Source organism: Somniosus microcephalus, chromosome 12 (genome assembly GCF_052327205.1).
Source record: "Somniosus microcephalus isolate GS21.2 chromosome 12, FLI_Smic_1.0, whole genome shotgun sequence".
Classification (NCBI taxonomy): Eukaryota; Metazoa; Chordata; class Chondrichthyes; order Squaliformes; family Somniosidae; genus Somniosus; species Somniosus microcephalus.
The window spans coordinates 112,549,260-112,837,617 of NC_140998.1; positions in this window are offsets into that span (position 1 = coordinate 112,549,260).

Genomic DNA, 288,358 nt, shown 5'->3' on the forward strand with positions numbered 1-288,358 from the left:
ACCCTCTAAAGTCTGCGCGGTGCCATTTTCTGAGCTGGTATCTGCGAGTGTCAAATGCAATGCTGGTGTCTCTTCTTCTTCATTGCCTCCATTAGTTTGCTGATGATGAGGGACATGTGTGCTGGTGGCACTTCATGGGTATCTTAAAGCAAAAAGGCACAAGGGTCAGGTCATAGTGAGGGGGGAAAGCTAGATGTCCATGCATACACCATCAGCAGCTTGGAAGTGAGATGAGATTGTGGGATGAAGGGGAGGTAAGATGTGAGAAGAAGGATTAGGTATGAGCATACCGTCATCATCAGCAATGGTTTCAACTTCTCCGCTGGCCACGGACTCCAACACTGCATCTCCAATGATTTCAAGGATGGATTCCTCCAGGTCTGTCAGGTTCTCAATTGTGGCTTGGCCGACTCCTGTCTGTTGTTGCTCCCTCCTGTTATGTGCCACCTTGGCCTGCAAGAGAAAGGGAAGTGTGTCCATGAGTGTAATGAAATGTGTTTGGGAGATGTGCCTGCCATAGGTGAATAGCCGGCAATGTGTGCAAGGTTTTGAGATGTGGGTGTGAGTATTGCAGCAGTGGTAAGTGTGTGAGGGTGAAGTGAAGCTATGATTGTGAGGTATGAGTGGTGATAGCTGGAGATTGTTAATAGATGAGTGATATGGGGTGTGGTGCACTGAGCAGTGTATGAGGCTTGTGGCGCAGATGGTCGGATGTGACATTTGATGAAGCCTTCACTCATCTTGACCAGCCACGTGAGGTCATTAAACTTTGTACGGCACTGGATCCAGGTCCTGGGGACAACACTGACGGCCATGACGAATTCAGCAATCTCTTCCCATACCTTCTGAAAATGACCTTGGAAGGCCTCTTGTCTCCCTGCGGGTAAAGGACACCCCTCCTTCGTTGGACCCCAGGACAAAGGTCTCCAGTGCAGCATCTGAAAATCTTCTAGCTCATTCTCGAGGTTGTTGTGCCATGGCTTTCTCCACAGTGAGAATGAGGTGCTTCTGCAACAGAGCACCTTCCCTTTAAGTAGTGGAGAGATCTAGGCCAAACTTTATTGGCCATAAGACTGTACCCGATATTGGCCCTCCCGTTGAGTGCAAAGTCAATCAGCGTCAATCAGCAGTGCATTTAGTGCTGAGATCAGCGCTCCAATCATGTTAATGAGTAGGCAGCACCAATTTTGCGCGCTGCCTGCATCACTTAGAAGAGGCGTAGGCAAATAGCGCTGGCTGGTGCCACCGTACGTTTTCAAGTCTTATCCAATTTCTAGGCCATGGACCACCTACACAACAAAGTAATCCTTTGGTTTTAAAGTACTTGGAGACATCTTAAGAATGTGATAATGTGCTATTTAAATGCAAGTTATCTTTTCTTTATGCATTAGAGGGGGCAAAGAAATACCTTGAGAATGCAAGCATTTTGGTAAAATACAGATATGCAATGCATTTTTTATTTTTAATATACAATTTATTTGCTTATGGAATCTAATCAGATTTGAGCCTTAGAATCATGTTGTCGTGCAGATATCCATAATAAAACATAATAAAAGTTTTTTGGGAGGAGGAGATTAGCTGCTGAAGAAAATCATGAAAGTGTCTGGGCTCAAATTTCAGATCTATAAGGCCCATTTTTTGGGCGCTACGAGTGCCCTTAGAGGTCCAAACCTAAATGGCTTCCACTGTGTACCATATTGCATACAAATGTAAACTGATCACCACTGTGCATTCCCTTAGTGCCTGTCTTCCATGTGCCTTTGCCTGTCCTAGTGCTGCTATGCAGTACTATCCCAATGGCTGGTGGAAGGCTGCTGGCTTTCAGTGGGGGAGACTGCAGATGGCCTTGGAGGATGACTTCAAGCGGCTCTGGGCCTAGAAGGCCCGGTTGCAGACTGCATCATCTCAGCATTGGTGGCAGCTGTCTGGGCTGGCTGGCTGACAGGCAACAGCAAGGGCACTAGTGGAGTGGCAGTAGTGGGAGGATGAATGCTGTTATCCTGAGAGAGGACAGCAGGTTTGTGCTCCATGAAGCCACTGCCACTCCCCTGTTGGAGGACAGATTGCTGGACTGCTGTGACACCCTGCAAGCCCCTTTGAACACTGGTATCTGCAGCTATGGTCGCAGCAAGCTGACCTTGCATGACAGCAGTCTGAGCTTTCACTGCAGCACTCAGACGTTGGGTGACTGCTGCTTGTGCTGCAATGGAAGCTGAGATATCGGTCATCAGACGCTGCATCATGGTTAGGTCCACAAGTGTGCTAATGGAGTTGCCCACCACTTCCACCTGGAAAGCATGGGCTCCACCTCTACGCAAAGCCCCGTGTCCAGATGGTGACAGACTCCGCCATACACCATCGAAGTCCTCATCTGAGTCCTCTCAGTAAAACTCCTGTGCGACCTCGGCCTCCGGCAAGCTAGCACCTGCACAACCCTTGTCCCCTGACCTGGTTGCAGCCAACTCATGCCCAGTGTCTCGGCACATGCAGATCCTGCCTCTATGCTATCCTCCAAATTACACATAGCGTCAGTATCTGAGCTGGTGGCTGCGAGTGTGAAATCGAGTGACAGTGTTTCTTCATCATCAGTGTCTTGTTACTCTTCCACCTGTTGCTCTTCCATCACTGCTTGGCCAGGTTGTAGTTCTTGGGTATCTGAAAGGAGAAAGGCACAAGGGTAGGGTTGTGGTGAGGGGAGGGGGAGAAAGCAAGAGGTACATGCTTACACCATCTGTAGCTTGTCAATCAGAAGAAATTGTGGGATATTGGGGAAGTGGAATGTGAGAAGGAGGATTAGGTATGAGGATACCGTCACTTCCTGTGGTTTCAGCCCCGCCGCTGGCCATGGCCTCAGTAATGGCCACTCCAATGATGGCCAGCACTGTCTCCTGATGGTTAGCACCTGCTGCCTCCATTTGTGCATCACCTTGTCCTGCAAGAGAGAGGGAAGTGTGTCAGTGAGTGTGGTGCAATCAGTTTTAGTGATGTGGCTGTCATTGTTGAATAGCTGGCAGTATGTGCAAGCTGTGAGGAGTGGGTGTGAGACTTGCAGCAGTGCTAAGTGTGTGAGGGTGAGGTGCAGCTACGAATGTTAGGTATGAGTCATGATTGATAGAGATTGTTGGTCGGTGAGTGATGGGGGTGTGGTGCATTGAGCAGTGTTTGAGGCTAGTGGTGCAGTTGGTGGGATATGGCATTGAAGATGAATTCATTGACCTTGACCACTCATATGAGGTCATTCAACTTTTTGCAGCACTGCATCCAGGCCCTTGGGGCTTGACTCCTGGCATTGACCATCACGCTATCTGGTCCCACTGCCTTCTGAGCATTACTCTGGAGGGCTTTCTGGCCCCCTATGAAAACAGCACTTCTTTCCTCCTTTCCACCTCCTCCACTAAGACCTCAAGTGCCGCGCCTGAGAACCTTGGAGCATGCTCACTCCCATGTTGTGCCATTATTCAGTCTTTTTCCATGTCAGAGTGACTTGTACAAGGACTTCCACCACCTGCTCCAGCCACAATGATCCTCTCCTTTAAGAGGAGCAGGCTGGCATTAAGCAGTACAGGCTAGCTTTAACTTGTGCTAGCCTCTCGCAATGTTGGGCCCCTTGCTGAGGCGTGCAGCCACTCAGCAGCACGATTAGCGCTGTCTGCGTGCTATAATCATGGTAATGGTCAGACAGCACGAAGTTGGTGTGTTGCCTGCATCACATTGAATGGGCACGGGATAATCCCTGTGCCCGTTTTGGGGGGCTATCCAATTTAGCCCCCTCTGTATTTTAAATCCTACATTATTCCACTAAAATACATCACACAAAGTGCTTTAGCCAAGCTAATTTTTTAATGAAAAATATACTTACTGAGAAAAACTTTAGAATTACAAAACCGTTGAAAAACTCACTCACATCAGTGGCCACACTTTAAAATAATTTATCTAAAGTTAATCTGCTTTTACCTAAACAGGCTAATTAGCTAAATTTTTGTCACATGTGTATGCAAGTGACAGATGTAACAGGAACCCTCTTGAAGTATTTATAACCTTGGTGTAATGGCCATGGTAAATTGGATAAGTGGCCATAGATGGAGGCCTTCGTGTAGAGATTCTAAATTGCTAATTGTGCTAATTAATCCGCTTCCACTGGATTAATTAACTTTCCGGATACCTATATGTGCAAAGAAGTGCCAGTGGGATACCACTGACAATCAGTTTCTTTTGTTACATGACGTAGAAAGCAATAAAAGAAAAGGAAGATATCCATTTATATAGCTTTTTAGCAGAACAACCAATGAAGGACTCTTGAAGTCTAGCCATTGTTGTAATGTAGGAAATGCAGCAGCCAGTTTGCTCACAGCAAGTTTCCACAAACATCAATGAAAGAAATGACCAGATCATCTGTTTTATGTGTTGATTGAGGATAAATGTTGTCCCAGACACTGGGAGAACTCCTCTGCTCTTCTTTGAAATAGTGCCATGGGAGTGCAGACATGGCCTCGGTTTAACATCTCATCTGAAAGACGGCACCTCCTAAAGTGCAGCACTCCCTCAGTACGGCATGGAAGTGCCAGCCTAGATATGTGATCATATCTCTGGAGTGGGACTTAAACCCACAACCTACTGACTCAGAGGCAAGAGTGCTACCACTGAGCGAAGGCTGACACTAGGTAGGTAGAATCCATTAAAGTTGCAGCATCCCTATCCTTATATTCTCCTGCATAAGTGTAAAGTGTTCAAAATGCAGACCTGCATGTTATTCCTAATTAATGTGCTTTGCCATAGTCTTAATGCTGCCTGTACATGATCTAAACGAGATGAAACAAAGGCCAGGGGGGCTAAATTTGGTTGATTTGCGCCTCCCGTTAGCGCCCTAAGAGGGCACAAATCAACTAGTGCCTGGGCGTGGCGCCACTAACGCCTCCAGCAAAATTTAACGGGAGGTTAGTGGCAGCGCTAACTGTTAGCGCGGGACGACGCTGAGCCGCTACCGATGATGTCATCGCCGTGCGCAGTGCCCCGCTCACGCCCCGGCTGTAATACTGGGTGGCACCCCCCGACTTACCACCGGATGCTATGTCCGACGGGGTCAGGGGGGCCTACCTGCGACCGGGGCAGCGCTAGTTAAAGGGGAGGTGGCGGGTGGCCATTTTTGTTGCTGGCCGCCTGCCAGCCCCTGCCCCCATTGCTGTCCCCGGCCCCCGTGAAGCCCTCACACGGGGTGCCGGCTGCTCTCCATGAACCCGGCACTCCTCTTGAATGCCGGGCTCGTTTGCCGGCACTCCCGATCGCTGGTGGCCCAGCTGGGTGCCATGACGTGCTATGCCAGGCCCCTACCCTTTTTACCCCCAGGTACTTTATAGCTCAAAAGAAACAAAGATGATAGCTTCAGATTTAGGCTTTAGTCATGACAGCTATAACCTACAAAGTTTAAATAGTCAATGAAATGCAAAAGTTATGAAAGTATTGAAATTTGTTTCAGAAAGGCCAACCGAAAAGGGATGCTAAACCCTTGATATGTATTTCTTCCTAACTATTATTGTAAAGTTCAGGGATATTTTACTTTAGTGTCTGTGGGATTTATTCTGACATTTAAAGAAATGCAACATAATGAGGAAATGTTCATTTGCATTACCAGCTGGGTGAGCTTTGGTGGATGCAGGTCTTTAATGGTGTTAATGAATTACATTCATCCCGTGCTCAGGCACAGGATATTTCCATTCAAAATTATACTTAAAAAGACAGCACTTTCATTCTTAAGTGAAGCAGTTCTCTAGTTTAATTTCCAAAGTCTGGTTCATTCTTGAAAACTAAATATGCTTGAACATGTTGATAGTTGGCCCATTTTTTCTTTTTGCTTTAATTTGAGGGTAAATTTCCTTCAAAGGTAAACTTGGCATGTAAGCTTTTCACATGTGTGGCTCAATATGGAATGTCAGGCTTTTATTTTAAGGATGCTTTGTGAGCTTCTCTTGAGTATAGTGAAAACATGATTCATAGGAAAGTTCCTTGTTTGTGCTTATATAGCCGGTTGAGCGTTTTCACTTATCAATACAGAGTTCATTGTTGAAGTCCTTTGGGAAAGACCATAGGGCTAAATTACATATATTTAAGGTTTGAAACAATGTTCTTGTATTTCAAGATTTAAAGCCAAAACTAAAATGACGAATAACGCATTTGTTTTGGAAAAAGTCAGTAGGATGTGGAATTCCCACATGGTGAGTTGCTGACCGCAGCTGTAACTTTGTGAGAATGTACTGAGCAAGGGCTGGACACAAGGGGAGGGGGCTGACCTCTATCCTATACTCTCAGCTGATGCAAGTGTGTGGATTAGGCGATTTCAGTGGGAAAAGAGGGAAAATAAGAAAATAATGTAAGAAAAAAACATAATGCATTTTAAGAATACTACAAGTTGTGCTCTGTCGCATCTAAATATCCAAGAAGTGTATCTCAGGTGGAACTTATATCTACCTTCATATCAAGAATCGCATCAGAATCCTGCTACATAGAGTAGCTTGGGAATAACTAGAAATGAATGCAGGACTGAAGATGTTTGAGAATGCTCACCATTGGAGAGTTCTATGAATTGATGGCTAGCGTTTGCAAATCTGTTCCCTCAGCCACCTGTGTTATAAAAGCTGAAATCATAGAGAAACCATCGGATGCATCAAAATGGGCTCTGGACCTAGTGATTCAGGGTCCATTTCGTGGAATCATAGGGCTAGAAATGCATCTCGGGCAGTGGCGAAAAACAGGCGGTATCGGATCTGCCGCTCGTCATAAGCAGCGTCTGATATTCAGTTCTATTGCAGTCAATGGAACTGAAGATCAGGCACTGTGTATAATGGGCGACCAATCCGATACCGCCCACTTTCCACCACCGCCCGAGATGCATTTCTAGGCCATAGAATCTTACAGCACAGAAGGAGGCCATTCGGCCCATTGGGCCTGTGCCAGCTCTTTGAATGAGCTATCCAATTAGTCCCACACCCCTGCTCTTTCCCCATAGTACTTCAATTTTTGCCCCTTATTTATCAAAGGTTTCTTTGGAGGAGTATTCTGTTGACAAGGCTCTTCTGAGAACTTGATAAGTTGTTCCGAGTGGGCAATAATGATGAAGAGTCCCTTGGCTTTGGGCCTAATGAGTGACTGTGCCACAACATATAAGCAAGCACCTGAAAATCAACAAATATTTTACGAACATGGTTCAAAGACAATTTACGCTATGTGACTTTGACTTTACATTAACCAGTTGTGACATTTCATGATGTTTTTAGTGATGTTGGTTGAGGATAACTATTGGCCAGAACACTGGGGAGACCTCCTCTGCTCTTCTTTGAAATAAAACCATGGGCTCTTTTACATTCACCAAGAGGGCAGATGGGGGCTCGGTTTAATGTCTCAAACGAAAGACGGCACCTCCGACAGTGGCTCCCTCAGTACTGCACTAAGGTACCAGCTTGGATTATCTGCTCAAGTCTCTGGATTGGCCCGGAATTTGCGGTCGGGCTGGCAGCGAGCGTCCGCCATCATCCTGCCTTTGAAACTGACCACAAATTCAGGATTTGGCGCAGGTCCATGCGGAAATCCCGAAGTTGCGGTCAGTCACGGATATTAAATCCGTGTGTTAATGGAGACACGGAATGCAGGAGTTGGTTTAACAAGTCTTTACTGAATGGAGACAATCTGAAAACTGAAACTACAGAAGCCTGCCAGGGCCTTTTATACAGGGATGGTCACTGCCAGTACTGCAGTCTGAGACCAGTTATTCCCTTAAAGGGACATACACAACAATTCCTCCCCTTTTAGATAAACAGTACATAACATTCATTTAACAACTAAATAATAACTAATTACAATTACAATTACGGTTGCTAGATACATTAGTTGAAGTTAAGCAATTATAAGTTCAGTCTTTGAGGAGGCTTCCTGATTCTGTCTGGATAACGCCTCTTTGGGATATCAGGTTCTTCTGGCAAGGTTGAGTCGGGATCAATGTCGTTGTTTGGTTCGTCTGCTTCCGATATCACCGATTCTGCGGTAGATGCAATTGGTACTTCGGTTTCATCACCAGGTGTATCAGATCATGGTGTGGAGTTGACGTTTTCCAGTGACTCTGGAATCTGGTCAGCATGGCGTCTTACAATGCTTTCTCCAACGTCCACGGTATACATTAGAGGTCCTTGCCGTGTACAGATCGTTCCTGGCTGCCATTTCTCTGTGCGGTAGTCCCGGGCCAAAACTGGTTGACCTATCTTAAAACTCCTGGTCGGCCTTTCATTCATATTCTGAAACTGCCTGTTCTCCACATCTCTTCTGACGTTTGGCTTAACCAAATCCAAGCGGCATCGTAGTCTTCGATTGAAGAACATCATGGCTGGAGTTTGGTTGGTAACCGCATGTGTCGCATTCCGGTAGGCAAACAAGAAGTTATCCACCTTGTGTTGTAGGGGTATATCTTCATTACACATTGCCTTGATAGCCTTCTTGAATGTTTGAACAAACCTCTCGGCCAATCCATTAGTGGCTGGATGATATGGGGCGGATGTGTAATGCTTAACACCATTGTTCTTTAAGAACCTCCGGAACTCTTCAGACACAAACTGTGGTCCATTGTCAGAGCAAATCTGTTCAGGCAGCCCATTCCTGACGAATATGGTTCATAAGACTGTGATAGTTTTTTCTGTGGTGGCTGAGGACATTTTTATTACCTCTGGCCACTTTGAATGTGCATCCACCGCAATTAAAAACATCGAGTCCATAAAGGGACCAGCGAAATCAACGTGCACCCTTTGCCATGGAGATGAGGGCCACTCCCATGGATGTAGAGGGGCTTGTGGTGGGGCGTTTTGGACCTTCTGGCATCCTGTACAGCTCTTGGTCATCTCTTCAATTTCTCTATCGATTCCCGGCCACCACACAAACGCTCTGGCTAAGTTCTTCATTTTTACCCCTCCCAGATGACCCTCATGAAGCTCATTGAGCACTTTATCCTTCAATTTGGGTGGAATTACTACTCTGGATCCACACATCAAGGTTCCTCTGCACACTGACAGCTGTTCTCTTCTCGGCGAAAATGCTGGCAGCAGTGGTTCGCCATGTGCTGGCCATCCCTTCACCGTTAAATCATAGACCCAGGAGAGTGTCGGGTCATTTCGTGTTTCCTTTTCTATGTTTGCATTCGTCACAGGGAGACATTCGACTATAGTCAAGTGGAATAACTCCACTGGATCCACTGCCAGTTCTTCTTCCACCGTCGGCAATGGTAGGCACAACAATCCATCAGCATTCTCATGCTGTTTAGTTCCTTTGTACTCGATGTCATATTGGTGTGCCCCTAGGAAAAGGGACCACCTCTGTAGCCGTTGTGCCGTCATTATCGGTACGCCCTTCTGAGGGTTGAAAATGGAGACGAGAGGTTGATGATCAGTTAGTAGAGTAAATTTCTGACCGTGCAGGTAGTGATTGAACTTCTTCACCCCCCACACCAGGCTGAGGGCCTCTCTGTCAATCTGGGCGTAGTTACGCTCGGCTGAAGTTAACGAGCGTGACGCAAAAGCTATCGGCCTCTCAGAACCATCAAGGAATTTATGTGACAGTACCGCCCCAATGCCGTAGGGAGACGCATCACACACCAGTCTTATCGGTAGTGATGGGTTGTAGTGAGCCAATACTTCTCTTGAAGTGATTAGGTCCTTACTCTTCTGAAAGGCCCGCTTACATTCATTGCTCCATTTCCATGCTACTCCCGTTCGTAGTAGGGCGTTCAGTGGATGCAAAATTGTGGACAAATTCGGCAAAAACTTATGGTAGTAATTCACCAATCCAAGGAATGACCTCAGTTGTGACACATTTTCAGGAGCTGGAGCCTTAACTACCGCTTCAATTTTGTCAGGGGACTTATGTAACCCCTCTTCATCAATCACGTGGCCACAATACGATATCTGTTTCTTAAAAAACTCGCACTTGGGGCGATTGGCTCGTAGCCCATGTTCACGTAGTCTAGTGAGCACCTACTCTAGGTTGGCACGGTGTTCACTCTCATCTTCACCTGTCACTAGGATGTCGTCCAAGTAACACTGAGTCCTCGGAATCCCTTGCAGGACTTGTTCCATCGCTCTTTGCCATATCGCCGGAGCTGATGCTACTCCGAATACCAGTCGATTATACTGGTAAAGACCTTTGTGAGTGTTTATCGTGAGATATTTCCTAGAGGATTCTTCAACCTCCATCTGCAAATATGCTTGCGCTAGGTCAATTTTTGTAAAACGCTTCCCTCCGGATAGTGAGGCGAAGATATCTTCTATCCTTGGAAGAGGATATTGTACTGTGTGAAGGACTGGGTTCACTGTCACCTTGAAGACCCCACAGATGCGAACCTTCCTTGGCTCTTCAGACTTATTGTTTAACGTTTTCTTCATGGCAGGAACGATGGGTGTCGCCCACTCGCTCCAGTCTACCTTAGACAACACGCCTGCCTTCTCCAGATTCTCCAGCTCTGCCTCAACGGCTGGGCGAATTGCATATGGTACCGGTCTTGCTTTGAAAAACTTGGGAATTGCATTCTCCTCTATTTTTATCGAGGCGGTTACGCCTTTAAGAGTGCCCAGTTCTTGTTGAAATACCTCTTTGGCGTCAGCTAAGATTGTTGACAATCGTCCAGGAGTGACGTCGTCATCCTTTTTACCAGCCACCGTCAGTGCCTGAATGGAGTGCCAGTCTAAACTTATCTTTCTGATCCATTCACGTCCCAATAACGGTGGTCCACCATCTTGCAGAATGTAGAGATACAATTTCTGTATTTTCTTGCCATTGTATTCGACAGGCACCCTTATTTTTCCTCTGTGGTATACTTTTTGCCCCATATACATCCTCAAGACAATGGATGTCTCTCTCAAGGGTATGTGTGAGAATAGCCGCTCGTAGTCTCGTCGATTCATGATGGTTAGAGCTGATCCTGTATCCAATTCCATTTTGACTTGAGACCCTGCTATCGTGAGGGTGACCCAAATGGTTCGGTGATCCTCTTTTGCGATTATGTTGTGTAGTTTGAGACAGCTTAGTCTCTTGTTCCCGGATTCACTATCGCTTATCTGGTCTTCGGAACTACTGTCCGTCATCTTTTGTACTTTCCTGTAAGGTTCCTTAGTAGCCTTTTTATTGTCGTTGGTCTTCTTCTCAGACCTGCAAACTCGTGCAATGTGTCCCATCTTTCTGCATTGCCTGCATATTTTGTCCTTGGACCAGTAGTCCTTCTGGTCATGGTTTGTTCTGCCGCAGCGATAACATTTTGCAAATCCCCGTGTCATTTCGTGGGTGCCGTATTCCTGTGGCTTTTGTTGTATTTCCGCAGCTCCCCTTGCTGCTGCTTCGTACGATACTGCCACGCTGAAAGCCTTATCTAGCGTCAGCTCTTTCTCTGAGAGTAACCTCTTCTGGGTTCCTTCACTCAGGAGTCCACAGACAAATTTGTCCCATAAGGTATCTGCCAGTCCTGCTCCGAACTGGCAGTGCTTTGATAGCTTGCGTAGTTCCGTAAGGTAATCAGCATTGCTCTCATTTTTATGCTGATTTCTCCTGTGGAATTTAAATCTTTCTGCTATCAGCAGCGGTGTAGGATTTAGGTGTTCCTGTAGGATAGCAACAATTTCGTTAAAACTCTTCGCCTTCGGTTTGGCTGGAGTAATCAGGTCCCGCAATAGGCCGTACGTTCTTGCGCCCATTAAATTTAGCAATACCGATGCCTTTTTCCCCTCGGCTATTTCGTTTGCCTCGCAATATACCTCGACTCTTTCCACATACGTGGTCCAGTCTTCTATTGCATTATCGAAGGCAGCGATATCGCCAGTCTTTGGCATCTTGAAAATCTAAGATGGCGTCTCCCGCGCTTTTCCTTCGTCCCCGATGGATCAAAATGGCGCCTCCCGCGCTTTTCCTTCTTCCCCGCCGAGTTATGATGGCACCTCCCGTGCTTTCCCGCCGCTGCCGCTGCTGTCAACGCCGCTCTCCACGGTATTTTTATTTTTAACCATTCCCGTCGTGGAGCGGACCCTCTGGGACACTTCCCTCCCTCTTCTTAGGTCCGAACGCTGGCCGGCTGCGAAGCACCGGCCGCGCCCTGTGTGCTCCACCCTCTCTCTCTCTCTTTGCTTCCCGACTCGCTGCCCGGCCCCGTTGCAGAGCCACCCGATCGAGCTCTAGCCCGCCGCAGCCCAGGAAGGATCAGTGCACTACCTGCCACCAGCCCGATTAGCTGGGAAACCACAGACTGGGGAACCAAGCCTGGCTCTTGACAGTCTCCCCTGCAAGTTTTCAATCCGATGATTTGGAGGGCGGTTGCCCGCGGTCGACGCCCGTTTCTCGAGTTTCTTTGGATCATTTTCTTTTTCTTTTCTGGCTTCGACCTTCAATAACGTCGCCTGAGGTGCTGCCGAGTTGCAGGTAAGTTCGTTTCTTACTCGTCGCCAGTATTAAATCCGTGTGTTAATGGAGACACGGAATGCAGGAGTTGGTTTAACAAGTCTTTACTGAATGGAGACAATCTGGAAACTGAAACTACAGAAGCCTGCCAGGGCCTTTTATACAGGGATGGTCACTGCCGGTACTGCAGCCTGAGACCAGTTATTCCCTTAAAGGGACATACACAACAACGGACAGCTCCGAAACAGGCTGCACTGTGGCCTCCTCCCCCCACCCCACAGAGCCAGCAATCTGTGTAATCCGCCAAATCAGGGAAACTGGTGAAAACTTCGGCTCTTCCACAGTAAGCACGCTGTTAAATTCCCCACTAAAAGTTAGACCCAAAGGGATTCGGTGTAACTGGGGTTTTGACAGCGTTATTACTGCTAAACAAATGTTAAGGGCCTGTAAAACTAATTTTAATTTTTTAAATGCAGTGTGAAATTTGTTCATTTGGCGCTGTGATTTTCGTTGAGTGCGGTCATTGTTCAGGTGAGCTGAGGAAGATTATCCGTTTATTATTAAAAGTAAAAGTAAAAACTTTTCAGAAACATTAAAAAGAATGTTTTTTTAAGTTTATCCATCTTTAGTTCAAATTTGCCTTTTCCCCATGTGAGAACCCCAATCTTTGTTTTACTCTCTAACATTTTTTAAAAGTTTTGATTGGCTACTTAGACAGCTTGTTGACATCACAGCAGTTCGCATAAGGGGATCCCCACTATGCTTTGTTGATTTGAATTGAAGGTTGGAAAACCCAATGTTCTCAACACAGGGATCATGAGATCCTTGTGCGAAGTGTACTTTGGAGCCAGCAGCGAAAGCCTGTGCATCGCTGCCGACCGCAAATTCCGAGGCATTATCTTTAGCATGTCTAAAATAATTGCTCTATGGAAGTTCTGTTCTGCATTTGCATTTAGATCTGTATGTGAATATTGAGTTCATAAATCTGACACAGTACTCTCACTTGCTAATGCATTTGAAGTCACGTTGAGTCACACGTCCTGCTTGCTGGTTGAGAATCTATCTAGACTGAAGTTGTCAATTGGATCTGTGAAAAGTTTATCAGTGTTCTCAATCATATGCTGACTTAAAGGTCCACTGGTGTTAATGTTATGCCAAAAGTTCTACCCATTTAAATAGCTGACCTTTGGGTGCAAAAGTAGCTCAGTGAAGGTAAAGTGTTACATCCGAGAACTTTGGCTCCATAGCACAATGAAGGGAAGATATTTTCACATGCCTACCTAGCAGACTGAAAGATTTCACTTTACATTAAGTGCTTGAGGCAGAGAGAAACCAGAGTACCCGAGTGCAATGCTATTTGAGTGTTTTGGTGACTGAAAAGCGCCTCCATGTATGCACAGGTCATCCCAGGGAGTGTGGGCAGCCTGAACTATAAGAGCTTCTCTGAATTCCAATCAAATGCATCTGAAGAAAACCCTCGACATGATGACCAGTATCTATGATAACAATAACTTGCCTTTATATTGTGCCTTAATGTAGAAAAACGTCTCGAGGCACTTCACAGAGGCATAAGGAATACATTGTGCTATATAGTCTCCCAATTCAAAAATAGCAAATAATATGAAACATTCATATTCAGGATGTTTGCTCTTGAATCCTTTGTATGTCTATGATTTTAATAATTATTGTTTACATAATTTCTAGCCCTAAATGCAAGTAAATTGAGCAAAATATGGTTGATTCGATCATATCGTATATTAGGTAATCATTATAAGTAACACTAGCTGAGTAATTCAGCATTGTGATGCTTATCACTCAAGGCAATTACTTGTCACTCTGAAGACTGCTCCTCAATGGAGATTTCATTGTGAAACTGAAGGACAAACTTTGGCAAACTGAGACATTTTTGCGAAAGAGACCTTTTATTTTGTTTTTTTATTTCCTCTCAAGTTAATGAAGTCATAACGTTTCCTGCGTTAAGTAAAGACTTGGAGTAAAAGCCCCAGATTTTTTGTGAAACAACTGACACAACTGAAATTAAAAGGCAAGGAAGTCATTTAATGTGAATGATGTTTTTGAAAACCAACATATAAAACATTTTACATAGCTGTAAGATAATCATGTATAAGCAATATTTCAACAAGCAGAAGCTGTGTTTTGTGGATCTGAAAAAATTAGCTGTCAGTGTCACACTGAAGCATTGCTTACTGCTCATTTCCTGACGAGCAAAGAGCAAGTTACAATGGTTTTTATCACCGTGAGCATTCAGTAACTAACTAATGTGCACAGACTCAGCCAATAATGAAGTCATTTACATGCATGACAAGGTCTTCATTCATGCACATCTTTACAGACTCCATGAACTGTTGTTTTATTTAATCAAAAAAAATTTACACATGAATACAGCCGCGGTACCAGTTAACACTGGACCAGCTGCCTCAGTGCCAGAACCACAGCACAATGACTGCTTTAACACTTTTTGATTTTTGCTTCCTAAGCCCACAAGAAGTGACAGGTGTGATTTACTTGAAGGGCACAACCTGTTTTTTCCTATCCTTCATCTGCGTACCTCCCATGGTCCCAGAGCAGTAACGGATCACTGATAGATTTTGACATACCCCTATCACTGCTAGATCTAGTAAACGAACATGCCGACTACAAACTTCTCAGCTTGGGGCCCTTAGGCAGTCCTCCTTAATTACAGGCTGTATTTCTGTGTGCAAACAGGGGTGAAAGTGGCACAAATTTGGCAGTAAATATTAATCATACACTTGATTGGAAACATGACTTTAGGTATGGAGGGACGAGTGACTTCTATGTAAGTGGCAGATGCAGGGAACTAGAGACAAGTATTAGACGTATCAGATCGCAATAGAATGCTCTAATTACCAAAATGTCAGCCAGGTTGTGCAGTGAAATGGGTTATTGTCTTCAGGGCCTGGATTTTGACAATAGCTTTACACCTTTAAAGATAAAGCTGACAGAAATCATTACCGATATTCTAATATCCTAGCCTGCATAGCAAACACATGTCCACATCTAATCATTCAAGTCACCGCTTAGAGCCAATTCTTAGTGTTCACATGCCATTTAACAAATTAATGCACAGTGTTTGGAAGTGGTAGATAGAGAACTATCATATAAGTAAAATACAGCACAAGTGAAGAAGGATTGCTTTTCTTTGATATTTTTGTACTGTATATGTAAGCTAAACATCTCAAAGAAAGAACAGAAAATGCTGGAAAAACTCAGCAGGCCAGGCAACATCCGTGGAGAGAAAATAGAGTCAACGTTTCGGGTGAAAACCCTTTGTCAAGACTTGACAAAGGGTTTTCACCCGAAACGTTGACTCTATTTTCGCTCCACGGAGAGTCTTGACAAAGGGTTTTCATCCGAAACGTTGACTTTATTTTCTCTCCACGGATGTTGCCTGGCCTGCTGAGTTTTTTCAGCATTTTCTGTTGTTATTTCGGATTTCCAGCATCTGCAGTATTTTGCTACCATCTCAAAGAAAGATCTTGGGGGAAAAATTCAGTTGGTTTGCACCTCCCGTTAGCGCCTTAAGAGGGCGCTAATAGGGCGCAAAGCAACTAGCGCCCGGGCACGGCGATGTTTGCGCCGCTCACGAAATTGACTAGACATTTTGCGGTGGCCCAGATCATGATGTCAGTCGAGCGTGCAACACCTCGGTAGCGCCCCGGACCGGATATTGCGTGGCACCCCCTGTTTTACCGCCTGCCGCTAGCAACGACAGGTTGAGGGGAGCGTTTTGCAGTCGGGAATGGACTAGGCGAGCTCTATTTAAAGGCGACTGCTTCCTGCCCTTTTTTGTCGATGAAATTTTTTCACCACGCATTCTGAGTGAGGGAGAGAGACTGCAAGAGATGTTCAAAGCTGTGTTGAGGAGTTTTGGGTTCTGAGCAGCACTTTGCAGTAGTAAACCTGAGGATTGGGAGCAGTTTAGGATTCAACAAAGGAGGACAAAGGGATTAATTAAGAAGGGGAAAATAGAATATGAGAGTAAGCTTGTAGGGAACATAAAAACTGACTGTAAAAGCTTTTATAGATATGTGAAGAGAAAAAGATTGGTGAAGTCAAGCATAGGTCCCTTGCAGTCAGAATCAGGGGAATTTATCATGGGGAACAAAGAAATGGCAGACCAATTAAATACATATTTTGGTTCTGTCTTCACAAAGGAGGACACAAATAACCTCCCAGAGATGTCGGGGAACATAGGTTCTGATGAAAGGGAGGAACTGAAAGAAATCAGTATTTGTAGGGAAATGATGTTAGCGAAATTGATGGGATTGAAGGCCGATAAATCCCCAGAGCCTGATAATCTACATCCTAGGCTACTTAAGGAAGTGGCCCTAGAAATAGTAGATGCATTGCTGATCATCTTGCAACATTCGATGGAATCTGGAACAGTACCCATGGATTGGAGGGTAGCTAATGTTACCCCACTATTCAAAAAAGGTGGTAGAGAGAAAACGGGGAATTACAGACCGGTAAGCCTGACATCGGTAGTGGGGAAAATGCTAGAGTCCATTATAAAAGATGTAATAGCAGAGCACTTGGAAAACAGTGACAGCATCGGACAAAGTCAACATGGATTTACAAAAGGTAAATCGTGCTTGACTAATCTACTGGAATTTTTTGAGGATGTAACTGGTAAAATAGATAAGGGAGAACCAGTGGATGTGGTGTATCTGGACTTTCAGAAGGCCTTCGATAAGGTCCCGCATAAGAGATTAGTGTGTAAAGTTAAGGCACATGGGATCGGGGGAAAGGTATTGACTTGGATAGAGAACTGGTCGGCAGACAGAAAGCAAAGAGTTGGAATAAATGGGTCTCTTTCCGAGTGGCAGGCAGTGACTAGTGGGGTACCGCAGGGATCGGTCCTTGGACCCCAGCTATTCACAATATATATTAATGATCTAGACAAGGGAACTAGATGTAATATCTCCAAATTTGCAGATGACACAAAGCTGGGTTGGCGTGTGTGCTGTGCGGAGGATGTCGAGAAACTCCAGGATGATTTGGACATGTTGGGTGATTGGGCAGAAACATGGCAGATGCAATATAACATGGATAATTGTGAGGTTATCCACTTTGGTGGCAAAAACAGGAAGGCAGTTTATTATCTAAATGGCAATAGATTGGGAGAAGGGGAAGTGCAACGAGACTTGGGTGTCCTTGTGCACCAGTCACTGAAGGTAAGCATGCAGGTGCAGCAGGCGGTTAAGAAGGCAAATGGTATGTTGGCCTTCGTAGCGAGAGGGTTCGAGTACAGTAACAAGGATGTCTTGCTGCAGTTGTACAGGGCCTTGGTGAGACCACATCTTGAGTATTGTGTGCAGTTTTGGTCGCCTTATCTGAGGAAGGATGTTCTTGCCATGGAAGGAGTTCAGTGAAGATTCACCAGGCTGATATCTGGGATGGCAGGAATGACGTATGAGAAGAGATTGGGTCGATTGGACTTGTACTCGCTGGAGTTTAGAAGAATGAGAGGGGATCTCATTGAAACTTATAAAATTCTAACAGGACTGGACAGACTAGATGCAGGGGAGCCCAGAACCAGGGGACACAGTCTAAGGATAAAGAGTAGGCCATTTAGGACAGAAATGAGGAGGAATTTCTTCACCCAGAGAGTGGTGAACCTGTGGAACTCTCTACCACAGAAGGCGGTGGAGGCCAGTTCATTAAATATATTCAAAAAGGAGTTGGATATATTTCTTAAGGCTAAAGGGATCAAGGGGTATGGGGAGAAAGCAGGGACCGGGTACTGAATTTGGATGATCAGCCATGATCGCATTGAATGGCGGAGCAGGCTCGAGGGGCCGAATGGCCTACTCCTGCTCCTATCTTCTATGTTTCTAAGATCGACCCACCCTTTGAAGAACTGACTGACATCACATGAGCTTCGCCAGCGCTCTGAGTTAGCGCCTCGCTCCTCGGCCTTTGCGCTTTAAGACAGGTGTGCAGCGATTGATTTAGTGCTGTAATCCCCTCCAGGGATGATAAAAGCCAAGTTTGCAGTCGGAGGCGATAATTAGCGCCAGGCACTAAACTTTGTGCCCGCCCGATAATCGTGCCCCAAACCGGGCGATACTGAATTTCTCCCCCCTTGCCTTTATATCAAGTCACTTCATATACAATGAATTACTTTGAAGTACAGTCACAGTTAATATAGAGACAAACGTGGCAGCCGTTTTGCACGCAGCAACTGTGTCATAAACTGAAAATTAATCTCTTTTTTAGTGGTGGTTGAGTGTGGAAAATTAGCCAGGACACCAGAAGGATTGCCTGCTGCTCCTCCCAGTGCCCTAGGATCTTCAGCATCCACTGAACAGGCAAATTAGTCCTCGGCTTGACATCTCAACCTAAGGATGGCACCTTGACTACACAGCACCACCTTAGTACCGCACGGAGGTGTTAATATAGAGAGGGAGAAATTCACCTTATGGCTGCCCATTTTGTACCTGAAAAATAGGTGATAGGCCTTTAGATCTTGAATCGCGATCTGTTGCATCCGATCTGAACTGGAAGTGCGACGTATGCCATATTGGCTCGAGCAAATTTTAGTCGTCCGGGCGCCCGCCTGAAACAGGCATTGGGGTCCTTAAATGTGCAAATCAGAGTCCTACGCCAGTTGTACAACCCCGAACGCAAACCTCAGGTACAAGTAGGTGGAGCTTGCGCCACGGATGCTCTGCCTAGTTGTACTAGATCTTGAGCCGCTTAACTCTCCTTAAAGGGACTGCTGGAGGCCGCAAAAGAAGCCCAAAATACTTTCAGTTCTTATTTTGGTGGACCCAGGAGAAGCAGGAGTGCTCCTTCTGGGCCAACAATAAAAGCTCCTGTCCACTGCCGGCACGTTCGAGGCCCACCAGACTCCCCTAACCAGCCCCTGCCCCCACCTGGACCTGTCCACCAGCTCCGATGAGATATGGCAGCTTTCCCGCCCTTACCGACTGACGAGCTGCAACAGGCACCCATTTGGTACCTGCCAATTAAATGAGGCTCGAAGCCAAATTTGGCTCGGGCCTCAGCCGACGAAGAGCAGTCACTCCACCGACTTTGGGTGCATGTCGAATTTCTCTTCTAAGATATGCGCTTCAATCTTGGAGTGAGACTGGAATCCACAACCCTTGACTCAGAAACAAAAGTGCTACCAACTGAAGCAAGCATACTCCAAGCACACTACAAAAACATTTCAAATACAGGTACCAGGACATACATAACCAATGTATAATTATTCAATGTTACTGACCAAGCATCTCAAGGGAATATTTATTAGTTATATTTAGTTTGGGAATAGATATTGAATTACTACAAAATTGCAAAAATTTATATGCATTGTGAAATCTTGATTTGGATATCTTAGTTTATCCCCCCCAGAAGAGTTTGGCTATAAAGCAGTCGTCCTTGGTTAGGTCATGTCTGTTTCCCTGTTCTAATATCTGTACGCTCTATATGATTAGTGGATTAAATAAATGAAACAAAATCCTCATCAAAATGCTAATAATCCATTCTTTGTAGAAACTCAGCCGGATCTTGCCTTGCATTTCAATATTCAGATTTGCTTTTATATCCTCACAGCTTGTGTCCATGAGTTCATACATCAGTAGCACTGTGAATTCCATTGCTATTCTGTGATGTGCTTAGTGGCAAGCCCTGGTGCATACATAAATGCAAGCAAGGGAAATTAGAGTTTAGAGCAAAGAAAGGTACACCTCCAGGAATGTTTATATTTGATTACAGTAGCTCTGCAACCCACTAAAAGTTGTTTATTTTTCCTGGAATTATGATACCGATATTGAAAAAAGCATTGCCTTCTATCAATCAATGTAGACTTCTCTGTGTTGTTGGAAGATGATGCGGGTATATTTCCTCCGATCGTTAATATAAGAAGAGACATTGGTGCAAGTATAAAGCATTGAAGCAGTTTTGGATGCCTCAGCTAGTTAAGGCAACGAGTTACTTTACATAACAAGGTTCTAGGTTTGATCCATGGTCCATGCTGAGTTATTGATCTCAGCCAGGTCAGTGGTACGGGTGCTACAATTAGCCTCAGCCACCTTGGGTGAGAGAGAGGGAAAGCAGCCAGGGTTCTCGCATCTGATTGCTATCCAATGCTGGAAGTGTGCGGGAATGGTGCTAGGATCGAGTTTGGCTGTGATGTTCCCAGAATGGAAGCCTGCCAACACTCATTGCAAAGGCTCACACGTGAATAATGGTCATCTCAATGAGATAGCAAGCGTGGTCCCAAGGGCCCTGTGGAACACACCCCAGCAAGGACACAACATCTTCAGGAGAGGAGTGGAGAGAAAAAAATTGGTAGAAAGATTAGTGAGAAAACAATCATTTGTTCATTTAAGTTTAAACCACAAGTTCACTATTTGTTTGGTCTTTGAGCTTCTATCATTTCTTAATGCAAAGAAATCCATGGAAGATATGGTTGGATGGGGCCAGATATGAATAGATATTTGTTTAGATGTTGACCACATCAATAATAGTGATTAATTAAAATTCAAAACAATTTCACGTTCTTAGTAATTCCTACTCATAGACAGTTAAAACGTTAATACAGCGATGTGGTAAGTTAAACTGCAGTAATCAGTCCCTGAAAGGATGAAGAGGAAATTGGTTATATTGTGAAAGCTTTCAACATTTGGTCTTTGGAAACAACAGGATTTGGCAGAGTTATGTCGCAGCAATATAGTGGCCTCCTTCATTGCAACTGAGAAAAATAGAAAAATGAATTTGAAGCCTTTAATGTGTCAACCTATACAATGTTATCGTGTGTGTTATTTAAGAAAATCATGTAAATGGATAATTAGCAAATTGGAATGAATCTAAATACAGAAATTTCCTTTTTGGACAACTGGAAAGAGCATTCTGGTTCAAGCTGGTTGATAATTAGGCTAAAATTAGAAACTAAAGAATGCTGAGCAACCCATGTGATACAGTACACTGATGTACCAATGGGTTGTATCACAGGGCAATGGAACAGAGTTTTGTGCCCAGAATTCCCAACATGGAAAGTTCCAGATTTCAACTGGGCCATCAGAAGACATCAATTCAGAATGCATCTGCATACTTCCCAGTGGCCATCTGAAGAGCCGCAAAAGGAGAAATCTGAGGACACTTTTGGAAATAACGCACATCATGACTGAGGAAAAATTGGTCACATGGATTTTCAAGCAAATGCATTGCTTGTGGGTAGTGAATGGAATGCTCTCTGCCAACTACAGCTGCTGCCAGCCCAAATTATATGTTTTTGGATACAGGAGAATATCACTAACCTAAATGCCGCTCATCTGCATGTATAGGTCAGTAATCCACACAGCAATGATAGTGTCGAAAAAGCACTTCCTGTTTGCAGGTGTGTCAACACAGTTTTTTGTCAGTTTTAAGTAGTTTATATTTGAAAAAATGGAAACCAATATGGAATATGAATTTTTATCAATAAAATGCAGTTAGAATTTAGAAATTAACAACAGTCTACAGAGTGACTTTGGGAGTGTCACTGGTCCAAAGATTGAGGGGATCGACTTTTATCTTTAGCACCTGGGCATAAAACATTGCCTGGGTGAAATGCCGTGTTCCACCTGCCATGTTGCAGCCACTGGAGTAGCACTTCATAGGAGCACTAGGATAGGCAAAGGCACACGAAAGACAGGCACTTAGGGAATGCACAAGGGTAATTAGTTGACTTTGTTATGTAGTTTTGGAATGATTCATTTATAAATGGTGTTTGGATTGTTTGTTTTGTGGTGGCTTTCATTTCAGCATTGTGGCCAAGAGGATGCTGTGATGTTCTGTGACAGAGGGATGGTAAGGTGGGGAAGTGTTGAGCAATGGAGATCTGCGGTTTCATTCAGGGGAACCAGAGTTTGATGATGCGCTCACAGACGGCACGTCTGGAATGGGGATTTGCAGGCTGCCTCCTCCCTTCCTCCACTTCCTTTCCTCCTCCTCCTCCTCCTGTTCCTCTTCTTCCACTTCCTCCTCCTGAGGTGGTCGCGGAACCCGTGGTGACAAGGGCTGCTCCGCTCCATTGAGTACTGGAGGGCTACTCCCGAGAGGTCAAGGGAGTGGAACCATTGCTTGAGCACCCTGATGGTCTGCTCGATGACATTCCTCATGGTGGCATAGCTGTCATTATATGATTGCTGGCCACAAGTGGTGGGGTTGCGGTGTGAAGTCATCAGCCAGATGTAGAGGAGCTAGCCCTTGCCACCTAGCAACCACCCTTGGGTACAGCGTAGCAGCTGGAAGATTGCTGACACAGCAGACTGGCGCAGGATGAAGTTATCATGAATGCTGCCAGGATACTGGGCATTCACCATCATAATGTAGGGCGTGGTCACACACCAACTGCACATTAAGTGAGTGGTACCCTTTGCGGATACCGTACATCTCAGCATTGATATGTGGTGTCCGCAAAGCCACATGTGTGCAGTCGATGGCGCCCTGCACCATGGGGAAGCCTGCTATCCTGGCAAAGCCACATGCACACTCCTCTTGCTTCTCTCTGTTTAGAGAGAAGACCATGAAGTTCCTTTTCTTAGAGTACAATGCCTCTGTGACCTCCCAGATGCAGCGATGGGCGGTGAGCTGCGGGATGTTTGCTACGTCACCTGTTCCAGCCTGGAAGAATCTGCTGGCGAAAAAATTCAGGGCCACGGTCACCTTAAGGGCCACTGGCAGAGCCATTGTCACCCTGCTCTGAGGCTGCAGGTATGGTTACAAGAGGTGGCAGAGTTCTGTGCCCACCTCCATGGTGAAGCTGAGCCAGCGAACACACTGCTCTTGGCTTAGGTGCAGGTAGGAGAAGTGCTCCCTGAAGACCCTAGGTGGGTAAGGCCTCCTGCTGAGAGCCCTCCTCCTCCCCCTCTACAAGCAGCTTGCCTTCTTTGCTGCCTCTGCTCCATCTCCCTGTCATGCTGCAGTGCAAGGGGGACTGCAAGTAGTGCCCCCATGACTGGGAGCAAGTGGTGCAGTCAGAGGACTTCTAGTAGCAGCCAACACCTTCCCAACATCCAGCAGCACTCCCTGCACACTTTAACAACTTTTGAAATGTCTTCCAGCAACTGAGTATTGATATAAACTCTGCAAGAGCCAGTACAAGAGAAATAAGCAACTTACCTGCAAGTTGGATGTATTCCTTTAAATAGCGCTGGTGGGGAGTCCCTCATGCAGCTGAACAGACGTTCAGCTGTGTGTGTTTAGGTGAAGGCATTGATTGGAGCGGCGACATTGAAAAATGGCAGGTTGGCATCAAGTCAGCGTTACATGCTGACTGACGTCATGATCTGCCTACTCTGCATACTGCCAGCACACACACCTCCCACCCACACTATTGCCTCACCTGAAGGGATAATTACTAGTCCTAGCCCTTTTCGGGCTACCCCAGGTCAGGCGTATTCCCCAGCTATTCACCTTCAACTAAAGTTAGAGATAGCTGAATCCAATAAGACACTTAATTGGGTTTAAAGGTCCAGATAATCTCTCCCTAAAGGAAAGGAATGACTTGAAGATGTTACCGTCCTCCAGATAGCACTTTTAATAAGTTTAACTGCGAGGACCTGTGAGAGGTACAGGGCTCTGAGAGCGAGAGAGGCTGATTTAAACAGAGCCGAGAGCAGGAGAGGTGGACATGCAAGAGGTACAGAGCTCTGAGAGCAGGAGAGGCTGATTTAAACAGAGCCGAGAGCGGGAGAGACAGACCTGCGAGAGGTACAGAGCTCCGAGAGCGGGAGAGGCTGATTTAAACAGAGCCGAGAGCGGGAGAGGCGGACCTGTGAGAGGTACAGAGCTCCGAGAGCGGGAGAGGCTGATTTAAACAGAGCCGAGAGCGGGAGAGAGAAGTAAAAAGTAATTGAAGTGTGACATCACCAGAAAGCAAGTAAGTGATTGGTTGGTGAGTATTTCTCTCTTTCTCACTTTTTCCAAGCTTAAATTTTGTGGTTTATAGTTTCTAGGTTCTCTGTTGTGTAGCGGGGACTGCTGGTAAACAAGGGCCCTTTAGTATATCATTTAAATGTAGTGTAATTGGTGGGATTGATTTGATTTAATTTAATTTCAATTAATTAAAGGGTAAGTCATGGCAGCACAGCTCAGCACCGTGGTATGCTTCTCCTGCACTATGTGGGAAATCAGGGACACTTCCTGTGTCACTGACGACCATATGTGTGGGAAGTGTATCCAGCTGCAGCTACTGGCAGACCGCATTGCGGTGCTGGAGCTGTGAATGGATACATACTGGAGCATTCGCAATGCTGAGGACATCGTGGATATCACGTTTAATGAGTTGGTCACACCGCAGGTAAAGGCTGCACAGGCAAGAAGGGAATGGGTGACCGCCAGGCAGAGTAGTAGGTGCAGGCAGGTAGTGCAGGGGTCCCCTGTAGCCATTCCCCTCTCAAACAGATATACTGCTTTGAATATTGTTGGGGGAGATGGCTTATCGGAGGAAGACAGCAGCAGCCAACTTCCTGGCACCGTGGGTGGTTCTGCTGCACAGGACGGGAGGAAAAAGAATGGGAGAGCTATAGTAATAGGGGATTCTATTGTAAGGGGAATAGATAGGCATTTTTGCAGCCGCAAACAAGACTCCAGGATGGTATGTTGCTTCCCTGGTGCAAGGGTCAAGGATGTCTCGGAGCGGCTACAGAGCATTTTGGAAGGGGAGGGTGAACAGCCAGTTGTCGTGGTGCATACAGGTACCAACGATATAGGTAAAAACTGGGATGAAGTCCTAAAAGCTGAATATAGGGAGTTAGGAGGTAAATTAAAAAATAGGACCTCAAAGGCAGTAATCTCAGGATTGCTACCACTGCCACATGCTAGCCAGAGTAGAAATAGAATGATATTTCAGATGAATACATGGCTAGAGGAATGGTGCAAGGGGGAGGGATTCAAATTCCTGGGACTTTGGAAGCGGTTCTGCTGGAGGTGGGACTAGTGCAAACTGGACGTTTGCACCTGGGCAGGACCCGGACTGATGTCCTAGGGGGAGTGTTTGCTAGTGCTGTGGGGGAGAGTTTAAATTAAATGACAGAGGGTTGGGAACCTGTGCAGGGAGACAGAGGAAAGGGGAACAAGGATAGAAGCAAAAGACAGGAAGGAGAAAAGCAAAAGTGGCAGTCAGAGAAATCAAGGGTTTAAATCAAACATGGCCACAGTAAATAATAATTCTAAAAGGTCTAAGAATGTTAAAAAAACAAGCCTGAAGGCTTTGTGTCTTAATGCGAGGAGCATTCATAATAAGGTGGATGAATTAGCTGCGCAAATAGATGTAAACGGATATAATATGATTGGGATTATGGAAACATGGCTCCAGGGTGACCAAGGCTGGGGACTCAACATCCAGGGGCATTCAATATTCAGGAAAGACAGGCAAAAAGGAAAAGGAGGTGGGGTAGCATTGCTGGTTAAAGAGGAGATTAACACAATAGTAAAGAAGGATATTAGCTCTGATGATGTGGAATCTGTATGGGAAGAGTTGAAAAATACCAAGGGGCAGAAAACGTTAGTGGGAGTTGTATACAGATCCCCAAACAGTAATGCTGAGTTTGGGGAAGGCATTAAACGGGAAATTAGAGACGCGATCAATAAGGGCACAGCAGTTATCATGGGTGACTTTAATCTACATATAGATTGGGCTAACCAAATTAGTAACAATACTGTGGAGGAGGAATTCCTGGAGTGTATACAGGATGGTTTACTGGACCAATATGTCGAGGAACCAATTAGAGATCAGGCCATCTTAGACTGGGTATTATGTAATGAGAAAGGAATAATTAGCAATCTTGTTGTGCAAGGCCCCTTGGAGCGGAACGATCATAATATGATAGAATTCTTCATTAAGATGGAGAGTGAAGTATTTGAATCAGAGACTAGGGTCCTGAATTTAAATAAAGGAAACTACGATGGTATGAGGCGCGAGTTGGGTAGGATTGATTGGGGAATGTTACTCAAAGAGTTGATGGTGGATAGGCAATGGCAAACATTTAATGATCGCATGGATGAACTACAGAACTTGTTCATCCCCGTTTGGCATAAAAATAAAACAAAAAGGTGACTCAACCGTGGCTAACAAGGGAAATTAGGGATAGCATAAGATCCAAGGAGAGGACATATGAATTGGCCAGAAAAAGCAGCAAACCTGAGGATTGGGAGCAGTTTGGATTCAGCAAAGGAGGACAAAGGAATTAATTAAGAGGGGGAAAATAGAGTATGAGAGTAAGCTTGCAGGGAACATAAAAACTGACTGTGAAAGCTTCTATAGGTATGTGAAGAGAAAAAGATTGGTGAAATAAAGCGTAGGTCCCTTGCAGTCAGAATCAGGGGAATTGATAATGTGGAACAAAGAAATGGCAGAACAATTAAATACATACTTTGGTTCTGTCTTCACAAACGAGGACACAAATAACCTCCCAGAGATGTCGGGGAACATAGGGTCTAATGAGAGGGAGGAACTGAATGAAATCAGTATTTGTAGGGAAATGGTGTTAGGGAAATTGATGGGATTAAAGGCCGATAAATCCCCAGGGCCTGATAATCTACATCCTAGGGTAATTAAGGAAGTGGTCCTAGAAATAGTAGATGCATTGCTGGTCATCTTCCAAAATTCTATAGACTCTGGAAGAGTTCCCATGGATTGAAGGGTAGCTAATGTTACCCCACTATTCAAAAAAGGTGGTAGAGAGAAAACAGGGAATTACAGACCAGTAAGCCTGACATCGGTAGTGGGGAAAATGCTAGAGTCCATTATAAAAATATAATAGCAGAGCACTTGGAAAACGGTGACAGGATCAGACAAAGTCAACAGGGATTTACAAAAGGTAAATCGTGCTTGACTAATCTACTGGAATTTTTTGAGGATGTAACTGGTAGAATAGATAAGGGAGAACCAGTGGATGTGGTGTATTTGGACTTTCAGAAGGCTTTCGATAGATCCCGCATAAGAGATTAGCATGTAAAGTTAAAGCACATGGGATTGGGGGCAAGGTACTGACTTGGATAGAGAACTGGTTGGCAGACAGGAAGCAAAGAGTTGTAATAAACGGGTCTTTTTCTGAGTGGCAGGCAGTGACTAGTGGGGTACCACAGGGATCGGTCCCAGGACCCCAGCTATTCACAATATATATTAATGATCTAGACGAGGGAACTAGATGTAAAATCTCCAAGTTTGCAGACGACACAAAGCTGGGTGGGCGTGTGTGCTGTGAGGAGGATGCCGAGAAACTCCAGTATGATTTGGACAGGTTGGGTGATTATACTGCATCTGCCATGCATCTGCCCAACGTGGATAAATGCGAGGTTATCCACTTCGGTGGCAAAAACAGGAAGGCAGATTATTATCTGAACGGCAATAGATTGGGAGAAGGGGAAGTGCAACGAGACCTGGGTGTCCTTGTGCACCAGTCGCTGAAGGTAAGCATGCAGGTGCAGCAGGTGGTTAAGAAGGCAAATGGTACGTTGGCCTTAATAGCAAGAGGGTTTGAGTACAGGAACAAAGATGTCTTGCTGCAGTTGTACAGGGCCTTGGTGAGACCACATCTTGAGTATTGTGTGCAGTTTTGGTTGCCCTATTTGAGGAAGGATGTTCTTGCCATGGAGGGAGTGCAGCGAAGATTCACCAGACTGATACCTGGGATGGCAGGAATGATGTATGAGGAGAGATTGGGTCAATTGGGCTTATACTCGCTGGAGTTTAGAAGAATGAGAGGGGATCTCATTGAAACTTATAAAATTCTAACAGGACTAGACAGACTAGATGTAGGAAGGATGTTTCTGATGGTGGGGGAGTCCAGAACCAGGGGTCACAGTCTAAGGATAAGGGGTAAGCCATTTAGGACAGAGATGAGGAGGAATTTCTTCACCCAGAGAGTGGTGAACCTGTGGAGTTCTCTACCACAGAAGGCAGTTGATGCCAATTCATTAAATATATTCAAGAAGGAGTTAGATATATTTCTTAAGGCTAAAGGGATCAAGGGATATGGGGAGAAAGCAGGGACAGGGTACTGAGTTTGGATGATCAGCCATGATCTCATTGAATGGCGGAGCAGGCTCGAGGGGCCGAATAGTCTACTCCTGCTCCTATCTTCTATGTTTCTATGTTTCTATGTTAACTAGAGTGTAACCTTCCGGATATTATGAGGGTCCAGAAATCTCCCCCAGAATTCTGCAACACCTCACCAAAGAGTGCACAGAGATTGAGTTTCTGAGTTTGCTACAGAAGTACTATGTGAGACTATTCTAAAAATATATAGATTTATTAAAGAACCGACATGTAGTTAACAGCTGGTGATTCAATTGCAACTTTAACAGTTCCAAAAACAAATAGCTTACAATTCTTATTCTCAGAGATCCTTATTCTCAAATCTTAACTTCGTTACATTTTTACATTTCTTACTTATTTGTAATCCAGGATATCCACCAAAATCAAATAACTTGATTACCCGAGACTCAAAGAGTTGTAGGCTTTCAGAGCCTGTCTCTGAAGCTGAGAATCACTTTGCCCTTTCCAGCGAATTCTGACTTCCTATTTGAAAGTTCTATATTTTATACCCTTTTTTCAGTGGTATATCCTTTGAAGTTTTCTGCTGATGTAAGCTAATTATCTCTAGTCATCTTCCTGTTGACTTCTTTCTATTCTTACTGTCAATTCAGCTGTTAGCTTGCAGAATTCTGTCTGCTGTGTAGGTGTTCAAAACTTATCATAAAAAAGGTTATAACAGATGTATCTATTTGATGCCATTTTTACGAACGACTTCAATTCAATTCTTAAATCACCTTAGCTGGTTGTAAGCAGACTTCACGTCTCCTATGTGTTCCAAGTTCAATACAAAAACCATGTGATTGCTTGGTGCATCTATTGATGTCATATTTACAAAGTCTTCTGTTTGTATCTTTTACAACATGTAAATTAAAAACACTTCAACCGAGTACATGATTGTCTTCCTAGCCATCTCAATTGGTTATATTACAGACTTATGTCTCCTGTCTTTCATTTGATGTCATATTTATCAAGGCATATGGTTCTTTAATGTTCTGTGTTTCTGTTTCCCGATGTGTTGGTTTATGACACCTTAACATTATACCATTGTGCTCTTTCATGTGCCTGTTTATCAAGTGTTGGTTTAAAACAATTTAACTGGGTTGCAGTATTGTGTTCTTCCCAAAGCACAGACTTTCTGGAAGCTCCAACTCTTTGCTTCAATAGGGCCATTGTTTCAGTGTCAACAACCGATTCCCATTTCAAAAGCTTGTGTTCTGTTTTCAGCTTTGTGTTAACAACTCATCTTATCTCAAAAGCCTGTATTTACAGCTTTGTGTCATTGAGGCTTTTAGATTTTTAAACCCAGTTTGTCATGTTTTAATAAAGTCAGAATTCTGTTCATAGGATGGTGTACTTTTCTGAATAGGTATGGCTCATTCCTTTACACACCAAGGTGGTGAACAGCACAGGCTGCACCGGAAGCGAGGTTTTCTCCAAAACGGCCTTAACTACTGGTGCTAAGGTGCCGAATTTCACGGCCAATTGAGTCCAAGTATTAAAGATGAAAATAATGATGTAAGTTTGTGATAAGTGCTTTAAAAAAACTTTGCTAAAAGTTGAGGCATCACAGTTGTGGCTTGTACAATTTATGAAATAATAGATAAAATTGCATTTATTATTTATAGTTTTTATTGCTTAATTTTACAAGCTAATTAAAGGTTCATGAGCAAATGTATGTTTATTGGTATCATAATGATTTTCATACCACGTAAGTATTTTGTGAATCGCAGAGATATTTTCCATATCTCCCAGGGTCCTGTCAACTATCGGCACCAAAAACAGATTGTCTGGTCATTCACCACATTTCTTTTGAGGGATCTGACTGTATGCAAAATAGCTGACCTGTTTGCACTTAAAAGTAACTCATTGTATGTTAATCGCCTTGAGATCTTTCTCAGAGATGTGATAAAGCATTAAATAAATGCAAGTATGTCTGTCTATCTCCAAGTGTGATATTACAAAACATAAATCTGTGGGATTTTTTTAAATTAAAACTAGTTGTTCATTAGCTGCCAGTTATCCAGTCTGCCTAGTGCACATATTAATCATCACCTTACTGGCAACCACGCCAATTTCCTCTATTTACCAAATCCACAACTCCCTCTGACACTTCCTGAAAAAAAAGAAACAAAAATTCTTGAAGTCATGTATTTTGGATCCCTTATGGGAGCCATAGTTTTCAAACACTTAAAATTTGCGCTCTATGGGAAAGTTAAATCCTGCTACATGCTGCCATTGTTCTTGCATTTTCACGTTCAGACTAATGCAGCAGTCCATGATTCCATTATATGCTTCTGTTATCCAGGGTTTTTAATTCCTGCTGTTGGAAAAGGATGAAATGGACCTGAGCAGCAACAACAACAACTTGTATTTATATAGCACCTTTAACATAGTAAAACGTCCCAAGGCGCTTCATGGGAGCATTATCGAACAAAATTTGACACTGAGCCACATAAGGAGATATTAGGACAGGTGATCAAAAGCTTGATCAAAGAGGTAGGTTTTAAGGAGCACCTTAAAGGAGGAGAGAGGTAGAGAGGCAGAGAGGTTGAGGGAGGGAATTCCAGAGCGTAGGGCCTAGGCAACTGAAGGCACAGCCATCAATAGTGGAGACATGAAAATCAGGGATGCGCAAGAGGCCAGAGTTGGAAGAGCGCAGAGATCTCTGAGGGTTGCAGGGCTGGAGGAGGTTACAGAGATAGGATGGGGCGAGGCCATGGAGGGATTTGAAAACAAGGATGAGAATTTTAAAATTGAGGCGTTGCCAGACTGGCTGCCAATGTAGGTCAGGAAGCACAGGGGTGATGGGTGAACAGGACTTAGTGCGATTTAGGATGCGGGCAGCAGAATTTTGGATGAGTTCAAGCTTATGGAGGGTGCAAGGTGGGAGACCAGCCAGGAGAACATTGGAATTGTCCAGTCGAGCGCTAGCAAAGGCATGAATGAGGGTTTCACCAGCAGATGAGCTGAGGCAGGGGTGGAGACAGGCGATGTTGCGGAGGTGGAAGTAGGCTGAACTGAGTCAACCTTTCTGTAATAAAAACCCTGAAGAGTGAATATTATGAAAAAAGACACTTGAATTTTAAAGTATATGCTTTTCTTAGCGTCTTTTTAGCAATTATTATCATTGTTACTTATGTGGGGATCAGAGAGTAATTAGACTCCATTTTAAAGATAGTTAAGAAAACAAAAGCAATTGTAATCATGTTCCCTCAAAATCACCTCTCATGTCTAGTTTTGCTTTATTCAATAGCTTTGAGTGACACTGGCAAAAGCTCTACCTGTAGAATTTATCTTAATTCTGCCATTTTGCAGCTTTAAATCCATTATCACCGACAGGCAAGCTCACTGACTTTCAACATCAGCATTGCTAATACACACCAACAACTGAGAATATTTTCATTCAATAAGGAAAGCTGTGTTCCCTCCATACTTGAATTCTATTGTCTCTCAGCTACTATCCATCTAATAGTGCTCAGATGTCATTGCCACAGTTTCATTCATCACACCCCAGTAGTTTCTATCTACCACTCTGACAAGCTGGTGGGCTGAATGCTGATGATGCATTACACGTCCAGCATCTTTTTGTCGCAGTATGACATACCAGCTAATGTCTACTCAGAGCAAGGAAGACGAAGCAGATTGTGGCGGATAACATCTACCATTATGAAAAAAGGCTTTTCTCACTAATCTTGAAGTGGTACAAGATACAAGCAAGAAATTGCAATTATTAGACCTACACATGCATGACCTTGTGTTATTCCTTATATCAAGGTGTTCAGAGACTGTTTGAAGCAGCAGGGATTAGGTACCAACCCGAGATGCTTTACCTGATACATAATCTGGAAAACATTAACATCAACAGTACGTTGCTTAGTTACTTGAGGTTTTCAGCAGAAGGCAAAAATGGATTTTTATGCAATATGTATAGAGTGCTGCTGTAATGTTAAATCTGTTTACATGCTGCAAACTGGTCATTAACTTCTAAATAATGCTGCAGTTTCACAACATCTGTTAAATCACCAAAGTTCCTCTCAGGTGAACATAAAAGATCCCATATCACTATTTCGAAGAAGAGCAGGGATGTTATCCCTGGTATCCTGGCCAATATCTATCCCTCAACCACCATCACTAAAACAGATTATCTGGTCATTATCACAGTAGTCTTTGTGGGATCTTGCTGTGCACAAATTGGCTGCCGCATTTCCTGCATTACAACTTCTAAAAGACTGTAAAGAACTTTGGGATGTGCTGAGGTTCTGAAAGATGCTATATAAATGCAAGTCTCTCTTTCTTTAGCTCAATTGTCTGCTCAGTCAATCATATTTGGAGAAACTGCTTTGAACTTGAAAGCCAACATAATGATAACATGCATTAAGCTAAGCCAACACCTTATTTTCTTTAGATAATCAAACTTGTAAGGACTAGCGTATGACAAAAATATTAGAGTATATTTTCTCATGTATATTTTGAAAGAAGAGGTATCATTTCATGCCATACATTTCTAACATGCAGTCACAATGGAATCCTATTACATGCTATTACTCAGAATGATGGAAAGAAAAATGGAACTCTTATATAAAAATGAAAAATTTATGGAGCACCTTATCACATCTCAGAAATGTCTCAAAGCACTTCACACGACGAATTACTGTTAGAACATTGGCTACACTTCAAAAGTAATTCATTGGATATAAAGCGCTTTGGGACGTCCGGAGGTCCTGAAAGGCACTGTATAACTGCAAGTCTTTCTTTCTTCTATGTACAGTAGACACAAAATACTTGCTTGTAATTAAGTTTGTACATGTTCACAACTGTATTTGTTGTGCAAATTTGCTCAAATTCCATAAAGTCGGAGAACCCTATAAAAGGTATTCATATTTCCTAAAACCCATGTAGATGTTGTAACATAGAAACATAGAAGATAGGAGCAGGAGTAGGCCATTCAGCCCCTCGAGCCTGCTCCGCCATTCAATGAGATCATGGCTGATCATCCAAATTCAGTACCCTGTCCCTGCTTTCTCCCCATACCCCTTGAATCCTTTAGCCTTAAGAAATACATCCAACTCCTTCTTGAATATATTTAATGAATTGGCCTCTACTGCCTTCTGTGGTAGAGAATACCACAGGTTCACCACTCTCTGGGTGAAGAAATTCCTCCTCATTTCTGTCCTAAATGGCTTACGCCTTATCCTTAGACTGTGACACCTGGTTCTGGACTCCCCGACGATCGGGAACATCCTTCCTGCATCTAGTCTGTCCAGTCCTGTCAGAATTTTATAAGTTTCAATGAGATCCCCTCTCATTCTTCTAAACTCTAGCGAGTATAAGCCCAATTGACCCAATCTCTCCTCATATGTCATTCCTGCCATCCCAGGTATCAGCCTGGTGAATCTTCGCTGATCTCCTTCCATGGCAAGAACATCCTTCCTCAGATAAGGCAACCAAAACTGCACACAATACTCAAGATGTGGTCTCACCAAGGCCCTGTACAACTGCAGCGAGACATCCTAGTTCCTGTACTCAAACCCTCTCGCTATAAAGGCCAACATATCATTTGTCTTCTTAACCGCCTGCTGCACCTGCATGCTTACCTTCAGTGACTGGTGCACAAGAACACCCAGGTCTCGTTGCACTTCCCCTACTCCCAATCTATTGCCATTCAGATAATAATCTGCCTTCATGTTTTTGCCACCAAAGTGGATAACCTCATATTTATCCACGTTATATTGCATCTGCCATGCTTCTGCCCAATCACCCAACCTGTCCAAATCATCCTGGAGTTTCTCGGCATCCTCCTCACAGCACACAAGCCCACCCAGCTTTGTGTCGCCTGCAAATTTGAAGATATTACATCCAGTTCCCTTGTCTAGATCATCATTAATATATATTGTGAGTAGCTGGGGTCCAAGGACCGATCCCACTAGTCACTGCCTGTCACTCGGAAAAAGACCCATTTATTCCAACTCTTTGCTTTCTGTCTGCCAACCAGTTCTCTATCCAAGTCAATACCTTGCCCCCAATCGCATGTGCCTTAACTTTACATGCTAATCTCTTATGCAGGACCTTATCGAAAGCCTTCTGAAAGTCCAAATACACCACATCCACTGGTTCTCCCTTATCTATTTTACCAGTTACATCCTCAAAAAATTCCAGTAGATTAGTCAAGCACGATTTACCTTTTGTAAATCCATGTTGACTTTGTCCGATCCTGTCACTGTTTTCCAAGTGCTCTACTATTACATCTTTTATAATGGACTCTAGCATTTTCCCAACTATCGATGTCAGGCTTACCGGTCTGTAATTCCCCGTTTTCTCTCTACCACCTTTTTTGAATAGTGGGGTAACATTAGCTACCCTCCAATCCATGGGTACTGTTCCAGATTCCATCGAATGTTGCAAGATGATCAGCAATGCATCTACTATTTCTAGGGCCACTTCCTTAAGTAGCCTAGGATGTAGATTATCAGGCTCGAGGGATTTATCGGCCTTCAATCCCATCAATTTCCCTAACACCATTTCCCTACAAATACTGATTTCTTTCAGTTCCTCCCTTTCATCAGAACCTATGTTCCCCAACATCTCTGGGAGGTTATTTGTGTCCTCCTTTGTGAAGACAACCAAATATGTATTTAATTGGTCTGCCATTTCTTTGTTCCCCATTATAAATTCCCCTGATTCTGACTGCAAGGGACCTACGCTTGACTTCACCAATCTTTTTCTCTTCACATATCTATAAAAGCTTTTACAGTCAGTTTTTATGTTCCCTGCAAGCTTACTGTCATATTCTATTTTCCCCTTCTTAATTAATCCCTTTGTCCTCCTTTGTTGAATCCTAAACGGCTCCCAATCCTCAGGTTTACTACTGCTTTTTCTGGCCAATTTATATGTCCTCTCCTTGGATCTTATGCTATTCCTAATTTCCCTTATTAGCCACGGTTGAGTCACCTTTTTTGTTTTTGTTATGCCAAACTGGGATGAACAAATTCTGTAGTTCATCCATGCGGTCTTTGAATGTTTGCCATTGCCTATCCACTGTCAACCCTTTGAGTGACATTCCCCAATCAATCCTACCAAACTCACGCCTCAGACCATCGTAGTTTCCTTTATTTAAATTCAGGACCCTAGTCTCTGGGTCAACTACTTCATTCTCCATCTTAATGAAGAATTCTATCATATTATGATTGCTCTGACCCAAGGGGCCTCGTACAACAAGATTGCTAATTAATCCTTTCTCATTACATAATACCCAGTCTAAGATGGCCTGATCTCTGGTTGGTTCCTCGACATATTGGTCCAGGAAACCATCCCGTAAACACTCCAGGAATTCCTCCTCCACAGTATTGTTACTAATTTGGTTAGCCCAATCTATATGTAGATTAAAGTCACCCATGATGACTGTTGTGCCCTTATTGCACGCTTCTTTAATTTCCCTTTTAATGACATCCCCAATCTCCGCATTACTGTTTGGAGGTCTATATACCACTCCCACTAACGTTTTCTGCCCCTTGGTATTTCTCAGTTCTACCCATACAGATTCCACATCATCAGAGCTAATATCCTTCCTTACAATTGTGTTAATCCCTTCTTTAACCAGCAATGCTACCCCACCTCCCTTTCCTTTTTGCCTATCTTTCCTGAATATTGAATACCCCTGGATGTTGAGTTCCCAGCCTTGGCCACCCTGGAGCCATGTTTCCGTAATCCCAATCAAATCATGTTCGTTTACCTCTATTTGCGCAGATAATTCATCCACCTTATTACGAATGCTCCTCGCATTAAGACACAAAGCCTTCAGGCTTGTTTTTTTAACGCTCTTAGACCTATTAGAATTATTATTTACTGTGGCCATGTTTTATTTAAACCGTTGATTTCTCTGACTGCCACTTTTGTTTTTCTCCTTCCTATCTTTTACTTTTATCCTTGTTTCCCTTTCCTCGGTCTCCCTGTTCAGGTTCCCAACCCCCTGCCATTTTAGTTTAAACCCTCCCCAGAGCACTAGCAAACACTCCTCCTAGGACATCGGTCCTGGCCCTGCCCAGGTGCAAACTGTCCGGTTTGTACTGGTCCCACCTCCCCCAGAACTGGTTCCAATGTCCCAGGAATTTGAATCCCTCCTCCTTGCACCATTCCTCTAGCCATGTATTCATCTGAAATATCCTTCTATTTCTACTCTGACTAGCACGTGGCACTCGTAGCAATCCAGAGATTACTGCCTTTGAGGTCCTATTTTTTAATTTACCTCCTAACTCCCTATATTCAGCTTTTAGGACCTCATGCCATTTTTTACCTATATCGTTGGTACCTATATGCACCACGACAACTGGCTGTTCACCCTCCCCTTCCAAAATGTTCTGCAGCCGCTCTGAGACATCCTTGAACCTTGCACCAGGGAGGCAACATACCATCCTGGAGTCTCATTTGCGGCCGCAGAAATGCCTATCTATTCCCCTTACAATAGAATCCCCTATTACTATAGCTCTCCCACTATTTTTCCTCCAGTCCTGTGCAGCAGAGCCACCCCTGGTGCCAGGAAATTAGCTGCTGCTGCCTTCCTCTGATCAGCCATTCCCCTCAACAGTATTCAAAGTGGTATATCTGTTTGAGAGGGGGATGGCCACAGGGGACTCCTGCACTACCTGCCTGTGCCTACTACTCTGTCTGTTGGTCACCCCTTCCCTTTCTGCCTGTCCAACCTTTGCCTGCGATGTGACCAACTGCTTAAACGTGATATCCACGACGTCCTCAGCATCGCGAATGGTCCAGTATGTATCCAATCACAGCTCCAGTGCCACAATACGGTCTGCCAGTAGCTGCAGCTGGACACAGTTCCTGCATACATGGTTGTCAGGGACACAGGAAGTGTCCCTGAGTTCCCACATAGCGCAGGAGGAGCATTCCACGGCACCGGGCTGTCCTGCCATGACTTACCCTTTAATTAATTGAAATTAAATTAAATCAAATCAATCCCACCAATTACACTACAGTTAAATGATATATTTAAGGGCCCTGGTTTACCAACAGTCCCCGCTACACCACAGAGACCTTAAAAACTATAAACCACAGAGTTAAAGTTAAAAAAGAGAGAAATACTCACCAACCAATCACTTACCTGCTTTCTGGTGACGTCACACTTCGATTTCTTTTTACTTCTCTCCCTCCCTCTGAGCTCGGAGATTAGTAAACCTACCTGGTCCTCGCCGCTGCCTCTTGTAGTCACCGCCACTCGGCTGCCTCATCTCCCGCAGGTCCGTCGCTGCCACCACTCTGAGGCCTACCTGGTCCTCGCCGCTGCTTTAAATCACCGCCGCTCGGCTGCCTCGTCTCCCGCAGGTCCGCCACTGCCGCCGCTTTGGGGCCTACCTGGTCCTCGCCGCTGCTTTAAATCACCGCCGCTCGGCTGCCTCGTCTCCCGCAGGTCCGCCGCTGCCGCCGCTCTGAGGCCTGCCTGGTCCTCGCCGCTGCTTCTTGTAGTCACCGCAGCTCGGCCGCCTCGTCTCCCGCAGGTCCGCCGCTGCTGCCACTCTGAGGCCTACCTGGTCCTCGCCACTGCTTTAAATCACCGCTGCTCGACCGCCTCGTCTCCTGCAGGTCTGCCACTGCCGCCGCTTTGGGGCCTACCTGGTCCTCGCCGCTGCTTTAAATCACCGCCGCTCGGCTGCCTCGTCTCCCGCAGGTCCGCCGCTGCCGCCGCTCTGAGGCCTGCCTGGTCCTCGCCGCTGCTTCTTGTAGTCACCGCAGCTCGGCCGCCTCGTCTCCCGCAGGTCCGCCGCTGCTGCCACTCTGAGGCCTACCTGGTCCTCGCCACTGCTTTAAATCACCGCTGCTCGACCGCCTCGTCTCCTGCAGGTCTGCCACTGCCGCCGCTTTGGGGCCTACCTGGTCCTCGCCGCTGCTTTAAATCACCGCCGCTCGGCTGCCTCGTCTCCCGCAGGTCCGCCGCTGCCGCCGCTCTGAGGCCTGCCTGGTCCTCGCCGCTGCTTTAAATCACCGCCGCTCGACTGCCTCGTCTCCCGCAGGTCCGCCGCTGCCCTGAGGCCTACCTGGTCCTCGCCGCTGCTTTAAATCACCGCCGCAGGTCCGCCGCTGTGGAAGTTCACAGCAGGTGTGGAACTTCAGGGGCTCTGCACAACAAATGCAGGTTATGAAAAACCAACATCCCTATTTAGATCTGGACTTCCATCTTACAAAAAGTAATGCTGCCAATGCTAAGGCTTGTATTCAGTGTTAATTAGCAGTTTTCAGCAAATTCTACACTTTTCCTGCCTGCTTCTAATATGCTGATCACTCCATTTTACTCATGGATTTTCTGATTGGCATGTGTGCCGTTTACAGAACATAAAAGGCCAGGCATAACTACATGTAAATTACAGTTTTGTGGGAGATTTTGAATCACGTGTTGCTTCTTCTACTTCATTGAAATCAGTAAATTTGCTGCCACCAATGCTGCTGAGTTTTGAAAAGACAGCCTTTCATTTTGCAATGTGGGACTTGATTCTCTCAGTTATTTAATGCCCTTACATATGATGGACTGATTGAATGCATGCCTGCTAACTCAGCATGATGAGTTCTTAGTAATCCAGCACTGTAATAAAGCAGAGCTAGACAGTGGAAATTGTAGATTCATCAGCGTGTAGGCCATCATGAGCTGCTGTTGAGGTGTTCCCACCTCACTTAGTCCAGAGAGACTCTTCAAAATGAAGCCAAAGAATTAGTCCAATAACGACACGAACATCAAAGCAAAGATCTCAAAATAAATTCTTCCCATCTTTACTCATACCACAGTCCACCCCCATCACAACATCCAACTTTCTCTAAAATAATTTCAGGCTATTCACCTACACTAACATTACCATGTGTTGATCACTCTTTATATGAAGAAGTATTTCCTGACATCAGACCTCCAAGTTCCCCTCCAAGTCACACACCATCCTGACTTGGAAATATATCGCCGTTCCTTCATTGTCGCTGGATCTAAATCCTGGAACTCCCTCCCTAACAGCACTGTGGGAGTAACTTCACCACACGGACTGCAGCGGTTCAAGAAGGCGGCTCACCACCACCTTCTCAAGGGCAACTAGGGATGGGCAATAAATGCTGGCCTTGCCAGCAACGCCCACATCCCATGAACGAATAATTTAAAAAAATAGTCTTTTAATAGTTTGAATCTGTCTTATTGTCCTACTCTTTCTTTACTATACAACAACTTGCATTTATATAGCACCTTTAATGTAGTAAAAACGTCCCAACGTGCTTCACAGGAGAGTTATCAAATAACATTTGACACCAAGCCACACAGGAGATATTAGAACAGGTCAAAGAGATAGGTCTTAAGGAACGTCTTAAGGTAACCCATCAGTCGCCTTTTTTCAAGGCTTAGAAGTCCATGTTTCTCCAGTCTTTCCTTAAGGTTCATCAAAGACAATAGGCAAAGCTGAGTTTAGCTAATGTAACACAAAATTAAATGATTTTACAATCTGCTGAACTAGCAGAAGCAATAAGAGAAGAATCAACTGGTCAAGAGGATCTAGCTGGGTTAGAGCTCTGCAGCCTTAGAGTTAAAATGAGCCTGGGGAAGTGACCTTATTAATGCATTCACAGCTATCTGCATAGTCTGGGCATGCTAATATTTTCAAAAGACTTACTCAGTATGGTCAGGTGCCTTGAGCACTCCATGTGTACAATTAATTCCACTTAAGACATCCTGTTATTTAATAAAAGTCATGTTTAATCTTCTGTTGATGTTGTGCTGTCCCAAGACATCAGGACATGCACCTCTGACAACATCATCTGTCACTTGACGTATGCAGCACACCACAGATCTGTGGTTCATGCCAGCTAAGTCTCCCACTTACATTTGAAACAAGCTTCAGTTAGTGAAGGTTAAATGATGGCAAGAGCCTTACACAGACAGGACATACTCTCACAATGCCTGGCTCAAAAGTTACACTGAATTCATGACTGTGTGCTGATATATGGTCCTGGAAAGGTACCTCAGATTGGAATAACTTTCTTAGGAGAATTGGTCCGGGATGCAGCTCCGCAAACCCACCTGAAATCTTGGTGGAGAATGAAGGAAAATGAGAATGGTGAGGCCTACTAATGTCTGACTGCCCGATCTGCATTTTCCTCCCCTCGCTCCTGCCCACCATGTGTAATTGAAGGCAGGGGAGTAGGGCGCGGGTCCTTGGCGAATTTCCCTCCTACTGGCCTGAGTTATGCCACTTCCTGGAGCTGCCGTTGGAAAGATGGTGGTGGGCTCTGGGAAGCAGCAATGATGACCCTGAGGTCCCCAACTGAGGGAGAGACTCTTATAATGAGCTCCTCTCCCTTCATGCTAGCCCCCACTTGTAGGCCTCGGTCTCTGCCGCAGAACTGCCAATCTTCTGATCTTTGGGACACTTCTGCCCTTTGCCTGCAGGGGGCGTTGCCCTGGCTGTCCCGCTGAAGCATCTCTGGTATTTCGTGGCCAGGCAATCGTGGCTCCCACTTGGTCACAAGCAGGAATCCTGCCGAGAACCCGCCATGCATATTAGATGAACCCTGACCCAGGGTACTAGTGGTATTGGGAGTGGTGGGAGGAAGTGCCAACCCGTTGGAATACTGCTGCATGGGAGGCGAATGCCAGCTCTGATGACAGCTGCCATCTTGTTATATTATAACAATTAAATCAGCATCTATACAGCGAGCTATTTTTATTGTTCATAGTGACTGAGGCTCAGTTTTCTTTAAGGAGATATTTAAAGTTTGTAGACCTGATTACTAACGGTTACATTCATTTGCAATTTGGCCATGCCATCTGTTCTTATCCATCAGCGTCTGTAGACTTCAGAATGAGAAGGAAAACCGATATAGCAGCAAATGTAAGAATCCATTTTTGTAGAAAAATAATTAATGGATGAGATTGCTCTCGATGTTATTTGCAACAAATGCAAAAGCACATTTTTAGAAAATTCATCTGCGCATTATTTTAACACATTTCTTCTGCAAATTATGGCGAATAAAGGAAAACCAAATTGGTTGATTGTGGCAGAGCCACTGAGGGACTTTGAGCAACTGTACATAATTCCCTTTAACGAGGTTTGACTTCAACCTAAGCCTGTACCAGTCTGTTAGTGATTTCTGTGTTTGTACATACTGTTTGCATGCACGGGGCACGGTCCCTTTAAGACTGCGGCAAAGCGCGGGTAAACGCAATGACGTCATGCCACTAATCACGTGACCACCCCAGCGCGGGAAAAATGTGATGACGTCATGACGCCATCCACGGGACCGCCCTGGCAATCCTCGTGGAGCCTCCGACCAGCAAAGACCTGTTTTCGTGGTTCTCCTGTATCGATCTCGACAAACTGTTTAAACTCGTTAGTTCTGCATTAAAACTTGTTTGTTTGATCGCCTGAGTCGACCTCTGTTCTTAAATAGGAATTTGGCAATTCCTACATTGGTGACCCCATCTTTTGCGAACGTTTTTCGCGAAAAGAACACTACATGGAGGCCAATGCCGTTTCGTTGAAGCTACCGCAGTTCTGGGAGCAGCAGGTGACCTCGTGCTTCATCCAGGTCGAAGCCCAGTTCGCTCTGAGAGGCATAATTGCAAATCAAACTAAATACCTCTACGTGGTCTCGGCACTCGAAAGCTCCACCGCCTCGCGGATCATCAGCCTCCTTGGGAACCCTCCGACGGAGGGCAAGTATGATACCATCAAGGCGCGGTTGCTGCAAGTATTCGGGCTCACTAAATCAGAGCGCGCACGTCGATTGCTCGCCATGCCCGGGCTGGGGGACTCCAAGCCTTCGGAATTGATGAGCCAAATGCTCACACTCCTGGGCTCCGAACCGGAATGCTTCCTTTTCCGGGAACTATTCCTCAGCCAGCTGCCTGAGCAGGTGCAAGCTGCCCTGGCCAGATCCGAGGTAGAAGACTGCGTGGCAGTCGCGGCAGAGGCGGACAAAATATTCGCGGTCACGCAGCAGTACTGCACCGCCACGAGGCGCCCATCCCCCGCAGAAGCCGCCACAAGGAGCCCCTCCCCCACAGACACCGCCACAGTTCATCAGTCAACAGGGCTGTGTTTCTACCACGCGCAGTTCGGCGCGAAGGCAAGACGGTGCCGTCCTCCCTGCAGCGTTCCCCCCCAAAAAAACAACTGCGAATAATGAGGAACGGGTCTAATGGGCACCCCGCGGCTGCCATGGCGATCAGCAATGCGGGCAAGCTGCTTTTCATTACCGACACACTCTCCGGCTGTCGTTTTCTGTGCGACACCGGAGTGCAGTGCAGCATATTGCCAGTTTCCCCCCTCGATGTTCAGGCAGGGAAGCACAGCCTCGCCCTTCAAGCGGCAAATGGCGGAGCGATTCGGACGTTCAGCAGACGGCGTGTGGAGGTTTGCTTCGGGGGGCAACGTTTTCACTGGGAGTTCGTTACGGCCAAGGTTTCTCAACCCATTCTCAGCGCGGATTTCCTGTGCGCCAACAGCCTCCTGGTTGACGTGAAAAACCGACGGTTGATCAACGCGGCAACCTTCAATTCCACCCCCTGTTACCGCAGTAACACTACGTCACGCACGGTCGCCTGTGCTTTCCCAACTCCCGACGAGTTCGCCCGTCTGCTCGCAGAATTTCCCGACCTGACGAGACCCATGTTCTCCTCCACAGCCACGAAACACAGTGTGGAACACCACATCACCACCAACGGTCCCCCAGTCTACGTGCGAGCTCGGCGCCTGGATCCTGGCAAGCTGGCGGTTGCAAAGGCGGAGTTCGCCACCATGGAATGTTTAGGGATTATTCGCCGGTCGAATAGTCCCTGGTCTTCACCCCTTCATATCGTTCCGAAGCCTGGAGGCGGATGGCGACCTTGCGGCGACTATCGACGCCTGAACGACACCACCACTCCGGATCGGTACCCGATCCCCCACATCCAAAATTTCTCTGCCCATTTGGCAGGAAGCAACTTCTTCTCCAAAGTCGACCACGTCCGGGGCTACCACCAGGTCCCAGTGCACCCACAGGATGTCCAGAAGACCGCGGTCATCACCCCATTCGGCCTCTTCGAATTTCTGCACATGCCGTTTGGCTTAAAGAACGCCGCCCAGGCTTTCCAGCGCCTGATGGATTCCGTGCTGTGGGACCTCAACTTCATCTTCATCTATCTGGATGACATTCTGATTGCCAGCTCCACCAAAGAGGAACATCTCTGTCACCTTCGCACCCTGTTTCGACGCCTCAGCCAACACGGCCTGATTATCAACCTGGCTAAGTGTCAGTTTGGCCTGCAACAAATCGATTTCCTGGGGCATCGCATCACCGCAGAGGGGGCGGTTCCTTTGCAAGCGAAGGTGGAGGCAGTGACATCCTTTCCATGCCCGCGGAACATAAAGGCCCTACAGGAATTCCTAGGCATGGTAAACTTTTATCACCGTTTCGTGCCTAAGGCAGCACTGCTCATGCAGCCCCTGTATGAGGCCCTCAAGGGCAGGACTGGCAAGGACCTGGTAGACTGGTCGGTTGACATGGACCGAGCGTTCGCCGACACCAAAAGCGCCTTGGCCAGCGCGACCATGCTGGCACACCCATTACCAGGAGCCACCATCGCCCTCACCACTGACGCGTCAAACTACGCAATCGGCGCCGTACAGGAGCAATGGGTGAACAGGACGTGGCAGCCGTTGGCGCTCTTCAGCCGACAACTTAGATGGAACGAAAGGTCCTATAGCACTTTCGACCGGGAGTTGCTAGCCCTTTTTCTGGCCATCTGCCATTTTTGGTTCCTGCTGGAAGGACGTCCTTTCACCGCTTTTGTGGACCACAAGCCACTCACCTTTGCCATGGCCAAGACCGCCGAACCGTGGTCATCCCGACAGCAGCGTCAGCTGACTTACATATCCGAATTTACTACGGATATCCAGCACGTGGCCGGTAAGGACAACCTGGTGGCAGACTGCCTCTCCCGCACAACTGTCAATACAATCCATCTGGGCATCGACTACGCCCTCATGGCGGCGGACCAAGTCTCGGACCCAGAAGTTCAGGCTTACCGAGCCAACATCACTAGTCTCCAGTTAGCCGACGTCGAGTTCCATTCGGCAGGTACGACGCTGCTGTGCGACGTCTCCGTATGGGACCCTCGCCCTGTCGTGCCGGTCGCCTGGCGCCACAAGGTTTTCGACGCCATACATGGGCTGTTGCACCCAGGGATGAAGGCCTCGCAGAAGCTCATGTCAGCGATATTCGTTTGGCACGGCATGCGTAAGGATGTCCGTGACTGGGCCAACACCTGCGTCGTCTGCCAAAAGGCCAATGTACAGCACCACGTCAAGGCCCCATTGGCCACCTTCACGGTTCCGGAGCGGCGTTTTGACCACGTCAATGTGGACCTGATAGGACCACTTCCACCTTCCCATGGTTTTTCTCACATTCTGACCATGGTAGACCGCACCACCAGATGGCCAGAAGCGGTGCCCCTGTCATCCACTACTTCGGCGGACGTGGCCAGGGCATTCATTTCTTCCTGGGTCGCCCGTTTTGGAGTGCCTGCTGACATTTCTTCGGATCGAGGACAACAGTTTTCCTCCGAACTCTGGAACGCAGTGACTCAGGGACTCAGCGTCAAGTTGCACTGCACTACAGCCTACCACCCTCAAGCGAATGGCCTCTGTGAACGTTTTCACAGATCGCTGAAAGCCGCACTGAGGGCCAGTCTCCAGGACGCTGGATGGGCGGACAAGCTACCGTGGGTTCTGTTGGGCCTTTGCATGGCTCCCAAAAAAGACCTTCACTCTTCCTCTGCAGAGTTGGTTTATGGTCAACCGCTGCGAGTCCCGGGGGATTTCCTGCCAACGCCGACGGAGCCATGGTCCGCGTCAGGCCAGCTTAACAGTCACCAGGAGGTGGCCAGATGTTTCGCGCTGGTCCCCATGTCACGCCACGGGCTTCAGCCATCGCACGTGCCCACAGAGCTTACAAAGGCTGAATACGTTTTCTTCTGCCACGATGCGCATCGGGATCCGTGCAAGGCCTCGTATACTGGTCCTTTCCGGGTGTTAGAGGCAGGAGACAAAACCTTCAAGGTCGATGTTGGTGGTAAACCAGACCACATTTCAGTCGACCGTTTAAAGCCGGCACACTCGGACCTCGACCGCCCCGTCGAGACAGCACAGCCGCCAAGACGAGGTCGGCCACCCATCATCGTCACACCGGATCAAGTGCAATCGCCCGCTCAACCGCCAGCCGTACAGCAGCCTCCGCTTCGGGAGTACAGGAGTCGTTCTGACAGGCTTGTCAGACCCCCTCACCGTTTGACTTTTTCCGTTAAAGAGAATTCTCGGGGGGTGCATGTGGCCGAGCCACTGAGGGACTTTGAGCAACTGTATATAATTCCCTTTAATGAGGTTTGACTCCAACCTAAGCCTGTACTGGTCTGTTAGTGATTTCTGTGTTTGTACATACTGTTTGCATGCACGGGGCACGGTTCCTTTAAGACTGTGGCAAAGCGCGGGTAAATGCGATGACGTCATGCCGCTAATCACGTGACCACCCCAGCACGGGAAAAACGTGATGACGTCATGACGCCATCCACGGGACCGCCCTGGCAGTCCTCATGGAGCTTCCGACCAGCAAAGACCTGTTTTCATGGTTCTCCTGTATCGATCTCGACAAACTGTTTAAACTCGTTAGTTCTGCATTAAAACTTGTTTGTTTGATCGCCTGAGTCGACCTCAGTTCTTAAATAGGAATTTGGCAATTCCTACATGATATTGAATAGTTTGAGAGATTTCTTAGCTGTGTACTCGAAGAACTAATCCCTGTCCAACATAAATATGGGTAAGAGACAATACAACCCAAATGATCCTTTTTTTTAATGTATTCATTACTGCCGGGAATTTGCTCAGGACTGCTCCGCTCTGAAATGAGGTTTCCGCCGCACTCCAGGCGAAGTTACAGCAGTGGATCGGCAGCAGTTCCCAGGAAATTCCCGCTTGCATCTTGAAGATTAAATGATCTCTTATAGAAAGGAACCATCACCTCTGCAAGGCTGTGGCTCCCATTATTGTTATTCTTTTTGTCCTGGGATGACAATGACGGTTGAAAGGACCAGATGGAATAAGTTTTTTTTTAATTCATTCACGGGATGTGGGTGTTGCTGGCAAGGCCAGCATTTATTGCCCATCCCTAATTGCCCTTGAGAGGCTTACTAGGCCATTTCAGAGGGCGATTAAGAGTCAACCACATTGTTGTGGGTCTGAAGTTACATATAGGCCAGACCAGGTAAGGACAACAGATTTCCTTCCCTAAAGGATGTTAGTGAACGTGATGGGTTTTTCCAACAATCCAGTAGTTACATGGTCACCAGTACTGATACTAGCTTTTTATTCCAGATTTATTTAACTGAATTTAAATTTCCCAGCTGCTGTGGTGAGATTTGTACATGAATTGCTATGGCCAAAGATGAAATATAGTAGTTACAATTCTCATATCTTTTGGCCACAAACAATGAAATGTTAAAATAAAAATGTATTGATGGGTGCAGTGTAAGGAGCCAATAAGGCTGCATGTAAATTAGGTATAAGTGCTATACATTAACGGCCAAATTTGACTTGGCCTCAGTCAATTAGTCAATTGTTCATAAATTAAATTTCTTGTCACAAGTTATAATAAATATTTTCAGTGTTTATTGGGCATTCTCTCTTTTCTCTTTCCAATCTGTAGAGTTCCTCATCTGGGAGAAGCAGCTTTCAACACTAATGATTGATAATCACAAGGCCAAGGTGGTAAAAGCAATAAAACAGAAAATGCTGGAAATACTCAGCAGGTCAGGCAGCATCTGTGGAGTGAGAAACAGAGTTAACGTTTCAGGTCGATGGCCTTCCATCAATGGTGAAAGCAAGTTGACAATTCCGGACACTGTCGATACTTCCCTTACTAGAATTGGAAGATTCTTGTTTATAGGGATGGATCATAGAATCATAGAAAGTTACAGCACGGAAGGAAGCCATTTCGGCCCATCGTGTCCGTGCCGGCCAACAAAGAGCGATCCAGCCTAATCCCACTTCCCAGCTCTAGGTCCGTAGCCCTGCAGGTTAGAGCATCCCAAGTGCACATCCAAGTACTTTTTAAATGTGGTTAGGGTTCCTGCCTCTACCACCCTTTCAGGCAGTGAGTTCCAGACCCCACAGCCCTCTGGGTGAAGAAATTTCCCCTCAAATCCCCTCTAAACCTTCCCTGAATTACTTTAAATTTGTGCGTCCTGATTTTTGACCCCTCTGCTAAGGGAAATAGGTCCTTTCTATCCACTTTATCTCGGCCCCTCATAATTTTATACACCTCAATAAGGTCTCCCCTCCACCTCCTCTGTTCCAAGGAAAACAGACCCAGCCTATCCAATCTTTCCTCATAGCTAAGATTCTCTACTCCTGGCAACATCCTTGTAAATCTCCTTTGTACCCTCTCTAGTGCAATCACATCTTTCCTGTAATGTGGTGACCAGAACTGCATGCAGTACTCAAGCTGAGGCCTAACTAGTGTTTTATACAGTTGAAGCATAGCTCCCCGCTCTTGTATTCTATGCCACGGCTAATAAGGGCAAGCATTCCGTATGCCTTCTTAATCACCTTATCTACTTGGCCTGCTACCTTCAGGGATCTGTGGGCATGCACTCCAAGGTTCCCTTGTTCCTCTACACTACTCAGTGTCCTACCATTTAATGTGTATTCCCTTTCCTTGTTAGCCCTCCCCAAATGCATTACCTCATACTTCTCCGGATTGAATTCCATTTGCCACTGTTCTGCCCACCTGACCAATTTATTGATATCTTCCTGCAGTCTACAGCTTCCTTCTTCAGTATCAACCACACAGCCAATTTTAGTATCATCTGCAAACTTCTTAATCATACCCCCTATATTCAAGTCAAGATCGTTGATATATACCACAAAAAACAAGGGACCTAGTACTGAGCCCTACGGAACCCCACTGGAAACAGCCTTCCAGTCACAAAAACACCCATCAACCATTACCCTCTGCTTCCTATCTCCGAGCCAGTTTTGAATCCAACTTGACACTTTGTCCTGGATCCCATGGGCTTTTAACTTCGTGATCAGTCTACCATGTGGAACCTTATCAAAAACCTTGCTAAAGTCCATATACGCTACAACAAATGCACTACCCTCCTCTGCCCTCCTTGTTACCTCCTCAAAAAATTCAGTCAAGTTTGTCAGACACGACCTTCCCATAACAAATCCCTGCTGACTATCCTTGATTACTCCATGTCTTTCTCAATGAAGATGTATCCTGTCCTTCAGAATTCTTTCCAATAATTTTCCCACCACCGAGGTTAGGCTGACTGGCCTGTAATTACTCGGTCTATCCTTTTCTCCCTTTTTAAACAAGGGTACCACATTAGCAGTCCTCCAGTCCCCCGGCACCACACCTGAAGCCAGAGAGGATTGAAAAATGATGGTCAGGGCCTCTGCTATTTCCTCTTTTGCTTCGCTTAACAGCCTGGGATACATTTCATCTGGGCCTGGGGATTTATCCACTTTTAAAGCTGCCAAACCCCTTAATACTTCCTCTCTCACTATGTTTATTTCATCTAATATTTCACACTCCTCCCCCTGATAGCAATGTCTGCTTCGCCCCTCTCCTTTGTGAAAACAGACGCAAAGTATTCATTAAGAACCCTACCGACGTCTCCCGCCTCCACACACAGATTACCCTCATGATCTCTAATAGGCCCTACCCTTCCTTTAGTTATCCTCTTACTCTTAATACATTTATAAAACATCTTTGGGTTTTCCTTGATTTTACTTGCCAAGAATTTTTCATGCTCTCTCTTTGCTTTCCTAATATCATTTTTTAATTGCACCCCTGCACTTTCTGTGCTCCTCTAAAGATCCTGGAGTATTTAGCCCTCGGTATCTGTCATACGCCTCCCTTTGTTTCTTTATTCTACCCTGTATGTCTCTAGACATCCAAGGGGCTCTAGATTTGTTAGTCCCACCTTTTTTCTTTAAGGGCACATGTTTGGTCTGAACCCTCCGGATCTCCTCCTTGAATGCCTCCCACTGCTCTGACACTGACTTGGCAAGGCATTCAGCAAACCGTGTGCATATCACCTCCTAGTCATTAAAATGATCAAAAATAAACTCATCCGTCTAGAAATTACAGTTGTCGATTTTAGCTGCCCAGAGCCTGATGTATTGGTTTGATGTTTCTTTGTCTGCTATTTTAGCAGAGGTGTTCATCCATTCAAAATAAAGAAGTTAACATCTGCATTAAAGTATCAGACAGAGCGGTGTCATATGAATATGTTCATTTGCTAATATTAGTAACAGCAATTTCTGGATTAGAGCCTTCAAGGTTGGAAGTGAATTCACTCTTCCTATATGGGTCATTAACTTGTATTGAATACTAGAGCTACGCTTCATCCATTTCAAAAGGCATATAGTTGACAGATTGCATGCTATCACTGCTTCCCATTTGCTATGCATGGTTACCAAAAGCACTGGTAGCCAACTAAAACTTAGTTTACTCTCAGGTAGAATGTTGGCATGAACCCCGACTGTATTGAATATTTCATGGTTGGAGATATTCTCAGATTCCAGCGTTATTATTGTTTCCACAACATGAATAATTTTCTCCTTTAGAAATCGCAGTACACAGTAAAATGTGTTGCTATTCATTTCACTGTCAATATGATTACAGAGACCTTGACATTTCTTTCAAACTGCTCCTTTGCTGACCAAAAATCCCATGATAGCGTACTGCACTGTAAGTGACTGCTTCAAAACTGAATATCATCGGCCTTGCATCACAGATGCCATGGTTCTTCAAACTTTTCCCATTCAACAACAAAGTATTTTAATTTCAACTGCAAAGTATTTGCATTTCAGTTGACATGCATATTTAAGTAATGCAACCAAATGAACGGTAACATCAGGCAGGTACCTGTGGATTTTAGTAGCACTTTGGCAGCAGGCATCCTCTTCTGGAAAAGGTCACCAGTAAGATAAGTTGAACCTCGTTGTGCCCATTTTAGGGGCCTAAAACAGATGCAACAGTAACCAGTTTAGCAAGGCAGAGGGCTGCGCCCAATCTGCATGGGCATTCGAGCCACTGTTAAATTGGGCATGGCCTTTTCTTAGGCGGCCCTGGCAGCTGCCTGAAATAAGCACAGGCCTCATTTCAATATTCTTCATCCTCACTGTTCACAATCCTGGAACTCCTTACTTAACTGCATTGTGGGAGTGCCGTCGCCACACGGACTGACCCACCTTTATCTTCTCAACTGCAACTAGGGATGGGAAATAGATGCCGGCCTTGCCAGTGACACCCATATCCTGAGAATGATTTTTTTTTAAGTAATTGGAAACAGTGGAGCTGCAAAAGGATATACTAACACGGTGCATCTATTAATTATGAATTTCCTGGCATGGTCATGCAGGTGAGATGCTTTAAATTGGGCTGATGGATTTGTGGAGAGTTCTTTGGGAGAATATATTGTAAGTTGTTCATTTGCATTTTCTATAATGTTCAATGTTTTTTCTGTGTTTTTAATATAAACACAAACCTCAAAATTTTGAGTTAGATTTTATCTTGGGCTGCCCAGTGTAGCAGCCTAATAATGACTGACCGTCCCATTTTTTCTGGTGCTCCAGTAACCACCACCTTCAAAGGGGCCTTTCACTGGGTGGCCGAAGCGACTGCCTGCCCAAATACAAATCGAGGTTCTAATTCATATATTGAACCTCGATTGCCATTTTAAGACATGCACCATGCAAGCACCTCCCACTTTCAGCTGGCAGTCCAGCCGAAGAAGAGTCCTAAAGTAAGTTTTTATTTATTTTTGTGGGGCCAGGAGGAGCCAGAGTGCTACACAAAAATAACCTGGGCCTCTGCCACATTAGGATCCCTCCAATGAATGGAGGCCACCCCCAACCTATGCTTTTCCAGGCTGGGCTGGTCTCCAGAATGCCTGATATTGCACCAGCCCGGAGCTGGTGGGCTGCCCATGCGGTGCCCATTTTCCACCTGTAGCCCGCCGTGCATTTGACGACGAGGTCCAGCCCTCCAAATGGACCAGGCCTCCCGTCGGTGTAACTGTCCGGCCGGACGGCACACTCCACCAATTAGCCATCCAATAGTCAAAATCTAGCTCTTTGTGTTTGGAAGGGTTTTATCCAGTATCATCATCTTATCCTGCATCTAGGAACCCAAGTGTGGCTAAAATGGACATACGATTCCAGCAGGATTTTCATTGTATGTGTTTTTGGTTTATAACTTGCACAGATGAAATTGGCCTTTGGAATTGGTTCAAAATATCCACTGGTAATCTCCTCTGGGGATTCTCATGATCAGCAGTCGTAACTTCATCAGGACTCCGTTTCCACCAATCTTCCGCCGAAGTTACAGTGACCGATCGAGAGAACTGTCAGGGGAAATACCCAGATATAATTAGTAAATAGTAATTGGAATATTGGGCTTGCAAGTTGGAAATTCCTGGTGACAATAAGTCTTATCACCACATTATTATATCAAGGCCTCAATAATATCAAAAATTTAATTCTAAAACAAAATTAAGTTTCTTTTGGACTCCAGTGAAAAGCTAAAGTTATTGTCATGTGAACCAAGGGACTGCCACTTTCAAAAAATGTTCTGTTTCTAATCTTAAAAGAAAATTTTGCCAACCAAAAGAGATCAATGACCAAAAAAGTTTTTTAAAAATCCTTTCTGTAAATATTTTGCCACATGTGATATAGAGAAATCCAAAATAGAAATGAAGCCCCAGCACAGAATTTGTGTTTCTTCCCATCACTAACAAAAAGGAGTCCATTTTCTTTAGATCGTTTTCAGACTGATAAAAGGAAGAGATACAAAGATTTTGCAGACAGGAACAAAACATTGTTGCTTTTTGTGTAAGGTCTCTGTGGGAAGCAGTCCGTCTTGTGATATAAAATCACATGGTTTGTATTGCAAGTTACAATGCGATACAAAGTTTATCCACTGTGTGAAAAAAGCCTCACTCATGCATTATCAGGCCTTTGTTACATGCTATCTTGCTACAGTGCTTCTTCATACATCTTCTATTTATGTTGTTAGCTGAAGTAACTTTGAATTAAGTTCTTCAACTCACAGTGACACTGAATCAACATTTACTGTCAGCAAAACACAGCCAAGTAGGAGTGTACAGCAATTGCTCCCAGAGATGATGACTGAGTGATGGTTGAAGAAGAATTGTATTCATGCTTTTAATTGCAAAAATAGGAATAGGTCAGGCATTGCATTTAAACTTTGATAAATATTTCACGGTGGCAAAGGCATTTGTATACAATAACGTAGCAGGGGTCCCAGAATAGATCCTTATAGATCTTCACTAGCCAGTGTCTCCACATACAAATTTGCCCATTTATCGAACAGTGGTTAAACGGAATTTGTTAAGAAGGGGTATTTACACCCAACAAGTGTATCTTTGGCCCCATCCCTGCAACACTTAACACGACTCACAACTTTTGCCACTCCTGCCCCACAATCCTTGATTCTGCCCTTAAGGATTTCATAAGTACGTGGCCATATTCACATAATGTTAAAGAGCAATTTATTAATTTTATAGAAAATATATTTATTGATAAAGTGTCCCTGACATAAATCCATTCTACCCCTAATCCTCAGCACAAGACCAAACACACTTCTCATGCCCTAACACTTGTTGAAAGCTAGATTTAGGAGAACAGAGAGCCTCTTTGCTACCTATCATTATCGCAACAAGATAGAAAGAAAGACTTGCATTTATATAGCGCCTTTCACAGCCACCAGATGTCCCAAAGCACTTTGCAGCCAATGAAGTACTTTTGAAGTACGCTCACTGTTGTAATGTAAGAAACACGGCAGCCATTTTGCGCACAACAGCAATGTGATAATGACCAGATAATCTGTTTTAGTGATATTGTTTGAGTGATAAAAATGGCTAGGACACAGGGTATCTGCTCTTCTTCAAAATAGTGTCATAGGATCTTTTACAACCACCTGAGAGGGCAGACAGGGCCTCGATTTAACATCTCATCTGAATTACGGCACCTCTGACAGTGCAGCACTCCCTCAGCACTGTACTGGAGTGTCAGCCTAGCTTTATGTGCTCAAATCTCTGGAGCAGGACTTGAACCCACAACCTTTTGACTCAGAGGTGAGGGTGCTACTAACTGAGCCGCGGCTGACACTGACAGATAAACTGCTTCAAAATAGTTTACCTAAAGTAAAGGAAGCAAATTACAATACAAGAAGGACAAGGCTGTCAGTAAAAAAGGTAAAAATGCTGTCAAGAGTGGCAGAAAACTGAGGTGGCTGAGCAATAAAAGCAAAGGTAAATGATCAAAGGTAAACTTACCTGCACTTCAAAGGAGTTGGTCTAACACCAGGAGGCAGGAAGGCTGTAAAACCAGCTAGGAAAAAGTCTTCTCATAATCTTTCAAGATCCAGCAGCAAATTAAGCAAAAGAAACTTTGGAATTCTCACAAGGAAATGAAGAACCAATAATAGACGTAACTACTGAGGCATGAACAGCATCCAGAGTTGTCTTGGCACGCTTTAACCCCTGTTGTCACCACCTACTCCTTTCTAGGGCAAAGCCAATTTTCAATCCAGCCAACTAATTTTCCAAAATTATGGGGTCGATTTTAATTCAGGTGCGGGCAATTGTTGGGTTCCCCGAATTTCATGATTCCCACACGAATCTAAATGGATGTGTGAGATTGATGCAATTTTAACTCAATTGGCCAATTGATTTCCAACATATGGGAAGCCTTTGCAAATGGGTTTTTCATGACTGCAAGTCCCCTCCGATGACGTCATCATTGCTGCTGCATTTAAGGTCCACGGCAAGCCTTGCTTCCTCTGCAGGCTTCCAAGCTTTCCCCTTATGACGGCACAGGAGCCTGCAGGAACAATGGCCAGCGGGAAGGCAAAATTTGATGAGGCATCACTGCAGGCATTGTTGGATGGGACTAGGGCCCACAGGGAGGTCCTGTTCCCTTCTTCAGGGAGGAAGAGGCCTTCCAGTCAGACCAAGGCTGTGTGGCTACAGGTGGCTGAGGAAGTCAACTCCTTGGGGCTCACACGGTGCACCTGGATGCAGTGCAGGAAAATATTCCATGGCCTTCATCACACTGGAAAGGTAAGTATGAAGTTTCCATCACCCTCAATCTGATCCCCATTGCCTTTCCTCACCAGCACTCAGCTTTAGCAATCTCTTCCTCCATATCCCACTTGACACTCAAATCCATGCACCCTTACCCATTCCCTCTCTCTCTATGCTCACATTCACATAACTATTCCACCATGCAGCCCTCACACTCCCTCTCACTCTGATGCTTTGAACACAATTGACAACACATAGGGAGGGCCCTTGGTCTTGCAACCTCACTCCATCTTTGTCCCCTTCTAAGTATCTATGCTATGCAATCTCTACACTCACTCCTTCATTCTCACTCAACCTCCACTTGTCTCCCTCATTGCAAGAGAAGAGAGCTCACAACAGGAGAGAGTGAGCCAGGACAGGAGGAGGGCCACCCTCATTAGCCCAGCTCACCCCCTGGGAGGAAGCCGTCCTGGAGATTGTCAGGGCTGATACAGATGCGGAAGTTGGGGAAGGACAGACAGGTGCATCCCTGCAAGCTGGTGATAGAATAGTTTTCCATCTCTCTCATTGACATTGCATGAGTCGCTGATAATGATTCTGAAGCTACATCATATGGACTTATGATCATCTGCAAAATGCAATGTGCATGTAACCTTAGCATCACATCTCTAACTTTTTCCTTGACTCCCCCACAGGACCATCGAGAGCCCCCATCCCCACAGTGCAGGAGGAAGAGCCTGAGATTCCAGACTCCTCAGAGGAATCTGCAACCTCTGAGGGCGCAGCATCAGCAGAAATAAGCGCACCCAGCACCAGTGCAGACACTCACACCTCGCGGGGACCTTCGGGACATAGAGTAGTGTTGTCACCTGGTGTATCACAGCTCACAAGTGAGTATCAGCAGATTGTGGAGACAGGGACAGCAGTGGAGAGTCCTCGTTGCAGGGCGCAGGAGTCTGCCAGCTCGGCTCCGCTGCATGTCGACCCTCTGCCTCTGGGTCCATCCATAAGATCAGAGGTGATGGAACTCCATGCATAGGTGCAGGAGTCTCTGGCAGGTTTTGTCTCCAGGGTCGCTGCGAGTGTGGAGCGAATGGAGGAGTCGATAGCGAACATGAGCAGAGCCTTTGTGGAGTCAGTGGCGCATGAACGCAACAACACGGAAAGGATGGCTACCTACATGGAAATGATTGCTGCCTCCGGGGTAAGGCTGGCTACGGTAGAGGAGAGGAGGGCTACGGCCATGGAGGAGGTTCGTCACCAGGGTATGGAAAACATGGTGAATGTTCAGAATAGAATGACATCTCTTGAGGAGCGATGAGCATCTATTGAACAGAGAAACCAGACCTTCATGGAAGTCCTTCTGAATAGGACTGCCATTGCAGATACGGGTCCCCATGGCCCCCTGATGTGCAGCAAGGTGCTCTCAAGCCACTTGCAGGCGCAGAGGGGGAGATGACCCATGAAAGGGAGGTTGGTGGCAGACCTCAAGGAAGTGGGGGTTCCTCTCCAAGTGCTCACACTTCCATGCCACTGCAGAGCCCTCGGTCAGAGCCCCACCGGAGTCCACACCCAAGTGAGATAGACGTCTCAACCCCTGCACAGCCGCAGGAGCAGCAGACTGTTGATGAGCCCTCACAGGCTCGCCACCCCAGAGGACGCCCACCAAGGTGTCGAGACAGGAGGAGCAGGAAAGTGAGCAAGGGGCCTCCACATCTGCTGAAGCCAAAGGGGAACCACTACGTAGGAGCACACGTAAGAGGAAAATAAAGCACAAGTACTCACAAGGGTAGTCACTTGGGTGAAATGTTGTGTATATTGTAAAAATGCCATCAGTTGGTTCTTGTGCATAAAAATTCTGATGGCAACTGTTGCAGTTCTGGCGTGTGTCATTTTGCAAATGGGGCTTTCACATTGAGGGCTTAGGATTACTTGCAGTTGTCAGGATGCTGGTCAAATAGCTAAGAATCTGCAGGGTTTGGCCATTGTCGATGCTCAGGTAAGAAGCTGCGAGGCAAAAGAGTTTGATTAACTAGGCTAAGCAAATCTAGCCAGGATGAGTGCGTTCCTTGCATCCCGGGCAGCAATGTTCTCGCGTAATGCTGCCGCTGGTTGATGGGCCTCTGCAGGATGCTCGATTTCGCCCTCCTCCTCCTCATCATCATCATCATCTGAGGAGTGTATGTGAGGAGCCACTTGGTCCTCAGGAATCTGCAAGCCACAACGCTGTGCCATATTGTGGAGTGCACAGCAAACCATGACGATTCTGGAGACCCTGGCTGCTGAGTACTGCAGGGCTCCACCTGATCTATCCAGGCATCTGAAGCGCATCTTCAGCAAGCCGATGGTTTGCTCAATTATGGATCTGGTGGAAATGTGGCTGGAGTTGTAGCGCTCCTCAGCTTCGTTGGCTGGCCTCCTCAACAGCGTCATTAGTCAAGTCCTCAGGGGATAGCCCTTGTCTCCAAGTAGCCATCCGTGAAGTTGGTCTGGCGGCCTGAATAGCGGAGGCACACTAGACTGGCGCAGTATGAAGGAGTCATGGCAACTGCCAGGGTACTTGGTACAAACATGCAAAATCTCCTTGTGGTCACACACTAGCTGAACTTTAAGGGAGTGGAAGCCCTTGCGGTTGACAAAAATACCTGGATTGCGATGGGGTGCCCTAAGGGCCACATGTGTGCAGTCAATGATGCCCTGCACCCTTGGAAAGTCTGCCAGATGAGCTAATCCAACCGCTCGCGCCGTCACATTTGCGTGATCCCTGGTGAAATGGATGTGATTGTGCGCGAGGGCAAAGAGGGCATCGGTTACCTGCATGATGCAAGTGTGTGCAGCCGACTGGGAGATGCCGCTGATGTCTGCTGATGATCCCTGGAATGAGCCTGAGGCAAAAAAGTTGAGTGCGGTGGTGACTTTGATGGCCACTGGTAAGTAGTGTCCACCTGTTCCTCTGGGCAGCAGGTCTTGCTGTATCATTGCGCAGATTCAGTCACTACCTGTCGCGAAAGTGGGAGCCGCCTTTGGTACTGCTGCTCAGTCATGTTGAGATAGATGACCCTGTGTCTGTAGACCCTGTTTGGGGGGTATCTCCTGCACTGACGGGCTTCCATGCGCTGGCGCCTTCTGGCCTGTGCTGCCTCAGGTGGGTGAGCAGCAGCCTGTTGCTCCTGCTGCTGCTGCTGTTGCTGGTGCTGCTGTTGTTCCTGGTTCTGCGGCTGCTGCGCCTGGTGCTCGAGCTCCTCTAATGCCAAGAAGGGAAGGAGAAAAATGGCTCCCATGCTTCTGGCATATGACTCCGCTGAGTGAGGGTGGCGAGAGGGGTTTCCCAGGAGTTCACACTGGAGATGTGTGTGAGGCTCCAACCTTCCACAGGTGTGGTTAAGCCTGGTAAAAGTTGCCCCAGACCTGAAACAACAAAGTCCTGCCACCTGCAAATGATGACTGATCAAATCTCCTCTTTAATAGTTGACCTGCAGCTGATAGTCAGCAAGCCAATAGTGCTCACACCGGGTTTCACAGGCGTGATCCCCACCAGGCGTGTTTTACGTGGGAAAAGGGTTTAAAATGCAAGGGCCTGTTAAAATGGCATTATAAAGGCCAATTATTGCTGATTAAGGGCCTTAAAGACCAGTCCCACCTGTTGGAGGCGGGACTGATTCGGGACCATCAGACATGCCTGGGTTAAAATGGCTCGGGGTCAGGAACCAGGCGGGGGGGTCCCACCCGAACCAGGTGGGGGGGATCGCGCCTGCTAGTTTTAGCGATTTTTAACCCCCCGCACGCCTCAAAGCCCGCCTCACGGCTCAGTTGAAATCGACCCTTATGTGTCTGAAACTTCCTTAAAAGCTTCAGATGTGCAACTTCTTAAAATTTAAACTTGAAATTTGTAAATTTAAGTAAATTAGAATTTATTGGATCGCCTTCACTCACTAATTAATAGCACAGTCATAGTTCAGGTACTGGTTTGAGACTGGTACCATTTTTTTCACCAGTGAGAATGAAAAGTTTGGAGGTATCTTGAGTACTTATGTGACAAGTAAAACTGTGCATTGCTTGTTTATTTAATAATGTGTTCTGAGTGATTGAGGCAGTTGAATTTCTTTCATTTATCTGTATCAATGCGTATGTGAAAAAGAACACAAAAACAAACAGTTGAAGAAAGGGTTAACTTAAAGGAGGAGAATTCAAAGAAAATGGGGAGGTCTGTTTACACACGAGGGTTGAAATTCTGCTGGCTTTGTTGCACCACTGGAAGTGCAGCAGGTGGAACCTCTGTCCACCACTTTCATCCAGAAATACTCCCAACCCATCTGGTACTTTGCCACCCATTTGTCACCCATGGATCAATAATAGGGGAAATATTCCCATTTCAGCATACATGGAAACTCATCCTGCTTAACTAGGAAACAGGAGCTAGGAATAAATGTAATAGAGAATTTCTACTTGGGTGCAGTTATTTATAACCTGCATTCAGAAACACATCTCCATATCACTCTTAAGTAAACATTAGTGCAGGGTCATTCCAGTTAGCTCTCTTGAAGCAGTTTCAAAAATAACTTTCAACTGGTTGACATCTTATGATTAATATTAATGGTGTCTCGTTCATGAAAAAAATATTTGATCAGCGACAAGAAGTCTCACTATCAGCACCTCCTTTAAAAATTAAATCGTTACAAAGAATTTTGATTGATGTTTTGTGTTCTTCTGTTTTTGCTGATCTTTCAAATATTCTTGTTTAAAGGTTGAATGCTGATGACAGTACTAGGAAACTGGCTTAGAGGAGTGCAGGAAGCTCTTCACTTGACCAGACAATGGGTAAAGTGTCCAGGCCACAAATCTAATGATTTTTTTTGTGTGTGGGTAGGGGGAGAAGTCACAGAAAAAGTTTCCCCATAGTTTGTGTTGTACACGTTCCCAAACTATATATGTGCTATCCTCTATTGGCAACTATTTTGCTTCACAAGACGTCTGCTGGCGTTGTGAGGATTTGTATTTAGAGTACCTCAGCATATCTTAAATTTCCATTAGCTATGTATAGACCACAACTTTTGACGAATTAAAACTGTCACAATTGTAATGTGTTGTAACCATATGTAAAGTTTTTTTTCTGAACTTTTGAGGAGATTCAGTAAGGTAGGAAAGCCAAAATTGGTTTTATTATTGTTATAGTTTTGAAGAAAGTTGCTAATCTTTTCTCTGTTTCATGTTTAGCAAAAGCATTGGGCCATTACATTGTAGTAAACCAAACATCAAACGTCACATATCAACCTAAGACTTAAAAGAAAATTTCTTCCTGGTGTAACCATTAGGATTTTCTAGGGCAGATTTTCCTGGGTTTAGTATCTCAGGAGCACCTGACTGGGAGGCACAGCATAGGGGAATTAGGGGCAAGACTCACAGCGCCAAGTCTCTGTACCCATTGCGCTGCCTGTATATTACCTGAAGGATGTTTTTGCAAGGCTTCTGTCGCATTTGTGAAGAGGGCACAGCTATTGTAATCAGTCACATGCATCACATCACAGCGATCTGCTACCCACTTTCTAGGTTTTGCAACAGGCACAGGTTATATCCAAGCTCCCCACATAAAAAGAGGACATTATGAAGAAAGGGAGACCTAGAAATTGGCTCGTGCTGCACCAATTTTACAGGTGTAAAATGAGTGCCTAATGGTCCAATATGGCAGGCAGCGTGTGCACTCTCATTCCACACCAGAACTATGCTGGCCACCATATTGGATCGGGCTGCTCAGTATGTGTGCAAGGCATGTGCCTAAAACTGGTGTTAGGCCCATTGCAGGTGCCAATCGGGGGCCTAATACCTGTTTCAGGCCCCTTTGAGGAACTGGTTTATGACTGGCTGCAGTATGTGCTGTGTAGGCTGCAGTCAGTTTTTCAAGCGCTCAGCAGCCAAACCAACAGTCCTCAAAGGGACCACTGCAGGCTGCCACCCAAAAGGTATGTTTCACATTTTTTACTTACCTTATTGTGGATCCAGGAGGAGCAGGAGTGCTTCTCCCAGCTCCCGATTAAATCAGTGGACCGCTCCCAGCCGGCATTCCCCCCGGAATCTCCTCAGGTCCTCAGCGGGCATCTGAGTCAGCCAATCATGCTGCTCCCCTGCTACTTTCAAGCTGTCTCTGGGGCTGTGAATGCCGCCCATAGCTCACCGGTACTGTTCTGACAAGGCTAGCAGACCCATTTTCCGTGGCCCTGCCACTGCCTTCGTTAGGTGCACCATGAAATGCACCCAGATCACGTCCCGACTCCCTCCTCCTTTCTCCACACTGTCGGCAGCCAAGCCTAGGCCCCATTGTTTCTCCACCTCCCTCTTCTCCTTTGAGACTTTCCTTAAAACCCAGCTCTTCAACCAAGACTTTGGGCACTCCTTCTAGTATCTGCTTCTGTAACTTGGTCTTTCTTTATTCTTTAATTACACCTCTGAAGTGCCTTGGAGCATTTTTCTACGTTAAAGGAACTATATAAATGCAAGTTGTTGTTGAAACTTCCTTATTGAAATTTTCTCCTGACCATTTCATTCCTCCTTCCTGATTTTTCTCTGCAATAAAATAATCCCTATAAAACCAACACTGAATCCATCCCAAGTCTTTATCACTAGAATTCCACCTACCAGAAAAACCTCAACTCCATGAAACATCAAAATTACTTTGCACAAAACTTCATCTGTAGCCAACACCTTGATTGCACAGGTATCCAATCTGTCACTGTCAAATTGATAATTTCCAACCACAGTGTCTTCCCTTTCTAACAGCAGGTTTCTTTTGCGATGACTAACTAGTCTGGTGCTTTTCCTAAGTGATTTCTTTTAAGCAGAAACAGGGCATGAAGTTAGCAGCTGCATGTCAGCTTCCAGCTCTCAATCTTTGTACGTTCCACCACGAGACCTGTGGGGACAGCTTGGCCCTGTCTAGTTTCAGGCTCCTGTTGCAGTCAAAGTGGCGGATACTGATTAGTGGTGGAAGTGGAGCCATCTGGAGAGAGAGCGCCAACATCCAAACCTGCTCCTTCTCAAGGTCTCTCAGCTACTCTGCCCATAGATCTCAAGGTGGTCAGACACCATTACAGAATTGGCATTGTACAAGGTAGCAATTATTTTCTTTGTGTTTTGAGCATCTCTTCTGTAAGCTTGTCCTTTGAGGAGGCCAGAGTGCTGCTGAAGGCCTGTATTGCAGCTGTTTGAGCCTTTAGAGAACCTAAGAGTGGCAACAACTTGGCCTCAGCTGTAAGTAGTTATGCAGCTGATTGCCCTGGAGCTGACACCCACTCCAAGGATGTTGGTGTGCTTTCAATTCTGTAGATCAGCCCCTTGCATATACAAGATGTGGACTCCTCCACACTTTCACCATGATGTGGAAGCTGCTGGGCACATCACCCAATGACTACAATCATCTATCATGTTCTGCAAGCATTCTTCTCTTGAATACAGGGCCATGGACATTTGGGTCCACTGCCTGTGCAATTGCTGAAGAAGGCACTTCTTCTTTGTGGCAAAAGGCCTCCTTCACTTCCTTCTCCTGCATTTTATGCTCCTACTTTCCAATGCTCAAGGCACCCCACATACACTCTAACTACATCCTGCTGGGTAAATTTACCTGGGATGGAATTGTGATGAGGTAACGGCTTCTCTCAGCTTGCTGTGCCATTCCTTTGAAGACATAAAGAGGGACAATCATAAGTGGTACTTCAGATTTAGATTAAAGTAAGCTCATCGACATATATCGTCACTTTCATCTGCATGTTAGTTTTATCAGAGTTGACATATTCTGTGACAATGACTAGGATTGGAAGGGAGGGAAGGAATGAATATAACAACCCCCAATAGAGATTTATCTACTCACCATCTCCTGCTAGCTCTCTTGAGTTCCATTACTTGCAGCCCTGGTTTGCCCTTTCCTCAAACAGGGCTACTTCCTATATTCCTTCTCCAGTCACTGTGACCTTCCTTTGCTAAAAGCCATCTTCTCTTACAGACACATATGAGACTTTCAGGATCATAGAGTCATAGAGTTTTACAGCACAGAAAGAGGCCCTTCGGCCCATCGCGTCCGCGCCGGCCATCAAGCCCTGTCTAATCTAATCCCATTTTCCAGCATTTGGTCCGTTCCAGCATTTGGTCCCTACAACCCTACAACATTAGCAGTGCCATTTCTCTATGCATAAAAAATGGGCTGTCATGAAGGCGAAGTTGCTGCTGCATTGTTATTATTTCAGGCATTCGATCTTTGCAGGTACTTTATGTGAAGTGTCTGTAATTGTGACCAAGAAATGATTCCTAAGTGGACATGAAACTTTAACATTCTTATAATATATAATTTGAATAAGCTGTTAACAACAAGGGATAGGAAACTTGCCAAAGGACTCAAAGAGTTGTACATCTATCCCTTCTTGGTGAGATCATTAAACTTTCAGTATTGCATCCATATCCTTGACTCAGTGCTGCTGCTGTTAATGGTCTCAGCCACCTCTTGCTGTGCTCTGTATGCCACAGTCTTCATGACCTTCCTTCCATTGCAGGGAAACAGGACATCCCTCCTTTACTCCAATTCCTGCTTAATGGCCTTTTCATCAAAGCAGGATGCCCTTATGTGACCTGACTTCCTTATTGATGTGCTGATGGATTGCAGTGTTTTTTACTGCTGCCATTAAACCTTCCCCCTTGGCACTGTCACTTTAAGAACAATCTGCTGATAGAAATTAGTTCTCAGAAGCATTCCAGGATATTGTAGGCTTCCAAAATCTGTACCCAAGCTCAGGCCACAGTGTTCCCTCCACAGGGCTCCAGTTGCAGCAGCCCCTTTTAGCAGCCACAGGCCTTTAAAACTAGCAACAGTATTTTCCTGTGCCCACGTGACTGTACCCAATCGGCTTCCACCCATAGATTTTTCATGGAATAATTAGTCCTGACAGGAAATTGGGGAGCAAAAATGTGATAACAAGCCCAGCACAATTTCAGTGCACTGCCCTCACATAGTACTCAATTTCACGGACCCCAGGAAAATCAACCTTTCTATCGCTCTCTCTCTCTTTAAAAAAGCTTATATTTTATTCTCTTCCTGCTTCCCCATAGCTTTATCTATATGTCACTGGATGTGAGGATTGTGATGTGTGAAAGAGAATGTGTATGTTTGAGAGAGTATAGGAGAGAAGTATTGTGAGTGTGGGAGACAGAGCATGCAAGAGAAGGATTATGCATGTGTTAGGGAGAATATGCAAGAGAAAGATTGTGAGAGTATACAATAAAGCACACAATAAGATTGTGAGCATGTGAGAATCTTGTAAGTGTGTGAGTACGTAGATTACAGCTGCCCATAACTTTGTCTGAAAATGCATCAGATCACATAATTTTACATGTAAATTTCTGAATTTTTTAGATATCTAAGCTTCTGAGCATAGCAGCCACTTGATTCAGGAGATGGGAGCACATGAGCAGCTGTTACAGGGGGTCCTCAAACCTTTTGAGCTGTTTTGCTTACTGAGTCCAGCAGTATGAAGGAGGGAAATTAAATATTCTGGGTTTCCAACTGCGCCGCTATGCTGTTAACTCATCTCCCAATAACTGACGCAAGCAGTTGCCCCTCCGAAACAATTTCCATCATCAGACTGTTCATAACACAAGAAGAAATGAGAAATGACAGACTGTTCAAGGAATCAGAACTCCCTTAAAGCTATGGGGTAATTTTCCTGGTGTGTGTGTTGGCTAGAAACCTTGCCCTCTGTCTGTGAGGGTGCCAGTTAGTTCCTTTTTGTAACCTCTAGATGGCACCTTCTTTCTTTGTGTGAAACCAAATTAACAAATAAATTGTAACTAAAATCAAATAACCCCTTAAATAAACCTTAACCCCTCAAATTAAAATTTGATTATTTGAACTAATTATGCACTCCAGTCCCCGCGGCGCCCACCGGTCACGCAAAAGCTCGAGCGTGCCGGCGGACACCGCGTGCTCCATCTCTAGGGCCACCCGGGCGCGAACAAGGCCACGGAAGAGGGGGAGGCAATCCGGTCGGACGACCCCCTCGACCGCCCGCTGCCTGGACCAATTAATGGCTTTCTTGGCCAGGCCCAGGAGCAGGCCCACGAGGAGGTCCTCCAACCTGCCCGCTCCCCTCCGCACGGGGTGACCGTAGATCAGGAGCGTGGGACTGAAGTGCAACCAAAATTTGAGGAGCAGCCCCTTCAAAAAATGGAAGAGGGGCTGCAACCTCTCACACCCCATATATACGTGGAACACGGACTCCTCCAGACCGCAAAACAAACAGGCGGTCTGGGAGTCCGTGAACCTATTTAAAAATCTATTGCACGGAACTGCCCTGTGCAACACCCTCCAGGCCAAGTCCCCAATAGAACAAGGGAGGACTCCCGCATAGAGAGACCCCCATTGGGGACCTCAGTCTCCGTCCGGAGGTAAAACGGCACGCCACGGCGTGTCCGGACGGCAGGCGAAGATGGCAAAGTGGAAGGTGTGCAAGAGCAGCCCGTACAGGAAACCCCTCCGCGCAGAATGAAAAAGCACGGAGGGTATTTCCTCGAGACGGCTCAAGTTGTGAGGCACCGATCCCCGAGGGGAGTTTCGGGGCAAGGCGCCGATAAGGAATTCCGTCCGAACGGGAGTAAGCTCGGACGGGATCTCCCCACGCGCCCGAGCCGCCTCGACACACCTCGTGGCGTCGGGGGGCAACATCGCTTTCACCGCCCCGATGGCACTGACCGCGAGCCGGACGTTGTCCCACGACATGCGTCGCGCCAGCTCCTCTGGCGCCATCCAGCCCGCTCCCCCGCCATCGAGTAGGTCCCCGACTCTAGTCACCCTGCCAGGCACAGCCCTGCGCTCCGCCAGCCACCCGAACTCGCTAGATGGCACCTTCTTTCTTTGAGTGAAACCAAATTAACAAATAAATTGTAACTAAAAAAACCAATAACCCCTTAAATAACCCTTAACCCCTCAAATTAAAATTTGATTATTTGAACTAATTATGCACTCCAGTCCCCGCAGCGCCCACCGGTCACGCAAAAGCTCGAGCGTGCCGGCGGACACCGCGTGCTCCATCTCTAGGGCCACCCGGGCGCGAACAAGGCCACGGAAGAGGGGGAGGCAATCCGGTCGGACGACCCCCTCGACCGCCCGCTGCCTGGACCAATTAATGGCTTTCTTGGCCAGGCCCAGGAGCAGGCCCACGAGGAGGTCCTCCAACCTGCCCGCTCCCCTCCGCACGGGGTGACCGTAGATCAGGAGCGTGGGACTGAAGTGCAACCAAAATTTGAGGAGCAGCCCCTTCAAAAAATGGAAGAGGGGCTGCAACCTCTCACACCCCATATATACGTGGAACACGGACTCCTCCAGACCGCAAAACAAACAGGCGGTCTGGGAGTCCGTGAACCTATTTAAAAATCTATTGCACGGAACTGCCCTGTGCAACACCCTCCAGGCCAAGTCCCCAATAGAACAAGGGAGGACTCCCGCATAGAGAGACCCCCATTGGGGACCTCCGTCTCCGTCCGGAGGTAAAACGGCACGCCACGGCGTGTCCGGACGGCAGGCGAAGATGGCAAAGTGGAAGGTGTGCAAGAGCAGCCCGTACAGGAAACCCCTCCGCGCAGAATGAAAAAGCACGGAGGGTATTTCCTCGAGACAGCTCAAGTTGTGAGGCACCGATCCCCGAGGGGAGTTTCGGGGCAAGGCGCCGATAAGGAATTCCGTCCGAACGGGAGTAAGCTCGGACGGGATCTCCCCACGCGCCCGAGCCGCCTCGACACACCTCGTGGCGTCGGGGGGCAACATCGCTTTCACCGCCCCGATGGCACTGACCGCGAGCCGGACGTTGTCCCACGACATGCGTCGCGCCAGCTCCTCTGGCGCCATCCAGCCCGCTCCCCCGCCATCGAGTAGGTCCCCGACTCTAGTCACCCTGCCAGGCACAGCCCTGCGCTCCGCCAGCCACCCGAACTCACTAGATGGCACCTTCTTTCTTTGAGTGAAACCAAATTAACAAATAAATTGTAACTAAAAAAACCAATAACCCCTTAAATAACCCTTAACCCCTCAAATTAAAATTTGATTATTTGAACTAATTATGCACTCCAGTCCCCGCGGCGCCCACCGGTCACGCAAAAGCTCGAGCGTGCCGGCGGACACCGCGTGCTCCATCTCTAGGGCCACCCGGGCGCGAACAAGGCCACGGAAGAGGGGGAGGCAATCCGGTCGGACGACCCCCTCGACCGCCCGCTGCCTGGACCAATTAATGGCTTTCTTGGCCAGGCCCAGGAGCAGGCCCACGAGGAGGTCCTCCAACCTGCCCGCTCCCCTCCGCACGGGGTGACCGTAGATCAGGAGCGTGGGACTGAAGTGCAACCAAAATTTGAGGAGCAGCCCCTTCAAAAAATGGAAGAGGGGCTGCAACCTCTCACACCCCATATATACGTGGAACACGGAATCCTCCAGACCGCAAAACAAACAGGCGGTCTGGGAGTCCGTGAACCTATTTAAAAATCTATTGCACGGAACTGCCCTGTGCAACACCCTCCAGGCCAAGTCCCCAATAGAACAAGGGAGGACTCCCGCATAGAGAGACCCCCATTGGGGACCTCCGTCTCCGTCCGGAGGTAAAACGGCACGCCACGGCGTGTCCGGACGGCAGGCGAAGATGGCAAAGTGGAAGGTGTGCAAGAGCAGCCCGTACAGGAAACCCCTCCGCGCAGAATGAAAAAGCACGGAGGGTATTTCCTCGAGACGGCTCAAGTTGTGAGGCACCGATCCCCGAGGGGAGTTTCGGGGCAAGGCGCCGATAAGGAATTCCGTCCGAACGGGAGTAAGCTCGGACGGGATCTCCCCACGCGCCCGAGCCGCCTCGACACACCTCGTGGCGTCGGGGGGCAACATCGCTTTCACCGCCCCGATGGCACTGACCGCGAGCCGGACGTTGTCCCACGACATGCGTCGCGCCAGCTCCTCTGGCGCCATCCAGCCCGCTCCCCCGCCATCGAGTAGGTCCCCGACTCTAGTCACCCTGCCAGGCACAGCCCTGCGCTCCGCCAGCCACCCAAACTCGCTAGATGGCACCTTCTTTATTTATGTGAAACCAAATTAACAAATAAATTGTAACTAAAAAACCAATAACCACTTAAATAACCCTTAACCCCTCAAATTAAAATTTGATTATTTGAACTAATTATGCACTCCAGTCCCCGCGGCGCCCACCGGTCACGAAAGAGCTCGAGCTCGCCGGCGGACACCGCGTGCTCCATCTCCAGGGCCACCCGGCCGCGAACATGGCCGCGGAAGAGAGGTAGGCAATCCGGCCGGACGACCCCCTCGGCCGCCCGCTGCCTGGACCAATTAATGGCTTTCTTGGCCAGGCCCAGGAGCAGGCCCACGAGGAGGTCCTCCGACCTGCCCGCTCCCCTCCGCACGGGGTGACCGTAGATCAGGAGCGTGGGACTGAAGTGCAACCAAAATTTGAGGAGCAGCCCCTTCAAAAAATGGAAGAGGGGCTGCAAACTCTCACACCCCATATATACGTGGAACACGGACTCCTCCAGACCGCAAAACAAACAGGCGGTCTGGGAGTCCGTGAACCTATTTAAAAATCTATTGCACGGAACTGCCCTGTGCAACACCCTCCAGGCCAAGTCCCCAATAGAACAAGGGAGGACTCCCGCATCGAGAGACCCCCATTGGAGACCTCCGTCTCCGTCCGGAGGTAAAACGGCACGCCACGGCGTGTCCGGACGGCAGGCGAAGATGGCAAAGTGGAAGGTGTGCAAGAGCAGCCCGTACAGGAAACCCCTCCGCGCAGAATGAAAAAGCACGGAGGGTATTTCCTCGAGACGGCTCAAGTTGTGAGGCACCGATCCCCGAGGGGAGTTTCGGGGCAAGGCGCCGATAAGGAATTCCGTCCGAACGGGAGTAAGCTCGGACGGGATCTCCCCACGCGCCCGAGCCGCCTCGACACACCTCGTGGCGTCGGGGGGCAACATCGCTTTCACCGCCCCGATGGCACTGACCGCGAGCCGGACGTTGTCCCACGACATGCGTCGTGCCAGCTCCTCTGGCGCCATCCAGCCCGCTCCCCCGCCATCGAGTAGGTCCCCGACTCTAGTCACCCTGCCAGGCACAGCCCTGCGCTCCGCCAGCCACCCGAACTCGCTAGATGGCACCTTCTTTCTTTGTGTGAAACCAAATTAACAAATAAATTGTAACTAAAATACAATAACCCCTTAAATAAACCTTAACCCCTCAAATTAAAATTTGATTATTTGAACTAATTATGCACTCCAGTCCCCGCGGCGCCCACCGGTCACGCAAAAGCTCGAGCGTGCCGGCGGACACCGCGTGCTCCATCTCTAGGGCCACCCGGGCGCGAACAAGGCCACGGAAGAGGGGGAGGCAATCCGGTCGGACGACCCCCTCGACCGCCCGCTGCCTGGACCAATTAATGGCTTTCTTGGCCAGGCCCAGGAGCAGGCCCACGAGGAGGTCCTCCAACCTGCCCGCTCCCCTCCGCACGGGGTGACCGTAGATCAGGAGCGTGGGACTGAAGTGCAACCAAAATTTGAGGAGCAGCCCCTTCAAAAAATGGAAGAGGGGCTGCAACCTCTCACACCCCATATATACGTGGAACACGGACTCCTCCAGACCGCAAAACAAACAGGCGGTCTGGGAGTCCGTGAACCTATTTAAAAATCTATTGCACGGAACTGCCCTGTGCAACACCCTCCAGGCCAAGTCCCCAATAGAACAAGGGAGGACTCCCGCATAGAGAGACCCCCATTGGGGACCTCCGTCTCCGTCCGGAGGTAAAACGGCACGCCACGGCGTGTCCGGACGGCAGGCGAAGATGGCAAAGTGGAAGGTGTGCAAGAGCAGCCCGTACAGGAAACCCCTCCGCGCAGAATGAAAAAGCACGGAGGGTATTTCCTCGAGACGGCTCAAGTTGTGAGGCACCGATCCCCGAGGGGAGTTTCGGGGCAAGGCGCCGATAAGGAATTCCGTCCGAACGGGAGTAAGCTCGGACGGGATCTCCGCACGCGCCCGAGCCGCCTCGACACACCTCGTGGCGTCGGGGGGCAACATCGCTTTCACCGCCCCGATGGCGCTGACCGCGAGCCGGACGTTGTCCCACGACATGCGTCGCGCCAGCTCCTCTGGCGCCATCCAGCCCGCTCCCCCGCCATCGAGTAGGTCCCCGACTCTAGTCACCCTGCCAGGCACAGCCCTGCGCTCCGCCAGCCACCCGAACTCGCTAGATGGCACCTTCTTTCTTTGTGTGAAACCAAATTAACAAATAAATTGTAACTAAAATACAATAACCCCTTAAATAAACCTTAACCCCTCAAATTAAAATTTGATTATTTGAACTAATTATGCACTCCAGTCCCCGCGGCGCCCACCGGTCACGCAAAAGCTCGAGCGTGCCGGCGGACACCGCGTGCTCCATCTCTAGGGCCACCCGGGCGCGAACAAGGCCACGGAAGAGGGGGAGGCAATCCGGTCGGACGACCCCCTCGACCGCCCGCTGCCTGGACCAATTAATGGCTTTCTTGGCCAGGCCCAGGAGCAGGCCCACGAGGAGGTCCTCCAACCTGCCCGCTCCCCTCCGCACGGGGTGACCGTAGATCAGGAGCGTGGGACTGAAGTGCAACCAAAATTTGAGGAGCAGCCCCTTCAAAAAATGGAAGAGGGGCTGCAACCTCTCACACCCCATATATACGTGGAACACGGACTCCTCCAGACCGCAAAACAAACAGGCGGTCTGGGAGTCCGTGAACCTATTTAAAAATCTATTGCACGGAACTGCCCTGTGCAACACCCTCCAGGCCAAGTCCCCAATAGAACAAGGGAGGACTCCCGCATAGAGAGACCCCCATTGGGGACCTCCGTCTCCGTCCGGAGGTAAAACGGCACGCCACGGCGTGTCCGGACGGCAGGCGAAGATGGCAAAGTGGAAGGTGTGCAAGAGCAGCCCGTACAGGAAACCCCTCCGCGCAGAATGAAAAAGCACGGAGGGTATTTCCTCGAGACGGCTCAAGTTGTGAGGCACCGATCCCCGAGGGGAGTTTCGGGGCAAGGCGCCGATAAGGAATTCCGTCCGAACGGGAGTAAGCTCGGACGGGATCTCCCCACGCGCCCGAGCCGCCTCGACACACCTCGTGGCGTCGGGGGGCAACATCGCTTTCACCGCCCCGATGGCACTGACCGCGAGCCGGACGTTGTCCCACGACATGCGTCGCGCCAGCTCCTCTGGCGCCATCCAGCCCGCTCCCCCGCCATCGAGTAGGTCCCCGACTCTAGTCACCCTGCCAGGCACAGCCCTGCGCTCCGCCAGCCACCCGAACTCGCTAGATGGCACCTTCTTTCTTTGAGTGAAACCAAATTAACAAATAAATTGTAACTAAAAAAACCAATAACCCCTTAAATAACCCTTAACCCCTCAAATTAAAATTTGATTATTTGAACTAATTATGCACTCCAGTCCCCGCGGCGCCCACCGGTCACGCAAAAGCTCGAGCGTGCCGGCGGACACCGCGTGCTCCATCTCTAGGGCCACCCGGGCGCGAACAAGGCCACGGAAGAGGGGGAGGCAATCCGGTCGGACGACCCCCTCGACCGCCCGCTGCCTGGACCAATTAATGGCTTTCTTGGCCAGGCCCAGGAGCAGGCCCACGAGGAGGTCCTCCAACCTGCCCGCTCCCCTCTGCACAGGGTGACCGTAGATCAGGAGCGTGGGACTGAAGTGCAACCAAAATTTGAGGAGCAGCCCCTTCAAAAAATGGAAGAGGGGCTGCAACCTCTCACACCCCATATATACGTGGAACACGGACTCCTCCAGACCGCAAAACAAACAGGCGGTCTGGGAGTCCGTGAACCTATTTAAAAATCTATTGCACGGAACTGCCCTGTGCAACACCCTCCAGGCCAAGTCCCCAATAGAACAAGGGAGGACTCCCGCATAGAGAGACCCCCATTGGGGACCTCCGTCTCCGTCCGGAGGTAAAACGGCACGCCACGGCGTGTCCGGACGGCAGGCGAAGATGGCAAAGTGGAAGGTGTGCAAGAGCAGCCCGTACAGGAAACCCCTCCGCGCAGAATGAAAAAGCACGGAGGGTATTTCCTCGAGACGGCTCAAGTTGTGAGGCACCGATCCCCGAGGGGAGTTTCGGGGCAAGGCGCCGATAAGGAATTCCGTCCGAACGGGAGTAAGCTCGGACGAGATCTCCCCACGCGCCCGAGCCGCCTCGACACACCTCGTGGCGTCGGGGGGCAACATCGCTTTCACCGCCCCGATGGCGCTGACCGCGAGCCGGACGTTGTCCCACGACATGCGTCGCGCCAGCTCCTCTGGCGCCATCCAGCCCGCTCCCCCGCCATCGAGTAGGTCCCCGACTCTAGTCACCCTGCCAGGCACAGCCCTGCGCTCCGCCAGCCACCCGAACTCGCTAGATGGCACCTTCACTGTTCCTTTGTTAATTGTTTCTCGTTCTCTCCTCTTGTGTTAAATCAAATCAAAAAACAAATATAACTAAAAAACCAGTAACTTTTAAAAAACTCAAATCAGAAATTAAATTAAAATTTGGTCATTTGGACCTATTATGCACTCCAGTCCCCGCGGCGCCCACCGGTCACGAAATTGCTCGAGCGTGCCGGCGGAGACCGCGTGCTCCATCTCCAGGGCCACCCGGGCGCGAACATGGCCGCGGAAGGGCGGGAGGCAATCAGGCCGGACGACCCCCTCGACCGCCCGCTGCCTGGACCAATTAATGGCTTTCTTGGCCAGGCCCAGGAGCAGGCCCACGAGGAGGTCCTCCGACCTGCCCGCTCCCCTCCGCACGGGGTGACCGTAGATCAGGAGCGTGGGACTGAAGTGCAACCAAAATTTGAGGAGCAGCCCCTTCAAAAAATGGAAGAGGGGCTGCAACCTCTCACACCCCATATATACGTGGAACACGGACTCCTCCAGACCGCAAAACAAACAGGCGGTCTGGGAGTCCGTGAACCTATTTAAAAATCTATTGCACGGAACTGCCCTGTGCAACACCCTCCAGGCCAAGTCCCCAATAGAACAAGGGAGGACTCCCGCATAGAGAGACCCCCATTGGGGACCTCCGTCTCCGTCCGGAGGTAAAACGGCACGCCACGGCGTGTCCGGACGGCAGGCGAAGATGGCAAAGTGGAAGGTGTGCAAGAGCAGCCCGTACAGGAAACCCCTCCGCGCAGAATGAAAAAGCACGGAGGGTATTTCCTCGAGACGGCTCAAGTTGTGAGGCACCGATCCCCGAGGGGAGTTTCGGGGCAAGGCGCCGATAAGGAATTCCGTCCGAACGGGAGTAAGCTCGGACGGGATCTCCCCACGCGCCCGAGCCGCCTCGACACACCTCGTGGCGTCGGGGGGCAACATCGCTTTCACCGCCCCGATGGCGCTGACCGCGAGCCGGACGTCGTCCCACGACATGCGTCGCGCCAGCTCCTCTGGCGCCATCCAGCCCGCTCCCCCGCCATCGAGTAGGTCCCCGACTCTAGTCACCCTGCCAGGCACAGCCCTGCGCTCCGCCAGCCACCCGAACTCGCTAGATGGCACCTTCACTGTTCCTTTGTTAATTGTTTCTCGTTCTCTCCTCTTGTGTTAAATCAAATCAAAAAACAAATATAACTAAATAACCAGTAACTTTTAAAAACTCAAATCAGAAATTAAATTAAAATTTGGTCATTTGGACCTATTATGCACTCCAGTCCCCGCGGCGCCCACCGGTCACGAAATTGCTCGAGCGTGCCGGCGGAGACCGCGTGCTCCATCTCCAGGGCCACCCGGGCGCGAACATGGCCGCGGAAGGGCGGGAGGCAATCTGGCCGGACGACCCCCTCGACCGCCCGCTGCCTGGACCAATTAATGGCTTTCTTGGCCAGGCCCAGGAGCAGGCCCACGAGGAGGTCCTCCGACCTGCCCGCTCCCCTCCGCACGGGGTGACCGTAGATCAGGAGCGTGGGACTGAAGTGCAACCAAAATTTGAGGAGCAGCCCCTTCAAAAAATGGAAGAGGGGCTGCAACCTCTCACACCCCATATATACGTGGAACACGGACTCCTCCAGACCGCAAAACAAACAGGCGGTCTGGGAGTCCGTGAACCTATTTAAAAATCTATTGCACGGAACTGCCCTGTGCAACACCCTCCAGGCCAAGTCCCCAATAGAACAAGGGAGGACTCCCGCATAGAGAGACCCCCATTGGGGACCTCCGTCTCCGTCCGGAGGTAAAACGGCACGCCACGGCGTGTCCGGACGGCAGGCGAAGATGGCAAAGTGGAAGGTGTGCAAGAGCAGCCCGTACAGGAAACCCCTCCGCGCAGAATGGAAAAGCACGGAGGGTATTTCCTCGAGACGGCTCAAGTTGTGAGGCACCGATCCCCGAGGGGAGTTTCGGGGCAAGGCGCCGATAAGGAATTCCGTCCGAACGGGAGTAAGCTCGGACGGGATCTCCCCACGCGCCCGAGCCGCCTCGACACACCTCGTGGCGTCGGGGGGCAACATCGCTTTCACCGCCCCGATGGCGCTGACCGCGAGCCGGACGTCGTCCCACGACATGCGTCGCGCCAGCTCCTCTGGCGCCATCCAGCCCGCTCCCCCGCCATCGAGTAGGTCCCCGACTCTAGTCACCCTGCCAGGCACAGCCCTGCGCTCCGCCAGCCACCCGAACTCGCTAGATGGCACCTTCACTGTTCCTTTGTTAATTGTTTCTCGTTCTCTCCTCTTGTGTTAAATCAAATCAAAAAACAAATATAACTAAATAACCAGTAACTTTTAAAAACTCAAATCAGAAATTAAATTAAAATTTGGTCATTTGGACCTATTATGCACTCCAGTCCCCGCGGCGCCCACCGGTCACGAAATTGCTCGAGCGTGCCGGCGGAGACCGCGTGCTCCATCTCCAGGGCCACCCGGGCGCGAACATGGCCGCGGAAGGGCGGGAGGCAATCTGGCCGGACGACCCCCTCGACCGCCCGCTGCCTGGACCAATTAATGGCTTTCTTGGCCAGGCCCAGGAGCAGGCCCACGAGGAGGTCCTCCAACCTGCCCGCTCCCCTCCGCACGGGGTGACCGTAGATCAGGAGCGTGGGACTGAAGTGCAACCAAAATTTGAGGAGCAGCCCCTTCAAAAAATGGAAGAGGGGCTGCAACCTCTCACACCCCATATATACGTGGAACACGGACTCCTCCAGACCGCAAAACAAACAGGCGGTCTGGGAGTCCGTGAACCTATTTAAAAATCTATTGCACGGAACTGCCCTGTGCAACACCCTCCAGGCCAAGTCCCCAATAGAACAAGGGAGGACTCCCGCATAGAGAGACCCCCATTGGGGACCTCCGTCTCCGTCCGGAGGTAAAACGGCACGCCACGGCGTGTCCGGACGGCAGGCGAAGATGGCAAAGTGGAAGGTGTGCAAGAGCAGCCCGTACAGGAAACCCCTCCGCGCAGAATGAAAAAGCACGGAGGGTATTTCCTCGAGACGGCTCAAGTTGTGAGGCACCGATCCCCGAGGGGAGTTTCGGGGCAAGGCGCCGATAAGGAATTCCGTCCGAACGGGAGTAAGCTCGGACGGGATCTCCCCACGCGCCCGAGCCGCCTCGACACACCTCGTGGCGTCGGGGGGCAACATCGCTTTCACCGCCCCGATGGCGCTGACCGCGAGCCGGACGTCGTCCCACGACATGCGTCGCGCCAGCTCCTCTGGCGCCATCCAGCCCGCTCCCCCGCCATCGAGTAGGTCCCCGACTCTAGTCACCCTGCCAGGCACAGCCCTGCGCTCCGCCAGCCACCCGAACTCGCTAGATGGCACCTTCACTGTTCCTTTGTTAATTGTTTCTCGTTCTCTCCTCTTGTGTTAAATCAAATCAAAAAACAAATATAACTAAAAAACCAGTAACTTTTAAAAACTCAAATCAGAAATTAAATTAAAATTTGGTCATTTGGACCTATTATGCACTCCAGTCCCCGCGGCGCCCACCGGTCACGAAATTGCTCGAGCGTGCCGGCGGAGACCGCGTGCTCCATCTCCAGGGCCACCCGGGCGCGAACATGGCCGCGGAAGGGCGGGAGGCAATCTGGCCGGACGACCCCCTCGACCGCCCGCTGCCTGGACCAATTAATGGCTTTCTTGGCCAGGCCCAGGAGCAGGCCCACGAGGAGGTCCTCCAACCTGCCCGCTCCCCTCCGCACGGGGTGACCGTAGATCAGGAGCGTGGGACTGAAGTGCAACCAAAATTTGAGGAGCAGCCCCTTCAAAAAATGGAAGAGGGGCTGCAACCTCTCACACCCCATATATACGTGGAACACGGACTCCTCCAGACCGCAAAACAAACAGGCGGTCTGGGAGTCCGTGAACCTATTTAAAAATCTATTGCACGGAACTGCCCTGTGCAACACCCTCCAGGCCAAGTCCCCAATAGAACAAGGGAGGACTCCCGCATAGAGAGACCCCCATTGGGGACCTCCGTCTCCGTCCGGAGGTAAAACGGCACGCCACGGCGTGTCCGGACGGCAGGCGAAGATGGCAAAGTGGAAGGTGTGCAAGAGCAGCCCGTACAGGAAACCCCTCCGCGCAGAATGAAAAAGCACGGAGGGTATTTCCTCGAGACGGCTCAAGTTGTGAGGCACCGATCCCCGAGGGGAGTTTCGGGGCGAGGCGCCGATAAGGAATTCCGTCCGAACGGGAGTAAGCTCGGACGGGATCTCCCCACGCGCCCGAGCCGCCTCGACACACCTCGTGGCGTCGGGGGGCAACATCACTTTCACCGCCCCGATGGCGCTGACCGCGAGCCGGACGTCGTCCCACGACATGCGTCGCGCCAGCTCCTCTGGCGCCATCCAGCCCGCTCCCCCGCCATCGAGTAGGTCCCCGACTCTAGTCACCCTGCCAGGCACAGCCCTGCGCTCCGCCAGCCACCCGAACTCGCTAGATGGCACCTTCACTGTTCCTTTGTTAATTGTTTCTCGTTCTCTCCTCTTGTGTTAAATCAAAAAAAAAAAACAAATATAACTAAAAATCCAGTAACTTTTAAGAACTCAAATCAGAAATCAGAAATTAAATTAAAATTTGGTCATTTGGACCTATTATGCACTCCAGTCCCCGCGGCGCCCACCGGTCACGAAATTGCTCGAGCGTGCCGGCGGAGACCGCGTGCTCCATCTCCAGGGCCACCCGGGCGCGAACATGGCCGCGGAAGGGCGGGAGGCAATCAGGCCGGACGACCCCCTCGACCGCCCGCTGCCTGGACCGATTAATGGCTTTCTTGGCCAGGCCCAGGAGCAGGCCCACGAGGAGGTCCTCCAACCTGCCCGCTCCCCTCTGCACGGGGTGACCGTAGATCAGGAGCGTGGGACTGAAGTGCAACCAAAATTTGAGGAGCAGCCCCTTCAAAAAATGGAAGAGGGGCTGCAACCTCTCACACCCCATATATACGTGGAACACGGACTCCTCCAGACCGCAAAACAAACAGGCGGTCTGGGAGTCCGTGAACCTATTTAAAAATCTATTGCACGGAACTGCCCTGTGCAACACCCTCCAGGCCAAGTCCCCAATAGAACAAGGGAGGACTCCCGCATAGAGAGACCCCCATTGGGGACCTCCGTCTCCGTCCGGAGGTAAAACGGCACGCCACGGCGTGTCCGGACGGCAGGCGAAGATGGCAAAGTGGAAGGTGTGCAAGAGCAGCCCGTACAGGAAACCCCTCCGCGCAGAATGAAAAAGCACGGAGGGTATTTCCTCGAGACGGCTCAAGTTGTGAGGCACCGATCCCCGAGGGGAGTTTCGGGGCAAGGCGCCGATAAGGAATTCCGTCCGAACGGGAGTAAGCTCGGACGGGATCTCCCCACGCGCCCGAGCCGCCTCGACACACCTCGTGGCGTCGGGGGGCAACATCGCTTTCACCGCCCCGATGGCGCTGACCACGAGCCGGACGTTGTCCCACGACATGCGTCGCGCCAGCTCCTCTGGCGCCATCCAGCCCGCTCCCCCGCCATCGAGTAGGTCCCCGACTCTAGTCACCCTGCCAGGCACAGCCCTGCGCTCCGCCAGCCACCCGAACTCGCTAGATGGCACCTTCTTTCTTTGAGTGAAACCAAATTAACAAATAAATTGTAACTAAAAAAAACAATAACCCCTTAAATAACCCTTAACCCCTCAAATTAAAATTTGATTATTTGAACTAATTATGCACTCCAGTCCCCGCGGCGCCCACCGGTCACGCAAAAGCTCGAGCGTGCCGGCGGACACCACGTGCTCCATCTCTAGGGCCACCCGGGCGCGAACAAGGCCACGGAAGAGGGGGAGGCAATCCGGTCGGACGACCCCCTCGACCGCCCGCTGCCTGGACCAATTAATGGCTTTCTTGGCCAGGCCCAGGAGCAGGCCCACGAGGAGGTCCTCCAACCTGCCCGCTCCCCTCCGCACGGGGTGACCGTAGATCAGGAGCGTGGGACTGAAGTGCAACCAAAATTTGAGGAGCAGCCCCTTCAAAAAATGGAAGAGGGGCTGCAACCTCTCACACCCCATATATACGTGGAACACGGACTCCTCCAGACCGCAAAACAAACAGGCGGTCTGGGAGTCCGTGAACCTATTTAAAAATCTATTGCACGGAACTGCCCTGTGCAACACCCTCCAGGCCAAGTCCCCAATAGAACAAGGGAGGACTCCCGCATAGAGAGACCCCCATTGGGGACCTCCGTCTCCGTCCGGAGGTAAAACGGCACGCCACGGCGTGTCCGGACGGCAGGCGAAGATGGCAAAGTGGAAGGTGTGCAAGAGCAGCCCGTACAGGAAACCCCTCCGCGCAGAATGAAAAAGCACGGAGGGTATTTCCTCGAGACGGCTCAAGTTGTGAGGCACCGATCCCCGAGGGGAGTTTCGGGGCAAGGCGCCGATAAGGAATTCCGTCCGAACGGGAGTAAGCTCGGACGGGATCTCCCCACGCACCCGAGCCGCCTCGACACACCTCGTGGCGTCGGGGGGCAACATCGCTTTCACCGCCCCGATGGCGCTGACCGCGAGCCGGACGTCGTCCCACGACATGCGTCGCGCCAGCTCCTCTGGCGCCATCCAGCCCGCTCCCCCGCCATCGAGTAGGTCCCCGACTCTAGTCACCCTGCCAGGCACAGCCCTGCGCTCCGCCAGCCACCCGAACTCGCTAGATGGCACCTTCACTGTTCCTTTGTTAATTGTTTCTCGTTCTCTCCTCTTGTGTTAAATCAAATCAAAAAACAAATATAACTAAAAAACCAGTAACTTTTAAAAACTCAAATCAGAAATTAAATTAAAATTTGGTCATTTGGACCTATTATGCACTCCAGTCCCCGCGGCGCCCACCGGTCACGAAATTGCTCGAGCGTGCCGGCGGAGACCGCGTGCTCCATCTCCAGGGCCACCCGGGCGCGAACATGGCCGCGGAAGGGCGGGAGGCAATCTGGCCGGACGACCCCCTCGACCGCCCGCTGCCTGGACCAATTAATGGCTTTCTTGGCCAGGCCCAGGAGCAGCCCCACGAGGAGGTCCTCCAACCTGCCCGCTCCCCTCCGCACGGGGTGACCGTAGATCAGGAGCGTGGGACTGAAGTGCAACCAAAATTTGAGGAGCAGCCCCTTCAAAAAATGGAAGAGGGGCTGCAACCTCTCACACCCCATATATACGTGGAACACGGACTCCTCCAGACCGCAAAACAAACAGGCGGTCTGGGAGTCCGTGAACCTATTTAAAAATCTATTGCACGGAACTGCCCTGTGCAACACCCTCCAGGCCAAGTCCCCAATAGAACAAGGGAGGACTCCCGCATAGAGAGACCCCCATTGGGGACCTCCGTCTCCGTCCGGAGGTAAAACGGCACGCCACGGCGTGTCCGGACGGCAGGCGAAGATGGCAAAGTGGAAGGTGTGCAAGAGCAGCCCGTACAGGAAACCCCTCCGCGCAGAATGAAAAAGCACGGAGGGTATTTCCTCGAGACGGCTCAAGTTGTGAGGCACCGATCCCCGAGGGGAGTTTCGGGGCGAGGCGCCGATAAGGAATTCCGTCCGAACGGGAGTAAGCTCGGACGGGATCTCCCCACGCGCCCGAGCCGCCTCGACACACCTCGTGGCGTCGGGGGGCAACATCGCTTTCACCGCCCCGATGGCGCTGACCGCGAGCCGGACGTCGTCCCACGACATGCGTCGCGCCAGCTCCTCTGGCGCCATCCAGCCCGCTCCCCCGCCATCGAGTAGGTCCCCGACTCTAGTCACCCTGCCAGGCACAGCCCTGCGCTCCGCCAGCCACCCGAACTCGCTAGATGGCACCTTCACTGTTCCTTTGTTAATTGTTTCTCGTTCTCTCCTCTTGTGTTAAATCAAAAAAAAACAAATATAACTAAAAATCCAGTAACTTTTAAGAACTCAAATCAGAAATCAGAAATTAAATTAAAATTTGGTCATTTGGACCTATTATGCACTCCAGTCCCCGCGGCGCCCACCGGTCACGAAATTGCTCGAGCGTGCCGGCGGAGACCGCGTGCTCCCTCTCCAGGGCAACCCGGGCGCGAACATGGCCGCGGAAGGGCGGGAGGCAATCAGGCCGGACGACCCCCTCGACCGCCCGCTGCCTGGACCGATTAATGGCTTTCTTGGCCAGGCCCAGGAGCAGGCCCACGAGGAGGTCCTCCAACCTGCCCGCTCCCCTCCGCACGGGGTGACCGTAGATCAGGAGCGTGGGACTGAAGTGCAACCAAAATTTGAGGAGCAGCCCCTTCAAAAAATGGAAGAGGGGCTGCAACCTCTCACACCCCATATATACGTGGAACACGGACTCCTCCAGACCGCAAAACAAACAGGCGGTCTGGGAGTCCGTGAACCTATTTAAAAATCTATTGCACGGAACTGCCCTGTGCAACACCCTCCAGGCCAAGTCCCCAATAGAACAAGGGAGGACTCCCGCATAGAGAGACCCCCATTGGGGACCTCCGTCTCCGTCCGGAGGTAAAACGGCACGCCACGGCGTGTCCGGACGGCAGGCGAAGATGGCAAAGTGGAAGGTGTGCAAGAGCAGCCCGTACAGGAAACCCCTCCGCGCAGAATGAAAAAGCACGGAGGGTATTTCCTCGAGACGGCTCAAGTTGTGAGGCACCGATCCCCGAGGGGAGTTTCGGGGCAAGGCGCCGATAAGGAATTCCGTCCGAACGGGAGTAAGCTCGGACGGGATCTCCCCATGCGCCCGAGCCGCCTCGACACACCTCGTGGCGTCGGGGGGCAACATCGCTTTCACCGCCCCGATGGCGCTGACCACGAGCCGGACGTTGTCCCACGACATGCGTCGCGCCAGCTCCTCTGGCGCCATCCAGCCCGCTCCCCCGCCATCGAGTAGGTCCCCGACTCTAGTCACCCTGCCAGGCACAGCCCTGCGCTCCGCCAGCCACCCGAACTCGCTAGATGGCACCTTCTTTCTTTGAGTGAAACCAAATTAACAAATAAATTGTAACTAAAAAAAACAATAACCCCTTAAATAACCCTTAACCCCTCAAATTAAAATTTGATTATTTGAACTAATTATGCACTCCAGTCCCCGCGGCGCCCACCGGTCACGCAAAAGCTCGAGCGTGCCGGCGGACACCGCGTGCTCCATCTCTAGGGCCACCCGGGCGCGAACAAGGCCACGGAAGAGGGGGAGGCAATCCGGTCGGACGACCCCCTCGACCGCCCGCTGCCTGGACCAATTAATGGCTTTCTTGGCCAGGCCCAGGAGCAGGCCCACGAGGAGGTCCTCCGACCTGCCCGCTCCCCTCCGCACGGGGTGACCGTAGATCAGGAGCGTGGGACTGAAGTGCAACCAAAATTTGAGGAGCAGCCCCTTCAAAAAATGGAAGAGGGGCTGCAACCTCTCACACCCCATATATACGTGGAACACGGACTCCTCCAGACCGCAAAACAAACAGGCGGTCTGGGAGTCCGTGAACCTATTTAAAAATCTATTGCACGGAACTGCCCTGTGCAACACCCTCCAGGCCAAGTCCCCAATAGAACAAGGGAGGACTCCCGCATAGAGAGACCCCCATTGGGGACCTCCGTCTCCGTCCGGAGGTAAAACGGCACGCCACGGCGTGTCCGGACGGCAGGCGAAGATGGCAAAGTGGAAGGTGTGCAAGAGCAGCCCGTACAGGAAACCCCTCCGCGCAGAATGAAAAAGCACGGAGGGTATTTCCTCGAGACGGCTCAAGTTGTGAGGCACCGATCCCCGAGGGGAGTTTCGGGGCAAGGCGCCGATAAGGAATTCCGTCCGAACGGGAGTAAGCTCGGACGGGATCTCCCCACGCGCCCGAGCCGCCTCGACACACCTCGTGGCGTCGGGGGGCAACATCGCTTTCACCGCCCCGATGGCGCTGACCGCGAGCCGGACGTCGTCCCACGACATGCGTCGCGCCAGCTCCTCTGGCGCCATCCAGCCCGCTCCCCCGCCATCGAGTAGGTCCCCGACTCTAGTCACCCTGCCAGGCACAGCCCTGCGCTCCGCCAGCCACCCGAACTCGCTAGATGGCACCTTCACTGTTCCTTTGTTAATTGTTTCTCGTTCTCTCCTCTTGTGTTAAATCAAATCAAAAAACAAATATAACTAAAAAACCAGTAACTTTTAAAAACTCAAATCAGAAATTAAATTAAAATTTGGTCATTTGGACCTATTATGCACTCCAGTCCCCGCGGCGCCCACCGGTCACGAAATTGCTCGAGCATGCCGGCGGAGACCGCGTGCTCCATCTCCAGGGCCACCCGGGCGCGAACATGGCCGCGGAAGGGCGGGAGGCAATCTGGCCGGACGACCCCCTCGACCGCCCGCTGCCTGGACCAATTAATGGCTTTCTTGGCCAGGCCCAGGAGCAGCCCCACGAGGAGGTCCTCCGACCTGCCCGCTCCCCTCCGCACGGGGTGACCGTAGATCAGGAGCGTGGGACTGAAGTGCAACCAAAATTTGAGGAGCAGCCCCTTCAAAAAATGGAAGAGGGGCTGCAACCTCTCACACCCCATATATACGTGGAACACGGACTCCTCCAGACCGCAAAACAAACAGGCGGTCTGGGAGTCCGTGAACCTATTTAAAAATCTATTGCACGGAACTGCCCTGTGCAACACCCTCCAGGCCAAGTCCCCAATAGAACAAGGGAGGACTCCCGCATAGAGAGACCCCCATTGGGGACATGCGTCTCCGTCCGGAGGTAAAACGGCACGCCACGGCGTGTCCGGACGGCAGGCGAAGATGGCAAAGTGGAAGGTGTGCAAGAGCAGCCCGTACAGGAAACCCCTCCGCGCAGAATGAAAAAGCACGGAGGGTATTTCCTCGAGACGGCTCAAGTTGTGAGGCACCGATCCCCGAGGGGAGTTTCGGGGCGAGGCGCCGATAAGGAATTCCGTCCGAACGGGAGTAAGCTCGGACGGGATCTCCCCACGCGCCCGAGCCGCCTCGACACACCTCGTGGCGTCGGGGGGCAACATCGCTTTCACCGCCCCGATGGCGCTGACCGCGAGCCGGACGTCGTCCCACGACATGCGTCGCGCCAGCTCCTCTGGCGCCATCCAGCCCGCTCCCCCGCCATCGAGTAGGTCCCCGACTCTAGTCACCCTGCCAGGCACAGCCCTGCGCTCCGCCAGCCACCCGAACTCGCTAGATGGCACCTTCACTGTTCCTTTGTTAATTGTTTCTCGTTCTCTCCTCTTGTGTTAAATCAAAAAAAAACAAATATAACTAAAAATCCAGTAACTTTTAAGAACTCAAATCAGAAATCAGAAATTAAATTAAAATTTGGTCATTTGGACCTATTATGCACTCCAGTCCCCGCGGCGCCCACCGGTCACGAAATTGCTCGAGCGTGCCGGCGGAGACCGCGTGCTCCATCTCCAGGGCCACCCGGGCGCGAACATGGCCGCGGAAGGGCGGGAGGCAATCAGGCCGGACGACCCCCTCGACCGCCCGCTGCCTGGACCGATTAATGGCTTTCTTGGCCAGGCCCAGGAGCAGGCCCACGAGGAGGTCCTCCAACCTGCCCGCTCCCCTCCGCACGGGGTGACCGTAGATCAGGAGCGTGGGACTGAAGTGCAACCAAAATTTGAGGAGCAGCCCCTTCAAAAAATGGAAGAGGGGCTGCAACCTCTCACACCCCATATATACGTGGAACACGGACTCCTCCAGACCGCAAAACAAACAGGCGGTCTGGGAGTCCGTGAACCTATTTAAAAATCTATTGCACGGAACTGCCCTGTGCAACACCCTCCAGGCCAAGTCCCCAATAGAACAAGGGAGGACTCCCGCATAGAGAGACCCCCATTGGGGACCTCCGTCTCCGTCCGGAGGTAAAACGGCACGCCACGGCGTGTCCGGACGGCAGGCGAAGATGGCAAAGTGGAAGGTGTGCAAGAGCAGCCCGTACAGGAAACCCCTCCGCGCAGAATGAAAAAGCACGGAGGGTATTTCCTCGAGACGGCTCAAGTTGTGAGGCACCGATCCCCGAGGGGAGTTTCGGGGCAAGGCGCCGATAAGGAATTCCGTCCGAACGGGAGTAAGCTCGGACGGGATCTCCCCACGCGCCCGAGCCGCCTCGACACACCTCGTGGCGTCGGGGGGCAACATCGCTTTCACCGCCCCGATGGCGCTGACCACGAGCCGGACGTTGTCCCACGACATGCGTCGCGCCAGCTCCTCTGGCGCCATCCAGCCCGCTCCCCCGCCATCGAGTAGGTCCCCGACTCTAGTCACCCTGCCAGGCACAGCCCTGCGCTCCGCCAGCCACCCGAACTCGCTAGATGGCACCTTCTTTCTTTGAGTGAAACCAAATTAACAAATAAATTGTAACTAAAAAAAACAATAACCCCTTAAATAACCCTTAACCCCTCAAATTAAAATTTGATTATTTGAACTAATTATGCACTCCAGTCCCCGCGGCGCCCACCGGTCACGCAAAAGCTCGAGCGTGCCGGCGGACACCGCGTGCTCCATCTCTAGGGCCACCCGGGCGCGAACATGGCCGCGGAAGGACGGGAGGCAATCTGGCCGGACGACCCCCTCGACCGCCCGCTGCCTGGACCAATTAATGGCTTTCTTGGCCAGGCCCAGGAGCAGGCCCACGAGGAGGTCCTCCGACCTGCCCGCTCCCCTCCGCACGGGGTGACCGTAGATCAGGAGCGTGGGACTGAAGTGCAACCAAAATTTGAGGAGCAGCCCCTTCAAAAAATGGAAGAGGGGCTGCAACCTCTCACACCCCATATATACGTGGAACACGGACTCCTCCAGACCGCAAAACAAACAGGCGGTCTGGGAGTCCGTGAACCTATTTAAAAATCTATTGCACGGAACTGCCCTGTGCAACACCCTCCAGGCCAAGTCCCCAATAGAACAAGGGAGGACTCCCGCATAGAGAGACCCCCATTGGGGACCTCCGTCTCCGTCCGGAGGTAAAACGGCACGCCACGGCGTGTCCGGACGGCAGGCGAAGATGGCAAAGTGGAAGGTGTGCAAGAGCAGCCCGTACAGGAAACCCCTCCGCGCAGAATGAAAAAGCACGGAGGGTATTTCCTCGAGACGGCTCAAGTTGTGAGGCACCGATCCCCGAGGGGAGTTTCGGGGCAAGGCGCCGATAAGGAATTCCGTCCGAACGGGAGTAAGCTCGGACGGGATCTCCCCACGCGCCCGAGCCGCCTCGACACACCTCGTGGCGTCGGGGGGCAACATCGCTTTCACCGCCCCGATGGCGCTGACCGCGAGCCGGACGTCGTCCCACGACATGCGTCGCACCAGCTCCTCTGGCGCCATCCAGCCCGCTCCCCCGCCATCGAGTAGGTCCCCGACTCTAGTCACCCTGCCAGGCACAGCCCTGCGCTCCGCCAGCCACCCGAACTCGCTAGATGGCACCTTCACTGTTCCTTTGTTAATTGTTTCTCGTTCTCTCCTCTTGTGTTAAATCAAATCAAAAAACAAATATAACTAAAAAACCAGTAACTTTTAAAAACTCAAATCAGAAATTAAATTAAAATTTGGTCATTTGGACCTATTATGCACTCCAGTCCCCGCGGCGCCCACCGGTCACGAAATTGCTCGAGCGTGCCGGCGGAGACCGCGTGCTCCATCTCCAGGGCCACCCGGGCGCGAACATGGCCGCGGAAGGACGGGAGGCAATCTGGCCGGACGACCCCCTCGACCGCCCGCTGCCTGGACCAATTAATGGCTTTCTTGGCCAGGCCCAGGAGCAGGCCCACGAGGAGGTCCTCCGACCTGCCCGCTCCCCTCCGCACGGGGTGACCGTAGATCAGGAGCGTGGGACTGAAGTGCAACCAAAATTTGAGGAGCAGCCCCTTCAAAAAATGGAAGAGGGGCTGCAACCTCTCACACCCCATATATACGTGGAACACGGACTCCTCCAGACCGCAAAACAAACAGGCGGTCTGGGAGTCCGTGAACCTATTTAAAAATCTATTGCACGGAACTGCCCTGTGCAACACCCTCCAGGCCAAGTCCCCAATAGAACAAGGGAGGACTCCCGCATAGAGAGACCCCCATTGGGGACCTCCGTCTCCGTCCGGAGGTAAAACGGCACGCCACGGCGTGTCCGGACGGCAGGCGAAGATGGCAAAGTGGAAGGTGTGCAAGAGCAGCCCGTACAGGAAACCCCTCCGCGCAGAATGAAAAAGCACGGAGGGTATTTCCTCGAGACGGCTCAAGTTGTGAGGCACCGATCCCCGAGGGGAGTTTCGGGGCAAGGCGCCGATAAGGAATTCCGTCCGAACGGGAGTAAGCTCGGACGGGATCTCCCCACGCGCCCGAGCCGCCTCGACACACCTCGTGGCGTCGGGGGGCAACATCGCTTTCACCGCCCCGATGGCGCTGACCGCGAGCCGGACGTCGTCCCACGACATGCGTCGCGCCAGCTCCTCTGGCGCCATCCAGCCCGCTCCCCCGCCATCGAATAGGTCCCCGACTCTAGTCACCCTGCCAGGCACAGCCCTGCGCTCCGCCAGCCACCCGAACTCGCTAGATGGCACCTTCACTGTTCCTTTGTTAATTGTTTCTCGTTCTCTCCTCTTGTGTTAAATCAAATCAAAAAACAAATATAACTAAAAAACCAGTAACTTTTAAAAACTCAAATCAGAAATTAAATTAAAATTTGGTCATTTGGACCTATTATGCACTCCAGTCCCCGCGGCGCCCACCGGTCACGAAATTGCTCGAGCGTGCCGGCGGAGACCGCGTGCTCCATCTCCAGGGCCACCCGGGCGCGAACATGGCCGCGGAAGGGCGGGAGGCAATCTGGCCGGACGACCCCCTCGACCGCCCGCTGCCTGGACCAATTAATGGCTTTCTTGGCCAGGCCCAGGAGCAGGCCCACGAGGAGGTCCTCCAACCTGCCCGCTCCCCTCCGCACGGGGTGACCGTAGATCAGGAGCGTGGGACTGAAGTGCAACCAAAATTTGAGGAGCAGCCCCTTCAAAAAATGGAAGAGGGGCTGCAACCTCTCACACCCCATATATACGTGGAACACGGACTCCTCCAGACCGCAAAACAAACAGGCGGTCTGGGAGTCCGTGAACCTATTTAAAAATCTATTGCACGGAACTGCCCTGTGCAACACCCTCCAGGCCAAGTCCCCAATAGAACAAGGGAGGACTCCCGCATAGAGAGACCCCCATTGGGGACCTCCGTCTCCGTCCGGAGGTAAAACGGCACGCCACGGCGTGTCCGGACGGCAGGCGAAGATGGCAAAGTGGAAGGTGTGCAAGAGCAGCCCGTACAGGAAACCCCTCCGCGCAGAATGAAAAAGCACGGAGGGTATTTCCTCGAGACGGCTCAAGTTGTGAGGCACCGATCCCCGAGGGGAGTTTCGGGGCGAGGCGCCGATAAGGAATTCCGTCCGAACGGGAGTAAGCTCGGACGGGATCTCCCCACGCGCCCGAGCCGCCTCGACACACCTCGTGGCGTCGGGGGGCAACATCGCTTTCACCGCCCCGATGGCGCTGACCGCGAGCCGGACGTCGTCCCACGACATGCGTCGCGCCAGCTCCTCTGGCGCCATCCAGCCCGCTCCCCCGCCATCGAGTAGGTCCCCGACTCTAGTCACCCTGCCAGGCACAGCCCTGCGCTCCGCCAGCCACCCGAACTCGCTAGATGGCACCTTCACTGTTCCTTTGTTAATTGTTTCTCGTTCTCTCCTCTTGTGTTAAATCAAATCAAAAAACAAATATAACTAAAAAACCAGTAACTTTTAAAAACTCAAATCAGAAATTAAATTAAAATTTGGTCATTTGGACCTATTATGCACTCCAGTCCCCGCGGCGTCCACCGGTCACGAAATTGCTCGAGCGTGCCGGCGGAGACCGCGTGCTCCATCTCCAGGGCCACCCGGGCGCGAACATGGCCGCGGAAGGGCGGGAGGCAATCTGGCCGGACGACCCCCTCGACCGCCCGCTGCCTGGACCAATTAATGGCTTTCTTGGCCAGGCCCAGGAGCAGGCCCACGAGGAGGTCCTCCAACCTGCCCGCTCCCCTCCGCACGGGGTGACCGTAGATCAGGAGCGTGGGACTGAAGTGCAACCAAAATTTGAGGAGCAGCCCCTTCAAAAAATGGAAGAGGGGCTGCAACCTCTCACACCCCATATATACGTGGAACACGGACTCCTCCAGACCGCAAAACAAACAGGCGGTCTGGGAGTCCGTGATCCTATTTAAAAATCTATTGCACGGAACTGCCCTGTGCAACACCCTCCAGGCCAAGTCCCCAATAGAACAAGGGAGGACTCCCGCATAGAGAGACCCCCATTGGGGACCTCCGTCTCCGTCCGGAGGTAAAACGGCACGCCACGGCGTGTCCGGACGGCTGGCGAAGATGGCAAAGTGGAAGGTGTGCAAGAGCAGCCCGTACAGGAAACCCCTCCGCGCAGAATGAAAAAGCACGGAGGGTATTTCCTCGAGACGGCTCAAGTTGTGAGGCACCGATCCCCGAGGGGAGTTTCGGGGCAAGGCGCCGATAAGGAATTCCGTCCGAACGGGAGTAAGCTCGGACGGGATCTCCCCACGCGCCCGAGCCGCCTCGACACACCTCGTGGCGTCGGGGGGCAACATCGCTTTCACCGCCCCGATGGCGCTGACCGCGAGCCGGACGTCGTCCCACGACATGCGTCGCGCCAGCTCCTCTGGCGCCATCCAGCCCGCTCCCCCGCCATCGAGTAGGTCCCCGACTCTAGTCACCCTGCCAGGCACAGCCCTGCGCTCCGCCAGCCACCCGAACTCGCTAGATGGCACCTTCACTGTTCCTTTGTTAATTGTTTCTCGTTCTCTCCTCTTGTGTTAAATCAAATCAAAAAACAAATATAACTAAAAAACCAGTAACTTTTAAAAACTCAAATCAGAAATTAAATTAAAATTTGGTCATTTGGACCTATTATGCACTCCAGTCCCCGCGGCGCCCACCGGTCACGAAATTGCTCGAGCGTGCCGGCGGAGACCGCGTGCTCCATCTCCAGGGCCACCCGGGCGCGAACATGGCCGCGGAAGGGCGGGAGGCAATCTGGCCGGACGACCCCCTCGACCGCCCGCTGCCTGGACCAATTAATGGCTTTCTTGGCCAGGCCCAGGAGCAGGCCCACGAGGAGGTCCTCCAACCTGCCCGCTCCCCTCCGCACGGGGTGACCGTAGATCAGGAGCGTGGGACTGAAGTGCAACCAAAATTTGAGGAGCAGCCCCTTCAAAAAATGGAAGAGGGGCTGCAACCTCTCACACCCCATATATACGTGGAACACGGACTCCTCCAGACCGCAAAACAAACAGGCGGTCTGGGAGTCCGTGAACCTATTTAAAAATCTATTGCACGGAACTGCCCTGTGCAACACCCTCCAGGCCAAGTCCCCAATAGAACAAGGGAGGACTCCCGCATAGAGAGACCCCCATTGGGGACCTCCGTCTCCGTCCGGAGGTAAAACGGCACGCCACGGCGTGTCCGGACGGCTGGCGAAGATGGCAAAGTGGAAGGTGTGCAAGAGCAGCCCGTACAGGAAACCCCTCCGCGCAGAATGAAAAAGCACGGAGGGTATTTCCTCGAGACGGCTCAAGTTGTGAGGCACCGATCCCCGAGGGGAGTTTCGGGGCGAGGCGCCGATAAGGAATTCCGTCCGAACGGGAGTAAGCTCGGACGGGATCTCCCCACGCGCCCGAGCCGCCTCGACACACCTCGTGGCGTCGGGGGGCAACATCGCTTTCACCGCCCCGATGGCGCTGACCGCGAGCCGGACGTCGTCCCACGACATGCGTCGCGCCAGCTCCTCTGGCGCCATCCAGCCCGCTCCCCCGCCATCGAGTAGGTCCCCGACTCTAGTCACCCTGCCAGGCACAGCCCTGCGCTCCGCCAGCCACCCGAACTCGCTAGATGGCACCTTCACTGTTCCTTTGTTAATTGTTTCTCGTTCTCTCCTCTTGTGTTAAATCAAAAAAAAAAACAAATATAACTAAAAATCCAGTAACTTTTAAGAACTCAAATCAGAAATCAGAAATTAAATTAAAATTTGGTCATTTGGACCTATTATGCACTCCAGTCCCCGCGGCGCCCACCGGTCACGAAATTGCTCGAGCGTGCCGGCGGAGACCGCGTGCTCCATCTCCAGGGCCACCCGGGCGCGAACATGGCCACGGAAGGGCGGGAGGCAATCTGGCCGGACGACCCCCTCGACCGCCCGCTGCCTGGACCGATTAATGGCTTTCTTGGCCAGGCCCAGGAGCAGGCCCACGAGGAGGTCCTCCAACCTGCCCGCTCCCCTCCGCACGGGGTGACCGTAGATCAGGAGCGTGGGACTGAAGTGCAACCAAAATTTGAGGAGCAGCCCCTTCAAAAAATGGAAGAGGGGCTGCAACCTCTCACACCCCATATATACGTGGAACACGGACTCCTCCAGACCGCAAAACAAACAGGCGGTCTGGGAGTCCGTGAACCTATTTAAAAATCTATTGCACGGAACTGCCCTGTGCAACACCCTCCAGGCCAAGTCCCCAATAGAACAAGGGAGGACTCCCGCATAGAGAGACCCCCATTGGGGACCTCCGTCTCCGTCCGGAGGTAAAACGGCACGCCACGGCGTGTCCAGACGGCAGGCGAAGATGGCAAAGTGGAAGGTGTGCAAGAGCAGCCCGTACAGGAAACCCCTCCGCGCAGAATGAAAAAGCACGGAGGGTATTTCCTCGAGACGGCTCAAGTTGTGAGGCACCGATCCCCGAGGGGAGTTTCGGGGCGAGGCGCCGATAAGGAATTCCGTCCGAACGGGAGTAAGCTCGGACGGGATCTCCCCACGCGCCCGAGCCGCCTCGACACACCTCGTGGCGTCGGGGGGCAACATTGCTTTCACCGCCCCGATGGCGCTGACCGCGAGCCGGACGTCGTCCCACGACATGCGTCGCGCCAGCTCCTCTGGCGCCATCCAGCCCGCTCCCCCGCCATCGAGTAGGTCCCCGACTCTAGTCACCCTGCCAGGCACAGCCCTGCGCTCCGCCAGCCACCCGAACTCGCTAGATGGCACCTTCACTGTTCCTTTGTTAATTGTTTCTCGTTCTCTCCTCTTGTGTGAAACCAAATTAACAAATAAATTGTAACTAAAAACCAATAACCCCTTAAATAAACCTTAACCCCTCAAATTAAAATTTGATTATTTGAACTAATTATGCACTCCAGTCCCCGCGGCGCCCACCGGTCACGAAATTGCTCGAGCGTGCCGGCGGAGACCGCGTGCTCCATCTCCAGGGCCACCCGGGCGCGAACATGGCCGCGGAAGGGCGGGAGGCAATCAGGCCGGACGACCCCCTCGACCGCCCGCTGCCTGGACCGATTAATGGCTTTCTTGGCCAGGCCCAGGAGCAGGCCCACGAGGAGGTCCTCCAACCTGCCCGCTCCCCTCCGCACGGGGTGACCGTAGATCAGGAGCGTGGGACTGAAGTGCAACCAAAATTTGAGGAGCAGCCCCTTCAAAAAATGGAAGAGGGGCTGCAACCTCTCACACCCCATGTATACGTGGAACACGGACTCCTCCAGACCGCAAAACAAACAGGCGGTCTGGGAGTCCGTGAACCTATTTAAAAAATCTATTGCACGGAACTGCCCTGTGCAACACCCTCCAAGCCAAGTCCCCGATAGAACAAGGGAGGACTCCCGCATAGAGAGACCCCCATTGGGGACCTCCGTCTCCGTCCGGAGGTAAAACGGCACGCCACGGCGTGTCCGGACGGCAGGCGAAGATGGCAAAGTGGAAGGTGTGCAAGAGCAGCCCGTACAGGAAACCCCTCCGCGCAGAATGAAAAAGCACGGAGGGTATTTCCTCGAGACGGCTCAAGTTGTGAGGCACCGATCCCCGAGGGGAGTTTCGGGGCGAGGCGCCGATAAGGAATTCCGTCCGAACGGGAGTAAGCTCGGACGGGATCTCCCCACGCGCCCGAGCCGCCTCGACACACCTCGTGGCGTCGGGGGGCAACATCGCTTTCACCGCCCCGATGGCGCTGACCGCGAGCCGGACGTCGTCCCACGACATGCGTCGCGCCAGCTCCTCTGGCGCCATCCAGCCCGCTCCCCCGCCATCGAGTAGGTCCCCGACTCTAGTCACCCTGCCAGGCACAGCCCTGCGCTCCGCCAGCCACCCGAACTCGCTAGATGGCACCTTCACTGTTCCTTTGTTAATTGTTTCTCGTTCTCTCCTCTTGTGTTAAATCAATCAAATCAAAAAACAAATATAACTAAAAAACCAGTAACTTTTAAAAAACACAAATCAGAAATTAAATTAAAATTTGGTCATTTGGACCTATTATGCACTCCAGTCCCCGCGGCGCCCACCGGTCACGAAATTGCTCGAGCGTGCCGGCGGAGACCGCGTGCTCCATCTCCAGGGCCACCCGGGCGCGAACATGGCCGCGGAAGGGCGGGAGGCAATCAGGCCGGACGACCCCCTCGACCGCCCGCTGCCTGGACCGATTAATGGCTTTCTTGGCCAGGCCCAGGAGCAGGCCCACGAGGAGGTCCTCCAACCTGCCCGCTCCCCTCCGCACGGGGTGACCGTAGATCAGGAGCGTGGGACTGAAGTGCAACCAAAATTTGAGGAGCAGCCCCTTCAAAAAATGGAAGAGGGGCTGCAACCTCTCACACCCCATATATACGTGGAACACGGACTCCTCCAGACCGCAAAACAAACAGGCGGTCTGGGAGTCCGTGAACCTATTTAAAAATCTATTGCACGGAACTGCCCTGTGCAACACCCTCCAGGCCAAGTCCCCGATAGAACAAGGGAGGACTCCCGCATAGAGAGACCCCCATTGGGGACCTCCGTCTCCGTCCGGAGGTAAAACGGCACGCCACGGCGTGTCCGGACGGCAGGCGAAGATGGCAAAGTGGAAGGTGTGCAAGAGCAGCCCGTACAGGAAACCCCTCCGCGCAGAATGAAAAAGCACGGAGGGTATTTCCTCGAGACGGCTCAAGTTGTGAGGCACCGATCCCCGAGGGGAGTTTCGGGGCGAGGCGCCGATAAGGAATTCCGTCCGAACGGGAGTAAGCTCGGACGGGATCTCCCCACGCGCCCGAGCCGCCTCGACACACCTCGTGGCGTCGGGGGGCAACATCGCTTTCACCGCCCCGATGGCGCTGACCGCGAGCCGGACGTCGTCCCACGACATGCGTCGCGCCAGCTCCTCTGGCGCCATCCAGCCCGCTCCCCCGCCATCGAGTAGGTCCCCGACTCTAGTCACCCTGCCAGGCACAGCCCTGCGCTCCGCCAGCCACCCGAACTCGCTAGATGGCACCTTCACTGTTCCTTTGTTAATTGTTTCTCCTCTTGTGTTAAACCAATAAAACAAAAACATTAAACAAATACACCCAATCCAATAAACCCCGAAACAAAACTTAACCCCTTAAATTAAAGTCTGGTTGTTTAAACCAATTATGCACTCCAGTCCCCGCGGCGCCCACCGGTCACGAAAGAGCTCGAGCTCGCCGGCGGACACCGCGTGCTCCATCTCCAGGGCCACCCGGCCGCGAACGTGGCCGCGGAAGAGAGGGAGGCAATCCGGCCGGACGACCCCCTCGACCGCCCGCTGCCTGGACCAATTAATGGCTTTCTTGGCCAGGCCCAGGAGCAGGCCCACGAGGAGGTCCTCCGACCTGCCCGCTCCCCTCCGCACGGGGTGACCGTAGATCAGGAGCGTGGGACTGAAGTGCAACCAAAATTTGAGGAGCAGCCCCTTCAAAAAATGGAAGAGGGGCTGCAACCTCTCACACCCCGTGTAAATGTGAAAGACGGACTCCTCCAGACCGCAAAACAAACAGGCGGTCTGGGAGTCCGTAAACCTACTTAAAAATCTATTGCACGGAACTGCTCTGTGCAACACCCTCCAGGCCAGATCCCCGATAGAACAGGGGAGGACTCCCGCATAGAGAGCCCCCCATTGGGGACCTCCGCCTCCGTCCGGAGGTAAAACGGCACGCCACGGCGTGTCCGGACGGCAGGCGAAGATGGCAAAGTGGAAGGTGTGCAAGAGCAGCCCGTACAGGAAACCCCTCCGCGCAGAATGAAAAAGCACGGAGGGTATTTCCTCGAGACGGCTCAAGTTGTGAGGCACCGATCCCCGAGGGGAGTTTCGGGGCGAGGCGCCGATAAGGAATTCCGTCCGAACGGGAGTAAGCTCGGACGGGATCTCCCCACGCGCCCGAGCCGCCTCGACACACCTCGTGGCGTCGGGGGGCAACATCGCTTTCACCGCCCCGATGGCGCTGACCGCGAGCCGGACGTCGTCCCACGACATGCGTCGCGCCAGCTCCTCTGGCGCCATCCAGCCCGCTCCCCCGCCATCGAGTAGGTCCCCGACTCTAGTCACCCTGCCAGGCACAGCCCTGCGCTCCGCCAGCCACCCGAACTCGCTAGATGGCACCTTCACTGTTCCTTTGTTAATTGTTTCTCGTTCTCTGGTGTTAATTGTTCCTAACCCTGTGTTAGTTTTTAATCAGCCTGTTAGCTGTTTATGGGTGGCACCTGGTTTTCTTGGTATATAAGTTCTGTTGTTGTTTCACTCAGTGTTTAGTCCTCACTAGGGTGAACCAGGGCGTTAGTCTTGACAATGTTCCTTGTCTTGACTAGGTTCTCTGTGTGACTAGCCTTTCCTCTATGGCAGCTTGCCTTCACAAGCTGGCTGCCATAGTTCTCTTGAGCTATGTATCTAAGTCTGTGTTCTAGTTCTCTTGAGCTATGTATCTAAGTCTGTGTTCTAGTTCTCTCGAGTTATGTATCTAAGTCTGTGCCATAGTTCTCTCGAGTTATGTATCTAAGTCTGTGCCATAGTTCTCTCGAGTTATGTATCTAAATCTGTGTTCTAGTTCTCTCGAGCTATGTATCTAAGTCTGTGTTCTTGTTTCTGGATTTAAGATGTATTTAAGTCTTGTTCTGTTGAGCTGCTTGTCTTGGTAAGGTGCTGTTTGGACTAGCGTGTTGCTATGTGGGAGCCGTTGGGATCTTGTCTTGAGCCTTGCATTGGTAAGCCGATTACCCTTGGGGTAGCTTGTCTGGAGTTGTGCCTCGGCAAGCCGGTTGCCCCTTGTGGTAGCTTGTCGCAAGCTCAGTATAGACAAGTGGGCTTCCTCATGGAAGCTGTCCTGAGTTCCTATCTTGACTAGCCGTCTTGTAACTTGTCTCTAGTTCTCTTGTCTCTAGTTCTTATGTATATTGCTGTGTCCCTTGTGTTAATCTGGTTATGTGTAAATCTAGTAAAGTTTAAACAAAGTACTGTATATGTGTCTCTTGTCTGGTTTCTGCACTTGGGTCCAGATCCTACCTTTGCCTGGAGAGCACGGCCTTGTATTTATACGGCCCCGTGGCTCCCCAACCCTGACACTGTCAGCACAAATCACCATTTTCTGTCCATTGATTTCAAGGGCACTTCCTTCACCACCAGTGCACCATAGCTGCAGTGTTTACTATCTACAGGATGCACTGCAGCAACTCACCAAAGCTTCTTCGACAGCACCTCCCAAACCTGCAACCTCCACCACCTAGGAGGACAAGGGCAGCAGGTGCACAGGAACGCCATCTCCTGTAAGTTCTCCTCTGAGTCACACACCATCCTGACTTGGAAAGATATCGCCGTTCCTTCATCGTCGCTGGGTTAAAATCCTGGAACTCCCTCCCTAACAGCACTGTGGGAGTACCTTCACCACATGAACTGCAGCGGTTCAAGAAGGCAGCTCACCACCAGCTTTTCAAGAGCAACTAGGGATGGGAAATAAATGCTGCTCTTGCTAGCAATGCTCATACCCTGAGAATTTTTTTTTTTTAATCCTATGCAGTGTGCCCAGGATTTTCCAATATTCATTGGTGACATGTAAGGTTCCTCACCACTGATGCCTACCATGAAAATTTAGTATAGCTACCTTTTAAGAAGGATATTGGTGGTAGGGTAATTGCACAATGCAGCAAGTTCACCTTAGGAGCATTTTGTCAAGACAAATGAGATGAAATTCCTGTCTCACTCTACAGGTTCTCTCCTGTAAAATAAATTGAGGGCCTTAACCCAGTTTCTAGTGGATACAAATCGACAGCACGAAACTGCTTTTTGCAATTTGGCACTAAACCGACACTAAATTGGCAGTTTAAATCAGAGAGTGCATAAGGATAGAAATTGATCTGTCTGACTTGTATGGTAGGAAGCACACTTTTGAAATTGAGGTTAAGGCACACTATCTCTGACCTGAGAGTGCTTGATATTGGCACTAGGTATAAAAAGTGGGAAAGCATTTCAGAAAGAAAAAAGGAAAGTCATGATGACACTTTACATTATGCCAGATGATATGACATGATTTTTTTTTCCAGCCTGATGTCTGATAGATAAACAGCACACATGGTTCAGCAGAGATGGTGCATTTATGGTAGTTTTGATATTGTTGTTGTTACCTTGTTGTTAATAAGTTCAAATTTTTCTAACCCATTTTATGTGGTTAGCATTAAATCTGTATTTTCTGTTCAGTTAGAAATACCATAACAACACTTTCAATTTATTATTTTACTGCATTTACATTCTATCTAAGTGGCACTCTGTATGAGACTAGTATATGATATACCACTCTGGTGTATTAATGCATGACTCATGTTCAGCGATGCAGTCGTCTTGCTTGATTTTACTGTTTTGATTCACAATTCTAATTGTCAGCCATCTGTAAGAACACTTACATGGACTTAAAGGGCTGGATTTTACTCAGACGAGTTGGGGGCGGGACTGCTGCCTTCAGGATTCTAGTCCCGCCCCCAGCGATGTCCAATGCACAGACGCTATTTTCCACTGATTGGCCTTGTTAAGCCCGCCCTGTGGGCTTGCTGGCCAATTAAGGGAAAGCCGGTGTCAGATGGTTTTCTTAAAGGGACATGAAACATTTATTTTTGACAGATGATTTGACAGTGTTTGACAGCATTGAGGTGCTGCAAACACTGACAATCACTGTACAAAGGTGAGCCCTTGCACCCAGGCTCTCCAATGGCTCTCTCCTTAGGATAAAACAGATGGCAGCTGCAGGTGAGGGTACAGAAGCGATCTGTCACTTCTCCCAATGAGGTGAGGCCACACAAACACTTCAAAGCTCATCACCTACAGAAAAATCTAAACACATTAAAAATGACTTTCCCAACATTTCCTTACCTCTGATACTCACCAGTATCACATTGCATCCTTCACACCACTCCTGCAGCTGTCATCTATACACCAACATAATGACAGACCCACAGCATGCCTCACTTACCCTAGCAGTGTTCCCCGACATCGGGAAGCCTGCAGCAGAAGTCAGAAAATGGGGAAAAGCCTCTTAACCGCCTGTTAACTACCTGTTAACAGGCAGTTAAGTGGCTATAATCCTCTTCCTGCTGCTAGGAGTTGGGTCCCTGCGCAAATCTGGGACCCGACTCCCGGGAAGATTGCTTGGAGGTGGGTTGGAAGCGGGTTTGGGACCTGCTCCCATTCTCTTTTGATTTTCCCAGCAGTCCCACCTCCAATCCCGCCTCCTCAGGGCTGGTAAAATCCAGCTCAAGGTGTCAGCTGTGGCTCAGTGGGTAGCACTCTCACTTCTGAGTCAGAAGGTTGTGGGTTCAAGTCCCACTCCAGAAACTTGAACACAAAAATCTAAGTTGACACTCCAGTGCAGTACTGAGGGAGTGATCCACTGTTTAGAGGTGCCGTCTTTCGAATGAGACATTAAACCAACGACTGACTGCTCAGGTGGGCATAAAAGGTCCCAGAGCTTTATTTCAAATAAGAGCAAGGATGTTTTCCCCTGTATCTTGGCATATAAGTATCCCTCAACCAATATCAGTTAAAAAAAAATCTAATTATCTAGTCGTTGTCACATTGCTATTTGTGGGAGTTCACTGCGTGAAAATTGTAGCTGCATTTCATACATCACGCTTCAAAGGTACTTTATTGTCTGTAAAGCACTTTGAGATGTCGTGAAAGGCGCTATGTAAATACAAGTCTTTCTTTCTTTTAAATACACCACATACCCAGTTTATTGTAAGGTAAGAATATAAGCCACAGGAGCAGGAGTAGGCCATTCGGCCACTTGAGCCTGCTCTGCCATTCAATAAGATCATGGCTGATCTTCAACCTCAACTCCATTTTCCTGCCCGATCCCCATATCCCTTTTTAAAATTTATTTTTAGTCACTTACATTCAGATTTAAGGTAAATATTGCCAAGTAAAGTAAAAGTATATTTTTGTATGTATAGAGAAATAAGTTGTAAGCAGCCAGATGAAAAGGTAAACAAAGTCAACATCATGAAGTATAGTTAGAATATCTATAGCTATCATTGTGCTTTGTACAGGCCATAGTTTGGCCACAGGGCCCCATACTGTCAGCTTGTTCCTATAATATTGTGGATCTACAGGACTACAAATGACTTTCTTTCCTTCCCCACCCCCCACCCCTCCTGCAAAGCTGAAATTGTTCTCCTCTTTATAATTCCTCAGACATGCCCATATTCTATCATATCTTTTCACTCTGTCTATCAACTAAAGAAACATCTGCTCCCCAGCTGCTGTATCTAGTACTACTGAGAGCTATTCCTCGATTGTTGGCAGCTTGGCATCTGGGCAGTGTCTTAATATATTGTATTTAATCTAGGTTATCAAGATTACGACCAGTTAATCTATTATATAGAACTACTTCAAAATTACAACACGGACACAGGCCATTTGGCCCAACCAGTCCATGTTGGTGTTTATCCTCTACATGAACAGTCATTCTAATTCTTATGTCCGTGTATGATTGAGACACGGACAGCAGGAGTTGAACAAAACAAGTCTTTACTGAAAGGAGTCAATCGGGAAACTGAAACTAGAGGCTTACTAGCGCCTTTTATACAGGGGTGGTCACTGCCGGTACTGCAGTCTGAGACCAGTTATTCTCTTAAAGGTACATACACAACACTAATCTCATGTGCCTGCCCTGCTCTCATATTCTTTTATCCCCCTATTCTTCAAACACCTATTTAACATATTCCTCAATGTTTAGTCACAGGTAGTGCATTTCGTAGCCTCCCAAACCTCTGTGTAAAAAAAGTTTCTTCTGCTCTCTGTCCTAAATCTCTTACATGTAATCTTATATCTGTGTCCCTTTATTCTAGACCGTTCAATCACCAGATATAGCTTGTTTCTATCTATTCTGCCCTATCCCTTCATAATTTTAAACATGTCTATCAAATCATCCCATAATCTCTTCTAATCTAATGAAAACAGCCGCAACTGTTCAAATCATTCTTCATATTAGTATTTCCTCATATCAGACAGTTGTACGTCACTTTTTAAAAATTCATTCATGGGATGTGGGTGTCGCTGGCAAGGCCCATTTATTGCCCATTCCTAATTGCCCTTTAGAAGGTGGTGGTGAGCCACCTTCTTAAACCGCTGCACTCTGTGTGGCGAAGGTACTCCCACAGTGCTGTTAGGTAGGGAGTTCCAGGATTTTGATCCAGCGATGATGAAGGAACAGTGATATACTTCCAAGTCAGGATGGTGTGTGACTTAGAGGGGAACTTGGAGGTGGTGGTGTTCCATGCATCTGCTGCCCTTGTCCTTCCAGGTGGTAGAGCTTGTGAGTTTGGGAGGTGCAGCTGAAGAAGCCTTGGCGTGTTGCTGCAGTGCAACTTGTAGATGGTACACACTGCTGTTGTGTATGTACCTTTAAGAGAATAACTGGTCTCAGACTGCAATACCGGCAGTGACCACCCCTGTATAAAAGGCGCTAGAGAGCCTCTGTTGGTTAGTTTCGTTTATGCCTTTCACCAGTAAAGACTTGTTTGTTTCTCTCCTGCTAGTCCGTGTCTCAATCATTCACGGGCTTAACACTGGCAACGAGTTAGAAACGAACTTACCTGCAACTCAGCAGCAGCTCCGACGACGATGTTGAAGGTCGGAGCCAGAAGAAAGAGGAAAAAAAAAATCGGCCATTGAAACTCGAGAAACGGGCGTCGACCGTCAATCATCGAGTTCAAAACTTGCAGGAGAGACTGTCCAGAGCCAGGCTGGGTTCCTCGGTCCGTGGTTTCCCAGCTAATCGGGCTGGTGGCAGGTAGTGCTCTGATCCTTCCTGGGCTGCAACGGGGCCAGGCAGCGAGTCGGGAAGCAAGGAGAGAGAGAGAGGGTGGAGCACACAGGGCGCGGCCGGTGTTTCAAAGTTGGGCAGCGTTCGGACCTCAGAAGAGGGAGGGAAGTGTCCAAAAGGGTCCACTCCACGACGGGAAGATAATAAAAGAAAACAAATTAATATTTAATGCGCAGGAAACCATGGAAAGCAGCGCTAACAACAGCAGGGAAGAAGGCAAAGCGCGGGAGACACCATTTTAGATTTGCAAGATGCCGAAGACTGGCTGTATCACTGCTTTTGATAATACATTAGAGGACTGGACCACGTATGTGGAAAGAGTCGAGGTATATTTCGAGGCAAATGAAATAGCGGAGGGGAAAAAGGCATCAATATTGCTAAACGTAATGGGTGCTAGAACGTATGGCCTATTGCGGGATCGGATTACTCCAGCCAAACCGAAGGCGAAGAGTTTTAACGAAATTGTTGCTGTTCTACAGGAGCACTTAAACCCTGCACCGCTGTTGATAGCAGAAAGATTTAAATTCCACAGGGGAACTCAGCACAAAGATGAGAGCAATGCTGAGTATCTTACGGAACTACGCAAGCGATCAAAGCACTGCCAGTTCGGAGCAGGACTGGCAGATACCCTACGGGACAAATTTGTCTGTGGACTCCTGAGTGAAGGAACACAGAAGAAGTTACTCGCAGAAAAAGAGCTGACGCTAGGTAAGGCTTTCAGCGTGGCAGTATTGTATGAAGCAGCAGCCAGGGGAGCTGCAGAAATTCAACAAAAGCCACAGGAATACAGCACCCATGAAATGACACGGGGATTTGCAAAATGTTATCGCTGCGGCAGAACAAACCATGACCAGAAGGGCTGCTGGTCCAAAGACAAAATATGCAGACAATGCAGGAAGATTGGACACATTGCACGAGTTTGTAGGTCTGGGAAGAAGAACAGCGACAACAAAAAGGCTACTAAGGAACCGTACAAGAAAGTACAAAAGATGATGGGCAGTAGTTCCGAAGACCAGATGAGCGATAGTGAATCCGAGAACAGGAGATTAAGCTGTCTCAAACTTCACAATGTAATCGCAAAAGAGGATCACCGAACCATTTGGGTCACCCTCATGATAGCAGGGTCCCAAGTTAAAATGGAATTGGATACAGGATCAGCGCTAACCGTCATGAATCGGCGAGACTATGAGCGGCTATTTTCACACATACCCTTGAGAGAGACACCCATCGTCTTGACGATGTATACGGGGCAAAAAGTATACCCCAGAGGAAAAATAAGGGTGCCTGTCGAATACAATGGCAAGAAAATACGGAAATTGTATCTCTACATACTGCCAAATGGTGGACCACCGTTATTGGGACGGGAATGGATCAGGAAGATAAACTTAGATTGGCATTCCATTCATGCAATGACGGTGGACGGTAAAAAAGATGAAGACGTCACTCCTGGACGATTGTCAACAATCTTAGCTAACGCCAAAGAGGTATTTCAACAAGAACTGGGCACGCTTAAAGGCGTAACCGCCTCATTAAAAATAGAAGAGAATGCAGTTCCCAAGTTTTTCAAAGCGAGACCGGTACCATATGCAATTCGTCCAGCCGTCGAGGCAGAGCTGGAGAATCTGGAGAAGGCGGGCCTGTTGTCTAAGGTCGACTGGAGCGAGTGGGCGACACCCATCGTTCCTGTCATGAAAAAAACGTTAAGCAATAAGTCCGGAGAGCCAAGGAAGATTCGCATCTGTGGGGATTTCAAGGTGACGGTGAACCCTGTCCTTCACACAGTACAATATCCTCTTCCAAGGATAGAAGACATCTTCGCCTCGCTGTCTGGAGGGAAGCGTTTTACAAAAATTGACCTAGCACAAGCATATTTGCAGATGGAGGTTGAAGAATCCTCTAGGAAGCATCTCACGATAAACACTCACAAAGGTCTTTACCAACATCATCGATTGGTATTCGGAGTAGCATCGGCTCCGGCGATATGGCAAAGAGCGATGGAACAAGTCCTGCAAGGGATTCCGGGGACTCAGTGTCACTTGGACGACATCCTTGTAACAGGTGAAGATGACAGTGAACACCTTAACAACCTAGAACAGGTGCTCACTAGACTACGGGAACATGGGCTGCGAGCCAACCGCCCCAAGTGCGAATTTTTTAAGAAACAGATATCGTATTGTGGCCACGTGATTGATGAAGAGGGGTTATATAAGTCCCCTGACAAAATTGAAGCAGTTGTTAAGGCCCCAGCGCCTGAAAATGTGTCGCAACTGAGGCCATTCCTCGGGTTGGTGAATTACTATCATAAGTTTTTGCCGAATTTGTCGACAATTCTGCATCCACTGAACGCCCTGCTACGAACAGGGGTAGCATGGAAATGGAGCGATGATTGATTGTAAACGTGCTTTTCAGAAGAGGAAGGACTTAATCACTTCGAAGGAAGTATTGGCTCACTACAACCCAGCACTGCCAATCAGGCTGGCGTGTGATGCGTCTCCCTACGGCATTGGGGCGGTACTGTCACATAAATTCCTTGATGGTTTGGAGAGGCCGATAGCTTTTGCGTCACGCTCGTTAACTTCTGCTGAGCGTAACTACGCCCAGATTGACAGAGAGGCCCTCAGCCTAGTGTGGGGGGTGAAGAAGTTCAATCACTATCTGCACGGTCAGAAATTTACTCTACTAACCGATCATCAACCTCTTGTCTCCATTTTCAACCCTCAGAAGGGCGTACCGATAATGACAGCACAACGGCTGCAGAGATGGTCCCTTTTCCTAGGGGCACACCAATATGACATCGAGTACAGGGGAACTAAACAGCATGGAAATGCTGATGGATTGTCACGTCTACCGTTGCCGACGGTGGAAGAAGAAGACCTTGCAGTGGATCCAATGGAGTTATTCCACTCGACCATAGTCGAATGTCTCCCTGTGACGAATGCAAACATAGAAAAGGAAACACGGAATGACCCGACACTATCACGGGTCTATGATTTAACGGTGAAGGGATGGCCAGCACATGGCGAACCACTGTTGCCAGCATTTTCGTCCAGAAGAGAACAGCTGTCAGTGTGCAGAGGAACCTTGATGTGTGGATCCAGAGTAGTAATTCCACCTAAGTTGACGGATAGAGTGCTCAATGAGCTTCATGAGGGTCATCTGGGTGGGGTAAAAATGAAGAGCTTAGCCAGAGCGTTTGTGTGGTGGCCGGGAGTCGATAGAGAAATCGAAGAGATGACCCAGAGCTGTGCAGGATGCCAGAAGGTCCAAAACGCCCCACCACAAGCTCCTCTGCATCCATGGGAGTGGCCCTCATCTCCATGGCAAAGGGTGCACATTGATTTTGCTGGTCCCTTCATGGACTTGCTGTTTTTAATTGCGGTGGATGCACATTCAAAGTGACCAGAGGTAATAAAAATGTCCTCAACCGCCACGGAAAAAACTATCGCAGTCTTACGAACCATATTCACCAGGAATGGGCTGCCTGAACAGATTTGCTCTGACAATGGACCACAGTTTGTGTCTGAAGAGTTCCGGAGGTTCTTAAAGAACAATGGTGTTAAGCATTACACATCTGCCCCATATCATCCAGCCACTAATGGATTGGCCGAGAGGTTTGTTCAAACATTCAAGAAGGCTATCAAGGCAATGTGTAATGAAGATATACCCCTACAACACAAGGTGGACAACTTCTTGTTTGCCTACCGGAATGCGACACATGCGGTTACCAACCAAACTCCAGCCATGATGTTCTTCAATCGAAGACTACGATGCCGCTTGGATTTGGTTAAGCCAAACGTCCGAAGAGATGTGGAGAACAGGCAGTTTCAGAATATGAATGAAAGGCCGACCAGGAGTTTTAAGATAGGTCAACCAGTTTTGGCCCGGGACTACCGCACTGAGAAATGGCAGCCAGGAACGATTTGTACACGACAAGGACCTCTCATGTATACCGTGGACGTTGCGGAGAGCATTGTAAGACGCCATGCTGACCAGATTCTAGAGTCACTGGAAAACGTCAACTCCACACCATGATCTGATACACCTGGTAATGAAATTGACGTTCCAATTGCAGCTACCGCAGAACCAGTAATATTGGAAGCAGATGAACCGAACAACGACATTAATTCCGACTCAACATTGCCAGAAGAACCTGATACTCCAAAGAGGCGTTATCTAGACAGAATCAGGAAGCCTCCTCCAAGACTGAACTTATAATTGCTTAAACTTAACCAATGTATCTAGCAACAGTAATTGTGATTGTAATTCGTTATCATTAGTGTTAAATGAATGTTATGTACTGTTTATCTAAAAGGGGAGGAATTGTTGTGTATGTACCTTTAAGAGAATAACTGGTCTCAGACTGCAATACCGGCAGTGACCACCCCTGTATAAAAGGCGCTAGAGAGCCTCTGTTGGTTAGTTTCGTTTATGCCTTTCACCAGTAAAGACTTGTTTGTTTCTCTCCTGCTAGTCCGTGTCTCAATCATTCACGGACTTAACAACTGCAGACACAGTGCACTGGTGGTGGAGGGAGTGAGTGTTTAAGATGGTGGATGTGATGCCAATCAGACAGGCTGCTTTGTCCTGGATGGTGTCGAGCTTCTTGAGTGTTGTTGGAGCTGCACTCATCCAGGCAAGTGCAGAGTATTCCATCACACTCCTGGCTTGTGCCTTGTAGATGGTGGAAAGGTTTTGGAGAGTCAGGAGGTGAGACACTTGCTGCAGAATACCCAGCCTCTGACCTGCTTTTGTAGCCAGGTTATTTATGTGGTTGGTCTAGTAAAGTTTCTGGTCAATGGTGACCCCCCAGGATGTTGATGGTGGGGGATTCGACAATGGTAATGCTATTGAATGTCAAGGGGAGGTGGTTAGTCTTTCTCTTGTTGGAGATGGTCATTGCCTGGCACTTGTGTGGCACGAATGTTACTTGCCACTTTTCAACCATTTTCTGAGTTGTGAGTGGAACTGAACACTGTGCAATCCTCAGTGAACATCCCCACTTCTGACCTTATGATGGAGAGAAGGTCATTGATGAAGCAGCTGAAGATGGTTGGGCCTAGGACATTGCCCTGAGGAACTCCTGCAGCGATGTCCTAGGGCTGAGATGATTGGCCACCAACAACCACAACAATCTTCCTTTGTGCTAGGTATGACTCCAGTCAGTGGAGAGTTTTCCTGCTGATTCCCATTGACTTCAATTTTACTAGGGCTCATTGATGCCACACTCGGTCAAATGCTGCCTTAATGTCAAGGGCACTCACTCTCACCTCACCTATGGAAATCAACTCTTTTTTCCATGTTGGGCCAAGGCTGTAATGAGGTCTGGAGCCAAGTAGTCCTGGCAGATCCCAAACTAAGCATCGGTGAGCAGGTTACTGGTGAATAAGTGCTGCTTGATAGCACTGTTGATAACACCTTCCATCATTTTGCTGGTGATTGAGAGTAGACTGATGGGGCAGTAATTAGCCGGATTGGATTTGTCCTGCTTTTTGTGGACAGGACATACCTGGGCAGTTTTCCACATTGTTGGATAGATGTGTTGTGGTGTTGTAGCTGTACTGGAACAGCTTGGCTAGAGGTGCAGCTAGTTCTGGAGCACAAGTCCTCAGCACTACAGCCGGGATGTTGTCGGGGCCCATAGCCTTTGCTGTATCCAGTGTGCTCATCTGTTTCTTGATATCACGTGGAGTGAATCGAATTTGCTAAAGGCTGGCTTCTGTGATGGTGGGGAGCTCAGGAGGAGGCCGAGACGGTTCATCCACTCGGCACTTCTTGCTGAAGAAGGTTGCAAATGCTTCAGCCTTATCTTTTGTATTTCCTTAACATCATCTCTGTAGTGTGGATTCTCCTTTACTACTCGTTCCATAAAGGCAACCAGCAGGTCATCTGGGCCTACAAATACCATTTTCTGTGATTATTCCCAGATAGGTCACCAGTGCTCGATACCTGAGGGAAAACCTCTAATGTCTATGTAAGCATTCATTACAACATCAGCAAATGTCTATGTGTATCACCCACATTTCAAGATGGACTGGCATCCATTATCAGCTATACATCTGTGGTGGGGGGTGAATTTTCATTGGGGTTCTCCTGCTCGTCTGCCATAACTTTGGCAGAGAAACAGTGCAAACGTTGTTTTACGTTGTTTTATCTGGTATTCCTTGGCTCTTCCGTGAAAGTTACGGCAGACCTGCAGGAGAACTCTCATGGAAAATCACCGCCCTGGTCTTCAGCATGGTGGGAGGACTGGCAGAGGAGAGCTTGCAGTATGCCGGACACTTTAATGTTTTGCATGTCTAAATCCAATGCTATGTACCAGGCCGCCTAATACAGGTTCTCAGGTGAGAGGCTTTTGCACAGAGGTATGCTAATGTGAAGCTGACTTTCCCTTCCAGGATGCTGAAGGACAGGACCATGCAGGTCAGACTTTCAGTTGTTTACGCTTTATTCACAAACCCACTTTGCAGCTTGGTGCTGAACATCACACATGGGCCAAAATTCTGAACCATGAAGGAGAACGATTTGGGCACACTTCTTGTACACCACAACCTTAACCTGCATTGGGACTTTGGTGCCTTTTAAAAAAAGAAAAGAATGACCAAAGCACCCTTTTCTCATTCACGTTGTGTCCAGGTTAAAGTTACCATCCACTGGAACTCCCAGGTACCAATCTGAATCAATATTTGGTGTCTGACCCATAGTGGTGACCCATATGGAAGTTGAAGTGTGCTGTGCAGTTAAGTTAGTTTCAACCTGCTACAGTGATTTGTACACAGTGGGCCAGATCTTGCTGGAGTCGGGCATCTCACGGTGTATGGCGTCAGTTAGACTTTATCCTGCATCCTTCGAGGTTCAAAGTTATTTTGCGCCGTAACTTTCTGGAAGTGCGAGCTGATAACGGTGCGGCAAGAGGGCATCTGGGATCTTAGAGAATGGTGAATGGTGGGGTGATCAGTTTCCCTCCTTAAACAATGAGATTTAAGCATTGAGAAAGAAACAGGAACAGCAGAGGAGGGTAAATTGAAGTGGGTGAATTAGAGTGAAATCAGACATAGAAAGATAAATAAAGAGAGGGAAAGAAAGATTGGTTTAAGAGAAGGAGAAAATAGCAAGGAAAATTTAGGAAAAAAATGAAAAATTTAAAATTTGGCATATTTAAAATCTCTATCATCAATTTACTATGTACAGGATTGAGATTGAACAGTTTAAATTGTTCCCTTTCTGGGCCGGAGAGGTTGATTGGCATTGTATTAACTATTATCACGTTGTTATTTACGGTGTTAAGTTCCAGTCCTAACATTCTGTGGCATGGTTTAATGGTCAATTAATGTGCAAATCCAGCAAGTTCTTAAAAATAACGGGGAGGCTAAGCGCACGATGCCATTTGTGCAAAGCAAACAGCGGATTTTGCTGGTTAATTTGCACATTAATAACATCGTGCATCATTAACACGGCATTATTGTTCCAGCAGGATCCGGTCCAATGTTTTACATGGAGTTCCACCTATGTTCTGAATTTAATGCCCTTTCTTTTGCTCATTACAGCCTTTGCAGCTCTGTGTTATTCTTCAAATTCAGATATTTCTACATTTGACAAGTTATATATTGTATACTGGCTGAGTTCAATTCTAAGGTTGGGGACCTTGGGATCTCCTTTCCCATAATGTATTCACCACACAGCACAACTGCACATGTTGAAAGAGATCCCTGTGAAGCATATCATAAAAATTTTGCAAATCAGCTACAAAATAACATTCAGGAGGCACTGTGCATGTTTATTACCTAGATCATACTTTTCTCTTTCCGACCCTTAACATGAGAGCTGGATTATTCTACAGTGAGGCTGTTAATGGCTGATACAGGTCACTGTTACTGATCTCGGGATTCCTGTACTTTCCCAGCTGGAAGCAAAGATTGTGCTATTTGCTATCTCCTATGTTAGCTTCTGCATGGGAATTGCATGCTAGGCTATGTGGTAACAATCGGGGTTAGGAAGACCTAGACCTCCCTCCTTCTTGCCATTCATCAGCCAGCTCTCCCATCCTAGACCTTTTCTCATCCAAATCAATGCACTGAATAAATCCAAAAGTAGTGCTACAGTAATACATAATTAATCCAAGGGGCTAAGGTCATTTTAATGCATTATTTGTCACTTCAAAAAGTAAGTACATTCCTTTTAAGGCACAAAAATCCCACAGGAAAAGTGGTCCAACCATGGCTAACAAGAGGAGTTAAAAGGAAGAGGCTTATAATGTTGCCGAAAGAGTAGTATGCCTGAGGATTGGGAGGATTTTAGAATTCAGCAAAGGAGGACCAAGAAATTGATAAAGAAAGGGAAAATAGAATATGAGAGTAAACTAGCGAGAGACATAAAAACAGACTGTAAAAGCTTCTATAGGTATGTAAAAAGGAAAAGATTAGCTAAAGTAAATGTGGGCCCTTTATAGGCTGAGACAGGAGAAATTATCATAGGGAATAAGGAAATGGCAGAGAAATTAAACAAATACACTGGATGCAATTTTGCCAATGGGTGTGGCTTGGGAGCGAGTCAGCTGGTATCCGGGTTCCAGTCCCGCCCCCCAACTGCATCCAGCCAATGGACGTGATTTTACGTTGATTGGCCTTGTTAACTCTGCCCTGCGAGCTTGCCGGCCAAGTAAGCGGAAGCTGGTCAGATGACGTCATTTGATGACGCGTCATCTGCTGGTTTTCTTAAAGAGACCATGCACAATTTTTCTTTGACAGCTCATTTCTCAGTGTTTGACAGCATTGAAGAGCTGCAAACATTGACAATGACTGTTCACAGGTGAGATCTTGCACCCAGGCTCTCCAAAGACTCCCTCCTTAGGCTAGAACAGATGACCGCTGCAGGTGAGGTTACAGAAGTGATCTGTCACTGGTGAGAGAGGTTCTCCCAGTGAGGTGGGACTAGACAGCCAATTCAAAACCTGTTACCTACAGAAAAGTGTAAATACATTAAAAATGATTTTCCCAACATTTTTTTACCTCTGAAACTCATCAGTGCACCATTGGATCCTTCACACCACTTCTGCAGCTGTCATCAATACAGAAACATTACAGTAGACTCAAAACACATCACACTTACCTGGCGTGGTGTCTGGACGTCGGGGAACTCGAGGCAGAAGCGGCAAAATGGAAAAAGAGCCTGTTAACAAGTATCAAATACCTGTTAACAGCCAGGTAAGTGGCTATAATCCTCTTCCCGCCGCTAGGTGTCGGGTCCATGTGCAAATCGGGGACCCGACACTTGGGAAGATTGATTGGAGGCGGGATGACAGCGGGTTTTCTGCCCGCTGTCAATCTTTGTGATTTTGACAGCGGTCCTGCCTCCAATCCCACACTCCGGTCTTTGTGTCTGTCTTCATGGAAGAAGTCGCAAAAATCCTCCCAGAAATAGTGGAGAACCAAGGGTCTAGCGAGAATGAGGAACTGAAAGAAATTAGTATTAGTAAAAAAAATAGTACTGGACAAATTAATGGGACTGAAAGCCAATAAATCCCCTGGACCTGCTGGCCTACATCCTAGGGTTTTGAAAGAGGTGGCTATAGAGATAGAGGATGCATTGGTTGTCATCTTCCAAAATTCCATAGATTCTAGAATGGTTCCCGCGGATTGGAAGATAAGCAAATGTAACCCCACTATTTAAGAAAGGAGGGAGAGTGAAAACGGGGAACTACAGACTAGTTAGCCTGACATCAGTAGTAGGAAAAATGCTAGAATCTATTATTAAGGACGTGGTAACAGGGCACTTAGAAAATAATAATAGGATTGGGCAGAGTCAACACGGATTTATGAAAGGGAAATCGTGTTTGACAAATCTGTTAGAGATTTTTGAGGTTGTAACTAGCAGTATAGATAAGGGGGAACCAGTGGATGTGGTGTATTTGGATTTTCAGAAGGCATTCGATAAGGTGCTACACAAGAGGTTATTAAACAAAATTAGGGCTCATGGGATTGGGGTTAATATATTAGCATGGATTGAGGATTGGTTAACAAACGGAAAAGAGAGAGTGGGAATAAGTGGGTCATTTTCGGGTTGGCAGGCTGTAACTCGTGGGGTACCGCAAGGATCAGTGCTTGGGCCTCAGCTATTCACAATCTATATCAATGATTTGGATGAGGGGACCAAAAGTAATATATCCAAGTTTGCTGATGATACAAAGCTGGGTGAGAATGTAAGTTGTGAGGAGGATGCAAGGAGGCTTCAAGGGGATATAGACAGGCTAAGTGAATGGGCAAGAACATGGCAAATGGAATATAATGTGGAGAAATGTGAAGTTATGTGAAGTTTGGTAGGAAAAATAGAAAAGCAGAGTATGAGAGATTGGGAAATGTTAGCGTTCAGAGGGACCTGGGTGTCCTTGTACACAAATCACTGAAAGTTGACATGCAGGAACAGCAAGCAATTAAGAAAGCAAATGGCATGTTGGCTTTTATTACAAGAGGACTTGAGTATAAGAGTAAAGACATCTTACTGCAATTATATAGGGCTCTGGTGAGACCACACCTGGAGTATTGTGTACAGTTTTGATCTCCTTACCTAAGGAAGGATATACTTGCCATAGAGGGAGTGCAACGAAGGTTCATCAGACTGGTTCCTGGGATGGGGGGATTGTCCTATGAGGAGAGATTGAGTAGACTAGGCCTATATTCTCTAGATTTTAGAAGAATGGGAGGTGATCTCATTGAAACATACCAAATTCTTACAGGGCTTGACAGGGTAGATGCAGAGAGGATGATTCCCCTGACTGGGAAGTCGAGAACCAGGGGTCACAGTCTCAGAATAAGGGGTCGGCCATTGGAGGACAGAGATGAGGAGGAATTTCTTCACTCAGAGGGTGGTGAATCTTTGGAATTATCTACCCCAGAGGGCTGTGGAGGCTTAGTTGTTGATTATATTCAAGACAGAGATCGATAGATTTTTGGATATTAAGGGAATCAAGGGATATGGGGATCTGGCAGGGAGGTGGAGTTGAGGTCGAATTTGTCATGATCTTATTGAATGATGGAGCAGGCTTGAGAGGTCAAATGGCCTACACCTGCTCCTATTTCTTACGTTCTTATGTTCTAAGCACTACTGAAGAACATCTCTTTGCTTTTGCAGGCATTTGCACAGACCAACAGTAACTGCAATGCAAAAAGGTGATTCATCAGGCGAAGCACTATGAGAGGTTTTGACGATGTGATAAGACTCTCTATAAATGTAAATATTTCTTTAAATTGTATTGTCCATATCTTTATAAATCATAGTTTCTAATGTCCTGCAAAAATATATTTGAAACTATTTCATTCTCTTCAGTGATCTGCCCCAAACACTATTGATCAATGATTTGGAGGAGAGCAGTTCATTGTGAAGAATTTTTGTTTTGAAATAGCAATTAACAAGGCTTTGCAGATCTATTACACAAAATAAAAATGGGTTAGTAATTATTTAACATTATTTGGTTGTTCCAGTGTGCCACATTGTGTTTTCCTTAGATAGAATTGAGATCAGTTGCACTTCTATGCTGTTAACCTACTTTCTATATATCATGTCAGAAGACCTATATGCCAGTACTTTTTTTAACTCCTACTATATCTAAGCCTGTTGAAATAATATAATAAGACATTTTCAACTTCATAGGACATGGTTAGGACTGTACATTCTACAAGGGCTTAATTTGTTGCACTGAATCTATTTGTGAATCTATTGGCTGGATTTTGTCAGTGTGGGCGGGCTGGGGCGTGTCAGGTGGAAATCGTGTCAGGACCCCGACTCCTAATTGAAGTGGTGAAAAAGTGGGATTTTCCCCTAATTGGGCAACTGATTTCCTGTGTGTGGGAACTCTTGGCCCAATTAGTCTTTTCATACAGAAAGTCGCCGCCAATGACGTCATCAATGCTGCTGGATTTAAGACCTGCAAGCAGCCTTGCTTCTTCTGGAGAGTGCAAAGGCTCTGCAAATTGTATGAAGGGGGAGTTGATTTCCCGACAATGTCCACGATCAGGCAAAAGTATGCTCCTCAATTTGATGAGCCCTCCCTCCAAGCTCTGGTGCACGGAGCCAGCTGCAATAAGGAGGTGCTGTTCCCTTCCTCAGGGAGAAAAAAGCCACCCCAGCAGACAAAAGCTGTGTGGCTATAAATGTCCCAGGAGGTCAGCTCCATTTCGCTGAGTTGCAGAACCTGGCTGCAGTGCAGGAAGAGGTTTCATGACCTTCTCCGCACAGGAAAAGTGAGTTTGACTTTCCCATCACCCTCAATCTGATCCCCATCGCCTCTCCTCACCAGCACTCTGCTTTGCCAACCTCTTCCTCCACATCCCACTTGACACTTACATGCCTGCACCCTTACCCATTCGCTCTCTCTCTAAGGTCACATTCACTTAACTATTCGACCATGCAGCCCTCACGCTCCCTATCACTGTGATGCCATGACAACAACAACTTTCAACACACAGGGAAGGTCCTTTGTATCCTTCTAAGCATCGATGCTATGGATTCTCTACACTCACTCCTTCATTCTCACTCAAACTCCACTTGTGTCCCTCATTGCAGGAAAAGAGAGCCCACAATAAGAGGGAAAGAGCCATGACAGGAGGAGGGCCACCCTCTGTAGCCCAGCTCACCGCCTGGGAAGAGGCGGCCCTGGAAATCGCCTGGATCGAGGAGGATTCCCAAGTGGGGGATGGACAGATGGGCACATCGCAGCAAGCTGGTGACTGAATAGTTTGGCATCTCTCTCATTGACATTGCATGAGTCGCTGATAATGAATCTGATGCTCTAACAGATTGACTTATGATCATCTGCACTATTCAATGTTCATGTAACCTTGACCTCACATCTCTAACTCTTTCCTTTACTCCTGCACAGGACCATCAAAAGCATCAGTCCCCACTGTGCAGGAGGAAGAGCCTGAGCTTCCAGACTCCTCAGAGGAAGCTGCAACCTCTGAGGGCACAGCGTCAGCAGAATTCAGAGCACCCAGCAACAGTGCAGACACTCACACCTCGGTGGGACCTTCGCGAGATAGAGTACTGTTGGCACCTGGTGTATCACAGCTCACAAGTGAGCATCAGCAGATGGTGGAGACAGGGACAGCAATGGAGAGTCCTTGTCAGAGGGCGCAGGACTCTGCCAGCTCGGCTCAGCTGCATGTCGACCCTGTGCCTCCGGGTTCATCCAGAAGGAGAGCAGTGCTGGAACCCCAGAAACAGGTGCAGGAGTCTCTGGCAGGTTTTGTCTCCAGGGTTGCTGCGAGTGTCGAGCGAATGGAGGAGTCCATCGCGAACATGAGCAGAGCCTTTGTGGAGGCATTGGCGCATGAATGCATCACCACGGAAAGGATGGCAACCTCCGTGGATAGGATGGCTGCAGTAGAGGAGAGGATGGCTATGGCCATGGAGGAGCTAAGTCGCCAGAGGGTAGAAAACATGGTCATTGCTCAGAATAGACTGACATCTCTTGAGGAGCGATGGTCAGCTATTGAGCATAGAAACCAGACCTTCATGGAAGTCCTCTGGAGTAGGACTTCCAGTGCAGAAACGGGTCCTCGTGGCCCCCCTGAAGTGCAGCAAGGTGCTGTCAAGCCACCTGCTAGATCTGAAGTGGGGCTGACCCATGAGAGGGATGCTGGTGGCAGACAAGAAGGAAGTGGGGGCTCCTCTCCAAGTGCTCACACAACCATGCCACTGCAAAGCCCTTGGCCAGAGCCCCACTAGAGTTGTACTGGTCTTGCTAGATGTACTCCCATCCAGTTATCCAGCCAGCTAACCACTCATTCAAACAACTCCTCGAGAAACAGGGTGCGGTTTTGAAGCTTTACTTGAATAAAATTGTGAAACTGTAAACAAAGACAAAGTATGTTTTGTACACAGAGCTGAGTAATATACAATAGATGTTACATAAGATACAAACATATTTATGAAAACAGAATAGGCTAACTGTATAAGTAAATAGCACTGGAGCTAAACCTCGGTAGCTAACAGTTAATAAACTTCTTATGGACAAAGTATTGTCAAAATACTACACCGACAAGGTTGTTATCATGTTACTAAACAAGGATACTCACAGACATTGCATCTTGCCTAGCATATAAGGAAAGATGGAGGAGGATTGAGAATGGCTGCTTCATGTGGGCTTTGTTCACAACTCAGCAAAACACTCCCTGGAATACTACTTCCGGGGCAGACAGGAAGAAGGTCAAATAACACACTGCTATACAATAACTACCACTAGAGGGTGCTATCTGCATGTAATAAGTCCAGAACACTCCCCGTCTGGGGTCGTTAACGACCCCACATAATCCTAACTCTACTTGTCAGTGGAGTCCTCTGGCGACAAAAGAAGGACCACCTCAGAGACAGGCCGAGAGAAGACCTTTGCTGTTCCTTCTTTGACGACTGCGATATGCGTCCCCCAACTCTGAGAAGTCCATCGGTGTCGATGATAGGATGCAGCTCCCGTAGACTGCTGTGAGGGGGTAGGCTGTGTTCTGCTGCTATGCACTTCAACTCTTCTGAGTAACACTCGTGTTGGACGCACTTCATCGCAAGGATTTTGGTGCTCTTGAGATCCTCTTCAGAGGGACTCTTACGACAGATGTGCTACCCATGGCAGCTACTCTCTTGTGTAGGCTGGGAGAAGGTATGAGCTATGTGGGTTAGGCATGCTACTGTCTTTATGAGAGTATTCCATTTGGAGAAACGCTCGAAGCATTTGGTGCTCATCAGGTCCTTAGAGATTTGAATAACGTTCGCTGTGACTTGTGGGCGTATCTCGGAGTCAGAAACAGGGTTGAGGAGGTCAAATGACTCATTGAGTTCAGAAGAGTGTAGGGACGGATCCTGAAGAAAAGCAGGTCCTGACAGCCATGTCGTGCTGCTGAGAAGGGATGCTGTTACAGATCTAGACCCATGGTCAGCTGGGTTCAGGTCTGTGGGGACGTACCTCCACTGGTCGGGGGATGTGGACTGTCGGATACATTGGACCCTGTTGTTCACGTAGACGTAGAACCATCTAGTTTGGTTATGGATGTATCCTAGCACCATTTTGCTGTCTGAATAATACTTGATGCTGTCGAACTTCAGATCCATCTCCTCCACTATGAACTCTGTAATCTCGACTGCTAATACTGCTGCGCACAGTTCCAATCTGGGTATGGTGAGGTCTGGCTGGGGTGCCAACTTGGCCTTTCCAAAGACAAAGCCGACTTTGCTTTGTCCATCTTGAGTGGTGACCTTCAGATAAGCCACACCTGCAATGGCCTTAGCAGATGCGTCTGCAAAGACACAAAGCTCCTTGAATTGGACATCTGAGGGAGAGAAGGACGTATAGGAGCGAAGTATTTGGATCTCCTGTAAGTCTTGAAGTGAGTCTCTCCATCTGTTCCACTCTGCTTCCATCTCTTCAGGGAGGGGTGAATCCCACTCTTCAGCGCGTGTGGAGAGTTCCTTGAGGAGCAGCCTGCCTTTTATAGTGACAGGGGCTAAGAAGCCGAGAGGGTCGTATAGGCTGTTGACTGTAGAGAGCACTCCTCTACGTGTGAACGGTTTCTTGTCATCTAAGGCTTGGAACGTGAACGTGTCTGTTGCTATGTTCCAAGACACTCCTAGGCTACGCTGTAGGGGGAGGTCATCAGTGAAGAGGTCTAGATCCTTGACATCCTTAGCACGATCTTCAGGGGAGAATGCCTCCATCACTGCTGGTCTGTTAGAGGCTATCTTGTGTAGCCTGAGGTTGGATAGTGCAAGTAGTTCCTGAGCTCGTCCGAGGGTACTGATGGCCTCTGCTTCGGTCGGGAATGACTTCAGTGCGTCATCGACGTAGAACTCTCGTTCGATGAACCCTCTCACATCACTGCCAAAGTCGTCGTCTTCTTCCTTGGCAGCCCTCCTTAGTCCGTATATGGCGACAGCAGGGGACGGGCTATTGCCGAAGACATGGACACGCATTCTGTAGTCCACAATGTCTCTGCTGGGGTTGTTGTTGTGATACCACAGGAAGCGGAGGAAGTCTCTGTGGTCTTCTCTCACCACAAAGCAGTGAAACATGTGCTGGATATTGGCAGTGATGGCGACGGGCTCTTCCCTGAATCTCATGAATACCCCCAAGAGGCTGTTGTTGAGATCAGGCCCTGTGAGGAGTACATCATTAAGAGAGACTCCCTGATATGGTGCACTGGAGTCAAACACCACGCGGATCTGTTCCGGCTTTTTGGGGTGATAGACTCCGGAGGAGGGGAGGTACCAACACTCTTGGCCTTCCTGGAGTGGAGGAGCTAGCTCTGCATGATCATTGACAAGCATTTTCTTGACAAACTCTAGGAAGTGTGCTTTCATCTTTGGCTTCTTCTCTAGTGTGCGACGGAGTGAGTTAAGATGATTATAGGCATACTCCCTGTTGTTCGGCAGCCGTCGTCTGGGGTTCTGGAAGGGTAAGGGTGCAACCCAGCTGTTAGAGCTGTCACGAGAGACCTCATTGTCCATAATCTGGAGGAATCTCATGTCGTCGATCGATGGAGCAAGTTTGTGGTCATTGGCGGTGCGACAGAAGACTGACCGACTCGGGTTCTCTCCAGTGAGCATCATCTGTGTGCTGTTTGTGGAGATCAGCGCTGGGGGAGTTCTGAGGCTGGGCCGTATGACTGAACTTCTCTGTCACTCGGATCTGACTACTGCATGGGGTAAGGTAGCTTGGACGACCATTCTCCAAGATGAAAGTCTTGAGTGTGCTCACCTGAGATGGCTTGTGAGCACCCCTGAGGCATACGTCTCCAACAACGACCCAGCCGAGATCTAGCCTTTGGGCGAAAGGGGCGTTATGTGGACCGTTGATCTGTTTCCTTATCTTATGTACCCTCAGGATGTCCCTGCCCAACAACAGGAGTATGTCTGCATCTGGATCAAGAGGTGGGATCTCGTCTGCAATGCGTCTCAGATGACAGTGGTGATGAGCTGCATTCAGAGTGGGAATTTCAGAACGGTTGTCGGGGACTTGATTACATTCGATCAGTGTAGGAAGGGGAGACTAATCTTCCCGTTGGCTGACTCAACAACATAACCAGAGGCCCTCCTGCTGGCTGTCTCTGAAAGTCCAGCACACGTCTTCAGCGTGTAAAGCGACGGACTTCCTTTGGCCTTGAAGATGTCGAAGAACTCGGATCTTGCTAGAGAACGATTGCTTTGTTCGTCTAGTATGGCATACATCTTTTCAGATTCCTGGCGACGTCCTGCAGGGTACACATTAACGAGGCATATCTTGGAGCATGCTCTTGCGCTCACTCCTTCTCCACACACCTCGGTGCACTTGGATGTAATCTCCGGACCAGCAGCTCCCTCTCTCTCCCCGCCGTGCTCTGAGGCGGGAGGAGGCGACCCTGACTTCCAAGGAGCTGGGCCTGGGTGGAGTGCTGAAATGTGCCGATCACTTTCACATTCTGTGCATTTTGCATCTACCTTGCAGTTCTTGGCGAGATGGTTCGTGGAGGAGCAGCACTTGAAACATATAGAGTTCACTTTGAGGTACTGTTTGCGGTATTCCGGGGACTTCTCTCTGAAGCCTCTGCATTTCTTTAATGGATGGGGCTTGTTGTGGATGGGGCATTGTTTGCTCATATCCTCAGATTTCTTCTGATCCCTTGTGTTCTCGGTTGAAGACACTTGCATTTTGTGGACAGATATTGGTGTCTTTCCATGTCTATCAAACTTGTCTCTTCTGGCAAGTGCTGTGTGAGAGGAGAAGAAGTTGAAGCTGGGGTCTGTCCTGGCTTTGACTTCTCTACGGATGAAGTTGGCAAGCACAGAGAATGGAGGGAAGGTAATGTTGTGCTCTAGCTTGAACCTTGACCCGAATGATGTCCACTTCTCCTGCAGATTGAATGGAAGCTTCTCAACGATGGGACCTACCCTTCTGGAAGTGTCTAAGTATGATAGGCCAGGTAGGTAGCCATCCTGCTTTGCAGCTTCGAGTTCCAACAGCAGATCTCCAAGTTCGCGGAGCTTCTGGGGTTCCTTATTTGTCAACTTCGGAAAGTTCTCCAACCTGGCAAAGAGAGCCCTTTCAATGGCTTCAGGCGAGCCGTAGCTTTCTTCCAGCCTTGCCCAAGCCATCATCAACCCAGCTGGTGGATGTCTCACATTGACTGCTTTTATCCTGCGTGCCTGTCCGGCGGACTCTGGGCCGAGCCATTTGATAAGGAGGTTGAGCTCTTCTCCTGCCGACAGGTCTAAGCCCGATATGGCACCATGGAAGGAGGACTTCCAGGCCCAATAGTTCTCTGGTTTATCATCAAACGTGGTTAACCCTGTAGTCACCAGCTGGCTGCGTGCAAGGTATTTGGCAAGGTCGTAGGTGGTGGGGCCTATGCCATGGTTGCCTCGAGTAGGGGCTCTGCTGGGGGTCTCAAGGAAACGAGAGGGGGTTTGCTGCTGACTTTCTCTCTTCAGCGCTCCATTCCTCTGCACGGTGTCCTCTGTTTTGCGGGGGAGGATCCTGTGACTTGGGGCACGCAGTCCATTTTGAACTTGTTTGGTGACGTGGGGCATGTTATATGGTGTGCTTGAGTCTGTAGAGATGTGTGGGTCTTCATCTCTCTCTCTCGTAAACTGTGCGTCAGCTTGGTCGCTCACATAGTCTGTGGTGCGCTGTAGTCGACTCTGACGCGGAATGGGAATTGGAACTTTGCTAGCTGACTCAAGATCAGCTTCCATTAAAAGTGCCTCCAATATTTGTGCCTCAGCTCATGCAACATCTCTCTTTTTCTTCCTGCAGAGCGTCTAATGTGGCTTGGAGACAGGCCCGTTCAACTTTTATTTCCATTTCTTTCTTGTCATACGCTGCTTCTGCATTGGCCCGTGCTCTGGCGATGGCCATACTAACCCTAGAACCAGCTGATGACCGTGAACTGGCTGATGACCTAGAAACCGGCTGATGATCTGTAGTAACGAGAGCTTATAGACAGATTGTCACATTCTTCAGTTTCATCTAACTGTTTGAGGTCTTCTACTTGCTGAGTAGCGTTTTCAGTATTACCTCCTGCCATGATGATGTGAGGTAAGTGTGGTGTACAAGGTAAAGGCTTAAGCTGGCTGTGTCGTAATGGCTTACTCTGCGCCTAGATGATGGCCACTTAACTCTTGAGTCCTTGCTGCTCCACGTGGAGGATCTCCTCTCTTCACGGCTAGCCGTATTGCTGTCCTTTTACTGTACTGTTCTCGCTAGATGTACTCCTATCCAGTTATCCAGGCAGCTAAACACTCATTCAAATAACTCGTCGAGACACAGGGTGCAATTTTGAAGCTTTACTTGAATAAAATTGTGAAACTGTAAACAAAGACAAAATATGTTTTGTACACAGAGCTGAGTACTATACATTAGATGTTACATAAGATACAAAAATGTTTATGGAAACAGAATAGTCTAACTGTATAAGTAAATAGCACTGAAGCTAAACCTCGGTAGCTAACAGCTAATAAACTTCTTATGGGCAAAGTATTGTCAAAATACTACACTGACAAGGTTGTTATCATGTTACTAAACAACGATACTCACAGACATTGCATCTTGCCTAGCGTATAAGGAAGGATGGAGGAGGATTGAGAATGGCTGCTTCATGTGGGCTTTGTTCACAACTCAGCAAAACACTCCCTGGAATACTACTTCCGGGGCAGACAGGAAGAAGGTCAAATAACACACTGCTATACAATAACTACCACTAGAGGGTGCTATCTGCATGTAATAAGTCCAGAACAAGAGTCCTCACCCAACTGAGATGGGCGTCTCATCCCCTGCACAGCCGCAGGAGCAGCAGACTGTTGCCGAGCCCTCACAGGTTCGCAACCCCAGAGGACGGCCGCCAAAGGTGTCGAGACAGGAGCAGCAAGAAAGTGAGCAAGGGGCCTCCATATCTGCTGAAGCCACAGGGGAAGCACCACGTAGGAGCACGCATAAAATAAGATAATGCACAAGTAGTCACAAGGGTAGTCACTTGGGTGTTATGTAGTGTTTATTTTTGAAATGCCACCAGTTGCTTGTTGTGATAAAAAAAATTCTGATGCTAAACTGTTAAAGTTGTGGACTGTGTCATTTCGCAAATGAGACTTCCACATTGAGGGCTTAGGGTGGCTTGCAATTGTTGTTATGGTGGTCAGAATGATAGGAATCCGCAGGTTCTTGTTCATTGTTGATGCTCTGGTAAGAAGTTGCGAGGCAAAAGTGTTTGATTGTACAGGCTAAGCAAATGAGACCAACATGAGTGCGTCCCTTGCATCCCGGGCAGCAATATGGTCGCGCTCTGGCGCCTTCTGGCCTGTGCATCTTCAGGTGGGTGACTAGCAGCTTGGCGCTCCTGTTGATGCTCCTGCTGTTGGTACTGCTGTTGCTCATGGTTCTGCTGCTGCTGCGGCTGGTCTTCATCCAAATCTGATGTCCAGGAGGAAAGGAATTAAATGGTCGCCATGTTTCTGGTATATACCTCAGTTGAGGAAGCGCACAGTCAAGGTGGTGAGAGTGGTTTCCCAGGAGGTCACACTGGATATGGGTGTCAGGCTCCAAACTTCCACAGCTATGGTTATGCCTGCTAAAAGTTCCCCAAGACCTGAAACAACAAAGTTCTGCCACCTGCAAATGATCATTGGTGAAAACTCCTTTGTAATGGTGGAGCTGCAGCTGTTCGTAAGCAATTCACTTGTGAAGCCACCAGGATTACCTGGCGTGTTCCAGAGGAGGCGTGCAGGATGGGGGAAATGTTTTAAAATCGGAAAGGCCTCTCAAAATGGGATTATAGAGGCATTTAAGTGGTTGTTAAGGGCCTTAAGGGCCTATCCAGCCTCTTGGAGGCGGGATGGAAAGCGGGTCAGAAAACACACATTTGGGAAAATTGCTCGGAGGCGGGTTGGTGGCGGGATCGGGCCAGCCCGCCATTTTTGGTGATTTTAACAACTCACACGCCTCCAATCCCGCCTCCTCGGGCCTGGCAAAATCAAGCCCTATGAATCCATGAAGTTTTACAGAATCAGTGTAGCCAACTGCGTTTGTCAATGGGGGGCAATTTTTACTTACCAAAATGTTGGGAACATTGGGGTTCGGTAGTGCGCGAAAATCCAGGAAGTCTGGCTCTCCCCGCACGCTGTTGAGATTTACCTCCACAGTGTGCTTCTTTCATCATTGACAGGTTCCCCGCCTGGAAGTCAACCTGATTGACAGGAATGGCTTCCAGTCAGGCGGGGAACACTCCGGAGAAGGCCGCAGGAACAGGTAGGTCTAATCCCCGAACCCGGGGGGTATCCGATCCCCGAACCCGGGGGAGGTGTCCAATCCCTGACACCTGGAGAGATGCTCAATCACCGACCCGGGGTGGGGGAGGGGGTGTCCAATCTCCGACACCAGGAGGGGGTCTGATTGCTGACCCCGGGGGGAGTCCGATCCCAGGTGGGGCGTTGGGTTTGTATGCCGGGGGAGGGGGGGTTCTGATGGTGGGGAAGCTTGGGGGCCAGGGGGAAGCACTACTGCTCCTCCTAGCCCACAAGGAGGGCTCCCTAAGGCTGTCCTCACCTCGCTTCAGCTGCCGGGTTTCCTGAAGCCTGGGAAACCCGGCCGGCCACAGTGAAACCAGCACAGCTGGTTAAATCCGAGTTTCTAGCCCGTTCTAGCATTAAAAATAAAAATCAAGTGCAAAAATGCAGTTTTCAGCCCGTACTGCCTTATTAAAAAAATTAGCATTAAAAAGAAGTCCCAAATTTAAAGCTGAATTCCCTTCTGAACCTCAAAAAATGAGAAAAGTGCTTCAGCACCAACACAAATGGCTCAGCAAGCCAGGGAATGGACACCCAGGGTCTCACATGCAGCACTCCAGCTTCGTGCAGGAGGTCAACAATGCAAGAGAGGTCCTCTACCCACAGGGGGCCAGGAGGCCCTCTAGAAAGAACTATGCGGGACCACATCATCGAGGCCATCACTGCCAGCAGTGTCGCCCCCACCACCTGGCTCCAGTGCTCAAAGAAGCTTCATGACCTCAGACCACAGGTCAAGGTCAGTGAATGCATCTTCAAAAGCCGTCTCCTACCAACTGAATCACTAACCTCTCACACTTCTCAATGCATGACCCCCCCGCCCCCCACCCCGGCCCACCATCACTCACCTACCAACAACCTGTAACAATCACAAGGCACATCTCCCATTCCTAGCCTCACCTCACCCCCTTGGAGGAGAAGGTGCTGACCATTCTTGCAGGGGCATGGCTGAGCCCTTGGCCGGTGGCAGGGCAGAAAGGATACAAGATGCTGGTATCCTCATGCGTTATCCTCCTTCTGTCATGCACCTCATGTTTTCCCGCCCTCCCCTCACCACAACTCCACCCTTGTGCCTTCCTCATTTCACACACCCAAGAAATGTAGCCTGCCCAGCCAGTGGTTGGCCAAGAAGAGGGAGAGGAGAGTGAAGAAGAAGAAGAAGAAGGAGAAGAAACACCATCACTTGATTTCACACTCCCAACCACCAGCTCCTCAAGGTCAACCTGCAAGGACATTTGCAGTGTCCCCCACTGCAAGTCAGCAGCCTTCCACCAGCCATGCTGCAATCACTGGGGTAGCACTGCATGAGATCAATAGGATAGGCAAAGGCACACACAAATCAGTCACTAAGGGAATTCATAAGGGTGATGAGTTGATTTCTTGATGTCATATTGGTTGGATAGATGGATTGGAAAGTTTGCTTTGTGGTGGCTTTTATTTCAGCATTGTGGCCAAGAGGACGCTGTGATGGTCAGGACCAGAGGGAAGGTAAGGTGTAGGACAAACGTTGAAAGGGGAATTGGGGTTGTAGTCACTGGTACCGCAGGCAGGTCATTCCATCCCGGATATCCCAGCCAGAAAGGGACTGCCTGGGTTGCATCCTTCCTTCTGCTTCCTCCTCTTTTGCTTCCTCTTCTTCTGTTTCTTCCTCTTTGGCTTCTTCCTCTTCTGTTTCTTCCTCTTCCCTCTGAGAGTGGATGCTGTAAATCTGAAATGACAGCAGAAAATGATGGAAATACTCAGCAGGTCAGGCAGCATCTTGACCTGAGACGTAAACTCTGTTTCTCCCTCCACGGATATTGCCTGACCTGCTGAGTATTTGTCGCATTTTCTGTCTTCTCAGAGGCTTTCCTTTACCATCTGAGATCTTGCAAGCATCCAGTAGCACTCCCCACCCACTTAAAAAACTTTCAACATCTATTGCAACAAGCCACCATTTCAATAAAAAAAATCCAAAAGCTTAAATGCACATTTACCTGAATGTGTGTGTCCCTTTAAGAGGTGCTGACAGCACCTCTGTGAGTCTGCTGCATGCTAGGTTTACATGGCGAGCTTAGGGCCCAGCGCTGAACTCAGCGCAAAGGTCCAAGTTTGCCGTGGTGACATTAAGTCAGCGTCGCATGCCGACTGATGCCACCTCTCCCTCATTTTAATTGGCAGGGCGATGGATCTTACCAGCAGCGGTGCTGGGCTTTGGAAAATGGAGGACACCACAAGATCTGCCACCAGCTGGTGAAAGAGCGCTGGTCGCCCTCTTTTCACTATTTTTTACCAGTAACGGGTGACGTAAAGCCCCCGAATTTTTAGCCTATAATGGTAAACAACAGAATTATACTTACACATCTGATGGTCCTGTCTCAGAAATCAAGTTCTTCTCAGAGCACATCAGATCCTTTATTCAAAACTTAGTTTATATTTTATTCCTTGTAGTGTTTCACTAAAGTCACACACTGTAAGTCTTGTAGATATATTTCTATTGCACTAAGGATGTCAGTGCTGAAAATCAGCAGTATTCCCTTCTTAGAATCACTGGGGCTTAAATTCAGCATCACAGCACCTGTTTTATGGGTGTAAAACATGACAAATTGAGCAGTGGGAAGGCCCATGCTCAACTTGCATGTGTGCCTGGGCCACTGCTAAATTCGGCAGAGCATTTTTAAGGGCGGCCCCTGAAATGAGGGAAGGCTCATTTCATACGCCCATTTTCAGACTCATTTGTGAAATTCCTTTAAAGTAATCAGAGCTTGCACTGCGTATGCTCTGACTACATTTTCAGACTCTACAGTGGCCTAACCAGCACTCCTTAAAGTGACCACTGGAAGCTGCAGAAGAAGGCTGATCGTTTCCGGCCTGCACTTGCCCCACTCCCAATCAGCTTCCCCGTCCCCACCCTGAACTCACCTATGGGCCTTGACCAGTGTCCAAATCAATCAAAATTGGTCAGGCTCTGACTGGCGAGTTGCAGGTGCCCGTTTGGTGCACACAGCTCAACATACTTATGAGGATGAGCCCGAGGACCAAATGAATAACTTTCACTGTAACCCATTGCTCTACCCCTAATTATCTATTTACTCATTTGCTTACCTAAATATTGTTCATATAGTCTCTTGGGTTTCTTGAGCCAGCTCTGGGACATGCATTAGTGTTTTGTATTACTTTATACAACATGATGATAAACTGGCAGAACTGTGATTAAGTGTGCGTATATATAGAAAGGAATTATAATTGTGCTTGAAGATTTGATGAAACTTTATATGGTTTATTATTACTACTTAATGACATTCTCATTGTACAGTAATAGCACTGCATTATGGAATGTTCACTATTTTGCAATATCAATGTATGCAATTTCTGTATGCAATTAGCCCTAAGGGGTAAGAGCTCCACTTGCCAATAAAACAGCCATGGACGACTAAAGAGGTAAGAGACAACATAAAACTAAAAGAAAAAGCAGACAAAAATGCAAAAAATAGCACAGATCCTGGCGAATGGGAAAGATACAAAAAACAGCAAAGGGTGACAAAACCGATAGTAAGAGCTACAAAAAGGGAGTATGAAAAGAAACTGACAAGCGATATCAAAATCAACACAAATTTTTTTTACAATTATATTAGGAAAAAAAGGGTGGTCAGGAGCAATGCTGGCCTCTTGAAAACTGATAACAGTGATACTATCAATGATAATAAGGAAATGGCGGACATGTTGAATAATGACTTTGCATTAGTATTTATTGTAGAGGAAGAGGATAGTGTGCCGGAACTCCCAAGGAAACTAATACTGAATCAGGGACAGGGACTCAACCAAATTAATGTAAGCAAAGTAACAGTAATGAAGAAATAATGGCACTAAAGAGTGACAAATCCCCAGGACCAGATGGTTTCCATCCCAGGGTTTTAAAGGAAGTAGGTGAGCACATTGTAGATTACCTAACTATATTTCTTCCAAAGTTCTCTCAATTCAGGAACTGTTCCTTCACATTGGAAAATTGTGCACGTCACTCCGCTATTTAAGAATGGCGAGAGAGGGAAATCAGGAAATTATAGACCAGTTAGCCTAACATCTGTTGTCGTGAAATTACTAGAGTCCATAATTAAGGATAGGGTGACTGAACAACTTGAAAATTTTCAGCTGATAATAGAGAGCCAGCATGGATTTGTGAAAGGTAGGTCATGCCTGACAAACCTGATTGAATTTTTTGAAGTGGTAACCAGCCATGATCTCATTGAATGGCAGAACAGACTTGAGGGGCTAATTGGCCTACTCCTATTCCTATGTTCCTATGTTTCCTGTAATTAAGGTTGCAATAGCTGGTGACTAATAAACAGATTGATGGCTCCAAGGTGTGACCAGTGATAGGGCCCAAGTTTATGCTCTTGAATGGTGTCTTCCTAACTCATCTCTGTTGTAAAGAGGCACAGAGTTGAGAATATAACTTTAGTCACAAGAAGAGAGGGAAAATCAGTGTGTGTGTCATTCTGGCCACTCTTGTGGAGCTGTTCACAGTCAATTCAAATGGATCATTATCAGAGGTGTGGGAGCAGATCATTTGGACACTGATGGAGAATGGTGCATAGTCTTGGGGAGCAGATAGAGAGGCAACATTAAAAATAAATATCTTCAATACAAGTCTCTCAGAAAAGACATTTCCATCTTTAAGTGGAACTATCCATTCAAGATACAGCACAAGCAACTCAGAGAACAGGAATCTGTATTGTACACTGTCAGTAAAGATAAACTAAATGTAAGTCATGCTGTGCTTTTTGTGAACAACAGTTGACATTGAAAATGACAAAAGCTGGTCATGAAATGCAGTCAGCAAAGTGACATTACTCATGGAAAATATGACTTCTAGGGTAATGAAACACAAATGCTCCAAGCTCTGATATGGTTTCATGTCTTTGAGTATTTCAGGATTCATTATATTCTTTGCTTTCCCATTTATGATTGCAATCCTTTCTAATTCCATTTTTCTTTTGTGCTCTTCAAGGTGAGAGATGTCAATGCTCGGGAATGGAATACTACCCAATGTTAGCACCCACTGGCAGTGTCAGGCACTCACAAGTGAGGTACAACACAAACAACATGGAGACCAAGCTCCTCTTACTTAGTCCAACAATGCTATACAGTGCCCCATACTGCAACAGGGTGACATTTCCATTTTCCACACAAGCTAGTCATGTGCTCTCTAAGTGTAAGACTGCTAATTTACCGGGAATTTATGGGCGTCTTGTGTGATGAACTTACACCCACTCGGTTGAGAGTTCTTAAATTCATGTCATTTTGGTTACTTATAGTCATCAGATAGGAGGGACTTTTATCCTATTCTGTGCTGGGTCAAACTGAGGTGAAAGGATCGTGTTCTATCTCAATGCATCACCCCAACCTTCCCTTTTTATTTATTTATTGAAATGATTAATTCAAAAACAGCAGATGGTCTATGATGAGGTGGTTATGTGTGAGGTTTCCTGTTTATGCTATTATATATAGACATGATTCATGGCATCCAGATCTTTTAAACCCAGTTTAGTATTAAATAATTGGTAAAACACAGTTATAAGCATTCTAATTTTGTCACAATAGATTTCCATCTTGGTTTTTTTCCAGTTATAAACTGATAAATATTGATTATCTGGGTGCTGGCCATCGTCCAAATCCGTAGAAGAACTTGTAAGCTACTAACTTTTTACAAGGGCAAATAATTAAAAACACAGTGCTAAGGCTATGTACCTCAGATACTTGTCATACAAATTTTGTAAATTATCCTGGCATAGCTGCTGGCAATTATAGCTGAATAAAATAGTGATTGATTGAATTACATAATAGGTAAATTACACAGCTTAGGTGATGGATTTTGGAACTGAAAGGTATAACTTTGTTAAAGAAGACATGAATTATGGAGTTAATTAGAAATTTTGCCTTCATAAAGATCCACCAAGAATAGCGCCTAATTAAGGAGATTGCTCTTGAACCAATTCTGAATTGCACTAAAGTTTGTTGTTGGGCTTTTCTGTACAATAAATACAAAGAAATACTCTCACGTTGCTTTGGCATCAGTTTTATGTCAGCACCATCTTGGCTTACTCAACCATTTCTCCAATCATCTACCCGAGGCATTTCGGACTCTGCAGTTAGCTGGAGAATACTTTGGCTTAACTATTTATTGTACAAATTCTCTTGTCAATGAAAAGAACTTCCAACACTTTTCCTAAGTTGAATGCTATTTGTTCTTATAGATTCTTTATCATAGCAAATAGCAGCACTACAGAGAGATTAAATAATTGAATTTAAAAGAACACCTTGCTTTCTATTTAGTGATGTCAGGGTGCCATCCGAAAATTAGCATTCCTATCCACAACAATGCTGATTAGACTGTATAACTCTGTGAAATTATAACAGACAGTGTGACACACAGAACGTTTTCAAAATTGGTTTGAGTTTTGTCCAATATATTTTGGATTATGCAACCTGAGTTGAAAGTTTGGCTATAACCTCTTATATAAAACAACTATCTACCATGATATGAACAGTTTGTTGTATTTTACCATGCAAAACATTAAATTAAATATTCCCGACATAAATTTTATAATCAAACATGTGTTTTTTTCCTCAAATAAATGGAATAAGAAATAAACTGCAGACACTAAGCGTTCATTTTTTCTTAAAACAGAAATTTCAAATTAATTTAGACATTAATTTCAGCTAAATATTTTGCAGAATCTATGTCGTCAAATGGCACAAATGGCACTTTGCTAGTAATAGTTTTTGACCTTACTGTTAAAATCCAAAATTGAAAATTCATCTTTTTATGCAATGTTATTCATTAGTTCACATTTAGTGCAATTTCACATCCACACAAAGAATTTTACAACTCAGTATTAAATCCTAATGTGATATGATTCATTTTTATCCGGGATTCAGTGTCAAAATCCGTGAGAAGAATTGATGTGTCTGCTGCTGCAAAAAAAATGAAAGAAGGTATAAATAATAATTATCCCATGAATTATTACTTTTCTGATTGCACATAGAATATAAGTACTTCATTGTGTTAGGTGTGAGGAGCAGAACTGAGCATTTGTACATTACTAAACCACTTAATTAAGTGCCTCAGATATTTGCAGCTGGTTGAAACTAATAACAGATCCACATTTATATTCCAGGCACTCCTTAGGGTAAGTCACTGCAATATGAGCAAAGCTTACTGGGAAGATGGTTCGCTGAATGCACAGCTAAAACCTTAATTATATTCTGCTTGCTACCTCAGTCCTTCGTTTGCCTGTTCTTAATGCGACTGCATGTAGGGCCGAAAGAAATATGTTTGCTGGAACTGTGAAAGTCATGGTTTCAATGGTGTATGATATTACAGACTGTTAATTTGAGCCACAAAGAATATTTTAAAATCTTAGATAATTACTAGATAATATCCCAAAAATAATGACTATGGTGCAGCAAACTATTTCAAATCAGCAATTAAGCTGAACGCAAAAAAATGTTTTAATGAGGATAAGCAAGAAAAACACAAATCTGCTAATGTGATACTAACAGCAAGTGAGGTGCAGATAGTGAACTGGTTTCCAGCCGATGTGCTTATTAGTTTTTTGTTGTTGTTTGTTTATTAGATTACAACAGTGACTACACTTCAAAAGTACTTCATTGGCTGTAAAACGCTTTGGGACATCCTGAGGTCATGAAGGGTGCTCTATAAATATCTTTCTTTCTTTGGCTGGCACAGCAGAAGGGTATTATTTAGCGATGATTGAAATAAGGAGAGCAATCTCATAAATTTGGCAGTGTACGTTTGGAAAAGTTTTGCATTTGGTACCAACAGGCAGTCACTGATCTTTCATGGCCAAATGAGTGATCCAACAACTGGTTCAGTGAATGATGATTGTCTGCACATTTGAACTTTTCATCCAATGGAAATGATTTCAAGCAATGCGCCAGAGGTGCTTTTAAATTGTTCTATGGCTGGGATCTCCAAGCTGTAGATTATGCAAAAACTGGCTGCAACTCTTAGCAAGTAACTGCATGAATCCTCTGGGTGGGGAATCTGATGGCATTAGCACAGGCCTCATGCAATATAAAAGTGCCCTGAGAAAGCATTTAACAGGTGGAGGAAATAGTGCGTGAAGCCTTGATAGTGGTATGTTTACAAAAAGAAAATACTGTGGATGCTGGAAATCTGAAATAAAAACAGAAAATGCTGGAGATACTCAGCAGGCCAGGCAGCTTCTGTGAAGAGAGAAACAGAGTTAACGTTTCAGGTCGATGACCTTTTGCCAGAACTGGAAAAAAGCAGGAAATGGAACAGATTTTTAAGCAAGTGTAGGGGCTGGGAAATGGGGGCGGGGATGAAAGAACAAAAGGGAAGGTCTGTGATAGGATAGAAGGCAGGAGAGGTTAAAAGACATTAAGAGATATTCAAGGCAAAAGGAGATGGTAATGGGACAGGTTAAGAAACAAAGGATGGCTCTAGATGAAGTGTAAATTGTGCTGGCAGAATGAAAGACAGCTGCCATGTGGGGGAGAAGAAAAAAAGACAAAGAGTGTGGATAAAAAATATATATATGATAGGGGCCGAGGTTGTGATCTGAAATTGTTGAACTCTATGTTGAGTCCAGAAGTGATATGTTTAGATTGACATAGAATGGTGATGTTCAACTGTACTGCTTGCATAGAGGATTAGCTTAAGGACTAACAACTCTGTTGGTGGGGTTTCAGCCACAATTTTGTACGCTACTGACAGTCTGCCATACTTCTCCAATGCTGTGGAGAATAGACTTTGTCTGGACTAAGCCATTCTCTGTGCATCCCCGACTTCCTTCGCCCCACCATTGGTAGCCGTGCCTTCAGCTGTTTAGGCCCTGAGCTCTGGAAGTCCTTCCCTAAACCTCTCCACCTCTCCACTTCTCTCTCTTCCTTTATACTCCTTAAAACTTACCCCTTTAACCAAGCTTTGTTCTCCTGTCCTAAGGTCTCCTTCTTTGGCTCAATGTCAATTTTTGTCTGATTACATTCCTGTGAAACACCTTGGGATGTTTTACTATGTTAAAGGTGCCATATAAATGCAAGTTGTTGTTGTTGTAAGCACATCAATAGCCGAGAGTTGCTATACTTGAGCAATGGACCGTTGAACCTGACAAGCACCTTGATGCATTATGCAGGTTATAGCCTGGGGGGAGAGATTTAGGCCAGATGTTCCATGGAATAGAGGAGCCTGGACAGGAAGGTTATGACAGAGAGGGCTGGGAGAAGGTAATAGGAAAAGAATAGAAGGAGTAGTGAGGAGGCAGGTAAACCAAATAAGAGGCATTGGGGGTGAAACTAGCCATCGCCATCTCATATCTCATATGTGAGGAATTGATTTAGAATTAGTCTCTGGAGGATATCAAGGAATTTATGTACAGATCTGTGGGAGGGTTGGGTGAACAGCCGGTAGTAGTACATGTGGGCACTAACCATGTTGGTAGGACTGAGGAATATGAGGAGCTAGAAAGCAAGGCCCGATGCTACTATTCTCAGGATTCCTACCTGTGCCATACATTAAGCCAAACAAGCGCAAGATGATTAGGCAGTGGAATTCATGGTTGGAAGAGTGGCATAGGAGCAAGGCTGTTATGTTATTGGGTCTTTTTTGCCTCTTGGTACTTCAGATTCTGTATTTAAGATTATTCTCATAAATGGGCTTTAGCTTCTTACAGTCATAAATCATAGAATGGTTACAGCATGGAAGAAGGCCATTCGGCCCATCGAGCCCAAGCTGGCTCTCGGCAAGAGCACTTCAGCTAGTCCCACTCCCTCGCCCTTTCCCCAGAGGCCTGCAAATTTTTTTCCCTTCAGGTACTTGTCCAATTCCCTATTAAAAGCCACAATTGAATCTGCCTCCACCACCCTTTCAGGCAGTGCATTCCAGATCCTAACCACTCGCTGCATAAAAAAGTTTTTCCTCATGTCGCTTTTGGTTCTTCTGCCAATCTGCAAATCTGTGTCCTCTGGTTCTTGACCCTTCTGCCAATGGGAACAGTTTCTCTCTATCTACTCTGTCTAGACCCCTCATGATTTTGAACACCTTCATCAAATCTCCTCTCAATCGTCTCTGCTCTAAGGAGAACAACCCCAGCTTCTCCAGTCTATCCACGGAACTGAAGTCCCTCATCCCGGGAATCATTCTCGTAAATCTTTTCTGCACCCTCTCTAAGGCCTTCACGTCCTTCCTGAAGTGCAGTGCCCAGAATTGAACACAATGGCCCAGAAATTCGGGTCTCCACGGGTGAGTACACACGGGGTACTCACCTGTAGGCCGAATGGAAGTGCCATTTTCTGCATGCGTAAGGCCTGCTTTTTGCAAGGTAAGTGGTCAATTAATTAAAATTAAAACATTTTTTCCACAGGTTTATTATTTTTAAATACTTTAAAACAAGGTAAGTTTATTTTTAGCCCCGTTAGAATATAAAATAAAAAGAAGGTTCACTCGGTTAATCCCGGTGATGAGGGGGTTGATATAGGAGGAGAGGTTGAGTAGATTGGGAATCTGCTCATTGGAGTTCAGAAGAATGAGAGGCGATCTTATTGAAACATATAAGATTGTGAAGGGGCTTGATCGGGTGAATGCGGTGAGGATGTTTCCAATGATGGGTGAAACTAGAACTAGGGGGCATAATCTTAGAATAAGGGGCTGCTCTTTCAAAACTGAGATGAGGAGAAACTTCTTCACTCAGAGGGTGGTAGGTCTGTGGAATTTGTTGCCCCAGAGAGCTGTGGAAGCTACATCATTAAATAAATTTAAAACAGAAATAGACAGTTTCCTAGAAGTAAGGGTAATTAGGGGTTACGGGGAGTGGGTAGGAAATCGGACATGAGGCTAGGTTTGGATCGGTCTTGGCCCTGTGGGTGGCGGAGCGGGCCCAGGGGCCATGTAGCCTTGTCCTGCTCCTACTTCTTGTGTTCTAATTCTGTGTTAGATTTCAGGAGATGGTTCTATTCACAGGGATTAGTGGAGACCTCGGGAACAGGCTGCCAGCTAGAAGTCCTTCAAGAGTAAATTGGGCCTGTTCCTGGCTGGGGTGGAGATCACCTCTTACAGAAGGTAAGTACTGCAGGAAATACAGGGACAGAGTGATCTCCTGGACGAGTTTCGATCGCTTAGATGGGTCGGAGAGGAATTTCCCAGATTTTTTCTCCCAAATTGGCCATTGGATTTTTTATCTGGTTTTTCGCCTCTCCCGGGAGATCACATGGGTTCGGGTGGGATGGAGAGTGAAAGTAGATTTGAGGTTAGGATCAGATCAGCCATGATCTGATTGAATGGCGGAGCAGGCTCAAGGGGCCAATTGGCCTACTCCTGCTCCTATTTCTTATGTTCTTAAATTATTTTTTTCAAAAATTTAAATTATTGTTTAAAATAGTTATTTAATGTAATTTATAGTTTATTTAAAAAGTGTGATTTTTAAAACATTTATTTGAAGGTTTACTGCTATTTTGGGGCCCGTAGTGGAAGATTTCGCAATAATTTACAGCTCCGAAGATTAAATTTTTTGATTAAAGAATCCCTGGGTGATATGCCTTTAAAATTCTAGGGATCAAAATGGCCGTCAGACCACATGGCCGAAGACAAAAGGACTTGGAAAACAGCTTTCTGTGTCTGTGGAAGAAAGGTTCAATGGAGCTGCCAATCAAAGGGGAGTCCCCACCCCCCTGCAGCAGCTAATCGATATGTTTACAGAAACTGCTACAAGATGTTTGCACAAAGGATTAACCACTTGACTGCGGTTTCAGCCTGACCACAAGAACAATGGCTAACAATGGCTTTTGTTTACACTAGCCTCCCAAGCTGTTTACATAGTAAACACAGAAAGACATGTTTTTTTCAAACCAGGACAGCTCCATTCAAAACCCATCATGAATGGAAAATACATTCAAAGCTCAGCACAGACAATTTGAAAAGACATTTAAACTGAGAAAAGGAACAGTTTCAAATGAATGGGTGATTCATCCAAACACATTACTGGACAATGGGGCAGTTGGATCCCTTTTGTTTTAGCCCAGAAACATCCGGATCTGGGCGGGCCCCAAATGGGGGTATAAAAGATAGCTTCCCAGAAGCTCTCTCTCTCTCTGGCCTCGCCTCCGTGTCCCTCTACAGCGTGGGAGCCTGCCTGAAGAAGTGAAACACCAGCAGTTTACTTTTAAAACACTGGGGTGTTTTTACTTCGGGGCAGTGAAGATCTAAGTTCACAGGGCACGGAGGAGGCATTTCTAGTGGTGAGCATATATTTTTCTGGCCTTTCACAAGGCAACTTAGGATAGGTATAGGGGTGGGAATTAAAGGGAATTTTGTTAGAACTGTGATTTTAGTCGATTTTCCCTCATTGTGTCCGTCTCTCCTCCCCTATTTAAGTAAGACAGTGTTGCACTGAGCAGAGGAAGTGCTTCAGTTGGACACTGAGTTCTGTATTTAAAACTGTATTAAAAAGGAGTAGTTGTTTTAAAGTACTGTATTTAAAACTGTATTAAAAGGGATGTTGCATCAAGCTGAAGTGCTGTGGTGAACACTGTGTAGCTGTTTTAAAGTACTGTATTTAAAACTGTATTAAAAGGGGTGTTGCACCTAGCAGAGAAGTGCTGTGGTGAACGCTGTGTAGCTATTTTTAAAGTAACTGTATTAAAAGGGAGTGTTGCACCAAGCAGATAAGTGCTGTGGTGAACGCTGTGTTTCAATATTAAAGTATTCTATTTTTAAAGTGCTGGATTTAAAATAAAGGAGTGTTGCACTGAGCGGGGAGCACTCTAGTGGACACTGAGTGTACTGCGTGTATTAAAATAAAGGAGTGTTGCACTGAGCAGGGAGCGCTCTAGTGGACACTGAGGATACTGCGTTAAGCAAAAGTGCTGTACCAGGCAGAAGAGCTATATCAATTATTTTAGTTGTTTCTTTCTTTTGTTTTCAATAAATACTGGTCTGTTTTGCACCCAAACCACGAGTCATGTTGTTTTCTGTCTACATCGCTACCGAATAAGTCCGGCGGTCAGAACTCAGGAATAGGGGAGCACTTTGAAACCGCAAGGGGGTCCCTGGAGCAGCTCAGAGGCTTCTGACTGGCCAGAGACAAATAACCCCAACTGTTATGTCCGTGTATCTTAATGCTGTGTCCTTCAATAATCAGACAACAGACTGCAGGGAATGATTCAACAGGTGTTTACTGAATGAGGGTTACTCTAGAACTAACTGTACAGATCACTACTCAGGGTTTATACACAGGTGTGGTCACTTCCGGTACTACAGTATACAGGAGCCGTAAAAAGTAGTTCGCTCCCTTAAGGTATATATACATTACAATTCCTCCCCTTTTAGATTAACAGTACCATAATATTCATTTAACAATTAACATTTTTAATATACAATGTTATATGAAAATAGTCCATTCATATATTCAGTCTCTGGGGAGGCTTCCTGATTCTTTCTGGATAACGCCTTTCCCGAGTGTCTCGCTCTTGGTGCGGAGGCGATTCTAGCACCCTGTCGTCAGTTGATTCATCAGCTTCCAATGCTATTGTTTCTGAGGTAGATGCGACCTGTATGTCGGGTTCCTCACCAGGTACATATGGCCGAGACATGGGGTTGACTCGTTCCTGTGACTCTAGGATCTGGTCAGCATGGCGTCTCACAATGTTCTCCCCAACATCCACTGTTTACATTAGTGGCCCCTGCCGTGTGCATATCGTTCCTGGTTGCCATTTCTCTGTTTGGTAGTCGCGGGCCAAGACTGGTTGCCCTACATTGAAGTTCCTTGTCGGCTTCTCATTGATGTGCTGGAATTGCTTACTCTCAACATCTCTTCGTACATTTGGTCTGAGCAAATCCAGACAAGATCTCAACCTTCGGTTAAAGAACATCATGGCCGGGGCCTGGTTGGTGGCTGCATGTCACATTTCTGTAGGCTAACAGGAAATTGTCCACCTTATGCTGCAGTGGAATGTCGTCATCGCACATGGCCTTTACTGCTTTTTTAAAGGTTTGTGCGAACCTCTCAGCCAATCCATTTGTGGCTGGATGATACGGGGCGGATGTGTAATGCCTTACCCCATTCCTTTTCATAAATCTTCGAAACTCTTTGGACACAAACTGTGGTCTGTTATCAGAGCAAATCTTCTCTGGCAAGCCGTTCCTGGCAAAAATGGTCCGTAGGACTGCAATAGTTTTTTCCGTGGTGGTGGAGGACATTTTGATCACCTCAGGCCATTTCGAGTGCGCATCCACGGCTATTAAAAACATTGAGTCCATGAATGGACCAGCAAAATCAATATGCACCCATTGCCATGGAGATGAGGGCCACTCCCATGGGTGTAGAGGGGCATGTGGTGGTGCATTTTGGACATTCTGGCATCCTGATCAGCTCTTTGTCAGGTCCTCGATTTGCTGATCGATCCCTGGCCACCACACATAAGCCCTAGCAAGGCTTTTCATTTTCACCACTCCCAGATGACCTTCGTGAAGCTCATTGAGCACTCTCTCCCTTAACTTGGGTGGAATTACCACTCGGGATCCACACATCAAGGCCCCCTGGCATACTGACAGCTGTTCTCTTCTGGATGAGAATGCTGGCAACAGTGAGTCGCCATGTGCTGGCCATCACTTCACCGTCAAATCATATACCCGAGACAGTGTCGGGTCATTTCGGGTCTCCTTCTCTATACCAGCATTAGTTACTGGCAAGCGTTCAATTATAGTCGAATGAAATATTTCGACAGGATCCACTGCTGGTGCTTCCTCCGCAGTAGGCAGTGGCAGGCGTGATAGCCCATCAGCGTTTCCATGCTGTTTCGTGCCCTTATACTCGCTTTCATATTGGTGCACCCCTAGAAAAAGGGACCATCTTTGTAGCCGTTGTGCAGTCATCACCGGAACGCCCTTCTTTGGATTAAAGATGGAGACAAGTGGTTGGTGGTCAGTCAGCAAGGTGAACTTCTGCCCGTGCAAATAGTGATTGAACTTTTTCACTCCCCACACTAGGCTGAGGGCCTCCCTGTCAATCTGGGCGTAGTTACGCTCGGCTGAGGTTAGTGACCGAGACGCAAAGGCTACTGGCCTCTCCGAGCCGTCCGGGAATTTGTGCGACAGTACCGCTCCAATGCCATAGGGTGATGCATCACACGCCAACCGAATTGGTAGTGCTGGGTTGAAATGAGCCAACACCTCTTTTGATGTGATCAATGCTTTGCTCTTCTGGAAAGCTCGTTTACATTCGTCACTCCACTTCCATGGTACCCCCATTTGCAGTAGGGTGTTCAGTGGGTGTAGTATGGTAGACAAATTCGGCAAGAACTTTTGGTAGTAGTTCACCAGCCCGAGGAACGACCTCAGTTGTGACACATTTTCCGGTGCTGGAGCCTTGACTACTGCCTCAATCTTTTCAGGGGACTTATGTAACCCCTCTTTATCAATAACGTGGCCACAATACGAGATCTGCTTCTGGAAAAACTCGCATTTGTGGCGATTAGCTCGGAGCCCATATTCCTTCAATCCAGTGAGCACCTGCTTCAGGTTGGCGAGGTGATCACTGTCATTTTTGCCCGTGACCAGGATGTCGTCCAAATAACACTGGGTCCCTGGAATCCCTTGCAGGACTTGTTCCATTGTCCTTTGCCAAATAGCCGGAGCTGATGCTACCCCGAACACCAGCCGATTGTATTGGTAGAGACCTTTATGAGTGTTGATCGTGAGGTACTGTTTCGAGGCTTCTTCTACCTCCATTTGCAGGTACGCCTGGGCCAGATCAATCTTAGTGAAGCGTTTCCCTCCAGATAGCGAGGCGAAAATATCTTCAATCCGCGGAAGTGGATATTGTACTGTGTGAAGGACTGGGTTCACTGTCACCTTAAAGTCCCCACAGATGCGAACCTTCTTTGGTTCCCCAGGCATATTACTCAACGACCTCTTCATTACAGGAACGATGGGTGTAGCCCACTCGCTCCAGTCCACTTTGGACAGTACTCCTGAACGTTCCAAACCTTCCAGCTCTGCTTCGACGGCTGGGCGGATCGCATAAGGTACCGGTCTGGCCTTAAAAACTTTCGGCTTGCATTTTCCTCTATTTTGATCATCGCTGTTATGTCTTTTAGTGTTCCGAGTCCCTGCTGGAACACTTCTTGTGTTAGCATTTTTGACAGTCGTCCAGGTGTGACGTCGTCATCCTTTTTGGCATCTACAGTCAGTGCTTGTATGGAATGCCAATCTAGCTGTATCTTCCAGATCCATTCACGTCCTAGTAGTGGTGGTCCTCCATCTGGCAATACATATAGGTCCATTTTTGGTGTTTCCTTGCCGTTATATATAACGTTCACCCTTATTTTTCCTTTGGGGTAGACTTTTTGCCCCATGTACGTCTTCAAGACAATCTTTGTATCTCTCAATGGTATATGTGAGAATAGCTGCTTGTAGTCCCTTCGGTTTATGACTGTTAGGGCTGATCCTGTGTCCAATTCCATTTTCACTTGGACTCCTGCTATCTTGAGCGTGACCCAGATAGTTTGGTGATCCTCCATTCTGATCACATTATGTAGTTTCAGACAACCCAGCTCCTTGCTTCCGGAGTCTGTATCACTTTTCTGTTCATCTGAACTACTCTCCGTCACCTTATGTACCTTCTTGTACTTCTCCTGTGGAGATTTCTTGCTGCTGGTTTTCTTTCCCGACCTGCAGACTCTTGCTATGTGTCCTACTTTTCTACACTGTCTGCACACTTTGTCCTTGAACCAGCAATCATTATGGTCGTGTGTTGTTCTGCCGCAGCGATAGCACTTCACTGTTCCGTATGACATTTCATTTGTGCCATATTCTTGCGGTCTCCGTTGTATCTCTGCAGCGCCCCGTGCTGCTGCTTCGTGTGATACTGCAATGCTGAAAGCCTTGTCCAGCGTAAGATCCTTTTCTGATAGAAGCCGTTTCTGGGTTCCTTCACTTTGAAGCCCACACTCAAACTTGTCCCTTAAAGTATCTGCTAGTCCCGTTCCAAACTGGCAGTGTTTCGATAGCTTGTGCAGTTCCGTTAAATACTCAGCATTACTTTCATCTTTATGCTGGTTCCTTTTGTGAAACTTAAATCTTTCTGCTATCAGCAGCGGTGTGGGGTTTAAGTGGTCCTGTAGGATTGACACTATGTTTTCAAAATCCTTTTCTACTGGCTTCTCTGGGGTTACTCGGTTTCGTAGTAAGCCATACATTTTTGCACCCATCGAATTCAACAATACCAGCACTTTCTTGTCATCTGGCACTTCATTCACCTTTCAGTATACTTCTATGCGTTCGACATATGTCATCCAATCTTCGACTTCATTGTCGAATGCTGTGATACTGCCACTCTTCAGCATTTTTGGGTGTGGTTAGACTGGCTTAAAATGGCATCTCCCGCACTTTCTTTTCTTCCCCGCTGCGGCTTAAAATGGCGTCTCCCACGTTGCTGCCAACGCCGTTCTCGGCGGCCCTCGTGGCAAATGGCGACGCCCTGTGGGTTTCGTGTGCTGTTCCTGCACTGCTACCAATGCCGCTCTCTGCGGTCCTCATGGCAATGGCAGCGCCTCGCGTTTTCCTGCGCGCCTCTCTCCCCGTTGACGCTGCTCGGCCCTTGAACACCGGCTGCGCTGTGCTCTCTCTCGTCTCTCTCCCCCGTTGACGCCGCTCAGTCCTGAACACCGGCTGTGCGCTCTGCCCTCTCTCTCTCCCCCGTCGACGCTGCTCGGCCTTTTGCTGTGCCGCTCGGTCGGGCTCTAGCCCGCCGCTGTCCGGGAAGGGTCTGCGCAGTACCTGTTGCCAGCCCGTTTCGCTGGACCACCGTGACTGGAAAGCCAAGCCTGGCTCTCGACAGCCTCCCCTGCGATGCTCAAATCTCCGCTGGATGACTGGGTGGTTGCCCATGGTCGACGCCCGTGCTTCTGGACTCGACCTTCTTCCACTGTTCTCCAGGAGCGAATCCCTGGGAGGTGATGCAGAGTTGCAGGTAGGTTCGAATCTACCTCGTCGCCAATGTTATGTCCGTGTATCTTAATGTTGTGTCCTTCAATAATCAGACAACAGGCTGCAGGGAACAATTCAACAGGTGTTTACTGAATGAGGGTTACTCTAGAACTAACTATACAGATCACTACTCAGGGTTTATATACAGGTGTGGTCACTGCCAGTACTACAGTATACAGGAGCTGTAAAAAGTAGTTCTCTCCCTTAAGGTATATATACATTACATACATTACACCAACCCCGCTATTAATTCCTACAGTAGTATTTATAAGTTTTGACAGGTCTTCCTGTCAATCTTATGAATGGGCTTTTCCCTCCTCCGATTGGCTGCCCATGGCTCACGTGATCCCAGGGGATGCATCGCACTAACTATGCCCCTGGGACATGCAAGCACAGCACGCCGGCAGCTGGACCAGGCCCTGGAGCGGAATTCCACAGGGCCCTACAGTTCAACTGCCGGCGCGCAAGGTAAGTGCAGTTCGGGGGCTTACACCCGCAGGAAGCCCCTGACCCGAATTTCTGGGCCATTACTCCAGTTGAGGCCGAACCAGTGCTTTTTATACAGGTTCATCATAACTTCCTTGCATTTGTACTCTATACCTCTATTTATGAAGCCCAGGATTTTGTATGCTTTTATAACTGCTTTCTCAACCGGCCCTGCCACCTTAAGTCTTATGATTATCTTCAGTGGCTCTAATATCTAGGCAAGTTTTGGTTAGCAAGCCCTGGATAGCAGGATAGCCTTTCTGTAAATTATTTAAGTTATACCTCCACAGGATCCCTCATGTCTTTGAAAAATGCTAGAACATCACATCTCAGATGTTTTTTCAACCTTTAATCAGCAAATGAATGTTTTAAAGCAAATGAATATATATATTTACAGTAGATATTATACTAACTAGCTTTTCTTTACACAGTATTTTTTTCTTCCTGTGGTGTTTCCAACTGCAGGAGCTAAGTTCAGGAGCTATCTTTTTGATGATTCCAACCAACTTGACTCAACAGAACTCAATGCATTGAGCAGCTTCAGCTCATAAATACCCCCAAAAGCCGTTGCCAGGCCTTCTGGATTTGAATATTTGTCAGTTATATTTAAAAGTAACTGTCAGTCCTGTAAGTAACTGAGCAAATTGCACAGCATGAGGCTGAAAATCCACAGGTCGCAATCCCGGTGATTGTACCAGGAACGCGCCCACCGTTGCCCTCCAGTGCTGACTCCATCGGTGTTTGCAGGATCAGTGGGACGGCACTTTATTACCACGGGCCTACGTGCCACTTCAGCACATCTCCAGCATTACCTGCCCATGGCAGGCAAAAACTCCAGTGCCTGTCTGTTTTTGGAACGGTTGCTGGAGCCCCCACCTCCAACCTTGGTCATGGTCTCCTCGGTCTTCTGTTTTAGGGGGTTGATCTTCCTTTTAAAATAAAATGAGGGAACTGCCTTCTGGGTTCCTAGCCAGGGCAGTGGCCTGCACCCTACTGGTGGGGCCCCACATCTGCTCAAGTGGAGGCCAGTGCACCTCACCCCACTGGACACGCCATGCTCTACTGATACACTGGGTTTCCATGAGTCAAAGGAGTAGGAACTCCTGGTGTAGGGAGTCCCGGCCACTGGGCTCCACCCCCTTGCTGTCATTTGCCTTGTAAGAGGTGGACGGAGGTTCGAACTGATGGAAACAGTGGAGACAATGTGGTGTTATGGTGGGAGACCAATAGAACCCCAGCAAAATTTTGACTCTCACGTTTGAATGTGGCTTGGCTCCTCCCTCAAGCTTTGGAGACAACCGACAAATACTCACAACATTTATGGGGACGTAAGGCTGAGGATATAATTCTGATTGCAGCTGGTTTTTAAACTCCTTGGGACAAACTTTCCTTTCTTGCACGGGCATAAATAATCACCTAAAGGAAAATAAAGGATATTTAGCACATTGAGATGAATTTTCATTCAAACACAAGTACTTCAGATTGATGTTCTGTTTACACAGTATGTTGTATTTTACCTGTTCCTGCACACAATTGGTTGCTTACTGTGCACGTGGCTGTTTTTCTAGTTATCATATCATCCACATATTAAGAAAGAACTTGCATTTATATAGCACCTTTCATGACTTCAGTATGTCCAAAAGTGCTTTACAGCCAATGAAGTACTTTTGAAATGTAGTCACTGTTGTAATGGGATAAGGACCAGCTAATCTGTTTATAGTGATGTTGGTTGAGGGATAAATATTGGCCAGGACACCAGGGGGGGCGGGGGTGAACTCCCCTGCTCTTCTTCATAAAAGTATCTTTTACTTTCACCTGAGAGAGCAGACGGGGCCTCGGTTTAACATCTCATTCGAAAGACGGCACCTCTGACAGTGCAGCACTCCCTCACTGCCACACTGGAGTGTCAGCCTCGATTATGTGCTCAAGTCCCTGGAGTGGCTACCAACTGAGGCACGGCTGGCATATATTGTCTCAAAGTAAGTCACTTGTCAGTGTGGGAGATTCTTTTTATAGAATGTGTTGTATTTGGTCAAGTTAAAATTTGACAGCTAGCCTAATAGTGCAAAACATTTGTGTCCTTTTGTATCACACAAGGCAACCCAAATTCTCAACTTCTATTGACATTCACACTTGGTTTCCCACAAGACAGTGAGTTGTGGATCTGGCCCAATTGCCAATCTCAGCAATAAGTGGTAGAGCATGATGCTAAAGGAAGGGAACAAGCTGTACTATTACAGCACCTCTCAGTGACTGAATCAAGAATAGCAGGGTCAGCACCCATAGACATTAACAGACCATCCCACCCACTCACTTGGGAGAATGTCGAGAGTACAAGAGGAAATTTGTTGGGAAGGGAGGGGATGAAAAGAAGAAAAACATAGCAATCCTTGTGGGTATAACATTTTTGATCTACTGTTCTGAATGATGGGAAACATTAAAAAATATTTCCCTAAACAAGCATCATTTGTTATGCAAGACAGTTTATTGTGCTCCAGCTTATGTAATCATAAATAATTGTTCTGTTTAGCATAAGCTCATGAGGGTAAAGTAATTTTAACCAATATAATTTATAAAACAAAATCCATAATCTAGTAATAATCTCATTGTGCTATCATAGGCATTAATGTGCTAACTAAAACCACTGTAAAGATATGCTTTTGCCTTTATTGTTGACTAATTAAATGATATTGCAATAAAAGTTAAAACAATTGTACTTGTACCTTGTTTAATGTGAAAGCTAAAGCCCCGAATTTAACCCGATGGCAGGAGTCATGCAGCTGAGGGCAGGGCTGGGTTTTAACGCCCAATCCTTATCTGCGTAGGCCCTGTCAGTCTCCCATGCGAACCCAATAGGAAGCGCTAGCTTTTTGGTGGGAGGAAGCTGGAATTTGGGCGACAGGAAACCACTGCTGGGGTCCTGAAGGAACGATCCCCGGCACTCAGGTAAGTGGTTGGGAGAGGGGTCAGGAGGACATTGTAGTCGAGGCAGGAGGAGGAGGGAAGCCCGGGGCAATGGAGGCCCAAGACTTCCTTGTGGGTCCAAGAGGAGTAGTCCTGCTTCTCCTGACCCACAAGGAAACAAAAAAAAATGCATTCAGCTTTCTAGGCCCCTCCTGGCTCCTGTTTCTTCCAGGTTGACATGTTGTGGAGCTACGATGGCTTCACCGTGCAGATCTCGGGTTAAAATTGCAGTATGGGTCTCAAAGACATCATCGGAACCTGATCAACATATTTAAAGAAGGACCTCGCTGCCTTCTGGCGGGTGTCCCTCTTGCCTGTTCAAAAGAGAAGGTTAAAATTGTAACCCATGGGAGAGGCAGCGGGATCGGTGGGGGCAAGTCACTGCAGCCATTTTAACTGACCGGCTGCCCGGTTTGAGCCAGGTGGGCTGGTATAAAATCATCTCGTAAGGTTTTTTCAATATCAACTATCAATCAGCAGCAGTATTTCAGTCTGCCATTCCCAGTACTGTACAGAGGAGTCAGTTTCCGCTAGTGACAAGGCTCAGAGAAACTAATGGACCACGTGATCCTCATTCTAATTATAATTTATTCAATTTTTGGTGATCACCATTTCTTTCTGTTTTCAGCTCTCCCTCACTAAAACACGTTGAGTGGTTCTGCAATTTAATGGACCTTATTAAAGTAGATGGTGACAGCTATTAAGAAGCTGAATATTAAGATGATTGGAGCACTTAGCAGCCATTCTGTGAGGTGCTGCTGGAATATATAATTCTAACACGCAGGAAATGAACTGAGTAGGCAGTCCACTTGCCTCAGATAAAAATGAAAAAAATAAGCTTACATTTCTAATTCTGCATAAAGTATATAACCAATTAAATTATAAGCAATTAAATATTCATATTTTTCAGCTAGTCTAACATTTTAAGTATAATCTTCCCTACTGAATGAAAGAAGAAAGGAGAAATGTAGAAAGATGATGGTAGGCTAAATGGAGCCTTAGCTAAATAAGTCAATTTATGATAGATACAGTTACAAAAATGTACAGGTCAAGTTAGCTAAAAATAGAAGTAAAAACAAAATGGAAAATTACTGAAGCTTTTACCAAATATTTAATAGAATGACCAGATACGCTAGCTTTATATGAGTGAAAAAAAGCTACTGTTGTTATTGGCAAGAATTCATTATGTGTCAAATGAAACTATGACCATTTATTAGTGAGAATTAACGGTTACTTAAATTATTTTTTTTAGTATGAAGCATGTTTTTCTGTGTATAAGCAGCCTACAAACATATGACAAATTTCTTCTGGTCTCACTATAACTAAACTATATATGCATTCAATTTTGGAGATTACAGATCTGGTTGGGTTAACATTTGTTTTATGCTTAGCTTGAACACCTGTATCTGATTGATTTTGCTTAGCTTCTTTGTCAAAACACAAATGGTGGTGCAATGCTTGGTATTCTCTAGTGAGTTTGGAATAACACAATTTTCTAATCGTGCCAAACACAGAGGAAACAAAAAGGGAACGTCAATATTATCTGCAGCAAAGTGATGATTTTTATGCAGATATTGTAGAAAAGCTGATGCAAAATTAATGTGCGCACTGCACTGCTTGGGCAGACAAGCTATGTATTAACAATAAAGGTTGTCATGGATATGCAAGGCATATTATTCCTAATCATTAGACTTTAACTGGATCTGCTTGTAAAATAGAAGTGTACACACCAGGGGCCTGACTCTCAAAAATTGCTACACATTTTCCTGGGCATAACAAGATGTAGATTTGGCATATGGAAAAATATGTCAAGCACACATATCACAAAAACACAATACATTGATTATTGTTTTTGGTTTTTTATGGTGCTGTCCTTGACATTTAAGAGCACAGGAAATTAAAATATTACATGATGAGTATGACTCACTAGCTTCCTGTCCTTTTCTCTCTACAGTTTCCCAGCTTCAGGTCCCAGCTTTCTGTTCATGCCGAATCCTTGGTTTCGAGGAAAGAGTGGTGCTGCTCTTGGCCCAGCTGTCAGCAAAGCACTAAGTGGAACATTGGCCTGGATTTTGTGGTAAAAATCACAGCACTCACCATTATTAAAGTGCAAATTGGACAGCAACTTCCGGTGACCGCACATGCGCAGTTAAAGACGGAAATCAGGAAGTTGCTGTCCGTGTTGTCCTGCTCCTCCGGAAGCTTCACTATATCGAGACACAAGGAAAGGCGTGAAGTTGCTGTACTTACATGATAGGTACCCACTAAAGGTGTCAGAAAAAGTTAGGGCCTGTCCATTCCAATGTATTAAATTTCCAACGGCGTGATGAATCTTAATTACTGCAGAACAAACTCTCTGGCACTAAAATTAACTTCTACAAGTGTGGAGTCTCATTCCTTCAGATTTTAATTATTGTTGGAGGTTTAAAAATTAAAAAATATAAATAAAAATATTTTGTTATTTTTCATTCTGTCTATTTTATCTCTTTCTCTAAATCCCATATTTCTTTCCCTCACTTTATTTCATTTTCTGTAAATGATTTGGCATTGAATTAACTATTATAATTAACATTTCCTGGTTCAGACTCTGCATGCCTCAGTAAGGATTCTTCAATCTGAGAGATTATTAAGGAGATAGACAGTTGCTTGCCCTGTTCACACAGGTCCCAGATCTCCTGTAGAGGGTGCTGCACAGAAATGGGTTTCCAATCACAGCAAGTTCCAGTGCAAAAGCCCATAGAAAGTCTGGGGGCAAGTGTAAGTGTAATGAATGGCTGGCACGTTTGTTCACTGCTGACAGCAAAATCCGGCCCATTGAGTTTTTTGACTTAAGCTGAACATGTGTCCTGTATATTTAAGGGCTGTGTTGCTAATGTTGCAGCACAAAACAAAACAGCAAAATCTCAAAGCCTAAGTGAAACGTTCCCAGAATCATAGAATCATGCAACACAGACTGAGCCCAATACGACCCATTGTGCCTGTACTGGCTCTTTGAAAGGGCTATCCAATTAGTCCCACTCTCCTGCTGTTTCCCCATAGCGCTGCAAATTTCTCCTTTTCAAGTATATATCCAATTCCTTTATGAAAGTTACTATTGAATCTGCTTCTACCACCTTTCAAGTGTTGTTCATAACTTTGTAGATCATAACAACTTGCTGCGTAAAAAAAGTTCTAATTTCCCCCCTGGATTTTTTGCCAATCATCTCTAATCTGTGTCCTCTGGTTACCGACCCTCCTGCCAGTGGAAACAGTTTCTCTCCATCTACTCTATCAAAAACCTTCAAAATTCTGAACACCTCTATCAAATTTCCCCATAACCTTCTCTGCTCTAAGGAGACAAATCCCAGCTTCTCCAATCTCTCTACATAATTTTCAGCCAATGTCCCAGACTCCTCCCTCACCATCCCTGGATATGTCCTGTCCCAGTGGCAGGACAGATCCACCAGAGGTGGCGGCACAGTGGTATACAGTCAGGAGGGAGTGGCCCTGGGAGTCCTCAACATTGACTCCGGATCCCATGAAGTTTGTAGCTTCAGGTCAAGCATGGGCAAGGAAACCTCCTGCTGATTACCACCTACTGCCCTCCTTCAGCTGATGAATCAGTATTCCTCCATGTTGAACACCACTTGGAAGAAGCACTCAAAGTAGCAAGGGCACAGAATGTACTCTGGGTGGGGGGCTTCAATGTCCATCACCAAGAGTGGCTCCGTAGCACCACTACTGACACAGATGGCCGAATCTTGAAGGACATAGCTGCCTGACTGGACCTGTGGCAGGTGCTGAGAGAACCAACATGAGGGAAAAACCTATGTGACCTGGTCCTCACCAATCTACCTGTCGCAGATGTATCTGTCCATACCAGCATTATTAGCAGTGACCACTGCACAGTCATTCTGGAGACGAGGTCCCGTCTTCACACTGAGGACACCCTCCATCGTGTTGCGTGGCACTACCACCGTGCTAAATGGGATAGATTCAGAACAGATCTAGCAGCTCAAAACTGGGTATGCATGAGGCGCTGTGGGCCATCAGCAGCAGCAGAATTGTATTCCACCACAATCTGTAACCTCATGGCCCGGCATATCCCTCACTCTACCATTACCATCAAGCCAGGGGACCAACCCTGGTTCAATAAGGAGTGCAGAAGAGCATGCCAGGAGCAGCACCAGGCGTACATAAAAATGAGCTGCCAACCTGGGGAAGCTGCAACACAGGACTACATGCATGCTAAACAGTGGAAGCAGCATATTATAGACAGGGCTAAGTGATCCCACAATCAATGGATCAGATCAAAGCTCTGCAGACCTGTCACATCCAGTCGTGAATGGTGGTGGACCATTAAACAACCAACGGAAGGAGGAGGCTCCATAAATATCCCCTTCCTCAATGATGGCAGAGCCCAAAACATGAGTGCAGACGACAAGGCTGAAGCATTTGCAATCATCTTCAGCCAGAAGTGCCGAGTGGATGATCCATATATGCCTGCTCCTGAGGTCCCCACCATCACAGAAGCCAGTCTTCAGCCAATTCGATTTACTCCATGTGATATCAAGAAACGGCTGAGCGCACTGGATACAGCAAAGGCTATGGGCCCCGATAATATCCCGGCTGTCGTGCTGAAGACTTGTGCTCCAGAACTAGCTGCACCTCAAGCCAAGCTGTTTCAGTACAGCTACAACACTGGCATCTATCTGACAATGTGGAAAACTGCCCAGGTATGTCCTGTCCACAAAAAGCAGTACAAATCCAATCCATCCAATTACTGCCCCTCAGTCTACTCTCAATCATCAACAAAGTGATGGAAGGTGTCATCAACAGTCTATCAAGCGGCACTTACTCACCAATAAGCTGCTCACCGATGCTCAGTTTGGGTTCCGCCAGGACCACTCAATTCAATTCAATTCAATTCAAATCGCTTTATTGGCATGATAAGTTACATCTTATGTTGCCAAAGCATCAAAATACATTTATGGTTTAGCACATAAACGCAGTTCTATTCATACAGTGTATAAACAGGTATATCCCTGAGTGTATAAATATACATTCGCATTGTTTATATATATTCTTTTCTTAGTTTACTGGTTGTCCCTCTGTTCATGGCAAGCTGTAACATAGTGTGCCGCCAGTGTTATACAGCTTCTCTCCTCTCCCAGTAGGAATGGGAGTTTTTGGTTGTCATTCAGATTTCTGAAATCAGGGCATATTTGTGTGAATTTTTGGTAGAAATTCTCCCTGATGCCCTGATATTTTCCACAGGCTGTGAGGAAGTGCATCTCTGTCTCCACCACTCCCTGACTGCAGTGAGAGCATATCCTGTCCTCTCTTGGCAGCCTGGTCTGCCTGTGTCTGCCTTTTTCGATCACTAGGCTATGTTCGCTAAGTCTGTACCTTGTCAAGGTTCTTCTCAGTTTGTTATCCTTTACCATGGTCAGGTAATCAGCTATGTTGTATTGTCTGTTTAGGGCCAAGTAGCAATTGAGTTTGCTTTGGGTTTTTGTTGTTTCTGCCCAATATGTCAGATATTTTTCCTTTTGCTTAGCGACGATTGTGTTGGGTCGAATTCTTTGTGTTACCCTGTCACTGTCCTGGGGCTGGTTATTGTTAGTATTGTTAGTAGTTACTTCACTGAGTCCCAGGACTAGTTGACTGAGGGTATTCTTCTTTATGGTCAGCTCTTGGCATTTCAGGGCGTCGTAGTGATAGCATTGGGGATTGCTCATTTGTAGGTGATTCCAAAATTTGGTGGCTCTTTTTTGGATAGTGATTATTAATGGATATTGGCCTAGTTCTGCCCTGCATGCATTGTTTACTGTTTTCCTTTGAGTCCGGAGGATACACTCACCTCCAGAACTCATTACAGCCTTGGTCCAAACATGGACAAAAGAGCTGAATTCCAAGGTGAGGTGAGAGTGACTGCCCTTGACATCAAGGCAGCATTTGACCGAGTGTGGCATCAAGGAGCCCAAGTAAAACTGAAGCCAATAGGAATCAGGGCGAAAACTCTCCACTGGCTGGAGTCATGCCTAGCACAAAGGATGACGGTTGTGCTTGTTGGAGGTCAATCATCACAGCCCCCATCGCAGCCGCAGGACATCACTGCAGGAGTTCCTCAGGTCAGTGTCCTAGGCCCAACCATCTTCAGCTGCTTCATCAATGACCTTCCCTCCATCATAAGGTCAGAAGTGGGGGTGTTCGCTGATGACTGCACAATGTTCAGTGCCATTCGCAACACCTCGGATAATAAAGCAGTCCATGCTTGCTTGCAGCAAGACCTGGACGACATTCCAGCTTGGGCTGATAACTGGCAAGTAACATTCATGCCACAAATAAGTGTCAGGCAATGACCATCTCCAATAAGCGAGAGTCTAACCACCGCCCCTTGACATTCAACGGCATTACCATCACCGAATCCCCCATCATCAACATCCTGGGGGTCATCCCTGTAAGATTCGCAAAATTTCCACATTTCCCCTAGGTTATTAATGATAAAAGGGACCCTGCATGGACATTTTAAGAAAAAGGGTACCCAAAGATGGCGTCCGCACCTCGTGGCCAAAAGCCTGCAAGATTTTAAAAGATGGACGCTGTGGCACAAGCAGCTTTTGGGGAAATCGAAACCTAAAATGCAGTTTCTGTGAAGAAGGACTTTTGTATTTTGAAAAGCAGACAGCAGGACTCTGAATTATGCATTAAACCAAATCATAGACAGACCAAAACCAGTTAGGCCTATACTTGAGGCCATCAAGTTGTTTGCATAAATAATCGGAAACAGCTTAAGGAAGCCATTGAGGCTGGGCAGGCCGATTAAAATGCATTAATAACAATACAGCTCAGGCATCAGGCCAGTAGGTGCGATCACCGGCCATCTAAAAACAGATAGTTTAGATTGCTACAATTATTTAAACTAGCCCGCCAAGATTGGGACAATGAACTAACCTGATTTGGCTATCATAAGGATTATAAATGCAGGCCCCGGGTAGCAATCTCGCTCTGCTCTCTGCTCTCTGCTCTTCTTGGCTCTCACTCTGCTCTCGTGCATCCGGCCTCTTGGGCTGCCGCTCGTACTCGTGCCCTGGCTTCGTGGCAGGTTCTCTCCCCATAGCAGATTTTCAGTAGCCAGTTACACCATACCAACTGCAAGGAAGGGGAACGAGATCCAAGTCCATAGCCATCCAGGACGCCCAGGCCGCAGAAAGGGGCGAGACGAAGTTGAGCAGGTAGCCCAGGACTTGTATAGTAGTCCGGTGAGATGAGAAGAGTAGAGACGAAGAAGACGATAACAACTCGATAAGGGCAGAGCAGGGCAGCGAAAAACGTATCAATAAGAAAACCAAGCGCCTAGTTATAAGCTGGCGCTTGGGAAGATGAACATTCCTCGTTGAACACTGCGAAAACACAGGTGGCCACGCAACGACGAATAGACTGGCATTTTTAAGCTTGGGTAGGAAAATCTAGGCAGTTAAAACTGCCAACTGCCCTGTAGGCACAACGGTGCCGCCGCCGACCGCCCGAGGGAGAAGAAGAGAAGAACCCATCACGACGAGACGATGACAGCTGCGGAGGGGAGAAGGTGTGTCGCAGTAGTAGATTCAGCACTGTGCCCCCGAAGACCACGTGGCAGCGGGGTACCTAGAAGAACCAGAGACCAGACTTCAAAACTCACACTCGTTAACAGTTGACTTTATTTCGGATTGGTGAGCATGAATTCTGGCCCCTCATAGCTTAATCTAGTTAAGTATAAGGGGTGGGATAAGGATAAGGGGTATGTTAAGATAGTTGGTTTTCCCTCGATGTGCCGTCTGTTCCCCATTCCCTGTATAAGTATAGTTATTTGTATTTGCCTGTAATTTTATACTAGTAATTTCTCGTAAGTTTGTGTTAATTTCTATTTCAGTAAAATCCTGGTTTTCTTACACCAAACCACCTGTCTACTTGAGACTTTTCTGTATCGCCGCCTGTACCTAAGTCCAGTGCTTAGAACCCAGGGGTGTGGGAGTGATTCGAACCGCTCACAAACAGTCAGGGGCATAACTGACTGGGCGCACGCCACCCCCTACAGAAATGGCGACCGCGGCAGGACACCGGCAACAGGGTTGCGATACAGTAGACAATGGTTCGGATGAGCAAACCATGATGGAGGAAAGGATTTCTGATTATGTGTTTAGCAAGGTGACTATCACTAAGAAGTAGATCACTACTCTGATAAGGCTGGGCGTCCGGTAGATGCAGCAGCTAAGTGGACAGAGGGGAAGGAACACAAGAAGTCCTTAGAGAAGGCAGTGTGGCTGATGTGTTTTAAAAAGCAGGTCCAGCTTTTGGACAGGCTCGTTGCAGCACAGGCAGTCGAGCTGAAGGAGTCAGCACTGGAGATCCAGGATAAGGCTCTGGCAGGAGAGAAGTTATTAGTAGCTTTGCAGGCCCTGAATCAGGAGAGAGTGCATTTAATGGGAGAACACAAGGCCCAGTTGGAATACCTATGGTGCCAAGTCACCGAGGCCAAGGGAAATGAGTTAAGGTTGCGGGAGAAGAATGCCTGCTTGGCAAGGCAGATTAGGGAACAGTAAGAGAAAGTACAGGAGGTAAAGGCAGCATACAAGCTAGCGAGCGAGCAGGGTTTTGAGGAGGCAGACCACGGCCCCTGTAAAGAGAGGATAGAAAATCTGAGCCGGGCCCTCCGGAAGGCAAAAGGCATGGTATGCCTCATAAGCCCAAAGGCAGGTCAGGCAGATTTTATGGGGAACGAGGGGAGGACAGTTCCAACGTCACCGGTAGTGCCTAGGGACGACCCGGTTGAGAGAGAGGAGATCTCACGACCACCGCCCGTAGCGCCAAGTTCCAGCGAGGTTTGGCAGCAAGGGGGGGGTGGAGCCAGAGGTGGAGGCGGAGGTGGAGCAACAACCGCCAGAGAGGTCGGAGCCGGGACCGATGTGCCCAACATGGCATCGGAGGTTCGGCCCACCCGCCAATGGCGACAATGAGGGACCCCTCCAAAACCAGTTCGTATTACCCTTTAACACCCAACAGCTTAGGGCTATGGTCGACCATATCCCGAGTCTCTCCGAAAAGGGAGACCCCTCGATCCACTTCCGGGAAGTAGAGCAGGCAGCCAGCGTCAACGACTGCGATGACGCTGAGAAGGCCAAGATGCTGCTATTCTCCCTGGAGAGTAGTCTCCTCCAATCCCTCTCTGACGAGTGTAAAAGGGGGCAGAGCGGGTACGAGGAGCTTAGAGATGCGGTTCTAGAGGCCATGGGGATGAATGAGGGAAGTCCTTTCTCCCGTGTGGAGAAGACGATCCAGCTCCCAGGGGAAACCCCGCAGGCTTTTGCGGACCAGCTGTGGCCGGTGTACCGGAGGGCCTGTCCGGGGACGCCGGACCAAGTGTTCCTGAACGGGGATCTCCTGGCCCATTGGCTCCGTTGCCTGGTGGCGACCAGCTTGCCACAGGTCCGGGCCAAGGCAGAAGACTGGTTCGACCCCAAAAATCCCCAGACCACTGAACTTACAGTAATTAGGCAGCTCACTCTGGCCTATAAAAATGGTAGGGGAGCCGATGCACACCCACCCAAGGGAAAGGTGCATGAGGTAAAACCCGGACCAGGTAGGAAAGAGTGGCACCAGGAAGGGAGTAACCCCCCCAACACAAAGACCAATTGTTACGAGTGTGGGAAGGATGGTCACTGGCGGAAGGAGTGCAAAAACCCTTGGGAAGATAACAAGGGAAAGCATTCCACAGCCCCAGCCCAAAAGACGGGGCAGGGGTCCCTTCCGCAGAGTTCGAGTCACTTTTGGAAAACATGAGGTCCTTATTGACTGGCCAGGGGAGAGTAACAGCCGCCACCGGTGCTCTCACCCAATCCACCCCATCCAACCCACAGCCCTGACTAGAGCCAGCGCAGCCTGTTTACCTGTGTTCTCTCCGGTATGATGAGTGGAAAAGACCCATTTTGGAGATGGAGGTAGAAAAGGTGACGGGGACCTATCTGTTAGACACGGGGGCATCATGCACTGTGGTCTACTCAGCTAACCCCACCACATCGCCTGTCTCTAACGGGGTCCCATACAGTCTATCGGGGTTCACGGGTAAAGAACAGGCTGGCTCATTTTCCATCCTGCTCGCCATTCGGTTAGGGCCGCTCCGCTCCAAGTGGACCTGTGTTCTGATGAAATGGGAAGAGGAGGGTGGAAGAGGGTTCCTGGGGGCTGACTTTATTGTAGGCCATGGGATCCTAGTGGATTTGAGGAATCATTGCTTATGGGGGGCAGGGAAAGTAAAGAACGGAGAGGTAGTAGTAATCCCGGAAAAGGAAGGGAAGGGGACCCTCTGCACCATGAAGCCCAAGGAGGATTATAACCACAGGCTCATGGTCAGCAACACCCCACAGGAGTCCCAAGCATTTGTGCAGGCCCACCTGGCCACATTTGCCACTCACAAACACGACTGCGGGAGGGTCACAAGGTTTGAGGTCAGCGTAGACGGGGAACCCCTGGCCCGACCACAGAAACAGTATAACTTCCCCAGGGAAGCAGAGCCAGACATGGAAGCAGCCATGTCCTCGTTAGTGCAGCAGGGAGTTCTGAGACCGATAGTATTAGATCTGTGTGTTAATGGAGACACGGAATGCAGGAGTTGGTTTAACATATCTTTACTGAATGGAGACAACCTGGAAACTGAAACTACAGAAGCCTGCTAGGGCCTTTTATACAGGGGTGGTCACTGCCGGTACTGCAGTCTGAGACCAGTTATTCCCTTAAAGGGACATACACAACAATTCCTCCCCTTTTAGATAAACAGTACATAACATTCATTTAACAACTGAATAATAACTAATTACAATTACAATTACTGTTGCTAGATACATTGGTTGAAGTTAAGCAATTATAAGTTCAGTCTTTGAGGCGGCTCCCTGATTCTGTCTGGATAACGCCTCTTTGGGATATCAGGTTCTTCTGGCAAGGTTGAGTCGGGATCAATGTCGTTGTTTGGTTCGTCTGCTTCCAATATCACCGATTCGGCGGTCGATGCAGGTGTATCAGATCATGGTGTGGAGTTGACGTTTTCCAGTGACTCTAGAATCTGGTCAGCATGGCGTCGTACAATGCTCTCTCCAATGTCCACGGTATACATTAGAGGCCCTTGCCGTGTACAGATCGTTCCTGGCTGCCATTTCTCTGTGCGGTAGTCCCGGGCCAAAACTGGTTGACCTATTTTAAAACTCCTGGTCGGCCTTTCATTCATATTCTGAAACTGCCTGTTCTCCACATCTCTTCTGATGTTTGGCTTAACCAAATCCAAGCGGCATCGTAGTCTTCGATTAAAGAACATCATGGCTGGAGTTTGGTTGGTAGCCGCATGGCAAACAAGAAGTTATCCACCTTGTGTTGTAGGGGTATATCTTCATTACACATTGCCTTGATAGCCTTGTTGAATGTTTGAACAAACCTCTCGGCCAATCCATTAGTGGCTGGATGATATGGGGCGGATGTGTAATGCTTAACACCATTCTTCTTTAAGAACCTCCGGAACTCTTCAGACACAAACTGTGGTCCATTGTCAGAGCAAATCTGTTCAGGCAGCCCATTCCTGGCGAATATGGTTCGTAAGACCGTGATAGTTTTTTCTGTGGTGGTTGAGGACATTTTTATTACCTCTGGCCACTTTGAATGTGCATCCACCGCAATAAAAACATCGAGTCCATAAAGGGACTAGCAAAATCAATGTGCACCCTTTGCCATGGAGATGAGAGCCACTCCCATGGATGTAGAGGGGCTTGTGGTGGGGCGTTTTGGACCTTCTGGCATCCTGTACAGCTCTTGGTCATCTCTTTGATTTCTATATCGATTCCCGGCCACCACACAAACGCTCTGGCTAAGCTCTTCATTTTTACCCCTCCCAGATGACCCTCATGAAGCTCATTGAGCACTTTATCCTTCAATTTGGGTGGAATTACTACTCTGGATCCACACATCAAGGTTCCTCTGCACACTGACAGCTGTTCTCTTCTCGGCGAGAATGCTGGCAGCAATGGTTCACCATGTGCTGGCCATCCCTTCACCGTTAAATCATAGACCCAGGAGAGTGTCGGGTCATTTCGTGTTTCCTTTTCTATGTTTGCATTCATCACAGGGAGACATTCGACTATAGTCGAGTGGAATAACTCCACTGGATCCACTGCCAGTTCTTCTTCCACCATCGGCAACGGTAGGCGCGACAATCCATCAGCATTCCCATGCTGTTTAGTTCCTTTGTACTCGATGTCATATTGGTGTGCCCCTAGGAAAAAGGACCACCTCTGTAGCCGTTGTGCCGTCATTATCGGTACGCCCTTCTGAGGGTTGAAAAGGGAGACGAGAGGTTGATGATCAGTTAGTAGAGTAAATTTCTGACCGTGCAGGCAGTGATTGAACTTCTTCACCCCCCACACCAGGCTGAGGGCCTCTCTGTCAATCTGGGCGTAGTTACGCTTGGCTGAAGTTAACGAGCGTGACGCAAAAGCTATCGGCCTCTCTGAACCATCAAGGAATTTATGTGACAGTACCGCCCCAATGCCGTAGGGAGACGCATCACATGCCAGTCTTATCGGTAGTGATGGGTTGTAGTGAGCCAATACTTCTCTTGAAGTGATTAGGTCCTTACTCTTCTGAAAGGCCCGCTTACATTCATCGCTCCATTTCCATGCTACTCCCGTTCGTAGTAGGGCGTTCAGTGGATGCAGAATTGTGGACAAATTCGGCAAAAACTTATGGTAGTAATTCACTGATCCGAGGAATAACCTCAGTTGATACACATTTTCAGGCGCTGGAGCCTTAACTACCGCTTCAATTTTATCAGGGGACTTATGCAACCCCTCTTCATCAATCACGTGGCCACAATACGATATCTGTTTCTTAAAAAACTGGCACTTGGGGCGATTGGCTCATAGCCCATTTTCACGTAGTCTAGTGAGCACCTGCTCTAGGTTGGCAAGGTGTTCACTGTCATCTTCACCTGTCACTAGGATGTCGTCCAAGTAACACTGAGTCCCCGGAATCCCTTGCAGGACTTGTTCCATCGCTCTTTGCCATATCGCCAGAGCTGATGCTACTCCGAATACCAGTCGATTATACTGGTAAAGACCTTTGTGAGTGTTTATCGTGAGGTACTTCCTAGAGGATTCTTCAACCTCCATCTGCAAATATGCTTGTGCTAGGTCAATTTTTGTAAAATGCTTCCCTCCAGATAGTGAGGCGAAGATATCTTCTATCCTTGGAAGAGGATATTGTACTGTGTGAAGGACTGGGTTCACCGTCACCTTGAAGTCCCCACAGATGCGAACCTTCCTTGGCTCCTCAGACTTATTGTTTAACGTTTTCTTCATGACAGGAACGATGGGTGTCGCCCACTCGCTACAGTCTACCTTAGATAACACGCCTGCATTCTCCAGATTCACCAGCTCTGCCTCGACGGCTGGGCGAATTGCATATGGTACCGGTCTTGCTTTGAAAAACTTGGGAATTGCATTCTCCTCTATTTTTATTGAGGCGGTTGCGCCTTTAAGAGTGCCCAGTTCTTGTTGAAATACCTCTTTGGCGTCAGCTAAGATTGTAGACAATCGTCCAGGAGTGGCGTCGCCATCCTTTTTACCAGCCACCGTCAGTGCCTGAATGGAGTGCCAGTCTAAACTTATCTTTCTGATCCATTCACATCCCAATAACGGTGGTCCACCATCTTGCAGAATGTAGAGATACAATTTCCGTATTTTCTTGCCGTTGTATTCGACAGGCACCCTTATTTTTCCTCTGGGGTATACTTTTTGCCCCGTATACGTCCTCAAGACAATGGATGTCTCTCTCAAGGGTATGTGTGAGAATAGCCGCTCATAGTCTCTTCGATTCATGACGGTTAGAGCTGATCCTGTATCCAATTCCATTTTGACTTGGGACCCTGCTATCGTGAGGGTGACCCAAATGGTTCGGTGATCCTCTTTTGCGATTACGTTGTGAAGTTTGAGACAGCTTAGTCTCTTGTTCCCGGATTCACTATCGCTCATCTGGTCTTCGGAACTACTGTCGGTCATCTTTTGTACTTTCCTGTATGGTTCCTTAGTAGCCTTTTTGTTGTCGTTGGTCTTCTTCCCAGACCTGCAAACTCGTGCAATGTGTCCCATCTTTCCGCATTGCCTGCATATTTTGTCCTTGGACCAGCAGTCCTTCTGGTCATGGTTTGTTCTGCCGCAGCGATAACATTTTGCAAATCCCCGTGTCATTTCGTGGGTGCCGTATTCCTGTGGCTTTTGTTGTATTTCCACAGCTCCCCTTGCTGCTGCTTCGTACGATACTGCCACGCTGAAAGCCTTATCTAGCGTCAGCTCTTTTTCTGAGAGTAACCTCTTCTGGGTTCCTTCACTCAGGAGTCCACAGACAAATTTGTCCAGTAAGGTATCTGCCAGTCCTGCTCCGAACTGGCAGTGCTTTGATAGCTTGTGTAGTTCCGTAAGGTACTCAGCATTGCTCTCATCTTTATGCTGAGTTCTCCTGTGGAATTTAAATCTTTCTGCTATCAACAGCGGTGTAGGATTTAGGTGTTCCTGTAGGATAGCAACAATTTCGTTAAAACCCTTCGTCTTTGGTTTGGCTGGAGTAATCATGTCCCGCAATAGGCCGTACGTTCCTGCGCCCATTAAATTTAGCAATACCGATGCCTTTTTCTCATCGGCTATTTCGTTTGCCTCGCAATATACCTCGACTCTTTCCACATACGTGGTCCAGTCTTCTATTGCATTATCGAAGGCAGTGATATCGCCAGTCTTTGGCATCTTGGAAATCTAAGATGGCGCCTCCCGCGCTTTGCCTTCGTCCCCAATGGATCAAAATGGCGCCTCCCGCACTTTTCCTTCTTCCCCGCCGGGTTAAGATGGCGCCTCCCGCGCTTTCCCGCCGCTGCCGCTGCTGCCAACACTGTTCTCCGCGGTATTTTTATTTTTCGATCGCGCTTCAATATTTGCTCCGTTAATTGAAGAACCATTCCCGTCGTGGAGCGGACCCTCTGGGACACTTCCCTCCCTCTTCTTAGGTCCGATCGCTGCCCGGCTGCGAAGCACCGGACGCGCCCTGTGTGCTCCACCCTCTCTCTCTTTGCTTCCCGACTCGCTGCCCGGCCCCGTTGCAGAGCCACCCGATCGAGCTCCAGCCCGCCGCAGCTCAGGAAGGATCAGTGCACTACCTGCTACCAGCCCGATTAGCTGGGAAACCACAGACTGGAGAACCAAGCCTGGCTCTTGACAGTCTCTCCTGCAAGTTTTCAATCTGATGATTTGGAGGGCAGTTGCCCACGGTCGACGCCCGTTTCTCACGGTCGACGCCCGTTTCTCGAGTTTCTTTGGATTATTTTTTTTCTTTCTTCTGGCTTCGACCTTCAATAACGTCGTCTGAGGTGCTGCCGAGTTGCAGGTAAGTTCGTTTCTTCCTCGTCGCCAGTATTAGATCCGTGTGTTAATGGAGACACGGAATGCAGGAGTTGGTTTAACAAGTCTTTACTGAATGGAGACAACCTGGAAACTGAAACTACAGAAGCCTGCTAGGGCCTTTTATACAGGGGTGGTCACTGCCGGTACTGCAGTCTGAGACCAGTTCTTCCCTTAAAGGGACATACACAACAGATAGCTACCCACGTGAATTCTTCATTATGGCCGGTCAGAAAGCCGGACAATTCCTGGAGGGCCACGGTGGACTACCGAGTGCTCAATAGTAACATCCCAGCCTGTGCACCCACAGTAGCAGCAGTTGCCGACCTCATAGGGAGTATTCCAGCATCCGCGACCACTTTCACGGTGCTGGATATTTCCAATGGGTTTTGGTCCATCCCTGTAAGGAGGGAGGATCAGTACAAGTTTGCCTTTACGTTTAAAGGGCAACAGTACACGTGGAACTGTTTGCCGCAGGGCTTCCACAACAGCCCCAGCATTTTCCATCAGTGCATGGCAAACAGTTTGAAGGATTTTAGCCAGCCCAGCCAACTGGTCCAAAATGTGGATGAGCTGCTCCTGTTCACGGGTTCGAGAGAGAAGCATGGCCCGCTATTGGCCGAACTGCTGGAGCTGTTAGGGCAGAAGGGTTTCAAGGTAAACCCCAAGAAGGCGCAGATCGGCCAGCAGGTGGTGAAATTCCTCGGCCTGACCGTGCGCGCTGGAGAAAGGGCCATAGATAAGGCTAGGAGGGAGGCAGTACAAGAACTACCGGTCCCTAACACAGTAATGGGTGTGAGGTCGTTTCTAGGGCTAACCGGGTACTGTAGAGTCTTTATTGAGGACTATGCAGCCACAGCAGCCCCTCTGCTCCGATTCCTACACAAGGGAGTGGAGTGGCTTTGGGATGAGGGATGCCAGGCAGCATTTGTCAGGCTCAAGAAAGATTTGCAGACCGCGCCAGCTCTAGGGGCTATAGATGGGGGGAAAGAGTTTTTCCTGGAGGTAGCAGCCAGCAGGGGCAGCCTGAGTGCTGTGCTGCTCCAAGAGTGGCACGGCCGGCTGAGGCCGGTGGTCTACTCCTCCAGGATACTCACTGATGTGGAAAGGAGCTATTCCAACTGTGAGCGGCACCTTTTGGCTACACATTGGGCTGTGAAAAGATCACTGATCTTCACAGTCACCTCTCCCATCACCCTCCTCACCCATCACATACCCACCCAGATGTTTCTGGACAGGAGGATCAAGGATGGAACAGTGAGCAGTGCCCGCATTGCCCGCTGGACCTTGCTCCTCTCACAGATGGATCTGAAGGGGAAGGGTCTCTGCGAGCCAAGGCTCGCAGCCAACCTGGTATATCCTGGAACAGCCCACCTGTGTTCCATTGAAGGGGTTTGGGAAGTAAACATAGGTTTACGGGCCGGGATACATCCCACAGGCCGCGAGATCTATGTAGGCGGTTCCAGCACGGTATCGGCTGGCGAGCGTCTCACGGGGTGTGGAGTTTACGACCCAGCGGCAAACATTGCCCTGGCGATTAAGCTCCCTAGCACCATGAGCGCCCAGCAAGCTGAACTGTCCACGGTGGTGTACGTTGTTACACACACCAAAATCTTCCCCACCCCCTACACGATTTGCTCGGACAGCATGTTCACGTGCAATTCGTGTACGGAGTACCTGGCCATCTGGTCCCGCCGCGGATACACCTCCGCTGACGGGAGACCCCTCACAGTAAAGCCCCTGCTGGAAAAGATCCTGGCAGCAGTGGGGGAGGAAGGGGAGGTTTTCATTCACAAGGTGAAGGCCCATTCCTCCACAGAACCCCGCGGCCAAGGCAACCAGCAGGCTGACTTGCTCGCCAAGGAGGGTGCCCGCACTGGCACTTTCTGGGACCCATTTGGGTCCAGACCCATGGCGGCGGTCAGAGGTAGGGACGGGACCCAAGGGAGTGTAGGGGTCGCATTAGCCCCGGACCTTAAGACGGTCCAAGCCCAAGACCCCGTCCTCAAAGCAGTCCTCAGCACTGTAGTTGAGGGAAAGGGAGTAGAGGGTCTGTACGGCACAGCGACCCTCTCCATTAAAGAGGGTATGCTGTTCCGGGGGAACAGTGGGTTGTGCCACAGCAGCACCGGAGGGAATTCCTTCAACTGGCCCATGAGGGTCCAGGAGCGGGACACCCCGGGCCTGAGACCACCTGGCAACGAGTGGAACAGGCGGGATGGTGGCCGGGACTCAGGAACGATGTCCGCGAGTTCTGTGTAGGCTGTCTTGTGTGCACTGCGAATAACCCCGACCCCCACAAAAGCAAGGTACCTATGGGACACGTCAGGACGGTAGAGAGACGATGGCAGTCGATACAAGTCGACTACATCGGGCCCCCGCCCATGGCCCAGGGAGGCTATAAGTACTGCGTTGTCCTGGTGGACGTGTTTACCAAATGGGTAGAGGCCTTTCCCTGCAGAACAGCCACAGCTCTGGGTACTGCCAGGATCCTGGTCCGAGAAGTGTTCTCGTGGTGGGAACTACCACAGTATGTGGAGTCCGACCAAGGGAGTCACTTCACCGGACAGGTGATGCAGAACACCCTTATGCTGTTAGGCATCGAGGGGAAATGGCACGTGGCCCACAACCCGCAGTCATCAGGGATTGTGGAACGTATGAATCGGACCCTGAAAGAAAGGTTAAGGAAGGAGACGGTGGACTCGTCCCGTAAATGGGCTGAAGTCCTACCTATGGTTTTGATGGGGATCTGGGCCAGCCAGTCTAAAAGCACGGGGTACTCCCCGTACGAGCTAATGACCGGCAGGGTTATGCGGAGCCCCACCCATGTACTAGCCCCGGTGCTCACGGAGGGTCAGCTCAGGGAGGTCAACCGGGACAGTTTTGCCCGAAACCTCTTTGAGCACCTGAAACAGGTCCATGAGCGGGTAGCTGGGAACATGGGAAGGCAGCATCAGAGTAACCGATTGCTGCTCGAACCGAGAAAGCACCACGAGTGGGAGGTAGAAGATCAGGTCATGGTGAGAAACTATGCCCGAGTAGGAAGTTTGGAGCCATTGTATATGGGGCCCTACAGCATTGTAGATAAAGCCAGCCCCATGGTATACACCGTGAAGTTGCCCCGGCGTACAAAATGGTTCCATATCAACCAGTGTAAGCTGTTTACACCTGAAAGGGGAAAACAGCCAGTTGGGGTAAGGTCTGAGGATAAAGATCCTCAGCCTGCAGTAGGAGCGAGTTCACAGACTGCACAGGCAGGTGCTTTGGCTTGCTTGAAGGGAGGAGCCATCCCGCCCATCGATAGGGACACTCCCCCACTCTTCTGGGATCCAGACGAGGGGGAGGGACCTGAGGGCGAAAACCCCGCCCCGAGCCCAGGTGTAGAGAGGGAGGGACCTGAGGTCGAAAACCCCGCCCCGGACCCAGCCATGGGACCTGGAGGCGGAGACTCTCAGCTCACAGCAGCAGGCTGCGAAGAGTTACCTGCCCCTAGCCCAGGTTTGGGAGAGGTCAAGCCTGGGGGAGCAGCGGTTCGGGTTAACGGCCCACCGGCCAAGAAAGCCCCACCCGCCAAAGTCGCTAGAAGGTCCCCACGGACGCCTCAGCTGAAAAAGCCATGTTCACCAGCCCTCCAGTTACCAAGGGCCGCCCCTCGAGTCAGGGAGAGGTCCAAGGGCAGAGGTCTTCAGCCAGCAGCCACGGACTGCGAGGGACCAACAGCACAGGACGATGCGGTCACACCGGGGGTGGCGGTGAGCCGCAGTCCAACCAGGAATTAGCCTGGCCACCCGGAGACGGGCGGCGGATGTATATAATTTAGGTAGTTAAAGTTTTGGTTATTATTAAGTTTAAGTATTTAGCTTAAGTTTGGATGTTTTAGTTTAAGTTAAGTAAGGTGATGGGTAGTTTTAAGTAAGTAATCTGCTAAGAGTGTGTATTTTGGGTCGAGGTCGCGGGACCCGACCATGCTTCACCAAGCCAGAGAATCTCTTGGGGACCTGGCTACATGTTTTTGTATCTTTTTGCAGATAGACTTTCAGGATGGAGGGGATCGTGATCCTATTCGCCCTGATTGGGATGGGCATCGGGAGGCGAGGTGACGTACAGGATTCCCACATCTACGGGTGCTCGGGAGACAGGGCGCCTATAGCGACCGACGGAAGCGGTGAACGGGATGCAGAGGAGACTGCCGTCTACGTTCACGACGGAAGGTGGCCAGGATGGCTGGAGTCCAATTCGTCTCAGTACTCCAGCCAAACCGGATTCACGTACGGGGAGACCTCCCTCCTGTGCCCCAGGGTACGGGTCGTTACCATGAGGGTCAGCGTCACCGTTGGAAAGTGTATATGTTTAACGTGTAAAGGACACATTCCTCTGGATAGGTGGTGGTGGCTCAGAAAGCTGTGCAAAAATATGAGGAACCCCGAAGTCGAGTGGGAACGGTTGGGGAACAACACCCACCAGGCGATTACAGGGACTCAGGGAGGATTAAGTGTGTGTTGGGACAAGTGGTGGGAACCGGACCAAGGGATTTATATCTGTATGTGGGGGTCAGAGGAGGTCTGTCCCACAGGCATATCCATCGTTTTCCACCGGCAGTGGCAAGACACCGGGGAGGGGATGAAGTGGGATACCAGCCTGAAGGTGTGTGCGGTCCCATACACCCCGATCCCAGTCAATGCCACTGAGCTTGTGGCCCGCCCACGGCGCAGGCGGCGAGGTTACACAGGGAAGGTTGCCCCACCACCACCAAGGGACCAGAGAATGGGTTGGTACTAGACCCCACCGATCAGATGCTGTACCAGGGGGTACACTACGCAGTAGCCTCCGTGATTTTAAATCTCACTGAGGTACATTTGCTGGTGTGGTGTCCCAAAGAAACAGAGCAGCTATACCAGGCCCTATTAAAGGACATGTTCAAGAAGTTTTATGAGTTTGATTTCGCCCATGTGGACAAAACCGAACTGTACACCACACACCGAGAGTTGTTGGGTAATGCAGGGAGGCAAAGAAGGGGAGTATGGAATTATGTTTTTACTGCGTTTAATACTGGGTCCTCTGTCATCAACAGTTTAGATGACATAGAGCTGCAGACCCAGATAAACGGTTTAAAAACACAGTTAAGGAAAATATTACTGGATGAGAACAAGGTAGTGGGCTCAGAGTTGCATGAGGACCAGGCCATGACGGTCCATTTAAAAGAGATCATAGCCGAGTTGGAAAAACACGCAAAGATGGTAAATGCTCTCATAAGGGAGGACAGAAATGCTTCTGACTAGGCTGCGCAGAACGAGGTGTGCATGCTATACGGGGCGTGTTTGCTGGGCGAAGGCCGCAGTAATCTGGAGGATTTAAAACAGGGTTTAGTCCCCTCCTGGCTTAGCAACAAGCACCTCGCAGCCCTCCACCCGTTTGAGAATGCATTAAGCCCGTGCCAACTCCGGCTAGCTTCCGAGGCCTACCCAGTCCCCATGGATTGTGGGCGGTCCAACCACACAATCATGGGAGTAGTAGTTAGGATGCCGGTCATGGGTAGGACAGCCTGACCCACACTGGTATACAGGGTGGAGAACATTGGAGTCATTCAAAGGGGTGCACACATTCGTTTCACAGCGGTCCCACCTTAAGTCATAAGGTGGGAGCACGCTATGACAGGTACTGACCTCTCAGGGTGCCGGAGCCGGGGAGCACACATAATCCTGTGTCCCCAGCACTTGAATGCCTATTCAAAACCGCAGTGTGGGTTCAGAGCTGCTGGCGCGAAACCTATAAATTGTACCATGGAGGCAATGGCACAAGGCCATGTTCCCCCGCAGGTTGCATATATAGGAGGTGGGACATATTGTGTCACCACCGGCGCGTCCCACTACCAACATGGACAGCATATCTGGTGTCCGGTTAGTGACAGCAGTTTCTGTTTTAAACCCGAGGCAGAAGTTCAAGTGGCCCAGGAGTGAATTGTTTCCATTCCTGAACCCTCCACTGTTCACCTCACTGTGAAAGGATTTGCAAATTTCATGTTTTCCACCCCCCCCCGAAGGTTTACTTTTGGTTTATTAAAGAAACCCTGGTTGGACTGAGTTTAAAATCCAGGGCTCAACAAGATGGCTGCGGTCAGCCTCATGGCCAAGGCCTGTAAGTTTCAGTTTGGACTCACAAACTTGGATTCCGATGACTGTGAGAAGGAACTTTCCAGAAAATTCGAATGCAGACAGGCCTTCTGCATTTATACATGAGAAGCAAACCCAGTGGCATTCGGGCCTCTATTAAAACCCATCAAGGTTGTTTGCACAGACAATCAAGAGCAGGCAAGGCCTATTCAATATGTAATAGCTGCATTCAGACCTTCGTTAGAGAACATCAACACAGTTTGCAAATGATCAACGGGGCATTCAAACTGGAACGGCCCCATCACGAAACCAGTTGGACAAAGGGGAACACTGATGAGATGTTTAAAACCGATTAACCAGCCATTCAGGTCGATGGGCCCAGATCGGTACCCTTTGTATGAGCTTCAACACGTCCAGGTCAGACAAAAGAAATGAGCTGATATGGCAGGAGATAAGGGCTACCGGGAAGGGTATAACTAATCCCTCGGGAGGCCATCTCTCTCTCTCTCTCTCTCTTGCCTCACCTCCAGTGCCCTGCCGTATCATCAACCCAGCGAGAGGATCATCGACAAAGAGCCCGTCCAGGGAAGTAGGACACCCACAGTTACGTTTGAATTACTGGGGTATCTCTGCTCTGGGGCGGTGAAAACCTAAAAACATCGACAGGCAACAGGGCACGGAGCAGGTGTTTCAACATCCTAGACTGGTGAGCATCAATTTTCTGGCCCATCACAAGACAACCTAGATAAATGTAAAGGGTGGGAGTTAAGGGGAATTGCTAAAGTGTCATTTTAGTCATTTTCGCTCGATGTGTCCGTTTCTCCTCCCCCGTTAAGTGTAATTGTGTTGCATCCATAGTGATTTTTCTCAGTATAGTAATTGGCCCAGTAATTCGGGTCCCAACGCGTGAGTACGGACGGAGTACCCACGCGTGGACCCAATGGAAGTGCCGGTTTCTTGCATGCATTACGCATGCATGGGAAACCGGCATTTCCGAACCTCTGAACCAAGGGGTTCAGAGGTCAAATGCGTGCGCGCAGGAGTCTGCGCGTGCGCATTGAACTTCCGTCTTTTTTACAGGTTTGCCTGGGCGTGAAGGCCTCAACTTTTTACGAATGAAAAAAGCAGACGTGTGGGAAGTCAGGGACGCTGCCAGTGTCCCTGATGACCATGTGTGCGGGAAATGCATCCAGCTGCAGCTACTTGTAGACCGCATTGCGGCGCTCGAGCTGCGGGTGGATGAATTTTGGAGCATGCGCGATGCTGAAAGGCTCGTGGATAACACGTTTAGCGAGTTGTGCACGCCTCAGGGTAGGGCATCACAGGGGGTGACCATCAGGCGGAGCAACAAAGGCAGGCAGGTAGTGCAGGGAACCCCTGCGGACATCCCCCTTTCAAACAAGTATACCGCTTTGGATACTGTTGAGGGGGATGACTCACCAGGGGAAGGCAGCAGCGGCCAACTTCCTGGCACTGGGGGTGCTCCTGCTGCCCAGGAAGGGGGGAAAAAGAGTGGGAGAGCAATAGTGGTAGGGGATTCTATAGTAAGGGGAACAGATAGGCATTTCTGTGGCCGTAGACGTGAATCCAGGATGGTTTGTTGCCTCCCTGGTGCCAGGGTCAAGGATGTCACTGAGCGGCTGCAGGGCATTCTGGAGGGGGAGGGAGAACAGCCAGTGGTCGTGGTCCACATTGGTACCAACGACATAGGTAAAAAGAGGGATGAGGTCCTGCAGCAAGAATTTAGGGAGCTAGGTGAAGGATTAAGGAGCAGGACCTCAAAGGTTGTAATTTCTGGATTACTCCCGGTGCCACGTGCTAGTAAGTATAGGAATAGGAAGATAGAACAGATGAATGCGTGGCTAAAGGGATGGTGCAGGGGGGAGGGCTTTAGTTTCCTGGATCACTGGGTCTGCTTCTGGGAAAGGTGGGACTTGTACAAGTCGGACGGTTTACACCTGAACCAGGGGGGAACCAATATCCTTGCGGGGAGGTTTGCTAGCACTGCTGGGGAGGGTTTAAACTAACTTGGCAGGGGGTTGGGGTACAGAGTGGAGCTATAGTAGGGGGTGATTTACGGCCAAATACAGAGGGAAAAACAAGTCAGCTGGGAAGGCAGAGCAAATATGTGAAGGCAAAAGAGAATATGGCAGGGCTGGAAGGCATTTATTTTAATGCAAGGAGTCTTGCAAATAAGGTGGATGAACTGAAGTTGTTGTTGAACACATGGGAGTACGATATTGTTGCTATCATGGAGACATGGTTGAGGGAGGGTCAGGACTGGCAGCTCAATATTCTGGGGTATAGAATCTTCAGGCGAGACAGAGGGGGGTGTAAAAGGGGAGGGGGTGTTGCAATATTAATTAAGGAGTCAATTACTGCTGTAAGGAGGGATGATATATTAGCGGGTTCCTCTAATGAGGCCATATGGGTAGAACTTAAAAACAAAAAGGGGGCAAGCACTTTGCTGGGAGTGTACTATAGGCCCCCAAACAGTCAGGGGGAGATAGAGGAACAGATATGTAGGCAAATCTCAGAGAAGTGCAAAAATAATAGGGTAATAATAGTGGGGGATTTCAACTTCCCCAATATAAATTGGGACAGTCAGAGTGTGAAAGGCTTAGAGGGTGCAGAATTCTTAAAGTGCATCCAGGAGAGCTTTTTGAGCCAACATGTAGAAAGTCCTACAAGAGAGGGGGCGGTACTGGACCTAATTCTGGGGAATGTAGCCGGGCAAGTGGTGGAAGTGTCAGTAGGAGAGCATTTTGGCGACAGTGACCATAATTCGGTGAGATTTAAGGTGGTCATGGAAAAAGACAAAGACGGCCCGGAAATAAGGGTTCTAAATTGGGGGAAGGCCGATTTTAATATGATAAGGCAGGATCTGGCCAAAGTGCACTGGGAGCAGCTGCTTATAGGAAAATCCACATCAAAACAGTGGGAGACTTTCAGAAGGGAAATTGAGAGAGTACAACGCCAACATGTTCCTGTAAAGGTCAAGGGTGGGACCAACAAGCAAAGGGAACCTTGGATGACAAGGGATATACAAAAATGCATTAGAAATAAAAGGGGGGCTTTTGGCAGTTACAAAAGACTAAAGACAGAAGAAGCCCTAGAGGAGTATAAAAAGTGCAGGGGCATACTTAAAAAAGAAATTAGGAGGGCGAGGAGGGGCCATGAAATAACACTGGCGAGCAAAATAAAGGAAAATCCTAAGATGTTTTATAAGTATATTAAGGGCAAGAGGATAACCAGGGAAAGGGTAGGGCCCATTAGGGACCAAAGTGGCAATCTGTGTGTAGAGCCAGAGGATGTAGGCGGGGTTTTAAATGAATTTTTTGCATCTGTGTTCACTATGGAGAAAGACGATGCAGACATAGAAATCGGGCAAGGGGACTGTGACATACTTGAACATATTAGCATCGAGAGGGAGGAGGTGCTAGCGGTTTTAGCGGGCCAAAAAGTGGATAAATCCCCAGGCCCGGACGAGATGTATCCCAGGCTGCTGTGGGAGGCAAGGGAGGAGATTGCAGGGGCTCTGACACTAATTTTCAGAACCTCTCTGGCCACAGGGGATGTACCAGAGGACTGGAGAACAGCTAACGTAGTACCATTATTCAAGAAGGGTAGCAGGGATAAACCAGGGAATTACAGGCCAGTGAGTCTAACATCTGTGGTGGGGAAATTATTGGAAAAAATTCTGAGGGACAAAATTAATCTCCACTTGGTGAGGCAAGGATTAATCGGGGATAGTCAGCATGGCTTTGTCAAGGGTAAATCATGTCTAACAAATCTGATCAAATTTTTCGAGGGGGTGACTAGTGGGGTGGATGAGGGAAATGCTGTGGATGTGGTTTACATGGACTTCAGTAAAGCTTTTGACAAAGTCCCGCATAGGAGACTGGTCAAGAAGGTAAGAGCCCATGGGATCCAGGGTGCCTTGGCGCGTTGGATCCTAAACTGGCTGAGTGGCAGGAGGCAGAGGGTGATGGTCGAAGGTTGCTTTTGTGACTGGAAGCCTGTGTCCAGTGGGGTACCTCAGGGATCGGTGCTGGGTCCCTTATTGTTTGTGATCTACATAAATGATTTGGATGAGAATGTAAAAGGTATGATCAGTAAGTTCGCAGATGACACGAAAATTGGTGGGGTGGTAAATTGCGAGGAGGAAAGCCTCCGGCTACAGGACGATATAAACGGGTTGGTCAGATGGGCGGAAAAGTGGCAAATGGAATTTAACCCTGAAAAGTGCGAGGTGATGCATTTTGGACGGACAAATAAGGCAAGGGAATACACAATGAGTGGTAGGACCCTAGGAAGTACAGAGGGTCAGAGGGACCTTGGTGTACATGTACATAGATCCCTGAAGGCAGCGGAGCAGGTAGATAAGGTGGTTAAAAAGGCATATGGGATACTTGCCTTCATTAGCCGAGGCATAGAATATAAGAGCAGGAAGGTTATGATGGAGCTGTACAAAACGCTGGTGAGGCCACAGCTGGAGTACTGTGTGCAGTTCTGGTCGCCTCACTATAGGAAGGATGTGATTGCTTTGCAGAGGGTGCAGAGAAGATTCACCAGGATGTTACCTGGGATGGAGCGCCTCAGCTATGGAGAGAGGCTGGACAGGCTGGAGTTGTTTTCCTTGGAGCAGAGAAGGCTGAGGGGGGACCTGATTGAGGTGTACAAAATAATGAGGGGCATAGATAGGGTAGATAAAGAGGAACTTTTCCCCTTAGTGGGGGGGTCAATAACAAGGGGGCATAGATTCAGGGTAAGGGGCAGGAGATTTAGAGGGGATTTGAGGAGGAACTTTTTCACCCAGAGGGTGGTTGGAATGTGGAACTCAATGCCTGAAAGGGTGGTGGAGGCAGGAACCCTCACAACATTCAAGAAGCATTTGGATGAGCACTTGAAATGCCATTGCATACAAGGCTATGGACCAAATGCTGGAAAATGGGATTAGACTGGACAGGGATGGATGGGCGGCGCAGACACGATGGGCCGAAGGGCCTCTTTCTGTGCTGTAAAACTCTATGACTCTATGACTCTATGACTCTATGACGTAAGGACTTCATTTTAAAAGGTAAGTGGTCTATTAATTAAAATTAGAACATTTTTTCCACAGGTTTATTATTTGTAAAGGCTTTACAGTAAGGTAAGTGTATTTTTAGCCCCGATTTTTTATAAAATTATTTTTTCAAAATTTAAAATTATTGTTTAAAATAGTTTTTTAAAGTTAATTATAGTTCATTTAAGTAGTGCGATGTTTTTTTAAATTTTATTTCAAGTTTAAGCACTGTTTTGGGTGCCCGGAGTTTTCAAGAGTTTGCCAGTTCTTACTATCAAACTCATGAATGAACTTTTGCAACCTCCGATTGGTTGCCCAGTGCTCACGTGATCCCAGCCGGCTCATCGAACTAACTACGCCGCTGGATCACGCAAGCACGGCACGCCGGGAGCTGAACCTGGCCACAGAGAGGAAATGCAAGCAAGCCCAGGCTTCAACTGTCGGCGCGCTATGTAAGTGTAGGTCGGGGGCTTGCACCCGCGGGAAGCCCCCGACACCAATTTCTGGGCCATTGTTTCTCTATTTTAATAAACATTGGTTTTCTTTGCACCAAACCACTGGTCTCGTTTGTCTCTATCGCTACTTGTAAATAAGTCCGGTGGTCAGAACCAAAGGGGAAGCGATTCGAACCGCACAGGGCTGGAGCAGCTCAGATACGTCTGACTGGCCAGACACAAAACCCCAAACCAAAACCCCCTACAGAGATGGCGACCGTGGCAAGGACATCGGCGACAGTATGTGATATAACAGAGAGTGGTGCGGAGGGAGAAACTGCAATGGAAGAGAGGTTGTCCACTTATGTGTGTAGAAAGGTCAATATTGCCAAGAAATGGGTGGGCGCTATGTTAAAGGCTGAGCATCCCATAGACGCCGCCGCCCAGTGGATGGCGAGTAAACAGCGTAAGAGGGCAATTGAAAAGGCAGTCTGGTTAATGTGTTATAAGAAACAAGTCCTAGTGCTGGACAGTGTTGTAGCAGCGCAGGCTGCCAAGCTCAAGAAATTGGCCCTAGAAATGCAGGGTAAGGTTTTAGCGGAAGAGAAGGTGCTTGTGGCGCTTCAGGCGTTAAGCCAAGAAAGAGCGCAGACGGCCAAGGAACACCAGGCAAAGGTAGAGTGCCTGGAGGCCCGTGCCGTCGAAGTGCAATGGGAACACCAGGCAAAGGTAGGGCGCCTGGAGGCCCGGGCCGTCGAGGTGCAACGGGAACATCAGGCAAGGGTAGAGCGCCTGGAATACCAGACCGCTGAAAGTAAAGCCAGTGCTAGGTGCAAGATGGAGCACTTGGAATACCAGGTCAGAGAGGTGAGGGGCAGCGAGCTAAAGCTGCAGGACACGATTTGCGACCTCACCCAATAATTAAAAGAGCAGGAGGAGAAAGTAAGGGAGGTAAAGGCAGCATACAAGCTAAACTGCGACCGGGGGTTCGAGGAGGCAGATCACGGGCCCTGTAGGGAGGAGATAGAAAGTTTGGGCATGGCCTTATCGAGGGTGAAGGGCATGGTATCCCTCATCAGCCTGAAGGCGGGCCAGTCGGACTTTACCGGCAACCCAAACAGAACCATCCCACAGGCAGCACCCACAACAAAGTTGGCTGGGGAATCAGAGGTCCCACGGCCGCCACCCATAGCTCCGAGTTTTCAGGGGTCCTGGCAGCAAGGGGAGGTAGAGGATGAGGTGGAAGGGGAAGCACAGCAGGCCCTGCTAGATAGGCCGGGACCAGGACCGGTGTACCCCCTCCGACAACGGAGGTACGGCCTACCCGTTGATGACGAGGACCCGGGGCCATCCAAAATCAGTTTGTGGTGCCGCATGGCACCCAACAGCTCAGGGCCATGGTTAGTCACATCCCCAAGCTCACCGAAAAGGGAGACCCCTCTCTGCACTTCAAGGAGATAGAACAGGCAGCGTGCGTCAATGACTGCGATGACGCAGAGCAAGCTAAGATGCTGCTATTCTCTCTGGGGAGTGATCTCCTCCAGATCCTATCTGATGAATGTAAGAAGGGGCAGAAAGATGATGAGGATTTGAGGAACGAGATATTGGAGGACATGGGACTCAATGACGGTAGTCCGTTCGCCCGGGTGGAAAAAACGGTACAGCTCCCAGGGGAGTCCCCGCAGGCATTCGCAGACAGGCTGTGGCCAGTCTGCCGGAGCGCATGCCCGGGAATGCCAGCGCGGACATTACTGAACCAAGTCCAATTGACCCACTGGCTCCGTTGTCTAATGACAAACTGCCTGCCCCAAATCCGAGCCCAGGCTGCGGCCTGGTTTGACCCCAGTAGCCCCCAGACCACCGAGGAAACGGTGATCTGCCAGCTCACGATAGCATTTAAAAATATGAGGGGTATCGAGACGCCCCAACCCAAGGGAAAAGTCCATGAGGTTAAATCTGGGGGTCAGAATAAGAAAGAGTGGCACCATGAGCGGAACCGTTCCTCCCAGACTAAGTTAAACTGTTATGGGTGCAGGAAGGATGGCCACTGGCGCAAGGATTGTAAAAATCCATGGAAAGACAATAAAGTAAAGAACTCCACAGCCCCAGCCCAAAAGGCAAAGCCAGGTATCCCTCCCGCTGCGATCGAGCCACTCTTGGAGTCGATACGATCTCTCCTCCTGACCAGCCAGGGGAGAATAGCAGCCACCACCAGTGCTTTGACCCCATCTGCCCCATCCCACTCCCAGCAATGACTAGAACCAGCACAGCCTGTCGACCTGTGTCCCCGCGAAAATGCTGAGGGGAGCGGGCCCTATGTTAAGGTGGGGGTGAAGACGGTACAGGGGAGATATTCGGTGGACACTGGAGCTTCCAGCACGGTGGTCCACTCTCTCCCTCTCTCGCCTCGCCCCCAGTGCCCTGCCGTATCATCAACCCAGCGAGAGGATCGTTGACGAAGAGCCCGTCCAGGGAAGTAGGACACCCGCAGTTACGTTTGAATTACTGGAGTATCTCTGCTCTGGGGTGGTGAAAACCTAAAAACATCGACAGGCAACAGGGCACGGAGCAGTCGTTTCAATATCCTAGACTGGTGAGCATCAATTTTCTGGCCCATCACAAGACAACCTAGATAGGTGTAAAGGGTGGGAGTTAAGGGGAATTGCTAAAGTGTCATTTTAGTCATTTTCCCTCGATGTGTCCGTTTCTCCTCCCCCGTTAAGTGTAATTATGTTGCATCCATAGTGATTTTTCTCTGTATAGTAATTGTTTCTCTATTTTAATAAACATTGGTTTTCTTTGCACCAAACCACTGGTCTCGTTTGTCTATATCGCTACTTGTAAATAAGTCCGGTGGTCAGAACCAAAGGGGAAGCGATTCGAACCGCATGGGGCTGGAGCAGCTCAGATACGTCTGACTGGCCAGACACAAAACCCCAAACTAAAACCCCCTACAACTGTGAAAGTGAATTTTATGAATTTGCAAAAGTACATAGCGCACTTTGGCTACGAAATTCCCCCTCTCCCTGAACACCTTACCAAAATACTCAAAGCCGTTATAGTTTCGCAGAAACATTTTTACACTCTAGAGCAGAAAACAGTAGAGATAGGGACTAAGATATTGGATGTTGTGATTCCACCCTGGTGGGACATTTTCAATAACATAGAGGTCCCTTCGTGGATCAGACTGGCTTCCAACATTCTCGTGGTTTGCCAGTTAGGGGTAGTGTTGTATCTAGTTCGCATTCAGTGTAAGGGAAAAGGTCAGTTGTTAGAGTCCCGAAACCAGAAGATCTGGAAGGATCATTATGTAAAGGTGGAGGGAGATACGCCTGTTTAAGTCTTTTTCCTTGCATTCTGATTAAAGATTGTTGGTTTTTTTGTGTTTGTTGTTTTTTTAATAAAGGTTTCTCTGTTGTTTTTTTTTTGCGATGCGCTTAATAAAGATGTATGTGTACCAAGTGGTGCAGGGGTGTTGGACCCCTCCATGCTTGGCTATGTGTAAAAGTCTGTAATTTACTCTCTGTATGCTTATATACACTACATTTTTGTGGAATGGGAAGTGCATGTGTCATGGGTATATTAGATAGGTAATTACAGGGGAAGGTTGACTATGGAGGGTCAGAAAAATTTTGCTCACCTTGTAAGTATGATACGTCAAGCAAGTTTTAATATCACAGGGGCGAGTGTAATATTCGCAAAATTTCCACATTTCCCCATGGTTATTATTGATACAAGGGACACTGGCCTAGAAATTCAGTAGGCTTAGCGCCCCATTTGGGGCGCTGGAGGGCCTAGCACCGGAGTTATGGCCAGTTGGCAAATTCAGTGGGGCCCTTCCGTCGGCGTTACACCGGTTGCGCTGCGCCGGCACCGATGATGTCATCGGTGTGCGCAGCGTCCCGGTTGCCGTGGTGACGGGCCCCAGCGCCGAAATTGAGTTGTGGCCGCCTCGCCCGTGGCAGCCGCAACTAAGACTTTGGCAACCGAGTCTTGCAGGAGTTAGCGCCGGCGCATTAAGGTCGCGCGGCGGCCGGCCGCTTTCCCGCCGGCCGCCTGCCCGCACCTCCCTCCCCGGACTCCTCCACCCTCCCCCCGCGGAACAGATGCGTCTGGCCTGCAAGCCCGGCACTTGTCCGAGGTGCCGGGCTCATTTTTCTGAACATTTGAACGGCCAGCGGGCGGGTGCAGGCAGCTCCTCCTTAACTGAAGGAGGAGGCCTGCACTTCCCCAGCCTGCCGCACCGCATCGGGTGCCGCAGCGCCGGAATTGCGCCGCAATGCGGCAGTCAGCGCCCATTTCGAGGCGCTGACACCCTCTAGTAGCGCCGGCAGCCGTTTGGGCACGGCGCTACTGAATTTTTGGCGTGCGCAGGGGGACTTAGCGTCGGCGCTAAATTTCCAGCGCGAAAGCCCTGGCGAACCCACAACCGAATTTCTAGGCCACTGCATGGACATTTTAAGAAAAAGGGTACCCAAAGATGGCGTCCACACCTCGTGGCCAAAAGCCTGCTAGGTTTTAAAATCTTGGACTCTGTGGCACAAGCAGCTTTTGGGGAAATCGAAACCTAAAATGCAGTTTCTCTGAAGAAGGACTTTTGTATTTTGAAAAGCAGACAGCAGGACTCTGACTTATGCATTAAGCCAAACCGTAGACAGACCAAAACCAGTTAGGCCTACACTTGAGGCCATCAAGTTGTTTGCATAAATAATCGGGAACAGCTTAAGGAAGCCATCGAGGCTGGGCAGGCCAATTAAAATGCATTAATAACAATACAGCTCAGACATCAGGCCAGTAGGTGCGATCACTGGCCATCTAAAAACAGATAGTTTAGATTGCTACAATTATTTAAACTAGCCCGCCAAGATTGGGACAATGAACTAACCTGATTTGGCGCGCAGATAGGGGCTATCATAAGGAGTATAACTGCAGGCCCCGGGTAGCAATCTCGCTCTGCTCTCTGCTCTCTGCTCTTCTTGGCTCTCGCTCTGCTCTCGTGCCTCCGGCCTCTTGGGCTGCCGCTCGTACTCGTGCCCTGGCCTCGTGGCGAGTTCTCTCCCCGTAGCAGATTTTCAGTAGCCAGTTACACCATACCAACTGCAAGGAAGGGGAACGAGACCCAAATCCATAGCCATCCAGGATGCCCAGGCTGCAGAAAGGGGTGAGACGAAGTTGAGCAGGTAGCCTAGGACTTGTATAGCAGCCCGGCGAGACGAGACGAGTAGAGACGAAGAAGACGATAACAACTCGATAAGGGCAGAGCAGGGCAGCGAAAAACGTATCAATAAGAAAACCAAGCGCCTAGTTATAAGCTGGCGCTTGGGAAGACGAACATTCCTCGTTGAACACTGCAAAAACGCAGATGGCCATGCCACGATGAATAGACTGGCGTTCTTAAGCTTGGGTAGGAAAATCTAGGCAGTTAAAACTGCCAACTGCCCTGTAGGCACAACGGTGCCACCGACGATCGCCCGAGGGAGAAGAAGAGGAGAACCCATTGCGACGAGACAACAGCAGCGGAGGGGAGAAAGTGTGTCGCAGTAGCAGATCCAGCACCGCGCCCCCGAAGACCACGTGGCGACGGGGTACCTAGAAGGACCAGAGACCAGACTTCAAAACTCGCACTCGTTAACAGTTGACTTTATTTCGGATTGGTGGGCATGAATTCTGGCCCCTCATAGCTTAATCTAGTTAAGTATAAGGGGTGGGATAAGGATAAGGGGATTGTTAAGATAGTTTGTTTTCCCTCGATGTGCCGTGTGTTCCCCATTCCCTGTATAAGTATAGTTATTTGTATTTGCCTGTAATTTTATACCAGTAATTTCTCGTAAGTTTGTGTTAATTTCTATTTCAATAAAATCTTGGTTTTCTTACATCCAAACCACCTCTCTACTCGAGTCTTTTCTTTATCGCCGCCTGTACCTAAGTCCGGTGTCTAGAACCCAGGGGCGTGGGAGCGATTCGAACCGCTCACAAACAGTCAGGGGCATAACTGACTTGGCGCACATGCGAACCCCGCCACCCCCCTACACCCCTGACCAGAAACTTACCTGGACGAGCCACATAAATACTGTGGCAACAAGAGCAGGTCAGAGGCTGGGTATTCTGCGGCGAGTGTCTCACCTTCTGACTTCCCAAAGCCTTTCCACCATCTACAAGGCACAAGTCAGGAGTGTGGTGGAATACTCCTGATAAGTGCAGCTCCAACAACACTTAATGAGTTCCGCACCATCCAGGACAAAGCAGCCAGTTGATTGGCACCCCATCCACCACCTTAAACATTCACTCCCTCCACCACTGGCATACCATGGCTGCAGTGTGTACCATCTACAAGATGCACTGCAGCAACTCTCCAAAGGTTCATCAGCAGCACCTCCCAAACCCGCGACCTCTATCCACCTAGAAGGAAAAAGGCAGCAGGTGCATGGAAACACCACCACCTCTAAGTTCCTCTCCAGGTTACACACCATCCTGACATGGAAGTATATCGCCGTTCCTTCATCGTCGCTGGGTCAAAATCCTGGAACTCCCTCCCTAACAGCACTGTGGGAGTACCTTCACCACACAGACTGCAGCGGTTCAATAAGGTGGCTCACCACCACCTTCTCAAGGGCAATTAAGGATGGGTAATAAATGCTGGTCTTGCCAGCAATGCCCACATCGCATGAATGAATAAAAATAAATCCCTCATCCCTGGTACCATTCTAGTAAATCTCCTCTGCACCTTCTCCAAGGCCTTGACATCCTTCCTAAAGTGTGGTGCCCTGAATTGAACACAATACTCCAGCTGAGGCCTAACCAGTGATTTATAAAGGTTTACCATAACTTCCTTGCTTTTGTACACCGTGCCCCTATTTATAAATCCAAGGATCCCGTATTTTTTAACAGCCTTCTCAACTTGTCCTGCCATCTTCAAAGGTTTGTGTATGTGAACCCCCAGGTCTCTCTGTTGCTACACCCACTTTAATATTGTATCATTTAATTTATGTTGCCTCTCCTCATTTTTCCTTCCAAAATGCATCACTTCCCACATTACTTCTCTGTATTAACTTTCATCTGCATGAGTCACCAGTCTCTCTATGTCCTCCTGAAGTCTTCTACTATCCTCCTCACTGTTTACTACATTTCCAAGCGTTGTGTCATCTGCAAACTTTGAAATTATACCCTCTATACCCAAGTTCAGGTCAATGATATATATCAAAAATAGCAGTGGGACTAATACTGACCTCTAAGTACACCACTGTATACTTCACTCTAGTCTAAAAACAACCATTCACCACTCCTCATTAATTTCTGCCTCTTAGCCAATTTCGTATTCATGCTGCCACTACCCTTGTATTCCCATGGGCTTCAATCTTGCTAACAAGTCTATTATGTGGCATTTTATCAAAAGCCTTCTGACAGTCTATACAAAGAACATCAACTGCACTATCTTCATCAACCCTCTCTGTTATTGCATGGAAGAACTCAATCACATCAGTCAGGCACGATTTGCCTTTAACATAGGAACATAGGAACCTAGGGACAGGAGTAGGCCATTTAGCTCCTCGAGCCTGTTCCGCCATTCAATGAGATCATGGCTGATCTGCGATCTAACTCCTTTGCCACCTATCCCTTAATACTTTTGGTAAAAAAATCTATCAATCTCAGAATTAAAATTAACAACTGATCTAACATCAATTGCCATTTGCGGAAGAGAGTTCCAAACTTCTACCACCCTTTGGCATTTTATCAAATGCCTTCTGAAAGTCTATACACAGAACATCAACTGGGGGAAAAATTTGGTTGCTTTGCGCCTTCCGTTAGCGCCCTAAGAGGGCGCTAACAGGGCGCAAAGCAACTAGCGCCGGGCGCGGTGCTGCCAACGCCTCCCGTGAAATTCAGTGGGAGGTTAGTGGCGGCGGTAACTGTTAGCGCCCCGTGGCGCTGCGCCACTGGCGATGACGTCATCGCCATGCACAGCGCCCCGCTCGCTCCCCAGCCACGGTCTTCGGTAGAGCCCCCTGACAGGGTGAAGGGGCCTGCGGCCAGGGCGACGCTAATTAAAGGCGAGGTGCCAGGCGGCCATTTTTTTGCTGGCCGCCTGCCAGCACCTGCACCCGTTGCCATCCCCGGCCTCCTCTGCAGCCCTCCCCCCCCCCCGCGGAGTGCTGGCTGCGCTCCGCGAGCCCGACCCTTCTCTTGAGTGCCGGGCTCTTTTGCTGGCACTCCGATCCCTGGTGGCCCAGCTGGGTCCTGGGTCGCGCTGCGCAAGGCCCCTCCCTTTTAATAAGGGGAGGAAAGCATGTAATACGTAACACGCGATATTCCCTCACAGCGCCCCAAGAGGGAGGCGGGGCACTTCTAGTAGCGCCCCAGTTCCCTCTTGGGGCGCTACCAATGAATTTCAGTCGCGTGAGCACTAATTTTTATGGGGTGCTAAAAGTAGCAAAGTTAGCGCCCCAAAGGGGGCGCAACTCAATTTTTCCCCCATTGTTTCCTAATTTCTTTGAAGTGTTTCCTAATTTCAATCCTGAAAGGTTTGGCTCTTATTTTTAGACTCTTGCTGATCAGAGAGAGCCAGCATGGATTTGTAAAAGGTAGGTCACGCCTGACAAACCTGATTGAATTTTTTGAAGAGGTGACTAAAGTAATGGACAGGGGAATGTCTATGGATGTTATTTATATGGACTTCCAGAGGCATTTGATAAAGTCCCTCATAAAAGACAGTTAACTACAGAAAGAAAGAATTGCATTTATATAGCGTATTTCATTACCTCAGGATGTCCCAAACTGCTTTACAGCCAATGAGTACTTTTGAAGTGTAGTCACTGTTGTATGTAGGAAACGCAGCAGCCAATTTGCGCACAGCAAGCTCCCACAAACAGCAATGTGATAATGACCAAATAATCTGTTTTTGTTATGTTGATTGAGGAATAAATATTGGCCCGGACACAAATCCCCTGCTCTTCTTCAAGATATTGCCATGGGATCTTTTACATCCATCTGAGAGACCAGACAGGGCCTTGGTTTAATGTCTCATCCAAAAGACAGCACGTCCGACAGTGCAGCACTCCACTGGAGTCTCAGCCTAGATTTTTACACGTCAAGTCCCTGGAGTGGGACTTGAACCCACAACCTTCTGACTCTGAGGCAAGACTGCTACCCACTTTTTTTTTAATTATTACTTTATTGAACATTAAGAACATTTACAACATCGTGATCATTTCATTGTATGATACAAATCAATTCCGCCGCTCTGCACAGCCATTCTGCCACCACATTTTAACATCAAAACCTGAAGTTTAATTTGTCTCCTGTAACATATATTAAGCGATTGTACTTTAAAAATTGATTGTAAAGTACTGTCCTTAAATTCCTTTCTGAATAAAACATCCACAGAGCCTTATAATGATCTTTTAGCTTATATTTAAAATACTCTTTTAGATTGATTCTCCTCCCCTTTGCACATCACGAATCTAGCCAAACTGAACATTAAATTAATTGCCGCTCTGCCAGACTCGGGCAGATTCTCCTGCAATCCCCATCTCAAAATTGAGTCCCACGGAATTCCCATTCTCGCTCTTCGGTCCCCACCCAGCAAAAAAGCTTCACACAACTGTCGAACATAGTACCTAAAGTCATTTAACTGCGGACATAACACCAATAAATGGGACAGTCTCATCCCATGTCCCACACACTGGGCAAGTTGCCGCCTCCACTCGTCCAATCTTGCACAAGACCGTCATGGTAAAAACCCAGGTATGAGCCAATTTGAAATCCAGTTCAGTCCATTCTGGACATTTAAAATTCGCCCACACTCCCTTCCAAATCCTGTTGAAGTCCAGCTGTGGGTATATACTCTGCCAAAGCTCCTGACCAGCAGGTGTCTTGAATCTCCATTCTCTAAATGCCTCATCGAAATCTCGAGTATTACAGTTGTCAAATTGGACCAACCCTCCCCCTTTCTCCAGTACAAAGCTTGGAAAAGCAGGACGCATTTTACTCCCTTTGGAGATTTCCGCATTTATTTCTCCCATCCAATCCTGTGGCATTGCCCTCACAATCTTCTCATACATGATTCCTATTGCTTTTTCCTCTACCTCCTGATCCTCCTCCCACACCATGTCCCTCACTAGCGCTTCCGGCAGCCAACCTGGAATTACCTCATATAATACATCTTTCACAGATATAATCCCAGCTTTTATAAAAGCTTGATTAAATAAAACCTCTCCTTCGATGTTGACCCACCTGTTCAAAAATAAGGGCTGTTCTAAAACTTCCTCAGACCCCTTGGGCATAAACTGCACACTTTTTAAAAATTGGGCCCAAGTCTCTACAACCCCATTATAAAACCTAGGGAGAAGTTTGATCGATTTCAAAAACATATTATTGTATTCCATATACAATATCCCCTGCCCTCCAATCCCACTTCGTTTTAAAAAATGCTCAAAACAACTCTTCAAAAACTTGTATTTGACTTCTGAAGAAATCTCTTCATCCATTTGATTCTAAAGGATTTCTTCTTCAAATCGATATCTGGGAAATTGAATCCTCCCTGATTTCTCAGTCCAATGATGGTATTGTGAGCCACCAAGGCTGGTTTTCCTTCCCATAAAAACCTCACACAAGCCTCTCAGATGGACTTATCCACCCACTCAGGAATATCCTCCACCATCAATAAGTACCATAGCTTAGATAGCAGGAGAGCAGACAACACTGTCGCTCTTCCTTGCACTTTTAACCACCTTCTTTCCCATCTTCACAAAATCTTTTTATATTTCATAACCTTCGGTTCCCAATTTAATCGATCCACTTCATCCCTGTCTTTCTTGCACCCCATATGCACCCCCAGAACTTCCAAAACATCCACCACCTTAAAGTGACATTCCTCCAACCCTTCCCCCTATCCCTCCCTGCAACCAGGCATTGGGACTTACTATAATTCACTCTGGCTCCTGAAGCTCTACAATATTCCTCCACTACATCCATAGCTTTCCTCACTGACTCCCCATTTCTCAATGATAAGGTTGTGTCATCTGCATATTGGTGTATCACCGACACCAGCCCAGAACTGGGGACCACAATCCCAACTACACCTTGTTTCTTTCGCATCATGTAACCTAATGGTTCTGCTACCAATGTGTACAACAATGGGGACAGGGGACAACACTGTCTCACTGATCTCTGTATCTGAAAATACTTGGATAAAAAACCATTACATTTAACACAGCTAAATATGTTTGAATAAAAAATCCTTATCCACTGAATGAAATTTTCCTTGAAACCAAATGCTTCCAAAACCTTCAATAAAAACTCATGAGAGACCCTATCAAAGGCTTTCTCTTGATCTATCTTTAATACATAAGCCTCCCGCCCACTCTCTTCCATGAGCTCTATCGCATCTCGGATTGAGACCACAGAGTCTGCGATGTCCCGGCCTATGACGCCATAGGACTGAGAGGGCCAAACTATCCGCAGTAACACCTCCTTCAAACGATTTGCCATAACCCTTGCCAAGATCTTATAATCCACATTTAATAATGTGATGGGCCTCCAATTCTTCAGATCCCGTCTATCCCCTTTATTTTTATATAAGCTAAGCTTATGATACCTCTCCTCATAGATGGGGCCAGGCTTCCTTCAATTTTAATTTCCTTAAAAACGTCTAAGAGCAATGGACTTAAAATCTCAAAAAATTCTTTATAAAATTCTGCACTTAGTCCATCAGACCCTGGGCTTTTCCCCCCCCCTTCATTCCACTTATTGCTACTTTTATTTCCGCTAATCCTATTTCTTTGTCACACATGGTTCTCTCATCCTCCTTTAAACCCTCTTCAATAAAAGCAGTAACCTTCTCCATCGCCAAATTGGAAATGTCTTCTTTTGTATATAACTCTTGATAAAAGCTGCTAGCCGCCTCTAAAATCTCCCCACTTTCATGAATGATCTTCTCCCCAACCTTCAACTCTTCAATTAACGATAATCTCTGTCGCAGCTTCTCTTGCTCTAGAAAATATCTAGTGCATCTTTCACCCTCCAATGCATCTCTAGCCTTTGCACGGTGAATGGCCCCCTTGCATTTTTCAGCTTGCAATAATTCCCACTCTTCCTTTAGCACCTGGAACTTAGTCTCTGCTCCCTTATCCCCTCCGTCAACTGCTTTACAGACATCCGTAAACCTTTTGTTTATATTCTCTTCTCGACGCCGGTTAGCTGCCGCCCTCTTTTTCCCATAATGTACCAAAAAACTTTTACCTCATATTTGAAATTGTCCCACCAAACTCTTCTTTCTTTCAAGAACAAAGGTTCCTTCCGAGCATTCTTTATTATATTTATAATCCCTTCTTTATAAGCAATTTCTTTCAGGTATTGATTGTTTAAAATCCACACCCCTGAACCGATCTTAACTCTGCTGTTCCTAATTCTAAGAACCAAAGCCGAGTGATCACTAAGAAGTACTTTCTTATAATAAATCTCCATCACCTCAGAACTTAACCCTTCCCGCATTAACACAAAATCTATTCGGCTCTGTTTTAAAGCATCACCCACCAAACCTGATCCTTTTTTATGGGGTTCCAGTCCCTCCATAAGTCTCTCAAATTTAAAGTTGCCATCATTTTTACAATCATCCCTCTGGAGTTATCATCCTTAAAGGTCATCTGGGCTGAAATGTCCATCCGAGATAAAAATACATTAAAATCCCCCACTATAAAAGGATTTTACACCTCTGTCGCTTCAGTGAATAACCCCCGAAAAAACTCGCGACGCTTGCAATGGTCGTTCGGTGCATAGATATTAAAGAGATCGCAATTAAATCCCTCCATTTTTACCCTTAGCTGTAAAAATCTCCCCTCAGTGTCCTTGTCCACCAAGGCAACGTATTCTTTTATGGACAGACTCACCAAAACAGCCACCCCTCTACGGTTATTGTTTGCACAACTTGCAAACACCTCTCCCTTCCAAACCTTCTGAACTCTTTCTAGGATATCCTCATCCCAAAAGATTTCTTGCAGACACAACAAGTCCGTACCTTTAAAACCCTGCAACAACTGCTGCAATTTCTTCTCACCCCTCAGTCCGTTCACATTAATCGAGACCAATGTAATCATGGCTCCAAAGAAGGGAAGTATGCCTGATAATCTCCCCATCATTTAATCTCTGGCCCTTCCCTCCTCACATGCTCCTTCCCAACTTTTCAGCCAGCTGTTGCTTTTTCCTGCAGCCTCCGACTCTTTTTCACCTCCTGTTTGAACCTTCCCTGCTGTTTCAGCCTCTTCCTTGCATTAAGTTTGGGCCCAGGAGCTGCCCTTTCTCCCTCCTTCTGCCCCTCACTAACCTTTCCCTTTCCACATGATGCCACTCCACCCCCGACTTACATGTCTCTGTCCCCCTCTAATTCCTCACTCTCAAGCTCTTCTGCAACCCACTGTGCCTGCTCCCCATCAGATACATAATCCTGCTCCCCGTCAGATACATCATCTCCCATAGAGAGTCTTCCTGCTATCGCGGTTTCTCCAACAGTGCCGCTCCCTTCAACCACATCTCCACCTCTGACCCTTGCTCCCTGTTCCTTCTCTCTATGGGACAATGGCGCACCTATATTGTTCCCTTCTGCCGTCTTTGTCTTGCCGATCCCATCCTGCTGCCCCTTTAAGGCTCCTGCCTCTTGCACCCTCTCCTTGTCTTGCCCCCTCCTGCTCACTGAGATGCCCGACTCCCTGTCTTTCTTTGGAGTACTTACATTTACCACGTACCCCGCTCCCGCGTCCTCTCCCCCCGTGGACACCAGATTCTTTAGGGAGCGCTGAACCGTATTAATGCTCAAGTCTGCACTCGACCCTTGCTGCCCACTGCTGTCTTTGTTCTTTTCCACAGTACTTGGTGTGTTTTCTGCCATCTCCATCCTGTTCTCTGCTCCGCAATTTTCTGCCTCTTCCTGTGCTCTTTTCTCCTTCAATTTACCAGCTGTGTCCTCTGACTGCTCTGCTCCTCCAGCCATTCCACTCACATCTCCTGCTCCTTCTCCCATCTCCTCATCACTCATAGAGCTTCCTTCTGCCTCACACTCACAGCGGGTGGGGCCTTTGTGACACACCCCACAGCTCGCCGCCTTGCAGCTCCGAGCGATGTGTCCAGACTCGCCGCAATTATAACAGTACAAGTCTGGACAGTTTCTTAAAGATGTTTGTGTCCAAGACAATAATAGCAAACCTTCACTTGGTTATCATGCAGCACTCGAAAGTACTGCACTCCTTCCAGTGTCTTGAATTTCATGCTGTACGGTAATGACCTCACCCCCTCTGGGAACCGCACCTTTATGTAATGGGTTCCATCTGCTACCCGTGTTCCTGGATAGTACCTCCTCTTTATTGCTGTGCAAATTTTAATGTCTCACGACTCCAACTTTTTGATTAGCACTTCGTCCTCAATATAAACTGGCAAGTTTAAGAATGAGACCACCACCTCTTCCAAATATAGCAGAGATACCTCCAAGAACTTATTGCCAACTTTCAGAGAGTAAAAGTCTTTCCACCTCCTCTCGGCCACTGACCGTCACCTCGAACCCAACATTCAGCTTTGGTCGGCAGGCAAAGCAGCTTCCCTCACCACAGTCCTCATGTACCGCTTGGATAATATCCCAAGCTCATATCTCCTTATCCTCGCACTGAACCACCACCATGTTTTCTTTTCCAAACCTCCTGGGGTCCCGGCCCAAATCTTTGGGCCTTTTTCTTTCCCTTCCAACCACAGTTCCTTCCCTAATTAAATTCCTCTTGGGAACACTGTCCTCTGAGGGGCCCGGCGCTCCGGACACCTCAGCAGCCATCTGGCTGTTTTTTGTGGGCCAAAAAAAGCCCTAAAACCTCTAAACAAAAACCCCAAAACCCAGCACCAACTTTTTACCAACTCACTCCAACTCCCTGCTGCAATCAGGCAACCAGTAATACCTGGTTCACTCCTAGCCCCTCCCACCGAGAGAGTGCTACCCACTGAGCCACAGCTGACACTAAGGTCCATGGAATTGAAGACAAATTATTGACCTGGTTAGGAAATTGGCTGAGCAGCCTAGTCCTGGACTCCCAACCAGCAGAAATAGTTTGTCTCTATCTACTCTATCTGTTCTCCTTAATATCTTGAAAACTTCGATCAAATCACCCCTCAACCTTCTAAATTCCAGGAAACACAACCCTAGTTTGTGTAATCTCTCCCCGTAATTTAACGAGGTATCATTCTGGTAAACCTACGCTGCACTCCTTCCAAGACCAGTATATCCTGCCTAAGGTGTGGTGCCCAGAACTGCTCACAGTACTCCAGGTGTGGTCTAACCAGGGCTTTGTATAGCTGCAGCATAACTTCTAACCCCTTGTATTCTAGTTCTCTAGATATAAAGACCAGCATTCCATTAGCCTTTTTGATTATTTTCTGTACCTGTTCATGACATTTTAATGATCCATGTACCTGGACCCCCAAGTCTCTTTGGACCTCCATTGTTTTAGCTTTTCACCATTTAGAAAGTACCCTGTTCTGTCCTTTTTAGGTTCAAAGTGGATGACCTCATATTTGCCTACATTGAAATCCATTTGCCACAGTTTTGCCCAGTCACTTAATCTATAAATATCTCTTTGTAATGTTATGCTTTTATCTACACTGCCTACAATGTCACCTATCTTTGTGCCATTGGCAAATTTGGATATGTGGCTTGCTATCCCATCATCTAAGTCATTAATAAATACAGTGAATAGTTGAGGCCCCAACACAGATCCCTGCGGGACACCACTAGTCACATCCTGCCAATTAGAATAACTGCCCATTATCCCTACTCTCTGTCTCCTGCCGCTCAGCCAATACCCTAACCAGGTCAATAATTTGCCTTCAATTCCATGGACTTCAACCTTAATTGACAGTCTCTTATGAGGGACTTTATCAAGTGCCTTCTGGAAGTCCACATAAATAACATCCATAGACATTGCCCAGTCCATTACTTTAGTCAACTCTTCAAAAAATTCAATCAAGCTTGTCAGGCATGACCTACCTTTCACAAATCCATGCTGGCTCTCTCTGATCAGCTAAAAAATTTCATGGACCCCCTATCCTTAATTATAGACTCTAGCAATTTCCCAACAACAGATGTATGATAGCAAAATACTGCAGATGCTGGAAATCTGAAATAACAACAGAAAATGCTGGAAATTGAGTCAGCCTTTCAGGGCAAAACCCTTCATCAGGACTGAGAGAAAACACAGGAAATGAGAGCTGGGAAATGGGGATGAAAGAACAAAAGAGAAGTGAAGAGACATTAAGAGGTATTCAAGATGAGACGAGATGGTGATAGGACTAGTAAAGAGACAAAAGACGGCTCTAGATGTTTATTAAATGGATGCAGTGTGAAGTGTGAAATGCACTGGCAGAATGAGAGACAGTTGCCATGTGGGAGAGAAAAAAAGGGGGAAGGGCACAAAACAAAGGTGTGGATAAAAAATATATAAAAATGTAATGGGGGCCGAGGTTATGATCTGAAATTGTTGAACTCGATATTGAGTCCGGAAGGTTAGGCACTTTACAGCCGTCTTTTGTCTCTTTACTAGTCCTATCACCATCTCGTCTCATCTTGAATACCTCTTAATGTCTCTTCACTTCTCTTTTGTTCTTTCATCTCCATTTCCCAGCCCTCAAACTGGCCTTTTAATCTGTTTCATTTCCTGTGTTTTCTCTCAGTCCTGACGAAGGGTTTCAACCTGAAACGTTGACTCTATTTCTCTCTCCACGGATGTTGCCTGGCCTGCTGAGTTTTTCCAGCATTTTCTGTTGTTATTCCCAACAACAGATGATAGGCTAACTGGTCTATAATTCCCTGGTTTCCCTCACTCACCATTCTTAACTAACAGAGTGACATGCACAATTTTCCAATCTGAAGGAATGGTTCCTGAATCGAGAGAACTTTGGAAGATTATAATTAGAGCATCTGCAATGTGCTCACCTACTTCCATTAAAACCCTGGGATGGAAACCATCTGGACCTGGGGATTTGTCACTCTTTAGTGCCATTATTTCTTCATTACTGTTATTTTACTTACGTTAATTTTATTGAGTCCCTGCTCCTGATTCAATATTAGTTTCCTTGGGATTTCCGGCATGCTATCCTCTTCCTCTACTGTAAATACTGACGCAATGTAATTATTCAACATATCCGCCATTTCCTTATTATCATTGACAATATCATCGTTGTCAGTTTTCAGGGGTCAACATTGCTCCTGACTACCTTCTTTTTCCTAATATAGTTGCAAAAAAATGTTGTGTTGATTTTGATATTCCTTCCAAGATTCTTTTCATACTCCCTTTTTCTTGCTCTTGCTATCTGTTTTGTAACCCTTTGCTGTTTTTTGTATCTTTCCCATTCCCCAGATTTGTGCTATTTTTTGTATTTTTCTATGCTTTTTCTTTTATTTTTATGTTGTTCCTTACCTCTTTAGTCATCCATGACTGTCTTTTTTGTCAAGTAGAGCTCTTGCCCCTTAGGGGTATAAACTAGTTCTGTATCACGTTAAATTATTTTTTGAACATCTCCCACTGATCATCTGTTGTTTTACCCATTAACCGATTTGCCCAGTTTAACATATATGTTGGCTGTCATTTATTAACCCATGTTTTTCCAAGTATCAAATAATTTTGTCCTGGATTATGGGGCACGATCTTGCCAGCCCTGGGGAGGTGGGTATGGAGGCAGGACTGCCGGGAAAATGGCAGAATCTGGAGGCAGATATCCATCCCACCCCCAACCCGTCTCCGTGCCATGTTGCCAGGAGGCGGGTAGCCGACCCGCGCCGGGTCCCGTCTCCTGGAGGCAGGAAGGGGATTACAGCCACTTAACTGCTTTCGATAAGGAACCGCATTAGCGATTAGTGTGTAAAGTTAAGGCACATGGGATTGGGGGCAAGGTATTGACTTGGATAGAGAACTGGTTGGCAGACAGAAAGCAAAGAGTTGGAATAAATGGGTCTTTTTCCGAGTGGCAGGCAGTGACTAGTGGGGTACCGCAGGGAGCGGTCCTAGGACCCCAGCTATTCACAATATATATTAATGATCTAGACGAGGGAACTAGATGTAATATCTCCAAGTTTGCAGATGACACAAAGCTGGGTGGGTGTGTGTGCTGTGAGGAGGATGCCGAGAAACTCCAGTATGATTTGGACAGGTTGGGTGATTGGGCAGAAGCATGGCAGATGCAATATAACGTGGATAAATGCGAGGTTATCCACTTTGGTGTCAAAAACAGGCGGGTAGATTATTATATGAATGGCAATAGATTGGGAGAAGGGGAAGTGCAACGAGACCTGGGTGTCCTTGTGCACCAGTTGCTGAAGGTAAGCATGCAGGTGCAGCAGGCGGTTAAGAAGGCAAATGGTATGTTGGCCTTTGTAGCTAGAGGGTTTGAGTACAGGAACAAGGATGTCTTGCTGCAGTTGTACAGGGCCTTGGTGAGACCACATCTTGAGTATTGTGTGCAGTTTTGGTCGCCTTATCCGAGGAAGGTTGTTCTTGCCATGGAGGGCGTGCAGCGAAGATTCACCAGGTTGATACCTGGGATGGCAGGAATGACGTATGAGGAGAGATTGGGTCGATTGGGCTTATACTCGTTGGAGTTTAGAGGAATGTGAGGGGATCTCATTGAAACTTATAAAATTCTAACAGGACTAGACAGACGAGATGCAGGAAGGATGTTCCCGATGGCTGGGGAGTCCAGAACCAGGAGTCAGAGTCTAAGGATAAGGGGTAAGCCATTTAGAACAGAGATGAGGAGGAATTTCTTCACCCAGAGAGTGGTGAACCTATGGAATTCTCTACCACAGAAGACAGTAGAGGCCAATTCATTAAATATATTCAAGAAGGAGTTAGATACATTTCTTAAGGCTAAAGGGATCAAGGGATATGGGGAGAATGCAGGGACAGGGTTGTTCTGCCCTCGCAACGCGTTTCTATGCGGAGCTAGACAGATAGCGAACAACTCGATATCTTCCAATAAAATCACAAGGCTTGACTTTTCTTGTAACGCTTTACTGAACGATTCTAATTGTAAAACTGAAATACAACACAGAAATGGAAGCACACATTAGTATACAAGCGCATAACTGATATGTATACACAAATTTAGGTACGCCTGAGCAACACAGTACATTTAGTAAACTGGGAGGCATTCTCTTTAAATTAGCCCTGTACATAGTGCATCAAAATACAGCTACTAGTTAATCAGCTAGACAGAGAAAAGTTACAACTAAACATTTTCTACAACATACAGTGCACATTAATCATCCATAGCATTCTAAAATACTTACAGACAAACAATTTCCAAGACTCAAGCATGGGGACAATACAACTGCTCGGAGCCTGTGCTGCTGTAGGAGCACCGTGGTGTAGGTCTGTGTCCCAGTGAGGACTCCACGAGGACTACGTAGCAGTCCTGTGGGGAGCGTGATGACCTCATCACGCTCGGTAGCGTTGTCCGCGCTTGGGGCGTCACGTGATGCGCGTGGTCGCGTTTCTGGCCGTGGAGGCCGAAGTCGGGAGCGGGAGCTGGAGGCCAGGCTGAGCCGATGCTTGCCGCGGGAGCGGAAGATCGCGTCGCTCCCGGCGGCTGGTAGATGCGGCCAAAGGCGCTAGGCCGGGCTGTGCCGGCAGCCTTTCTGGAAGGCCGAGTCGGGCCAGCAGCCGCCTCACGCACGTCACGTCGTACGTGCCGTGACGTCAGCACACTACGTTGTACGTGACGTGACGTCAGCACGCTAAGGCGCGTCTTAAAGGGGCAATGGCCCTAAACGGTGAGTTAAAGGGGCAACGGCCCTAACAGGTAAGTTATACATATTTAAGTAGGTTATGTACATACAGTAAGGTTAAGTTAGAGGGAGAGACAGCACACTCCCCGCTTGGTACAATTCCATTTGTACCACTACAGATACAAAATAACCTGGAGAAAACGTCCTTTGGCTGCCACACGCTCAGAGTCCGTTCTCTAGATTTCTTCGGAAAGGAGGACTACGATCTCTGAGACTGGCCTCGGAAACACCTTGACAGTCTCTTCCTTGACGGTCTTCACCTCCACCTTGCGGACCCTCTTGTCCCTGCTCGGCAGAGTTTTGACGGCTAGTCCCACTGACCGTTCGTTTGTGTGCTTGGCTGTCTTTCAGCAAGACGACATCTCTCACTTTGACATTCGGCTTGTCTTCTGTCCATTTCCTACGGCTCTGTAGGGTGGGCGAATACTCTCCTCCCCATCTCTTTCAAGAAGTGTCTGCATGACACTGTACTTGCTTCCACTGCTTCCCGTGCAGCTCGGCCATGTCGAAGTTTCCAGAGGGAGCTGAAATAGCACTCATCTTTTGAGTCAGGAGCATCGCTGGGGTGGGGACTGCAGGCGTGTCTGGGTCGGTGGACCCCGGCACCAGGGTTCTCCTGAGCGAGCAGAGGCGCCCCGCAGCCTGCTCCCCGCTACTCGGAAGACGGCGTCCAGGAGGGCGAAACGGCAGGGGTGCCGCCCAGCTGTGTCTATCGTCCTTGGACCTTTCAAGCACTGAGCATCCTAGGCCATCTGTGCTCACAGTGGGGCCTGCCTCTTCCTCACAGGCAGAGGAGGTTGACCTATGATGCTGCGTCATGTCGTCGTAGTCCTCCTTTGCCTGGATCCTGTTTGGGCATGGGCTGAGACAGGATGTGCGACCGTTGCACGACACGTTTGCTTTATAGACGCTGACATCCGCTGGTTTGTGGACTGTTCCCAGGCAAACTCCACCCACGAGGACCCATCCCAAGTCAAGCCGCTGCGCATAGGGAGCATCGTGGGGCCCGTTGATGTGCTCACGTACCTTGTGCACCCTTAAGATGTCTCTTCCCAAGAGTAGGAGGATTGGAGCGTCCGGGTCCACAGCTGGAATCTTATTGGCAATTGGCTGTAGGTGGGGCTGATGGCGTGCGACCTCTGGGGAGGGGATTTCCGTCCTGTCCTCTGGCATCATGTCGCACTCAATCAAGGTGGGGAGGGGAAGCTGTAGTTTCCCATCCATGGACTCGATCATGAAGTTCCCGACTCTCCTACCCGTAGTATCTGTTGTCCCTGCACAGGTTTTTAGCGTGTACGGAGCGGTGCTGGCCTTGACGTCGAAGAGATTGAAGAATTCCGTCTTCGCTAGGGACTTGTTGCTTTGCTCATCGAGCACTGCATACATTTTGATTGCCTTCTCCTTTCTCCCTGCAGGATATGCTTTAACCAAGCAGATTTTGGAGCATGAGCGTGGGCTGCTTGCATTTCCGCAAACCTCTGTACACTTGGAGGTGACTGAAGATGTGCTTTCGCTTTGCTCCCCGCTATCCTCTTTGTCAACCGCGGCGCTCTTGGTGGTTGACGGAGGAGGACCTGGATGCAGGGCTGCTATGTGTTTTTCGCTGTTGCACTCAAGGCACTTGATTGTCGCCTTGCAGTCTTTTGCCATGTGCGTAGTCGACCCACAACACCTGAAGCAGATGCGGTTCTCTTTCAGGTATGACGTGCGCTCATCAATGGGCTTGTCTCTAAAGCTTCGACACTTTTTGAGTGGGTGGGGCTTCTTGTGTATAGGACACTGACGATCTGGGTCATCCACTTCATTCCCAGCAGAACTGGATTGGTTGACTGAGGGTTCGGCTGGAACCTCTGTTTTGTGCACACTCACAGAGGCTTTGTTGCTGTCCTTTGTGGGTTTCTCTGTTCTCGAAGGAGCGTAACTGCTGGAGGTGGAGAAAGCGAAACTTGGATCATTCCTCACCCTTGCCTGTTGTTGGACAAACCTGGAGAAGAGAGAGAAGGGGGGAAATGCCACTCCATTTTCCTCCTTGTACTTGGATCCCTTAGCTATCCATTTCTCTTGAAGATTGTGGGGGAGCTTTTCCACTATTGGGTTTACCCCGCGAGCCGTATCCAAATACGAGAGGCCGGTCAGGTAACCTTCTCCCTTGGCACACTCCAGTTCGAGGAGAATGTCGCCCAGTTCTCTGAGCTCGACATTATCCTTGTTGGTTAGCTTCGGGAAGTCCTCAAGCTTCTTGAGCAGTGCGTGTTCGATGACTTCTGGTGTCCCATAACAGTCGTTGAGACGTTGCCAAACCAGGTGGAGGCCTGCTGTGGGATTGAGGACGTGCGCTGAGCGAATTCTCTTCGCCTGCCTTGACGACTCGGCTCCGAGCCACTTTGTCATCAAGTCTAGTTCTTCTCTGGCTGACAGATTCAAGTCCTTGGTGGTACTCAGGAAGGATGCTCTCCATGACCAATAATTTTCAGGACGGTCATCGAATTCTAGGAGGCCTGAACTTAACAATTCTCGGCGAGTAAGGTACCTGGCGAAGTCTTGTGCGCCTTGCGGCTCGGGCGAGGACTGCTTAGCTGGATTGGCCGAGTGTTGTGGAGGTCTCTGCAGGTGAGTCTTACTCGTTTCTTCTCTTTTGAGCTCAGTGTCTCCGAAAACGGGCCGTTTGTTGCTGGGGTGAGTAGCTAGTTCTACGTCGAGATACCTGAATGTTTCCTTTGGGAACACTTTGGAGTGTTGTTGGACATACTCATTTGTACGTTGCACTGGTCTGAGGGGCTGTTCCAGGTCATATGTTTCCTGGCTGGGCTCCCCGCGTTCGCTCTCCTCATCTTCTTCATAAGCTGCGGCTTCGGCTTTAGCGGCAGCGGCAGCTCTCTGGCTTTGGAGAATGTGGAGAATGGCAGCGATATCAGCTCTCTGCTTTACAAGGTCGGCTTTCTGCTTCATCGTACTAGCTTCGAGGTCAGCTCTCTGCTTCGTTGCACTAGCTTCGAGGTCAGCTCTCTGCTTCATCGCACTAGCTTCGAGGTCAGCTCTCTGCTTCATCACACTAGCGTCGAGGTCGGCTCTCTGCTTCATGAGGTCAGCTTCTTTTTCAGCGAAGGACAATTGCGCTTGGGTGGCCTTTGCCTTGGCACGTGCTTTGGCGGCTGTAGAAGCTGTCGATGACGACGGTCTGCTGGACCGCCGAGATGACCTGGAGGATACTTTAGAGAACTGTGACTTGGCGTCGTTTGCTGGGAGAGCTGTCGGTGACGACGGTCTGCTGGACCGCCGAGATGTTCTAGAGGATACTTTAGAGAACTGTGACTTGGCGTCGTTTGCTGGAAGAGCTGTCGGTGACGACGGTCTGCTGGACCGCCGAGATGTTCTAGAGGCTGCTTTAGAGGACTGTGACTTGGCCTCGTTTGCTGGGAGAGGCTCATTCTTCTCGATTGGCTGGTCGACTTCCTCTAGAGTATATTGTTTTCCTGAGCGTAGACTCATGGTAGCTGAGTGGTATCTTCCTGTGCTTGAGCCCGCTGTGCTGCTGTCTTTTTACTGTTCTGCCCTCGCAACGCGTTTCTATGCAGAGCTAGACAGATAGCGAACAACTCGATATCTTCCAATAAAATCACAAGGCTTGACTTTTCTTGTAACGCTTTACTGAACGATTCTAATTGTAAAACTGAAATACAACACAGAAATGGAAGCACACATTAGTATACAAGCGCATAACTGATATGTATACACAAATTTAGGTACGCCTGAGCAACACAGTACATTTAGTAAACTGGGAGGCATTCTCTTTAAATTAGCCCTGTACATAGTGCATCAAAATACAGCTACTAGTTAATCAGCTAGACAGAGAAAAGTTACAACTAAACATTTTCTACAACATACAGTGCACATTAATCATCCATAGCATTCTAAAATACTTACAGACAAACAATTTCCAAGACTCAAGCATGGGGACAATACAACTGCTCGGAGCCTGTGCTGCTGTAGGAGCACCGTGGTGTAGGTCTGTGTCCCAGTGAGGACTCCATGAGGACTACGTAGCAGTCCTGTGGGGAGCGTGATGACCTCATCACGCTCGGTAGCGTTGTCCGCGCTTGGGGCGTCACGTGATGCGCGTGGTCGCGTTTCTGGCCGTGGAGGCCGAAGTCGGGAGCGGGAGCTGGAGGCCAGGCTGAGCCGATGCTTGCCGCGGGAGCGGAAGATCGCGTCGCTCCCGGCGGCTGGTAGATGCGGCCAAAGGCGCTAGGCCGGGCTGTGCCGGCAGCCTTTCTGGAAGGCCGAGTCGGGCCAGCAGCCGCCTCACGCACGTCACGTCGTACGTGCCGTGACGTCAGCACGCTACGTTGTACGTGACGTGACGTCAGCACGCTAAGGCGCGTCTTAAAGGGGCAATGGCCCTAAACGGTGAGTTAAAGGGGCAACGGCCCTAACAGGTAAGTTATACATATTTAAGTAGGTTATGTACATACAGTAAGGTTAAGTTAGAGGGAGAGACAGCACAAGGGTACTGAATTTGGATGATCAGCCATGATCTCATTGAATGGCGGAGCAGGCTCGAGGGGCCAAATGGCCTACTCCTGCTCCTATCTTCTATGTTTCTATGTTTCTATTTTAACAGGTAGTTTACAGGCAGTTAAGAGGGTTATCCCCATTTTTCCAATGGATGCGCGGGCTTCCCGACGTCGGGAAACCCTGCCAGGGTCACCGAGGTGAGCAGTGAGTCTGCGGGCGTCGGAGGGGTGCACTGTGAAGGTAAGTGATGGGTGCAAGTATGGAGAGGAAAGTATGTGAGGTGAGTGGAAAGTGATAGAAAATATTTACTTACCTTTGTTTCTTCCTGCAGGCTTCAACAGTTGGGGAAGTGGAGAGTCTCGCATCTCACCGGCAGAGATGACAGATGGCTGCTGCATTTTCTGACGCAACAACCATCTGATTTCTGCAAAAGAAAGAGGTTTGATGAGTCTTGAATATGAGGACTCATCAAACAACATAGAATGTCAGCATTTGACAACTTCACAGAGTTGTCAAACGATGACAATTCATCTGTCAAAATTTTTTGACAGATGAAACGTCATACACTGACGTTCTCTATAACCAACTTCCCCTTAATTGGCCTGCTAAGCCCGCTGGGCTTAACATGGTCAATCAAGGGAAAATAGCGTGGGTTGGTCACAAGTCGATGAAGGCGGGACAACGACCCGACAAGCAGCAGTCCCGCCTCCACGCGCCCCCATTGGCAAAATCGCCCCCTTGATCTCTAGAAGTTTTCCCACTACCGACGTTAGGCTGACTGGTCTACAGTAACCTGGTTTATCTCTCTCCCCTTTTTTTGAACATAGTTCTTTCAATTTCTCAGGGCGCAAAATAACACTAAACATTTTAGTAACTCTTAAAGGAGACAAAGAAATGCATCAGGAAAGGTGAAACATGGAACCAAGTCAACTATATCATTTGGAAACAGAAAATGATCAAGCTAGCAATGTAAGATTTCAACTCTTGGCTGAAGAGGTAATGTTCGATAACTATAATCACAAAATTATTTTTAGATAAATTTAGTTGCTCAAAGGACTGCAGTTATTGATTCCCATTTGTAAACTTCTTTTAAAAATCCTTTCATTATATTTTTGATTTATAATTAAAAAAGTATTGATTGAAGAATCACTGTGGCACAAGTTCAAACCAGTAAGAGGCAAATTTAATCTGGTGTTGGGTAGTTCTTCTTCACACAGGGTAAACAACATGTGGAATGGATCGGGCTGCTCCATCAGCATCCACGGCACCAGCCAGAACTATTTAAATTACTGATTAAAATATTTAAATGAGGGTCCTACACTTGTTTTTGGACCCTCCTATAATATTGGGTTGCCCTAGTGCCTGACTCGCCACATCATAAACTTGGTCAGCAAATGGTGGCATTAGCAGGCTGCAAGGGGCCTTTCATGGCACTATTTAAAGGGCTCATTAACTATATACAGCTTAGTTGCTGGCTTGCCATTGGAGGCTGCTGGTTAACTTCTGGTTAAATTCAGGGCATCTTTTGGCCTGTTTTCTGATTGTGAAAATTTTAATTGTGATTTCTGAGAAGATGGTTTTTACTGCTGCTGCACTGTTGGCTGCTAAACAGTTGTACTGCAGTCGTGGGTGGTCTGGTAGAGCTGCCTTTGGGGCTGGAGGATGAACGGGAGCAACAAGGAAGACAGGAGAGAGCAGGAGCAGCTGGCAGAAGAAGGAGGAGGAGGGCACTGCGCAGGAGGCCACACCCACAGCAGGCATTGAGGGAGCAATGTCTCGGGGGCCTTCGATTCACACATGAGGTTGTCACTGAGCTATGTCATCTGCTGCAGCCACAACTCGAGCCTCATACTAGGACATGGTCAGCACCGCCTGCGACTGTCAAGGTCAGCATGGCCCTTACCTTTTATGCAACAGGCTCCTTCCAGGCTGCAGCAGGTGACATCAGTGACATCTCACAATTTGCAATCCACCACCGTATCAGGGAGGTCACCGAGATCTCTCTATGCCAAGAGGAACAGATACATCTCGTTCGCCATGGACAGAGCAAAGCAGGATGAGAAAGCACTTGGCTTTGCTCGCATTGCAGGCTCCCCCAGGGTGCAAGGTGCCACAGACTGCACCCACATTGCGGTGCATGTTGATAATCACCAGCCTGGTATTTTTCAGAATAGAAAGGGACTCCACTCTCTCAACGCCCAGCTTGTTTGCAACCACTGGCAGCGCATCATGCAGGTCTGTACCTGGTTTCCTGGCAGCAGTTATGATTCTTTCATCCTGCGTCAGTCCTCTGTGCCACCTTTGTTCCAACCAGGCCGCAGGTTACAGGTTGGCTACTGGGCGACAATGTAATTCATGATTTACATTCATTAATCATAAATGTTATAAATTTATATTTCAGCATATTTTTTGTGTGACTATTAATTACTCGGCATGTGGTATCTACCATATTGACTCCAGATCAGCTCAGATAACCAATCCTGTTTCTGAAAAGGAGAAAATCTGTTTTCAGTTAGCATTTGCCTTTCATTTTATGTCCTGGGTGAACATGTCATCCCATGATTTACATGAATGACTACTAATTTCCTCTGGAATGCTACTAGAGCAGAAATGCAGCTCGGGACAAGAATGCTCAAGTACAAGCTTCAGTTCTGTTCCTGTCCACCAGGTTGTCATATTTCAAACAGCACAAAGGTAAAACACAAGCAAAATACTGCGGATGCTGGACATCTGAAATAAAAACAGAAAATGCTGGAAACAATCAGCCGGTCAGACACCATCTGTGGAGAGAGAAACAGAGTTAACGTTTCAGGTCGATGACCTTTCATCATGCCTCAGAGATTATGGCATCTGTAAAAAGAACTTCAAATGTGTTTGTTAGTTACCTCAAGCTTCTTGTAACTCTTTATCTTATTTATTTCTTTTCCTGCAGGATGTTTTCTATTTTCTGCTGTGGAGATTGATCACAAGGTAGCTGATTAAAAAGCATAGCCTGGACTTTGTGTCATATTGCCTGTCATATTGGTAATCAGGCAGGTGGGAGGAGGCAATGGTTTAAGTATCCATCACACAGTTCAAAAAAGGGTGTAAAGATAAACCCAGCAACTACAGGCCAGTCAGTTTGACCTCGGTAGTGGGGAAGCTTTTAGAAACAGTAATCAGGGACAAAATTAACAGTCACTTGGATAGGTGTGGATTAATTAAAGAAAGCCAGCACAGATTTGTTAAAGGCAAATCGTGTTTAACTAACTTTATTGAGTTCTTTGATGAGGTAATAGAGAGGGTTGATGAGGGTAATGCGGTTGACGTAATGTACATGGACTTCCAAAAGGCGTTCGACAAAGTGCCATGTAATAGGCTTGCCAGGAAAGTTGAAGCCCATGGAATAAAAGGGACAGTGGCAGCATAGATGCAGAAATAGCTAAGTGACAGGAAACAAGAGTAGTGGTGAACGGTTGTTTTTCAGACTGGAGGAAGGTATACAGTGGTGTTCCCCAGGGGTCAGTTCTAGGAGCACTGCTTTTGTTGATATTTATTGGGCCAGAAATTCCAGGCCAGAAGCGTGAGTACGGTCGGGTTACTCACGCATCTGGCCGTTGGAAATGCCGGCGTTCAGCAGGAACAGCGCATGCGGGGAACGCCGGCATTTCCAGACCCGAGGTCTATTCACAGCGCGTGCGACTGCACAGGCAGCGCTTGCGCAGTGAACTTTGTAGATTTCACTGATGGATTCAGTGAGGGTAAGTCCCTAGAACTTACACTTGAAAAAAGCAAGTGTAAAGTTGTCCATTGGCTGGGGAAGGAGATATATTTTATGGAGGAGCTTATGAAATGCAATATTTAGGTTTGGGAAAGGGAGGGAAGTTATTTTAAGAAATTTTAAGTAAGTTTTAAACTTTAATTTTTTTTTTTTAAACGGGTTTTCAGAACGGTATGTAGAAGGAGCAATTGTGGCTGTGTGAATGGAATGTGAGAATGAGTTATGTATGTATGTCCACATATATTCCTTTACGTATATGTATGTATGTTTTATATTCCTTTACTAATGTGTATGAATGTATATTTTTAATTATCATTTTCCAATAAGTTACTTTCTCTGAAAGTCATAATTAAATAATACATTCATACACATAAGTAAAGGAATATATACATAACACGCAAAGGAATATATACAGACATACATACTTTCAGAAGCTCCACGATAACAAATATCTTCCTCCGCAGCCTCTGGAGCAACTGTACCCATGCTTTTTTCATGTGTAAGTTGTAATGACTGGACCTCACTGAAAGCATTAATGAAAGCGGCGAATTATACTGCGCACGCGCTGCCTGTGCAGTCGAACGCGTTCTGCCTCTGAACCCCTTCGTTCAGAGGACAGGAAATGCCGGTTTTCCCCACATGCACTGTGCATGCTGAAAACCGGCATTTCATCCGGCCAGATGCGTAAGTACCCCGACCGTACTAGCGCATTTGGAAGGGAATTACTGGGCCAACATTTTACATGTCAATAAAATAAAAAATTTAACAATTGCACGACTTGCCCCCTCGCATCTGCGACTGAGGGTCCAAGGAGGTGCATTGCGCAAGAGGTCATCATCGGACGTATCCTCACACTGTTCCCTTTGGGGAACTGTATGAAGTGGTGGAAGGATTTATGGCCGTGATTAACGCTCATTCCGTGACCGTAACCATCTTTGAACCAGCCATTAGGGTGGTTAGTCCTATGGCGGGAGGGTTTTACGGGCTCCCACAACCCATCTGAGGGGGGGGGGCCACCAACACCCACGGACGCAAGTATCCCGCTGGATGTCCACCCAGAATTTAAAGTTGGAGCTCCGACTCCACTTGCCGGGACTGTCTGGAGTGGGGTTCAAAACCCTACTCCTTCTGGCCCAGCGGCGGGGATGCTTACTGCCACGCAAAAGGCCCACTCCGCACAAAAGGTGACACCCACACGTTTCCTGCGCCTTTTCCCTCCCCGTGACTGGAGCCCTATGCTGCCATTTCACGTTGCTAATTGGATTGGGCCTTTGTCATAGCGGTAGGATCCCCGCCGCTGGGCCAGATCAGGGTAGTGTTTCGAACACCGCTCCAGACAGTCCCGGCAAGTGGAGTCGGAGCTCCGGCTCTAAATTCTGGGTTGACATCCAGTGGGATATTTGCGTCCGTGGGTGTGGGTGGCCCCCCCTCCTTGTATAGCTTGTGGGAGCCCGTAAAACCCTCCCGCCATAGGACTAACCGCCCTAATGGCTGGTTCAAAGATGGTTACGGTCACGGAATGAGCGTTAATCATGGCCATAAATCCTTCCACCACTTCATACAGTTCCCCAAAGGGAACAGTGTGAAGACACGTATGACGACGACATTGCTAAATAAATAAATGGAATTAAAAAAATTCTTTTAGGGCTTTTAAAAGTCTTTAAATTGCTTTAATTCTCTTTAAAACTACTTCAGATTACTCAAAATAATGTAAACATTTTAAAAAGTTTATAAAAGTTACCAAAATCTTCAAAAAACTTCCAAAAACCTATTTAAACTGCTGCTTTGCATGTAAAAATCCTTAGCAGCTTGACAGAAACATTGGGGGCGTGTCCAGTGAAACTGAGACCTCAAGGGGCGTGTCTCACTTACACTGCACGCTCCTGGCTTCGCGCTGGCTGCACTCCTGGGCGGCGTGACGTCATACGCTGCCCGGGAATGTGCTTTCTATTTCTGCAAGTTCAGGCGTCCCAGAAGCTGATCGGCACGAGCGCGGGGTAAGTGCAAATACGGGGCTTGCACGCGCTGCAAGCCCCGTTCTGGAATTTCTGGGCCATTAATGCCTTGGACGTGGGTGTACAGAGTATAATTTCAAAATTTGCAGATGACACAAAACTTGGAAATATAGTGAACAGTGAGGAGGAGAGTGATAGACTTCAGGAAGACATAGACAGGCTAGTGAAATGGGCGGACACGTGGCAGATGAAATTTAACGCAGAAAAGTGTGAAGTGATACATTTTGGTAGAAAGAATGAGAGGACATATAAACAAAAAGGTACAATTATGAAGGGGGCGCATGAACAGAGAGACCTGGGGGTATATGTGCACAAATCGTTGAAGGTGGCAGGGCAGGTTGAGAAAGCAGTTAAAAAGGCTTACGGGATCCTAGTCCTAACTAGTGGGGGGGAGGTTACTAGAGAGCAAATAATAAAAATGACAACAGAGAAGGTCATAGACTTAGGTAGCAGTGGGGAAATTAAAAACCAGAGCGTGTCAGGAAGGGGCAGAAGGTATGGAGTAAAAGGTAAAGTAATAAAAAGGGCAAAAGCAGGAACTAAGTGTCACAAAACATCTTTGAAAGTTCTCTATCTGAATGCACGTAGCATTAGTAACAAAATAGACGAGTTAATGGCACAAATAACTACATATGGGTATGATCTTGTGGCCATTACAGAAACATGGCTGCAGGGTGACAATGCCTGGGAATTAAACATACCAGGTTATTTAGCGATCAAGAAGGACAGGCAGGAAGGAAGGGGAGGTGGGGTGGCTATGTTAATAAAGGAAGGAATCACTGTAATACAGAGAAATGATATTGGGTCAAAAGATCAGGATAATGAAACAGTTTGGGTGGAGGTAAGGAATAATAAGGGGAAAAAAACATTAGTGGGTGTAGTCTATGGCCTAGAAATTCAGTTGGGTGCGCCAGCCGTTAATGCCTTAGGAGGAGTAGATCTCGAGCGCCAGGCGCTTAGCGCCCGGGCGCAGCGCGATCTGCGCCTCGCCCCAACTTCAGTAGACATTTAGCGCCGGCACAAAGTCTTAGCGCGCGCCCTGCTGCGCGCGCAGATCATGACGTAATTTCATCGTGCAACGCCCTTTGTGCGCCCGGAACCGGAACTTCACTCGCGCCGCCCCATTGTGCGCTGGGCGGCCCTAACGACTGTGAAGTGGAACGGTACACAGCCGAGGTGGGCCGCGGGGAGCGCAAATTAAAGGGCACTCCTGCAGTAGAAAAGGCAGCCGTTTTGCAACACTTTGTGAGAGACAAAGATGATGATGATGATGATGAAGGAGGAGGAGGAGGAGGAGGAGAAGGAGGAGGAGGAGGAGGAGGAGGAGGAGTTGGTGTTGGTGTGCCGGTACCACATAACACACTGATGGAGAGAAGCCCTCCCCAACAACACAAATACAGCAGTCTCGGCCTTTCAAAAAACCAAATCTACCCTCCCCCTTTAAGAGCTCACCGGAGCCAGAGTGTCTGCCGTCAATCAGCAGCTCGCCGCACCTGCCCTGCGCCCACCTTCCAGTGTTAGCGCCCGGGCCGCCGGCTTAGCGCCTAAAGAGAGCTGTGCATCGCCAGTTTTAGCGCTCGAGCAAACTCTTAGGGCGAAGCTAATGAATATCGGGGAAGTGGCCTCGAATTTGCGCCAGGTGCAAACTTTAGCGGCCACCCGACTTTACCGCCCCAAAAGTGGCTATAATGAATTTCTAGGCCTATAGGCCTCCGAACAGTGGCAACTCTGTTGGATGGAGTATCAATCAGGAAATAGTTGAGGCTTGTAATAAGGGAACATCTATAATTATGGGGGATTTTAACTATCATATTAATTGGACAAATCAAATTGGGCAGGGCAGCCTTGAGGATGAGTTCATTGAGTGTATTAGGGATGGGTTTCTTGAGCAGTATGTAACTGAACCGACCAGGGGGCAAGCAACCTTAGATCTGGTCCTGTGTAATGAGACGGGATTAATTAAAACTGTCCTAGTAAAGGATCCCCTTGGAATGAGTGACCATAACATGGTTGAATACCATATTCAATTAGAGGGTGAGAAGGTTGGATCTCAAACAAGCATGCTAAGCTTGAATAAAGGAGACTATGAAAGTATGAGAGCGGAATTGAGTAGAGTGGATTGGGAAAATAGATTAAAGGGTAAGACGATACATGATCAGTGGTGCACATTTAAGGAGTTATTTTACAACTTCCAAAAAATATATATTCCACTGAGAAGAAAAGGGTGTAAAAGAAAAGACAGCCATCCGTGGCTAAGTAAAGAAATTAAGGATAGTATTCGACTAAAAACAAGGGCATATAAGGTAGCCAAATCTAGTGGGAGGATAGAGGATTGGGAAAACTTTAAAAGACAGCAAAAAATAACAAAAAGATTGATTAAGAAAGGGAAGATAGATTATGAAAGTAAATTAGCAAAAAATATAAAAACAGATAGTAAGAGTTTTTATAGTTATATAAAAAGAAAAAGGCTGGCTAAAGTAAATGTTGGTCCCTTAGAGGATGAGACCGGGAAATTAATGGTGGGAAATATGGAGATGGCAAAAACACTGAATGAATATTTTACATCAGTCTTTACAGTAGAAGACACTAAGAATATCCCAACACTGGACAAACAGGGGGCTAAAGGGGGGGAGGAGCTAAACACGATCAAAATCACTAAGGAAGTGGTACTCGGTAAAATAATGGGACTCAAGGCGGATAAATCACTTGGACCTGATGGCTTACATCCTAGGGTCTTGAGGGAAGTGGCGGTAGGGATTGTGGATGCATTGGTAATAATTTTCCAAAACTCCCTGGACTCGGCAAAGGTCCCGGCAGACTGGAAAACTGCTAATGTAACACCCTTATTTAAAAAGGGCAGTAGACAGAAGGCTGGAAACTATAGACCGGTTAGCCTAACATCTGTGGTAGGTAAAATTTTGGTGTCCATTATTAAGGAGACAGTAACAGGACATTTGGATAATCATAATTTAATAGGACAAAGTCAGCATGGTTTTATGAAGGGGAAGTCATGTTTGACAAATTTGCTGGAGTTCTTTGAGGAAGTAACGTATAGGGTGGATAAAGGGGAACCAGTGGACGTAGTGTATTTAGACTTCCAAAAGGCATTTGACAAGGTGCCACACAAAAGATTATTGCTTAAGATAAAAAATTACGGGATTGGGGGTAATATTCTGGCATGGATAGAGGATTGGCTATCTAACAGAAGGCAAAGAGTTGGGATAAATGGTTCATTCTCAGACTGGCAATCAGTAACTAGTGGTGTTCCGCAGGGGTCAGTGCTGGGTCCCCAACTCTTTACAATCTATATTAACGATTTGGAGGAGGGGACCGAGTGTAACATATCAAAGTTTGCAGATGATACTAAGATGGGAGGGAAAGTAGTGAGTGAGGAGGAAATAAAAAACCTGCAAGGTGACATCGACAGGCTAAGTAAGTGGGCAGAGATTTGGCAGATGGAATACAATACTGGAAAGTGTGAGGTTATGCACTTTGGCAGGAAAAATCGTAGAGCAAGTTATTATCTTAATGGCAAGAAACTGGAAAGTACTGAAGTACAAAGGGATCTGGGGGTCCTGGTGCACGAAACTCAAAAGGTTAGTATGCAGGTGCAGCAAGTGATTAAGAAGGCCAATGGAATGTTGGCTTTCATTGCTAGGGGGATAGAATATAAAAATAGGGAGGTATTGCATCAGTTGTACAAGGTATTGGTGAGACCGCACCTGGAATACTGCGTACAGTTTTGGTGTCCATACTTAAGAAAGGACATACTTGCTCTCGAGTCAGTACAAAGAAGGTTCACTCGGTTAATCCCGGGGATGAGGGGATGGACATATGAGGAGAGGTTGAGTGGATTGGGACTCTACTCATTGGAGTTCAGAAGAATGAGAGGCGATCTTATTGAAACATATAAGATTGTGAAGGGGCTGGATCGGGTGGATGCGGGGAAGATGTTCCCGATGATGGGTGAAACTAGAACTAGGAGGCATGGGCCTAGAAATTCAGTGCCCTTAGCGCCGATTTTGCGGCGCTAGAGGGCCTAGCGCTGCAATTGGCGCCGGCGCCGAAATTGCCTGGGGCCCTTCCGCCGCGGTAGACCGGTAGCGCTGCGCCGGCACCGATGACGTCATCGGTGTGCGCAGCGTCCCGGTTGCCATGCCGACGGGCCCCAGCGCCGAAATTCAGTTGCGGCCGCCTCGCCCGTGGCAGCCGCAACTAAGACTCTGGCAACAGAGTCTTACATGACTTTGCGCCGGCGCATTAAAGGCCCCGCGGCGGCCGGCCGCTTTCCCGCCGGCCGCCTGGCCGCAGCTCCCTCCCCGGACTTCCCCCCCCCCCCCGGAACAGAAGCAAGCCCGGCACTTGTCCGAGGTGCCGGGCTCATTTTTAAAAAGATTTTCGCGGGCCGCGGCCGGGTGCAGGCAGCTCCTCCTTAAGGGAAGGAGGCCTGCACTTCCCGAACCTGCCGCACCGCAGCGGGCGCCGCAGCGCCGGAATAGCGCTGAAATTCAGCGCGTTGCGCCAGTTTTCAGGCGCAAACAGCTCTCAGCAGCGCCGGCAGCCGTTTGGGCGCAGAACTATTGAATTTTGGGCCCGACCAGCGCGACTTAGCTCCGGCACTAACTTCCGGCGCTAAAGCCCTGGCTGCGCCAAAACTCAATTTCTAGGCCAAGGTCTTAGAATAAGGGGCTGCTCTTTCAAAACTGAGATGAGGAGGAACTACTTCACTCAGAGGGTGGTAGGTCCATGGAATATGCTGCCCCAAAAAGCTGTAGAAGCTACATCATTACATAAATTTAAAACAGAAATAGACAGTTTCCTAGAAGTAAAGGGAATTAAGGGTTACGGGGAGCGGGCAGGAATTTGGACATGAGTCTAGGTTCGGATCGGTCATGGCCCTGTGGGTAGCGGAGCGGGCCCAGGGGCCGTGTAGCCTGATCCTGCTCCTATTTCGTGTGTCTAATTCTGTTAGATTCAGGAGATGGTTCTGTGATAGTGGATTGGCGGTTAGGGTCAGATCAGCCATGATCTTATTGAATGGCGGAGCAGGCTCGAGGGGCCGATTGGCCTACTCCTGCTCCTATTTCTTATGTTCTTATGTTCTTATGTTCATGAATAGAGGTATAGAGTACAAAAGTGTGGAAATTATGATGAACCTGTATAAACACTGGTTTGGCCCCAACTGGAGTATTGTGTCCAATTCTGGGCACCGCACTTTCGGAAGGATATGAAGGCCTTAAAGAAGGTGCAGAAAAGATTTACGAGAATGATTCCAGGAATGAGGGACTTCAGTTACGTTGATAGACTGGAGAAGCTGGGGTTGTTCTCCTTGGAGCGACAAGATTAAGAGAAGATTTGATAGAGGTGTTCAAAATCATGAGGGGTCTGGACAGAGTAGATCAGGAGAAACTGTTCCCATTGGCAGAAGGGTCGAGAACCAGAGGAGACAGATTTAAGGTGATTGGCAAAAGAACCAAAGGCGACGTAAGAAAAAACTTTTTTACTCAGCGAGTGATTAGGATCTGGAATGCACTGCCTGAAAGGGTGGTGGAGGCAGACTCAATCACAGCTTTCAAAAGGGAGTTGGATAAGTATCAGAAGGAAAGAAATTTGCAGGGCTATGGGGAAAGGGCGGGGGAGTGGGACTAGCTGAAGTGCTCTTGCAGAGAGCTGGCATGAGCTCGACGGGCCGAATGGCCTTCTTCCGTGCTGTAACCATCCAGTGATTCTATTCTATGACTGTATTCTCACCCATTATTACAGCCACATGATTTTCCACCATTGTTTCCATCAGACAGCAGCTCAATCATTTTTGGTCCAGGGCACATAACTGAGGAGGTAATGAATGACATAATGAGGGAGAAATTTGGTATCGCCCCGTTTGGCCGCTAAATTTTGAAATCGTGAAAAATTAGCGCCAGGCACTAATGAGTCTGAGGTTTCCCTAAATTGGCTTTTCGCGCTCCGGGAAAGAGCTGGAGCGCTAAATCAAGCGCTAATAACCTAAACAGGGCACTACAGGGACGCTACCAGCAGATCGAAAATAATTTTCAGCTGCTATGCAATCGGGAATGATCCTTCACACTGGCTCCCTTCAGCTCTTAAAGGGGAGGTTGCATCATTGTGCAGGTCCTCATTATCAGCATTGCTGGCTGTGAAGGTGACCTGCAAGGAACACAATGCCCTGATCGTGATGGCTGATCCCACTCCCAGGGAGAGAGCTTGTCGTTCCATGGATGAGGCATTGGAGGCATTGGTCGTGGGAGTGGAGTGAAGGAGGACAATGTTGTTCCCGGACACTGGAAGGAGGCCATTGCCCCAGGTCTTCAGGGCAATGTGGAGGGAAGTGGCCCAGGAGGTCTTGGCCAGTAGTGTGGTCATACGCAGCCTGACACAGTGCTGGAAGAAATTTTGCGACCTCACTCGGGTGGTCATGCTTCAACAGATCCTACATATCAGCATCTGAACCTCAGTCTGTACACACTGCACAAACCACCACACCCCCACTACTCACCCACCAAGCATTTGCACTTACTTAAACTCACATCCACATCTCACGCCTTGCCTACAATCACAGCTATTCAACCACAGCAGGCATATCCCCCAAACACATAGCTGGACTTTGACTCACACACATTTGTTTCTCTTGCAGGCCAAGATAGCTCACAATAGGAGGGAGCAGCAGAGATTAGGCGAGGGTGAGGCGCAGCTCCAGCAGCTTTCAGACCTGGAGGAGCGAGTGCTGCGACTTATTCAGCAGCAGGTGGTGGGCGGCGTGGGCGGCGTGGGCGGCGTGGCCGTCGGCAACTTCGACCCTCTTGGCGGCAAAAATGGTCAGCCCCTCTCCTTCGCTCATCCCACTTCCCCCTCACACCACAAGCCTTTCCCAATTTCCAGCTCCTGATACTGTCTGCATTCCTTGCTCCCTTCCTGCCACCCTTCTCTCACCTTAACGTTAGTCTTGTGCCTTTATGCTTTCAAAGAATCAGCAACCAGATGACCAGCCTGTCCCTGAGCCTCCCAGTGAGAGTGAGAAAGGAGAAGAGGAGGAGGAGCAGAGCACCGCGTCACTGCATGGCTCACCCGCAGGCATCACCTCAGATACTGGGACTACGTGATCTTTAGAGGCAACTTTAGTAGAGGGGTCTGCACTGGGTGATGCACCGGGGACGAGTGGGCTGCAGCAAGGCTGGGGGAAAGGGTAGCTCGGGAGTCAGCTCCCCGGAGGACGAGTTCGCCCATGAGTTCTGCTGTGCAGGACTCAAATGAGGACCTCGATGGGGAGGCGTTCATAAGAAGGGTGCCCGAGAACCTGTCGGCAATGGTAAGGAGCGTGGAGATTCCACCTCCATCATTGCACAGAGCTTTGCGCACACCATGGAGCCCATTCTTGGCAGTCTGTGAAGGATGGTGGACTCCCTGAGACCATGGGGACCCAGACCTCATGCCATGTGTCGGACGATGTGTCAGCTTCCATTACAGCACAGGCAGAAGCGATGTAATGTCTTAGTGCTGTAATGCAGTCACTGGTTGATGCCATCCAGTTTCAGACTGCTCTCATACAGTCTCAGCTTGATGCCACGAAAGCTCTGACTACTGCCATCATCGTGGCTGGGTCCACCACAGTCCACTGGGGATCTCACGGTATTGCAGCAGCACAGCAATCTATGATGAAGCAGATTGGTGAGGATGCTGAGGTGCTGCCCTGGGGGAGTGGCAGTGTGTCAATGGAGCAGGAATCTGCTGTCCTCTCTCAGGATGACAGCATTCCTACTCCCACCACTGCCACTCCGTCATTGCCCTTGCCGCTGCCTGTCATCCAGCCAACTCAGACTGCCACCGCCCATCCTGAGGTGGCGCAGTGTACAGCCGGGCCTTCCAGGCCCAGAGCTGCTCGAGGGCATCCTGCAAGGCCATCTGAAATCTCCCACACGGACACTCAGCAGCCTTCCACCAGCCCTGCAAGGGAGACACTACATAGGAGCACTAGAGTAGGAAAAGGCACTGTAAAGAGGGCAAGTAAGGGTTTGCACAAGGTGATTAGATAATATTGTTGCTGTATATATGTGGTTGCTGAATTTGGATGCATTTCTTATTGGAATATTGCAGAAATGGTGCTGTGTCTCATTTCAGCTTTAGGGTGTGGTATGGAATGAGAAATTGATGGACTGATGGGGACTGGATGAGGAACCGGGAAGTGGCCTTGAATTCATTGGAACTGCAGCCTGATGTGGCAGTCACGGACTTCCACAAGGCCGATGGAATGGCTGGATCCTCTCTCGCTGCTGTTCGTGCTCCTCCTTCTCCTCCTCCTCCTCCTGAGGTGGTGCGGCTATGCCTGGTGGCAATGGCTGCGCCCTCATGATGGCCAAGTTGTGCACCATACAGCAGACGACGACGAAATGGGACACCTGCTCAGCCGAGTACTGGAGGGCTCCTCCCGAGCAGTCAAAGCAGCGGAACCATTGCTTAAGCACTCCAATGGTCTGCTCAATGATGTTTCTGGTGGCAGCATGACTTTCATTGTATGTGTTGGGCATGAGTGCTGGGGTTGCGGAGGGGAGTCATGAGCCAGGTGGAGAGCGGATAGCCATTGTCTCTCAGTAGCCATCCGCTAGCTTGATGTGGTGGCTGGAAGAGTGCTGGCACATCGTTCTGGAACAGGATGAAGGCATTGTGGCTGCTGCCAGGATAGCGGGCATTGACGGTGAGGATGCACTGTGTGAGTGGTAGCCTTTGTGGTTACGGAATACCTCAGGATTGTTATGAGGTGCCTGCAAAGCGACGTGGGTGCAGTCAATGGTGCCCTGCACCATGGAGAAGCCTGCTATCCTTGCAAAACCACATGCACACTCGCGCTGCTTTTCTCTGGTCATGGGGAAGGAAATTTAGTCCCTTCTCCTCCTGTAGAGAGCATCTGTGACTTCGCTGATGCAGCAATGGATGGCGAACTGCAATATGTTAGATAAGTCTCCTGTTGCACACTGGAAGGATCTGCTTGTGTGGAAATTGAGGGCAATGGTGACTGTCACTGAGAGAGACGTGGTGCTCCTGATGTGAGGCTCAAGGTCTGGCTGCAGGAGATGGTAGAGCTCTGTGACCACGTCCTTGGTGAAGCAGAGCCTTCTAAGACACTGCTCCTCAGTAAGGTTGATTGTAGGAGAAATGCTGCTGGAATACCCTGGGAGGGTAAGGCCTCCTGTTGAGAGCCCTGTTTGCTCTCCTCCCTCTGTCACATTTTGCAATCTTTCTCTCTGCCTCTGCTGCCTCTGACGGTGACGCTGGAGAGCGAAGTCCAGTGCCAGTACGGCCACCATTAAATTATGGAAATGTTGCACTATCAAATGTAACCCAAATGAAAGTGATAAATTTTTCTCAGCCAGAATACTCCTTCAAGTTGAAAATGCTCAAATCGCTCTAAACGCCTGTTTGCTTCTGTCAAACAAACAAGGCAGCATTTTTTGCCAGCAAAAAACCGGAAGTTGACATTTTTATGTAGCGCTCCACCAGCGCTCATCCAACTGCATTCCGCCTCCTCTACTGGTCGTTGCTAACGGCAGGCACTCAGGCAGGGGACGAGAGTGAATTTCAGAGCCAGGGCGCTGTACACCTGGGTGACGTCACGGTCTCCAGCCGCAGGAGAGAGTGGCGTTAGTGGTTACCACCGCTGCAAACCTCCACTTCAATTTCGTGGGCGTCGGTATTATCGTCGCGCCTGGTCCCAAAGCCGGTAGCGCGCATTAGCGCCCCCCAGAAGCACTAACAGGCGGCGCTAAGGTGCCCAATTTCTCCCCCAATATGTCCTATTCCCATCATTGCTATCTCATTTACTCTGGAGTCGATTTTCATTTTGGGCACAGATTGGGCAGGCAAGTAAACTCCACCCACCTGATAATGTCAGCGGGAGGCCCTGATTGGTGATCAGACCTCATTTAAATATAATTCGTGATCTGCCAGCGCTAAACGTGCACTGATAGGCAGCTTGCTGGCAGTGCGGGATAAGATAAAAGTCCTGCCACATCCAGTCGTGAATGGTGGTGGACAATTAAACAACTAACGGGAGCAGGAGGCTCCATCAATATCCCTATTCTCAATGATGGCAGAGCCCAGCACGCAAGTGCAAAAGGCAAAGCTGAAGCATTTGCAACCATCTTCACCAGAAGTGCCGAGTGGATGATCCATATCGGCCACCTCCTGAGGTCCCCACCATCACAGAAGCCAGTCTTCAGCCAATTCGATTCACTCCACGTGATATCAAGAAACAGCTGAGCGCACTGGATACAGCAAAGGCTGTGGACCCCGAAAACATCCTAGCTGTCATGCTGAAGACTTGTGCTCCAGAACTAGTTGCACCTCTAGCCAAGCTGTTCCAGTACAACTACAACACTGGCATCTACCTGACAATGTGGAAAACTGCCCAGGTATGTCCTGTCCATAAAAAGCAGGACAAATCCAATCTGGCCAATTTCTGCCCCATCAGTCTACTCTCAATCATCAGCAAAGTGATTGAATGTGTCATTGACAGTGTTATCAAGTGTCAGTTACTCACCAATAACCTGCTCACTGATGCTCAGTTTGGGTTCCGCCGGGACCACTCAGCTCCAGACTTCATTACAGCCTTAGTCCAAACATGGACAAAAGAGCTGAATTCCAGAGGTGAGGTGAACGTGACTGCCCTTGACATCAAGGCAGCATTTGACCGAGTGTGGCATCAAGGAGCCCTAGTAAAAGTGAAGTCAATGGGAATCCGGGGGAAAACTCTCCATTGGCTGGAATCATACCTTGTACAAAGGGGGTCACTATTGACCAGAAACTTAACTGGACCAGCCACATAAATACTGTGGCAACAAGAGCAGGTCAGAGGCTGGGTATTCTGTGGCGAATGTTTCACCTCTTAACTCCGCAAAGCCTTTCCACCATCTACAAGGCACAAGTCAGGAGTGTGATGGAATACTCTCCACTTGCTTGGATGAGTGCAGTTCCAACAACACTCAAGAAGCTCGACACCATCCAGGACAAAGCAGCCCGCTTGATTGGCACCCCATCCACCACCTTAAACATTCATTCCCTCCACCACCAGCGTACTGTGGCTGCAATGTGTACCATCTACAAGATGCACTGCAGCAACTCGCCAAGGCTTCTTTGGCAGCACGTCCCAAACCTGTGACCTCTTCCACCTAGAAGGACAAGGGCAGCAGACGCATGGGAACACTATCACCTCCAAGTTCCCCTCCATGTTACTCACCATCCTGACTTGGAAATATATTGCCGTTCCTTCATCATGGCTGTGTCAAAATCCTGGAACTCCCTCCCTAACAGCACTGTGGGAGTACCTTTGCCACACGGACTGCAGTGGTTCAAGAAGGTGGCTCACCACCACCACCTTCTCAAGGGCAACTAGGGATGGGCAATAAATGCTGGCCTTGCGAGTGATGCCCACATCCCAGGAACGAATAAAAAGATTTAGGCAGCAGAGTATTGGATGAGCTGAAGGTTACATAGCATGGAGGATGGTGTATTGATTTGTATGTGGGTTCAATGACGACACATTCATGAAAGAGAATGTCTTTTTATCTAAAGTATGTTCAACTCAGTTAACAGCATTACAGGAGACACCATGTTAGAGATCCATCTAAAACGAAACTAAAACTAAACTGCTTGTCTCACATGCCCTCTGCTGGTAAGGCATAAGTAATCAAACAGGCAAATATGCTGGTAAGGCATCATAATCAAACAGGCAAATACCATCACTATTTGCTGATATCATTACATCTCCCTTTCTTAAAACAAAAGTATTTTACTTTTATCTAACAACATGTTTTCTTTGTATTACTCTGCATTTTAACTGTAACAATTAATGAACTTACATTATCATTATCATTATCAAGGTTTCTTAACCTTGTTTTGTGTGTTCACATGAAATATGTAAATACACTAGAACTTGAAGAAAGAATAAGATAAAATTACTTCCTTCTATAACAAGAGTCCTTAAACTTGCTCAATGAGTCTCTCAGGAGGCTTCACGTGTCTTGAGGATTTTCTGATTGATTGTCCTTGAATCTGAGTTGTTGCCTCAGATGATGATTTCTCAGCTGTGTGATCAGGTTGTTCAACAGTATCAGTCTTTTGACCTGCTGTGTGATCAGGTTGTTCAACAGTATCAGTCTTTTGACTTGCTGTGGCTGGTCTCATGAGAAGATCCCGACGATTTCTTCGCAGAACAGCACCCTCATCTGTCTGAATGGTGTATGATCTTGGTTGAACTTCACTCAGGACAGTTCCCTTCTGAGTCCATATGTTTGTTTTGTCTTTGAACCTTACTTGGTCACCAGTGTGGAGTTCAGGTAGGTTTTGTGTTCCTCTGTCATAGTAGTACTTTTGCTTTTCTTTCTGTTGTTCTTTGAGCTTCCTCACTTTCTCCCCCTCTTTTGTTTTCAGGAGGTTCTCCGGGATGGGTAGGTTTGACCTTAGCAGACGTCCCATAAGGAGTTGGGCTGGTGACATACCACACTTGAGCGGCGTTGTGCGGTATACAAGCATGCTCTGGTAGAAGTCAGTTCCACTGTCTTTTGCCTTGTACATCAGTCTTTTCACTGTCTGGACCGATTTTTCCACTAGTCCATTGGACTGTGGAAAGTGAGGACTTGACGTTGTGTGGACAAAGTCCCACTCTTTGGCAAAGTGTTGGAAACTTGCATTGTAAAACTGGGGTCCGTTGTCTGTGAAGACCTCGCTTGCCACGCCATGTCTGGAGAATATGGCTTTCATACATGTTATCACAGCATCTGCAGTGCTGGTGTACAGTCTACACACCTCTGGATACAGGGAGTAATAGTCTGTGACTACAAGATAGTCCTTCCCTTGACATACGAATAGGTCAGCACCTACCTTCTGGTAAGGTCTGTCTGGCGCTGGGTGTGGCTTTAGTGGTTCTACCGGATTGCTTGCTCGATATTTCAGGCATATTGTGCAGTTTGACACCTCATTTGTCACATCTTGTTTGATTCGTGGCCGGTTCATCACCTCTCGTGCTCTTTTCTTACACTTTTCGATTCCCAGATGTCCTCCATGGATCCTTTTTAGCATCTCTTTTCTCAGACTCTTTGGGATAACTATTTTACTTCCTTTGTAGATGATGTCTTCGACCACTGATAGTTCCGCCCTGCAGTTCCAGTACTCTGCCATGTCAGGTGAGCAGTCTTGCTTCATGTTGGGCCATCCATCCAAGATGCTTTTCCTCAGTCGTCTCAGTGTTTCATCTTTGTTTGTCTCAGTCTTTATGAGCTCCATTTTTGCATCTGCTATGGGTAGTGCACTTGTGATCATGTCCACGTAGGCGTTCATTTTTTCATCCATTTTGGTGTTTGCGGGCTCACTTGGGTCTACAGCTCTGGACAATGTGTCTGCTGTATACATCAGCTTACCCGGTGTGTACGCAACATTCAGTGTATAGCGTTGCAGCCTGATCATCATTCTTTGTATTCTAAGCGGACAGCTATTTAGTGGCTTTTGGAACAATGCAATCAAGGGCTTATGGTCAGTCTCTACACTGATTGCTTGTCCTGCCACAAACTGGTGAAATCTTTCACAGGCGTATGTGATGCTGAGCAGCTCCTTTTCTATTTGAGCATATCGCGTCTCCGCGTCTGTCATTGAGCGCGATGCATATGCAATAGGTTGCCAGTAGTCATATTTTTGCAGAAGAATGGCACCGAGCCCACTCTGTGATGCATCTGATGATATCTTGATGGGTCTCGCTGGGTCATAAAACCTCAGAACTGGTTCCTCTGTGAGCAGTTTCTTTAGATCGCTCCATGAATTCTCATGCTCATGATTCCATTCCCATTCTATGTTCTTTTCAGTTAGTCGTCTCAGTGGCGCCATCTTTTCTGAGAGGTTGGATATGAATTTACCCATGTAGTTGATCATTCCATTAAACCTCTGCACGTCCTTTTTGCATTGTGGCTTTGGCACATTCTCAATGGCGGACACCTTTCTGGGATCTGGTCTGATGCCATCACTGCTAAGGATATCTCTCACGAATGTCAGTTCTGTCACCCCGAGCTGGCATTTCTCTCTATTCAACTTCAGGTTTGTTTTCCTTGTTGCTTCCAGCACTTTTTTCAGTCTCTCGTCATGCTCAGTTCTCGTGGTTCCCCATACTATGATGTCATCCATTGATGTATCAACTCCCTCCAGGTGCTCATAGGTCATATGGATAGTTTTGTGATACACTTCAGGAGCTGAGGCAATGCCAAATGGTAACCTTAGGAATCTGTATCTGCCAAATGGACTGTTGAACGTGCACAGTCTTGAACTTGCCTCGTCCAGTTTCATCTGCCAAAATCCTGATGATGCATCTAACTTGCTGAAATACTTTGCATTTGCAAACTGTGACATGATTTCCTCGCGTGTAGGAAGCTTGAAGTGCTCTCTCTTTATTGCTCTGTTTAGATCTCTTGGATCCAGGCAAATTCTGAGTTTTCCATTCTTTTTGTCCACAACGACGAGGGAACTCACCCACTCAGTTGGCTCATCTATCTTCTGAATCACGTTCAGGCTTTCCATCCTGTCCAACTCTGCCTTCAGTTGCTTTTGAAGAGCAAACGGAACTTTTCTGCATGGATGTATGACCGTTGGCATACTTTTATCTACTCTGATCATGTGTTCTCCTGGAAGGCAGCCTAGACCCTGAAATAGGTCGTTGTACTCTTTCATGAGTTCATCATAGACTGTCTCTCCTTCGCTTTCCACAACGAGGACTCTCTTTACCAGGTTCAGTCTCTCACAGGCTATTAAACCTAGTATGGCCTGCACATCCTTTGGCACCACGATTAATGCTAGCGTGTGCTCTCTGTCCTTGTGTGTCACTTTGACAATGCATCTTCCTTTCACTGGTATATCAGTACCTGAGTATCCTGTCACTTTCACTTTGATTCCATGTATCTTTGGTCTGGGTCTAATTTTCTTAAAATCAGTCTCTGATATCACATTAACTTGTGCTCCAGTATCCAATTTCAATGGAATGTGTATGTCATTCACTTTTAGTGTCAACAGCCAGTCTCTTTTTTCTTTTTTGTTTTCAGACACAACATCCACATAGAACTCCTCTATCCCGCTTTCATCTACTGCATGGACCTTGCTTTGTTGTGCTTGGTTCTTACAGCAACGGGCATAATGGTTGTTTTTGTTGCAACTATTGCATGTTTTACCATATGCTGGACACTTTTTTGGTGGATGCTGTGTACCGCATCGACTACATGACTTTCGATTGCCCCTTTCATTTTTGTTCGCTGGCCACGCCTCTTTTTTCACATTGGCACTCTTTTTGTTAAACGGTTTGTGTCCGTTCATTCTCACTGCATCCACGTTGCAGCTACTGTCACTGAACAGCTCTTTTGCCTGCGACTTCACAGTCTCTGTAGCCCTACACAGTGCTATGGCTTTTCCCAGGTCTAGATCTTGCTCTCTTAGCAGTCTTTCCCTTAGACCATTATCTGGAATACCACACACCAGTCTGTCTTTTATCAGCGAGTCTGTCAGTCCCCCAAATTCACACGTTTTGCTTCTGTTTCTCAGTTCAGTCACATACTGATCAATAGTCTCTCCCGTTTTCTGTACACATGTGAAAAATCTGTGCCTCTCAAACGTCACGTTACGTTTTGGTATGCAGTAGGCCTCAAACTGTTCCATTATTTTATCCAGCTTCATATTGTCTCCATCAGCAGCGAATGTGAAGTTATTATACACCTCCAGCGCTTCATCACCCACGACATGTAAGAACACTGACGCTTTCATTTTATCACTTTTCTCGTCAGCTCCGATTGCTGCTAAATACAACTCCAAACGTTGTTTGAACCTCCTCCAATTTTCAGCCACATTACCTGTCAACTGAAGCTTCGCCGGTGGGTGTAATCCTTCCATTTTTTCACTTCGTTAGCTATTCTCCAAAGGTAAGTAACGATGTTCTCTTTTGGCTTGCTAATATGTGAAGAGCTGATTTAACTTCAGATTTTTCCTCTTCATCTCTTTCAATCACTTCTGACACCATGTATCGATTTGTATGTGGGTTCAATGATGACACATTCATGAAAGAGAATGTCTTTTTATCTAAAGTATGTTCAACTCAGTTAACAGCATTACAGGAGACACCATGTTAGAGATCCATCTAAAATGAAACTAAAACTAAACTGCTTGTCTCACATGCCCTCTGCTGGTAAGGCATAAGTAATCAAACAGGCAAATATGCTGGTAAGGCATCATAATCAAACAGGCAAATACCATCACTATTTACTGATATCATTACAGATGGGAGGCGACCTGGGAGAGCATTGGAATAGTCAAGTCTGGAAGCAACAAAGACATGGGTGAGAGTTTCAGATGGCTGAGGTAGATGATATTACAGAGGTGGAAGTAGGCAGTCTTTGTGATGGAGAGGATATGGGGTCGGAAGCGCAGCTCGGGGTCAATTAGGGCACTGAGATTCTGAACAGTCTGATTCAACCTGAAACAATGGCCACAGAGGAGAATTTAATTGGTGGCGAGGCTTCACAATTTATGGCGGGGGCAGAAGACAATGCCTTTGGTCTTCCAACTGTCTAAATACAGGAAATTGCGGCTAATCCGCATTTTGAACCCTCCCCCTGGGTTTGTCGCCACTATACAGAGGAAGCTCATCGACTTCTTCTGGGACAAAAGGATGCATTGGTTCTCTGCCGCAGTCCTGAGTCTCCCGCTTAGGAAGGGCGGTCTGGCGTTGGTGTGCGTTCGCACCCAGGCTGCGACTTTCTGCCTTCGGACCCTGCAGAGATACCTCTATATCGAGGATCCTCCCAGATGGTGTGCGCTGGCGATATATTTCTTCTACCGGCTGCATGGCCTTAATTACAACACGTAGCACCTATTTGTAAACCTGTGGCAACCGTGCCTCATTGCAGCAGCTGCCTGTCTTTTACCAGGAACTGATCAGCATCTGGAACATGGTCTCCTCCAGCCGGAGTTCTCCGCCGTCAGGAGTGGCGACTATACTTCGGGAACTGCTGTATAGGAATCCGCACCTCCACGAGTCCGGGCTCAGGTGGCTGGCGGAGGACAGGGCCCTGGCTGGCAAGGTGACCAGAGTCAGGGACATACTGGTTGGTGGAGGAGCGGGCTGGATGTCGCCAGAGGAGCTGGCATAGTGTATGTCCTGGCGCGGTGTCCGGCTTGTGGCCAAAGCTATTGAGACACTAAAAGAAGCACTCGGCCCCGAGGGATAGCTTCCACATGTACACTGGCAACATGTAGATGAGAATGTGTCCTGCAAAGGGCTGGTATTGCCAGATGCTGTGTTGTCTACTTGTTCTTCTTACTGTGGCACATTTAGAAAGGAAAATAAGAAGCAAGGTTTGAATGGTTTCCGGAGGAGTGGAGATCACATGTCTCTATCAGTCAAAAAAGTGACTTGAGGGTTTTGTGATATGGCTTACCATAGGGTACAAGAAAAAGAGAAGGAGAATCTCCTGACAAACCCTCAGCTGGGCTATAACCTCCTATCACCCCATCTACAGCACTGTTAGTGGCCTCTCTCCCCAATATATGCCGGGCATCCTCCTCATAGTGAATTCGTGGTCTGGGTTCAGGCAGGGCTGCCATCTATGGCTAATCTGTTCCTAATGTCATGGACTGTCTTATTCTAGAAAACAAAAACCGAAAGGGCCAAATTACTTTCAGTTACCATGACATGGAATAATAACATCAAGATTTCAACATGCAAATAGAATGTGAGCGTTGGTGCATGCAGTATGCAATTACATTCTAAGTGAGTATTTTTGTGAATATATTATGGGAACGGTAGCATAGTGATTATGTAATGGGACTAAAAATCCAGAGGCTTGGACTACTGATCCAGAGATGTGAGTTCAAATCCCACCACGGCAGCTGGGGAATTTAAATTCAGTTAATTAAATAAATCTGGAATACAAAGCTAGTATCAGTAATGGTAACCATGTAACTACAGAATTGTCATAAAAACCCATCTGGTTAATGTCCTTTAGGGAAGGAAATCTGCTGTCCTTACCTGGCCTGGCCTATATGTGACTCCAGACCCACAGCAATGTGGTTGACTCTTAACTGCCCTCTGAAATGGCCTACCAAGCCACTCAGTTGTATCAAACCATTACAACACAGTATAATCAATGTGAGTGTATTTTATAGGCCACCATATAGAGTCATAAGTCATAGAGTCATAATGGCATGGAAGGAGGCCATTCGGCCCATCAAGTCCATGCCGGGATATAGTGGGAAGGAGATAGAGGAGCTGATTTGCAAATAAATTACTGAGAGGTGCAAGAACTATAGAGTAGTGATAATAGGAGACCCATTTAATCCCAATATTGAATGTGTTCAGGAGAGTTTTCTTGATCAGTATGTTTCCTGCCCAACGAGGAAGGAGGCATTGCTGGATCTAGTCCTGGGGAATGAAGTGGGTCCATTGGAGAATGTCACAGTCAGAGAGCGTCTCAGGAATAGTGATCATAGTATCGTAAGGTTTAGATTAGTAATGGAGAAGGACAAGGTGAAATCTAGAATAAAAATACTTAACTGGAGGAGGGCAAATTTCAGTGAATTGAGGAGGGCCTGGGTAAAATGGAGCCAAAGACTGGCAGGCAGAAATATAATGGAGCATGGGCGGCCTTTAAAGAGGAGACAGTTTGGGTACAGTCTAGGTACATTCCCACAAAGGGGAAAGGGAGAGTAACCAAAACCAGAGCTCCCTGGGTGACTAAGGAGTTGGAGAGTAGGAGGAAGCAGAAACAGGGCATATGACAGATATCAGCTTGATAATACAAGGGAGAATCAGGCTGAATATAAAAAGTACAGAGGAGAAGTGAAAAAGGAAATAAGAGGGGCAACGAGACAATACGAGAATAGATTGGCGGCTAACAGTAAAAGGGCTGTCAGAGGAGCGATAGGGCTGATTAGGGACCAAAATGGAGATCTATTGATGGAGGCAAAAGACATGGCTAAGGTACTAAATGAATACTTTGCATTGGTGTTTACCAAGGAAGAGGACTTTGCCAGAGCTGTGGTTTGCCGGGATACTGGATGATATAAAAATAGATAAAGAGGAGGTACTAGAAAGTCTGGCAGTACTTAAAGTGGATAAGTCACCCAGTCTGGATGGGATGCATCCTACATTGCTGAGGGAAGTAGGGGTAGAAATTACTGGCACAATCTTCCAATCCTCCTTAGATACCGGGGTGGTGCCAAAGGACTGGAGGATTGCAAATGTTACACCCTTGTTCAAAAAAGGGGAGGAGGATTACAGGTTTAACATCAGTGGTGGGGAAGCTTTCAGAAACAATGGGGATGATTTTCTCAATGGGGAGCTTTTAGAGGCGGGACTCCCACTTGTCGGGTTTCAGTTCCGCCTCCATCAACTTCTGGCCAACCCATGCTATTTTCCCTTGATTAACCTTGTTAAGCCCGCCCAGTGGGCTTAGCAGGCCAACTAAGGAAAAGCTGGTTGCAGAGAACATCAACAGATGATGTTTCATCTGTCAATCATTTGACAGCTCTGTGAAGCTGTCAAACAGTGACATTCTCTGTAGTTTGATGAGGTCTTGAATTCAAGATCGCACCCATAAGTCTGGGAGAAAATTAATAGCCACTTAGACAAGCATGGACTAACAAAGGAGAGCCAGCATGAATTTGTTAAGGGCAAGTCGTGTTTGACTAACTTAATTGAGTTTTTTGATGAGGTAATAGAGAGGGTGGATGAGGGCAGTGCAGTTGATGTTGTGTATACAGACCTGCAAAAGGCGTTTGATAAAGTATCACATATTAGGCTTGTTAGCAAAATTGAAGCCCATGGTGCAATTTTAAAGGTGGTGCAAGAAGAGAGAGACTTGTGGGTGTTTGTGCACAAATCTTTGAAGGTGGTAGGACAGGTTAACAAAGCAGTTAATGAAGCATTTGGGATCTGGGGCTTTATAGATAGAGGCATATAGTACAAAAGCCAGGCAGTAATGCTAAACCTATACAAGACACTAGTTCAGCCCCAGCTGGAGTATTGTGTCCAATTCTGGGCACCACATTTTAGGAAGAATGTGAAGGCTTTGGCGAAGGTACAGAAGAGATTTACTAGAATGGTTCCAGGGATGAGAAATTACAGTTACAGGAATAGACTAGAGAAGCTGGGGCTATTCTCCTTAGCACAGAGAAGGCAAAGAAGAGATTTGATAGAGGTGTTTAAATTCATGAAGGATTTAGATGGAGTAACTAAAGAGAAACTGTTTCCAATGGCTGAAGTGTCGATAACCAGAGGGCACAGATTTAAGGTGACTGGCAAAAGAACCACAGGTGACATGAGGGAAAACTTCTTTACACAATGAGCGGTTAGGATTTGGAATACACTGCCTGATAGGGTGGTGGATACAGATTCAATAGTAGCCTTCAAAAGGGAATTGGACAATTACTTGAAGGAGAAAAAATTGCAGGAATATGGAGAAAGAGCGGGGGAGTGGGACTAACTGGGTTGCTCTTCGAAAGACTTGATGGGCCGAATGGTGTCCTTCTGTGCTTTACTATTCTTTGATTCTATGAACAGTTTTAGTGAAGGCTGGAAATGTATTGATGGTAAGCAAATGACGCATTTTAATACTGTGTGTACAGAAACGTAGGGTGAATCCTGAGAAGGTGTGGCTGATCCTTCATACCTTACCAAACCTGCTAAGGTAATTACATTTCTTTCTGCGCTGAGAACAGTACACAGGGTCGTTCACACTGCATGCCCTGGCCACCTCCCTCCACTGGCCCTGAGCAGCCCTCATCAGTGCCCTTTACCTCTGCTTTCCAAAGAGGGCCTTCCTCCTGCCCCTAAACTCCTGCAGCAGCACTACTATATCTGCCTCAGTATATCAGAGGGCTCTGTGGCCTGCAGCAGATATTGCAGACAATGTATGATATTTGGTGTGGTCACTAACTTCTGATTTAAACCACTGCGCTAGTATACAGGCTGTAGTGGCACGCAATTTCCTGCCCTCAAAGAGAAGTGTTTCCAATGAGGCTGGTGCAAGGTCAACATTCATCACATTGGGTGGCAGAAAATCCAGGCTCTTATTTATTTTTTACATTCTAATTTATAAAACTATTTTCCCAGCAAGGTTTAGGCGAAATCTGAAAACTGCAGAAACTTACAAAACTAAAAGTGGAAATAGTGATGAGTAAATTAGGTTTATTGCTCAGTAAGAAATAAATACTATCTGGAAATCTAGTTAGTTTGAATGAAAATAGGGAAATAATGGCCCAAAAAATCCTGTAACCGATCAATGAACAGCACCCGCCGTTAGTTAGACTCGCCCTTGCTCGTTTCGGTTTTTCTTTGCATGGCAAACTGCTGAAACTGTGAGCTGATAACCTTACAGTGAGGGAAACAGGGCATCTGGGATCTGAGTGAACAGGGAGAGCAACGCTATATCACCTTAACCAATCAGATTGAAGAATTGTGAAATTACCAGCGCAAGCACTGAGAAGGAAGTATAAATTAGAGTGGGTGAATTTCAACGTCAAATCAGGTACAGAAAGAAATAAAAAGAGGGATGGAAAGATTGGATCAAAAGAGAGAAAAAAGAGACAGAAAGGAAAAGTAAAAAAATGAAAATTTTAATTTAAAAAAAAACCTCCAACAATTAAAACCTGAAGGAATGAGACACCACACTTGCAATAGTTAATTTTCAGTGCCAGGGAGGTTCACCAGCAGTAACTTACACTTAGCACATCATTAAAAGGGTGCTTAGACTTGAAAGGACTTGACTTAACTTTGTGGCAAGCTAAGTTCGTATCTACCGCGCCAGTGCAGCAACTTCATGCCATTCAATGCATTTGAATGGGAGCCAGACAGCAAAAAGCCATTTTAGAGAATTTAACAGCGGAGCGGCGCACCTCTGACAGCAACTTTTAGATTTCCGCTTTTAATCGCGTACCTGCCCTTGCCTGAAGTTGCTGTGGCATAAACTACTTTCCATCAGCTGAACCTGTGATCAACTACAGTTGTGTTTAATTAAAATTCTCATAGTTAATGATTCATGACAGCATTTACCCTTACATTTAGTTCTGCTCCAGCTTAGCCATCTCCACTGCTACATGTAGCAATAGTGCTATTTTTTCACGACATAGGTATAAGTACTGCAGTTCTAAAAATACGTCAGAAATTGGGAATCAAAGTTGAGGATAAAAAGGGAATGGCAGTACACAAAACAATGTCTTGCAGTTTCCTAATGTGCAATAGATCAAAGAAAATTAGTGTTTTAGAGGAAGATATTTGAAGGACAATTGCACCTCACTCATATTCATCAGTAACCTCAAAGGTTATTTTCCTTAATAGATTTTGACTCAGAGCAATACTGTCAGTATCAGATGTCCTATTTTGCTCACTCAGTTTTCAAATGCATTAGCTGATTGTGATTTTTAAAATCCTGGTTGGCCTCAATGTTCATCTCAATTCACATTGTACTACTGCCTTGTAAACATTGCAGCATGTGCGTTAACCCATATGCAATTATAAAATGTGATTGATTTTGCTAGTTACTTAATATAACAGCTTAAAAAGCTCTATGGTTGGAATTTTGCCTACCTCGGCGGATCCGGTGTGGGCGGTTGGCATGGAGGGTCGCGACCCCGCTGTTGGCTCCATTCCGGTGCTGAAAATGACTTTCCCTTAATAGGGCCTATTAAGCCCACCCAGCGCGTTACCCGGCCCAATTAAATGGAGCGGGTCTGATGGCGTCATTCAAGACACGTTTTCAGCTGGGATCTTTAAAGGGACCATGGCCACATTAGATTTGACATTTAATCTAATATAGTGCTTCTTCTTCTTATCGTGTCCACGGACAGTCTATACATAGCCCAGCCAGAACTGGACACATTTTTGCGCCTTGTTGTTGGATTCGGCAAGATCTGCAACAGTGCAGGGTTCCTCTAATGATGGGCATTGCAGGAGATGTTGCATAGTCTGTGCCTCAGTTCCACATTCACAAGTTGTCGGGCTGGTTGAATATCCCCATTTGCTTAGTGACACCTTTGAGCAACCTAAGTCTATTAAGGCACTTCCAGATTGCCCAGTTGCAATTAGCTCCTGGGGGAAGGCTTTCATCAGGTAAAATTTCCATCGCTGGGGGTTGTTCAAGACTGGCGAGCCGGTCTTTCCACAAGGCGATGCGGGCTTCAGATGAGGTTGATTGTAATGAAACAACACTGTTCATGAAGCTCTTCCTTGACTTTAGGCGGCTGGGTGTAGGTGTCTGACAATGCAGAGGGTGCCTCTCATCTGATGTTTGACGGAGTCGCTGTTTCTTGCTGGCTACCGTTCTTCTTATATCAGGGGGAGCGATACCCGCCAGGATATATAGGCTGTTGGTGTTTGTTGGTTTTAAGCAACCTGTGATAAATCGGCAGCTTGCATTCAGAACGGCATCCATCTTCTTGGCATGAGTAGACCTTTCCCATGCAGGGCAGGCGTATTCGGCAGTGGAATAGCAAAGAGCAAGTGCACTGGTTCGCAATGTTTTCGGGCTTGCTCCCCATCTTGTGTTAGTGAGCTTATTCAGGATGTTGTTTCGTGCGCTCACTTTTGCCTTTGTCTTCTCGATGTGGTTCTTGAAGGTGAGGCATCGGTCAAGGGTGACTCCTAAGTAGATAGGGTGCTCGCAATGCGTCAGTGTTGCTCCACAGCAGGTTACTTTCAACTGGCGTTTGGATTCACGGTTTCTGAGGTGGAATGTACAAACTTGCGTCTTTGATGGGTTTGCGTGAAGGTGGTTTTCTTCATAGTAGGATTTTAGTCCCTCCAAGGCCTCAGAAAGCGTTTTCTCCACGGTGTTAAAATCAGTGCTTTGGGCAGTGACACATAAGTCATCAGCATATATAAAACGGCGTGTGACACCATCTATAGGTTGGTCATTCGTGTAGATGTTGTACAGCAGCGGTGCAAGCACGCTTCCCTGAGGAAGACCATTCTTCTGAATACGCCACCTGCTGTGCTTCCCACCTAGTTCAACATAGAACCGGCGATTCTGAAGCATGCTTCCTAACAGCTCTGTTAAGTGAATCTCTTTTGTCATCTCTAGAATCTTGCAGAGGAGACGTCTATGGTTCACTGTATCGTATGCTGCTGACAGGTCTACAAAAACAGCACCTGTTACCATCCCTTGCTCAAAACCATCTTCGATGTGTTGTGTGAGGTTGAGCAGTTGGCTTGTTGTTGATTTGCCGGGGCGGAAACCTGCTTGCTCTGGAATGATCTTCTCATCTACAGTTGGTGCTATCCTATTGAGTATCAGGCATTCAAACAGCTTATAGGTGTGGCAAAGCAGTGAAATTGGCCGAAAACTCTTAGGATCTGAGGAATCTTTTCCAGGCTTTAATAGTGCTATTACATGTGCCTTCTGCCAGATATTAGGTGGCTTGTGTGTTGCCAGACAGTGGTTGAACAATTGTAGGAGCCACTTCTTTGCTTGCTGTCCAAAATGCTTTATCTGCTCCGTTGCTATGTTGTCAAGACCAATTGCTTTCCCGTGTTTTAGATTAGATGTACCAGTTTCCAGCTCTTCCATGGTGAATGGTCTAGTGAAGCCAGGATCATCGCTGTACTTCTTCCTATCTAGTTGTGCTCTTGGTTGTTTCTTGTTGATTTTTCCATTTAGGAGCAACTGGTGTGCAACTTGGTTAGCAGACACATTTGGATGTTGGGCAGCTTTCTTGGGATCACCTCCAAGTTTGCGTATGAGAGACCATGCCTTCTTGCTGTTTTTTGTAAGATCTGTTGTCTCTATCAAGGTGTTCCAGGTGTTTTGACGTTCTTGAGAGATACTTAACATCACCCTCTCACCGGTAGATATTGTTTCCTCTGAGAAGGGGTCAGATTCAAACATTGAGACATACTCCCAGTAGAGTTCAGCATTCTCCTTGGTGAGACCAGGGATGTAGTGTACTCTGCAACCTTGGGGGATCTTCCTTCTAGCTGTTTTTTGGACAGCTTTTGCAAAGAAGTTGTAGTGCTCAGGTAGTGGTTTAATGCGTTTAACCTTGTGGTCAAGTGCTCATGTGAAACCGTTCCAATCGGCCTTCTTGAAGTTGAAGCACCTTTTGAATGGTATGACAGTTGGTAACACTGCTGCATTTACCTGGATACCAGTAGGACAGTGTTGTGTCTGTGGTATTGGGTCTGTGACAAGCTTCTTGCAGAGGCCAGCGATGCCGTTGCTGGCAATGGCAAGATCTGGATTATATCTACACTTCCAGCGGGCACTGTGGAAGGAGGCTGGCAATTTAGGATCGTGGATGAGACTAAGCTAGTTAGCGTCCATCCATTCTTCGACTGCTTCTCCATCGTTGTTAGTCTCCTTGTACCCCCATTGGGTACAGTGGCTATTAAAGTCTCCAATGATGATCTGTGGTTTATTGTGCAGGTTGGGTACAGGGTTAGAGAAGCTGAAATCTGTGCCAGGTGGCTTGTACACTGAGGTCACTACTACTTTGCTCAGCTCTACGGTTAGAATTTCGATGTTGTCCTCCTCTGTTTTAGAAGTGGCTTCTACAACTGAACCAGCTCTAACAAATACAGCACTGCCATATTGTCGATGAGGTCTTTCAATAGCCAGGACCATTCCTGGTATTTTTGGGCGGTTGTTCACACTTCCTCTATGTGTCTCCTGCAGGCAGAGGACATCACACTCCAACTCATTGCATAATGTAGCGAGGATGTTTTGTTTAGCTATAGAGAACCCTTCAACATTAGCAGATATAACAGTCAATGCCAGTCTTGAAAAAGACCCATGTTTCTGACATCGACGACTACTTCCGTCTTCAGGCATGATGTTGGTACTTGATCAAATTAGCGGTACGAAATCGATGTATACACTACTTGCTGTGCGTGGTGGTGGTAGAATTGGTTGAAACAGGGCCGCGACGTGAACGCTTCTACCTTGACCCCAATATAGTGCTGTCAATGCACTACAGCATTGGAGTGCTGCAAACACTGACAATGACAGCACAGAAGCAGAGGGCTAGACCCAGGTTCTCTAATTGACTCCCTCCATATGCTTATGGAGGGAATTAGAGCACGCAGGGAGGTCCTCTTCCCTTCCGATGGGCAGAAGAGACATCCCCAGGAGACTAAAACAGCCTGGTTGCAGGTTGCAGAGGAGGTCACCAGCAGGGATGTATTCAGGAGGACCTGGGTACAGTGCTGCAAATGTTTCAATGATCTCATTAGATCAGAAAACATTAGTACAAAGCCACAGTCAACTTCATCCTGCTTTGCCTCTCATCACAGCCCCATCACTCTGCCTTCCCAACCCTACTCCTGCACATCCTTACTCACACCAACTTACCTTGCACCTGCTTTCATCCATCTCTCTCAATCTACATTATCACAACCCCATCTGACTAACCACCCCTCACACTCACCCTCATCCTAATGCAATCATACCAACTAACAACACACAAGGGTAGTCACTTGGGTGTTTTATTCAATGTTTATGTAAAGTTTCTATTAATTAAACATAAAAACTTTTATTTTCAACACTTTCTGGTCTTGGACAGATCCGTTTGCACCTTTGGAAGTGGCTTAGTGAGTTGCAGTGAATGGTGATGAGTGTGAAAGGAATGGCTTGGGCATTGTAGGGATGCTTTATGGTGTTGGTGTGGGTGGTGTCAACCTGGCACATCATGTGGCAGCCATATGGGTGTTCAGTGTAAAGTTAACTAAATCTGGCCATGATGAGGCCATCCCTGGCCTCCCGGGCAGCAATGTACTCAAGTGCTCATGCCGTGTCCTGTGCAGCATCAGCTGATTGCGGAGAAAGTTGCCGGTGTTATTATTGGTGCTGCTGATGTTGGGGCTGATCGTGGTCCGATTCTGAGGACCAAGGTGAGACAGTATAAAGGGCACCCATGTTGATGGAATAGATGGCAGGTGAAGTAGAGATGACAGAAGCATTCTGTCAATGGTGAGAGAGTTCTTCCAATGAGGTGACACTGGATGAAGACTTTGCTGGAAAGACTTGCAGCCTGCAGAATTTATGCTGGAAATGGACTGAGCAACAGCTTCTGCCTGAGGAAAGTGAGCATCTGTCAGGTGGGAGCTTTTACTGTACATTTGATGCTGTCAAGTAATCAGCTGGAGCAATGGCCACGGAACTCCCGCCTCAGGTTGACAGACGTGTTTCCCGAGCAGCGTGGTTCCTGTGGCCATGCAGTTAAATTTAAAAAGTAAGTTAAAAAGCCTGTTAAGGGTCTGACAACTAGCTGTCAATCATCTCAATTAGGTCGCCTGCCGCTGCCAGTTGGGCCGGCTCCATGATGACAGATGCGCCTGGGGGAAAGGCACGTGGGGCCGGGATGGCAGCGGGTTCCTGACCCGCTGTGGAAAATAACAACTTTCCCACCCGACCCGCCACCGATCGCGCCCGCTACCACCCAGGAAAATTCCGGCCTATGTTCCAATTGAAAAGCATAAGATTTACACTGAAAAATGTTTCCTGTGCATTTCTTTACCCAGAGAGTGGTGAGAATGTGGAACTCTCTACCACAGGGAGTGGTTGAAACAAATAGTATAGATGCATTTAAGGGGAGGCTAGGTAAACCTATGAGGGAAAAAGGAATAGAGGATTATGCTGATAGAGTTAGATGAGGAAAGACGGGAGGAGGCTCGAGGGGAGCATAAACGCTGGCATGGACTGGTTGGGCCGAAAGGCCTGTTTCTGTGCTGTAAATTCTATGTAATCTTATGTAATATGATTGTCTGATATTAATGTGTATATATATTTATTATATTATTCAAAAGAACATCCATGGAAAAAATTGGAGTACCAAAAGGTAATAAACAAAGCGAGATTAAACGGAGTGGACTTGAACAGGGAGCTTTGGTTGGGAATTTGGAAAGAGTGGGAATTCGGAGGAGAGGGAAGGAGTTGTTGTTATTTGCCTACACTATTTGTAGTGCTTTGTGTTACAGGTAGATATTTAGAAATATAGAAACATAGAACATAGGAGCAGGAGTAGGCCATTCGGCCCCTCGAGCCTGTTCCGCCATTTAATGAGATTATGGCTGATCATCCAAATTCAGTACCCTGTCCCTGCTTTCACCCCATACCCCTTGATCCCCTTAGCCTTAAGAAATATATATAACTCCTTCTTGAATATATTTAATGAATTCGCCTCAACTGCTTTCTGTGGTAGAGAATTCCATAGGTTCACCACTCTCTGGATGAAGAAATTCCTCCTCATCTCTGTCCTAAATGGCTTACCCCTTATCCTTAGACTGTGACCCCTGGTTCTGGACTCCCCGACCATCAGGAACATCCTTCCTGCATCTAGTCTGTCTAGTCCTGTTAGAATTTTATAAGTTTCAATGAGATCCCCTCTCATTCTTCTAAACTCCAGCGAGTATAAGCCCAATCGACCCAATCTCTCCTCATATGTCATTCCTGCCATCCCAGGTATCAGTCTGGTGAATCTTCGCTGCACGCCCTCCATGGAAAGAACATCCTTCCTCAGATAAGGTGACCAAAACTGCACACAATACTCAAGGTGTGGTCTCACCAAGGCCCTGTACAACTGCAGCAAGACATCCTTGTTCCTGTACTCGAATCCTCTTGCTACGAAGGCCAACATACCATTTGCCTTCTTAACTGCCTGCTGCACCTGTATGCTTACCTTCAGCGACTGGTGCACAATAACACCCAGGTCTCGTTGCACTTCCCCTTCTCCCAATCTAGTGCCGTTCAGATAATAATCTGCCCTCCTGTTTTTGCCACCAAAGTGGATAACCTCGCATTTATCCACATTATACTGCATCTGCCATGCATCTGCCCAATCACCCAACCTGTCCAAATCATACTGGGGTTTCTCGGCATCCTCCTCACAGCACACACGCCCACCCAGCTTTGTGTCGTCTGCAAACTTGGAGGTATTACATCTAGTTCCCTCGTCTAGATCATTAATATATATTGTGAATAGCTGGGGTCCTCGCACCGATCCCTGCGGTACCCCACTAGTCAATGCCTGCCACTCGGAAAAAGACCTGTTTATTCCAACTCTTTGCTTCCTGTCTGCCAACCAGTTCTCTATCCAAGTCAGTACCTTGCCCCCAATCCCATGTGCTTTAACTTTACACACTAATCTCCTATACAGGACCTTATCAAAAGCCTTCTGAAAGTCCAAATACACCACAACCACTGGTTCTCCCTTATCTATTCTACCAGTTACATCCTCAAAAAATTCCAATAGATTAGTCAAGCACGATTTACCTTTTGTAAATCCATGTTGACTTTGTCCGATGCAGTCAATGTTTTCCAAGTGCTCTGCTATTACCCCTTTTATAATGGACTCTAGCATTTTCCCCACTACCAATGTCAGGCTTACTGGTCTATAATTCCCCGTTTTCTCTCTACCACCTTTTTTGAATAGTGGGGTAACATTAGCTACCCTCCAGTCCATGGGAACTGTTCCAGATTCTATAGAATTTTGGAAGATGACCAGCAACGCATCTACTATTTCTAGGGCCACTTCCTTAAGTACCCTAGGATGTAGATTATCAGGGACTGGGGATTTATCGGCCTTCAATCCCATCAATTTCCCTAACACCATTTCCCTACAAATACTGATTTCATTCAGTTCCTCCCTCTCATTAGACACTATGGGGGAAAATTCGGTTGGTTGCACCACCCATTAGCGCCTTAAAAGGGCGCTAAGTGGGTCGCAAGCCAACTCGCACCTGGGCGCAGCACTGCCCATGCCTCCCACTAAATTCCGCGGGACGTTAGTGGTGGCGCTAACCGTTAGCGCTGCACTGCTGCCGATGACGTCATCGGTGTGCGCAGATACAAATTAACAGTTTTGACCTAATAGCCATAACGGAGACGTGGTTGCAAAGTGGCCAAGGTTGGGAACTAAATATTCCAGGATACATAACCTTTGGAAGGGATAGACAAAATGGAAAAGGAGGAGGGGTAGTCCTGGTAATAAAGGATGGGATAAAGACAGTAGAGAGAAAGGATCTTAGCTCTGAAAATCAAGAAGTAGAATCAGTTTGGGTGGAGCTAAGAAACAGCAAGGGGCAGGAAACATTGGTGGGGGTTTATAGGCCCCCAAACAATAGTTGTAATGTAGGGCAGAGTATAAATCAGAAAATTAGAGGTGCATGTAACAAGGGTAATACAGTAATCATGGGGGGCTTTAATCTACAGACTTGGCAAACCAAATTTGCAGTAATAGTGTGGAGGACGAATTCATGGAATGTTTGCAAGATAGTTTTCTAGATCAGTATGTTGAGGAACCAACTAGGGAACAGGCTATTTTAGATCGAGTATTGTGCAATGAGAAAGCGTTAATTAATAACCTTGTAGCAAAGGGGCCTTTAGAGAAGAGTGATCATAATATGTAGAATTTTATATTGAGTTTGAAGTGGCTTAGTTAAATCCAAAACAAGGGTCTTAAATCTAAACAAAGTAAACTATGTAGGTATGAGGGGCGAGTTGGCTATGATACATTGGGAAACTACATTAAAAGGTATGACAGTGGATGAGCAATGGCTAGCATTTAAAGAATTAATACATAATTTACAGCCTTCCTTTAAGGCACAAAAACACCACAGGAAAAGTGGTCCAACCGTGGCTAACAAGAGAAGTTAAAGATGGTATTAGATCAAAGGAAGAGGCTTATAATGTTGCCAAAAAGAGTAGTAAGCCCAAGGATTGGGAGGATTTTAGAATTCAGCAAAGGAGAACCAAGAAATTGATAAAGAAAGGGAAAACAGAATATGAGAGTAAACTAACGAGAGATGTAAAAACAGATTGTAAAAGCTTCTATAGGTATGTAAAAAGGAAAAGATTAGCAAAAGTAAATGTGGGTCCCTTACAGGCTGAGACAGGAGAAATTATAATGGGGAATAAGGAAATGGCAGAGAAACTAAACAAATACTTTGGGCAGGATTTTAACTCAAGTGCGGGATGGTATCGTGTTATCTGCATTTCGTGTTATCCACCCGAATCTAAATAGATGTGGGAGATTGATGCAATTTTAACTTAATTGTCCAATTGATTTCCAACATGTGGGAACCCTTGGCAAATGGGTTTTTCCTGACTGAAAGTCGCCTCCGATGACGTCATCATTGCTGCTGCATTTAAGGTCCACAGCAAGCCTTGCTTCTTCTGCAGGCTGACAAGCTTTCTCCGTTTGATGTGAGAGACTGGCAGGAAAGATGACAAGCGGGAGGGCAATAGAGCAGCTCCTCGCTTCGACGAGGTGGCCCTGCAGACATTGGTGGATGGTGCTAGGGTCAACAGGGAGGTGCTCTTCCCTTCCTCAGGGAGGAAGAGGCCTCCCAAGCAGATTAAGGCAGTGTGGTTGCAGATGGCTGAGGAGGTCAACTCCTTAGGAGTCACACGAAGAACCTGGATTCAGCGCACTGGAAAAGATTTCATGACCTTCAGCGCACTGGAAAAGTGAGTATGAATTTCCCATCACCCTGAATCTGACCCCCATTGCCTTTCCTCACCAGCACTCAGCTTTAGCAATCTCTTCCTCCACATCCCACTTGACACTGACATCCATGCAGCCTTACCCATTCCCTCTCTCCCTATGATCACATTAACAAAACTATTCAACCATGCAGCCCTCACATTCCCTATCACTGTGATGTGTTGAATACAACTGACAACACACAGGGAGAGCCCTTGGTCTTGCAACCTCACTCCATCTTTGTCTCCTTCTAAGTATCTATGCTATGCAATCTCTACAGTCACTCCTTCATTCTCACTCAACCTCCACTTGTCTCCCTCATTGCAGGAAAAGAGAGCTCACAATAAAAGAGAGCGAGAGAGGACAGGAGGAGGGACAGCCTCAATAGCCCACCTGACCCCCTGGGAGGAGGCAGTACTGGAAATAACGGGAATGGAGGATGATGCGCATGTGGGAGGCGGACAGACGGGTGCAACACAGCAAGCTGGTGACAGAAAAGTTTCCCATCTCTCTCTTTGACATTGCATGAGTCGCTGATAATGATTGTGAAGCTCTAACAGATGGACTTATGAGCATCTGCAAAAAGCAATGTGCATGTAGCCTTGGCATCACATCTCTGACTCTTTCCTTTAGTCCCCCACAGGACCATCACAAGCATCCGTCCCCCCTAGCCAGGAAGAAGAGGCTGAGCAGCCAGACTCCTCAGAGGCAGCTGCAATGTCTGAGGGTGCAGCGTCACCAGAAATCTGCGCACCCAGCACCAGCGCAGACACTCACACCTTGGTGGGACCTTCGAGACATAGAGTAGTGTTGTCAGCTGGTGTATCACAGCTCACAGCAGATTGTGGAGACAGGGACAGCAGTGGAGAGTCCTAGTCGGAGGGCGCAGGACTCTGCCAGCTCGGCTCAGCAGCATGTCGACCCTCTGCCTCTGGGTCCATCCATGAGATCAGCGGTGATGGAAATCCAGGCACAGATGCAGGAGTCTCTGGCAGGTTTTGTCTCTAGGGTCACTGCAAATGTGGAGCGAATGGAGGAGTCCATAGCGAACATGACCAGAGCCTTTGTGGAGTCATAGGCACATGAACGAATTACCACGGAAAGGATGGCTACCTCCATGGAGAGGATGGCTACCGTAGAGGAGAGGATGGCTACAGCCATGGAGGAGCTTAGTCGCCAGGGTATGGAAAACATGGTCATTGTTCAGAATAGAATGACATCTCTTGAGGAGCGATGGGCATCTATTGAACAGAGAAACCAGACCTTCATGGACGTCCTTCTGAGTAGGACTGCCATTGCAGATATGGGTCCCCATGGCCCCCTTGATGTGCAGCAAGGTGCTCTCCAGCCACTTGCAGGCGCTGAGGTGGACCTGACCCATGAGAGGGATGTTGGTGGTGGACCTCAAGGACGTGGGGGCTCCTCTCCAAACGCTCACACTTCCATGCCACTGCAGAGCCCTCGGTCAGAGCCCCACCAGAGTCCACAGCCAAGTGAGATAGGCATCTCAACCCCTGCACAGCCGCAGGAGCAGCAGACTGTTGACGAGCCCTCACAGGCTCACAACCCCAGAGGACGCCCGCCAAAGGTGTCGAGACAGGAGCAGCAGCAAAGTGAGCAAGGGGCCTCCACATCTGCTGAAGCCACAGGGGAGGCACCACGTAGAAGCATGCGTAAGAAGAAAATTCTTCACAAATAGTCACAAGGGTAGTCACTTCGGTGCAATTTTGTGTTTACTGTAAAAATGCCATCACTTCGTTATTGTCCATAAAAATTCTGATGGCAAATGTTGCAGTTGTGGCGTCTGTCATTTCGCTATTGGGACTTCCACATTGAGGGCTTAGGAATACTTGCAACTTTCAGTATGGTCGTCAGAGTGCTAGGAATCCTCTGGTTCTTGGCCATTGTCAATGCTCTGGTAAGAAGCTGCGAGGCAAAAGTATTTGATTGACTAGGCTAAGCAAATCTGGCCAGGATGAGTGCGTACCTTGCATTCCGGGCAGCAATGTTCTTGCGTAATGCTGCCGCTGATTGATGGGCCTCTGCAGGATGTTCGTTTTCACACTCCTCCTCCTCCTCCTCCTCCTCATCTGAGGAGGATATGTGAGAAGCCACTTGGTCCTCAGGAATCTGCAAGCCACGACGCTGTGCCATGTTGTGAAGTGCACAGCAAGCCACGATGATTCTGGAGACCCTGGCTGCTGAGTACTGCAGGGCTACACCTGATCTATCCAGGCATCTGAAGCGCATCTTCAGCAAACCGATGGTTTGCTCGATTATGGCTCTGGTGGAAATGTGGCTGGATTTGTAGCTATCCTCAGCTTCATTGGATGGTCTCCTCAACAGCGTCATTAGCCACGTCCTCAGGGGACTGAATAGCGGAGGCACACTAGACAGGTGCAGTATGAAGGAGTCATGGCAACTGCCAGAGTACTTGGCACAAACATGCAAAATTTCCTTCTTGTGGTCACGTACCAGCTGAACGTTAAGGGAGTGGAAGCCCTTGCGGTTGACAAAAATACCTGGATTGCGATGGGGTGCCTTAAGGGCCACATGTGTGCAGTCAACGATGCCCTGCACCCCTGGAAAGCCTGCCAGATTAGCTAATCCAACTGCTCATGCCATGACACTTGCTCGATCCTTGGTGAAATGGATGTGATTGTGCGCGAGGGCAAAGAGGGCATTGGTTACCTGCGTGATGCAAGTGTTTGCGGCCGCCTGGGAGATGCCGTTGATGTCTGCTGCTGATCCCTGGAATGAGCCTGAGGCAAAAAAGTTGAGTGCAGTGGTGACTTTGACGGCCACTGGTAATGCTTGTCCACCTGGTCCTCTGTGCAGCAGGTCTTGCTGTAGCATTGCGCTGATGTCAGTCATTACCTCTCGCGAAAGGCGGAGCCGCCTTTGGCACTGCTGCTCAGTCATGTTGAGATAGCTGACCCTGTGTCTGTAGACCCTGTTTGGGGGGTATCTCCTGCGCCGACGGGCTTCCAGGCACTGGCCCCTTCTGGCCTGTGCAGCTTCAGGTGGGTGAGCAGCAGCCTGGCGCTCCTGCTGCTGCTGCTGTTGTTGGTGCTGCTGTTGTTCCTGGTTCTGCTGGTGCCGCGGCTGGTGCTCGAGCTCCTCTAATGCCCAGATGGGAAGGAAATAAATGGCTCCCATGCTTCCGGTATATGCCTCAGTTGAGGAAGTGCTCAGTGAAGGTGGCAAGAGGGGTTTCCCAGGTGGTCACACTGGAGATGGGTGTCAGGCTCCAACCTTCCACAGGTGTGGTTAAGCCTTCTAAAAGTTGCCCTGGACTTGAGACCACTAAGTCCTGCCACCTGCAAATCATGGCTGATCAAATATCCTCTTTAATGGTTGACCTGCAGTTGATAGTCAGCAATCCAATTGTGCTCCCGCCAGGTTTCACCATCATGATTCCCACCAGGCGTGTTTCATGTGGGAAAAGGGTTAAAATCGCAAGGGCCTTTTAAAATAGGATTATAGAGGCCATTTAGTGCTTGTTAGGGGCCTTAATGACCAGTCCCACCTATTGGATGCGGGACGGAGTCGGGTCCATCAGATACGACTGAATTAAAATTTGCTCGGAGTTGGGAACCAGGTGGGGGGGGGGGTCCCGCACACAAGTTGTTGCGATTTTAACCCCCCACACGCCTCCAATCCTGCCTCCACGGCTCAATGAAAATCCTGCCCTTTGTGTCTGTCTTCACAGAAGAAGACACAAAAAACTTCCCAGAAATAATGATACCCAAGGGTCTAGCAAGAATGAAGAACTGAAAGATATTAGTATTAGTAAAAAAGTAGCACTGGAGAAATTAATGTGACTGAAAGCCGATAAATCCCCTGGACCTGATGGCCTACATCCTAGGGTTTAGAAAGAGGTGGCTATAGAGATAGTGGATGCATTGGTTGTCATCTTCCAAAATTCCATTGATTCTCGAACGGTTCCTGCGGATTGGCAGGTAGCAAATGTAACCCCCCTATTTAAGAAAGGAAGGAGAGAGAAAATGGGGAACTACAGACCAGTTAGCCTGACATCAATAGTAGGGAAAATGCTAGAATCTATTATTAAGGACGTGGTAACAGGGCACTTAGAAAATAATAATAGCATTGGGCAGAATCAACACAGATTTATGAAAGGGAAATCGTGTTTGACAAATCTGTTTTTTGAGGTTGTAACTTGCAGAATAGATCAGGGGGAACCAATGGATGTGGTACATTTGGATTTTCAGAAGGCATTCGATAAGGTGCCACACAAAAGGTTATTAAACAAAATTAGGGCTCATGGGATTGGGGGTAATATATTAGCATGGATTAAGGATTGGTTAACGGATAGAAAACAGAGAGTAGGAATAAACAGGTCATTTTCGGGTTGGCAGGCTGTAACTAGTGTGGTACCGCAAGGATCAGTGCTTGGGCCTCAACTATTCACAATCTACATCAATGATTTGGATGAGGGGGCCAAATGTAATCTATCCAAGTTTGCTGATGATACAAAACTGTGTGGGACTGTAAGTTGTGAGGAGGATGCAATTGGCTTCAAGGGGATATAGACAGGCTAAGTGAGTGAGCAAGAACATGGCAAATTGAATATAATGTGGAGAAATGTGAAGTTATCCACTTTGCTAGGAAAAATAGAAAAGCAGAGTATTTTTTAAATGGTGAGAGATTGGGGGATGTTGGTGTTCAGAGGGACCTGGGTGTCCTTGTACACGAATCACTGAAAGCTAACATGCAGGTACAGCAAGCAATTAGGAAAACAAATGGTATGTTGGCCTTTATTACAAGAGGATTTGAGTATAAGAGTAAAGATATCTTACTGCAATTATATCGGGCCCTGGTGAGACCACACCTGGAGTATTGTGTACAGTTTTGGTCTCCCTACCTAAAGAAGGATATACTTGCCATAGAGGGAGTGCAACAAAGGTTCATCAGACTGGTTTCTGAGATGGGGGGATTGTTCTATGAGGAGAGAATTAGTAGACTAGGCCTATATTCTCTAGAGTTTAGAAGAATGAAAGGTGATCTTACTGAAACATACAAAATTCTTACAGAGCTTGACAGGGTAGATGCAGGGAGGATGTTTCCCCTGGCTGGGGAATCTAGAACCAGGGGTCACAGTCTCAGAATAAGGGATCGGCCATTTAGGGCTGAGAAAGTGGAGATGAGGTGGAAGATCAGCCATGATCTTATTGAATGGCGGAGCAGACTCAAAGGGCCAAATGGCCTACTCCTGCTCCTATTTCTTATGTTCTTATCTTCTAAACATTTTTAACTGTAAAGATAACTTTACAATTTAAATTCCAAGAAAAACACTATTTTTTATGATCCTGAATTATTGACGTGAACTGCAGCATGAAGATGAAAGAAGATTTGTGTTCATGTACTGACTACCAGAGATTGCTGTCAGTTGTTTTGAATAGCTTTCATGACTGCAGGTCGCCTGCATAGTTATAAAAGTGAAAAAGTGATGAGCAAATTAGGTGTTGTTGCCCAGCAAGAAAGGATTAAATAATACTTCAAAGCCTAGTAAGTGTGAAAGAAAATTGAGAAATATTAAGTGAGCTAAAGAAAGAAATGAAGTGTTATAAATGTCAGTTTAGTGGGAAAAAACATGAATGAAAGTTTGTTTCAAATATTGCAAAATAATCTTTTTAAAAATGCATGCAAATGCAAGACTCTAGGAGGATTAATAAATGGTTTAAAAAAGCCTGAATAATTTCTTTTGAAACCATGCCTCTCCCAACGGCAACAACCAGAGTGAGAGCTGCAGTTGTTGGAAAAGTTAAATCCTAAAGTGAGGAGCAATATTGTCTCTGCTGCCATAAATGTAACCAAATATAAAGAGAAAAACTTTGGTACAAGCTTATCTAGATAATGGATACACACAAAGCATTCGAAAGTGTTAGACTATTAGTATATCTAATCCCATGTAATGTCTTCTAAGTTTAGGATTTGCTTACTGTAATCTTCTATGAGCCCCGAGTAGACTACACTGATACATTTCATCACTTGTAGGATACACCTCTGTAGTTGCTATGTTGTCTATTGCCTATAGCTTCCATACAAACAACCTCCTGCTCCCCTCCCCTCTCAACTCCTGACGACCCAATTAACCTTGCTCAGCACAATGCTCATAGTCATTGCCAATTGCTCCTTCTTCTCCAACATTGGGCAGGATTTTCATTCGGCCGTGGAGGCAGGATTGGAGGCGTGTGGGGGGTTAAAATTGCAAAAACTGGCGTGTGGGCCCAACCCTGCCTCCATCCCGCCTCCAAGCAATTTTCATTAATTCGTGTCTAATGGTCCCGTCTCCGTCCCACCTCCAAGAGGCGGGATAGGACGTTAAGGCCCTTAACAAGCACTAAATTGCCTCTATAATGCCATTTTGAAAGGCCTTTGTGATTTTAATTCTTTTCCCACGTGAATCACGCCTGTTCTGAAACACGACGGTGAAACCTGGCGGGAGCACTATTGGATTGCTGACTATCAGCTGCAGTTCAAACATTAAAGAGGAGATTTGATCAGCCATCATTTGCAGGTGGCAGGACTTTGTAGTCTCAGGTCTGGGGGAACTTTTAGAAGGCATAACCACAGCTGTGGAAGTTTGGAGCCAGATACCCAACTCCAGTGTGAACTCCTGGGAAACCCCTCTCGCCACCTTCACTGAGCGCTTCCTCAACTGAGGCATATACCAGAAGCATGGGAGCCATTTATTTCCTTCCCTTCTGGACATCAGATGAGGATGAAGACCAGCCGCGGCACCAGCAGAACCATGAACAACAGCAGCACCAACGTCAGCAGCAACAACAGGAGCGCCAAGCTGCTACTCACCCACCTGAAGCTGCACAGGCCAGAAGGGGCCAGTGCATGGAAGCCTGTCGGCACATGAGATACCCCCCAAATAGGGTCTACAGACACAGGGTCAGCTACCTCAACATGTCTGAGCAGCAGTGCCAAAGGCGGCTCCGACTTTCGCGAGAGGTAGTGGGTGACATCTGCCCAATGCTGCAACAAGACCTGCAGGCCAGAGGACCAGGTGGACAACCCTTACCAGTGGCCATCAAAGTCACCACCGCACTCAACTTTTTTGCCTCAGGCTCATTCCAGGGATCAGCAGCAGGCATCAGCGGCATCTCCCAGGCAGCCACACACACTTGCATCATGCAGGTAACCGATGCCCTCTTTGCCATCGCGCACAATCACATCCATTTCACCAAGGATCAAGCAAGTGTCATGGCGCGTGCGGTTGGATTAGCTAATCTGGCAGGCTTTCCAAGGGTGCAGGGCATCGTTGACTGCACAAATGTGGCGCTTAAGGCACCCCATCGCAATCCAGGTATTTTTGTCAACTGCAAGGGCTTCCACTCCCTTAACGTTCAGCTGGTGCGTGACCACAAGAAGGAAATTTTGCATGTTTGTGCCAAGTACCCTGGCAGTTGCCATGACTCCTTCATACTGCGCCAGTCTAGTGTGCCTCCGCTATTCAGTCCACCAGGCCACCTTAACGGATGGCTACTTGGAGACAAGGGCTATCCCCTGAAGACGTCGCTAATGACGCCGTTGAGGAGCCCATCCAATGAAGCTGAGGAGAGCTACAACTCCAGCCACGTGTCCACCAGAGCCATAATCGAGCAAACCATTGGTTTGCTGAAGATGCGCTTCAGATGCCTGGATAGATGAGGTGGAGCCCTGTAGTACTCAGCAGCCAGGGTCTCCTGAATCATCGTGGTTTGCTGTGCACTTCACAACATGGCACAGCGTCGTGGCTTGCAGATTCCTGAGGACCAAGTGGCTCGTCACATATCCTCCTCAGATGAGGAGGAGGAGGAGGAGAGTGAAAATGAACATCTTGAAGAGGCCCATCAACCAGCGGCAGCAGTACACGAGAACAATGCTGCCCGGAATGCAAGGAATGCACTCATCTTGGCCAGATTTGCTTAGCCTAGCCAATGATGCACTTTTGCCTCGCAGCTTCTTACCTGAGCATCGACAATGGCCAAGGACCAGCGGATTCCTAGCAATTTGACCACCATACTGACAAGTGCAAGTAATCCTAAGCCCTCAACGTGAAAGTCCCATTCGCGAAATGACACACGCCACAACTACAGCAGTAGCAATCAGATTTTTTATTTACGTTATTCATCTGATGGCTTTTTCACAGAAAACATCAAATTTCACCCAAGTGACTACCCTTGTGACTATTTGTGCAGTATCTTTCTCTTACGCATGCTCCTACGTGGTGCTTCCCCTGTGGCTTCAGCAGATGTGGAGGCCCCTTGTTCACTTTCCTGCTGCTCCTGTCTCGACACCTTTGGCGGGCGTCCTCTGGGGTTGCGAACCTGTGAGGGCTCGCCAACATTCTGCTGCTCCTGCGGCTGTGCAGGGGTTGAGGCGCCGATCTCAGATGGGTGTGGACTCTGGTGGGGCTCTGACCGAGGGCTCTGCAGTGGCATGGAAGTCTCAGCGCTCGTAGAGGAGCCCCCACTTCCTTGATGTCTGTCACCAACTTCCCTCTCATGGGTCAGATCCCCCTCAGCGCCTGCAAGTGGCTGGAGAGCACCTTGCTGCACATCAAGGGGGCCATGGGGGCCCGTATCTACACTGGCAGTCCTACTCAGAAGGACTTACATGAAGGGTTGGTTTCTCTGTTCAATAGATGACCATCACTCCTCCAGAGATGTCATTCTATAGTGAGCACTCACCATGTTTTCTGCACTCTGGCGACTTATCACCTCCATGGAGGTTGCCATCCTTTCCATGGTGATGCGCTCATGCGCCAATGACTCCACAAAAGCTCTGTTCATGTTTGCTATGGACTCCTCCATTTGCTCCACACTCGCAGCAACCCTGGAGACAAAACCTGCCAGAGACTCCTGCATCTGTTCCTGGAGTTCCAGCACCGCTGATCTCATGGATGGACTCAGAGGCAGAGGGTCGACATGCAGCTGAGCCGAGCTGGCAGAGTCCTGCGCTCTCTACAATCTGCTGATGCTCACTTGTGAGCTGTGATACACCAGGTGACAACACTACTCTATGTCCCGAAGGTCCCACCGAGGTGTGAGTGTCTGCGCTGGTGCTGGGTGCGCTGAATTCTGCTGAAGCTGTGCCCTCAGAGGTTGCAGCTGCCTCTGAGGAGTCTGGAGACTCAGGCTTTTCCTCCTGGATAGTGGGGACGGTTGCTTGCGATGGTCCTGTGGGGGAGTAAAGGAAAGAGTCAGAGATGTGAGGCCAAGGTTACATGCACATTGCATAATGCAGATGATCATTAGTCCATCTGTTAGAGCTTCAGAATCATAATCAGCGACTCATGCAATGTCAATGAGAGAGAGGAAAACTATTCTGTCACCAGCTTTCTCTGATGCACCCGTCTGTCCGTCCCCCACTATCTCCAGGCCCGCCTCCTCCCAAGGGGTGAGGTGGGCTTCTGACGGTGGCCCTCCTCCTTCTCTCGCCCTTTCCCTCTTATTGTGAGCTCTCTTTTCCTGCAATGAAGGAGACAAGTGGAGGTTGAGTGAGAATGAAGGAGTGAGTGTAGAGAATCCATAGCATAGATGCATAGAAGGAGACAAAGATGGAGTGAGTTGGCAAGACCAAGGGCCCTCCCTGTGTTTTGTAAGTTGTTTTCATAGCATCACAGTGATAGGGAGTGTGAGGGCTGCATAGTCGAATAGTTAGGTGAATGTGACCATAGAGAGAGAGGGAATGGGTAAGGGGATATAGAGTAGTGTTGTCACCTGGTGTATCACAGCTCACAAGTGAGTATCAGCAGATTGTGGAGACAGGGACAGCATTGGAGAGTCCTACTCGGAGGGCACAGGACTCTCCCAGCTCGGCTCAGCTGCATGCCGACCCTCTGCCTCTGGGTCCATCCAGAAGAACAGTGGTGCTGGAACACCAGGAACAGGTGCAGGAGTCTCTGGCAGGTTTTGTCTCCAGGGTCGCTGCGAGTGTGGAGCTAATGGAGGAGTCCATCACGAACATGAGCAGAGCCTTTGCGGAGTCATTGGCGCATGAATGCAGCACCACAGAAAGGATGGCATCCTCCGTGGAAAGGATGGCTACAGAAGACGAGAGGATGGCTACAGCCACGGAGGAGCTAAGTCGCCAGAGTGTAGAAAACATGGTGAGTGTTCAGAATAGACTGACATCTCTGGAGGAGCGATGGTCAGCTATTGAACAGAGAAACCAGACCTTCATGGAAGTCCTTTTGAGTAGGACTGTCATTGCAGATACGGGTCCCCATGGCCTCCCTGATGTGCAGCAAGGTGCTCTCAAGCCACTTGCAAGCGCTGAGGTGGACGTGACCCATGAGAGGGATGTTGGTGGCAAAGAACAAGGGAGTGGGGGCTCCTCTCCAAGTGCTCACACTTCCATGCCACAGCCAAGTCCTTGGTCAGAGCCCCACCAGAGTCCCCACCCAACTGAGATCGGCGTCTCAGCCCCTGCACAGCCGCAGGAGCAGCAGACTGTTGCCGAACCCTCACAGGTTCACAACCCCAGAGGATGCCCGCCGAAGGTGTCGAGACAGGAGGAGCAAGAAAGTGAGCAAGGGGCCTCCACATCTGCTGAAGCCACAGGGGAAGCACCACGTAGGAGCACGCGTAAGAGAAAGATACTGCACAAATAGTCACAAGGGTAGTCACTTGGGTGAAATGTTGTGTTTATTTTTTAAATGCCATCAGTTGATTATTGTAAATAAATATTCTGATGGCAACTGTTGCAGTTGTGGCATGTGTCATTTCGCAAATGGGACTGCCACATTGAGGGCTTAGGATTAATTGCAATTGTCAGTATGGTGGTCAGACTGCTAGGAATCCGCTGGTTCTTGGCCATTGTCGATGCTCTGGAAAGCAGCTGCGAGGCTAGGCTAAGCAAATCTGGCCAGGATGAGTGCGTTCCTTGCATCCCGGGCAGCAATGTTCTCGCGTACTGCTGCCGCTGGTTGATGGGCCTCTGCAAGATGTTCATTTTCGCTCTCCTCCTCCTCCTCCTCATCTGAGGAGGATATGTGACGAGCCACTTGGTCCTCAGGAATCTGCAAGCCATGACGCTGTGCCATGTTGTGAAGTGCACAGCAAACCACAACGATTTTGGAGACCCTGGCTACTGAGTACTACAGGGCTCCACCTCAACTATCCAGGCATCTGAAGCGCATCTTCAGCATGCCGATGGTTGGCTTGATTATGGATCTGGTGGAAATGTGGCTGTAGTTGTAGCTCTCCTTGGCTTCGTTGGATGGGCTCCTCAACGGCGCCATTAGCCACGTCTTCAGGGGATAGCCCTTGTCTCCAAGTAGCCATCCATTAAGTTGGTCCGGCGGACTGAAGAGCAGAGGCACACTAGACTGGTGCAGTATGAAGGAGTCATGGCAACTGCCAGGGTGCTTGGCACAAACATGCAAAATTTCATTCTTGTGGTCACACACCAGCTGCACGTTGAGGGAGTGGAAGCCCTTATGGTTGACAAAAATACCTGGATTACGAATTTTTTGAGGATGTAACTGGTAGAATAGATAAGGGAGAACCAGTGGATGTGGTGTATTTGGACTTTCAGAAGGCTTTCGATAAGGTCCTGCATAAGAGATTAGCGTGTAAAGTTAAGGCACATGGGATTGGGGGCAAGGTACTGACTTGGAAAGAGAACTGGTTGGCAGACAGGAAGCAAAGAGTTGGAATAAATGGGTCTTTTTCCAAGTGGCAGGCAGTGACTTATGGGGTACTGCAGGAATCGGTCCTAGGACCCCAGCTATTCACAATATATATTAATGATCTAGACGAGGGAACTAGATGTAATATCTCCAAGTTTGCAGATGACACAAAGCTTGGTGGGCATGTGTTGCAGGGGGTGGTGGGGTTGGCGCGTGCGCCCAGTCAGTTCTGCCCCTGACTGTTTGTGAGCGGTTCGAATCACTCTCATGCCTCTGGGTTCTAGACACTGGACTTAGGTACAGGCGGCGGGCGATACAGAAAAGATTCGAGTAGACAGGTGGTTTGGATGTAAGAAAACCAAGACTTTATTAAAATAGAAATTAACACAATCTTATGAGAAGTTACTAGTATAGAGTTACAGGCAAATACAAATAACTATACTCATACAGGGAATGGGGAACACATGGCACATCGAGAGAAAACAAATTATCTTAACAATCCCCTTATCCTTATCCCACCCCTTATACCTAACTAGATTAAGCTATGAGGGGCCAGAGTTCATGCTCACCAATCCGAAATAAAACCAACTGTTAACGAGTGCGAGTTTTGAAGTCTGGTCTCTGGTCCTACTAGGTACCCCGTCGCCATGCAGTCTTCAGGGGCGCAGTTCTGGGTCTGCTACTGCGACACACCTTCTCCCCTCCACTGCCGTCGTCATCGCGTCACGATGGGTTCTCCTCTTCTTCTCCCTCAGGCGGTCGTCGGCGGCACCATTGTGCCTACAGGGCAGTTGGCAGTTTTAACTGCCTAGATTTTCCTACCCAAGCTTAAGAACACCAGTCTATTCGTCGGGGCGTGGCCACCTGCGTTTTCGCAGTGTTCAACGAGATGCCTGTCTTCCCAAACGCCAGCTTATAACTAGGCGCTTGGTTCTCTTATCGATACGTTTTTCGCTGCCCTGCTCTGCCCTTATCGAATTATTATCGTCTTCTTCGTCGCTACTCGTCTCGTCTCGCCGGACTATTATACAAGTCCTGGGCTACCTGCTCAACTTCGTCTCGCCCCTTTCTGCGGCCTGGGCATCCTGGATGGCTATGGACTTGGGTCTCGTCCCCCTCCCCTGCTGTTGGTTTGGTGTAACTGGCTACTGAAAATCTGCTACGGGGAGAGAACCTGCTGCGAGGCCAGGGCACGAGTACGAGTGGCAGCCCAAGAGGCCGGAGGCACAAGAGCAGAGCGAGAGCCAAGAAGAGCAGAGAGCAGAGCGAGATTGCTACCCAGGGCCTGCAGTTATATTCCTTATGAAAACCCTTATCTGCGCGCCAAATCAGGTTAGTTCATTGTTCCAATCTTGGCGGGCTAGTTTAAATAATTGTAGCAATCTAAACTATCTGTTTTTAGATGGCCGGTGATCGCACCTACTGGCCTGATGTCTGAGCTGCATTGTTATTAATGCATCTTAATCGGCCTGTCTAGCCTCGATGGCTTCCTTAAACTGTGTCTGATTATTTATGCAAACAACTTGATGGCCTCAAGTATAGGCCTAACTGGTTTTGGTCTGTCTACGATTTGGCTTAATGCATAATTCAGAGTCCTGCTGTCTGCTTTTCAAAATACAAAAGTCCTTCTTCACAGAAACTGCATTTTAGGTTTCGATTTCCCCAAAAGCTGCTTGTGCCACAGAGTCCAAGCTTTTAAAATCTTGCAGGCTTTTGGCCACGAGGTGCGGATGCCATTTTTGGGTACCCTTTTTCTTAAAATGTCCATGCAGGGTCCCTTTTATTAATAACCTTTGGGGGAAAGTGGAAATTTTGCGAATCTTCCACTCCCCCCTGTGATACTAAAACTTGCTTGAAGTTTCATTCTTACAAGGTGAGCAAAATTTTTCTGACCCTCCATGGTCAACCTTCCCCTGTAATTACCTATCTAATATACCCACGACACATCCACTTCCCATTCCGCGAAAATGTAGTGTATATAAGCATACAGAGAGTAAATTACAGACTTTTACACACATCCAAGCATGGAGGGGGGTCCAACACCCCTGCACCACTTGGTACACATACATCTTTATTAAACGTGTCGCAAAAAAACAACAGAAAAACCTTTATTAAAAACAACAAACACAAAAAAACAATCTTTAATCAGAATACAAGGAAAAAGGCTTAAACGGGTGTATCTCCCTCCACCTTCACATATGTTCCTTCCAGATCTTCTGGTTTCGGAATTCTAACAACTCACCTTTTCCCTTACATTGAATGCAAACTAGATACAACACTATCCCTAACTGGCAAACCACGAGAATGTGGGAAGCCAGTCTGATCCACGAAGGGCCCTCTATGTTATTGAAAATGTCCCACCAGGGTGGAATCACAATATCCAATATCTTTGTCCCTATCTCTACTGTTTTCTGCTCTAGAGTGTAAAAATGTTTCTGCGAAACTATAACGGCTTTGAGTATTTTGGTAAGGTGTTCAGAGAGAGGGGGAATTTCGTAGCCGAAGTGCGCTACATAATTCTGCAGGTTGGTAATATTCTCCTTCACAGTGAGGTGAACAGTGGAGGGTTCAGGAATGGGGACAATTCGCTCCTGGGCCACTTGAACTTCTGCCTCGGGTTTAAAACAGCAGTTGCTGTCGCTAACCAGACAGCTATGCTGTCCATGCTGGTAGTGGGACGCGCCGGTGGTGACACGATATGTCCCACCTCCTATATATGCAACCTGCGGGGGAACATGGCCTTGTGCCATTGCCTCCATGGTACAATTTATAGGTTTGGCGCCAGCAGCTCTGAACCGACACTGCGGTTTTGAATAGGCATTCAAGTGCTGGGGACACAGGATGATGTGTGCTCCCCGGCTCCGGCACCCTGAGAGGTCAGTACCTGTCATAGCATGCTCCCACTTTATGACGTAAGGTGGGACCGCTGTGAAACGAATGTGCGCATCCCCCTGAATGACTCCAATGTTCTCAACCCTGTATACCAGTGTGGGTTGGGCTGTCCTACCCATGACCGGCATTCTAACTACTACTCCCATGATTGTGTGGTTGGACCGCCCACAATCCACGGGGACTGGGTAGGCTTTGGAAGCTAGCCGGAGTTGCCACGGGCTTAATGCATTCTCAAACAGGTGGAGGGCTGCGAGGTGCTTGTTGCTAATCCAGGAGGGGACTAAACCCTGTTTTAAGTCCTCCAGATTACTGCGGCACTCACCCAGTAACCACGCCCCGTATAGCATGCACACCTCATTCTGCGCAGCCTGGTTAGAAGCATTTCTATCCTCCCTTATGAGAGCATTTGCCGTCTTTGCGTGCTTTTCCAACTCCGCCATGATTTCTTTTAGATGGACTGTCATGGCCTGGTCCTCATGCAGCTCTGAGCCCACTACTTTGTTCTCATCCAGTAATATCTTCTTTAACTGTGTTTTTAAACCGTTTATCTGCGTCTGCAGCTCTATGTCATCTAAACTGTTGATGACAGAGGACCCAGTATTAAACGCAGTAAAAACATCATTCCATACACCCCTTCTTTGCCTCCCTGCAGTACCCAAAAACTCTCGGTGTGTGGTGTAGAGTTCGGTTTTGTCCACGTGGGCGAAATCGAACTCATAGAACTTCCTGAACATGTCCTTTAATAGGGCCTGGTATAGCTGCTCTGTTTCTTTGGGACACCACTCCGGTAAATGTACCTCGGTGAGATTTAAAATCATGGAGGCTACCGCGTAGTGCACCCACTGGTACAGAATCTGATCGGTAGGTGATGTGCCTCAATAAATCCGAGACTCGATGTTAGCGAAACAAAACAAGGCTTTTATTGACTTAGAAGGTAACACACAGGAGAGAGGTATCTTCCATCCAGAGCTCTGCCGTACTGGATGTGCTGCAGGCTGGGCCAGCTTACATAGGGGCCAGGTATGGGCGGAGCCCCACACATAGTACAATACAATGGGCCAGGTATGGGCGGAGCCCTACACATAGTACAATACAATGGTGAGGAAACGGAACAGAGGTAAGGGAAATGAAACTGAAACCAACCACAGTCACAGGCAGTGATGAATGGAATATTTCATCACATTCACCCCTTCTATAGATTTAGTCTGTTCAGGGGTTTGATAGTCCTCTGCGACTGACGTGGCTGTTGTGGTGCCGCGGGTGTCGGCTGGGTGTCCCCGGTGGCCTCCTGGGTCTCTGCCGGGGGTGCCGCCAGGGTTGTTGAAGGGGTAGTTGGTGGGGGTGCCGTTGGTCAATGTTCTTCCAGGGGTGATGAAAGAGTAGTGGGTGGGTAAGAGTTGCTGTGATCGTTGTTGCTGCTATTGTCGTGGTTGTTGTCATTACCGGCTGGGGCGACGTCTTTTATGGACACGGTGTCCTCCCTTCCGTCGGCGTGCCGGACATACGCGTATTGGGGGTTGGCGTGGAGTAGGTGCACTGGCTCCACGAGAGGGTCCGTCTTGTGGCCCCTCACATGCCTTCGCACGAATACCGGACCTGGGGTGGAGAGCCATGACGGCATGGATACGCCTGAGGTGGATTTCCGGGGAAAGACAAACATTCGTTCATGAGGCGTGGCATTAGTGGCAGTACACAATAGCGACCGTATCGAATGGAGCACATCTGGGAGGACTTCCTGCCAGCGGGAGATAGGGAGGCCCTTGGCCCTTAGAGCTAGAGTGACTGCTTTCCATACTGTCCCGTTCTCTCGCTCCACTTGACCGTTACCCCGGGGGTTGTAGCTGGTGGTACGGCTCGTGGCGATCCCCCTGGACAGCATGTACTGGCGTAGCTCTTCACTTATGAAGGACGCCCCCCTATCCGTATGGATGTAGCTCGGCATACCGAACAGGCAGAACAGGCTGTTGAGGCATTTAATGACCGTGGCGCTGGTCATGTCTGGGCAGGGGAAGGCGAATGGGAACCGGGAGTATTCGTCCACAATGTTCAGGAAGTAAACATTGCGGTCGACGGACGGGAGGGGGCCCTTGAAATCTAAGCTGAGCCGCTCAAAGGGCCGTGTAGCTTTGATTAAGTGGGCTCTATCTGGGCGGTAGAACCGAGGCTTGCACTCAGCGCAAGTACGGCAGTTCCTGGTCAGAGACCGAACTTCCTCAATCGAGTAGGGTAAGTTGCGGGACTTTATGAAGTGGAACAGCCGCATGACCCCTGGGTGGCAGAGGTCGTTGTGGAGGGTCTGTAGCCGATCCCCGGTGGCGCTGGCACACATCCCTCGTGAGAGGGCATCAGGGGATTCGTTAAGGGCCCCTGGCCGGTAAATGATGTCATACTCGAAGGTGGAGAGCTCGATCTGCCACCTAAGAATCTTATCATTTTTGATCTTCCCCCTCTGTTTATTATTGAACATAAACGCTACCGACCGCTGGTCGGTAAGTAGGGTGAAGCGTTTGCCGGCTAGGTAGTGGCGCCAGTGGCGCACTGCCTCCACGATGGCTTGGGCCTCCTTTTCCACGGAGGAGTGTCTGATCTCGGGCCCTTGGAGGGTCCTCGAGAAGAAAGCTACGGGCCGCCCCGCCTGGTTGAGGGTGGCCGCCAAGGCAAAGTCAGACGCATCACTTTCCACTTGAAATGGAATGTTCTCGTCCACTGCCTGTAGCGTGGCCCGCTCAATATCCTGCTTAATGCTTTTGAAGGCGGCGTGGGCCTCAGCAGAGAGCGGAAAAGAGGATGCTTTCAAGAGGGGGCGGGCTTTGTCGGAGTAGTTGGGGACCCATTGGGAATAATAAGAAAATAACCCCAGGCACCTTTTCAGGGCTTTGGGAGTGTTGGGCAGGGGCAGTTCCCGTAGGGGGCGCAATCGGTCGGGGTCTGGTCCGATTTCCCCATTCTCCACCACGCTGCCTAGTATGCAGAGGCGCGTGGTGTTGAAAACGCACTTGTCCTCGTTGTAGGTGAGGTTGAGTTTTTGTGCGGTTTTCAGGAACCTCTCGAGGTTCAAGTCGTGATCCTGCTGGTTGTGACTGCAGATGGTGACTTTGTCGAGGTAGGGGAAGGTTGCCTGCAAGTGGTGGTCATCGACCATGCGGTCCATCTCCCTCTGGAAGACCGAGACCCCATTCGTCACCCCAAAGGGGACTCTGAGGAATTGGTAGAGGCGTCCGTTCGCCTCGAAGGCGGTATACGGGCGGTCCTCTGGTCTGATAGGGAGCTGGTGGTACGCTGACTTGAGGTCGATGGTGGAGAACACCCGGTATTGGGCGATTTGGTTCACCATTTCTGATATGCGGGGTAGCGGGTAGGCGTCTAGTTGGGTGTACCTGTTGATCGTTTGGCTATAGTCGATCACCATCTGTTTCTTCTCGCTACCCCTTACCACTACCACTTGGACGCGCCACGGGCTGTTGCTGCGTTCAATAATGCGCTCTTTCAGGAGCCTGTCTACCTCGGTCGCGATAAACCGCCTGTCCTCCCAGCTGTACCTCCTGCTTTTGGTCGCTATTGGTCGGCAGTTAGGGGTAAGATTCGCGAATAGCGAAGGCGGCTTTACCTTCAGGGTAGCCAGACCGCACACTGTGAGGGGCGGCTGGGACCCACCGTACTTGAGCGTGATGCTTTGGTGGTTGCACTGGAAATCTAGGCCCAAGATCACGCTCGCACATAGATTCTTCATGATTAATACTTTAAAATTATTGTATACAGTTCCGTTAACGGACAATTGTACCGTGCAGTAACCCATGATGGTCGATGTCTGGGTTTTATCAGCCATAGAGATGGTACCCCGAGTAGGGACCACCTTTAGGGAGAGATGTTGTGCCAGTTCAGGGTGGATAAAACTCTCCGTGCTTCCACTGTCAATTAAACATTTAACCCCGCACCCGTTTACCTCGATGTCCACCATTGATTTGGATAGCGAGTGCGGCCTGGTCTGGTCCACTGTGACCGATGCCACTGTAGGGCCCTGATCGAGACAAGATGGCGTCCACGCTGTCTGCTCATAAGATGGCGGACCCCACGAGGTCGGGCAAGATGGCGTCCAAGATGGCCGCTCCCACGGCGCACACGCGGCAGTGGCGGGTTTTCCGGCGGGGTTCCCTCTGCACACCTTTCCGAAGTGCCCCTTCTTACCGCACTTAAAGCAGGTGGTGCCTTTCGCCGGGCACAGGTTTCTGGTGTGCTTCGGCTGCCCGCAGAAGTAGCAGTTGGGTCCCCGACGCGTCGCGGCTGTCGTAGGGCTTCTGGGGGGAGAGCGGGGCCCCGACGGTGTCGGGCTGCCGGGCGGGGAAGATGCCTTCCAAGATGGCGGCGCCCTTGGTGCCCACGTGGCGGCGTGGACGGCGCGGGCTGAAGAGTAGGCGTCCGAGTTTCTCTGGGCCACATCCAGGGATCGCGCTGTGTCCGCAGCCTGTTTCAGGTCCAATCCCGTTTTTTCCAGCAGTCTCTGCCGGATGTAAGTGGAGCTGAGGCCTGTGATAAAGGCATCGCGAACAAGCTCGTCAGTGTACACTGCGGCTTTTACATCTTGGCACTTGCAGCCTTTGCCAAGTGTTTTCAGGGTGCCTAGGAACTCCTCCACTGATTCCCCAGGTCGCTGTGCGCGAGTAGCGAGCAGATGCCTGGCATACATCTCATTCGTAGGCGGCTGGTAATGCGCCTTTAAGATGTCGCAGGCGGCCGGGTACGTGTCGGCGTCTTGGATGAGGGGGTAAACCCGGTGGCTTACCCAATTCCGCAGAATTCCGAGTTTCATACTCGCAGCGTCCGTAGCGCCTTTGACGGCTGCGGAATTGTCCAGGAAGAATTCCATACACATAAACCAGTGTCCGAAGCGTGCCGATGCGTCCGAAGCATGCTGGTCCAAATCCAAACGTTCGGGTTTCAAGAGTTGATCCATTGTGTTGAAAATTAAGTCAATAAAATTGATGTGCCTCAATACATCCGAGACTCGATGTTAGCGAAACAAAACAAGGCTTTTATTGACTTAGAAGGTAACACACAGGAGAGAGGTATCTTCCATCCAGAGCTCTGCCATACTGGATGTGCTGCAGGCTGGGCCAGCTTACATAGGGGCCAGGTATGGGCGGAGCCCCACACATAGTACAATACAATGGGCCAGGTATGGGCGGAGCCCTACACATAGTACAATACAATGGTGAGGAAACGGAACAGAGGTAAGGGAAATGAAACTGAAACCAACCACAGTCACAGGCAGTGATGAATGGAATATTTCATCACAGTAGGTACTAGTACCAACCCATTCCCTGGTCCCTTGGTGGTGGTGGGGCAACCTTCCCTGTGTATCCTCGCCGCCTGCATCGTGGGCGGGGCACAAGCTCAGTGGCATTGACTGGGATCGGGGTGTATGGGACCGCACACACCTTCAGGCTGGTATCCCACTTCATCCCCTCCCCGATGTCTTGCCACTGCCAGTGGAAACGATGGATATGCCTGCGGGGCAGACCTCCTCTGACCCCCACATACAGATATAAACCCTTGGTTCGGTTCCCAACACTTGTCCCAACACACACTTAATCCTCCATGAGTCCCTGTAATCGTCCGGTGGGTGTTGTTCCCACTCAACTTTGGGGTTCCTCATATCTTTGCTCAGTTTTCTGAGCCACCACCACCTATCCAGAGGAATTTGTCCTTTACACGTTAAACATATACACTTTCCAACGGTGACGCTGACCCTCGTGGTAACGACCCGTACCTTGAGGCACAGGAGGGAGGTCTCCCCGTACGTGAATCCGGTTTGGCTGGAGTACTGAGACGAATTGGATCCCAGCCATCCTGGCCACCTTCCCTCGTGGATGTAGACGCCGGTCTCCTCCGCATCCTGTTCACCGCTTCCGTCGGTCGCTATAGGTGACTTGTCTCCCGAGCACCCGTAAATGTGGGAATCCTGTACGTCGCCTCGCCTTCCGACGCTCATCCCAATCAGGGCGAATAGGATTACGATCCCCTTCATCCTGAAAGTCTATCTGCAAAAAGATACAAAAACATGCAGCCAGGTCCACAAGAGATTCTCTGGCTTGGTGAAGCATGGTCGGGTCCCGCAACCTCGACCCAAATATACACACTCTTGGCAGATTACTTACTTCAAACTACCCATCACCTTACTTAACTTAAACTGAAGCACCCAAACTTAAGCTAAATAATTAAACTTAACAATAAACAATAACCAAAACTTAAACTAAAACTATGTACATCCGCCGCTCGTCTCCGGGCAGCCAGGCTATTCCCTGGTTGGACTGCGGCTCACCGTTACCCCCGACGTGGCCGCATCGTCCTGCACTGTTGGTCCCTCGCAGCCCGTGGCTGCTGGCTGAGGACCTCTGTCCTTGGACTGCTCCCTGACTTGAGGGGTGGCCCTTGGTAACTGGAGGGCTGGTGGCCATGGCTTTCTCGGCTGGGGCGTCCGTGGGGACCTTCTAGGGACTTTGGTGGGTGGGGCTTTCTTGGCCGCTGGGCCTTTAACCCGAACCGCTGCTCCCTCAGGCTTGACCTCTACCGAACCTGGGCTAGGGGCAGGTAACTCTTCGCAGCCTGCTGCTGCGAACTGAGAGACTCCGCCCCCAGGTCCCATGGCTGGGTCCGGGGCGGGGTTTTCGACCTCAGGTCCCCCCCTCCCTACACCTGGGTTAGGGGCGGGGTTTTCGCCCTCAGGTCCCTCCTCCTCGTCTGGATACCAGAAGAGCCGGGGAGTGTCCCAATCAATGGGCGGGATGGCCCCTCCCTTCAAGCAAGCCACAGCGCCTGCCTGTGCAGTCTGTGAACTCGCTCCTGCTGCAGGCTGAGGATCTTTATCCTCAGACCTTTCCCCAACTGGCTGTTTTCCCCTTTCACGTGTAAACAGCTTACACTGGTTGATATGGAACCATTTTGTATGCCGGGGCAACTTCACGGTGTATACCATGGGGCTGGCTTTATCTACAATGCTGTAGGGCCCCGTGTACAATGGTTCCAAACTTCCTACTCGGGCATAGTTTCTCAGCATGACCTGATCTCCTACCTCCCACTTGTGGTGCTTTCTGGGTTCGAGCAGCAATCGGTTACTCCGATGCTGCCTTCCCATGTTCCCAGCCGCCTGCTCATGGACCTGCTTCAGGTGCTCAAAGAGGTTTCGGACGAACCTGTCCCGGTTTACCTCCCTGAGCTGACCCTCCGTGAGCACCGGGGCTAGTACATGGGTGGGGGTCCGCATAACCCTGCCAGTCATCAGCTCGTACGGGGAGTACCCCATGCTTTTAGACTGGCTGGCCCGGATCCCCATCAAAACCAATGCTTGGACCTCGGCCCATTTACGGGGCGAGTCTACCGTCTCCTTCCTTAACCTTTCTTTCAGGTTCCAATTCATGCGTTCCACAATCCCGGATGACTGCGGGTTGTGGGCCACGTGCCATTTCCCCTCGATGCCTAACAGCATTAGGGTGTTCTGCATCACCTGTCCAGTGAAGTGACTCCCTTGGTCAGACTCCACATACTGTGGAAGTCCCCACCTCAAGAACACTTCCTGGACCAGGATCCTGGCAGTACCCAGAGCTGTGGCTGTTCTGCAGGGAAAGGCCTCTACTCATTTGGTAAACACGTCCACCAGGACTAGGCAGTATTTATAGCCTCCCTGGGCGGTGGGCAGGGGCCCGATGTAATCGACTTGTATCGACTGCCATGGTCCCTCTACCCTCCTGACGTGTCCCATAGGTACCTTCCTTTTGTGGGGGTCGGGGTTATTCGCAGCGCACACAAGGCATCCTGCACAGAACTCGCGGACATCGTCCCTGAGTCCCGGCCACCATCCCGCCTGTTCTACCCGCTGCCAGGTGGTCTCAGGCCCGGGGTGTCCCGCTCCTGGGCCCTCGTGGGCCAGTTGAAGGAACTCCCTCTGGTGCTGCTGTGGCACAACCCCCTGATCCCCCCGGAACAGCATGCCATCTTTAACGGAGAGGGTCGCTGTGCCGTACAGACCCTCTACTCCCTTTCCCTCAGCTACAGCGCAGAGGACTGCCTTGAGGATGGGGTCTTGGGCTTGGACCGTCTTAAGATCCGGGGCTAACGCTACCCCTACACTCCCTTGGGTCCCGTCCCTACCTCTGACTGCCGCCATGGGTCTGGACCCAAATGGGTCCCAGAAAGTGCCTGTGCGGGCACCCTCCTTGGCGAGCAAGTCAGCCTGCTGGTTGCCTTGGCCGCGGGGTTCTGTGGAGGAATGGGCCTTCACCTTGTGGATGAAAACCTCCCCTTCCTCCCCCACTGCTGCCAGGATCTTTTCCAGCAGGGGCTTTACTGTGAGGGGTCTCCCGTCGGCGGAGGTGTATCCGCAGCGGGACCAGATGGCCAGGTACTCCATACACGAATTGCACGTGAACATGCTGTCTGAGCAAATCGTGCAGGGGGTGGGGAAGATTTCGGGGTGTGTAACAACGTACACCACCGCGGACAGTTCAGCCTGTTGGGTGCTCATGGTGCTGGGGAGCTTAATCACCAGGGCAATGTTTGCCGTTGGGTCGTAAACTCCACACCCCGTGAGACGCTCACCAGCCGATACCGTGCTGGAACTGCCTACATAGATCGCGCGGCCTGTGGGATGTATCCCGGCCCGTAAACCTATTTTTACCTCCCAAACCCCTTTGATGGAACACCGGTGGGCTGTTCCAGGATATACCAGGTTGGCTGCGAGCTTTGGCTCACAGAGACCCTTCCCCTTCAGATCCATCTGTGAGAGGAGCAAGGTCCAACAGGCAATGCGGGCACTGCTCACTGTCCCATCCTTGATCCTCCCATCCAGAAGCATCTGGGTGGGTGTGTGATGGGTGAGGAGGGTGATGGGAGAGGTGCCTGTGAAGATCAGTGATCTTTTCACAGCCCAATGTGTGGCCAAAAGGTGCCGCTCACAGTTGGAATAGCTCCTTTCCACATCTGTGAGTATCCTGGAGGAGTAGACCACCGGCCGCAGCCGGCCGTGCCGCTCTTGGAGCAGCACAGCACTCAGGCTGTCCGCGCTGGCTGCTACCTCCAGGGAAAACTCTTTCCCCCATCTATGGCCCCTTCTCCAGCGTGGACGGTCAGACCGAGGAATTTCACCTCCTGCTGGCCGATCTGCGCTTTCTTGGGGTTTACCTTAAAACACTTCTGCCCTAACAGCTCCAGCAGTTCAGCCAATAGCGGGCCATGCTCCTCTCTCAAATCTGTGAACAGGAGCAGGTCATCCACATATTGGACCAACTGTCTGGGCTGGCTAAAATCCTTCAAACTGTTGGCCATGCACTGATGGAAAATGCTGGGGCTGTTGTGGAAGCCCTGCAGCAAACAGTTCCACGTGTACTGTTGCCCTTTAAACGTAAAGGCAAACTTGTACTGATCCTCCCTCCTTACAGGGATGGACCAAAACCCATTGGAAATATCCAGCACCGTGAAAGTGGTCACGGATGCTGTAATACTCCCTATGAGGTCGGCAACTGCTGCTACTGTGGGTCCACAGGCCAGGATGTTACTATTGAGCACATGGTAGTCCACCGTGGCCCTCCAAGAATAGTCCGGCTTTCTGACCGGCCATAATGGAGAATTCACATGGGTAGCTATCGGTCTCAGAACTCCCTGCTGCACTAACGAGGACATGGCTGCTTCCATGTCTGGCTCTGCTTCCCTGGGGAAGTTATACTGTTTTTGTGGTCGGGCCATGGGGTCCCCGTCTACGCTGATCTCAAACCCTGTGACCCTCTCGCAGTCGTGTTTGTGAGAGGCAAATATACCCAGGTGGGCCTGCAGAAATGCCTGGAACTCCTGTGGGGCGTTGCTGACCATAAGCTCGAGGTTATAACCCTCTTTGGGCTTCATGGTGCAGAGGGTCCCCTTCCCTTCCTTTCCCGGGATTACTACGATCTCTCCGTTCTTTACTTTACCTGCCCCGCAAAGGCAATGATTCCGCAAATCTACTAGGATCCCATCGCCGACAATAATGTCGGCCCCCAGGACCCTTCTTCCACCCTCCACTTCCCATTTCATCAAGACACAGGTCCACTTGGAGCAGAGCGGTCCTAACCGAATGGTGAGCGGGATGGAAAACGAGCCAGCCTGTTCCCTACCCGTGAACCCCGATAGACTGTATGGGACCCCGTTAGAAAGAGGTGTGGTGGTGGGGTTAGCTGAGTAGACCACGGTGCATGATGCCCCCGTGTCTAACAGATAGGTCCCCTTCACCTTTTCCGCTTCCATCTCCAAAAGGGGTCTTTTCCACTCATCATACCCAACAGAACACAGGTAAACAGGCTGCGCTGGCTCTAGTCATGGCTGGGGGTTGGATGGGGCGGATGGGGAGAGAACACCGGTGGCGGCTGCTACTCTCCCCTGGCCAGTCAATAAGGACCTCATGGTGTCCAACAGTGACTCGACCTCTGCGGAAGGGATCCCTGCCCCCGCCTTTTGGGCTGGGGCTGTGGGATGCTTTCCCTTGTTATCTTTCCAAGGGTTTTTGCACTCCTTCCGCCAGTGACCATCCTTCCCACACCCGTAACAATTCGTCTTTGTGTTGGGGGGGTTACTCCCTTCCTGGTGCTACTCTTTCCTACCCGGTCCTGGTTTTACCTCATGCACCTTCCCCTTGGGTGGGTGTGCATCGGCTCCCCTACCATTTTTATAGGCCAGCGTGAGCTGCCTAATCACCGTAAGTTCAGTGGTCTGGGGATTTTTGGGGTCGAACCAGGCTTCTGCCTTGGCCCGGACCTGTGGCAAGCTGGTCGCCACCAGGCAACGGAGCCAATGGGCCAGGAGATCCCCGTTCAGGAACACTCGGTCCGGCGTCCCTGGACAGGCACTCCAGTACACCGGCCACAGCCGGTCCGCAAAAGCCTGCGGGGTTTCCCCTGGGAGCTGGATCGTCTTCTCCACACGGTAGAAAGGACTTCCCTCATTCATCCCCATGGCCTCTAGAACCGCATCTCTAAGCTCCTCGTACCCGCTCTGCCCCCTTTTACACTCGTCAGAGAGGGATTGGAGGAGACTACTCTCCAGGCAGAATAGCAGCATCTTGGCCTTCTCAGCGCCATCGCAGTCGTTGATGCTGGCTGCCTGCTCTACTTCCCTGAAGTGGATCGAGGGGTCTCCCTTTTCGGAGAGCCTCGGGATATGGTTGACCATAGCCCTAAGCTGTTGGGTGTTAAAGGGTAATACGAACTGGTTTTGGAGGGGTCCCTCATTGTCGCCATTGGCGGGTGGGCCGAACCTCCGATGCCATGCTGGGCACATCGGTCCCGGCTCCAACCACTCTGGCGGTTGTTGCTCCACCTCCGCCTCCACCTCTGGCTCCACCCCACCTTGCTGTCAAACCTCGCTGAAACTTGGCGCTACGGGTGGTGGTCATGAGATCTCCTCTCTCTCAACCGGGTTGTCCCTAGGCACTACCAGTGACGTTGGAACTGTCCTCCCCTCATTCCCCATAAAATCTGCCTGACCTGCCTTTGGGCTTATGAGGCATACCATGCCTTTTGCCTTCCGGAGGGCCCGGCTCAGATTTTCTATCCACTCTTTACAGGGACCGTGGTCTGCCTCCTCAAACCCCTGTTTACTCGCTAGCTTATAAGCAGCCTTTACCTCCTGTACTTTCTCCTCCTGCTCCCTAATCTGCCTTGCCAAGCGGGTGTTCTTCTCCCGCAACCTTAACTCATTTCCCTTGGCCTCGGTGACTTGGCACCATAGGTATTCCAACTGGGCCTTGTGTTCTCCCATTAAATGCACTCTCTCCTGATTCAGGGCCTGCAAAGCTACTAATAACTTTTCCCCTGCCAGAGCCTTATCCTGGATCTCCAGGGCTGACTCCCTTAACTCGATTGCCTGTGCTGCAACGAGCCTGTCCAAAAGCTGGACCTGCTTTTTAAAACACATCAGCCAAACTGCCTTCTCTAAAGACTTCTTGTGTTCCTTTCCCTTTGTCCACTTAGCTGCTGCATGTACCGGATGCCCAGCCTTTAACAGAGTGGTGGTCCACTTCTTAGTGATATTCACCTTGCTAAACACATAATCAGAAATCCTTTCCTCCATCATGGTTTGCTCATCCGAACCATTGTCTACTGTATCGCAACCCTGTTGCCGGTGTCCTGCTGCGGTCACCATTTCTGTAGGGGGTGGTGGGGTTGGCACGTGCGCCCAGTCAGTTATGCCCCTGACTGTTTGTGAGCGGTTCGAACCGCTCCCACGCCCCTGCGTTCTAGACACCGGACTTAGGTACAGGCGGCGATACAGAAAAGACTCGAGTAGACAGGTGGTTTGGATGTAAGAAAACCAAGACTTTATTAAAATAGAAATTAACACAATCTGATGAGAAGTTACTAGTATAGAGTTACATGCAAATACAAATAACTATACTTATACAGGGAATGGGGAACACACGGCACATCGAGGAAAAACAAACTATCTTAACAATCCCCTTATCCTTATCCCACCGCTTATACCTAACTAGATTAAGCTATGAGGGGCCAGAATTCATGCTCACCAATCCGAAATAAAACCAACTGTTAACGAGTGTGAGTTTTGAAGTCTGGTCTCTGGTCCTTCTAGGTACCCCGTCACCACGTGGTCTTCAGGGGCGCGGTGCTGGGTCTGCTACTGTGACACAACTTCTCCCCTCCACTGCCATCGTCGTCTCGTCGCAATGGGTTCTCCTCTTCTTCTCCCTCGGGCGGTCGGCGGTGGCACCGTTGTGCCTACAGGGCAGTTGGCAGTTTTAACTGCCTAGATTTTCCTATCCAAGCTTAAGAACGCCAGTCTATTCATCGGGGCATGGCCACCTGTGATTTTGCAGTGTTCAACGAGATGCCTGTCTTCCCAAGCGCCAGTTTATAACTAGGTGCTTGGTTCTCTTATCGATACGTTTTTCGCTGCCCTGCTCTGCCCTTATCGAGTTATTATCGTCTTCTTCGTCTCTACTCGTCTTGTGTCGCCGGACTACTATAGAAGTCCTGGGCTACCTGCTCAACTTCGTCTCGCCCCTTTCTGCGGCCTGGGCGTCCTGGATGGCTATGGACTTGGGTCTCGTCCCCCTCCCCTGCTGTTGGTATGGTGTAACTGGCTACTGAAAATCTGCTACGGGGAGAGAACCCGCCACGAGACCAGGGCACGAGTATGAGCGGCAGCCCAAGAGGCCGGAGCCACGAGAGCAGAGCAAGAGCCAAGAAGAGCAGAGCGAGATTGCTACCCAGGGCCTGCAGTTATACTCCTTACGAAAACCCTTATCTGCGCGCCAAATCAGGTTAGTTCATTGTTCCAATCTTGGCGGGCTAGTTTAAATAATTGTAGCAATCTAAACTAACTGTTTTTAGATGGCCGGTGATCGCACCTACTGGCCTGATGTCTGAGCAGTATTGTTATTAATGCATCTTAATCGGCCTGTCCAGCCTCGATGTCTTCCTTAAGCTGTTTCCGATTATTTATGCAAACAACTTGATGGACTCAAGTATAGGCCTAACTGGTTTTGGTCTGTCTACGATTTGGTTTAACGCATATTCAGAATCCTGCTGTCTGCTTTTCAAAATACAAAGTCCTTCTTCACAGAAACTGCATTTTAGGTTTCAATTTCCCCAAAAGCTGCTTGTGCCACAGAGTCCAAGCTTTTAAAATCTTGCAGGCTTTTGGCCACAAGGTGCGGACACCATTTTTGGGTACCCTTTTTCTTAAAATGTCCATGCAGGGTCCCTTTTATTAAAAATAACCTTTGGGGAAAAGTGGAAATTTTGCAAATCTTACAGTGTGCTGTGAGGAGGATGCTGAGAAACTCCAGTATGATTTGGACAGGTTGGATAATTGGGAAGATGCAGTATAATGTGGATAAATGCGAGGTTATGCACTTTGATGGCAAAAACAGGAAGGCAGATTACTATCTGAACGGCAATAGATTGGGAGAAGGGGAAGTGCAACGAGACCTGGGTGTCCTTGTGCACCAGTCACTGAAGGTAAGCATGCAGGTGCAGCAGGCGGTTAAGAAGGCAAATGGTATGTTGGCCTTCGTAGCGAGAGGGTTTGAGTACAGGAACAAGGATGTCTTGCTGCAGTTGTGCAGGGCCTTGGTGAGACCAAACCTTGAGTATTGTGTGCTGTTTTGGTCACCTTATCTGAGGAAGGATGTTCTTGCCATGGAGGGAGTGCAGCGAAGATTCACCAGACTGATACCTGGGATGGCAGGAATGACGTATGAGGAGAGATTGGGTCGATTGGGCTTGTACTCGCTGGAGTTTAGAAGAATGAGAGGGGATCTCATTGAAACTTATAAAATTCTAACAGGACTAGACAGACTAGATACAGGAAGGATGTTCCCGATGGCGGGGGAGTCCAAAAACAGGGGTCACAGTCTAAAGATAAGGGGTAAGCCATTTAGGACAGAGATGAGGAGGAATTTCTCCACCCAGAGAGTGGTGAACCTGTGGAATTCTCTACCACAGAAGGCAGTTGAGGCCAATCATTAAATATATTCAAGAAGGAGTTAGATATATTTCTTAAGGCTAAAGGGATCAAGGGATATGGGGAGAAGGCAGAGACAGGGTACTGAGTTTTGATGATCAGCCAAGATCTCATTGAATGGCGGAGCAGGCTCGAGGGGCCGAATGGCCTACTCCTGCTCCTATCTTCTATGTTTCTATGTTTCTATGTGTGCAGTCAACGACACCCTGCACCCTTGGAAAGCCTGCCAGATTAGCTAATCCAACCGCACGCGCCTTGACACTTGCTTGATCCTTGGAGAAATGGATGTGATTGTGCGCAATGGCAAAGTGGGCATAAGTTACCTGCATGATGCAAGTGTGTGCGGCCGCCTGGGAGATGCCACTGATGTCTGTTGCTGATCCCTGGAATGAGCCTGAAGCAAAAAAGTTGAGTGCGGTGGTGACTTTGACGGCCACTGGTAAGCGGTGTCCACCTGCTCCTCTGGGCTCCAGGTCTTGCTGCACCATTGCGCAGATGTCACCCACTACCTCTCGCGAAAGTCGGAGCTGCCTTTGGCAGTGCTGCTCACTCATGTTGAGGTAGCTGATCCTCAGTCTGTAGACCCTGTTTGGGTGGGTATCTCCTGCGCCGACGGGCTTCCATGGGCTGGCGCCTTCTGCCCTGCGCAGCTTCAGGTGGGTGAGCAGCAGCCTGGCGCTCCTGTTTTTGCCGCTGCTGTTGGTTCTGCTGTTGTTCATGGTCCTGCTGCTGCCGCAGCTGGTCTTCGTCCGAATCTGATGTCCAGGAGAAAAGGAAATAAATGGTTCCCATGCTTCTGGTAGATGCCTCAGTTGAGGAAGCGCTCAGTCAAGGTGGCGAGAGGGGTTTCCCAGGAGGTCACACTGGAGATGGGTTTCAGGCTCCAAACTTCCACAGCTATGGTTATGCCTGCTAAAAGTTCCCCCAGACCTGAGACAACAAATCTTGCCACCTGCAAATGATGACTGATCAAATCTCCTATTTAATGGTGGAGCTGCAGCTGATAGTCAGCAATCCAATTGTGCTCCCGCCAGATTTCACCGTTGTGTTTCAGAGGAGACGTGAATCACATGGGAAACTTGTTAAAATCAGAAAGGCCTCTCAAAATGGGATTATAGAGGCAATTTAGTGGTTGTTAAGGGCCTTAAGGGCCTATCCCGCCTCTTGGAAGCGGGACGGAGACGGGATCAGAAACCCCGCATTTGGGAAAATTGCTTGGAGGTGGGATGGAGGCGGGGTTGGGCCCGCCTGCCACTTTTTGCAATTTTAACACCCCACATGCTTCCATTCCCGCCTCCTCGGGCCTGGCAAAATCCAGCCCATACAGTTTTTGAGGCTTTGTAACTTAGTTTGTAACATTGAGATTCAGAGCAAACTTTCACCTTAAAGCTGTGACTCCAGCTCACTTTAACTCCTTCTGGCTCCAATCTTGCACTACCTGCCCTGGAAGCTGCTTCTCACAGCTATAATCTTGCCTCTCCAGACTAGGATTTGGACCCGCCTGCCCTTGATCAACAAGTTGATCTAAAATTGCAGCCAAAGTTTCATTATATTGGATTGTTGAAAATGTTAAACTTATAAAAAGAAAGTAGCTATGCGACTGGTTAATAGGTGCTTGAAGCATTAGTACACCTGAGAAAATCTTCTTTGGCAAAACAGCGTTATTTGATGTAAGAAGATAATTTTGACCTCTTCAGCTATTTGACATCCATAACAACACTGCTCACATATAAATATAGAGTAGATGATTTGCCACAATTTGGAATGAGAAGCAGCAGGATAATCTTGTTATACCCCACAGTGATGTAGTAGGAATGATAAAACATCAGAAATGGATTTTCTCCTACTTACAGATAGGCCTTCCAGTTATGAATTTCCCAACTGACCAGCATTCCATCTGAAATCAGAACAACCTAACTTCCTTTTTGTTGTCAATCCTTCCATGACTATGGAAGAAATTATACAATTTACCTCAACACAAATATGTACCAACATAAAATCAAACTTGGACAGTGCTAAATAAATATGAAATAAATTATGTGAAATACTGAATACATGTAAATATATAATACTAGAGGAAACAGAACATAATTTTATATTTGCAGTTTGCACTTTTGTTATGGTGTTGCAATCGATCTTTCTTAATTTAGTTGTAAAATGCGATTTTTTGAACTGAGGCAGCCATTCAGGTCAAACATGTGAATATGAATAAAATAAATGTAAGTGATGCATGGCTGCTCTAAATGGGTTGGTCAAAGGATTGCAAAATGAGGTATGATGCAACCATGCCTAACAGGAAAAATATGGAAAGGCTATAGGAAAGTGTGCAAAAAGGAAGTTGATGGAAAACAGCTTTAAAAATCAACAGCATTTTGACACGAGTACTCAAACATTAGGCCAGATTCTTCATTACAAACATATATAAGCATTGTTATAAATATCACCTTTCAAATGGCTGGGTCTGGCTTTAGCAAGGAGAATGAAGAGGAAAGCAAAACATAGGATTTACCTATTAAGAGACAAAAGGTAATCAATAGCGAGAAATAAGCCAGCCCATTTTAGATTATCATTCATTTGGAAAGAGTAAAATAAACCCTTTCTCAAGTGCCCTGTTACCACATCCTTAATAATAGATTCTAGCAATTTCCCTACGACTGATGTCAGGCTAACTGGTCTGTAGTTCCCCATTTTCTTTCTCCCTCCTTTCTTAAATAGTGGGGTTACATTGCTACCTTCCAATCCGTGGGAACCGTTCAAGAATCTATGGAATTTTGGAAAATGGCAACCAATGCATCCACTATCTCTACAGCCACCTCTTTCTAAACCTTAGGATGTAGGCCATCAGGTCCAGGGGATTTATCGGCTTTCAGTCCCATTAATTTCTCCAGTACTATTTTTTTTAATAATACTAATTTCTTTCAGTTCCTCATTCTCGCTAGAGCCTTGGTTCTACACTATTTCCGGGAAGTCTTTTGCATCTTCTACCGTGAAGACAGCCACATAGGGCTAGATTTTCCCAGTGGAGGCGGGTTTTCGGTGGGAGAGCTGTTTGGCAGTTTCCGGTCCCACTCCCAGCTAACGCTGCTCTGTCAATAGGATTTTCTGTTAACAGGGCTTATTAAGCCCGCTCTGAGGGGTTCCCGGCCAATTGAAGGAAGCGGGTCTGATGACGTCATCTGATGACGCAACATCAGCCGGTTTCCTTAAAGGGACCACGGCCACATTTATTTTGACAGTTCTGCTGTCAGTATTCTACAACATTGAGGTGCTGCAAACACTGATAAGCACTGCACAAAGGTGCACGGCTGCACCCAGGTTCTCCCATGACTCCCTCCATATGCTTATGGAGGGAGTCACAGCACACAGGAAGAATTTCTTCCCTTCCCATGGGCAAAAGAGACCTCCCCAGGACACTAGCGCAACCTGGTTGCACATTGCACAGGAGGACAAAAGCAGGGATGTCGTCAGGAGTACGTGGCTGCAGTGGTGCCAGTTTTGTGATCTCAGTAGATCACAAAACGTTACATCAAAGCCACGCTCAACCTCATCCTGCTGTGCCACTCATCACATGAGGAGTGGGTCTTTGGCATAGCGGTAGCATCCCCGCCGCTGGGCCAGAAGGTGTAGGGTTTCGAACCCCGCTCCAGACAGTCCCGGCAAGTGGAGTCGGAGCTCCAGCTCTAAATTCTGGGTTGACATCCAGCGGGATACTTGCATCCGTGGGTGTGGGTGGCCCCCCCTCATATGGGTTGTGGGAGCCCGTAAAACTCTCCAGCCATAGGACTAACCACCCTAATGGCTGGTACGAAGATGGTTACGGTCACGGAAGGAGCGTTAATCGCGGCCAGAAATCCTTCCACCACTTCATACAGTTCCCCAAAGGGAACAGTGTGAAGACACGTACGACGACGACTCATCACATCCCCATAACTATACCTTCCCTATTCTACTCCTGCACATCCTGACTCACGCCAACTTACCCTGCACCTCCACTCTCTCTATCTACATTATCACATCCCTATCTCACTAGCCACCCCTCACACTTACCCTCATCCTAGTCCAATTACACCAACTAACAACACATAAGGGTAGGCACTTGAGTGTCTTACGCAACGTTCATGTAAATTTTCTGTTTATGTGGTGTCAAACATTGAAATCTTTATTTTCAACACTTTGCCTTATTGTACAGATCTGTGCTCCCCTTCGGCAGTGCCTTAGTGAGTTGCAGTGAATGGTGAGATGTAATGGTATCCCCGCAATGGTGTGAAAGGAATGGCTTGGTCATTGTATGAATGCTTTATGGTGCTGGTGTGGGGTAGTGTTAACCTGGCGCATCATGTGGCAGCCAGTGTGTACAGCGTCAAGTGAAGTAAATCTGGCCATGGTGATGCCATCGCTGGCCTCCTGGGTAGCAATGTGGTCAGGTGCTGATGCCCTGTGTCCTGTGCAGCATCAGGTGATTGTGGAGAAGGTTGGTGTTGTTGTTGGTGATGTTTGTAGGCCTGGTGAAGTTGGTTTTGGGGCTGATCGTGGAGGGATTCAGGGGACCAAGGTGAGATTTTTTTCAAGGGCACCGATGCTGCTGGAATACATGGCAGCTGAAGTTGAGAGGACAGAAGCGATCTGTCAGTGGCAAGAGAGCTTGCTCCAAGGAGGTGACAGTGGATAGAGAGTTTACTCCAAACACTTCCAAGCTGCATACAGCTCAAAAATATCTTCCAAGTCCTGAAGGTTCAAGCTTCTGACATTGGAAAGTGAACAGCTGTGAAATGGTAGCTTTCACAGAATCACAGAATCACAGAAACCCCACAGTGCAGATAGAGGCCATTTCGGCCCATCGAGCCTGCACCGACACATATCCCACCCGATCCCCGTAACCCCTACACCAACACATATCCCACCCTATCCCCGTAACCCCACGTATTTAATCCCCCTAACACTAAGGGTCAATTTATCATAGCCAATCAACCTAACCCGCACATCTTTGGACTGTGGGAGGAAACCGGAGCACCCGGAGGAAACCCACGCAAACACGGGGAGAATGTGCAAACTCCACACAGACAGTCACCCGAGGCCGGATTCGAACCCGGGTCCCTGGCGCTGTGAGGCAACAGTGCTAACCACTATGCCACTTTTGCAGCTGTCACCTATTCATAGCAATGGGGAGACATAGAGAACCCAACCTACTTACCTGACGTGATCTCTGAATGATGGGAACCCCATTATAAATGTGGGAAAATAGAAAAAGGCTGGCAAAATAGCAGTTAACAAGCACGTAACAAGCAGTTAACTATCTTAAATGCCTCACCCGCCGCTTGGTGTTGGGTCTGTTCTGAAATTGTAGACCCGGCACTTTGGAAACTTACGTGGAGGCGGGTTCGTGGCGGGTTCCCAACCCGCCGTCAATCATTTCGAATTTAACAGCTGACCCACCTCCGAAACTGCCCTCTGAGCACTGGCAAAATCATGGCCAAAGTATTTGTTTAATTTCTCTGCAATTTCCTTAATCCCCATTATAATTTCTCCTGTCTCAGCATGTAAGGGACCCACATTTAGTTTCTTGGCTACTTACTTGATCTAGATTAAGTTAAGGGTTAACACAAAGCACTACAAGTAATGTAAGCAAAAAGCAACAACTCCTTCCCCCTCTTCTCCGAATTCTCACTCTTTCCAAATTCCCAAATAAAACATTCTGTTCAAGTCCACTCCATTTAATCCCATTCTGTGCAGACTGCCCAGACATCAAGATGTTAGCAATCGTTTCTAATAACATTGGTGGTTTCTGGAGTGGCAACTAACACTACTGACATTGATGCTTTGAACAGAATACTTTCCCAGGGTTTACAAAGCGTTCTTGGAATTATTTGGTCTGTACTAACACCAACCAGTAGCTCCATCACAAAAATCACATGCTTCCATCTCTGTAACACTGCCTGCCACCACCCCTACCCCTGCCCAGCTGCCGATAAAAGTCTCATCCATGCCTTTGTTACCTCCAGACTCAACGGCCGCGATTTTGCCGGCACTCAGAGGGCGGGTTTGGAGGCGGGTCAGGTGGTAAAATCGCAAATATTGACGGCGGGTTCCGATCCTGCCGTCAACCCGCCTCTGTGTAACTTTCCCAAAGGTGGCCTCCTAGACTCCCGATCAGTCCCGCCACCAAGCTGCGGGATAGGTCCTTAAGGCAGTTACCTGCTTGTTACCTGCCTGGATAATGCTATTTTGACAGCGGTTTTAGATTTTGCTACTATTTCTACGTTTTCCATGCTGTTCCCAAACCACGCCAGCTAATTGTGGTGGGTTCACAAGTGGCTGCCTTCTTCACAGCTGCAGCTCCAGCATAAAAACGGAGCTCTCAACAAGGATCAGTTGCAGGTGGCAGAACTTTGTTTTTTCAGGTCTTGGAAAACTTTTTGCAGGTCTCCTGATCTTGGAAGTGGTGAAGCTGAGATCCATCTCCACTGTGACCTCCTGGTAAAACCCTTTCCCCACATTGACTGAGCGCTTCCTCAACTGAGATATCTGCCAGCAGCATGGGAACCATTTATACCCTGTCATCCTGGTCCTCAGATTCGGAGGAAGAGCAGCCGCATCAGCAGCAGAACCAGGAACAACAGCAGCAGCAGCAACAGGAGCGCCAACCTCCTCCTCACCCACCTGAAGCTGCACAAGGCAGGAGGCGTCAGCGTACGGCTGCACGTCGCCGCAAGAGATACCCCCAACACAGGGTTTACAGGTCGAGGATGAGCTTCCTCAACATGACTGAGTAGCAGTGCTAAAGGCTGAGACTTTCGCAAGAGGTAGATGCTGACATCTGCGCAATGCTGCACCAACACCTGGAGCCCAGAGGAGCGGGTAGACACTCCTTACCAGTGGTTGTCAAAGTCACCACTGTCCTCAATTTTTTGCTTCAGGGTCCTTCCAGGGCTCATCAGCAGACATCAGTGGCATCTCTCAGTCGGCCGCGCACACTTGCATCATGTAGGTAACCAATGCCCTCTTTGCAAAGGTGCACAATTACATCCACTTCTCCACAGATGAAGCAAGTGTAACCGCGCGTGCGGTTGGCTTTGCAAATATGGTAGGCTTGCCAAGGGTGCAGGGCGTCACAGACTGCACACATGTGGCTCTTAGGGCACCCCATCACAACCCAGCTGTTTTTATCAACTGCAAGGGCTTCCACTCCCTTAACGTATAGCTGGTGTGTAACCACAGGAAGGACATTTTGCATGTTTGCGCGAAGTACCCTGGCAGTTGTCATGACTCATTCATCCTGTGGCAGTCTACTGTGCCTCCACTCTTCAATCCATCAACACATATTTCCGGATGGCTACTTGGAGACAAGGGCTATCCCCTGAAGACATGGCTGATGACACTGTTGAGGACGCTATCGAACGAAGCTGAGGAGCGCTACAATGCCAGCCACATTTCGACCAGATCCATTATCGAGCAAACCATCGACTTGCTGAAGATGCAATTCAGATGCCTTGACAGATCAGGTGGAGCCCTACAGTACTCAGCAGCCAGGGTCTCCAGAATCATCATGTTCTGCTGTGCACTGCACAACATCGCACAGCTTTGTGGCTTGTAGCTGCCTGAGGAAAAAGTGGCTCAGTGCATAGCCTCCCCAGATGAGGAGGAGGAAGAGGAAGAAGACCTTGCGGAGGGGGATGAGCCAGCTGCAGTAGCACGCGAGCACATTGCTGCCCGTGATGCAAGGAATGCATTAATCTTTGCCAGATTCGTTTAGGTAGACGAATCAAACACATGTGGCTGGCACCTTCTTATCACACCATAGACAATGGACAAAACCTGTGGGTTCCTATCACTCTGACCACCATCATTAGAAATGAAAGTCACCCTGAGCCCTCAATGTGCAACTTCCATTTCCCAGATCACAAAGGCCAGAACTTCAACTGTTTGCCATCACTTCTGTTTAATCAATGCACAAAAGTATGGCAATGGCAAAAATTAAAGACAACAGAACAGAACACCCAAGTGACTACCCTTGTGACTACTTGTGCTTTATCTTTCTCTTATGCGTGCTTCTACGTGGTGCTTCCCCTGTGGCTTCAGCAGATGTGGAGGCACCTTGCTCACTTTCTTGCTGCTCCTGCTTCAACACCTTTGGCGGGCATCCTCTGGGTTTGCGAGCCTCTGAGGGCTCGGCAACAGTCTGCTCCTCCTGCGTCTGTGCAGGGGCTGAGACTCCCATCTCAGTTGGGTGAAGACTCTGGTGGGGCTCTGACCGAGGGCTATTCAGTGGCATGGGAGTGTGAGCACTTGGAGAGGAGCCCCTGCTTCCTTGTTGCCTGCCATCAACATCCCTCTCATGGGTCAGCCCCACTTCAGTGCTAGCAAGTGGCTGGATAGCACCTTGCTGCACATCAGGGGGACCATGAGGACCCGTATCTGTATTGGCAGTCCCACTCAAAAGGACTTCCATGAAGCTCTGGTTTCTCTGCTCAATAGCTGCCCATCGCTCCTCCAGAAATGTCAGTCTATTCTGAACATTCACCATGGTTTCCAGACTCTGGCGACTTATTTCCTACATGGCCGTAGCCATCCTTTCCTCTACCATAGCCATCCTTTCCACATAGGTAGCCATCCTTTCCATGGAGGTAGCCATTCTTACCACGGAGGTAGCCATCATTTCCATGGAGGTTGCCATCCTTTCTGCGGTGGTGCGTTCATGCACCATTGCCTCCACAAAGGCTCTGCTCATGTTAGAGATGGACAATGCCATCCTCTCCACACTCACAGTAACCCTGGAGACAAAACCTGCCAGAGACTTATGCACTTGTTCCTGGAGTTCCAGCACCGCTCTCTTTCTGGATGGACCTGGAGGCACAGGGTCCACATGCAGCTGAGCAGTGCTGTGAGTGCCCTGCGGCCTCCGACGAGGACTCTCCACTGCTGGCCCTGTCTCCAGCATCTGCTGATGCTCACTTGTGAGCTGTGATACACCAGGTGACAACACTACTCTATGTCCCGAAGGACCCACCAAGGTGTGTGTATCTGCGCTGGTGCTGGGTGCGCATAGTTCTGCTAACGCTGCACCCTCAGATGTTGCAGGTTCCTCTGAGGAGTCTTCCTGCTCAGGCTCTTCCTCCTGGACAGTGGGGAGGGGGGCTGTCGATGGTCCTGTGGGGGAGTAAAGGTTAGACATGTGATATTAACGTAGCATGCACATGGAATAGTGCAGATGATCATAAGTCAATCTGTATGAGCATCAGATGCCATATCAGTCACTCATGCAATGTAAATGAGAGAGATTCAAATCTATTCTGTCACCAGCTTGCTCTGCTGCGCCCATCTGACCATCCCCCAATTCCAGATCCTCATCACCTCCAATGATTTCCAGGGCCGCCTCCTCAGCGTTGGTGAGATGGGCTATGGAAGGTGGCCCTCCTCCTGCCTTAGCCCTCTCTCTCTTATTGTGGGCTCTCTTTTCCTGCAATGAGGGACACAAGTGGAGTTTGAGTGAGAATGATGGAGTGAGTGTAGAGAATCCATAGCATAGATGCTTAGAGGGAGACAAAGATGGAGTGAGGTGCCAATACCAAGGGCCCTCCCTGTGCAATATTAGTTGTTGTCATAGCATCACAGTGATAGCGAGTGTGAGGGCAGCATAGTCGAATAGTGAAGTGATTGTGAACATAGAGAGAGAGGGAATGGTTAAGGGTGCAAGAGATGTAAGGGTAAAGTGGGATGTGCCGGAGTAGGTTGACAATGCAGAGTGCTGGTGATGAGAGGAGATGGGGAGCAGATTGAGGCCAAGTGTGATGTTATACTCACTTTTCCTAAGCGGACCAGGTCATTGAACCTTTTTCTGCACTGCACCCAGGTTCGAGTGCACATGGATCTGGAGCTGACCTCCTGAGCAATTTGCAGCCAGACTGCTTTGGTTTGCTGTGGTGGCTTCTTCCGCCCAGAGGATGGGAAGAGCACCTCCCTGCACCCTCTGACTCCCTCCACAAGAGCATGAAGGGAGTCATCATCAAATCTGGGGGAGGCCTTGGCCCTTGAGGTAGTCATGGCAGCAGTTGTGAGAAGGAAATCAAGTAGCAAATAATGAGAGAATGAACCAAGGCTGCATGGGCCCCTTAAATGCAGCTGGCTCACAGACATCAGCAGAAGTGAGTTACAGACACAAAACAGTAATTGGCCAAGGGAGCGCACACGCAGGGAATCAATTGCCCAATTAGGGTAAAATCGCAAATTTTTACCAGCTGAAAGTGGCAGCGGAACTGGAACCCGCCGACAACCTGACTCGCACCCAACCCGCCACCAATGATAAAATCGCGGCCAACATTTCCAATCCTCTCCTGACTGGCCTCACATTCGCCAACTGCAAATTAAAAATTCTTGGGGGAGAAATTCGGGACCTTAGTGCCTCTAGTTAGCACCTGGCAGGAGCGCTAACGTGGCGCTGAGGCAGTAGCGCCACAGCGAGGCGAATACAGCAATGCACGCCAAATCCGGCACCCCTGTAGCGACACCTCTACGAGTTAGCGCCGGAGATTTCAGCGCCAGGCAGATCATGACATCAGTGAGCGTGCAATGCTCACTGGACGCCCGATATGCAAAATTGATTATCGCCCCCAGCTTTAGCGCCTCACTCAGACAGTGACAGGGAGAGGAGGCGTGAAGCAGTCGGTAGCCAGCTCCAGAGCGCTACTTAAAGGGATCATGAGTAATGAGTCGTACGTTAGTGCTGTTACACTGCTTCCTTGTCAGTTTCACATTGATTTAAACTGTTGCACAATCATTTAAAGGTTGTTTAGTCTCCAGAGTGTTATTCCTCCCCACTGTTTATTTCCCCTCGCTGTTTATTCCCCCCCGCTGTTTATTCCCCCGCTGTTTATTCCCCCACTGTTTATTCCCTCCCACTGTTTATTCCCTCCCACTATTTATTCCCCACTGCTTTTTATTCCCCTCCTCACTGTTTATTGTCCCCGTTGTTTATTTCCCCTTGCTTCAGAAAAGTTTGAGATTTAACAGCAGGTGATAATGAATCACGCTGCACGCAAAATTAAGTATCATCACTCATAGAAAGGATTGGAGCGCTAAATCAAGCGCTAATGGCCTAGCTCAGTGACGCTACACTCAAAGCGCTAACCAATATCATGTGCAGTCTAATCGTAAGTCACCACTGCCATAGGCTCTTTCCAGTTCTTAAAGGGGAGGTTAATTGATGCTGCAGAACCTCATTCTCAGCATTGCTGGCTGTGAACCTGTGTCAGCAAGCAGGAGCAGGCCAAGCCCAAGAAGCCGGACAACTGAAGCAGGTGTCATGATTGCAGATCCACATGCCAGGGAGAGAGCCCGCAGATTTTCGGACCAAGCATTGGAGGCATTGGTGTTCGCTGTGGAGAGATGGAGGGCGGTGTTCTACCCAGCAATTGGCAGGAGACCGTCACCACAAGTCTTCCATGCCATGTGGAAGGAGGCTGCCCAGCATGTCTCGGGCAGCACTGTGGTCCCCAGGACCCACAAACAGTGCAGGAAGAAATTTAATTACCTCACTCGGGTATTCAGGGTGAGTGACTGTCTCAACAAATGCTACATACCACTGACTGAACGACAGTCTGCACACACTGGCCAAAGCACCACATCCCCAATGCTCATGCACCAACAATGGGGAACGATGGGGATGTGGTGAGCAACGAGGATCTGGGGTTTAATTCATTCCAACCATAGTCTGATGAGCTGATCATGGACCGCCCTTCTGGAAAATCGAGTGAGTGGCTGCCTCCTCACTCACTCCTGTTCCTCCTCCTCCTCATCCTCCTCCTCCTCCTCTCCCTCTTCCTCCTCCTGAGGTGTTCCCACAATCCCTGGTGGCAAGGGCAGGGCCCTCCTGATGGCCAAGTTGTGGAGCATGCAGCAGACCACCACAAAATGGGACACCTGCTCAGCCGAGTACTGGAGGGCTCCTCCTGAGCGGTCAAGACAGTGGAACCATTGCTTGAGCACCCCGATGGTCTGCTCAATGATGTTCCCGGTGGCAGCATGGCTCTCATTATATGAGTGCTGGGCAGGAGTGTTGAGGTTGTGGAGGGGAGTCATGAGCCAGGTGGAGAGCAGATAGCCCTTGTTTCCGACCAGCCAGCCGTGAGCTTGACGTGGTGGCTGGAAGAGTGCTGGCACACCGGTCTCGTGCAGGATGAAGGCATTGTGGCTGCTGCCAGGACAGTGGGCATTGACATTTAGGATTCATCTGTGGTCACAAACTAACTGCACATTAAGTGAGTGGTAGCCTTTGGGTTAATGGAAGACCTCAGGATTGTTATGAGGTGCCTGCAAACCCACGTGGGTGCAATCAATGGCGCCCTACACCATGGGGAATCCTGCTATCCTGGCAAAGCCACATACATGCTCGTCCTGCTTCTCTCTGGTGATGGGGAAGGAAATGTAGTCCCTTCTCCTACTGTAGAGAGCCCCTGTGACCTCCCGGATGCAGCGATGGATGGCAAAGTGCGAGATGTTAGCTATGTCTCCTGTTGCAGACTGGAAGGATCCGCTGGTGAAGAAATTGAGGGTGATGGTGACCTTGACTGCCACTGAGAGAGCCCTGGTCACCCTGATCTGATGCTGGAGGTCTGGTTGCAGGAGGTGGCAGAGTTCTGTGACCACGTCCTTGGTGAAGCGGAGCCTTCTAATACACTGCTCCTTGCTTAATTGGAGGTAGGAGAAGTGCTCTCTGAATACCCTCAGAGTGTAAGGCCTCCTGTTGAGAGCCCTGATGGCCCCCCTCTCCCTCTGCCCACATGTTCCAGTCTTTCTTGCTGCCTGTGCTCTCTCCACCATAGATCCTGGAGGGTGAGGTGGACTGCCAGTACAGCCCCCATTATTGTAACCAAGTGTAGTAGTTTGATTTGTTTAAGAATAAATGTAGCTACTTTATGGTTGCAACAACACTCCTGATACTAAATAACCTTGAAATTACGGAATGAGGCTGTTGCATTTGTGAAACTGACAAGAAAGCACTGAAATGCCACAAACTTACAGCTGCGACTCATTACTGATGATCCCTTTAAATAATGTCCCTGGAGCCAGCTTCCTGTTGCTTCATGCCAGCTCTCCCTGTCGCTGTTTCCTCCAGGTGCTAAGGTAGGTGGCGACAATCAATTTTGCAGATCAGGTGGTCAGTGAGCATTGCACACGCACTGACGTCACGATCCACTTGGTGTTGAGGCTCCCGGCAATAACTGTTAATGGCGGTGCTGCAGGAGGGCGGGATTTGGTGTACGGCATTGGATTCACCTTGCCCCAGCGATAATGCTCTAATGCCCTGTTATTGCCATCTGCTGCCGCTAACGGGAGGAACTAAGGTACCAAACTTTTCCCCCTCTGTTTCTCTGATTTTGGTTTTCTTGTGCATCCCCCCTACCTTTGCTTCACCATTGACAGCCATGTCTTCAGCCACCTAGGTCCCACACTCTGGAATGCCCTCCCTAAACCCTTCCATACCTTCTCTTTTCTCTCCTCCTTTAAGACCCTCCTTAAAACTTATCTATTTGACCAATCTTTCGGTCACCTCTCCTAATATTCCCTTCTTTCTCTAAGCTTCTCTATTTTTTATTATGCCTCTGGGGATGCCTTGGGATGTTTACTTTCTATGTTAAAATGCTATATAAATGCAAGTTGTTGTTGTTGTGGGAGAGAGCACAAACTGTGACATCTAAAATCTATGTTGCTTTGATGGTGCATTCTTACAGACACAAACCTTTTAATCCATATAGATGGCTAGATATAATGGTGCTGGAAATTGGAAGTGATAGATTAATATCTAAAAATCAGAGATGTTTGAACAGCAAATGAAATTAACTCTTACATGTGCAAATTGTTTTACTTTTACACACAGAAAATGTAACTTATTTTTTACAATTATTATTTTTTAATGCTATTTCTTAATCATGGTCACTAAACTTCTTTGCCGCAAAATTCGGCTCCATAGCACCTGGCTTTCCAGCACTACGGCTGCTGTTTTGTGTCCAAAATGGCGTCCATGCCGCACATGCATGCTCTGGTGCAGGCCACGCTACAGGCCATTTTGGTGAGGTCATTGGTGTGTGCGCCGGAAGTGTGCAGAGTAGGCAGATCGCGACATCAGTCAGTGTGTAACTCTGATTTGATGCCAGCCCAGCCATTTTCAACCCCAACGCTTCGGCTAATGCCCTCTCTTAAAGATGCACAGTTGAACATGCATTCAGCAGCAGGAAGGACCCCCCACCAGCACTATTTAAAGGGATCATCAACTGCTTTCAGGTTAGTTGCTGATTGATTGCTACTGGCTCTTGATGAGTTTGTAGAAGTGTTTGGTGGTTTGTTATCTTATTTGAAGTTGCTGAAGTCTCCAGGGAGGGTGTGGCAAGTTACTTCAAGGCTTCTGCTCAGACAAATTGCTCCCAGGCATGGATGCAGTTGTTTGTATCCACTTTGTCCTGCAAGAGAGTGAGGGAAGTGTGTCAGTGGGTGTGGTGCAATGTGTTTGGGTGATGTGCCTGTCATGGATGAATAGCTGGCAGTATGTGCAAGCTGTGAGATGTGGGTGTGATGCTTGCAGCAGTGCTAAGTGTGTGAGGGTGACGTGAAGCTATGAATGTTAGGTGTGAGTCGTGATTGATAGAGATTGTTGGTAGGTGAGTGAAGAGGGTGTGATGAATTGAGCAGTGTCTGAGGCCAGTGGTTCATTTGTAAGGATATGGCATTTGAAGATGACTTCACTGACCATGACCGTTCGTGTGATGTCATTAAATGTCTTGTGGCACTGCATCCAGGTCCTTGGGGCTACACTGCTGCCATTGACCGTGATGGCTATCTGCTCCCATTGCCTTCTCGGAGTTTGTCTGGAGGGCCTCCTGGCCCCCTGTGGATAGAGGACCTCTCTCTTTCTGTCCACCTCCAGCACCAAGGCCTCCAGTGCTGCGTCAGAAAATCTTAGAGCCCGTTCTCCCCATGTTGTGCCATTAGTACATCTTTTTCCTGCTCAGAAGGTCTTTCCCAGCCACTTCCAGCACCTGCTGCAGCCAGAATGCACCTCCCCTTTAAGAGGTGCAGGCTGCCTTTAAGTAGTGCAGGCTAGCTTTAAGTGGTGCTAGCCTCGCATGAACTTGGGCCCCCTGCTGAGGCATGCAGGCTGCACGCTACTATTATTTAAATTATCACGCAGCACGAAATTTGCGTGCTGCCTGCATCAGAAGGAATGGGCATGGGTTGATAGCGCATCATGGTCCCCGTGCCCGTTTTTGGGCCTTGTCAAATTTCTAGGCCCTTATCTGCCTGTACAGTTCTTTAGCAGTTCTTTGACTTTTGATACAAGTCAAAATCTTCTGCCTGAGTTTAGCCTCTTGTTTCCTATATATGTTCTTTTCTGAAGACATTTCTGTGCAAACATGGCTAGCCTAATTGGTTCTGTTTTACCAATAGTTCCTCTACAGCAAAGTATTTTGAGGCAGTTCCATGACTTGCCTTCTTAGAGAAACAGCAGGAATATCACTTTAGTGATTTAATAACTCTCGACTGCCTTTTCCCATAGGACCATGATGAAAAAGATCAGGCTACTTGTATATCTCTATATAAATGTCCCCCCAGCAATGTGTACAGTGTGCAGTTGTGATAATAACAAGATGCCAAGTTACAGTGCCACTCTATTTCTTGCTTAAAGGCATTCTTAATGAGGTCTTCATGAATGGCTTGAGAAATTGCTCCGAGGCATTATATTTTCAGGCATTAGGATACTAATAGTCTTAGACTGCATAAGTGACAGCAAATCTCCATTCTGTGGCAATAGACAAGGTTACCAAGGTTAGTTGGGCTATACCATGATTCCTTGTGAAGACCCAATGAGACTTTTAAGAAATGGACCCTTGAACTTTCAATCATTTTAATAAAGCACGCAGAAAAGAACACATAGAACTAGTATCAGTAGACTGCAGTGTGATTGCTTGGAGGAGAGTAGGATTCCTTGATCATTTGCAATAATATTTGCCTACCACCCAGAGCCTTCAATGGGCTAAGTATATCCACACACTAAGCTCCCTGGCTGACTTGGTTGCAAATAGTGAGGAATTACCTGGAGCATATAGCCTTAGCTGAATTATGTTTGCAAGGTGGGAAGGTAATCGCATCATTTAATGGAACCATGGAGTATAGCAGATATGAGATCTTTATGATCCAGATAAATTTCTTCAATGAGCACAAAAGGCACCTCTTTGACTTAAATAGTACTTGCATGCACTGAAGACAGGAATTACAAGATGCAATATTTGTTTTGAGAGTGCACTAAGGTAAAATTTTTCAACAATAGGGGATGGGATTGTGAGAAAGAGAGAATGAGGGAATAGGGACTGAAGGGGAGGGGAAGAAACAGGGGTGTACAGAGGAGGGGAGAATACACAAGTGAGGAAGTAGTTGAAAGGTGTATTGGAAACAGGAAAGATGGAGAGCAGAGCGGAGGAGATAGGTGAGGGGAAACAGGATGGAAGGGGGATAGCAGGAATGGTAGAGTGGGGTTTGGAGGAGTGGGCTGGGTGAAGGGAAAGATGTGGGAGCAAAAGACAATGGGAAATGAGGGATGGGGAAAGGGGGAACTGAAAAGGGATGGATAGAGGTAGGTAAGTTGGAAGGAAATCAGATATGGGGCAAGGCAGGTCGGTGAAGACAGGATGAAGGCTGATACCCTCCATTGTCCTCTAAAATACTGCCATACCTCAGGCTATCCCATTCCATTATTCTCATCTACCAACTCCCGATCTTCCCTCTCAATCTACAACTGCCACATGTGCCAGTCATCTTGCCATCTGCCCCTGTAATCCCTCAAATAATTTTCAGATAAGTTTCTTCTTATTACAAAAATATCTATGATTATGAAATAGTACTTGCTTGTGATGTCCACTCACCTCCCCTGCTCTACCACACCCCACCCGATTACAATTGTACAATTTTAAAGTGGGTGCAGGAACAGAGAGATGGTGGCAGGACAAGTTGATAAAGCTGTTGAAAAAGCATACGGGATCCATGGCTTTATAAATAGACATGATGTGGAGATGCCGGTGTTGGACTGGGGTGGACAAATGTAGGAAGTCACACAACACCAAGTTATAGTCCAACAGCTTTATTTGAGATCACAAGCTTTCGGAGCACTGCTCCTTCGTCAGGTGAGGGGAAACAGGATGGAAGGGGGATAGCAGGAATGGTAGAGTGGGGTTTGGAGGAGTGGGCTGGGTGAAGGAAAAGATGTGGGAGCAAAAGACAATGGGAAATGAGGGATGGGGAAAGGGGGAACTGAAAAGGGATGGATAGAGGTAGGTAAGTTGGAAGGAAATCAGATGTGGGGCAAGGCAGGTGGGTGAAGACAGGCCACTTCACCTGACGAAGGAGCAGCGCTCCGAAAGCTTGCGATCTCAAATAAAGCTGTTGGACTATAATTTGGTGTTGTGTGACTTCCTACATTTATAAATAGAGGCATAGGAAGTTATGCTTTAATCTTTATAAAGCACTGGTTAGGCTTCAACTGGAGTATTGTGTCCAATTCTGGGCACCGCACTTTTATGTTTGTCAAAGTACAATGATGTGTGCTCCAGAAATTGTGCACACAGGCACAGTACAACAGGATGTGAGGCAGGGTGATGCGCTATCAATTCTAATAAAAGGCTGAGCAGAGTTCAGAACGACAGGCTTTTATTAACTACTGAATTGCACTTCAGACAGATCAGGACTATGCCTCTAGTGGACGACCGAATGCCAGGAGCTGCCATGCGGCCGCTCTTATACTCGGTAGCCCAGGGGCGGAGTCAGCTGAGGCATAGTCAGGCACAACAGTGAAACAAGAGTGAACGACAACAACCACAACAACAACAGTGAACACAGTGAACTACAGTGGTTTACCACACAGGGCACCTTCCTCCTGTTTGCAACACCAATATAAATCAAAGGAAGCCTGGTCAGCAGTTTTTAAATGAACAGATGTCCAGCAATGTCCGTGCAATACTGTGAGCTGGATACATTCTATTTGCACTTTACAAACAGAGGAAATGGGTCTGCTTCAAATTTAACTTATTTGTCTCATATATATTTAATATCTATATATATAAAGGAATCGATCTGTCTGTCTATCTGTCTGTCCTTCTGTCTGTCATTCTGTCTGTCCTCGGGTGTGCGTCTGTCCGGCTATGCGCTCGAAAGTTATACAGCGTACCTATGCGCGCGTTACCTCCGAAGAAAGCTTACGCTTCCGGGACGCTCGTAAGTGTATTTACTTTTCGGTCGGACGAAAATTGTTCGCGCCTTATGCAAAAAACCTTCAAAATTAAACTCATTATCTGCTAGCATTGATTGACTGACGTCAAGGTTCGACCAATCCTGTGCCGTCACGATTGACCAATCCTACAGTACGGTCCCCTGATGGTTGGCTAATCGGTGTGTGTGGGCGGGACTAATCGTTTTCATCTCAGGGATCTGGCAGCCATTGTTTCACTGCCATTACTTCAGCTTCCAGCTCAAACTACTCTATCCAGCTTTGAAAAAGTTAGTATCTCTTTTAAAAATAACATAAGATTTACCAAAAACGTTTTATAAGTACTTTCACTTTCGTCTTTCAAGGTATTAAAAGGTAGCAATGTTGCCCGGCAGCAGATTCACAGAGGGACAGACAGACAGGGCCTGAAAGCCTGGTACTCGATTTAAAATGTTGCCCGGCAGCAGATTCACAGAGGGACACAGAGAGACCCCAAAGCCTGGCACTCGATTTAAACCGCCCGGCCCAAAACAGCCCTGGCAAAGCCGGGCTCCCCCCAGCTAGTCTATATATATATAAAGGAATCGATCTGTCTGTCTGTCCTTCTGTCTGTCCTCAGGTGTGCGTCTGTCCGGCTATGCACTCGAAAGTTATACGACGTACCTACGCGCGCGTTACTTCCGAAGAAAGCTTATGCTTCCGGGACGCTCGTAAGTGTATTTACTTTTCGGTCGGACGAAAATTGTTCGCGCCTTATGCAAAAAACCTTCAAAATTAAACTCATTATCTGCTACTTAGCATTGATTGACTGACGTCAAGGTTCGACCAATCCTGTGCCGTCACGATTGACCAATCCTACAGTACGGTCCCCTGATGGTTGGCCAATCGGTGTGTGTGTGTGTGTGGGCGGGACTAATCGTTTTCATCTCGGATCTGGCAGCCATTGTTTCACTGCCATGACTTCAGCTTCCAGCTCAAACTACTTTGATTATCCAGCTTTGAAAAAGTTAGTATCTCTTTTAAAAATAACATAAAATTTACCAAAAACGTTTTATAAGTACTTTCACTTTCATCTTTCAAGGTATTAAAAGGTAGCAATGTTGCCCGGCAGCAGATTCACAAAGGGACACAGACAGGGCCCAAAAGCCTGGGACTCAATTTAAAATGTTGCCCGGCAGCAGATTCACAGAGGGACACAGACAGGGCCCAAAGCCTGGCACTCGATTTAAACCGCCCGGCCCAAAACAGCCCTGGCAAAGCCGGGCTCCCCCCAGCTAGTATATATATATATATAAATCAGTATGTCTCTCTGTCTCTCTGTCTGTCCATCTGTCCGGCTATACAATCAAAAGTTATAAAGCGTACCTACACATATGTTATATCAAAAGAAAGCTCATCATTAGGGGACTCTTGTAGGCATATTTACTTTTTGGTCGGACAAAAATTGTGCCAACGGTATCCAAAAAACATTCAAAATTCCGCTCATTATCCGCTCATTTGCATCGAGTGGGGGCGGGTTCATTGTGTGTGCGGGCGGGCCATCCTACAGTTGAGTGATGTGATGATTGACCAATCCTACAGTTCAGCGACCTGACGGTTGACCAATCGGTGTCTGTATGGGCGGGCCTTATCGTTCTGAAATGAGGTGAGTGGCCGCCATCTTGATTCCAAACTCTTCGTTTCTTTTTCCCACTTTCTGCGTGTTTCTTTTCAAATCTACATTTCCAGCAAAAAAAAAGTTGCTTTTAAAACACAAATTGTTTTTTAAAAAAGTTAATTAATTTGTAAATCTTTTCTCTAACATCTATAATTTTCCTACCTTTCACCGTTTTTCCAGGCCTCTGTTGCTCAGCCACGCCCGAGCTAGGCACCTCCCGTCGCGATCAACAAAAGGCCCACGATCACCGCCATCTTTGTGAAGGCTGGAGGGGGCGGGCCTGAGCTGAGCGTCGCCATCTTAGTAAAGGCGGGCGGGGCGGGAGTCAGCGCGCACGTCAACTTCCGCCTGGAGCGCGACTTGAGTCCGGCCGGGCCTCACGCGGTAGGTTGCGCGGCGGCGTCTCTCTCTCTGCTCTTGAAGCCGGCTCGGGCAGGGGGCAGGGCTCGGGAGGGCAGAGCTCGGGAGCGCGGGGCTCGGGAGAGCGGGAGCGCAGGGCTCGGGAAGGCGGGGCTCGGGGGGGCGGGGCTCGGGAGAGCGCGGGGCTCGGGGGGCGGGGCTCGGGAGCGCGGGAGCGGGGGGCTCGGGGAGGCGAGGCTCGGGAGAGCGCGGGGCTCGGGGGGGCGGGGCTCGGGAGAGCGGGAGCGCGGGGCTCGGGAGCTCGGGAGCGCAGGAGCGGCCACTCGCCCTCTATCTCTCCTTCCCACTGTCTCTCTCCCCTCCCCCCTCCCTCCTCCCTCCCCCCTCCCCTCCCTCCTCCCTCCTCCCTCTCCCTCCCTCTCCCCCTCCCCCTCCCCTTCCCCTTTCCCTCCCTCTCCCCCTCCCCCCTCCCCCTCCACCACCCCCCTCCCCCCTCCCCCCTTCCCCTTCCCCTCCGCCCCCACCCACCCTTCCCCCCCACCCCCCAGTCGCTCGCTCTCTTCCCCCCAGTCGCTCTCTCTCTTCCCCCCAGTCGCTCTCTCTCTTCCCCTCAGTCACTCTCTCTCTTCCCCCCAGTCGTTCTCTCTCTTCCCCCCCAGTCGCTCTCTCTCTTCCCCCCAGTCACTCTCTCTCTTCCCCCCAGTCGCTCTCTCTCTTCCCCCCGTCGTTCTCTCTCTTCCCCCCAGTCGCTGTCTCTCTTCCCCCCAGTCGCTCTCTCGCTCTCTTCCAACAACAACATGCCCTCAAAAATCCCTCGGCACCGCCAGGCACTTCAGCAAGTATATATATATATAGGGCTGTATATATACAGCCCTACAATTCCCCATCCTCCTCATATAGACTTCAGGATATACATTTGTCTGATTTAATAGTTACTCAACAACTGGGACAGTTAATAGGATTTTCTATTCCAATTATATCAAGACACCCCTCCTCACCAAGAGAACCTGCACTAAGGTCCAAATGTAAGTGAACCCAATTCCAAAGGAGAATTGGATAAGATTAGATACTTAGGAATTCTCCTTTTCCTAAGATATAGGGAGTTGCGCACACGGAGCGCGTGGGTCGGAGAATCGGACCACAGTGTTATACACTGGGTATATAGGGGTTAAAGTGTTAAAAGCTGAATCCCAACCCCAACCCGCCCACTTCCGGTTTTAACGGAGGTGGAATGAGGGCTGGCAGCCAAACTGCTCCCAGGAGGCAGGTTGACCATTTAAATATTATAATGAGGCTGGCTTGCCTCAGATTTAACCAACATTTCAAATTTAACTCTGGCTGGTCTGGTTTTGCAGCCCTCGGGGAAACCCGCCAGCTAAAGTTAGGTGAGGACTGCTGGATCCAGGAGGTAAGAGCCTTTACACTTATCTCCTGGATCCAGCGTCCCTGCCTCACCACGCCCCCCCACAAGGCCTCCGATTCCCCACATGAGGCCTCCAATCGCTTTCCCGGACTCATCCTTCCAGACTCGATGTTCCTCCAGCCCCGATCCTCTCCTCCCCTAATTCTCCTTGGTCGGTCCCAATCCTCTCTTCCCCCCCCACACCAATCCTCCTCTGGTCTGCCCCGATCCTCTCTTCCCCCCCTCCCCCCCGATCCTCTTCCAGTTGGCCCCAATCCTTTCCCTCCCACCAGCACCCCCCCCCGCCCCCGATTCTCCTCTGGTCAGCCCCGAACCTCTCTGCCCGCCCCCCACCCCGATCCTCCTCTGGTCGGCCCTGATCCTCTCCTCCCCCTCCCACCGATCCTCTTCTAGTCGGCCCCGATCCTTTCCCTCCCACCAACCCCCCCACCCCCCCGCCGATTCTCCTCTGATCAGCCCCGATCCTCTCTACCCGCCCCCCCCCGATCTTCCTCCGATCCATAGAAACATAGAAACATAGAAGATAGGAGCAGGAGTAGGCCATTCGGCCCCTCGAGCCTGCTCCGCCATTCAATGAGATCATGGCTGATCATCCAAATTCAGTACCCTGTTCCTGCCTTCTCTCCATAGCCCTTGATCCCTTTAGCCTTAAGAAATATATCCAACTCCTTCTTGAATATATTTAATGAATTGGCCTCTACTGCCTTCTTTGGCAGAGAATTCCACAGGTTCACCACTCTCTGGGTGAAGAAATTCCTCCTCATCTCTGTCCTAAATGGCTTACCCCTTATCCTTAGACTGTGACCCCTGGTTCTGGACTCCGCGATCATCAGGAACATCCTTCCAGCATCTAGTCTGTCTAGTCCTGTTAGAATTTTATATCCCCGACCACACCCCTACCCTGGCCCCCACCAAATCCCTCTTTCCCTCCTCTCTGTGGCCTAGTGCCGCACGCCTACCCACCAGTAGCCAGCCAGCCTCTCCATCTGGCTGGGTGTGGGTGGGAAACAGCTTTGAAATGCAAATCAGGCCCTGCCGTTAAACACTTTCTCCCGGGTTTCCTGACTACACTCTAAACGCCAACCCACCTCCCCCCCACCACCACTGCTCCCGACCCGCATCCAGATTAAAATTCCTGCTCCAGTGATTCAAGTGAACATTAAAAACCCCAGTTTTCCTGATGTCCTCACCAACATTCCTCTCAATCAGTTCACGCTCTATCTGCCTGGAAAATATAATTGGTTAAAAACGTGTTTATCTGCCTGTTGGGGGCTTCTTCAAAAAACTTGCTTAGTGAGAAAAAGACTCTTGTTTTGAGGTGTGAAAGGCTGCCTGGATCAGCTTTATCTGTGTGGTAGGTTCTTTAATTCACTCAAATCCATGGTATTTCCAGATCACTGCAGGAAGACTAGTGCTCAGTGAGGGTCAAGGCATGCACTTACTTAAAGAGTTCATCAAATGACTGGAAAGTGAACCAGATTGTGTTACTTTGGTCTCAGGAAATAGTTAAAAATATCAGAGGTTTAAGTGTTTTATTGTTATTTTATCTCCTGATTTAATTTGATTCTGCATTTATTTATTCGCTTAATTAACAATTCATGGTTTTGCTTCATAAATGTGTTTTTCCAGCTGTGCGGTAAATTAGGAGTATTTGATGGGTATCTCATACAATTTCTAATATAACCCAGCAGTAAAAAATTAGACTGTTGGTCCTGAGGTATTCTGCAACTCCTTCACTGCATGTTTAAAGTTACATTCTGGTGCATAATACACATGGGCATGTTTGGGGAAGCTTCCTTTTGTGGTAAATACAAGTAAAGACCATTGGCAGATGGCCCAAAATGTAACAGTGGAATCTTGTGTGCAAAATGGTGGTCGCATTACGACAGTCACTGCACATCAAGGTGCTTCATCATGTATGGAGCTCTTTGAATCAATTCGGGAGAGACATGATAAGGCATTATATAAACACAAGTCTTTCTTTCAATATTGAACATTTATAGCAACCTTAAACTAAACTATGTCTTCAAGATAATCTTCTCATCTCCACCAAAGTATACTTTCCGAAAAGTTACCAAATATATTAGGAAACTTATTTGAGAAAGGAAAGCTTTGGCTTATCTAAGAAAAGAAACTCTTTATAAAACAGTTTGCAACTGTGCCCTATATCTGTATGAACTATATGTATATATATGTCCTGGCACCACTGGGACCGCTGCGCCTGAGGTACTGGCCCCACCTGCACCTGAACGAGCTGATTTTGCCCCATAATGCAAATTCAGCTCATTTACATAATGTGTTGATGTAGGAGTTCTCAACTCCTAACAAAAGTACTGAGATTGAAACCAGCAGTTAACCAAACGTGGTTTAATGCACTGGTAAAAGTTACAAACAAAAACGCAGGAGAAACTCTAAACAGGTCTGTACAATACTTGGTTCCACGAGGACTGAAATGACACGCCTCTCCCCTCTGACGTCATGACGTCATCACGTTTCCCGCCGTTGGGAAGTCACGTGACCTGCGTGATGACGTCATCGCGCTGGATCGACATTTTACCGAACCCGCGCTATTTATACAGAGCAAACATTTAAAGGTAACAAACCCCTGTTAAAGGCAATTATATACATTACTGCAAGATTCTCTTGGTGGCTTTGCCACATTGGTACATTTTGCGCTGGGACTGCGATGAGGTTGTGGGGACAGGATTTCGGCCACAAGCAACTTTTGAAAGACTGCTGGTTGGCCTTCTTATAGAGTACATGCATTTCTTTTCTGCCTCAGTTGTTTAAAAGGGGGACACAGGATGGCCTTATTGCAAGGACAGTGCCATCTGTTTACAATTTTTGCTTCTGTTTGGAACTGAGCAATGGGGATGATGTTCAGGCACTCAAGGGGCTTGGCCATCATTTAAATAAATATGTGCCCTTAATGAGTCTTGTGCACAGTTTGTGCTCAGGCTTTGAATGCCATCAGTGTTTTGGTAATTCTTTATCAGATGCTAGATGCATTGATCATGGATTACGATTCTGGTCTCCATACTCCATAATAAGGGGATCTGAAACACAACTGTGCATCAGGCACTGGCCATTGCCTTATCAGCTCTATTGAGTAGGTTCACCAATGCTAGGTGTATTATAATCTCTTTATCAACCTTCATCCTTATCTAAATTACTCAATCATTATTCATATTAGGAGTAACATTTAAGCAATACCAAAATAGTTGGAAACTCAACTGCAGTTACCACTTTTCATGACAATATGTAAAATCCCCAAAAAAGTTTACAAAAATGCTCGAGAATCTAATGAAGCTACAATAGTCAGAACCAGAGATGCATCTAAAATGGATCATTTTGTATGCTTTTGAGTAATTGAGGTTTAGCTATGTTCCAGTGCTTAACTTATTCTGCAAATCAGGTCACCCTTGAAAGAATTACTGAGCCACAGACTGAGTCGGTTGATGCAATTTTATGATCTGATCTCAGAAATCAATAGCGTAATAAGTAAATTCCAGAATCTATTCATTTATACTTCTTTACAGTTAGGGACAACATAAATAAATGAGCGAGAAAGAACTTAGAATAAACTCTCTAATTTCCCAAAGACGGTGCAGACCAATATATAGTCTATATGACCAAATACCAGTTTCAAATTAATCTAATAACCTCACCAGGCTTATCTAACTCTGCTGTGATTTCACCAAGCAAAGCAAATGAATAGATTATGGATTTTTATTCTTTATAGGTATTGATTTCTGAGACCAGGTTATCAGATTTAGATGCATTCAACCTGCTCAGATTGTGGCTGAGCAGCTCCTTCAAGGATAAACTGATTTGCAGAAATTGAATGATGTGCAAGGTATTGGGAAGAGAAAATCACGAGGGGGTTGAAAATAGATTCTCCACAGCACAACCATGGCTACAGTTCTGGTATCTCTGCTCACGTAACAAGTCAAGGAATGATTGTGCTCAGACAGCTCAGGTATGTTGTTAGGAAATTCTAATATGTGAAGATAACATTATTAATACAAATATAATGTTCCTCTAAATACGATTTGCAAAATTATAAACCTTCTACTTAACATGCTAATACAGGCTTCAATATATTCAAGAAAATTCAAAGATTAGAAATATAATCCATTGCATTAGGAATATAAGTTTTCAACCACTGTTCATTCCTGCTAACCTTTGATATAGCAAAAAAGTTTGTCACCAGTGGATCAGTGGATCTATTGGAGCTGAGGAAGCATTAAATAACATTCTGTATTAAAATGGCACACTATAAGAATCTATCCATGGTTAGGCACAGCGATACAGTTTATTCAGCACTCAACTTTTCTATATTCCACAATAATTTAAGAAATTTTGGATTATTGGTTTTAGACTGCTTGGGGGAGAAATTTGGCTGCTTTGCACCTCCCAGTAGTGCCTGGGGGGGCGGTAACGGGGCGCTAAGGGGTTAGCGACCGGGTGCGGCGAATCAAGTGACGCCCATGAACTTCCCTGCTGGTTTCGCGCCTCGCCCTCTAGCACCTTGCAGATCGTGATGTCATAAAGTGCGCAGCGCCCCGTTACCGCCTCAGATGTGAAATTGCCTCCCACCCCCTGCTGTATCGCCGGGCGTCAGCAACGGCAGGAAGGGGAGGCATTGTCACCTTGGCTGGCCACTTGGGGAGCGCTAATTAAAGGCAGTGGTTTTCAGGTAGGCCAAACTTTATTATTTGCACCAGTCTGGTGCCTGCTTAAAGTTTTCGATGCTTTATTGCTGCGAGATGTCCGAGCCCTCCACTCTCTGATAGTGTTTGGGGCTGTAATGCCAGTCGCACAGGTCGCCTGGCAACACAGAACTGAGCAGATGTAGGTTGAGCACCATCATTGGCCCTTCCCTTTAAGCGAGGGAAGCAGCCTCCGATGCCGGTATCTTTGCACTCCACATTGCTCAGCGCTCTGCTGCTACCGCCCAGCTCTCACACTTTAGCGCCCTAAGAGAAGTGGTTAGCGCTTGATTTAGCGCGCCACTTCCCTTTTGGAGCACTAAAGCTGAATTTCCCGGGACCTGGTGATATTTTTCCGAGATTTCAAAAGTTTTGGCCCCAAATGGGGCGCTACGGAATTTCTAGCCCATTGTCTTTGTGTTCATTGAAAAATAAGATTTTAATTCTGTGGTCTTCAATTATTCCCACAACAACCCTGCAGACATTTTTGATGGGCAAGATTATCTATTAACATAGAAGCATAGAAGATAGGAGCAGTAGTAGGCCATTCGGCCCCTCGAGCCTGCTCCGCCATTCAATGAGATCATGGCTGATCATCCAAATTCAGTACCTTGTCCCTGCTTTCTCCCCATTTCCCTTGATCCCTTTAGCCTTAAGAAATATAGCTAAATCCTTCTTGAATATATTTAATGAATTGGCCTCAACTGCCTTCTGTGGTAGAGAATTCCACAGGTTCAACACTCTCTGGGTGAAGAAATTCCTCCTCATCTCAGTCCTAAATGCCTTACCCCTTATCCTTAGACTGTGACCCCTGGTTCTGGACTCCCCCGCCATCAGGAACATCCTTCCTGCATCTAGTCTGTCTAGTCCTGTTAGAATTTTATAAGTTTCAATGAGATCCCCTCTCATTCTTCTAAACTCTAGCAAATATAAGCCTAATCCACCCAATCGCTCTTCATACGTCATTCCTGCCATCCCAGGTATCAGTCTGGTGAATCTTCGCTGCACTCCCTCCATGGCAAGAACATCCTGTTATAAATCTCATCATCATGAAGAAATGACTCATGAAATAACACTGGACGGCCAGCTGGTGGCGCCGTCCAAGGAGTATAAATACTCGGGCGTGGGCCCAGCTTGTCCAGGGACATTTTGTAAGACAGGAACTAGTGAAGTACAGCTAGACATCCATGTTTTGAAACAAGTTGATCAAAGCCTTGCTTTATACTCAAACCAAGTGCGTTGTGAGTTTTATTAC